We start from the raw sequence: 288,358 nt of genomic DNA, 5'->3' as shown, positions 1-288,358 counted from the left end.
TTTCCAGGATCGGTGCAACCACATACCGATCGAGGGTATACATTTTTCGGATGCGATCAAGGAGTGTTACGTCATGTGTTTAACGTAACGTCTACGTCTTAATTGTGAGTTGCCGTTCATTTTCTTTTATATTCGGCAACAAATTTTAGTTTTGAGACGTTCGTTGATACGTCGATCCAGGTTGCGCTAATGCATGAAACCATTTCGTAACGCAGTTCGCCATTGACTACTGTCATATATTTAAATCTCTCAGTTCTGTGCGGGTCACTGCCACTTGTAGTGATAGTGCCTGTTTCATAGGGTTCTGTTGACAAAAATTCTCAATTCTGCATAAGGCGATCATTCCATTGAAGTAAGCGTATTGGTGAATTTGAATTTGCAAAATTTTATACCATACCATTATCAACTTCATTTCAGTATTTATCGGAATTGCATATATTTTGAGTCGTAGATTTTGTATAGACACATTTTTTGGGGTTTTTTCCAATTTACTCCCTTATTCTGCCTTCAAAACCAAATCCAAGGCCTTCTAGATACGAATTGCATTTATCGGAAGCCTCATTCCATTCAAGGTCACGCCACTTGCCTTCCTACCAATAAAGGTACTACATACTACTGAATTTTTGAAATAAGGCGAAAATTGGACTACCTGAAGCCGCGAGGATTGCATGCCCGAAATCATATTTAAATACTAATGGCGTAAAATCATCTTTCTAATAAAGCCAATTTTCAGTTTGAAATTATTTAGTCTGAGTACTTTATTTCAATTTAAAATTTTACACCTCTAAAAACACCAGCTAAATAAAGTTTGCAGCTTGAGATATTAATATTTTATCTCAAAGTTTGCAGATTCCACAGCAATCTGCTAGCGTCCAACATAGATTTGCAATTAAAATATTAAGCCCCCTTCCCACCACATATAAAAGTTCGACGGATTTATAAGAGAAACTCCCTTCAAGTAACTTCTAAAATTCAATGACGGTATTGTCAATTTCTATGTTAATCTGGTCTTTCTGGGGAAATCATTGTTCTGTATGCAAATAATGTTTGTGCGGCGAATTTGGAGACAAACTTCCAATTTGAATAAATGCTTTTTGATTACACATACCTGTTGGTGAATTAACGTTCGTCAAATCTACTTCCAAAAATAATTGCAAAGTAATTATGCAATATTTGAAAAGTTTTATTATTCTAACCGAATCGTAGGTTTTGTCACAATTGCTAGGATTTGACCATAATTAGGGGGTGTGTGCACTCCTCTATTCCAATGTTTATTAGCATGATTTGCTTCAGGCTATTTCGCAGTAATCGTGCATAATATTTTCTGCCAACACAAAGTTATGATTCTCTAATTTGTAGAAGCAGAGAGTAACGAACAACCCTTAGTACAAAGTATTACCGTCTAAATGACATTAACTTTTCGTTAAATATCGCGATTGGCTGGGGTTGGTAAAATCTTCAATCTTCAAATCTTCTTGACTTATTTATACTAATTGCAGTAAATATAGACCGGTGAGGCTGACCAAACCCAGGTTGTTACCAGTGAGTCAAATCGTTTCAATGCAGAGTTTTATAAGTTGAAAGGTGCACTATTCACTAAGTAATAATAATAATAATCGTTGGCGCAACAATTCATATTGGATCAAGGCCTTGAAGTGTGTTAGAGCACTTCATTCAAGACCGTAACGGTACACCACAGTACACTGTGGGAGGCAATGTGGTCAGCATTGCGCTCGCCCGAGATTATTACCCTGATTTGACTCAGGTACTTGTGGCGCGGCAGGATTCGCAGCATTCGAAATTTATTTCGAATGTTGCGAATGCGAACAAATAGATGGCGCGGAACTATCCACTTTGCAGAGCTCGCCACGGGAGTGGAAGACTGGCGAGGAAAGTGTGCCATGAGTTAGGGGCAGAAAAAGAAACACATGAAGCGAGATTATTCTCTTCTGCCTCTAACGAGCAAATATTCACTTCACTTTTTCTTCATTCTTTAAATAAATTATTTAATAAAGTCTAATTGTTAAATCTATCGAGTATTGATTGTAAAAACCCAGTTTATGTTCCGGTGTACCTAAAAAGTGTGGTTTGCAAAGAATTGGACTATTAAAGTTAAATACTCATTCCCAGCAGAGTCGACTGGTGTCCGACATCCAATCACGATAACAAATTCCTCTGCCCCCAGCGAGATTTGAACCGCGACCTTCCGCTAAGATAGCCCAGCACTAAGTGTTCGACCTTTAATGCCTATCGGTGCATTCAAATGACTTATTAGGTTGAATTTCATATAATTTTGAGGAAAAGCAGGAGAGGGACTAGATGGATACCGCAGGAATGCATTTTATAACGGTTGAGAATTTAACTACTACATAAAGTCAAACATTTAGAAGCGTATCTTAAATTTAGATGGACGCATATGACACAATTCTCAAATTCGTCTTTGCAATCACTTTTTCTTTTTCTTCAGCCTTTGTCCCGTTCACAAGTAGGGTCGGCTCGTCGTGATCGGTTCCGCCATTTGGCTCTATCGAATGATGTGATCTGGGTCCAATCTCGAGGCTTTTAAATCCCCATCCAGCTCATCAAGCCATCGACTTCGGTGTTCAGCCAATTTTAGCAATTTTGGCAATCACTAAAGGAGGAAAACGGTTGCAATACAGCCACCAATTTTTAGACAGGATTGACTGACTACGCGGTCTTGGAAAAGTGATTGCGCTCAGGGCGGCTTTTAGAAAACTAGCTACGAATATACGTAATAATACTTCAAGTAAATGTAACAGCTTAGGTAACCCTGAAACTCACTACAGAACATATCGAAAGCTTGATCAACAGAGAACAGATTGGTTTCCGCTCCGGGTCCTTCTGCGTAGACCACATCAATATCCTAAAGATCATCTGCAATCAACACACGCAGAATCTCAGAGAAATTTTACCTCCAAAGTCGAGTCTACCAGGGTTGCTCCTTGCTACCGATAATATTTCTTATTATTGGTGACGTGTACCGATAAAGGAAGCACTTGTTCGAAGAAAGGATCACGACGCACGAAATCTGATCTGAATGGAGGAAGAGCGGAGTGCATGAGTGAATCCTATTTCACATTCAGGAATAAATTTTATAAAACAACCTCTGGGGCAGCAATGGGAAACCCACTCTCACCGCTGGTATACGAGGTATTTATTGACAACCTGGAGAATGAACTCGAGGAGGTTGTGGCACTGCCTAGATTCTGGATCGGATATGTGGGTAATGTATTAGCAATCACTAAAAGGGAAGAAACGGGAACAATCCTCAAGAAACTCAACCGGGCACATAAGAACATCGAGTTCACCATAGAGTTCGAAAAGGAAGGGGGGATACTGTTCCTGGACTTAAAAATAATCCGCTAAAAAGGGGATTTTGAATTGACATCTACAAGAAACTGACCCAGACACAATGAACCATCACATACACCTCAAACCACGATTTCCACCATAAGATGACGGCATACACCATTATGAATCACAGGATGGTCACAACACCGCTCAAAGAGGGGAAAAGAAATAAAGAAATGAACTACGTCCTGGAAACAGCTGGTCACACCAGGGTGTTAGAACACATAGAGGAGGCCAAATCCGCTAGAAGTAAGAATAACTCACACATAAAGTCGGCAGTTCCCAGACATGTAATAGAGCAGGGACACCATTTGTCGTTTGACATCGCGAATATTTTGCAGGAAGTGAACCACGTTAGAAAACTAGACTCCTAGGGGAGCCTCCACATCTTGAAAATTCCTCCCGAAAAAGGGCGAAACACTGACATTGGCAACAATTTTTCCGCCTTGGTGGAACTTTTAGGAAGGATTAGGAAAAGAAAAGAAGCATAATTAACATATCATAATTATAGGAATAGCTCCAAAAAAACCCAAATTCTAAACAAAATTGTGGGAAGATCAAACAAAGAAGAAGGTTGGTCCACCAAATAGGCATTTGTATACATTATAAAATACTTTTAGCAATAAGATAATAGCTTCATAGGCAAATCCTTCACGGTCGCTTGGAAGAGATAAAGGAATGGTCGCCACATGTGTTAAAAGCATGCATATGCATGCATGCGGGAGATATGCGTCCCTAATCGTAACCAGCCACCTGTATATACAAATTCGTCACACGAAGGATACCCGCAAATAAAACCAATCATGGGCGAGCCGAGGAAAACTAAAGTCGGCTTTATGGAGTAGGCAATTGACATTCAAAATTTATTTCGAATGTCGCGAATACCAGCGGACAGATGACGTCACCGGCGCTCCACTCAGTTCAGACCTCGCTACAAGAGTGAGGAACAGAGTAGGTGGCGAGAAACGTCACATAAAAAATAATAATAAGAAAAAAGAGTGACGAAGATAGTTGGCAGTCATTGTGAAAGGAACGAGTTTTGTGCAGAAAGAAAATAGTTACGGGCGGAAATCAGTATAATTTCTAATATCCCTGAATTATAATAGGAGTACTTTTTTGAAATTGTGTATTGAACGTTGTAAATACAAGCTCCTAAAAATACCCAACAACCGCCTCAGTAATATGGACCTTGACTACTGCACGGGACGAACTAGGATTGGCTCCATAGACGAACTCGTTGAAAAGGAGCCTGATCCTTCACAGATACCCGCCCATGCGGGCACAAGTCTCCGATCGAAATAGCTATCCCCAGAAGGTAATGTGGTGGGAAACGATACAGAAAGGAAGAAATCTTGACGCCAAACCACCCCCGCGATATAAGATGCAGCCATCTATCGGGAACGTCACCATATTCACCATAATAAAATAGTAATCTCTGGCGTCACGAACCAATTGGATCAAGGCCTTCAAGTGTGTTAGACCACTTCATTTAAGACGATAACGGCACACTATACTATTACAGGTGATGTGGCCAGCATTGCGCTCGCCTGAGATTGGAACCCCGGGTTGACTCAGCTACACATTCACAGTTGAGTCGACTGATATCCAGCGTCAAATCACGATACAAATTCCACTGGCATCAGTGCGTTTGAACCGCGACCAACGTGCTCTAACCACTCAGCCAACTTATGATTCTTAACCCAATAAATTGCACGGACTGTTTCTTCCATTCTTGACGATAACAGCATTTGCCTCTCGTCTTCAGTTGGCGGGACCTCCAACGCGCTGATATTTTGGTTGTTGAGTAGATTGGTATCCACGATGGCGCATAAAAGCTGGGAAACACATGTTGAACCAAGATCAACAGTTCTACTACCAAACCCTATCTCCACTTCTATGTGGTGATGTGTGATCTAATTAAAAACCACGGACAAAGAAGCATGAAGGCGAGTGCCACCACTGAAGTTACGAATCCACGAAAGGAGAATTAGACTGGATTTTAGAACGAGAAACCGGACAATAAAAGCGAGCTAATGGTTTATGCATTTTCTTATGGAATGTGCGTTTCTTGTACAGACTGAATACTGTCCGGAAGCTAGCAGATACCTTCTCTGAATGATGTAATAGCATTGCAAGAGATGCGCTGGACAGGGACCGGTTCCCTGGAAGAAAGCCACTACACCATAACCATACAGCCAAAAAAGAAACCCACAACTTGGAGAAGGATAGCTTCTACGGAGTAGTAGAGTCCTAAGTATGATATCAAATCGACGCAGTTCGTATTCCGGTGGTACCTCCACTTCTGAAGCTTACACAAAAACACCAACGTAAGCGGACCGCAGATTATTCAGCTAGCAGTATCGCAAGAAATGTTTGTTGAAAGTACCTTGTGTGCGCGAAAAGCGATTCACAAAAACACGTAAGCCTCGTCAGTCGTGACAACTTCCAACCAAATTAACCGTGTGTTATTTGAACGCCGCCACATCTCAGGCTCGTTAAATATCAGCACACAAGGAAAGCTGGAAGAACCAACAAGTCTGTGACTTGAGCGGTACAAGGAGCAGCCGCATCTTGCGCGGAAATTTTATTAACAAGTCAGCATTATGAAGCCTTATACACCTCGATGCTCATCCTAGCGATACGAATGGATAAATCTGATTTCCAACCGTATGGGCGTATTGGAGTGATGAGTCGGGAACTTTGAAAAAACTACTCAATAATCAAAATGTCAGTGCGTTGGAGGTCCCGCCAACTGAAGACGACGGACACATGCTATTATCATCAAGAATGGAAGAAACAGTAGGTGTAATTTATTGGGTCAAGAATAATTGGCCAACTACACCAAGCTATGCGGAATGGGACAGCAAATTAGTACCTGACGACTGGCAACGAGGCATTATCTGTCCTATACATAAAGAGAGGGGATATCACGCAGCGCAGCAATTATAGGGGTATCCCGTTGCTGAGTACCTATAACATTTTCTCCGCTATTTCGCTAGGGTGGATAGTTGCATACCTTAAGAAAATCAGTTGCATCATCTTCGACTTCCAGGCCACCTATGAGCGTAGGCAGCGTTTGCTCAATAGGTTGTGGTGGGCACTTAATCCGTATAGGTGAGGATGGTCCTGCTCGGAAAGTCTATAAGGGCAATATCGATGGTAGAAAAAGAAGACGTGGCAAACACTGCCTCAGATGAAAGGATGGCATAGGTCAGGACACCAGACTTTTAGGAACATCGAATTGGTGGACCTCGGCGCAAAACCGGGCTGTCTGGAGCGCCTTACTAAGACAGGCCCAGACCGGATACCGATTGTTACGCCACGAATGATGATGATGATTCAATATCAACAATGGTCTAAAAGGGGGAGATGCCCTCCTATGCATCCTGTTTAACGTGGCCCTGGAAGAAGTGATCGGCATACTTCATGTTAATGCGGGAGGCACCATTACCTTATAAACATACATGGTGCAAACGTCAGTGCCAAAAACCAAAGAAGCAACAAATTAAATGGCATTGGTCAAACGAGAATAATAAATCTTAGTGACTACAACCTCGAGACCATTGATAATTTCTCCTATCTGGAATCGAAAATCACCACCGATAAAAGCTATGGCGATAAAATATGCGCACGGTTGTTGATAGTCAACAGAGACTATTTCACCTTGCAAAATCTGTTTCCCTCGAAACGTATCACGGTAGGGTCAAAACTCTAACTGTACAAGACACTGACTTTGCCAGTCTTCATCTATTCTTCAGAGCGAGGAAAATTGCAAACTCTTAACCGCGTTGGAGAGAAGAATTCTCCAAAGAATTTTTGGCCCCTACAAGTGGATGGACGATCTAAGAGAGAGGAGTCTACATTCCTTGAATAACAAGTTAAAAATTTCTTTTTTTATTCAATTTCCAAAATCGTCAACCGAGTCGGCAAGTCCTTTTTCCAAACGACCTCCTGGCAGGTTGCGCTCGGTACTACTCCGCCACAGAGTGATGCTTCCACATTACAAGCGTGGTTTATTGGTGGTGGAGATGAGCTACCTTTTAGAGAGCATAAAGAAAGCCCGTATATAGTCGTCTATTTCAACGTGATGATGATCTCATTAACTAAGCCAGTTTTCTACGTTAACTGAATAGAGCAGACTCTATGGTGTAACAGTCATAATTACGGTAGGAGGATCACATCACGGAAGCATATTCGAAATAGATAGATAGAGTTAAAAGGATGTCCAGGGAAGGAATATCGATGAATTGGTGGGAAGAACGAAGGAAGAAGCCACACATTCTGGAAGTTCGACATAAGGATGGTTGAGGTAGAGCTTGCTCACTTAAGCACATCAGTGACAGGTAAGCACTGCAATTGAAGCCCATACTGTTACTTGCCAAAACGATACGAGAGGCAGTCTTTTGCGTACTTCTCGAGAATCTTGAAGATCGAGGAAAGGAGCGGGCGAGCGATAACTTTCGGTCAGTCTAACATTATCTGTTTTTGAAAAGAGATGGTACGAGTCTTCTTCCAAAATGATCTCAGAGAAGTTCTCGTGCAGATTCAGGAGACTTCGCAGTAACAGGAGTGGCAACGAGAGGAGCAGGCGATGAATTGGTAAATCAAATAGGATATTTTCGCACCGAGGAACAAGGACCAGAATGAAAGAAGGAAGACGATTGTTGATAAATTTTGCAACTTACTTCTCCGACCAATAGCAGAAAAGAAATTATTTAAAATTGCGATATGCGCAGTATGGAAATTAAATTTGAGTAGCAGAACATCTGACAGTATATCAAAAACTCTTCGACAAGGGAAAAACATGGAAAGTGCACACAGGCTGTTACAAAAGGGAGGTAGTCCGGAATAAAGAAATGAATAGGAAGGAATTGATACAGATGAGTGTACAATGCTACTATCGAGTAGTTTTTCACTGATTATATTAGATTTGAGGCCCGTCTCAATTACGCAGGTAACATCAGGAATTGTCAGAGCCAAACGAAACTTTAGCAGCTTAATGCCAAGACCCCTTACATTTTGATAATGTAATGAAAATGGCACTAAGTTCGGTGGTGAGGGGGCGATCTCTTCAGAAATTTACAATGCGCACTGACGGCTAAAATTCTTAATAAAGGCCCCAGGAGGCTAAAATGACGCTGCAATGCGCCCAGGAATGGTGCCCTTTGTCAATTTAGAACAGGCGTGAGGAGATCGCAGATACCGCAATCTACGTTAGGTACACCTCAAAATGTCATGGACTCATTTGTTAAATACAAATCTCGCAAGAAAGAGTAATCTTGGCGGACACGGGGGGGGCATGACCTTGCGTAAATGAGGATCCTTTGTAGTCTGTAACTCTTCGGAAATGGCTTGCTGAATCCGTGATGCGGGGTCAGATGAAACATCCCTGATGTAGAAAGGCACTTCAGGTGATAGCTCAGTTCGAGGATTAACATTTTGTGAAGTAACCAGAAAGGTCATCAATCTTTGACGTTTCCTTACACCGTTTGGAATCGGAAATTTTTGCTGAAGAAGAGTAAATAACGGCAATCTCTATGCTGAAAGCCTAGTTGAAAACATCATCATTCACAGATGAAACATACATCAACAATTCTCGCAAAAACTAGAGTGTCAACATCCCATCTATTAAGAAGATGCTTATTTCCAAACCGCCTTTATTTTGCTTGAAATAAATACCTGTAAGCCTGTTAAATTATATTCTTGAAGTATCCATGCCTTCGAAGCATCCATATCAGTTCGTTCTCTTTGTCCGATGACGAGCGGAAGCGCGATTCATTTCTTTATATGCAGTATATTTACTTTTCTCACATTCAACTCCCTCCAACACGTCCATTACCTTCTTTCCAATTTCCTATAAATAATAATAATAATAATCGTTGGCGCAACAATCCATATTGGATCAGGGCCTTGAAGTGTGTTAGAGCACTTCATTCAAAACCGTAACCGCACACCACAGTACACTGTAGGATGAAATGTGGTCAGCATTACGCTCGCCGGAGATTATTACCCTGATTTGAATCGGGCACTCATTCACAGCTGAGTCGACTGGCATCCGACGTCAAATCACGATACAAATCCCACTGCCACCAGTGAAATTTGAACCACGACTTTCCGTACGTCAGCCTTGCGCTCTAACCACTCAGCTATCCGGACACAACTACTTATGTTTAAATGTGTTTTATTTTAAGATAGTAATTTTTACTTCCAATTTTATGTATATACAAAACTCTCCCATCATTTAGCTTCCCACGAAACCTTAAAATTCCTTCACACATTTTCGTGGTTAAAATATAAACTTTCTGATATTATAAAATTAATCGTTCACCTTTCGTTTTGTCGATTGCATATAGACATGATCACGTTGTATGTTACGAAATGCATTTCTAACGCTTGCGTCTGGCTAGGTTGATACCGGCACAGTGAATGAAGGCTGAGTCGGTGCTTGAGAGTTCGAAGTTTGAAGATATCGGAAAGTGTTGGTTGGCATGGTTAGAGGCCAATTTTCCATGAAATTTCATAAGAGAAATCTAGTGCTAGTGATATTGTTATTTGAGAAAATTTATACGGATAGTTTTAGTTTAGTTTGGACGTGAAATTTTCGCGAATCACCTTAGTTTGAGATTGTTGCTAGTCAGAGAAAAGATTGGAGTGCTTGAGTTTTTCACCTTACGTAGGAAGTTTAGCATATTGCAAGTGTCGCAAACAGTTCGGGAAACCGTAAGCTAAGCACTTCAGGTATGAAAGGTTTTGTGTATTTCTTATATAAGCATAGTTAAGTGGGCATTTGTCCCACTTAGACCTAGCTCGTAATGTTTGTGCATTTAGTTTGTCAAACCATTCATTTTAGGGTGATAGTCTTAGAATAGAAGAAATTTGCTCAAAAGTGATATTTTTGACGTATCATAACTGGGTTAGTAATTATACGATTTCCACCAAACTTGGTGGTATCATGCTGAATAATATACCCTATATTAATGCAAAGTTTGATGATTTCATGGTAAAGTTAAAGGGGCTTCCAGTCAATTTCTTGAAATTATACTTATAATAAGTATGGTTATACACCCTTAAATAGGTATCGGAATGGTGAGTATTTTAAAGCCTTCTTTTCAGATATTCATTTTGGCCAGTCTCTGGAAACAGATCCTTGCAATAATTGACCCTTTTTGGTCCCCTTCACTCCCCCCGCCTCCCTTGGCAACCAATGTTAAAATTTATACCGGTTACGGAAAGTACTATACCTTTTGTTTGATACTCCACACGAGTATATTCGGCGGAAAAAAATGTACACCCCCTTTTGCGTGTATGGGGACCCTCCTTAAACTCAACATGGAATTGTATTACTCACTGCACTCAGCGGAATTCCCAGGTGCCACCTTTCTATTTCGTATCAACAGTACTAACCGTTTCTGAAACAAAAAGGTGAGACAAACAGACGGACAGACAGCCAGACAGTAAACTGATTTTAATAAGGTTTTGTTTTACACAAAGCCTTAAAAAGGTAGGTCAGTATTTAGTTTATTGGAGTTTCGTACCGATTTAACTGAGAGTTCATTCTGAAGGGCCACCGTTGAAGTAGCATTCTTTATCTGAGTGAAATTATGCGGTGTTTCCAACGATTAATTATTTGAAATAATAAAAACTTGTTGTTTCTTTTTCATTGGTGTGAATATTTATTTTTGCAAATACCGATATTTCGGGAACGACTTGTTCCCTTCATCAGTGCTAACAACTTTAAACACTTGAACAAGTGGTTCCCGAAATATCGTATTTGCAAGACACACCAACGAAAAAGAAACAACAAGTTTTTATTATTTCAAAGTAGCAATGTTGATTTATCTTTTTCCTGAAGTTTGAGGAAAGCTAATAATGCATTATTTTTGAGGGATTTCGCCTGGATGCTCACTAGGATTCAGCGAAGATCGGAAGAATTTGGGCAGGTTCTTAACACCTCTAAACGGCGTGAACAATGGTTAAAAGGAATTAACGGATTTTCAGTTGTACCAATAATGCTGCGCAGATGGATGGTGGAGGTTAGCGCATTTATCTGCGACAGTATTCTTTTTTATATCGTCCACATGTTTAACGGGAAATAATATGGCTATATGGCTGAAATGAGAATGTGAGATTTATTAACATATCTTCCTAATTTAGAATTCAGTGTTTCCTGAATGTTTGTCGGAAAGCCAGTTCTAAAGTGTCTTAAACTACTTATTTTAAAATAGGAAACTTTCTAGAATCAATGCAGCATTAACTGTAGATGACCGCTGTGAAAGTTTAGATTATCGGCGTTTATGCCACCTGCGGGAGATTGCATGATTTCTTGAGAGTCTAATAAATAGTTGGCCGAGTTGGAATATATTCCAAATGTCAGAATAGCGAAAGAGGCGTTGTCTAGCAGAGTTAAGAGTAGGAGGTATCTGTCCAACAAGAAGACTTGAAGACTTATTTGAAGAGAGACATACGTTCCCACTCTTCTTGCAATAACTAGGGTACCCAAGGTCCACCTACGGTATTTTAAATCCTTTTGGATTCTGCTCAAATGCAACTTATGTTTACTCGACTATTGCGATGGAAAATGGAATATTATCTATATGGTGCTTCCAACAGTTCACACACATAAGCAGAGACAAAACTTTCATGGTTTCCAGCTAGCTGATGCTCTTATAGATTATTACCATACTCATCTATTTTTTTTGAGTTTTTTAGGGAAAATCTTCAACGTACATTGGTAGCCCATGTAGGAGCTGTTTTTGTGCCTTGTTAATTCATGACATTTTGCTTTTATCGATTCCTTCAAGGAGCATTGTTCCAGATAAAAAAAAACACTTTTTCTCCATTTCTCTGTTTCAGTGGCGTCAGTCAAAACCCAGCCTTACTACGTGTTTACTCCTCTTTGTGGCCGCCCTTTCAGGTGTTTTTGAAGGGAATAAAAGACGTCAGGGGAGCGTATACTAATTTTGCTTGTGTTTGGTTTTGAGACTTGCATGTCTGTAACGATAGATAATCGTGCCCGTGATTGGTCTACTGACTCGACTCTTTATTAGTAAAGGGAGGGAGGCAGAAAACCTTTTTAGTCAAAAATGTTTGGATTAAAAGGAAAGGTTCGGACTAAGTATTGTGTTGAGATGAGAATTGAAGTATTCGTCATTATATTAACATTACAATCGGTATGCACATCATAATTGTCTAACAAGTCGGGAAACCGGAAGCTGGGCGCTTCAGGTATGAAAGGTTTTGATAGACCAGCAGCTTACTCCAACAATTTTATTTTATTATGTATATATATACTTGGGGAGCAACTTACTCCCTTCTTCAGTACAAAGTTTGATATCGAGAGTATTTTGGGGCCTGGACACTATATAAAGGCAGTTTCATGATTTTTTTCAGATTTTTCGGTTGGGTAGTTTCTGAGAATGGGTCCGTTAAAGAAATCATCACTTTCCACCCCTCCCACTCCCCGCCTTTTTAACAAATCTCAAAACTAAGACAAGCACTAATCGAGATTTTTCATTTGATACCCCACATGACTATATTTGGTGAAAAAAAATTTTACACCCCCCCTAGAAGGATATCACTCACTGCATGTCTGGGGGTTTACAGCTCCCATCTTCTCATTAAAGTTCGTGTCAATCGTTATAGCCGTTTCTGAGAAAAGTGGTTTTGTTTTGCAAACAAAACCTTCAAAATGAAGATTGATCATTTCTTGTGCATATTTTTTTCCGATGGTACGCACTTCAAACTTTTTGCGTTCACCGAATAACCCCAATCTCCCTACCCCTATGGTAATAAATATAAATTGAGCATTGGGCCTGCAATATTGTACTAATTGGCCCTAAACATCGACGAAAGGGGTATACATTGTCCTCCAAAGGGACCACCATTTGATGGTCACTCGTTTTGTTTCCGAGATATTGTTGTGGTCCTTAATTCTACTGCTGCGTAGATGACAGTAATTCTAAATAAGCCAAAAGTACCCACAAAAATGCACCACATCATAAGACCTTCCTTGGTGTCGAAAAATGCTAATAACTTCTTTTAGGACGAATTTTCCAGCTTACGTATTTGAGACTATTATATTATGCAAGTGCGTACAATTTAACAAGTTGCCATGATACCCTCAAGAAAATTTAAAGTCACATACAGTTCGCGCAACCAAGCCATCAATAGCATTATGATCCTGATGTGCAAATAATGTGGATTTTCATTTCGAGTGAGTTATGCCATCAATTTCCTGTACCGTTACCAGCTGAAGTAATTTGTTTAACTCCCAATTTAAACGTATAATTCTCTTAGGACTCGCCCACATGCATGAACATCATTCATGTTCCTAGTATTTTTTTTTCTAGCATTTATTATAAAATCATAACAGGCAATAACAATGTTAACAATACAAATTGCTTCGTCCTTATCCATGTTGTCCTATTTGTATCGTTGCCGAATACCGAAACGTACCTGTTCGCTATTTGCGAGCAGGAATGCGATGTGCTCGTAAGGTTCATGTGTGCCTCTATTACGTACATGTTATCGCAGTCAATACGCTCCTACCGAATTCCGTTTGAACAGGATAAACAGTCTACCATGCAAATGGAACTCTTAGAATTTCAAATGACAGAATTTGTATTTTTTTGCTGATTAGAAACTGACATAATATTTTCAAAAAATTAACAATTGGCAAGGTAATTATTGAAGAAGTTGCATTTTGCTTCTATTTTTCAAAACGGGTTCACTTATAAATGAGCAATACAGTGAACTTTATCGGCAATTTCTTGTACGTATTAGGTTTTTTTGGATTTTCATTTTATGCCCAGGTTTTGATCGTTGACAAGCTTTTATTCACACAATTGATAATGGAATGATATGTGCATATCATTGCTAGCGTAAAACTAAATGAATTTTGCCTAATGGATCGATACAGGCAATGGAGAAATTTATGTATGTGTAAACCTGTGAAGCTGGATAGAAAATTTATTAGTGAAAATATTGTAAAATCCGAAAATTTAAAGTATCACAAACGCAACCAATCGTGATTTTCTAAAAGCCAGTAGTGTGTAGTAGAGAACGACAATTTTTGTTGAACTTTGAAAAAAATAACTTCAAGCTGTGGTGGGATAGTCATATTGCTAAGTTGTTAGGAATTGGTAGTGTTTTGAGCAAATAGGCAGGATTTCGAGTAGATCGCCTGGCAGCCCACATTTAACAATAATTTTTCCATATATTTAACACGACTCAAGCAGATCACATGCAGCCACTCTTCAAAGAAATTGAAGAAGAAATTGACTAGCGTTAAATCAAGTACATTGAGCGCCGTCGTAAGCCAGGGAGACGACCGATTCCATTTTGTGGGACTTCCGAAAGGCATATAGCGTGCTTTTTTTGCTTTGGACCCAATATCATAAGACAAAATATGCAAAAGAAGATGTCATCAGTGGACTGCAGAAACCAGGTACTACTCCACGTTCTGTAAGCTAAATTTTTAACCATATGAAATTCGAAATTTGCTCAGCATGTGGGAACTTGAACTGATAGGATAGACTGGGGTTAAAAATTAAGATCATTTTCAAAATATAAAAAAAATGTCTGCAATTAGTCATCAACTCTCGTTTCCAATGGCGTCGTAAGAACCATTCTTACAAAAAAAAGAATTTCTACGGAAACAGTTTGCCAGCATATGAGCGTAATTGCAGCTCGTTTACCGGTAGCCATGTTCAACGAAAGAAGGTGTAAAAAGCATTTCGTATGTAAGTGAAAAAGAGCCAGGAATGGATGAAGGCTATCTTTCATTATTTATATTTATTTACATTATAATTTCATAAATCCCTATGGGCATGGTACGTCAACCCTTCCACGCGCCATAAATTCCCGTTCCAGGCAATGTGCTTCAATGCAGCTCAGCGTAGCACATGACACTTTGCGCCGTCATATGCAACTTTGATACAAGCTTTTTCTTTGTTTGTTTAACTCCTCAAAGAAGTAGACCCTTTGAGGAGTATAAGGCGTCCACACAGTGAAATTGTCCTTCAGTTTGATTATCATCACACTTAATGCTGTCCAAGTGACGAGTTCGCAACAGCAAGACAAACATGAGAAGAACACAAACATCAACAATAACTAAGATTCGAAACCACGGTAATAAGATCGAGGGGCCGGCACTCTAACCACCCAACTATCGCTCAGTCTTTCTGCGTAAAGAATTTCACATACACTGCTTGTTCACGTCATAAACAAGATGAACGGCACATGGAGTGCCGGTCTAGATTTCGCAAAATGTTGAAAAATGACCTGAAGTGTGTTAATGTAATCGGTACTGGAGGATAGGGCGGCGAAAATGACCTGCTTTTCTTCCATCAAGCTTTCGAGACAATCCTGTAAGCGTTCAAGGACGACATAGTTATGGCACCCAAGATGGGCACCCTTCTTCGGAGTCTTAACAATCACGCCCTTCCATCATTCTCTGTGCAAGCTTTATAATTCCTAGGATTTTCATATAAGCGGTAAATCAGCTCTATAAGAATTGTAGGAGCTGCGATGAATTAATTCGCGGGGAAACTGGCGAGCTCAGTGGCTTTTCTTCTTTTCAATGCGTTAATAGCCGAAATGACTTCACCTAGTATCGCACCATTCAATGAAGCGTTCAATTACCAACGTCCATTGATTCGCTTCCATAGATCCGCAGTCAGTCAGATCGTGTAACAACCCTCTGGAATTTGGGATCACCCATCACGATCACAATGTCACATTCAGGGAGCCTCCCCTCCCAACGGCTTTCACCATCTTACCTCACTAAACCCAGAATGTCCTGCTTATAACCCTGAAAATCGCGCTCAAGTTGGAGAAAGCAAACACTCCGGCGTCCGCGACACCGTTATCGAGGAGGGTACGCAAATTTCAAAAACCAACACGTGCGCTGTACGACTGGCAACGATCCTTATCCGAGGCATTGATAACGTTTTCACAGATTTTTATACCTTTCAGTCGCCGCTTCTGGCAAACAGGGAATACTGAGTGAGTTCTTATTCCCCACCTGATAGGGGAGCCGATAGGTTAATATTCAATACTATTAAAGGTCCTCATTTACTCCCCATTCCTTTCTTCCCCATTTTGTCGTCTTTATCATTGCCAAAATTCGAATCAACAAAGAGGTCTAGGATTGTCTTGTTTATGCTTCTGGCCTTACGAAGCAGAGTGATGTAGACTTGACTTGTAATCGAAATCTCATTTCCAACTCAGGTTGACCGTAATCTCCAGCATTACAGGATGGACCTCCTGGGGTTAAGGGAGGTTAGATGGTAGAGCACTGAGAATACTCCTCTCTAACTATGCTATACCCCGGTAAGCCTGAACTTGGTAATGGATTAACGCTTACTGCCAATACAAGGAGTGCCCATATTACTTGGGATCCGTTTTCGGAAGGGACACTGACAGCGGGCTTCTTTGAAAATTTGAGTACAACCCATGAAAGGCTTTCTAAAAATGGCATTGTGATCATAGTGGGCGGCCTGAATGCCTAGTTGGGCTTTGACAACAAATTGCTCGGAAATATTGTGTGGAAAAACGATCTTAGCGACCGTAATGATTCTGGTGGATCATCATGCGTCTGGCGCAGTTGTGGGGTAACCCCCCTTCCCCCGCTCAAAGTTTCACATCGACCGCCTATATGACGCAGCTGTCCCTCGACCATGGCAGAGCTGTCTTCTTGATCGGATGGCAGATACTTCGAATAACCTACCTGAGGATATTGCTGAAATTCTCACTTGTTGGCTACATCCCGAAGGCTTGTCGCAATCCGTAAAGGCTCCCTACATGAAGTTCATCCTTTGCCAACAAAGCCAAAGTTGTGAGTCTGCGGTGCCATTACACTCTCTATCTGCATTAATTGGCAGAACATCGAAGGCTTTGATCAATTTGTATACTTCGGAAGAGTCGTTTACGATAGCCGTGGCACTTTCTCTCCGATTTGGGAGTAACTAATGGAAAGGGATCACTCCCTTTACTTGAAAGCTCGAACCTACTTCACTGCTGTTCTGCGATCTGTCATCGAGAAACTATTGGCTGATTCTATAGAAACTGTATATTTAAAAATTATTCTACAACTCCGCCATCCCCTTCAAAGTAGTCCCCTTCGGTAGCTTAACAACATTCCAGCGCGTTTTTCCCTCTTTGTAACATATCTGGAACGCTTCGACTGGTATGTCCGCGAATACCCTCATCACGGCCGCTTGGATGTCCGTAATTGACTCAAAATAGGTTCCTTTGGCCACTGATTTTGTTCTAGGCATCAAAAAAAAAGTCACAGGGTGACATATCGGGCGAATAAGGTGGCTGTTTCAACACGGCGATCCCTTTAGAGTCTAAATATGCATGATTCGTTTTCACCTTCGACTTGCTCATGCGAGCATTTTTCGGACCGGGGGCATGCGGAGACAGCCATTGTGAGCTTTGGCGTTCGGTTTCCGGGTCGTATTGGGAAAACTAGCTCTCATCGCTTGTAATAACTCGATCAAGCAGCATGGGATCGTTTTCCACTTGTTCCATACAGTCTTCCGCGACGGTCATTCGATGCTGCTTTTGCTCCTCAGAAAGGTTCTTTGGAACCATCTTCGCAAACAACTTTTTCACCCGAAATCGCCTGTTAAAAGTTTTCTGACTGTTTGACAGTTCATACCCAGTTCGGAGGCGAACATTTGAACTGCTAACCGTCTATATTCACGGATTATGGCGCGCACACGATGCGCATTCGTGTCAGTCCACACCTCGACTGGTCTCCCACTCTGTGCCTCGTCTTCCACACTTCTCGCCCCTCGTTAAACTCTGTATGCCATCGAAACTCCTGGGCACGACTAAGAGCACTATCACCATGCACTTTTACAATTTTAGCGTACGTTTTCGAAGCTATTCCTTCCAAGCTGCCGCAAAATTTTATCGCGAGGCGTTGCTCTAGATTTCGTTTTTTCCATTTTCGTGACGAGCATGACCAACATGACACAGCAGGCAAACTAAACAAGCTAGAGCGATGGTGAATATATCAATGGAGAGGGGAAGGATGCCGGGGAAGGGGAAGGAAATTTGATGGTTGCAAGTTTACCACACGCACGGCAATAAAATCAGTCTCATTACTTAATTGTCCAACCTCGTAGGACACACCTTCAAGAAAAGTGACAACTACTGGTAGCGCCTTGTAAATCAAAAATGAGTTCAACAAACCCCTGGTGAAATTTAACGAAAAAATTTCTGTGGCTGCTCAGGTCTCTATCCCAACACAGGGTAGAATTTGACATTAGATCCATTCATAAAATAATTGCTGTTTCACAGATCTCCGTTCCTAAAAATCACTTAATCAGAGCTGGTCGATCGCTTCATCAAATCCTCAAAGATCAAGAGGAACAGTAGCTACATAGCTGGTTTCGAATCCTAATATCCTAATAGAAGGATAAACAGACCTGTTTAGGGCAAATTGTCAATAAGATCAGCAAACGGCATCTGAGCGAGTAGTGACACCAAAGAAACCTGTAAAGGGTATTCCAAGCTCATTTATCGCAGACGGAGATAATACTTTTAAAGAGTAAGCGGACTCCACAACATAACTTTATTACGGAGATTAGCGTCGTGACGCACATATTCAATGTAATTCTAAGGCTCACCTAACATATTAGCCTAATGCTTCAAAAATTTCGGAAATTAGAATAATTCGTAAATCTACGGAGGATCGGGCCATACTACATCCTACAGACCTGTAAGTCTGCCACCCTTCCTCTCAAAGGTATTTGAAAAGCACCAAGTCTAGTGGAAAACAAACCACCAGTTTTTCTTTCGAAAAAGCCATGGTACAATCGGTCAATCACAGGATTGTCTTTGAGATAAGGAGTACGATAGAAGACAGCAAGTATTGTTAAGGGGCCAACTTGGATGTGACGCAAACGTTCGACATAGTATGACACAAAGGAGTGATGCATAATCGCATGGGTTTCGGAATCCTTTCTCCTAAAGGGCTCATCTACACTTTGGATCCATCAACTGAACTTAGATTGAAAAGCTCAAAGTTTGCAGACAATACTGCTACTTACCCACTTCGATCCTCAGGTTGCATCACAAAATCCACAAATCCACTGATCAGGTCTCAGATAATGGCAAGTATCGCGGCATGCACTTAGATAGACAACTACCACATCGAGACCAAAGCACTGGAAGTAAAGCTGGAAATAAAAAAAAAAACCATGTATTGGCTTCCAAATGAAAATTCTAAACTGCAACTCGAGTACAAACGCCTGTTCTACAAAGCCCTTTCGTTCCCGAGTATCCCGAGTTCGAAAAAGCGGTAATTGAGGTGAAAAAATGGGGTTGACCCAAATCAACCTGAATCACTCTAGTCGTTCAAGACGGAGTTATGTATTGGAGGTGCAGGTGACCATAACAGCGAACCTTACAGAAGCCCTCCTAATAATATGTAGGTAGCCGATCACAGGTGGGACGGGTTTGTGGGTATGGATGACCAAATTATAGAAGAATGTATAAGGCAGCCTATAACTGACTTCGTATTTGCAGAATTAGACGCCATACACGCCCATAGTTATTATGCTCCTCCACGCCGACCGTTGGGTGAATTCGAGGTCATGTTGGAGAGATTGATTTTGGCCACAAAAGGAGAACAAAAACTATTGCCAATGATTTTAATGCATGAGCCGCAAACATGTCCTGGAGCATCAGTAACGCCACAGCGATAATGATCACCAGGTAATCATTTTTAGCCTGAAGAACAAGTCGAGTGGACTTGCATGCCTGCACTGTATGGGATTGACGAGGAGGTGAAGTAGAGTGTTTACCAGGTCGAGGAAACACCAAACCAACTAGGCAGTGAAGCAAGGGGGGTTGCCTCACGAAACGTGGAAATAAACCCGTGGGGGAGCGCCTACAAGTTTGTAATGGGGATCGTTAGGAGGGCAGGAGTGGTAGCAGTCTCCAAAGATTCTTTGATGTGGCTGTTATACCCACAGTGGCGACCAAATAAGTGTTAAAGATTTACAATACGTTGGGAGACAACAAGGCACCGGGCTCCGATGGTATACCAATCAAAGCTTTTAAGCTGGCTCTCAAGTCGAGGCGGACCATAGTGATAGAGTTTTTTGAAGCATGCTTGGTGGGGTCCTTCCTGAGATACGGAAACGCCAAAGACTTACAGACATATGTGTCTATTGGACACTGAGGGTATGAGGACATTACATGAGGAAAATGCTGGAGCGACTAATATAGAACAGATTACTCACAGCTGTGGAACGTCGCGGACAATTATCAGTCTGACAATTCGATTTCCGTGGGATCAGATCAACCGTTGACGCCATCACACCGGTTACTGGTGTAACTGAGAATACGATATATGAAAAGGATAGCACTAGCAAATATTGCGCAGTGTTTACCTTTGATGTACAAAATGCATTAAATTCGGCCAATTCGAACTTTATAAGGACGTCTTTGGTGACGATTGGGGTATCTAGCTACTACTACGACATCTATCTAACATATAGAACGCTTCGGTACGATACACATACATTACATTGTCTCCGCAGGTGTTCTATAGCGCGGTGTTGGGACCACCATTTTGGAACATCATGTATAACGATGTCCTCAACGTTCCAATTACTTGTGGGGCATAATATTGGGTTAGGCTTAATACAAGACTTCTCACTGGTGGAAAATTGTACTCTTTCGAAGCAATCACGGCTATAAAGAAGTGGCTGAAAGGTGTTGAGGTGGCGCCTATTACGAAACGCTGTAAGGAAACGACTGTTTGCAACATCATGCTCCGGCTACGATCGGATTCCGGACGACTCGGAGTATGCTGTCTTCCATTGTCCTATATTCGCAAAGGTATGGAAGAGTCTGGAAAGGAGGGGGGAGGAAGCGTAAAATCAGAAGTCTAACATCGGAAATGCTCGAGTGTCAAAAGAACTGGAATGCAGTTAACCACATCAGAGGGCGGATTTAGTACAGGCTGAGAGAAGCAGAGAATTTAAAAATGGCGTGGTTCCGAATGCGATCGTTGCGTTTGAGACAAAACCCTAAAAAGCACAATATTCACAACTATACTGGAGTGGAACGAGAACATTCCTAATTCAGATAGTCAGAAAGAGCAATAAATGCTTTGGCGTTTTTTTATCTTACGACGAACCACATGGGCAGCCCGTCACGTGGCATGAAAACTGGAAAAATCTGGTACTCGCACCGCACGGATGAATACATACTTGTCTGGCATATAATAAAGTTCGGAGTTCCCGGAAAACAGCCTAGTGGAGTACCAGGGAAACTTTAGGGAACTTAATTCAAAAATACAACAGATCGCATTAAAGAGTGTCAAACTGGAGAGGCCATTGAAGAAGAAGAAGAGAATTCAAAAATAAGGCAGAAATGTATATAGACATTATCGAGGAATCCTTTCTTTCCTGGAATTGCCTGATATAGATACTTGATAACTATCCGCTGGAATAAATAGATTCAGCAGAAAATTCATGGAAATGATTATGAATATCCGAAATATACAATTCCATCAAAAGAGCACTATGGAGTCAACAAGATTACCTGGAAATGTTGAGGACCGTATTCGACTCATACTTCGTTTAGATGATACACTGTATTAATCCTTACTGTACGAGTAAGAACCCAAGCAGCCAGGTGATGCGGGCTCACATGTACAACAACTCCATCCAAAATGGCTCCTACCCACCCTTGGCGTGATGAAATATTGGCCAATAAAGCTATAGTGTTTCCTTGCAGTATGGTTCTGCCATGAATACCAAAGAAATCAATGCTGGCTTGTATGGAGGATTCCAACAGCGAAGACGACGAAAGCAGACTCTGAGAAATAAATAAGGAGCGAATGCCGACGCTGGCACATTCGATTCTTGCTTGAATTCTCAGTGAAAGCATTTCACGTCCAAGTATCTGTACGTGTACGGACGCATTGCAAAACTTCACTGAACAATATGATGAGAGTGTATTTGCCGCCGATAAACACTTCACAATAACTTCGGGTCATCTCAGTACATTTTTTTTCCATTCAATTTTTTTTTTGTTTATTGACAAGAAAAGCCCCACTGTAAGGGTGAACTGACACAGCTGCCGACTCTCCTCTTCATTTATACGGATGACCCTTTATTTTCTTTTCCTTTCCTGCAACGGTCCAAATTGGACGTGCAAAAGTGCGTGGGTCAATGGTATTTGATGTATCACAATATAAGAGTCCTTCTTATCATTTTACAAGTTAAACCCATGTCAATAAAATATTATTAATGATAGATTAGAGAGGGTGGAAGAAAAGGATAGCTTTGGGAAAACGGGTTCTATTAAAAGCTTTTTGAGGCATCAGAACCAATATGGAAATATTCCCGGGCATATCCGCAGCGTCTACTTTGCAAACGGAATGGTTACTTAATCATTTTTTTTTTATATTGTTCTCTTCAAAAGGTTGTTTTTCGTTCAGTATCCATCGTGTCCTTTCGATCATAACAATTCATATTTTATAAATGTCAATGATTGTTTACATTCAAGGGCTGTTTGTATGTCTGGTTTGAGGTTTCCAGGAGATCTGAATACTGCTCCAAAAAGGTGCGAATGCGATGTAGGCTTTGTGTTCTATTAAAGGATTAGTTTTCCCTCACCGCGGAAAACTCGTAAACAGAAGTGAAAAAATTCGGAAACAAGCTGTTCAGGCAAAAGAATATGAATTTTTGGGAGGGATTAGACTTCTACTTTAATATGATACCGATCTTTTAAGTTTTATTTATTCAGTCGTTTAATTAATAACAATACACAGGAAGCAAACTCCTAGTTACATATTATTCTCAGAACGAGGAGCAAGTTGGTGGTTTAACTTGCAAAGGAAGGCGGCAGAGTCAAAGGACCCAAGGTGTACAGCATTGTAGGACCGGCATAGCTTTGGTAGCGGGGGATGAAAGTAGGTGTCGAGCTCCGTGACGGGGACTTCAAAAATGACCGCACTACGTATACTACAAGAGGCGATGCCGAAAATACCATCGGAGTTGGCAGAGATATCAAGGAAGTTACTGCAGGGAAGGGAGGGTGAGAGTGACGGGCAGTCCACCCGGGGAAGGTTCTTTTTGAAAAAGAGGGTCCGGGTGAATTTACATTCTGCAGTTTCAAAAAACGCGACAGTTACAGTTGCGGAGGGAAGCCAGACTACACAGCAATATTCATGGATGTTTCTGACAAGGGAGTTGAAAAGGGTTAAGGGAGGCTAGATTGAGGTAAAATCAGAAAGGAAACGTAGGGTAAAACCATACATTTTAGAAGCTCCATTGATGAAGTCAATGAAGTATGGACTGAAATAAAGTTCGTCATCAAAGATACCACCCAAGTTTTGGGAGGAGATCGGTAGTGAAAGGGATTGGCCGCCAAGAGAGTAGGGAGAGGATGTTGACGAAGATTGAAGTGAATAACACAGTAGAATTGCTGACATTTAGTGTCAGCTTGTTAACCGAGCACCAACGGCCTAAAGTATCGCAATTGGACCGGAAGAGAGCATAGTCCTACAGAGACGAAACAGGCGCAAATAATTCAAAACCGTCGGGGTAAAGCAAACATGGAGAGGTGACGATGGAGTGAAGACCATTGATGAAAAACAGGAGCAGTAGAGGGCCAAGTATAGAGCCCTGGGAAACACCAGAGAAGGAAGAGAAGGATTCGGATGAGAATCCATGGAAGGAATCTCTACAAGAACGGTATGAGAGGTAGAAGGAAATCCAAGAGATAATTGATGGGAGGGGGGGGATCAACGTCCAGAGGAATCGGTATGGTGTATTAACTCTCCTGAATTACGGCATTTAGCCATGAAGTTGGTAAAGAAGGTGTTTCACGGGACCATGGTGTTCTTTTAGAATGAGGTGACCCAAGTACACGGTAAACCAGTTGATGTATCTCTTGGGGATTTTGAGATGATAGGAGAGAAGAGAGATGGGATGGTAGTTTACAGTTAGAGAAGGATCTCCGCTGTTGGGGATAGCAATGATAAAGACCTCTTTCCAAAAATGAGAAAAGTAGTACTCATCTTATTTGTCGTTGACGGTTATACACAGGGCGAGGGAAATGTGTTGATTACAGTTTACAAGGAAGAGGCTAGGAAGTCCTTCGGAACCAGCTCCGAAATTGATGTTGAACTCAACTAGAGAAGGGGTTTGGAGAGGAAGGGCGAGAGGGGCGCAACATAAAGGACGCAGGGGTTAAAGAAGTAAACACGAAAAAGATAGGGGAACAGATAAGGTCGCTGAATTATTGTGGGGAGTCGACAGTGGAGCTAGCAAAATTGATGGAAGAAAGGGAAAATTTGGTGGGGTTACGGGAAAAGAGCTATGGGATCAACACGGTTTCAAGTTACCGCGAGCAAGGGCGGCCTCGATACTGAACAAGTATCTCTTACGCACTTTTTTGATCATCGACTTCACAGTGGAGCATATAGCCTTAAATTGAGCAAGTTCGGCGTCATTCGTAGAAGCCTTAAAATATTTACGAGCAGTTTTGGAGTTTGATCGAGAAGTTCCGCTTCAAATTCAAGTGGGGGATGGTGAGCGTTAATTTTGAAATACCGGGATGGGCAAGGAAATAGAGAAAAGCGACGCTCAGGCAGGTTGGAAAGGAAGAGATGAAGAGCGCGGTCAAAGAAGTTTTCGGAGGTGTTGAAGTTCAACGCAAAATAATAGAATAGACTGGAAGAATGGAAGAGGTTGTTGGAAGATGATTAATAGGGGAGATTAAAACCTGTGCAGAGGTACCACAAACTGGGAGTTGGGCGGGGAGACACATAGAACAACATAATCATACGTTCAGCCAGAAGAGGAAAAGACGTGACGCAGCCCAGCCCCTGTAGCAGCGTAAAATTAACTACCCTTAAAGGAGCTCTAAGTTTAGTATCATCATCATCATCATCAACGGCGCAACAACCGGTATCCGGTCTAGGCCTGCCTTAATAAGGAACTCCATACATCCCGGTTTTGCGCCGAGGTCCACCAATTCAATATCCCTAAAAGCTGTCTGGCGTCCTGGCCCACGCCATCGCTCCATCTTAGGCAGGGTCTGCCTCGTCTTCTTTTCCTACCATAGATATTGCCCTTATAGACTTTCCGGGTGGGATCATCTTCATCCATACGGGTTAAGTGACCCGCCCACCGTAACCTATTGAGCCGGATTTTATCCACAACCGGACGGTCATGGTATCGCTCATAGATTTCGTCATTGTGTAGGCTACGAAATCGTCCATCCTCAAGTAGGGGGCCAAAAATTCTTCGGAGGATTCTTCTCTCGAACGCGGCCAAGAGTTCGCAATTTTTCTTGCTAAGAACCCAAGTTTCTGAGGAATACATGAGGACTGGCAAGATCATAGTCTTGTACAGTAAGAGCTTTGACCCTATGGTGAGACCTTTCGAGTGGAACAGTCTTTGTAAGCTGAAATAGGCTCTGTTGGCTGACAACAACCGTGCGCGGATTTCACCATCGTAGTTGTTATCGGTTATGATTTTCGACCCTAGATAGGAGAAATTGTCAACGGTCTCAAAGTTGTATTCTCCTATCCTTATTCTTCTTCGTGTTTGTGTTTGACCAGTGCGGTTTAATGTTGTTGGTTGATTCGTCTTCGGTGCTGACGTTGCCACCATATATTTTGTCTTGCCTTCATTGATGTGCAGCCCAAGATTTCGCGCCGCCTGCTCGATCTGGATGAAGGCAGTTTGTACGTCTCGGGTGGTTCTTCCCATGATGTCGATATCGTCAGCATAGGCCAGTAGTTGGGTGGACTTGAAGAGGATCGTACCTCTTGCATTCACCTCAGCATCACGGATCACTTTCTCGAGGGCCAGGTTAAAGAGGACGCATGATAGCGCATCCCCTTGTCGTAGACCGTTATTGATGTCGAATGGTCTTGAGAGTAATCCTGCTGCTTTTATCTGGCCTCGCACATTGGTCAGGGTCAGCCTAGTCAGTCTTATTAATTTCGTCGGGATCCCGAATTCTCTCATGGCCGTGTACAGTTTTACCCTGGCTATGCTATCATAGGCGGCTTTAAAGTCGATGAACAGATGGTGCAACTGTTGTCCATATTCCAACAGTTTTTCCATCGCCTGCCGCAGAGAGAAAATCTGATCTATTGCTGAATTGCCTGGAGTGAAGCCTCTTTGGTATGGGCCAATGATGTTCTGGGCGTATGGAGCTATCCGGCCTAGCAAGATAGTGGAGAATATCTTATAGATGGTACTCAGCAACGTGATACCTCTATAATTGCTGCACTGTGTGATATCTCCCTTTTTATGTATGAGACAGATTATGCCTCGTTGCCAATCGTCAGGCATTGATTCGCTGTCCCATATCTTGAGCACAAGTTGATGAACCACTTGGTGTAACTGATCGCCTCCATATTTAACCAATTCGGCTGTAATTCCATCGGCTCCTGGCGACTTATGATTTTTTAGCCGATGAATTGCACGGACTGTTTCACCTGAACTTGGTGGAGGCAGTATTTGTCCGTCGTCTTCAGTTGGCGGGACCTCCAACTCGCCGATGTTCTGGTTGTTCAGTAGCCCATCAAAGTACTCAACTCATCGCTCTAATATGTCCATTCTGTCGGAAATCAGATTTCCCTCTTTGTCTCGGCAGGATGAGCATCGACGTGTATAAGGCTTGCTGCTTCCTGCTGACTTGTTGGTAAAACTTCCGCGCCTTGTGCGGCTGCTCCCTGTACTTTTCTAGTTCACAGACTTGTTGGTTCCCCCAGGCTTCCTTTCTCTCTCTGTGAAATCGCTTCTCCGCTCGACGGAGTTCGTGATAAGTCTCTGCGCGTGCCCGCGTTCTTTGAGAATGCAACATTACTCGGTACGCGGCATTCTTCCTTTCCGTTTCTAGCTTACATTCATCGTCAAACCAGCCGTTCCGACTTTTTTTGTGGCTGGGGTCAAGTATTTTTGTGACCGGTTCAATGATAACGTTCTTCAGGTGGTTGTGAAGATCATTTGTTGGTGCTTCATCTCCAGGATCTTTGTTGACTGCGGTTATTGGGGTATCCATTTCCCTCTTATAGGTGTCGCGGAGGGTTGTGTTGTGGATGGCTTCAGTGTTCACTCTCACCTGATTGTTAGAGGGGATTCTAGGTGGTATTGTTATTCGAGCTCGGAGCACCATGCCAACGATATAGTGATCCGAGTCTATATTGGCCCCCCTATATGTTCTGACATTCATCAGGGCTGACAGGTGGCGGCGTTCGATCAACACGTGGTCAATTTGTTTGAAAGTGGTCCCGTCTGGAGAGGCCCACGTATGTTTGTGGACCGCTTTCCGCGCAAACCAGGTACTTCCAACAACCATTTCGTGTGACCCTGCTAATTGAATAATCCGCAGTCCGTTATCATTTGTTTTTTCGTGTAATCTATGGGAGCCAACGTATCGCCTGAATACGGGCTCCTTCCCTACTTGGCTGTTAAAATCCCCAGGTATGATTTTAATATCATATCTGGGACAGGCTTCGAGGGTTCTTTCTACTGCCTCGTGGAAGGTATCCTTCTCCGACTCTGCAGTCTGCTCTGTAGGGGCGTGAACGTTTATGAGGCTTATATTTCTAAACTTGCCTCGCAAGCGCAGAGTGCATAGCCGTTCGCTTATGCTTTCAAAGCCGATAACAGCAGGTTTCATTTTTTGGCTGACTAAGAAACCTACTCCGAGCACATGGTTTACTGGATGACCGCTATAATATATGGTGTAGTGGCTCTTCTCCAGGAAACCGGTCCCTGTCCATCGCATCTCTTGCAACGCTGTTACATCAGCCCTATATTGGGACAGGGTATCGGCTAGCTGCTTATCAGCTTCATCTCTGTACAGGGAGCGCACGTTCCATGAGAAAATGCGCAAATCGTTGTTCCTTTGTCGTTGCCTGGTCCGTCCTTTTAAAATCCGTCCTATCCGAGGCTCCTGTTGTGGCTTCGGAACATGTTGTTTTCCGTGTAGGGTTGTCAGCCCTACCCAAACCCCAACCTGGAGGACCAGTTGGTACAATTTGTCCCGTTTTTAGGCGCGGGAGACTCGCCTTCATCCTTCTCCGTCTGCAGCTTTTCGTCAAGAAAGAGCTCCCAGCGGTCACCACGTGGAGGTGGAGATAGGGTTTGGTAGTAGAGCTGTTGGTGTTGGTTCAGGAGGCATTTCCCAGGTTTTATGCTCCATCGTGGGTACCAATCCACGTTTCGCCCCGGGACCTATACTACCCTTTGACCACCGGTTTACCACCAAGTTTAGTATATTATACAAAAAACAAATTACATGATGTTACTAAGCCAACGCGAATAAATTGACAGTCCTCAAATTGATTCTTAAACCCCCAACATTTTGATAAAACAGGTTGACTGTGAACACAGAACCATTGATCTGTGAGACAGGTGGGCTGCCCTGAAATCTGCTTGCGAGTTGGTACGCTGACTGAATATTGCTAACACCGGGGAACAGCTAACGCAGATTTAAAGGCTAAGCCTAAGCACTTCGTTGCCGACTGTACTCGACGCTAAACATTTTGAGGGAAAATAGAAATAAAGCAATCACCGACGCATATAGATTCGATATCATCGGGTGAAAAGACGGCCAATCGTACGGTTAGGCGTCCATCTGGAAATTCTTTAACAAACAGGCGGTGGCTCGTCGTTATTTTCAAAATAAAAGAATAGTCGATAAATGCCACGAGACTATCGGGATTGTAGATCTAATAACTTTCACTGACTAGTAAGTCATGAAAGACGGATGTGACACAGGAATGCTTTCGGGAAATCCGATCGTGGAACTTGTCCGCCCCTCGGAGATGGTGACCATAATCCAGCCGGAGATATATGCCATTCCCTTGGCAGCAAAAGGAAACTTGCGGCCAAATAGGCACGATCGTTTCATTCGCATCGGTTCCGACATTCGGGCAGCATTACCAACACTAAACAACAACAACATATTTAGCCAGTTGGTGTGGCGTTGTCATCAGCTGCTGCTGAAACTTGATCGGCTAAACGAAACATTTCAGATATAGGTACTCAAACATCACTGGTAATCAAGAAGCTAACAAAATGCCTCAGATGTCGATGTGGCTATCCAGCCATGCACTGTCAAGTTTATTCTGAAGGGTGAAATTGCAAGGCCTCGCGCAGCTGATTGGAGAAATTTAAACTCTTGTTTGTGAAAAAAACCCAATATGTGGAGAGGGAGGACACGACCCTATACTTCACAGGCATCTTCCCGGCCTCCTCAAATCTTAGACGGAAACATCTCGCTAATAATTTCTTCAAGGAAGGATCAACGAATGGTGGAGAACCGAAGGAAAAAGCGAGGAAACGAAGGAGGACTAGATCGCCAGTTCTGCTTAATAAGCCGACCGAAGGCGGGATCTTTATGCAACTCCTTATAAGATCAAACCTAAAAACAATGAAGCTTCTTGGAAATCTAAAATCCTAACTGCCTCATAGAAAATACCAAAGTAAAAGGGATCAACAAGCGCGAATATTCAGAGGTAACTAATGCCCGCATTAGTATCACTTCTGCGAATTTTTGAGGCCAAAACTCATGATGAGGGAATATTCGAAGAAGCTTCTTAACAGCAGGGGAAGTCGGTACGGCTTAATGAGCACACCATCAGGCCAGAAGGAAGGAATACCGATTGAGTCACATTCGTGTGGATAAGTTCCTTTAAAAGAAGCTATCCCACGGTCTGAGTTGCTGTCTTTTGTCAGTTCGAAACAAGACAATCGTAAAAATGTTTACTGTAGGCGGATTTGAATCAATCCTTGCATTATTGTCTCAACACCTTGGTTTAAAACTAAAACGAATTTTTGGTCCTAAGTTGATTCTTTTAGGTCTTCGTTGGAAACGAGCATAGTGCGCTCATCGCCATTTTAGCTCTACCATTCTCAATAAGAACGTTAATCTAAAAGTCTTTTGGGTGGAGGGTCTTAAGTTTAGTTAGCACTCGAGCATAAGCTGCTTCATATTTCCCAAATAAAATCATCAATGGCGTCAGTTCAAATTCAATTTAGGACTATTGATGTAGGTCACCTCAGCTAACATCGCGTTTCATAATACAACTGAAACGATGACTGGCATCCTCATCCCTTCTTTGGGCCAAAACTAGACAAAATTCGGACTGATTTGGTACGTTCATTGACGGCTTCTCGTCTTTTGACGTTGAGAGCTTAGGCCATATCAGTCTAGAGATGCACGCTATCGACGCCAGAGATCACAAAGCTATTTAGCAGAATCGCTCTTGTCACTGAGAGTTACAGAGGTGTCGGAAAATTAGTCCAGTCACCCTTGTGGTGAAGCCTAGTAAAGCGTGTCTTTTCAAGGTGGATAGCGACACTGTGAATGACCCTTTTCCGTTGCTCTCGAACGAGGGAGAGAGGGAGAGTCCCCCTAAAGGCTAGATTTATGAGGAGTCTAGATCTAAACGATAGATTCCTTGTGACATTAAAGTGCAAGACTGCTGCATTTGAGCTCTGCAATGCAGAGCATGACATGAATTTCGGGGATGTTACCGAAGAGGAGCTTCGACGAACCATAAACAATTCGAAGAACTAGAGGGATTCTGCTGTGGATCTAGTGAAGAATTTCTGGTTAAAAAGTTTACCAATATACAAGGTTGGCTAACACCTTACATAAACTAGGTGATTGATCGGCCAGATGAATTTCCAGTCTTCCTCACTGCCGGATTACTCAATTACTTAGGGCACAGTATAGAACCAATTACTTGCGCAGTGGAAGGGTCAATGCAAACCTTGAGGCAAACAACATTCTGTTTGAAGAACAGAAGGACTGGCAACAAACCATCTGAAAAGGCCGTCATAGAATTGATAACCTCCACATCCGAAAAATTAACTCGCTATACGCTTTTTTTTCAAATGGTAGGCGAGTACCTCACATCCTAGTAATAATAGAGCATATCGCAAGCTGGCAACTTGACTTGGAATTAATCATGAATCAAAAGTCAATGAATGAAAGTGGAGGGCAATGTGCAGAAAATTCATTTGTCGAACAGACGGCTGTGTGCTGTTGAGCTCTTTGCTGATACGGAGAGGTTCATGTGTGCCATTCGGGACGGCGTGGTCGCCACCCGAGCTTATAAAAAGCTCATAACGAAAGAGCGGGTAGAAACCGACAAGCGCAGAATGTGGTTTGGGGTTAGAGACGTTGAATTATCTCATTTCTGCCACGGACAGACATAACGCAGTTCGTCAGAGCCTTGCAAAGAAGCATGGACTGATCATGGGAACATGAAGGGGGTTAATGTGACTACCAGTTGTATAGACATAATCCCGCAATCCTCTTCGGATACAGATTGATTTGGAGACCACAATCAGAACCACACTTCAGCTCACAAGCAGATCTGCCCGCGATAATAGCGTAACCACCCGTACAAGGAGGAAGCCCAAAATAATCTGACCGAGAAAAAATCATTCAGAGATTTTCCTGGAACATATGCGCTCGGAGAGAAATCCTTATGACTTCCGGTGAGCTTTCGTTGCAAGAGCCACCTCAGATGAATCCCTTGCAGACTCGGGTGTGATCGTTCTCCTCGAATATTTAGGTGTTGCACACCTCAATAAGTTAACTAGAATCAACTCGGTGTGGAGAACTGCATATTTACGTTAACGCAAACTATTATAACAGTACTGGGGTACCGAATGGTCAGCAGTGTGCTCCGCAAAAAATGCATCGATCAGAACATTGTTCTCTCAGGTTATCTTTAGATAAATCATGTTGACTAACGGAAATCTCCTTACGGTTTTGTATCGAATACAATCCATGTCGGGTGCTCGGACATATACGGATCGATCTCGGTCTCACGAAATTTCGTATTGTCATTTGTTCCAGCAAAGCAATGCAGCCAAGTTGAACTATGAATTACAGAAGCAAAGTTCGTTCCGATCGATCCGTTTTAGTAGCTCAGGACTTATGTACTCAGCAGTGAGCTCTTCTTATTCTTCGGGTAATCGGCTCGCCTTGACCGTTTGTGCTTCTTTTCGGTTTGATCTGAATGCAATCGTGAAGGTTTCAAATCAGTATCCAACGCATCAGTATCTGTTGTTTCGATCTGACTTTGATTGCTTCCCATCAACTTCGGTGCTCAGTAGTAAACTCTAATTAACGTGAATTATAGGATAACAACTTCGAAGACGTCTCTCGTAAAATTTTCCCATAATCAGTGCAACCCCATATCAATCGTGGAGCTCCCCACTTCGCATGTGAGTGTTTTGTCACTCGTCCAACACAACATATTTTTGTCCTTTGCCGTGTGCCTTTTATAGTCGGTCAACACACGTAACCATAGAGAGCGACAGGGCGGATGATACTACCGTAAATTTTGGTTTTTGGAACGTATCGCTCACATTGAATGCCATTTGCGGAACGCCACTTCATCCAAGCTGCGTTGTTGCGTGAAACAACCGTCAAACACACTGCGTGAAATCTTTCGTGGTAGCCTGAAACACAGCCCACCTGCCCCACGACTTCGAGGTGCCCGCACTCCTCCTTTACTGTTCTGCCCAAAGAGGGCTCCTTATCTACAATGGATTTCAATGCATTTGTGACCCTTGCCAATTCCACTTTTTGATCACAGTATGTACGAGTGCCAGGTCTGTGCTTCGGCAGATTTTTTCGTTTGAGATTGTGTCAGGGCAGCGCACTCCGATGAAATGACGCAAAAAGGTGTTGACGAAAGCTTGGAGCTCTTGGGTAATAGAGAGGTTAACTTTCCGCGTCTACTCCTGTATAGCAACTCCTAAATCTACTGCTGATCGCAAAGTGCTCGCTCGGTAAATCTAGTTACTCTGGCTGCTCGTACGGTGCCGGTCAGTTGAGACCTAATTGACCTTACGGTAGGTTCTGTACTCGAACTATGTTCCACCAGTTACAAGGCGGTGGAAGTTTCGGAAATCAAAAACCTTCCATCATTATCGTTATGGTCACTAAGACCGTGTTACCCCATCCCATGACTGAGAAAGGTATTGTCAGAGTCCTCCTTGACATTCATATCAGAGCAGAGGATTCGCGTCTGCTGCCCCTTGGCTTTCCAGAATGCAAAAATATGTTGTCGCAAGAAGGAAATGAGTACTGTCCAGAATTTTACCATCTTATTTCTCTTAGGCCCAAAATATCCAGCTTATATCAATGGAAATCTAGCTCGCACTTGAACAAAACAGACATTCTGAAGACCTTCGATACCTTTGTCGAGCAGCGTGCGCACATTCTAGAAACCATTCATAGTCCTTCTTTGATAGCCAAAGGTCGTAACCGTAAAGTTCGATGGTATTGAAGTTTCAAAACTTACAGTTTGCTAGTCCACAAATTTTACTCAATTCAATTTAGGACAAGCAGCGAAGACTTTGAGTGTATACTTAAGCCCCAGCTCACAACGTACCCAAATACTGATACCATTGATCGGAGATGTTTAAATCAATCAGCTCTGCTTTATTTAGATCCTCTGGGAGACCTTCTGTGGTGAGCATTTCATTTTTGAACAAGTTGGTCAAGGTCAACTTTGTTATGAGAGGCTCGAACGTGGGTTGTCCTGGGTGACAGTGTCCATAACAAACACAAAGAGTAGTAGTGAGAGGACGCTCCCTTGATAGAGGTACGAGGGGTTTTTTTTATGCCCGCCACACTTCACACTTTACTTGTTGGAGCAAGCTCTTCTGGCACTAGGTGCTGCCAAAAAGCACAATGCTGCAATAAGAAAAATCGATGCTTCTCACGATGTTTCAACGTGTATTGTGTCCTAGCTCTTCGATTTTCAAAGTTTAGAGGCAATGCCGCAAGGTCCTGTTGCTTTCCTTGACTTTAGTGACGCTGATAGGTGGAATTGCTCCAAATGCCGGGCGTACTTGTGGAAAAGAAGGATGAACAAATTCTTTAGTTGAAATATTATTAGCATCTGTCCATTTCGCCTCGTCTTCGATAGCAAAGCACGTTCATGTCATTAACGCAATAAAAATGTTCGATATCCTGTATGCGTTAGTGCCCCGGGAGTGAGTTGGATAGCTTTAAACTTAATTCCTAAAGTGGTCAGTGCCTTGTTCTTCTTCTTTCAAAATTCATGAATGTTAGCTGTGGTCCTGCTTAAGTGGACCAGAAGTTTGCAAGTAGAAGGTGAAAGTATTTAGGAGGTGGCCGATAACCGTGAGATCTGCCCGAAGCCAATGTTGGCGGAAGGTGGGATTCAGGTTAAATTTGGCAAACCTTTAAGCATAGAATGGCGAAAACAGGGGTATACATAGAAATCAGAGCAGAGGAACAAAACCCTTATAAAGGCGGATAATATTCCACCCGCCTTTGAAGGAAAATATTAATTATTAAACTTAAAAAGGATAAGCGCAGCATGTACTGGGCGATTGTAGCCATATTTCAAAGGTGGGAGGGATGACACGCTAAAACTTTATTTACCAGGCGAAGTAGCGAGAACCACGAAAAAACAGAGTACCAAATGACAGCATATCAGGAACGACGGCAGATGCCTAGCATTTCCTGTGTGCAGTTGACAAATCTCGCATCAGGCGCATCTCTTCGTGCGAAGAAGCGAACGCTTGGTGGATGCGTTATGGGCACGTACATGTACTCATCAGGAGATTAGCGTGCACGGGCATGCTTACGCACAGATCAGGTAGATGGGGAACAAACGCCCACCCTTGAATAAAAATTGGCAAGGATACCCAGAAAGCAAACCAAATATGGAGTGAGAGAAAAGAAAGTTGATTTACGGTGCAGGGCTTCGGAAGCCCAGTACTGGCGGTTTTCGAGAGTCGGCAAGCGGGCTCCGGGCCGACAGCATCCAGCGACCACAGCGCCTCAATAATGTCAAACTTGGCGACTATGGCAGCTAATGCTACAAGAGATCTTAGTGGTGTGGAAATAACATCGACACCGGATACTTTCGCAAGAGCTCAAAACTTGGGAGGTCACAACTGAGGGCAATATTACTCCTAGGCAGTCGAGATTCGTCGCGTAACTCTAACAGGAACTTGGATAGTCCTCAGATTGAATTAATTACTGATACTGTACTGCAACAGCATTTGTCTCACAAGCGGAACATATAAATGAACTCTGTGAGTTCGTCAACACAAATTAGTCTCAACCACTACGAGGCAGTTCAAGATTTGCTCTCGCAAACCATTCAAGAATCAAATGTGACCGTGGTGGTAATCTGTGAACCTTTCCGAAACTACGGTAGTGCTATCTGCAAACGCGGGGATATGGGAATGCGAACGGCCATTCATGAAACAACGTCATTCTCGGGGGCCGGTTTTGTAAAGATAGAAGCCAAGGGCTATATCTACAGCTGTTATGCTCCTCTTAGTGCAAAATTAGCACAGTATGAGGAGATGCTAGAGGGCGTGCTGTTGGACGCTCAAGACCACAGCCCCAAAATTATTGCCTGTCTCTTTAATGCGTAGGTCCTAAACTGAGAAAGTCGATTGGCGAACACCAGGGGCGAAATCCTGCTTGGAACCTTCACGTAGCTGGAAATCGTACTTGGCAACGTTGGATATGACGATCTAATTAATTCAGTGCCTCGTTGACGAGAGGGATTATCTGGCGAGTGGCATCACTAAAGCCATGGTAAACCCCAGGTAATCTTTTCCGACATCAGAAACGGAGGAGGCGGGATTCATTAGAGCTTTCGTCGAAGAGAGATTTCTGCGGTCTTTGAAGGGGGTCATGACCCGAAGGGAATGGCGGGTAACTTAGGCATACCGTGATGAAAGCTCCACCACAGTAGTAAACCAAACTACTGGTGGCATCAAGAATTCGCACTGTTGAGAGCATCACGTCTGCGGACTAGGAGGTTTTGTCAAAAGGACAAAAGGAAGCCAAAACAGCGGCAGTCGGGGAAAGAATACCGCAATCGTCGAAGTATCCTTAAGAAGCCTATACGGAGAAGGAAGTCGAATTGCTACAAGCGGTTGTGCCTTGAGTCAAATACGAACCCGTGGAGCACTGCTTACAAAACTGTAATGAACAAGATTTGTGGACGAAATTCACCCTGAGGAACGTTTCTGCGACTCTTTTTCAAAATGATCACAATCTTTTTCCCTTGACAGGAAAAGAGGGGACCTTAGCCAACGATTCAAGAGGAGTCTTCAAAATTTCCGGGGTGACCAAGGAGAAACTGCGTCAAATCTGTCGACGAATTGGGGATAATAAGGCTCGAGGATTGAACCGAATTCCGAATAAAGTCCTGAAGTTGGATGCTAAAATCAGACCCGCATGGTTCATAAACGTAATTGGATCGTGCATGGTGGAAGGGGTTTTGGCTACCCATTGGAAAAGGCAGAGGTTGGCTCTGCTACCGAAGCTTCAAAAATCATGTTGCGCATCCTCTTCATATCATCATCGTCCTATCTGTTTTTTAGATTCAACCGGCTTTTTTCCTTTGTCGAGCTAGCGGGGTATGGATTTCGCACAACATGGCCCACTGCCGACGCAATAGTGATGGTCGTAGACCTGGCTTGGGCGGCGTTGACCGCTGATAAGTGCTGCGCGGTGGTGAAGATGTCAAGAATGCCTTTAACTGTGCCAATTGGGGTTGAATTAAGACTACACTGTATGCCCCTGGTTACTTACCTCGGATAATAGAGAGTTACCTCCCGGAGAGATGGATAATGGACCGAAGAAAGCAGGTGTTTCCCGGTGTTCCGTATTGGGGCTCCTGCTGTTCAACATAATGTACGAAGGACTACTCATCTCTAGCAAGGATGATACCTAATATTGGAGAGCTAGGTGATGATCCTGCTTCCTTACCTTTCCTACAACCAAGATAGGGAAAATGCTACAAAGGGCATTGACAACAGACTTTTCCGTATCATATAATATACATACAAATGACCTATCGGAGCACCAGTTTGATTTTCCCGAAGTCCACTCAAAGAGGGCAAGGAAGCGAAAATTCGATTCTTAGTAACTTCTAAGTAAGATTTTCACTTACACCTAGAGAAGACAGATTTAAAATAAGTTTCTCTTTTTTCCTTGACAAATTAATTCAAGTTCACTTATTTGCTAGCAAGATTTTAAATAGCTTTTAGCTTTATTAGAGCAGCATCCTCAGACAATCGCCTTTATCGTTTCGCTTCTTTTGCATTGAAATCCAGTAGAAGATCTTACAGCTGCACTGCTGGTACCGAGGGATGCAGCTATTCACTACTTTTAGGACTTACTTATGGAAAAACTAAGTTTAGTCACCTTTTCTCTGTGCCGCGTCTACTTATCATTTTATTACTTTTCCGTAACTTTGTACGTGAACACTACAGGCAACTTAAAGTAATATAAATTGAGTTCTTTTCATATCAGTTGAGCCCTTGAGGAGTAAGGACGAAAATGTATATCAGGAAAAAATTTCAGATTAGGTCCGGGGGGATGCTATAACAAGAAGAAAACAGCAGAAAACCTGCTAACATTTTTATTGAGAAGGTGTTTAATAAAGGCGCGGTGCTGGTACGAAGTTCAAGGCAAACTAAGTAGACAGAAGTATCTATATGAAATTAGAATAGGGGCGCTGTGTGGAATCAGTTGATTCAGGCAAGCTTATGAGGATATTTTAGGCAAACTACAATGCAAAAATATGAGAAAGGATTATACAATTTGGTTTAACGTAATAATTGGGAGTGTAGTAACTGAAGAATCTAGCAGCAGAATTTGCTTTTGAAATTTATATGGTAAATGAAAGAATCCTTTTAAAGCTGGATGCAGATCCATTGTGAGTTGAAGAAAATGGCATGCATTACGATTGGTCGAAAAAAGCTAGAAGAATGGTATAGTATAATATATGAACATACAATCATAATTGCGGGCTATCTTTTCCACGATTTCTAACAATTGAACGCGGATTATTCGAATGTAAAAGCATTGATAGTCTAAGTAGTGATTACGACGATGTTGTGGTACTATATATTACTGACGACTATCGCTAGGTGGACTCTTATAACACCACATAGCTGATTTCTAAAACGAACTTGATTTCAAAATACTGTCCCGGTGGCACCAAACCTGATGCTCTGTATGGGTAAAGGTAATTATTGACAATTAAAACGGCGACCGGTGTAGAGCACTACCCTACCTTCCTTGTCAGAGTATAGAGTAACGTGAATTGGTACCCACTATAAAATATAAAACATGGTAAACGCCTTCTGAGCCAACAACAACAGCTCTGCTACAACTTCACTTGGTAAGCGCTGGGAATTTTTTCCTTAAAAGATGCAGACCCAGAAGAATTTAAGGCGAGTCTTCGGCGCACGGGACAAACTGGTCTTCCAGGTTTGCGTTTAAGTAGGGCTGACAACCCTACATGGAAAACAACTTGTTACGAAGCCACAGGAGAGGCTTTGGACTGATATTTCGAGATTTTAATAGTCAAGTTGGGACATAGACTGCATTCAGGCAATACGTTGGCTTCCATAGCTTACATAATACCACCAATGATATCAGATTGCGGATTATTCAATTGGCAGTGTCGCAGGAAATGATTGTTGAAAGTACCTGGTTTTTGCGAAAAAACGGTTGGCAATTAAACGTACACCTCTCCAGATGGTCCCACTTTCAACCAAATTGATAACGTGTTTATTGAACGTCCCCAGATCCCAGCCTAGAACATATAGGGTGGATGAAGTACACTCGCTAACTCGTTAACATGGTGCTCTGGGCTCAAATAACAACATAGCCTAGTATCATAACACATATAAAGGGAAATGGATGCTACAATAACCGCAGTCAAGAAAGGTTCCGGAGATGAAGCATCAATCATTTTCATAACTATCTGCAACGACGATGAATGCAAGCTGGCAATGAAATGAAAGAATGCTGCACACTGGGCAACGTTACTCTCTCAAAAACCGCGGACACGCGCAGAGACCTACCGCGAATTTTATCGAGTGGAGAGGCAACTTCTTAGACAGAGAACGGAAACCTAGCAGAACGAACAGGTCTATCAACTCGAAAAATGCAGGGAGCAACTGCTCTCGCTTACCAACAAGTCAAGAGGATGAGGCTTAATATACCTCGATTTTTATTCTTCTGAGACAAAGAGAATGGGCATATTGGAGCGATGGATTGGGTATTTTCATGAACTGCTCAACAAACAAAATATCGGCCAGTTGGGAATCCTGCCAACTGAAGACAACTAACAAATGCAGCCACCACCAATCATGGAAGAAATGATCCATGCACTCCATTAACTTAAGAATCATAAGCCGCCTGGAGCCGAAAGAATTATAACCAAACTGGTTAGATATGGTGGCGATCAAACCGGTTCATCAACTTATGCTAAACGGGTGAGGCAGCGACTCAATGTTAACAACATATCAGGTATTCTCTGTGCGGCAAGCAATGGATATATGGTATATGGACATCAGTGACACCATTTTCTTTTCGACTTTAAGCCTGCCTATGATAGCACAGCCAGGGTAAAGCTATAAACGGCTATGAGAGAATTCGGTGCTCCGACTAAATTCATAAGACTGACTAAGCTGACCTTAACTAATGTGCGAGCTAGATAAAAGCAGCAGGATCACCGTCGAGACCATTCAACATCAACAATGGTTTAAGCCGAGGGGATGCCTTATCATGCACTCTATTTAACCTGGCCCTTGAAAAAATGATCGCCGACGCTGATGTGAATGCGAGAGACTTGCACCCTCTTCATGTTCACTCAATTACTGGCCTACGCGGTGGGGGGAGGATGTACAAACTGACTTCATCCAGATGGAGCAAACGGCGGAAGATCTTGGGCTGCACGATAATGGGTTCAAGACTAAGTATATAGTGGAAACATAGACACTACAAAACAACCTGTGCACGATTGTTGGAAGCAAACGGAGTCTATTTCAGCTTACACAAACTGTTCTGCTCGAAACGTCTCACCATAGATTCAAAACTCTTACTCTGCAAGGCAATGATCTTGCCAGTCTTCATGTATTCCTCAGAGACATGCGTTCCTAGCAAAAAAAAGTTGCGAATTCTTAGTCGCGTTTGAGAGTAGAATCCTCCGAAAAGAGAGACTGGCCTAATTTCCTAGTCTATATAATGATAAAATATGTAAATCCCGACCGTCGGGTTGTGAATAAAATTGGGCTTAATAGGTTGCATTGCCCGGTCATCTCATCTGTACAGGTGAGGATAATTCCACCCGAAGTCTATAAAGGAAATATCTATGGTAAAAAAAGATCATTACGGGAGACAGCTTTTAGGCACATCAAATTGGTGAACTTTGCCCCAAAACCTGGATGCCTAGAGTTCCTTGTTAAGACAGACCTAGGCTGGATAGCCGTTTGTTGCGCTGTTGATGATGACATTAATCTGCAAATACTGGATAACGATAAGTTTGGGGAGTCTCACCTTCGATCTGTACAATGTGCGAGGTTTGGAGAGAAGTGGCTGAGGATTTGTTTTCCCTGTGGCATAGCTTCTCAATAGTTTAAGAGGACATGAGCAGGCCATTGCTTATAAGGTCTTAATCGCTAGATCATCATAGAGATGTGTGCAATTTTCGAAATCCTACCACACATCCAGGAATTGGAATGATCTTTCGACTGCAAACTTTTGGTATATGATTGGATTTTGGAATGTGCGAATGCTCTTCGACGACGGTCGCCAAGCTCCTCAGATCCTCAATTACTCCAGCTTCAGAGAGAATTTCAGCGATACAGATTGAACATTCTACAGTTAAGCGAGGTAAGGTGGCGGGACCCTAGGGAGCAAGAATGCCTTCTTGCCTTCTCTTCTTGTGGCACTGTGCTGTTGAATTCTGGCAATACTGTCAGAAGTGAACATAAATCCGGTGTTGAATTATTGCTTACTATATCCGCTAGGAACGACCCCAAGTCCTTGAAACCAGACAGACGTACCAGCCAAATATATGTACGGGTGTACGAGATGGAGGAGAGGTAAAACTTCTGAGCACCCAGACGGTAGGGGTCTCTTTTATTGCTACCCCATTTAACGGAATATCCCAAATTCGACCATGTGTCGCAGCATTTCCGTTAGTGGCTGCGCACCACAAGTTTGGAGTTTAATACGTTCATAGGGGTATTCACATAGAAAACGCTCCACGGACTCCGCTTCCTCTGGATGGATACATGTCACCATGTAGAATCCCTATTCTGAACATATGTCTAGCTAGTGAATTCTGGCTAGCCAGAATGCCAACATAACTTGTACACGCTTTCCACTTTTTTGACAGTATAAATTTTACAGTGTTTGTTCGGCGGTGATTGGTTTGGTATTTATAATGACATGCCATTATCGGAGCTTGCTCCTAGTCGTCCAAGGTCCACAACGATGAGCAGACGGATCCTCACGATTCTCAACTAACGTACAGTGTAGTTTCAGCTCTTATACGAACCTGCGGATAGGAACAGCTTCCCCAAATTAAAATGAAGATATATAGGTCATCAATGCACTAAAGAAGGACAAAGCTGTTGGAATTGACGGTGATGTCCTTCATATTGCTTCGAATGGAGGAAGTACACCTTCCCCCAAAAATATACCCAATTAAAGTAGCAACAACCACGCTGAATCTTAGGAATTAAACAATTGATATGGAAAGGGAAGGGAAAACTGCAAGCAGTAACTTCAAGAAATAAAACTGAACACTTCAAGAGGATATGGGAGGAAGCAGGCTCCAACTGAATCGAACTTACCAGCCGTTTAGGTAAATCTCGACGAAATTCTCGAGGATATTCCAAATGAAACTCTGTCAATGGCCGTTAATTTAGTTCCAAATGATCTGGCTTAAACATTATCTTTCCCCGCAAAAAACCTAGGCGATCGTGGACGTAATAACCGGCGTCGGAAAACTATTCAAGCGCAACCTCGGCAGAAGATTCATTTCGATTACAGAAAGAAAGGGTGATCAGTAAGATTAATTAATAATTAATATTAATGCGGTTAGAACGGTAATGAAAACTGGAAACGTAGTAATAGAATCCAATGAGTCTTGCGCGCTAATTACTCTCGATATGAGAAATGAGATTTTTTGCAAGGTGGAGGAAAATAATTAAAGCTTTTGCCAAATTAGGCGCACCCAAATACACATCTTGAGAATTTAGCAACAAGTCTTTAGAAAGCAGCAAACATTTTTGGCGAAAGTTTTATCGCATAGGCAAAGCAATCAGTTTTTCCTCTCAAGAGTTGTTATCTCGCCGAAGCTCAGGCATAAAAGCTTCGGCGTTGAAACTAGAAGTAAACAGGGATTGAGTGCCGAAATTTTATTTGTCAGTGGAGGATTAACTCCTCAACTACTTAAAATTAGACACCGTATATATAATGCAGGGTATCATTGGTTTTTTTCAGATTTTTCGGTTGGGTAGCTTGGGTAGGAATGGGTCTGTGAAACAAGAGATCGTTTTCCAACTCCCGAACTCCCCCTTTTGAATCAAATGTCCGAATTTATGCCAACTTTTGAAAGTACCAATCAATACCTTTCATTTGATCTCCCACATAGCTATATCCGCTGAAGAAAAATATAGATACCCCCTTGCATGTATGGCCACTTGAACTTAACGCAGAGCGCTGTTACGCACTGCATGTGTGGGAGTTCAAAGCTCTTAACTTCCCGCCAAATTTTATATCCATATAATTCACCGTTTCTGAAGAAAGTATGAGTGACAGACAAGTAGTCAGGCAGACTGCGAGACAAATAGACAGACAGCTAAGAACAGCCTATGGCGACCAGCAAACTACGTCAATAATTACACATTTTGAAGGGACGAAAAGAACTATGATAATAATAATCATTGGCGCGACAATCTAATTGGATCAGAGCCTCAAATTGGGTTAGAGCACTTCATTCAAGACTATACCAGTATTCTTTAAGGTTAAAGTACCCTGTAGGAAGCAATGCGGTCAGCGTTGCGCTCCCCTGCGATTATTACCCTAATTTGACTCATTCACAGTGAGTCGACTGATATCCGACGTCAAACCATGATAAAAATTCCACTGCCACCAGTGAGATTTGGACCGCGGCCTTCCATACGACAGCCTTGTGCTCCAACTACTGAGCTATCCGGACATTAGTAAGAGCTTTCGCTGCCAGAAAGGTGCGGATCGGTTGGGTCAACTGCCGACTACGAGAGCAGGCTTCCCTGCAAAAATGCTTTAAGGGTTTAGAGTTTACTTATAATGGTACCAAATTTTGTACCTCTGGGATGAACTTAAGGCAAGGTATGAGGAAGATTTATAGAATGTGGTATACTAACAGCATAAGTAACTTTATTTAAGCAGATATTAGAAAGTAATGTATTTTGGGACGTAGATTTCGTACGACTGCACCATCATGATTTTTTTCAGAATTTTCGGTTGCATAGATTTTGAGAACGAGCCCATTAGCTCTTTCCGAGGCACACATTTTGAGCACTCACTACCCTGGCTTAAACCCAGTATCAGAAATAAGAACAGCTTCAAAAAGTACTAGTCCAGTCCTTTCATTTGATACTCCACATGACCATATTTTGAAAACAAAAAATTACACCCTCCTTTTGCACATATTTTGCGTCTGAATCTTGTTCTTCCAAATAATAAATGCGCCAAAACACATAGTCATACTTTAGCAAATTACCTCTATTGACACGTTATAAAGCTGATGAAGTCTCCTGGATCAGCGAAAAGTTACGGCGACCATACGATGCGTCCATACCAAGAAAAATCAGTTCCCAGAAACGAATACCGGAAGCTAACCTAATTTCCATTCCTTAACCAACGTTGACTTCGGATCGTTGAGCTTCTTCTAAATGGATCAAGTTCTAGTTCCTTCGATAATTCCCGACCAGGTGTAGTCACTCCACTATGTGCCAAGGAACCATCTTTCCGTGTTTTTAGAACAGATGTTCTCGGCAGTGATATACTTCTTTCAAACATCTCTTTCTCCGGGCTACTTGCATTATTTGATGCAACGGTGGTAAAATAATCCACCACCGAGGCACTCAAGTCGAATATGAACGATCGGGAGCCTGCTTGCCCGCTCCCAAAAGCCGCTGGCACTGTGGTTCCAAGCCCCAGCACAGTAAATTTTTCTCACCTTTCTTTCTCCATATCTTTTTCTTCTTCTGGGTGTCCCTCCTATAGCTTCTGTCCGTCTGTCTGTCACACGAATTTTTCTCAGAAACGGTTATACCGACTGACAAATTTGGTGGCAGGGTAAGAACTGTGACGACCCACGCATACAGTATATTGCATCGCTATGAGGGGCTCCCTGTACATGCGAAAGGAGGATGATGAATTTTTCTCACCAAATATAATCATCTGGTGTATCAAATAAGAAGTCTCGATTAATACTTTTCAAAGCTGATTAGATCTGACATTCGGGGGACGGGGGTGGACGCGGGCTGAAAAGTAGTCATTTCTTCCATGAACCCATTTTCAGAACAAGCCCAATCGAAAAATTTGGAAAAACCCACTTAGCTGTCACTACATGGTACTTAGGCTCCGAAGTACGAGTCTCAGCAATATCTGTTTAAATAAGATTAATAATTACTATAATTTTCAGTAGTTGACTACAAAATTCCCCTTAGGTTCCTAGGGTCGCGAAATTTTGCAGTAGTATAGACGGTAGGATCATGCTTTATGGTCCTACCAAAAAATCACACTATTGGTAACAAAGTTAAGTTAAGTGGGAGGCGACATTCCGACATAATATATGCAACATTATGTGTTAGGTAGTAATAGGAGAACCTTTCATGTTAGAAACATCCAGCTTCTGGTTTCCCCACTTTTAAAATGATGTTCATAATAAATCCATTAACATGTCTTCTTAACTTAAATCCATCTGTGAATTTTATTGAGTCATTTACGGATACACGGACACTACAGGTTAGGTGGGTTTCCAAGACCCGCCGAGAAAAGACAGATGAAAGCTAGAATCAATGATAACTACGAATACGTAAAGACCTTCTCTCGCCTCTTGTTGCAGTTAGGTTCTCTTAATAAATTTTAATCAAATCAAGCAAGAAAGCCCCCAAAAAACGCAGTAACCGATAAATAAAATGGGTAGCAGGTCAAAGTATTCAAGTGCGGTCAGTCTTTAGTAAAAATACCCAATTTGAAATATATCTATAATACTTCAAAAAAAAATCAGGCAAACAACAGATTCTATGAAATTTTCGTGAACCTCTTCAAGGCGTTTGCTGTCCTCTTTTGCAAATAGTTTATTGATTAACAGACAATTTGCAGGAAAATTAACTTCAAAATATACACATCCTAATAAAAGGAGGCAGAATAATGTGCGTACTGAAATTTTTCATGACTCAGCAATAACTTCAACTCATGTTCTTGGCAAACACAAAAAATTGAGGACTTGTCCTCCATTCGAGGCTATTGATCAGACATCATACTTGGAATGAAGATAACAAAAGGACAGAACATCATGATAAGGAATTCCCCATTTCCGATTCCTTCGGTCACAGCAACTCACCACAATTTTGCTTGAATCCGCTGAAGCTGTTCTTGGAGTTAAATCAACAGAAAAGCACACAACAACAATAACCGCATCCGCAGCCCTCTAATCCGCTGAGTCATATGATTCAATCTGTTGTCTGGCTATGCTGAAAGAAAATGCCGTCTCATCTTGATAACTCCATCTGCTTGAGAAGTTTTCCGTTTTCCTCCATATCCAGTCATACGCCATCGTTACGGCTGCCCGCATATCATGGAGTCCCGGGAGGTCTAGGGTGCGGTTCCGTATTATGGACTGACTGGCGTATACTGGGGATAGATTATATCATAAGGGTATTGTACCTTTGTCGAGATGAATAAATCGTTTCCTTTTATATTACACCTGTCATATGTGAACCTTTTACGCTCCTCTTCGATGGAAAGCTGACATGATTTGAAGCTCGTCCCTGAAACGCATCAGAGGTGGGTCGGACGGACGAGCAAACAATGAGCAAGGGTAATTTGATTAGATTGGCAAAATAGTTTTGAAAATTGCTCCAGCGAGATTCCGGTTGGATGGCGATTTCGAAAATTTTCGAGGGATCCAAGGGTGGCTTTTAAACTAATGATGGTCTTTGGAAAATGAGAAACTTAATTATAGCCGGTGTAATTGGATTTGAAACTAAATAAAACGAAATGTGTGCTCTCCAATTCCCGTGGCTGCAATCTAATCCACAAACACGTGGAAATACTTCTTATGGAATTTCACCACATGTCTGAAATAGGATCACAGGCGTCCAATGCATGAGTGCTAAATTGATGCACATATGAGTTCCAATGATATCCTGAAATACAATATCTTCATTAAAGCTTAATGAAGTCGTTGACATTGTTGTATGCCAGTAATGTGCCCACATGTATCTTTACATACACTGGGCGAGATATGATAGGTATAAGGATAGATTGTCTGGACAGATTTGTTACTTTTTATAAGAATAATTGTCGGGTGCGTATGATCGGGATGGAAAAATGGCAAAATCCTGCAAATTTGAAAACTGGTGCAGAACTGCTAATTGGAAGCTCCAGGAAAGTAGATTTCTAAGTCGTCCTTATATTGATTTTTGGATTCAAGGTAGTCTAAACCAACAACCAAAATTAAAAAAATGGGCAAGTGGGAGTTCGGTGCTCCAAGCTTGAAAGGTTGTATGGCATTTTTCTATGTGGGAATATTTGAAGGTGCAACGGTTCTATTTGTACATACCTCCTACTGTATATGTACGCATACAGTGAATTTATGCGATTGAAATATTTTTTGATCTACTATAATTTTACTAATAATAATAGGACTTATACCAAATTTCACAGTATTATGCTCTATATAAGTTACATGGTTCTATAATGAAACTAAGGGGGCCTGCCAGTAAATTTACAAAGTATAATAATAAGTTATTGTCGAGTTTCCTTGAGCATATATCAAAGTGGGGCCTCAATTTCATACAGAGCGCTTACAAAAATATTTTTGTTTTGGCACTTGGCATGGCATGCCTTCTGAGAGTGGGCTTATATGTGTAATTTTTAACCCCTCTACTCTACTTCGGAGGATTGCTCAGCGCGCAAGAGGCCAAGATCAGCTCACGCTTAGAACTGCAGAGTATGAGTGGGAAAAAGAAACTCCGCAACGAAATCAAGAGGCTCCTGCTGGCAGGAGCAACGAAGTAAATAGACAGCCATGGGGACTCGGGTATCGGCTGGTTTCCAAAAAACTCAGTACACATCGGTCAACGTGTTCTATGGAAGCAGCTTAGATAGACAAATCATGTAGGCCCTTTTTCTTATTATAATAATAATATCTCTAGTGGTCTCCCGCAGCAAATACTGCATGAGACTACTCATCAAATTTAATTTTAGAGCGGGGCGACCTACAACTGATGCTATTAAGCAGCAAAATTGGCTCAGGGACACAGTCGTCACTGTCGGCAAGCGGTGCTCCTTGTGACCCTAGACGTAAGAACCCCTTTAGTTTTACTTGAATCTGGTACTGAAAAATCGTTTCCAAAATTCATATTACGGATGTTGAGGGATTATTTAAAGGGCCATGCCCCACTCTACGACACAGGGGAAGGGCAGCGCAGAGTGAAAGTTACATTGGGACCGGCTCAGGGATCTATTCTTGGTTTGGACTTATACCCCTTATAGCCCTCTACGACACGAGCTACCTGATGAATCGCATCTGGTCGGATAGGTGGACGTTCTTGCAGCACGATTACCGTATGGCGGAGCGAGCAACTTGCGTGTCGGACGCACGCAAGTGCGATTCGCGGTGGCCATGACATTGAGAAACAATTTTTGACAGCGAAAGTTGTTTTCGGTGTCAAGTTCTGTTCGAGACTGGAAGAAACGAGGAGAACGACTCCTCGCTTAAAATTTACTCCCATTAAGCATTTCTGAAAATAGTAAGTTTAAAATATAATAAAATGTTTTAATGCAATCAGTATAATTTTCATTATAGCCGCACGCACTGTTGAGCAAGCTCAGTGCACATTGGGAATGGTGATGTGGCGAGTGAGCACATGGATGGTAGAGCAAGAATTCTCTCTAGCCTTGTCGAGAACTGAAGTTGTTGTGCTGACCTCCTTTACGTTTCCGAAATACGAGCTGACTCCGTCAGTAAGGAAATATACCGTAAGCGCCTAGCGTAAGTACCGTCTCAAAACTAGCTGTAATGGTGATGGCGGAAGTTATTCTGATCGCTCCCCATGCTGCCGAGCGGAGGTTTATATACCTTAGGAAAGGCGAGGAAATTAAGGAAGCTGTCACTCGTGAAGAGAGGGTCCGTATTTTCTAGGTATACCAGCAATCTTGCGGAACAGAATCGATAGGTAGGTGTACCACGCATCTCATGAAAGACATGTAGCCGCGGTTCAGTAGAAAGCATGATGAGGTTGACTATTACCTAACGCAGCTACTCAGCAGACAAGAGGGTTTTCAATCTTACCTGCACACAATCAGAAAATCATGCTCGCCTGACTGCATTTATTGCAAGGACGTGGTTGGTGATGCCTACCATACCTTTTTCTTCTCGGAATGTGGGATTCAAAATTGCTGCTTCTCGAAAAGAACCTCACAAATGTACACGATAAGTGCGGAGGATAATATCAGAAGAGGCGGAGCTATTCATTCGTCAATTACAGAGTTTAAAAAGGGTACGTATATGTATCAACGAGGACTCGAAGTTGTAATACGTAAGGGAGGGAGTGCAGAGCCGAAAAAGTCGTTTTTAAAATGGGTGGATTTGGGCTCGTCAATTACAATGTAGTCGCAGTTGCGGAAGGGAGACGAAATTACAGAGCAATATTCAAGGGTTGAGATCGTTTGCAAAGATAGGGGCAGTAGTGGAACCTGGAGGGACTCTAGAGGAAGGATGCTTGAATGCTAAAATCGTGACATCAATAATCAACACATGCCACTATAATAGCACCTACCTCAATTTTTAAAGCGAATTTATGTAAATTAAATACATTCAAAAAGAAACTCCGAAAAGCGTGGCCAAATAGCGAATAACAAATCTGCTATCAGTACGATCCTTGCCAACCTAGAACAAAATTCATTGCCCTTGGAGTAGCATATGAGTAGTAGTTGCGTCGTGCGCACGCACGCATGCAGTCATTGTGCTGCGACTATAACACATGAGGGCCAACTTTGTTCCTAGTGTATACCAATACCTCGTCCGGAGAAGAAGCATATGCCATCGTCGAAAAAATGGGCTCAGAGGTCACTGGTACGAGTAGCTAAAGTATTTAAATTGAGCGCAGAAGTGGCAACTAGAGCGTCATTCACAACGAAATTGATATCAGATGATTGGGCCACTTTTCCGAGATTCGTGATTTGTTGAGGAATCTGCGAATTTCGCCCCATTGAAGGCCCACCGGAGGAGACTGTTTCAGAATAACTCGAGTGGCCAGGTAACCGTTTTGAAGCAAAGTGTCTGTGTCAGATTGACAGATAACAAACCGGTCTTAGGGGTCGTCAGCGATTTTTAACAGTTCGCTCAAGACACTGAAATTGCGTTCTCAAGTTGTCTTCCAGCTGTTAGTATACTTGCATAGGTAGTAGCCTTGAGAAAGTCTCCCGATGAAAAGCACACCGCATATGATCGTCACGGGGAGAATTCACACACTGGGAATTCTCGGGTAATCCGTGAGCTAGAGGCAGGGAACCGGGATAAGGGCTTCGTCATGAAGGGTACACCCGTTCTTGATTTTCGGGGTAGACTCATTCCCATACGGTGCACTGGTAAAAATCCCTGCGGGTAACGAGCAATATAAAAAACAAAAAATCGATATAATAGCGGAGTTAAAAGAAACGAAGAAGGACAAGGCTTGGCTCATTAAGCCGGTGTGAGGCAAAACATTTGCGGAAGTCCTCAATGAAATCGGTTACAAGATTAAATCCGATTACAGTGGAGCAGAAGTGCCTTTCATACGGAAAATTTAGGGTGCGGAGCCTTCGTTTAATCAACCTCTGAGACAACGAAACGGGTGATTCGTTATTAGGGCAGAAACTCTCTTTTCTAGTCTAAAGCATGTGTGCTCTCTAGAAATCCGAGATCTTGACTAGCTCACAAAAAAGGTGAAAGTCATAAAGCGTGAATATCCAAAAGTAAGGATGCCCGAATAGGTATCACCACCGTCAATGCTGGAGGCGAAAAACTCGCTGTTGTGGAAGTTGCCGAGCGACACCCGTGGAAAATCTTTAACAAGAGGAAAATCAAAATTTGATAAATAGTATGCAAAGTATGAATGCGGGAAATTCTGACCAATGTTATAGGTGTCGGGACTATGGACACACCTCCGCAACTTGCCCAGGACTCGACAGGAGGACCGCATACCGTAGGTGGGGTCAGTTAGGTTACCAAAAAACTAGATTTCAGGGTCGAATTAGAAAATTATCCACATCTTACAAATTAACATTTGCCGGAGTGCAATTATTCACAAGCGATGTCTGCTTTGGAAGTAAAGGCTGATCTAATGTTTTTCAACGGTTTCAAGGCATCTTTACTTAACGGATACCGTTGCCATATGGGTTCGGGAAGGTACTCAACTTCAGGTTCTTGCCCAAAGGCAGGGGGATGGCTTTTCTGGATTCAGTGTTTAAGGATAAGGTGTTTTGGCATTTACTTAACACCGAATGAGACGATGCCGGACTTCCGATGTAGGCTCGATGCTTTTGAGGATGCGGTTTCAGGCACAGAGGGGCAAATCCTTATAATGGGTGACTTTAATTTTAGAGCTAATGAATGGGTTTTGCCTCACCCAGACTCGAAAGGGAAACGGATTCTAAAAATGGCGGCGAGAATCGGGCTCGTAGTTTCAAACACTGAATCTACGCCGAAATACCGGCATTCAGTCTGTGGAAGGCGTAACTTTTGCGTCAGAATTTCTGACCCTGTTGGTAGACAGGTGGTCAGTTCTACAAGACGTCTTGGCAAGTGACCACCAGTACATCAAGTTCGAAATGGGTGAGAATATTTGTCGATGTATACCAATCCAGCGTTCCCCATGCACGTAGAGCGTCACGAAGGTGAATATCAGAGATTCGTCAAACCCTTTAGGGCAGGTAAAATCGTGCTTCCACTTCAGGACATGGTAGCGTTGCAGTTGACACTGTCGTAAATTCAGTAATGAACCTGATAATGAAGCGTTGTATGTACTGGCGATAGCAAGGCGTCAGGTACCCTCGCGGAAGTTTACAAACTAGCCGTCTTCCAACGGCCGCACTTGCTGCTGAGACCGTTCTCCGCTTGCCTGACGGAAGGCACTTTTCCTATCCGCTGGAAGATGGTCAGGGTCGCACTAATCAGGAAAACAAAAGGAGACCATGAGCTGCCGTCTGCAAATCGACCGCTGTGTTCGAGCAGGGCAACCCGGAGTAGACTCGCCGAAGTGATACAATCTCTCTGAGAGTTATCCATACGACAGTTCGATTTTTGTGCAGGGTAATTCGTAGTAGATGTTTGCAAGCAAGTCGTTCATGCAGTTCATCGAGAGGAAGGACACAGTAGTCAAATTCAACGGAGGATGTTCCTCGTGATGCTTGGCTTCAGAAATACCTATAATTTTGTAAGATGGAAAGACATTCCCTGAACACTAGACAATAATTCCCACGTGTCAAACTACATATCTCTCACGGATATTAAAGGATCATCAGGGAGACCGTTCACGGTCAGGGGAGGATGCCGATCACGACCAGAATAGCACAAGTATTAATCCCAGGGCCGCACCTACGATAGTCTGCTAACACTCGACATGCCAGAAGAGTAACGACTGGCCAGTTATGATGTTGCGGCATATGTCGCTGGGCGCATTGTTGTAGAGGCAAAAAGTAGACTTGGCATTTTGACGCGCCTTCTCGCTAAGCGCTACTCCGGATGTCTCGAGTGACTTAAGCAAATAGTCTCTCTTGATTGCATAATTACTGCGGGGTTCACTTTACATGTGCTACCCTCATATGGGAACACTGAAAGAACACTAGTGCAGAACAATCTCAACTTGATCTTGGTGTTGAGATAATTGCATTTCCAGGTTTTAGACAAGGCAGCAAAAGCGTATGTAGCGCCTTCGGAAGTGGCCGACAACCTGCGTAGCTCAATGCTCACCAAGATTCTCAGGTGGATCAGTCAGTATATCTGCCGTCCGATCATCAATATAGCTCTCCCACTGTCGAGCAACACCTCGATTACAAAAGTGGTCGATGTTTAACTTGCAAGAAGTGGTGGACGCAACACGCAAGCGAACATAAACGTAACTGGTGTCATCGACATCTACTGCTCATCTCAAAGTGGTCGATCTTATTGCTCACAGGGCGTCGATCAATTGGAACCCAACTGGCGGTCTCTATGCTCAAACAATGTGTCACCAATGACAAGGCGATGATAGTTAAAAAAATTCGCAAACCTGCAAACATTATCAATAGGGTCGCCAAGACCGTGTTTCCCCATCACATGTCCAAGCAAAGTGTAATCAGAGCCTACCCTGGTATTCAGATCGCCCATAAGGATCACAATGTCACCTTCGGGAAACTTCTCCTGAACTGCGTGTAACTGCTCGTAGAAAATATTCCTATTCACTATATCGGAAGTCTTCGTTGGTGCATAGCATTGTACTATTGTAATGCCTCTTAACCTGCACCGGAATCCAGTAGTTAGAAGTCTGTCAGAAACCGGCTCCGGTGAGGAAAGTGCCTTGTGATACCCATCAGAAACAACATGATACCAGACTCGCTTCTGCTACGTCTCGGGTGTCCAGGGTACAAAAACATATTGTCATAAATCTAGCAAGAGGAAGAGGAGTATTCTTCAGACTGCCACCATCTTTCTTTGCTTAGGCCGGCAATTACCAAACTAATATGGCTGTAATTCCCGCTCAAGTTCGTAAAGCCCTCGCTACCGTTGTCTGGAAGCGTGCGCACAGTCCAGAATACAGAAATATTCCGTTTTCGAAAAGCAAAGTTCATGGCCGTGAGGAAGTTAGCTAGCAATAAAGTTTTGCAAGTTGCTAGCCCACACATATCTACCGCTTTTAGTCGTCTTTTATCATAAAGAGGGAACGGGGTATACTGGTACAGCTTTTCAAAATTTGCAGCGATTTTGGACTTTGTTGCTGTTGCTATCATTGAACTCAAAGCACTACGAAAGTTTGTGTTCAAGGTCCATCTCAACTGAACCGGCACTACCAATCTATGCGTGTTCATAGTTTGCAACGTGCTTGCGGTTTGCCTTGGGGCGGAGTCAGACGTAACGTTAATTTAATCAATTTTATACCACAATTTCACTGAAAACAATTTACCGGCACATTGACGTTGACTTCCCTTGCATCTATGGGTTGTAGTTTGGCACTGGTGATGACAGCATGCTCCCCAAACCGCGAAGACGGATTTAACGCTACTAATGCATCGAGTGACATTAAGTTCAGATCCGTCGTTCCCGAAAACGACGGATCTAAGATATACAGATATACTGGAACCAGACATAAGATGTCGAGCTTCTGAAAATGTTTTAAAATTTGCAACCGTGGTGAGGTCCTCTTTCCTACTCTTCGCCTGCTCATCGTAGAGAATGAAAAGCATAATGTTAACGTTTTTCACAGCACCAGCTGCAACCCCTTTCATGATGCCGTATATAGCGGCGAACACGTTGTCATTTGGAACAGCTTCTGTTTCGCTCACCAGTTCAAGGATGGAATTCCTTCTGTCATAAGAAGACAACTTCTGAGTACGCAAGATCGGAGAGATCGTGAGAGTACGTGAGATCGGATTATTTGTTCATAATCGGTCAGTCAAAACCCTACTAACCTTGTGGCAGGTCTAGTATTTCGACGAAATCGATAAGACTGACTAGGCTGACCCTGACCAAAGTGCAAGGCCAGATAAAAGCAGCAGGATCACTCTACACACCATTCAACATGAAGAATAGGCTAAGACATATTATATTAATATTGTATATTTCGTCTTCTTTAACCTGGCCTAGGAAAAGGTGATCCGTGATACGAAGTAAATGTGACGACATTTCGGGTAAATGCTGAAATCAACTAATTCAAGGTATAAGCACCTATGTGATGGGATAATGTAACATAAGTGGAAAATTACAGCTGACAGAATGAGAGAACGGACCTTTCCTTCGACTGACAAATGTTGATGGAGGAATCAGAGACTAAGCCAGTGCAACTAGCATCCTTTCTCTAATTTAAGAAAAGTGACTGGCTCTAATGAGTTCAATATTTTGCTTTTGCACTTACAATACGCCGATATCTGTAGGCTCAATTTACTTTTCTAGATCTTCATTAAATTTTTGTTACCTCTTCCAGTCTTCTACATCATTTTCCAGGACGCGACAGGCCGAAGACAAGAGGTCTTTAAGGTATAATACTGTGATCCTAAAACATGAGTCACGAGTTCCCTCATCACCCACTCCACCTTTTTCGACCTAGTGTGATCTCCAATGGTTTAAGCGGAGCCTAATTATCCCATTGACATAGAGCAAGTTTCAAAGTAATCCGTCCTTGTCAATTTTCAATTCATAGGCGTACGATAACCAATTGCTAATTAATCCTTCAACTAACACCTTGTTCGACAATAGAATCAAAGTGCCTTTCTAAATAATTTCCTTAAATGTACATACACACGTTGTTGTCAGGGAAATTTCTGTTGGCCATTCTCTCGTCCCTTACATTTGGTTCACAAACATTGGAATTGAAAGCGTAGTCGCCTTCATTGTTGCTGAGATTCCTTTGATGTCATTCAGTGACATATCAAACTATTCGTTGCAACTCCGACAGCATGAGACCGAGCAGACAAGTAATGTCTATTCTGTGCAGCCCTCTTCGGGGTAACTTTACGACGTTACTTTGTACAATATTTACTCGAAATATGTCAACTTTTCACAAACCCTTGAAGTGAAAATAATGAGAAAAGTTATAGTTCGCGATTATGGCAATAACTGTGGAAGATTGTTAAATCCGAGAATGATAAAGTTAAACAACAACTCAATTAGGACGTGGTTGGTGAATGTTTTATATGGAAACAACGCTGGAAACAATTTCGTACGCTGAACACAGAATTTGATAAGTTCAGTGTAATCACTAATGAAAACTATACGAATTGAGCCTGGAAAGATAGCAATAGGCTAAAAGCGCGTTCAATGTATGACCGCAAGAAATAAACAAGTCGGGAAACCGGGACATATGCATATATTATGTGAAAGTATCCACTTTCAAGTGATATTGACATTGAAAATCTTGAATTTGCACAGAAGTAATAGCTTATAACTTTGTTAGTAATAGCGCGATTTTTACCAAATTTGGCAGGATCATACTTTATGCGGTAGCCTACATTACTGCATTTCGTGATTCTAGGATGCACTTAAGGGGCTTTTCCTGCCAATTACAAAAAATTCTAGTAATGCACCATTATTAACTTTATTTGAACAGGTATCGGTATGGAGGGTATTTCGGAGCCTAGGCACCATACAGTGTAAGCCTCTTGATTGTTTTTCAGATTTTTCGGTTAAGTAGTTTCTGAGAATGGGTCCGTTAAAGAAATGATCACTTTCAACTCCCCGCACTCCCCACCTTCCCAACAAATGTCAAAACTAAGACCGGCTTCGAAAAGTGCTAACTGAAACCTTTAATTTGATACCCCACATGACTATATTTGATGAAAAAGAAATTCACACCCCCCCTGTTGCATGTATGGGGACCCCCCTTTAGATTCGACGTAAAAAGATGTAATTCACTCTATGCGTGAGCGTTCATAGTTCCCACCTTTCTACCAAATTTGGTGTCAATCGCTAAAACCGCCTTCGAGAAAAATGCATGTGATGGACAGACAGACAGACGGACGGATAGACAGACAGTAAACGGATAACGAATAACGTTTTGTGCTTACACAAGGAATAAGGTTTTGCGTTAACATAAGTAAAGTAATTCTACTAAGCTGACCCCTTTATCAGTCGAATGTTATCTTCTTCATGAAAAGAGGAACGCGAACGTAATATTCCATCTGCCTGCGCCCCCACCACCACTCTTGCCTGAAGAAAATTCCCCCGTGCATAAAATTGCTGACGAATTCCACTCCACCTTCCACAAGATTGGTGTCGTCCCATTGCACAATACACAGTGAGGACATCATTTGCTTCCAATCTTGTGAGGGCATACTTTCGATTCACTGGCGAAGCTATGTTGACAATAGGCCATGCAATCCATGTAACCTCTTAGTTCATTTCGTTAACATAGTTTCTACGCTTTTAGCGTGTGCAGCCGTTCCTCCCAAGCAACCGACCCCCATGGATATTCTTGCTTATGCTTGTACGTGACTTTACGTCATTTAGTCAGAGGGGCAGCGGAACCACCACGACCAGTTTAGAGACAACTCTATAGCGGATTGTCGTATGAAGTATTCCAGAGGTCCTTCCCTAGGATATATCCATGCGTTACCCTCGACGTCACCTCCATCCTCATCTGACAGAGGGGAGTGGTTTCTCAGAAAATCCTTCAATATTCCTAAGCAGTAGCCCGGCACGTGGAATTAATTTGTTGCTCAGCATGTTTATTCGTTTTACGTGCGTCTCTCTGTACTAAGACCGGTAGTTGGTAGTTTAAATGACGTCACTTTCGTAGCTCGGCAATTTTTGTTGCCCTCCCCCAATACAGAGCCGGTTTGCAACGCCTGGGTGCCCTCCTTGGAATAAAAGTCCCGCAGACTACCGTTATCAAGTTAACACCTGAATTTATGAGCATGGTTCCACCTCTTCCAAGAATTTCAATCGCCGGATGTTTACCTTCACAACATTCCACGTATAGGGAAAGCACCGAGCTGGTGAATACCAAGAGAAAGCGTTAACCACTTCGAACGCAATGTATTGAAGGTTATTTGCCAAGAAGTATTCTAAAACTTTCCACTCGTTCACCAGCGACATCATTGATCCGAATGCGAAGGTTACTTCGGAAATACATCCTTTGCAGCCAGGGCACCGGAACTTTGCCAGTGCAGTCACCCCCACCAAGATTCATCTCTCCTTTGAAAATTTTGGCAGAGGAGATGACAAGCATATACCAGTGCTGCAGGCAGAAAAATTAAGAAGGGAAGTGATCTATAGATAGATGGCAACAACGATTTGATCACTCAAAAAGGATCGCCAAAGTTCTGATCAAGATCTTAATATGCAAATGTTCGAAGAAATACTATTGCAGGAGACGATGCCGCTGGGAAACCCAGAATGAAAGGTAACACAAGTTGTTGAAAGGATTCAAAAAGCGAGTGACGCTTGCCGCGCTGTACCACGAAATGAATGATCAACTTCTGGTGGAACGCAGAAATTGAAGAACTCTGCAAAGTTTGCTTTAAAGCCAGGAAATACCGCCAATGTAGCAAGAACCGACCTGAATCTGAAGAGTTGCACAACCCACATAAAAAGGTGACATAAAAATAGAGATAGGCACAATGGGGACAACAGAATCTTGTCTTAATCCTGAAGTCAAGTAAGTCATTAGGTCGATATGCCTATTAAACGGTGTTGACAAGCTCTTCGAACGGATCATCTTCAATAGATTTGTGCCCATCATTCTGGGTGGTCTCTTGGATAGGCAGATAGGTAAGATCTGCTGCTATCAGTGTGGTGACGAAAATTGCGGAGGAGGCAACGGAAGTCAATAAATCTTGCGCGGGAGTTACTCTCGATGTGAAGAATTCCTTCAATTTTGCAAAATGGAGCAGAATAGTTGAGACTTTAGCCAAATTAGGCGTTCCCAAATACCTGGGGCGCATAATCATAGAGTCCTTCCAGGAAAGGCTTCTATTATGATCGGACGGTAAACCTAAGATGTATAGAATAACCAGCAGGGTTCCACAAGGATCGGTGCCGGGTCCTGTAGATAATAATGCATGGCGGAATTTTTAAGTTACAGCCGCCAAAACGACCTACCGTCATTGGTCCCGCAGACAACATCGGAGTAGCAATCTTTGGATAAGATATTAAGGTCCGTATAACCGAGGCAACTTTTGAAATCAGATTTTGGCTATAAGACATTGGTCATGCAATCATAGAGAAGAAGAAAACGTCGATAAAGATCAAGATTGGCGAACACAGTACACATTCGCAACCAGCGCTTGAATACCTAGGAGTCATGATTGACCAAAAACTAACATTCAAGCGACAACTTCGAACTATAGCAAGAAAGATTTCCGGAATTTCTACATCAAAGGCAAAGCTGTCCGCTTCTTATCTCAAGAGTCATCAGCTCGATCTTGCTCTATGCACCTCCTGTCTGGGCATCGATATTGAAGCTTAAAGGATACAGCCAGATACCAGTAGATTGCATTGTGCGGTTACCGTACAACAACAGACGAAGTAACATGTTGATAGCTGAAATATCTTGGCGGTGGGCTGAAGATCTTGGTGAACATGTATATGTATTCAGCGACCCCGTCCTACCTATCGTCAGAAATTATCACGGCAATTGCCTAACATGCGAGATGATTTCGGAGGATACGGAATACGTTATTTTTAGCTGCCACAAGTTGCAGGGCGGAGACGGAAATTGAGGCAACAACAAAAGGACAGTCAGATATTAAACAGATTTTAATAAAGTTATGTTTTACATAGAACTTTAAAAATAGGATCAGTTTCCAAAAGTAGTAACCGAGCCCTATCTTGCGATAATTTGAGAAGAAAAATGTACACTCTACACTCCTCTATCGCTGAGCATGGGGAGTCCTCCGGAAACAGAAAATGGCACTTACAATTATGTAAAATAATTCACGGACACAAGTTCTCAACAAATTTCGTGGTAGTAGGTTCAGTCATTTTAGAGTAAATCGGATGTGACATACAGACTTCTGCAGAGTTGCCAGGTCTCTCATCAAGTGTGTCCCTTCGTTCCCAAGGGCACGCTCGGATGTTGCCTATGAGTATCCACTGGGATGGGTGCGTGCATGGCCATATTAATGCGAGGGTCGGGTAGTTGGGCGGAAACGCCCAGTCATCCTGGAGAAAAAGACTATGGAACAGAAGTCCGAATTTGAAGAGTCGTCCTTAATTTTGCTTGAAGTGAAAATTAATGTCGTAATTTATCACCGACTAATACAACGTGCACCAAGCAGTTAACCATATGGTGAGAGCCATAGCGCTCTGTACAACAAATTACGAGAAGATGGAAAACAACAGGGGGGGGGGGTCCAACGAGAATATACTAAGAAGGGTAAAAACTCACTCTCAAACTGGAGCTGAAAAGGTCCAAACAGAGCAGAGCCAAAGTTTTTCGCATGCTGCATGAGAAAGCTAGACAGTGCAAGAACCCAGACGAGGTAACCTTCAAGGCAGAAATCTGTACTGCCTTAACAGAGCAGTTTAAGCTGGTCAATTTGGGGAAGGAATCAATTGTGAGCCTCAAAAAGACGCATGGTCGCACACCGATGGCGACCATTCGGCTACGAGCGGAGGCTGTGCAGAATCTGCCTAATGTGAGGAAGGTTCGCATCAAATGGGTAGTATGTCGCCATACAGAGCAAATCTTTTTGAAGAGGTAATTCAAGTGTCTCTTGTATGGACATATAGCGAGAACATGCACAAGTGCGGTCGACCAGTCTAACCCATGCAGACAACGTAGGGAGACGCGTCACATTGTGTAAATGTAACAACGATCCCAAACACATGTTGCGCAATGAAAAGGAGATCAACCAAATCAGAGTTACTCTCGCAGATTACCCACGAATCAGAGGTACAATCCTAATGAAACCGTTACAGTATTATATAGGTATTCAATCCTATACGTGAGGCGGCTTTATGGGTATCCGTGGACCGAGTCAAACAGCAATGTATCAGGCAGCCCACAAACGGATACGTATGGACAAAGATAGAATGAATATACTTCTATAATTGCTATGCTCGAATAGATCAGCCCTGGAGACAAAAGGACATAAAGAAAAGGTTGTCGCCAAGGACTTAAATGCATGTGTCACCGAATGGGGAAGTTCAGCGATGAATTACTGCCCTCATTGCCTGCTTCTTGGAGGCTTCCGTGCAGGTACACATTCTTTTGGCTAATGGTGGTAAATATCTACCGGAAAGTGTGTCCCGTCCGGATGCCAATTTTATCTTGAAGGTCAGTGAATACTACATGCTTAACGGTTACCAGGCAATCATCTTTGATCTAAAGAATAAGGCAAGCAATTAGAGGTTTGCTCGACATAGAATGATAAGAACGTCGCGAAAGCAATTGACAAACATATATTTATAGATGCTCAGTTCGAGCAGAACACTATACAAGACGCACCCTCGGAGAGAGTGCTCCATACCACGGAGTGCATCGCGACGGCATACCACTTATCGATGCCAGAACGTAGCAGTAGGCCCGATTTCTGGTCGAATAGTGAACTCTCTGATCTTCGGCCGGCCTGCTTTCGAGCCGAATGGGCAGTCCAGAGGGTAATGGGTTGGATTGCAGTGTGCCTGCAAGAAGGTTCGAAGCAGCCTGAAGATAGTTATACAACGAAGCAAAAGGAACTGCATCAAATAACTCTGCACAGAACTCTGCTGATATAGAGCCGTGAGAAAGCGCTTAGAAGATTGTAATGTGGAGATTCAAAAGTCAGCTAGCTCCACAAATTACATATCTTGTATTCTTACTGAAAATTGTTCATTGTTTGGTTCTTCAGGGGAGCACGAGCATTACGTACTCAAAACACCCTTATGGGTGGCTGTAATAATAGGCTGCAGTAATAGGCTGTAAGACAACAAACACCGAGTCTCAACGGTATATCCAACAAAGCCTTTAAGCTGGCAGTTAAGTCAAGATCAGACATATTTGTAGAGTTGTTTGGAGAATGCTTGGTGGATGGCATCTTTCCTGAAACATGGGAACAACACAGGTTAGTGTAGTTCCCTGGTAAGCGTCCTGGTGAACTATCTTCCTACAAACCAATATGCCTATTGAATACTACTAGAGGGGAAACATGAAACAGGAGGTGGGAGACTTATCAGGCCGAATTGTGTCAAAGTCGCTGGTTTAACTGAAAATGCGAAGCGCGGAAAGGGTGGCTCAAGCAAATATTGTGTAGTGATTACCCTTGATGTGAAAAATGCCTTCAACTTGGCCAGTGGAACCTTATAAGGGAGTACTTGGCGGCGATTGGGGAACGCAGTTACTTAACTGGTAACAGGTAGGAAGTTCTTGTATGATACAGACAATGGTTCCAGAGAACACATTGTGTCCGTGGGTCTTCCACATGACTCTGTGTTGGGGCCGTTATACAATATTTATAATAATGTCCTTAAAATCAAATTTTCCAGCGAGGCCACAATAGTATGTTATGCCGAGATCAGAGTGATGATTATTGTTGCAAAACAGTGGAATGGTATTCATCCGAAACAATCACTGCTATAAGGAGGTAGCTGAAAGAAGTAGGTCTTGCACTCACGGAGGTCGAAACAGAGGCGGTGCTTATCATGAAGCGACGCAAGGAAACCACTTCTCATATCGGAAAGAGAAAGCACATCATCAATTCAAAACCAGCAATCAGTGATGGAAAATGGGAAGTTGTGTGATGTTTGCACTAAGGCGTCCGATGTTAGCGCGACCCTCGCAATGCTAGGGATCCGCGATGTATCCGCAGGCTGCTTATAGCTATAGTCGTGAGCTATCCTCTAGTTAAGGAACTGCATTGCATACCACATGTAATGCTCAAAAGATGAGCGCAGTTTAAAGACCGCCTGACGACTGTACAATGGTTTTGGAACTAGCTTCGCTCAGCCGAAATAATGCCAATCGACATTTTGGGTAACGAGATGACGCGCATCTGTGATGGACTTGATTCTTCCTCCGATCGCCACGTGAAAAGCGCCGACAGAGAGAAATCGTCAAGCAAGTGACAACAACAGTTGGAATGGGCGGAAAAGAATCGATGAACCCATAAATTGATTGCCAGCATCAAGATGTGTACGTAGCTGCGACGATATTCCGGGGAAGCATGTTTTCTTCCATTGTCCTAGATTCGCAGAGGAACAGCCTAGAAAAGACATTGGGAGGAACAGTAACACCGGAAAGTCTAATTGAGGAAGTGCTTGTATGCCAGGAGGCAGTTAACCACATTGTAAGGCGGACTCAGCGCAGATTGAAAGAGGCAGAGGAGGCGAGAGAGTCGCAGTTACAACTGCAATCGTCTCGTGGGGCAGGGACAAGAGTTAGAGTGTGGCGCGGCAGGATCTGCAGCATTCGAAATTTATTTCGAAATTTATTTCGAATGTTGCGGATGCGGACGGGTAGATGGTGCGGAACTCTCCACTCACTCATTTTAGAACGCACCAAGGGAGTGGAGAATTAGCGGTAGAAAAATGCCGTTGGTTGGGACAGTAAGGACCGCATTGAAATAAGCCGGTCTCTTCTGTTTCCAACCGCGGCGGTGAACACAACTAAAAAAAGTTTTAACTGTTAAAATAACATAAAAAAAAGCGACTGCCTAACTGATTGAAATCGATAATACGTTGAATGAAATTCTGATTTACTCGGACGACTATTAATGAAAACAAATTAACACTGACCTTCCTTGCTAATTATCGAAATTTGTATATATTACTTGGGTTATAAAGCATTTGACACTGAAAGTCATGGCGAAGAAAAACAAAATAAACTTTATTACAATGCCTCTAAAAAATCAAACACATTTGTTTTCTCATTCATCAGTGATCAGTGTGGGTGTAACTGCGTCCCCCATTTCAATTAATTATTTATATAATAATCTGGGATGTCCGGATAGCTGAGTGGTTAGAGCGCAAGGCTGTCGTACGGAAGGTCGCGGTTCAAATCTCGCTGGTGGCAGTGGAATTTGTATCGTGATTTGACGTCGGACACCAGTCGACTCAGCTGTGAATGAGTACCTGAGTCAAATCAGGGTAATATCTCGGGCGAGCGCAATGCTGACCACATTGCCTCCTAGTGTACCGTTACGGTCTTGAATGAAGTGCTCTAACACACTTCAAGGCCCTGATCCAACATGGATTGTTGCGCCAACGATTATTATTATTATAATAATCTGGGAGTGATGGTTGACACAACGTTTTGAAACAACAGTTTAAAAGAGGATGGTGGACAAAAATCTCACACGCTAGAGCGTTTGCATCAATGTTTTTTAAAAATTTACATCTCCGTAAAATTAACAAGTCGGGAAACCGGAAGCTGGGCGCTTATTCTTCTGTCAGTATATTTGAGTGTAGAACTATCCCATTTGTACGTAGCCCGTTATGTATATGCAATCAGCATGTCTGGCTATCCACTTTAGTGTGATATTCATATTTAGTTGCAGTAAATTGACACGTTTAAAGTCAACTTTGAACCACTGTAACTTTGTTACTAACAGTATGATTTTAATCAAACTTGGGGATAATATGCTTCATATTATATTTTATATTACCACCAACTTTCATAACTCTGAGATAAACTTAAGGGGGGTTTTACTCAATTTCCCCAAAAATATGGTAATATACTATTATTAACTTAATTTGAACGGATATCGATATGGAGAGTATTTTGAGGCCTGGACACTATATAAAGGCAGCTTCATGAATTTTTTCAGATTTTTCGGTTGGGTAGTTTCTGAGAATGGGTCCGTTAAAGAAATCATCACTTTCCACCCCTCCCACTCCCCGTCTTTTTAACAACTCTCAACACTAAGACCGGCTTCGAAAAGTACTAACCGAGACCTTTCATTTGATACCCCATATGGCTATCTTCGGTGAAAAAATTTTTACACCCCGCTTTTATATGTATGGGGACCCTCCTGAATCTCAACGTACAAGCATATCACTCACTGCATGTCTGGGCACTCACAGCTCCCACCTTCTCACCCAATTTCGTGTCAATTGGTATAGCCGCCTGTGTTAGAATCGGGAATCATATCATCACTTCCAAGCCGACCATCAAATACTTGGGGGTGGTGATAGACAGGAAGCTCAGCTATAAGCGACACGTATAGTACGTTTGTGATAAATCATCCACTGGTAGTATGGCCCTGGCGAGGATGATGCCGAACGTGGGAGGGCCACGGCATACCTGTAGGCTGCTTATAGCCAGAGTGGTGACCTCAATAATGTTCTATGCGACCACAGTTTAGAGGGAGGCGTTGCGGATGTCAGGGGACGCTACCAAACTGCGTTCAGTCTACAGAAGAACAGCCCTAAGGGTGTGCTCTGCCTTCAGGACTGTTTCAGATGATGGAGCATTCGTCATCTCTGGAATGATGCCCATTGACATCTTGACAGATGAAATGACGAATATATACAATGCCAAGCCAAACTCTTCCTTATTACAGGCGAAGAACGCTGAGAGGGAGAGATCCATATATAAGTGCCAACGGCGGTGGAAACCGTGGGTTGGTGGACTCACAGGCTCATTCCTGCCATCAAAGAGTGGCTGGAGAGACGACACGGAGAGATTAATTATAATCTCACCCAGTTTCTCACAGGACATGGAGGATATCGCCAATACCTGCACAGGTTTAAATTGGAGACCTCACCCGATTGTCCAAATTGCGATGGAGTCCCAGAGGACCCAGAGCATATATTTTTCCACTGTCCGAGATTTATGGAAGAAAGGAGGAATCTAGAGGACTCTCTAGGAGAGGTGCTGGTACCAGAAAATCTGGTGTCGAAAATGCTAGCAAAACAAGACCATTGGGATGACATCTATCCGAAATAAATTGCGAAAGGCAGAAGAGAAGAGAGAAGCGCAGTCACGTACGCCGTGTAGATTAAGCTAGAATGAACTGATTCCGCCCCGTGAGTCGGGGGTGGTTTTAGTGAGTAAAATCCCACACACAGGTGTGCCCAGACCAGTGACTTTTAAAGATTTCCACCTCTTCACAACAAAAAAAAAAGACAGACAGACAGATATTGAACCGATTTTAATAACCAAAGACCGACATAACGGAGGATGCAGAGCATGTACTCCTCCGCTACCTAACGTTCGCATCCTACAGAACGGAAATGGAAATGGTAACCGATACCCACTTATCGACGGAAAGCTTCGTGGATAATAATATGTTGATTTCGATCGAGATATGGAAAGCGGTAAAACATGCAATGAAGAATATCCAAATGGTAGGAAAAGAAAGAAAGAAGAGAAGATCACCACCACGAATAACAGCGAAATACTGATCCAACTCCGCGAGGTAATACCATATGGCAGTCCGGCGAGGAGAGCAGATTTCAGGGTGTAAAAGTCCCTCATAACCGTCTGACAGAAATCAGCGGAAGTTTTCAAAGCTTTCGCCTACCATATGAGAAAGAGAAGCAGACAGAACCCTAAAAGAAACTGTAGGGACTCAGTATGCTCTACAAAGAGTGGGGCAGGGGAAATTAATAGTTATGAGAGAATGTATAGACAATAAAATTGGGAAACATTGTGCACATCTTTAGATAAGTAGACTAGAAGAATATTTCCAATGAGAAATTGTTTGACTTTAACCTAACATAGAATTTGAATTCTAAGAATGACACAAGTTTTCAACCGGAAAAGTTTTCACCACAAATTGGTAACTTGGAAGAAACCAACGAAGCACTCCATGTTTCCTAGATTAAAGACTTTTCTCAATTTAAGCTAAACAGATTTGCAGTTTGTTAATACCATAAAATATCTAAACATTTGCCATGTAAAAGTTTTTTACTTTACCTACTTTCCCTGAGTTGGAAGAATAAACAACATACAACTGTTCAAGGTGAAAATACTTCTTGTAAACCATGAAACTTTCGAGTCTTCTTACGGGACCTGCAGTTCCCATTTTCTACGTCAGCTCTTTAAGAGTCATTTCAATTTCACAGGAACTTGTTTGAAAATGCAAAGCCGCATTTCGTACATCTTTTTTGCATTCCATTCGTTAAAATATCTAAATTATTGTCAATGGTCTAACTTTACTTCGTTGAAAATTTATGTGAAGTTTTGTGTTGCAACGTGTAAAATTTCGAGAATTTCCTTAGAAGAAGGTGTACTTTCAGCATAATAAGTGGGAAGTGGGAAGTCTTTCGTTGTATCTATCGAGTTCTAAACTAGGAACCTACTGAGTAGAACTGCAAATGATAAAACTTAGGCAAGTGGAAGTGGCATTGTCGCTTTCCTTCTGTAGTTTGCACGGAAATTTTCAATTGATTATGCCATTAGGGCCGCAAACTTCTGTGCAGCTCTCTTGGATGTTCAGCTACAAAGCGGAACCCTTCAGAAAATGCGCAAACTAAAGCAGAAAAAGTAAAGTAAGTAGCTTTTAGAAAGATTTACATGAAACTTTTGTAATTTACTAAAAGCCCATTTCTTTCCTAAGATCCATTGAATCTAGTATTGTATTATCTTAAAAATGTATCCACAGCTGGTGGGCGTATTTACTGATAAGTCATGCTTGATTTTGCCGCAAGAATTCATGACACCGGGTTGAAACTTACGAACACAATTCAAGCCCTCAAAAAATGTCTGCTCCTCCCTCTCTTGAACAGTTCCTACCACAGCAGCAATTTAGGTTATTCAAAATCAGATACGACGTTTAGCTAGACAAATCAGAAGCTTCAGAGAATACCAAATGTACATTAGGTGAATGATTTTCCAAATTGTAACAGACAACATTTCTTCAAATATCCGCATGAATAAATATGAAGGCCAGCAAGCTGGTCTGCATGAAAAACAAACCTGAACTTTTGCGAAGTATAGTAGAAATATGCACCCAAGCCAGACAGCAGACGGTAGTGCCAGTCATTTCAGACCATCAATTTCGTGATGAAATCGTCTGGCGTATTCCAAAACCTTTTTGCTGGCAATAGTTAGGGTAGTAGGATACGCATGGAGCGTAATTCAATACAAAGTTACCGAAGAACTTTGCAGAAGAGTAGCTGCTATCAAAGTTCATATTTAAAGACATTAATTTGCTATTTTTGGTTATAAACTATGGTTAGAGGATGCAAGGCAAAAGTTTTTAAACATGAAAGGGTATCTTGAGTGCGTAGTTTGAAGCCTATTTAAGGAAGATTAATGAAAATATTCTTGCCTCAGTTTTGGGAGAATGAGCATCGATTTTGTTCAAATAAGAGTAATCAATTTACTTCAAGAATTGGGTAAATGCATTGCTATAGACTATCTGAAAAATGAAATAAAACGGATATATAATAGGTACCATTGCTAATGTTTATTAAATAAAATCATACTAGATTCGATTTTATTTTTCTACTTTAATCAAGAGGGGAGAGCTATACCAAAATCCGCCACCCAAATATTGATGGTCCATCGAAATGTGCGAGGGTCTTGACACGCGCTTGCTTGCTTCTATGCCAATCAGGCTCGGAGATGTGAAAGATTTGAACACTTCGATCCCTCATGCGCCATTATGCAAAACTTCATGTGCCTTCTAACCGCATCGGAACCTGAAAATTAATCCAAGGTTGGGCTTGATGTGCACGGAAAGCGAAAATAAAAAAGAAAATAACGGCTAGACCGCGCGCGTTGGAACCGAATGCCTTTATCGACAGGGAAGATTCTTAACGTGAAATGCGACATTTGAAGTTGCCACCCTGGAGTCTGGGTGCCCCACCCTACCTTGGCATCCTCAGGTCTATATATTGAAAGATGCCCCTGTTATTATTGTGAGGATGATCCTCTGGACTTCTGCTATGAGCATAGCAAATTTATTCTAAGAACAGACTTCTAGGTACGTATTATGCAAGGCTTCGTGAGATAGCGTAGGTACTCCAAAGGGTGACTATGTTTTGCCCAAAAAGGATGTAGTAGGGAGAAAACCCGATCGAAACGAGTTTCACTGAACGTAGAGCAAAATTGATGGATGAGAACTTGGTATTTGTTTGATCAGGACTGATATAAGCGCGTATAGCAGCCTACATTGAGAGATTTATTCTCTCCGGGGCATCTGCCAGTGGAGGATATAAACCGGTGCATATATGTTGGATGCCATACTGAAAGCCACAGATTTAAATTGTACCTCAGTGTCAGGGCCCATCGATTCGAGGAATCATGAAAGATTCTCTTCTCCAAGTAGTTTAGTCGCCTCCATGATAAAAACTTCGGGAGAGAATTGACAACATATATTGCACCAATCTGCGATATGGACCCATCAAATCAATATGCAAGCGCTTAAGCACCCAATCGGTGATGAGCGTTTTCCCCATTGTAGGCCGGAGCTTATGACGTCTTGCACGTCTCACATTTACCGACCTGTGAATAGAACCAATAGAACTATATCCGCTGTCCACCCAAGATTTTAATAACGCCCAAATGTGGACTTAAAGCATGATCATGGGCATGGATGATGATCTCGGTCGTCAACTGCTTCGGAATCCATAACTTGCAAGCATGTTGCTCTTGCAGCCCCTCTCTCGAAGCATGATTGGTTCGCTTCATCATCCTGAAGGCTGACACAAGGGATTGTAACTCTCCAAGTGGTAAGAAGTCACAAACTTCGAATCCACCCGCGACTTTGAGAAATCAAGTCGTGGCTGAGGCATGGATTTTGGAGGCCTCACCTAATTCATGTTTCTCCGCGAAGAAATCTGCGGAAAACAGGATCTCCACTTCAGTAGAAAACCTACACCCGGTGTCAACGACGCGGCCCGGTCAGCCAAAAAGGATAGTACAGCAATTCCCTTAATGAGATGAACTGGAAACCTGACTACGGTCGACCTGTCAGTGACACTGTTGCCTAACTCTTATAAAATATGAGAGAGGAAGGCTCGCAGAAGGAAAGCCGCAAAGGAGAAAGGACTGCAGGACTGAACATTCTCCTCTGCCTGTACCAGGAAAAACGAAAGAAAGAGAAGCTAGTAATGTTGACGCAACAGGTTTAACGCCGGTATGTGAAAACAGATCCATGTAGCCTGGACACCGTGAATCCAGGAGAGCTCCTAGCCGACGACAATGGAAGGTACTGCAAAAGAAGGCCAAGTTTCTTGAGAATGAGGAGACGAGCGTCGCCACACCACCAAGTGTGGCGATATCCAGAGAAATAGGATGCAAGAAAGCGGAACTTTCGATGGAAGGTGACGACAAGCTGGTAACCCGGTGAGATCCACACTGAACGCAGCAGACTTTTCAGTTAGCGGCGCTTCTCATATTAGACTGCACTTATGGCTACAAACATAAGAGTTAGTCAAATTAACCTGCAACATGCCAAAGCTTTTTCCTATCTATTCGCGACAAGGCTGGCAAAATTGCAGGACTGTCCTTATATATTTCTGGTTCAAAAGCCATGGGTTCGTTCTAACAGTGTGGTATTAAATCAGTCAAGGAGACTAGAATCTTCTACGATGAAACATCCTCGAGACCGGAGACCTGCGTTTTGATGTCAAAATTGTCAGAGGCAACCATGTTGAGACAATCCTGTTCCCAGGACCTTGTTGGACCTTACAATTCCAGGTTAATGGTAAGAGAAGAAACGTCATAGTCGCCTCTGCTTACTTACCCTATCATTCTTTGCGCCCTCCGTACGGTGCGCCCCTACGTTCATGGGGCCAAGAAGAAGTGAAATAATTGACCTAACAATCTGTACTTCAAAGTTGTTAGAGTTGATTAGTAACTGGTGAGTGTTAGCTGAAGTCTCACTCTGAAATCACAGTTACTTACTATTTAGTCTGACTATTCCAGGCGAACAGCCTGTAATACAAAGACGGAAAAACGGATTGGACAAAGTCCAATGAACTTCTTGGCGTTGAGCTCCCTAGGCGAATAAGATCAATTGAATAAAATTGCGATAGAAGATCAATTGAAAACTCTGAATCGCACACTTTTAGACTGCTTTGAAGAGGCGTGTCCTATTTCCCAAGGCGAACGCGGTAAAGCGGTTCCACGGTGAAACCGAGAACTATAGAGGCGCAGGAAATCAACTAGACGACCTCTAAATCGTGCTTGCAAAAGCAATAAGAATGATGACTGATACTTTCACGAACTCCAGAGTTGAGTCTACACCACCCGGGAGAACAGGTCTCAGAAGAGGGAAGAAGAAAATTGGTGGTTTCTGCAAACCCTTCAACACGAAAGTGTTACAAGGGGAATTGCGACACTGCGAGAGTGATCAATGAAAAGGCGAAAGCTGCTATACTATCATCTGAACACTTTAAGGCACCTGGTAGGGTTGGCATCTACCCAGCGATGCTAAAGGAGGGTATAGAGCACTTAAAGCGACTTCTAAGAAATATTCTTCGAGGATGTCTTGCTCTGGGTTACTTGCTTTCCTCTTGGCGAAAGAAAGATGACTATTCAAATCCAAAGAAATTCAGGCAAATCAGCTTAACTTCATTTTCGCTGAAATTTTAGGAGAGACTGGTTGAGCGTGAAGGCGCTAAGGTCCCACCCACTAAATGAAAACCAACATGCTTACCAACGTGAAAAGTCATGTGAGTCTGCTCTTCATACTTTGGTTTCAAAGATAGGGGATGAAACTGTGGGGGGAGTACGCAATGGGGTGTTCATCGACATTGAAGGCGCTTTTGATTATGCACCTTTCTAAAAGCTCTGTGATGCCGCCAGAGAGCATAGTGTTGGCGAAACTCTAATAAATTCGATCTAAGCTATGCTAACGCAGAAGGGGTGTTGGTCGCTACCTAACAACGAAAGCAATGATTTACAAAAGGAGGAAACTGAATGTTCTTTGCCTTCCAGGGATGAGGGATATAACCCTTCAACTCTCCAATGAAGTGAAATATATGGGAGTTATTCTAGACAAGAAGCTTCTTTGGAACAAACATGTAGAGATAAAGATGATACGAGCTTTCACAACTTATGGGCTGTGCAGGTAGATCTTTGCCTCGACAGGTATGTTGCTATCATTCGGCCGATATTCGCTTGTGTACCCATAGTGTAGTGGGTTAATGTGGAACAAAAGAGTTTTCACTGTAAACTAGTCACACTGCAAAGGACTGTGTGTCTGGGTATCACCAGTGCCATGAGGACCATATCTGGCAAAGCTCTGAAAGTATTACTCAATTTGCAGTCCTTGGATTGGTTTATTCCAAGCACTGCAATGAAAGCAGCTCATATAATAATTCAGTTAGACATATGCGAAAACAATGTACATGGGGGGGGGGGGGGCAGAGAGCATTGGAAGAGTCATTGGGAAAACTGAATCTAGTTTTCGCAACGCCTCCTGACTTTCAGATTCCCAAGATCCCCATACATATCTTTGGTAGAAGATATGGTGTTATCTTGATGCGTGTCGGAATATACTGACGTCTTCTACATCGATGACTCAAAAACAGACAATGGTTCTGGAGCAGGAGTCTACCTCGCGAATAGAAACTAGAAGCGGGCTTTTCTTTTGGGACAATACACAACGGGTTTTCAGGCTGAAGTGTATGCGATCCTAAGGGCGGCAACCTGGACGATTGACGAGGGGTTGAAGGGCAGGCGCATCGCAATCTTTAGCGATAGTAAAGCAGCATTGAGGGCGTTGAGTAGTACATTCATCACTTCAAAAATCGTTCAAGAATGTAGAAACTTGAATTTTGTTTCTAGATTCAATACGGTGAAATTGCTGTGGGTACCTGGTCATTGTGATGTAGAAGGAAATGAAATCCCGGATGCCTTATCGAAAGAAGTTTGAACTTCGCCCCATGCCCGCACCCGAACCAGGAATTGGGGTGTCAGGGGCATTGGCTTTTGCTGCTTTCAAAAGCTGGGGATAAGCTTACCATAATGACAGGTGGCGAAGCTTTAATGCTGCTAGACAGACCAAACTTGTCCTGTCAGAACCAAACAAACATACTACAAAGTTTATTCTGCCGAAGAACAGGAAAAATTGTAGAAGTGTTGTGGCATTCTGACTGGACACTAGCTGGGCATATGTTCAGAACAGGAATTATCCAAGATGATACGTGTCCATCCCGTAATGAGGAAGCTGAATCCATGGAACATTTTTTATGTGAGTGCCTCGCCTGTGGACGCATCAAATATAAGACTTTTGGTGCTGATGTGCTCCAACTGCATCACATGCATCACATCCACCAATGGAAATCTAGCGATACATAAACGAATCCGGGATATTGCATTAGACGGGGGAATTGAGTACAATGGACCACTGACGTCCTACGAGCAGCAATTGCTGGTCGAAGTTATCTGTGATGAGCAGAAAATTAGCCAAGGATACCAAAACTTGATGGCACAAGTGGCCAGGGATGAAATTGTCCATCAATAGTTGTATAACATGGTCACGAATTGATAGAGCAGTCGCTTTGCAACTGTAAAGGCAGTTTCATACTTGAATGAATTCGACATTTTAGATATAGGGACTTAAGCGTGTCAATTTCAGCAGACCACTGAGAACCAAAATCTTTATCATCAAACATAGGATTTCTTGTGACGCATTTTTAAATCTTCGTTTTGCGTTCTGGCCGGAAAGTAGAGAAGTTGCCTTTGAAATTCAGGTATCAGCCCACAACGTAGCAACTTTGCCAATTTGTCCTCCCATAGAGACTTTTCTAGTCAATTAGCTAGCGAACGCAATAATTTAGAGTAGCTACAATTCTCGCGTAGACCCTGCCAGCGGTCTCGCATAAATTTAAGGATATCCCAGTCATCTAAGCCACACGAAAAAAGGTTCTCTCGGTTCGTCTTTCAGACTGGTGGTAGTCCCAATACGAACCTGCTGCCCTATCTCTGACCATGGTATATGCATAAGTATACAGCAGACCGAAGTTACCCAGAAGGATTGAGTGAATTAAAGCCTCCACCCGCAATAAGAACTGAATGTTGAAGTCCCATCAAATCCCAGATTCCAGATTGTGATAATCGTATAGACACGATCCGCTGAGAAGGTATCAAGTGGTCGTGCCTGACATTCAAAAGCGAGTCGTCATAGTCCGATTCGTCATAATCGTACAGCCAACCTTACGTCTGTCAGTTAAATGCGTTGGATGAGTTGATGCAGGCAAATAATGTGGGGCCTAATGCACAGAGTGCATTTTCGGGTTCGACGCACGAAAAGCCAACCAATCCTTTAACCCATGGATCGGCATAAAGACCCTTTGCCTTTGCCTTTTGCGTCAAAGGATGAAATATTGAAACTCCATCGAAGCGTTTCGTTAAAATGCGCTTACTTGCCTCTCTGTGGTTAAGTGGGGGATACTCTGAACACTTCGATTCCTTGCGTGTCACTATGCAAAACTTTGCGAGTCCTTTAACCGCTGTATGGGTCCGCACTGTAACCCGTGTGTACCTGGTGAACCCCCTATTCCAAAAGGTGTTCACATTAACTTCCTTGGCCAGAACTATGTATATCGAACTGTACAAAGGACCCTAATACACTTTGACCCTTTGCGCTGCTCTCTCTGCTTCTCCATGCGAAGACCCACATGCACTAAAATCACCGGTAGTTATCTTTACTTTGCCCCGTCTGAAACTCAAAGTGCATCCACTTTCATTGCTCGGAATTTATGGTATAAAGGAAAGGGTTGCGCTCAGTCCAAAATGGGACATTGGCGGTTGAAATGCTGATCCGAGAAATGCTAGGGTCGGAAGAAATGTGGAATGCAGTGGTAAGGTTAGGTAACCAGCTGCATTCATAACTGTGCGAGGCAGAACAAAGAAAAAGGGTGAGCACTGAGAAACGTGTAATGTCGTAGGTCGTGAGGAGTTTATAGCGCTTTCACCTGCCCTTAAAAGCGATGTTCGCTGACTGCTACTATATTGGAGAGGAGTTAAGTCTTTAGTTTAACCAGTTTGTTTGAAACTTACAATTTCCATCCTTTTTACCTCTACAAAAAAGACCAACAGGCGGACATGAAGCGATTTTAATAAGGTTTTGTTTTATACATACAGTTTAATGCGTTCATGGCAGAGTCCGGCCAACTTTGCACGTATTATATTGCCGCACCCAGTAATTACCGTAAAATACTATTTCCTGCGTTCAGATGTGATTACCATGCAAATGAGGCGTCCGATTCAACTATTGCGCACCTATAAGCAACGGAGATTTTAGGATATTTTTTACTCACACGGGAATTATCCAACTGTGCCTAAGTGCTGGACATTATTCCAAAATACGAGTGGTGTCTTCATGGTTCTCCTCACAGACTTTTCAAATATCCCTAGATTCACCAAGTGGTACTTTATTCTGAAGTGATGCCTGGGTATCCCCTATGACCCTAAAGCTCTTGTTTCGGAGGTTCAAACAATATACTGAGCACTTTAGTTTTTTCCTCCCTTTCGGCACCCAGGATTTTTTCAGCGCCGGTAAGTTTCCGAAATATTTCAACTTCATTCTTTATTGTTATGTCAATGAACCCCTTTTCGGTTCCAGAGAAGGGTTCTGCTATATTTAACAGCGTTCTTCTCCCTCCAGAGTCGGTTCATCATTGCTGCATCATTGCTTTCTAGTTCAGTATCTCTCGGAACCCTAAATATCTCTATTATCATGCTATCTTCGGTATCAGTAAATAAAATGGCATTCTCGTTTCGATTGAAGCAGTTCTCCGTCTTGTTAATACTCCCGGATATTCTAAAGAATGCCCCCTTTTCCTGCTTCTGTATGTGAAGATGAAGAGGTCCAAATTTTAGATGGGGGATTCTCTTCGGTCTATTTTCGCCGTCTCAGTGAAACACTTCCACGGGGTGGCCGCTGGGTGCAGTCTGTCTCTAACAAATGAGGAAGGGTAGCTTAGGGAATGATGGGCTTATAATTTATGCCAGTGGAAACCTCCTGGCGACAATAATACTATTTGGATTATGGCCTACTCATCATCTTCTTCTGATGTACCTTAAAATTTACATTGATTACTTACTTTAACAAAAATTTAAAATATGCCCATTTGTCTTGCTCTATCGTAACTTAACCGTTTAATCCATTCATATGTATACATCTCCTAGAGGCCATTGTTCTGATGAAGTCACCAATAAAATGAAGACACATTCGCTTCTGACTTTATATTCTGAAATATACGTTAAACAAGCGACGGTTTTCGTTTTGCTATACAGAACGATGGAAATCCGGTACAACCAAAGATACGACTCCTAAATCCCTTCGCACATTACAACCCCAATATAAATTTCATTACCACTTCTCCATGCAAACCATAACTTCAAACAATCATAATAGATGATAATCTGCTGGCAAATAAAACTCATTTAATTGCACAGAGTACGCAATAAATCTTAAACTTTCTTCATCGGATGGAATACACGAGAATAGGTAGTCCCTAACTGAAAACAAAATGTTTGCCGACAAGTCGAAAACTAAAAAGGGTTCATTCCCAGCAGACATGATGAGCCTTTCGACTATTTCCATTCCTTAATATGTCCCAGATGGAAAATTTTTGGGAAATGCTCCTAAGAAACACGGTGACATATATCCTTTTTGTCCGTTCGTTATCTTTGGTCATTTGTTGAGCAAAACTTTTGACAAATCTTATTCCCCCGGTGTTGTTGCCATTGCTTGCCGCCCCATACCGGGCCACTTCCCGCAATCTAAAGTACCTAGTAACGTGCCCACATGTCCTCTAGAAAAATATGTGAATGGATTGCAAGATTCGATAAAATGTGACACAAAATAAAAGATGCCCCCCAGAAACAACATATTTGTCGTGTAACTTTCACTTGGCAAAGTTTGCTGGTTGCCTTTCTATGTAGGACCACCTCCGCCTCCTAAACTGTTCCGACCAGATGCCGCTTCCCCGAGCAATCCTTCAAAAGAGTTTTCGGTGGGGTTAATGTTTAAATTTGATGGTGGTCTTTTTGTTTTATTGGGTGAAAAAGAATTTCGTGACTTATTCATGTTGTCCAAGTTTTTGGCCTCCGCTTCCAACCCCTTTGCTCTACTTTGTACGTACGTCAGTTTGTTGATGACATTGAGTTTTCATCCTGGGGGGTGGCCCCTGCTTTGCTCGCATGATAAATGAAAAACAATATAATGTAAGAGCACTTTGTGAAATCGGCTTTGTACGGCACGTAAAGGGAAATATTAGATGAATGATCGGTTTGATGATTGTTTGTTTTCATTTGTAACAGGAGAATGTCGCTCGAGGTGATTTGCGTTTCTCATGGCGACTAAAAAGTAAGAAATGCCCACTTGTGGCTGAAATGACACAACGTCTTTTGCTGCTTCCCTTGGAAACCAGCAGGGGAAAGGGATGTCTGGGACTTGGCTGTAGGTCTAGCATCTTAGCGAGAAATGTAGTTGTCCTTTTGCTGATATGCCGACGAACTTTTCTAGACGTTGCCGCAAGCGAGTATATCTTAACATGACAACGAGACAGAAGGGCATAAGAAGCTTGGTATGTGACTTGTTGTACTATATGTTAACAGAAAGTTGAGGAGTTTTCCGCGAAAATATCAGGATAAATTCAGAAATCAGAGAATCTTATAAACATTTCAGAGTAAATCGACTGTGAAAAAGATCTCAACCTATTATGCAATTAAGCTTTTGTATTATAGGTATCTTCATAAATCTTATTTGTATATTTCACATATTTCACCTATTTTCGAGATGAGCAATTATCACAGATAGTAATAACATGGATCCCCTTGTGATGATCTCGAACGGTTCACTCTGATCAATATTCAGCTAAGATGCCGAAGCCTATTGCTTCCTACTGTCTGGCAGCAAAGCTAACAAATTTGCAGAACTGCCCTTATACCTTTCTGTGACAGTGGCAAAATACGGCCAGTAAAGAGCTATTGTTCAAATATTAAATTTCATGGAACTAATCATACTGGGATAATTCTATATCCAAAATCAAGATTCGGTTACAAAAGAATAAATAGGACCCGTCATAGTTGCATCAACGCACTTACTCTATAATTCTCTGAGCGTTTGGGGTCATTGAAAGAGGCGAGTGCAGTTCGAAATCAGGTAAGCTAGGGTCAAAGTATAGCGCTCCTTGGCTAGCTTACTGATCTTTCCCTCGGCGGAAGATGTCCGCATGGTACTAAGATAGGAATCCTATGCAGCAGAAAGAGCTCCAAAGTTAGTATTAGCATTTATTCCAAAGTATAAACGAGAGTCCATTGTCGCAAAGGAAGAAAACGTGGTCCCGAATTTAGAAGAGAATTATCCGAGCTGTATCTCGTCCAGGCATGTAAAATCCTCCTGGAGAACCGCGGGTGACTTACGCTTCGGAAGTAAAAGTGCCCAAGATGCCCGCGCTGCTCTTGTTCTATTCTGCGCCAAGTGCTCTCTTTGGTACAACAATCCAATTGAAGTGTGTTCGAGCACTTCATTCAAGATCGCAACGGTAAGTAAAACATTGTAGAAGACAATGTGGTTACCATTGCGCTCGCCCGAAGCCATTACCCTAATTTGACTCAGGTTCACATTCGCAGCTGAGTCGCCTGGTATTCGAATCCAGTCATTGTAAGAAATCTCGCTGCCAACAGTGAGATTTGAACCGCAATCTTTAGCTGCAACAGTCCAGCGCTCTAACCACTTGAGTCATCCGAACACAGTATATGTGCTCTTGAGATAGGGAATTTCTCCGCATGCGTAGCCCCTCCTTAATGTGTGACCTATCCACTGCTAGTTTCGCCTTCAGACGACATCACATACGTGTCACAGGCCTGTGCGACGACCAACTTCTTCGCTCTGAATAGTATCACACCAGCGTATTAAGATGACACGGTGCAGAAAAGTATTCAAGAAGGCTTGGAGCTTTCGAGTGGCAGTGAGGGTCACTTTCAATGTACTACTCCCAAATAGCAACATAGAATACCAGCACGAGGCAGTCTTGATATTGATAAATGTAATTGCAGGTTATAGACAATGCAGCAAATGCGGATCTAGCTCATTACTAATGGGTTGAGTGACAATGTGTTCGATACCTCTATCAGCAGAAACTTGGCTTCCTAGATATACAAATTGATTGATGTTCTTGATGCTCTGTTAACTAATGAAGATAGGGAGGGTGCAATGATTAGTCAGGCTGAGAATCTTGGTTTTGTTGGTGTTTATCTTCAGTTACGTTGCGTCACTTGCCTCTCTTTCTAAATCCAGAGCCATTTCGGCAAATTCCATGACCCGGTGAAAAAACTTGAAAAAAGAAAAAGAAAAAATTTCAATAACTTAATGAAGTGTTTGAAGAAAGATGTGACTGTCTGCTGAACTCTTCCTCGTCCTTCTGATAGGGCAGCATGAAGAACGTACCCGCTAACAAAAAGAAATAGTATCGGTAACAAGATGCAGCCCTAATGCACTCCGCGTTTAACCTCTAATTCCTCTGAAATTTTATCTCGTTGCAAGGATTATTTTAGCGGCGGCAAGAAGCACGCAAATACCACTATAATTGTCACACTCAAAACGGGTGCCCTTCTAAACCATCATCTCCTTCTTCTACTATCTAGGAAAGGTCTCAAATTCCCAGCATTTCCGTACAAGTGAAATTAGCAGATCTCCTGAAACTACAGGACCACCGGTAAATAACTCTGCAGGGTTTTATTCCGCTTGAGTGCATTAACGGTCGAGATGATTTGTCTTCTGCTTGGATGAACAGTCCCAACCCGCATGTTATGGTTATTTGAAATATGAAATTCTATAGAAACTGGACAGAAGCAGGGTTAAGGTAATTGCGTACGCCATTAATTCGGTGATGTTGGTGTCTAAGGTTTTTCCTCCTTATCAGCAAGAATATTGTGGGTGCATTATTAAAAGTGTGCAAGATGTAAACTCGCCAGAAAGCCAGCGAAGGTGGAGTTGATGCTATTTATCACTAACGTAACTTTACCCAAGATACAATTCTCCCGGTTGGATGCGGAATGATTGCCACTTTTCTGAAATGTAAAGTAACTCGGTGCGATCCTGAATTCTAAGTAAAATTAGAAACTAAACATAGAATTGACCATTAAGGAGGCTTTCTACGTCTGAGAAAATACTTTCGTGAGAAAAATAGCTCTCCAACCGCTGATAGTTCTTTGAATGTAAAAAGCCGGTGATCCGCCTCATTCTACCGATCGGTTCCGCTGTATAGTGCCCAGGCATAACAAGATCGAGCTGCATGAGCAGCAGGTGCTGCTAGGAGAGTCCTAGGCTTCTTCTCCGTTGACCTCTATATTAAATACGCTGTACCCTGCAATGCTATCAGATTCCATCCTAGGTGAAGTACCATCGAAACTCTGGCGATTTCCAACAGAGTACGCCACATGCAAGCCAAGAAAGTGGAAATTTTGCTTCAGGCTTTTCAGCCAACCCAATTTATTCCAAGCGAATTCGTTTATGACACCGGAGACCTGTCGATGGCAATTGCATTATTCAAGCCGCAATTGCGGCAAAATCATGTTGACCCTTGTACTCCGTAGTGAAATTTTCCAGGCTGTTACAAGAGTGTAGTAATATTTTTGGGCAACACACTTAAACTTCATCTCATCTGACGCCTCCCTTTTTCTAGGCTCCTAGTCATACGAATATAGAGGGGAGCGAGCAGATTAACAGAATGGTGAGGCGGGGCTCCACTTTTGATTGTGGTTGTACAATTATGCAGATGCATTACTTGACAGGTGAAGAGTCCTGATAGTGAAGACTATCCACCGGTGCACCACCTACGTTAAGTCAAGGAGGACCTGGCGTATTTGCAAAAAAAAACGGACAGAAGAGTTTTTGGGCTGGAGACATGCAAACGCATGCGGGATCACGACTGTTTGCACGGTGTACTGGCCTATAGAGGACCATGCCGCAGCACTCGGTGTACCCTAGAGCCAGACTGCGGCAATCAAGGCCTTAGAAGTTTGCGTCATATAAACGCTGCAGCACAGGACCAATTTGTCTCTCGGAACGGCTACTTATTCTTACCAATCTACACTGTGACTACTGCGGATGGAAGAACTGAAAAATCTGAAAATGTACGCGAAGTTAAGTGGTTTCGAACTTGTAATAAGCTATGGTGTATTTGTTTTTGAATCGTAGAGGGGGGAATCGGTTTAATTTGATCATTATGTTGGTATAAGGGTTGCGAAAGGGGAGAGTAACATGCGATTATCGCCCAGAGAGAAGCGAAGTAATTTATCATATCTTACAATCTGTACTTCAAAATGTTAGATTTGACTAGAGAATGGCGTGTGAGTCTTACTGTCTGATCACCGTTACATAAAATTCAATTTGATTATCATGGGGAACAGGTTATGATACGAAAGGAAGAAGACGGGCAAAACTGTGTATCTGAGTGGTGCAATGAGCACGGCATCCGGCACAGCTCTAAACGCATTAATCGATTTGCAACCCTTGAATTTATTTATTTAGAGCACTGCAATGAGAACATCTCATAGACTAATTCGATTGGATCTATATTGAAGCAATGGACGGGGAACACAGAGCATTGGAAGAGTTATTGGGAAAACTGAATTCAGTTTTCGCAATGCCTTCTGATTCTCGGGTCCTCACAGATCGGTTTGGTAAAAGATATTCAGTTATCTTGAAAGGAAGAACTTGGACGAACCAGATAAATGCATGTCAGAATACAATGACATAGATCAATTAGATTCAATACGATCAAACTATGCTTGGTACTGATGATGTGGTCCTGTGCCTCTCCTCCACTTCATACACACGCACGCCCGTAGAGCTATTATTAAGGAATATCTTTCTGCGAGTTTTGTACTCGACTATGCGTACCTATACCTCATTGCAGAATGTTAACGGCAATGTCAGACAAAGTAGTTTAACACAATTCTTATTGAACTATCTGGAGAGAGTGTTTGGGAACCTTGCTGTTACTAAAAGTTAGGGATGAATCTTTGCATAAGGATAAGAAGCAGAGCAGAGATGCTGCAAGGGATATACTGAATCTTTTCTATTTGAACCATACTACAAAGTTTGTTCTGTTGAAAAGCAGGAAGATATGTAAAACTACTGTGGGCTGACCGGCCATGACTCACTCACTAGACTTATGGATATTCGGAAAAGAATTATTACAAAATGAGACGTGTCCATCCTGTAACGAAGAAGGAGAATGCATATTACATTTCTTGTGTGAGTGACAGAGAGATAGAGAAGTAGACAAATGAACGGACAGGCAGACCGGCAAATTTAATTTCAGGGCCAGAAATCGCAATCAGAGAAACAGAAACCGGTCTAGATAGGAGTAAGGGTCAACGCTCTTTACCGATTAGTCATCCCAGTGTGTTACACAAAATAGTCTTTCCCATGTGTGGGTACCGCTACTGTCCAAGGAGACCCTGTCGCGATTCCAATGGTAAGCGAGAATGATATCTTGGAAGCTGCAAAGAAAATAACGGAAACAAAGCTCTTAAGGAAGCAGTCATAGGGCCAAATATGGTTACCCAAGCATTGTAAGTGTAAGGAGCATATAGTAATGCCCATTCACAAGCCAAACAAAATCTTCGAGTAAACGTTCGTGATATAGGCCGATATGATTTCTAAATAATACTGGCAAACTATTGAAGCAGATGATTTCCAATTGCAGAAGGTTGTCTCTCTTAAAATTCGACAAGATTTCGATGAAGTGAAGCTGGGGGTTAACATACCTAAACCCGCACTCGAGGAGGATGTATATGGTGCTGCGCACTCGATTTGAAAAAGCAGAATGCCTACAATTCCGCGAGATGGTACAAAATACTAAAGTCTCTTATCAAATTAGGCGGGTCGAAGTACCTGCTACGTATCGCTGCCTACTTCGTAATCGTCAGGTGTCCTTACAGTGAAACAGATGAAGAGCGCAAATCATATCGGACAGCATATGGCGTGCTACAAGGGTCCGTTTAAGGCCCAAGTTAATGGATAATTATGTATAACAGAATACTGACATAAATCTCACTATTATTCCCATTGGTTTTGCCGACGACTTTGAAATGATGTTTTTTGCACGCCTTCTCGAAGAGGTCGATATTTACACGGATATAGTCTGCAACAAGTAAGGCATATAAAACCGGAGTTCTGCTGCCGAGAATGCTACCAAATATTACTGAAGTCCCACCAGTTGGCTCCCTATTTCAAGTGTGGTCAGCTCAACCCTACCATATGCAGCCACAGCACTCGAAAGAATGGGACTTACAATAAATATTTAAGTGCATGATTTTTCCAATTGTACGTAGTGTATATTCATGGAGCGCGTCCCACTATTCATTCTAACGTTTTGTGTTATGCTGTAAACATTTCACACGAAAAAGACAACTACCATACCAAAGTTTTGCTAATAACAATACAGCCTCCACCAAACTTTTCAGTATAGTTTTCCATATTATGCTCTGTATTATTACAGAATAGTATGGATATCAGATAATTATCAAATAGGTAATATGCTACTATGGCGATCGTTTTGAGACCTAGATGTAATATGCAGGTACCACCATGATTTTTTCCATATATTCTCGGTAGCTAGTTTATGAAAATGGGTATTTGGAACTAGTGACTACCTTCTAACCTCCGCATTCCCTTTGCTTCGGACAATACAATTCAAGAACTTCCATTTGGTGTGCTATATCGCTATATCTGGTGGAGAAAACAAACTAAGATCTTCTCTTGGATATATAGGGAACCTCCATAAACTAAATATTCATTGCATACGCGGGAGGGTTCAGGTTGAACTTGCAATCCCATCTCTCGAGGAGGTAGAAAATTCACGAAGGGAATAGGGATCTGACCTCTGCTCAAACTCTGACGAAAACTCGTAATAATCATCCCATTTAACAGGTCATGTCTCTTCAAATAGCGTTCTTTTAAACCATCATAGTAAGATTTGCCCCTCTTCACCTTGTGGCAATGAATAAGCTACCAATAAGCTTGTTAATAAAATGAACATAACTTCTCATTCTCACACTGTAACTTTTTAACCAAGGATGACCGCCACATTTCTTCTTCCCACCCCGGGGTAGGGCCGGCAACTTAAGCTTGACAATGATGTCAAAATGTTCTCCATTTGAAGGGTAGGTTATCGCTACGATTTTTCAATGGATGTTGAGAGAGCCGTCAGGATGGCTTAGAGACTGTTGCACGGGAGGTCGCGTTTTAAATTTTACTGATGGCATTCGGATATATATCGTGACTACATGAAAAACACTTGTTCACGCAGATATTATTGAGTACCTGAGGCAAGTCATTAACCACGGATGCATTATTGATCCCATTACCTCCTACAAGATTTTTTGACAGTAGGCTTACGTTTTCGTATAGAGTGTTAGACTCCCGCAAATATACGCTGTCGAACTACCAACTAAACATCTCCCCGTCATAAGGGAGCTAACCTCCAATCGTTCGCGTATTACCTAGGTCCAGCCCGCTTGCTTTTTGGGCTTAGAGAGTCTTCAAATTAGGAGATTCCTTCTACCAACGGGAGGGGAGACTAGAAAATGAGTTGTTAGTTCAAAGATGCCCTTGTCATCCAGTCCCTCTATCAGTCGGTCTCAATCTGTGCCTGCATAACATTACTGACGAAGTCTACCCCACCTTCCACAAGAGAAAAAGGTGTGTTCAGTGTCATCGGCCACATCCAAAGTATATCTAACAGGCACTCTCAATGGATCAGACTTGCGAATGTTTTGGGAAAGCTTATCCGTCTTCATCGTAGGCTCTCAACATTTGGCAGTACCTACATGTGGTTTTTAGTGCCTATGATGTCTACAGATAGGTTTCTCTAATACATTCGCAAGTTTGGCTCGTAGAGTCAGAGTACTGTTTATTAAATGTACTGTGATCACACCATTGCAGAACACACAATCAGAAGATGGAGCCTCCACAATTTACGGCAGGTAAGACAAATCTCCAAGCATTTAGAAGTTGGGTCAGGAAATAGTCAATTCCACTATGTTTTTGGTTCACCAATGGATGTAAATTGATTAGCTGCATAGTCCATCTGCCTCTCGGCTCACTTTTCTAATAGACTTAACGCTTAGCAAATGTGCGCAAAGCTCCTCGTCTCTGCACTTGAGCAAAGCGCTTACTATACACACCTCCTTGTCATGGCCATCAGACCATTACTCCGCACTGTAGAACCGAAAGGACTGCGTGCTCTCACAAGAAGATGTATCCTCCTGTTCAAGACCAAGACTCCAATTACAACCCTGTCCGCTGCTACTTTAATTTGCTGGTAAAAGCTTATCTTTGGGTCGAGCACTAAACTAACCCGGTTTCGACTCAATAGTCAACTCGCCGATTGATATTGGACGCAGGGTCGGGATTTTCTTTCTGGTCAAGATGAATACATTTTCTTTCCAGCGTTAGGAAGAAACCGTCAGCAGTCATTCCTAAGTTTATCCGTCGCACCAATATACCAAGTCTTCATTGCGCCTGTTCAGCAGTGCGTCCAGCGCAACATTATCTGAATAACCGACCAGGAGCGACCCTTATGTAAATCTCGCTATTCTAAAGCCGAATTGCCGTGAGATTAAGTCCCTGGCAGCATGGATTGCTGACGATTTTTTAGAGTACTTTCCCGGCCACCAACAAGTAAGGCCGTTGGCAAAAGATCAGTTTGTATACTTCCGCCAGCATAACATCCGAACCTAGCGCCTTCTTATTTTTCATGGCGAGATCTGCTCCTTCGAGCTCTTTTATGGTGAAAATGCGGCAGTCTTCGACGCTTTCCACGCTGTTGGTATCAACCCGTATGGGAAAAATATTACCCGCCAACTGCGATCTATCTGGTTGGTACTAAATATACAGGGCTCATGCAATGCCCCGATTTTCCCAGTGACAAGCTTACTGCCAAGTCCCCAAAGGTCCCTATTTACTTCGTTGACTAGGTCTTGGCAGCCCCGAGCTTTGTTTTCTTTATTGCGCTGCGGAACTCCACTTGGCTAGTCTGTACTCTGCCTTCGAACCACATGCCCTCGCGGGGGTGTAAACCTTGTGTCAAACGGTGATGCTTATGCAATGGATTTAGTGATCACTTGCTGAGAAGTCCTCTAGAACTCGCCATTCGGCCACCGACGTTGCCAGAGATTCCGATGGAAAAGTGATGTCAGGGATACTTCTTTCGCGGTCTGTGTGCCGGAATGTTGGCGCGGATCCGATGTTTAAAATTATGAGCCCGGATTTCGCCGCCATTCCCAGGATCCGTTTTTCTCCGGAGCCTGGGTGCCCCATTCAAGGGCCCTAGTATTACACTCATCTTCTGCAATGATTCGCCCCTCCATGCCCAAAACTGCACTGAAAGACATCAAGTCTGTGTCGAAACTTCGGCATCGTCTCACTCGGAACTGGGTAAACGCTCTAAAAAGGTTATTTCCTTATACTGTACCTAGGCAAAGCCATTCCATCGACCTTGGACAAGAACCCGGAGCCGAATGCCGTTCCAAACCCAGATGGCAGCGGTACCCGATAAGTCTAGATGCCTTGAAGCTGGGGCCTCATTCCAGTATTGCTTGCCGATGAGCACTAGATCACCTTTTACCTCGGGAGCGAACTGTGCCAATAGCTCGTGCACTCTGATGCATGTTAATCTTAAAATGAATGTACTTCCTAATCGACACCGATAGAAAAGCGAAGGCCATTCGTAGAAACTGTTAGTTTCAGTAGGAAGAATCCCACACGCTACTTACATGTGGGCCGATATTTGTTGGAAAGTTTCTAAGCCACGCAAACGGAATCCATCTTTCAAAAGTTTTGGTATTTTGTCACCAAATTCTTAGAGGAAATTGCAAAGCTCCTTATTATATTCTGTTGTTTGACATTACAGGTTTCTGAAAGTAATTTCAGTCCATCCAACACTACATTTGTCCTGAAAATTTCATCTTTGATCAACGGGATATCTCGTATCTCCTTTGAAATACAACTAATCCCAGATAAACCCGTGGAATTTCGTATAATTTTTACGCCACTGAAAGTAAATTTTCACGAACCTTCTTATTCAAGTTTTGTTAACATCATGATATCGAAAATTAACGTCCTAACTTCAATAATAAAGGATAAATGCTGAATATTTTCTTGTACATGAAATTCATTATATTTTAAAATCAAAAACGAGAGCCAGGGCTTGATGGTGAAAATTCCGCTGATACCTCCGTACATGATACTATAATCCCAGGATATGTTTCCCATTTGGAAACCAAGGAAGGAGTGTATTGGCGCTTCAATTTGGGAATCTGCATATTTCGCAGAAATATAATATCATTCAAAGGTAATAATTGGAATTTACTTGTGGACGCAAGGGTCAACTGCAAATTATTTTTCAAATAATTACTCAGTATTTTTGCAAACCAGTCCATGCTCAAAATTTTCAGTTCAATTAGTTTGGAAACTGGCTGAAAATAATTCATTTAATACCTGCGTTCTCTCATATTATCATACCTAATTTAAATAGGCTCAGCGATCCAATAACTATTATTGGAAAGATTATTATTGCTTAAATTTAATTAGCTTTATTGATTCATGCAAATCGACCAAGTATTGGAGCTCAACAACTGAATAATGGTTTTTTATTTTAATTAACAATGATAGCGATCTTTTATTTGAAAATTTCATAGAATGCAAATAATACTCCGAACGTATTAGCCAATTAAAAAATTAATCTGTACCTGGTATCTATATTCAAAAGTATTTGATATGCAATTAAAACGTTTGAAAGTTTCCTCTGAAAAGTTCTATCCAGATCATAGAGTTTTTAAATTTGGCCACTTTAGTATTGACTTCTGCTGCTTTCATGGTATAGTGAGGATTAAAATTTTGCAACCCAATTCAGATAAATTATTAAATAAAGTCATAGCACCTGAAGGGTTCCTTGCTGGTACCAAAAGAATGTGCACGGCATCCGCTAATTTTCAAGGGGTCAGACAATTAGTCTCAATCCATCTAATAAACAGATATTTAAAATGTTTTCACCAGTTACATATATCAGGTATGGCGGCTCAACCACACATACAGGCCATCTCTGTCGGTTCGTACTAATCTGGCTTAGCTCCCTCTCCGATTTTTTGAGAAGTTTACACTCATCTTTTACCGGTCTGCACTGCGACCTACTCGTCCGCAAACCTGGGATAGTAAGTTTCATGGTGCAGGGTATAGCTTGCAATGGATTCGTCAACCTTCATTAATATCTAACCCATCGGCTGCTACTTCCGGCTTCTCATCAACACATACATAAGTATCTGGTCCGTATCCCGACCCAGATCTTCGTTATCTTCATATTCACGAACGCAGCAAACGCTGTCTTGAAATCGCTGACGAAGATTTTCAACGATAACTTCATCCCCCGCACTGCTCTACAATGATTCGAAGTATGTGATTGTGGTCGGTACTGGGGTATGTGTCCGGATAGCTGAGTGGTTAGAGCGCAAGGCTGTCGTACGGAAGGTCGCGGTTCAAATCTCACTGGTGCCAGTGGAATTTGTATCGTGATTTGCCGTCGGATACCAGTCGCCTCAGCTGTGAATGAGTACCTGAGTCAAATCAGGGTAATAATCTCGTGCGAGCGCAATGCTGACCACATTGCCTCCTAGTGTACCGTTACGGTCTTGAATGAAGTGCTCTAACACACTTGAAGGCCCTGATCCAACATGGATTGTTGTGCCAACGATTATTATTATTATTATTATTATTACTGGAGTATGGGGAATGTTCTCTATCGATCAAGCGGGACAGGTGTTGTCAGAGTTCAGATTCTACCTTCGTATACAAATCACACCTTCGTATCAAAATGCCACCTTTAGAAAGCCTCCAATGAATGCTGTATAAACTATCCTGCTCCTCTATTTCGGAAATCCCCATTCTTAACTAACACTGCACAATTGTTATGGACCTGGATCTCAGGTCAAAAGAATGCACATGTGGCAGTCTTCAGCAGCAGTCCGACATTGGATTTCCTTTCCCACTTCAATGGAGCACTTTTCTGAGCCCATCTCACTTCGCTTATATCGCTGGAATTCTAGGTCACGATCATGTTAATTGCATTCGATTTACTACCCAAATTCCATCAATCTTCAAATCTTCCGAAAACCAAAATCGTATTCATAAATCCGCAATTTTTTTTTTCATTTATAATATTTATATCGTTGCATATGTATATTTTGCACCAGAAACAGTTTTCATCACAATTCTGTATACATACCCTTGCTGGTGTGCAATTAAATGCACTTCCTCTAACGAATCGATGTTGACACTGGAGAAGCATTTAGGTGCCCAAAGCTGTGATGCTGTGCGAGGCTGAATTTTCAATTTGTCTTGTTTGACTTCGGGAATTATAAGCTGGGTTTATTTTGAATGCTTTAATTTAATTCGGGGCATATAAAGGTTGTTTCGATCGTAATTAATGAATCGATAGATCAACAGCAGGGTCAAACAGGAATATTAATAATGAATTCTGTCCCCGATATAATTCTTATTATTTCTTATGTTTCTTTTCTAAAAACTGTTTATATACGTATAATAACAAACTGTCAATCAACCTAAGAGGTGGACACTCTCTATTCAAAATGCAATAATCACCTCATTCAACACAGTCTCAGATTGAATCTGAGACCGATTCCCATGAAACAAGTACTACCATTGTCAATGACAGTAACCTGTTCAGAACTAAGCAATTTCAATACGGTGTCAAGTGTCGTCTGCCTTGTTGTCCTCTATAGTTCTGATTGCTTTCCGACAATAAAAGGCAATAAATGACGTCTTCCGGTAATGGAGACGAAGATGACGCCTTGGACTAGTGGCGTAACGACTAGATCACACCCAAAATGGGGATGTCCGCAATCGATTGTGGAAAAACTGCGAGAGAAGCGTTTTCGATGGCACGACCATGTAATTTGCGTTAAGGAGAATTCACTTTCCAAGATTGGTCTCAACATCGAAAGCGATGGTAAGCCGGCGGCTTGATATCCTGGATAGGGGCTTGGAAGTCCCGCGACCGCATCCATATCAGGCTTTTGGCTTATCAATATGGCCCAACCGATCACGACGACCCGACTCGGTTTTTGAAGGCGACAAAGTCTAAGGAAAAATAAGTTGGAAAACCGGAAGCTGGACGCTTCGGATATGAAAGGTTTTGTGTATTTCTTTCATAAAAACATTTGAGGGGTCAATTGCCTCATTAGTACCTAGCACGTAATATATGCATTTATTATGTGAGAATATCGACTGGCGCGTGGTATTGGTATTCAGTCTTGAATTTGCATAGAGGAGACAACTTTGACCTATTATAACTTCCTTAGTAACAGTGTGATTGCCAGGAGGTAGGTAGCATCATGCTCCATGTAATAGCTAACACCGCTGCAAAGTTTTATGATTCCAGGATAAAGTTGGGGGGGGGGGGGGGGGTTTGTAGTCAATTACTAAAAGTATTATATACTGTTATTCAATCTATTTGAACAGATATCGGTATGGAAAGCATTTCGAAGCCTAGGCGCCATAAAGTGGAAGCCTTTTGATTTTTTTTCAGATTTACTGGTTGGGTAGATTCTTTGCAGAAGAAATTATCACTTTCGACCCACCTTTCCAACAAATGTCGAAACTAACACCTGCTTTGGAAAGTATAATACTAGTCGAGATCTTTCATTTAATATCCCCATTTGATGAAAAAACATTTATACCCACCTTTTGCATGTATAGGGACCCCCCTTAAATTCGACGTAGAAAGATATAACTCACTGTATGCGTGAGCGTTTACAGTTCCCACTTCGCCACCAAATTTGATGTCAATCACTATAGCCACTCCCGAGAAAATGCGTGTGGCAGACGGACAGATAGACAGCAGACCTATTTTAATAGGGGTTTGATTTAAACAAAACCTTAAAAAAAGGTTGTATAAAGGTAATCAATTATTCAACTTGCCAGTTGCCATTTGGATATCCTCCCTATGTTCTACTATTTCTGACTCTGATACAGTTGGAACTACCACAAGGTGCACTCTCTAGACCTGGGAGCCGGTTTCTGACAGACTTTTCACTGGAAGATTCCGGTGCAGATTAAGGAACTGCACAATTGTACAAATTGTATATTAGCAATTACACGCAGTTCAAGAGAGGCTTGTAAAAGGTAACATTCTGATCGTGATGGATGATATGAATTCTGAGTTGGGCTCGTACAACAACTTGCTAGAAAACACAGTCCTGGCGACCGTTAAGAAAATGGCAGAAAGTTTGTGGATTTCCCCAGCTTTCACTTCACACTCGCCATTGGTAGCATATTGTTTGAACACAGAGCGTGCCGTAAGCTCATTTGGGTTCCAGTGTGCCCACACCATACGAGCAATCAGATTGACCGCTTTGCTGTTACAAGTAGATTTAGGATTGACCGCTTTGCTGTTACAAGTAGATTTAGGAGTTGTCTCCTAGATGCAACTTACGTTCGCTTTCGTATTGCGTCCGTCACTTCTCACAGGGTTGGAGAGTTGCGACCTTCAAATTCAAGATCGACCGCTTGTATTATCCAGCTGTCACTTGACAGTGGGAGAGGTAGCTTGCTGATCGGGCCACAAATACACTGAGTAATCAATCTGGAGGTATCAATGAATATTGAACAGCCATAAGCAATGTTTTTTTCTCAGGTACTATCGGGACTGTCGACCACGTCTCCAAGGGCCGTCATAAAATCGGGATCATGTACGCGGATCGACGATTGCTCTATTGACCGCTATGAGTGATGGCGGGAGTAACGCATGACTTCGATGCTGCGCAAAATCCCAAAAAGTTCAGCGTTGTGGGCCCCGTGACGTAAACAAATTTGTTTTTATGCTGGTCTGTAGAAGATGCTAGAAACAGCAGATGCCGCAGATCGTTATGATTTCAGAAGGGAATACTGTACTAATCCTGGAAATCTGAGACCTTTCCCAGAGAATACAACAAAAGATTCTAGTAGAAAATATCAAAGAAAGGGCCAATTTTGAGTGTGACAGTTAGGGGAGGGGATGTCTGCGTGCTCTCTACCGTCACAAAGATAGTAGCTAAAAATAATCCTGAAAAGCATTAAAAAAACCTCTGAGAAGATCGGTCGACAGAGAGCAGGCTCGTTTCGGGCTCTGGATCTTTCTGCCTTCTGCCTCATCAACACCCTACCGATAGTTTAAATTCAAGCTTTATCTGCTCTTCTTCGATTTCGAGAAAGCTTTAGACTGCGTGAATAAGAAATGTATCTGGCGTGATCTAAGCAGAAAGGACATTGAATGGAGGATGAGATCTTTTTTCAAACACCTCGGCTACGTTGATGACATCTGTTTCCTCTCTTATGAGGTCATGGACATTAGCCCAATGGCTCTGGATTACAAATAAGTGGCAAGTAGATTTGGACTAAAGATAAACCCCAACAACATCAAAATTCTTAGTCTGACAGGTTATCGCACTCTCGGATATTGTGGATACATGTTGTAATCACTAAGCCGGTACTCACTTATGTATCCGTAGCGTGATGGGTTAAGGTGAGAAAAGCATTTATCACTGTAAACTAGCCTCAATCGACTGTATATCTGCATGAGGAGTTACCTCTTGAATAGAATCGAGGGGTGGGTTGGGGCACTATTTAACAATCTCTCAAGCTGAAGTGTATGCGATCATAAGGGCAGTAATATCTACATACGGAAATTCTACGATACATGAACGAATTCAGGATATTCGTGACGCTCCTGTGGCACGGCAGGATTAGCGGCATTCGAAATTTATTTCGAATGTTGCGTATGCGAGGGGATAGATGACGCCACTGGCGCCCTCCACTCAGTTTAGACCTCGCCAGAGGAGTGGAGAGCCGAGTGCCATGTCTTGACGGCATGACAAAAAGAAATAAACAAGTCGGTAAACTGGAAGCTTGACGCTTCAGGTATAAAAGGTTTTGTGTTTCCCTATGTGAGGAGCATAACGTAGTTCTCCAATGGCTTATAGCATTGACCTGAGATATTGAAATCGCTCAGTTCTGGGCAGGTTACCGCCATTGCCAGAACTGAGCGATTTAAATATCTCGAAGGGCACGTTACTGCCATTGCCAGAACTCAGCGATTTAAATATATCGAGTTAATGCTATCGGCCAATGGAGAACTGCGTAATGAAATTGTTTCACGCATTAATGCAACCTGGATGAAGTGGCATTCCCCAACTGGTATTCTTTGCGATCGACGTATCAGCGCCTGTCCCAAATCTAAAATTTACTGCAATGTCGTCCATCTGCCGCTCTTTATAGTTCTGAGTGTTGGCCGACTATAAAGGACAATGAACGGCGTCTTGCGGCAATGGGGACGAAGATGTTGCATTGCACTGGTGGCGTGACACGTTTTGATCACGTCTGAAATGAGAATATCCGCGATCGATATGGGTTTGCACCGATCGTGGAAAAACTACAAGAGAGGCGTTTTCGATGGTGTGGTCACGTAATTCACGCTAAGGAGAATTCAACAACCAGTATTGGTCAGAACATCGAAGTCAATGGTAAGTAAGTAAGCCGCCCAAAACAATGGTGGCTTGATACACTGGATGGGGATTTGAAGGTCTCCCGATTACATCCTGATCAGGCATTTGATAAAATAAAATGACGGAACCGATCACGACGAGCAGACCCCGCTTGTGAACTGAAGGCTGAAGAAAAAGAAGAAGATGTGAGGAGCGATGAGCCTGACAGGTCCGTGTCACATAGTTAAAAATTCTATTGGCCTCTATTTTTTAGAAAGTAATTTAAATCAATCATTTGATGGAAAGCACTGTATTGATAATATTCAACCTCATACGCTTTGCACTCTAAGTTTAATACAGGGTGCGGCAGCATAACTTCCTTTTTTCAAAACTCAATAAAAACTATTGTATGCATCGGAAAATATTTATTTATTTTTTATAATGTAGGTACATGTCTAAAGCTTTTATTTACATTGTTTTGAAGATCAAATCTGTTAGATGACGTCCCCCATTCTCCATACATTGCGTAAACTGATTTCTGGCGTTTGTCATGACTCTTGTTAGCATAGCAGGTGTTATGTTGGCAATTTCTTCTTGGATGTTGGTCTTCAAATCTTGTAGGGTTCTTGGACGGTTCACATAAACACGGGATTTCAAAAAACCCCATAGAAAAAAATCACAAGGGCCCGATCGCGAGAGCGTGCCGGCCATTCCAAATCGCCTCTAATTGAGATAAGGCGCTCTGGAAAGTGTTCCCTGAAAACAGCCATCGATGCTCTTGAAGTGTGTGCTGTTGCACCGTCTTGTTGGAACCAAGTGTCCCCCAAATCCAAATTTTCTAGCCGTGCGAAAAAAAAATTCTGTGGCATGTTTACATACCGGTCCGAATTCACTGTCACTGTAACCTCATTTTCCTCAAAAAACCAGGGACCAATAATTCCAGCTGAGGAAACTGCACACCAGACTGTGACTTTGGGAGAATGCAAAGGGTTTTGATGCAATTCTCGAGGGTTGGTGTCAGCCCAGTAGCGCATGTTTTGTTTGTTAACCGACCCACACAAATGAAAATGGGCTTCATCGCTAAAAAAAACAATAGCACCCTCGGGAACGACATCAAGAAGAAGCTCACACGCGTTCATCCGAGAATTGAAGTCACGTTCTGAAAGTTCCTGGACTATTGCCATCTTATAGGGATGAAAATGAAGATCATCACAAAGAATTCTTCTCACAGAACGATCGGATAGTCCAAGGGCAGATGCGTGTTTGCGCGCAGAACGCCGTGGCGATCGCAACATTGACGCTCTCACTGCTTCAATGTTCTCAGGTGATCTAACGGGCCGAGGGACTCCAGTTCTCCCTTTTGTCGCACTTGCAGTTTGTCTGAATGTAGTGACCCATGTAACAATTGATTTGCGGTCTGGGACGGGAACCAACGGGGCTAAATTAAAGCGATTCCGAAATGCACGCTGTGTTGCAATAACCGAACATCCGCTTGAAAAGTAAACTTCAACGGCAAAGGCACGCTTCTCACTATTCCAAAGCATGATGGCGACTGAACCATGTCGGGACAAAACTTTACAGTATCCCCTCTTGAACGAGACCACTAGCGCTCCGCTATGACATCAACTAACTGAGTGGCGCGCATTTTAAAAAAGGAAGTTATGCTGCCGCACCCTGTATTACTAGCAAATGCGAAGAATTTAAACAACATCAAATATAAATAACCAACATCAAATATAAAATGGGCTATGGAGAATTAGATTCTTCTTGAATGGAATTTTAATATTTCACTCGAATTTCAATTATTCTCGTTAATTATGACGTCAGCATCTTATTTGTATGGCTTAGGATGCTGTTAATTAGCACGAAATTGATAAGTTTGAACTTCTATAACTTTGACACTAATAGTTGGATTTTCATGGAACTGGCATGTGTATGCACGAGACGGTCCTCTATGCCGGTGCATAATTTGGTATACATAGGATGAGCTTAAGGGGAGTTTTTTTCACATAAGTGTTTTACACAAAACCTTAAAAAGGGCTGCAGATAAATAGATTCTTCATAAATGCGACTTTAATATTTCACGCGAATGTCAATTATTCCGGGTAATTATGACGTCAGCATCTGATTTGCATGGCTTTGGAAGCAGTAAACTCCCGCGAAATTGCTAAGTTTGAGCTGCTATAACTTTGGCGTTAATTGCCTGATTTCCATGAAATTTAGCACATGTACATATACGAAATATTGCCCCCTATGCTGGTATTATTATGGAGTATTATTTTCGATTCAATCAAATGAGTTTATGCGCACTAGAGACTGCAAGGATATGTGTGGAAGCCAAAAAACCTTCGTGGATATTACTACCTACTTTCTTAAGAATTCAATGAATTTCCCCACAATTCGTGGAATAAACAAAGAAAAACTGAAACAATTGGCAAAGTATTAACAAAACTCCTTCTATCTACTTTTGTCATCCTTCCACATGATTTTCACTCGGAAATGTACTTTTCTCGTTATGTCCTTGCAACCCGGCAGTCAGTCACAACAATAATTTCAAAGGATGCAGAAACAGAGAAGTGGCGGAAGGAAAAGCCTTAATGGTACCGACAAAGTTTCTTACTAATATGATCTTCGATTCCTGTGATAGTTTCATAGAGAATATAAAAAGGCTCCTCTATTATATTCTTTCTGGCAGAGCTTCCGCATGTCATCCATAAAAGTGCGTTTTTATAGTGTTATGAAATGAATTATTATGTTTTCTCTCATCCACAAAGTTCAAAAATAATAATGGGGAGCCAGACAAAGAGACGGAGAATTATTTCTGTAAGTCCGGCTTCGTTGCAAAGGGAGAGGAGAGAAGAATGGAAGACCTAGCAATTTGGAATTGTTGAAACGGCTATCAAACATCTGAGATTGTTGATTGCAGAAGAAGGACTTGCGTTAGATACGGACGGTGCAAAATTTCTCCAGGTTTATGCCAACTTGAAATGTTTGATTTCGAAGCATATTTCAGATTTTGAGAATTCCGATTCATTTGTCGCACCCGAAAATAATATAGGCGGTCAGGGCTACGATATCTAGACTAAAATCACGATAGGAAAAGCTGCTATCCTCCTCCGCTACGCAAGGTGAAGGGTAACTAATGACAACTAGAGTAGGAATGCAAGTTCCTCCTCTTCTCTCCAAACGAATTTGCATGTTGACTAACAAGAACATCTGCAGTTTGGTTTACAATCTGCTTGCATCCGATTGCAGGCAGGAATCTCTAAAAGTGGTTTTCTAAAAGAATTGTTTTTACCTGTTTTCCACATCGCAAAATAAAAAGCAATGGAAATGAAAAGCAAATGGGTTCTTGCAGGATGGCTTCAGTAATTAGAAGGCAAGAGCACAAAAATATCTTTGTGGAGCGGCAAGAGAATAAGGCCCCAGAAACCATCTTCGAAAAAATTCTGAAATTGATCGTAAGGACTCAAATCAATCTATACACCAGTAAGTTTAGAAAATGCCTATAGAGTTGTTATTTTATGTAATGAAACCGAAATTACTACTCAGATTTGATAAACTACCAGGAAGAATAATTTGATCGTTAGATGCAATGGAGAATATTATTATGAAAAGTGTCCATTATAGACTGTTATGTTCTGCAAGGAGTGAAAAGTGCGTGTCAAAACAACATCAAGAATTTATGTGCGTTCTCAACGTCGAGGCGATTAACACTAGCTAATAGCGTAGGGAATTGATTCTGAATATTAAAATGCATTGAAACTGTTGCTCTTCGTTACTTAGTGAAGCTAATGGAGAAGAACTCTCCAAATAGACCTCATAAAAAGAGTGTAAGCCGTTGTCCTCTGGAAGTAACCACTTTCACTCTCGGGTGGAATGAGACTAGGCAGAGATTATGTTCGGCGGGCCCGGCACGTCGTTAAAAAACCGGGACTAATTCACAGCGTAAGGACAAGTTTGTTTTAAATGAAAATATTTTTCTAATTAATGAAAATCATTCACATATTGTGGTAAAAGTAGGCACCGCTCTTCACCAGAGAGTGAATCGAAGCTGCCAACTGTTGAATTTCTTCTTGAAACAGTTGGAACCCCTGAACGAAACTACAGCGCCTACGATCGTGAATCCCGCATATGTGAGCGTCATGTACTTCCGATGTTCCTTTGAAGGCAGGCGGTTCGCGGTGTTCAGGGAAAACAAAGCTTCCCCTAGCCAATTTCGGCACTTAACCTACATTAACCATTTCACATCGGACATTCAACATGTGTCCGGTAAAAACAACTTGGTCGCTGATGGTTTCTTCCGGATCTGTAAGATCAATATCCCAACCGCAGTCGATTTAGCGGCAATCGCTGTGGCCCAAGAGGATGACGCGGTTCTTCAGAGCCTGAAGTCGGACTCTAAATACAAGTTGAAGGAGTTCCCTATCTTCGGCTCACATTCATCTATCTACAACAATATTTCTGAAAAGGGACCTAGACCATATATTCCGGCCGCTTTTCGGAAGGAAATGATTCGCTCGGTGCATGATTTTGCGCACTCTGGCATGCAAACAACCAACCGCTAGTCTCCAGCAAATATTTCTGGTCGTCCATGAATTACGATGTGAATTCTTGGGTCAGAGCGTGCATCGCATGCCAAAAGTGTTAAATCAGTAGGCATGCTAGGAAGGAAATAGTTGTATTTCGTAAGTCAACAAAGCGCTTCCACATTATAGACCTGCTGATCTGGTGTACGAGGAGAACCTCCGCCACGCAGTTGGCGGTCCACATCCGTAGGGAACTCGAAGTTTGTACCCATATTCTGGTGGGGACTGATGCCCTTCGGAAACCATTGCAGCCACCATTGAAAAGTCACTATAAGGTCCTCGAGCACAGGAGCACGTGTTCAATCTGGACAGTACTGGCAGGCCCAAGAGGATCTCCTTGCCAAGCCTTTTGAAAGAAAGCGCGCTGGTTCCTTTTGACGCCGCCGGTCAGCCGCAGTCGAGTAACCCTCCCACGGGTTCTCTTGCCGAAACCACTAGGGCTCAGTTGGGGGTGGAGTCCAGTGGCGGAGTGATACCAAGCCAGAGGCCGGAAAATGCTCTTACAGTTAGTTCAATGAGATCGACATTTTGAGGAAAAGTGATGCAGTCGGGAAAATCTTACGATAATCCTCAAAAAAATCAGTTAGTCATACTGTGCTAGAAGAAAAAAGCCGCGTGAATTCGAGCTTCCATATCTTTTTGGGGAACGACTTCAGATATCAAATAAAACCATGAATCTGAGAGTGGTACTGTGAAACAAAGGCAAGTGAACACGATTTGCCGCAAGAAGGATCATAAGTATTCGTATATTGGACATATTCATGTTCTGTGTGGAGCTGCCAAATCTCCTATTAAACGCGTCCCTTCACGCGGTGGACGAATGCGTTATGGGCATGTACATATATGTATCGGGAGACGTGTGCGCGTGAGCAGGCTTATCCGCAGGCCGGATGAGAGGAAGCAAATGCCCACTCGTGCCAATGGGAGGAAAATTCAGAAATCAAACCAAATATGGAAAACGAGGAAGGAAGTCTTTTTACGGGGCAAAGTGAATCCTCCGGGCGCTGCTTTCAAGGTTGTAATGAACAGGATTCGTCGGCGAAGATCACCGCAAGTAACATGCTTGCGACTTTTGTCTCGATCCTCAGGGTGACCTAAGAGGAATTAGAAAAGGTATATGGAGGAATTGGGGATAAATAGGGTCCGGGATTGGACAGGATTCCGACCAAAGTTCTGAAGTTGGCTGCAAAAATTAGGCCCGCGTGGTTCATAAGCACATTTAAATCGTCCCTGATGGAAGAATTGTTTCTCGTCCAGTGGAAGAGGGAGAGGAGTAGTTTCAAAAACTACTACTACTTACAAAAAAAGGATACCCAGCACCATTTGTAGAATCAGAATCTGAATTTAGAATTAGCAGATCCCCAGCTGTAAAAATCATAGACGACCATGACTGCAATCAGCTACTAAAGCCTGGAACTGAATAAAATCATACCAGTCGTCCTCTACAGAAGCATCTGCATAGGATGAGTATCCGTACTGGAGACCAATCACGTAGACTTTCCACTAACCATTCTGTGGACATTTCTAAAGATATTCCTGACAACTGTGTTCTCCGTGTTGGTCAAACTGTGAACCAACCCGGATGTATCAAGAATTGCGGAAGAAATACAAAAAAAGCATCGCTTTCTATTCATTACGTTTCTGAAATCTAAACAAGTCGGGAAACCGGAAGCTGGACGCTTCAGGTACGAAAGGTTTTGTGTATTTCTTAGTACGTAGAACGTAATATATCCATACATTATGTGAGAGTATCCACTTTCGGGTGATATTGACATTCATAGTCTTCAATTTTCAAAGAAGCAACAAATTTGAGGTATTATAACTTAGTTAGTAATAGTGCGATTTCCACCAAACTAAGATCATGCTCTATATTATAGCCTATATCACTGCAAAATTTCATGGTACTAGGATGAACTTAAGGGGGTTTCTAACCAATTACAAAAAATTGTAGTAATATACTATTATTAACTTTATTTAAACAGATATCGGCATGGAAGGTATTTCGGAGCCCAGGCACCATATAGTGGCAGCCTCCAGATTTTTTTTCAGATTTTTCGGTTTGGTAGTTTCTGAGAATAGCCCCCTTAAAGAAGTGATCACTTTCAACCCCCCGCGCTCTCCACCCTTCTAACGAATGTCAAAACTAAGACCGGTTTAGAAAAGTACTAACCGAGACCTTTAATTTGATACCCCACATGAGTACATTTGATGGAAAAAAAATTTACACCCCCGTTTTGCATGTATGGGGACCCCCCCTTAAATTTAACTTAAAAGGATATAATTCACTGTATGCTTGAGCGTTCACAGTTCTTACCTTTCTACCAAATTTGGTGTCAATGGCTTCAACCGTCTCCGAGAAAAATGCGTGTGACGGACAGACAAACAGACAAACAGACAGACAGACAGACGGACAGACTCCAGTCACCAGAGACGAACTGCTGGAGATCTGCGGCAGAAGAGAAATTACGCCTGTGTTAGAATCGGGAATCATATCATCACTTCCAAGTCGACCATCAAATACTTGGGGCTGGTGATAGACAGGAAGCTCAGCTATAAGCAACACGTACAGTATGTTTGTGATAAATCATCCACTGCTAGTATGGCGAGGATGATGCCGAACCTGGGAGGGCCACGGCATACCTGTAGGCTGCTTATAGCCAGGGTGGTGACCTCAATCATGCTCTATGCGACCCCAGTTTGGAGCGAGGCATTGCGGATGTCAGTTAACACTAGCAAACTGAATGCAGTCTACAGGAGGACAGCTCTGAGGGTATGCTCTGCCTTCAGGACTGTCTCAGATGATGCAGCATTCGTCATCTCTGGAATGATGCCGATTGACATCTTGGCAGATGAAATGGCGAATATATACCATGCGAAGCCAATCTCTCCCTTATCGCAGACGAAGAACGCTGGGAGGCAGAGATCCATAAATAGATGACAAGAGCGGTGGGAACGCTCGGGAAAGGGTCGGTGGACTCACAGGCTCATTCCTGCCATCAAGGAGTGCTTGGAGAGACGACACGGTGAGATTAATTATAATCTCACCCAGTTTCTCACGGGACATGGAGGATATCTCCAATACCTGCACAGGTTTAAATTGGAGACCTCACCCGACTGTCCAAATTGTGATGCAGTCTCAGAGGACCCAGAGCATGTATTCTTCCACTGTCTGAGATTTGTGGAAGAAAGGAGGAATCTAGAGGAGACTCTAGGAGAGGTGCTGGTACCAGAAAATCTGGTGCCGAAAATGCTAGCACATCAAGAGAATTGGGATGCGGTCAACTCCACGGTCGCATCTATTCAAGATAAATTGCGGAAGGCAAAGGAAAGGAGAAAAGCGCGGTCATGTGCGCCGCGTATAGAAGAAAGAAGGATTAAGCTAGAGTGAGCTTACTCCGCCCCGTGATGTAATAGCTTATGGTGATTCCGCGGGGCACGGAGGGAGTCGGGGGGGGGGGGGGGGTTTTAGTGGGTAAAAATCCCACACGCTGGTGTGTCCAGACCAGTGTCTTTTGAAGATTTCCACCTCCTCAAAAAAAAAACAAGTCGGAATACCGGAAGCTCGCGCTTCGGGTATAAAGGTTTTGTGTTCATGTTATGTGAGAAACTTCAACGCACATTTTTCTGTCCGTATATAGCTACAAATCCAACATAATCCTTCATATGTTTCCAAACTACGAGACATACGTACATATTACAGCCATAGATATCACACTCATCCTAAACAAACAAACTGCCTATTACCGAATACTGTACACATATATGCACGTATATAAATTGATCGTACCCATGTTTCCGATTTACTTCTTATATCTATCTGAATTAGGCTCTACCCGCAAAGTTCATTAGCACGCATATATTATATACCAACATACCCACATGTCTGGCTGACAAATAACTAAAAAACTAAAACAAAATAATTCTCTGCGACCCAATTCATAAGAACTCCTTTCGCTGTGGTATTGACGAATTGATATGTGATGATGACGTCATGCAGGTTGTAGAGTGCACGAAATTCACAAAAAATTGTAAAGTTTCACCCCCTATAACTTTGTTAATAATAGTTGGATTTTCTTCAAATTTGACCAAACTGTGCATTATGTTCGTTACACGCATGCCAAATTTTGTACCTCTGGGATGAACATAAGGGGGGTGCCGGCTAAAATGTGGAAATATACTATTATTAACTTTATTTGTGCAGACATCGGAACCAGATATATTTTGAGGCCTAGATTTCGTAGAGATGCACCACTGTGATTTTTTTCAGATTTTTCGGTTGGATAGGTTCTGAGAACGAGACCTGTTACACTTTTTGTGGGCCATATTTTGAACCCTCACTCCCCTATGTTTCATCTAATATCAAATATTGAACCAGATTCGAAAAGTACTAATTGAGACCTTTCATTTGATACCCCACACGGCTACATTCTGTGAAAAAAAATTTGCACCCTCCATTTACATGTATGGGGAGCCCCCCTTAAACTTAACACAAGATGGCGCCACTTACTGCATGTAAAGGGATCACCAGATTACATACTCTCACCAATTTTCGTGACAATCGGTCTAGTCGTTTCGGAATAAATCAGGTGTGACAGACAGACAGACGGACGGACGGACAGACAGATACCGTCTCGATTCTAATAAGGTTTTGTTTCACACAAAACCTTAAAAAGACGGACAGACAGACAGTAAACCGATTTTAATAAAGTTTTGTGTTTACACAGAACCTTAAAAAGGGGTTTGACTGTGTACCATACAAACTCATCTGACACGCTCTGGGACAACACCTAGTGCAAAGGAAATGGTGCCCTGGATTAAATTTCTGTACTACGATCCGAAAAGAAAAGTTCCAAGTTTGGCTGGTACTTCAAAACTGCTTAATTTCTTCCTCGGGAAAGCCCTCTCACGACGTCACTTTTTCTGGTTGTGAAATGATCGGCCCCGCAGCAAAATATGAAACTAAATGTGAATAAAACAAAATTTTTGAATACCGACCCCAATAAAACAGACACCATTATTGCCATAGAAGTGACCCATAGAAGGCTGAGTGATACTCGTAATGGATCAATGGTATCAATGGTGACCTGCGTTATGAAATTGCTTCACGCATTAGCGCCATTTTGATGAAGTAGCGTTCATGGTGACAGACGTAACGGCGAACGCCGAAAATCCAAAAATTACCGTTCTGTCGCCATCTATGGCTTTTTGTGCTGGCCGACTATAAAAGACAATGAGTGGTGCCTAGCGGTAAGAGAGACAAGGGCGTTCTGTTCGAGGCGACATACGCTATGATTTTATCCTAAGAGAGACCATCCACAATGGATATGAAGCTGCTCACATCCAAGAAACATTGCGAGTAAGGCACCTTCGATGGTATGGGCATGTAATTCGCGCCAACGAGAACTGACTTGCAAGTTGATACGCTGGATGGCGATCTGCGAAATCCGAGATTCAACCCAGATCAGACGTACTAAAGAACAGAACTTCTGACAAGGCCAAGTGGTGACGAAGAAGAACTTAAACTGTCTTCATTCTAATCAAGCAGGTGGTTCTGTTTTACGGCACTATAAGATACGACGAAGCACATGGTGTCAACGTCACCACCAAAAGCCAAGATAGCAGCAACATCAAATTAACATTGGTAAATTGAAAAGAATAAAGGTAGATGAGATGAGTACAATTTTCGAACCGTTGATAATTTCTTACATTTGGGCTCGAAAATCACAGCCGTGTTATCGGTGATGGTGAAATCCAAATAAAAAAGCCCTACCCACATTTTAAGTTGACCTACTCGTCCTTGATATGCGTTGCTACTGTTTCATCACTTCTGTGAATCAGCTGCTTTACATTCATTTCGAAGCAGCTCAGTTTCACTCCCATACTCCCATGAAGCTCCTTCAAGGACGTCGCAATAATGTAACAGAAGGAATGTTGATGCGTGTTGTTGTGAAATTAAAGTAAGAAAATTTGACGCTAATAATCACAAAGGTGCTGAGTAGAGACACATAAATGATTTGCTTTTCATTTGCGTCATTTATTTATGAATGTATTGCCTAATTGGTTTTGACTTCAGTAGAAGACCATTATGATTCATCACAGCCAAAATGCAAGGATATAAAGAGATACGATTTCAAATTACAGGCTTAATTTGAGTTTCAGACGAAAATCATTTTTTTCTTTACATTTGACTTTGTTTCCCGATCCAACGAGTTCTAAGAAAGCATGCAAACTAGTTGTCGCAGGTTTCTAAATGGGCTATAAGGCGTCATATCTAGACGCTACTGTTCCTTGAGTTGTGGTTTTATACCCTCACAACTTTTCGAGAAGATTGCATTCATCTCCAGTGCAAGGTAAAGGGGGACTAAGCGCTATTTATACTTCGAGCGCCCCCTCACGTTCACAGAACGTTATTTTATCGATATTTGTCTTTATTCCGGCGCTACCTACATACTTCCCCAATTTCAGATTCATTTTGCTTGTTAATAGAGTAAGCAAATGTAATAAGTGTGGTTGAGTTATTTGAAAAAAAGTGACATCGTCCGATGAACTTTTCCCTGTGCTCCATCCAAAGTGACATAAAGAATTCCCCTGACAACAAGAGAAGAATCTATCGGTGACAAAATGCAACCACTTTGGACTTTAAACCTCTCCAAGACTATATTTCGATGCAGCATGGTGACTTTCTTCCTCCAGTGTTGGTTTTAAGTGCACTGACCAGCGTTGTTTTAAGATTTCGAAATTATCGTGATTACTTTGATTACTTTATTCCTGTATACTTTCCACGAACCTTACTGCTTGATTAGACAATAGTGTGGAAATTTGCCTTTGGCCTGCCTGCCTTGATGACCTTAGTACGGTTCTCTATTGCAAATCTCATACTACGTTTTCGGTTCCAGCTTTTTGCTTGTTCAAAAAGCTTGCCTATGCCATACTAAGACAGTCTGCACATTGGAAGTGCTCACTTTGTTCGTTCGTTTCCCTCTTCGGTTATTTGATTGCAGTCTTCTATGAGCAGACTTAAATCTGTGCTTCTGACACCATGTTGCGGATACTCAAATTCAAAGATTAGTCACCTCTAACTAAGTTAAATTCTTAGCTCTGTTTTACGTAATTTAAACTTACGATCTGCCAATAAGCAACCACATCAACTCTAACATCTACGAATCCTTTCAGAATGCAACAAATTAGAACTCGGCAAGAACTGCGGCTTCATTCATCTTCTTCTTTTTCTTCAGCCTTTGTCCTCCATGTGACGGCCAAAATAATTTTGTTCTGTTTTTAAGGACTTTCATATCTTCATGTTACGTTAATTACTCCAACCGCACTAACTCAGGTCAACTTCAACTTGATGTTGGTGTTGCGGTTGTTACATTCAAAGATTTTGGGCATAGCAGCGAAAATGGATCTAGCGCTGTTAAAATGTCGAGTGATATCCAGTTCATATCACTGTCGGCAGAAGCCACGCTTCCCAGATATACAAATTCATCAACGCCTTCGATGCTTTCTTCATCAATGCAGATAGGGAAGCTAGGATGACCCGTTTGACTGAGACCTTTGATTTTGTTGGTATTCATCTTCAGTCCAACACTACTTGCTTCTCTACAGCTACTTGACCAAGATCCATGACCCGATGAGTGGGCAAACAGATGTCATCCGGATGTTCAAGCTTTTTGAACTCCTCCACGTTCCGTCACCGATAACAAGAAGAAAAATATCAGTGACAAGATGCAACCCTGGCGGACTATCTCACTCTGATAATAGCTGGTTATTTTGGCGGAATGCCCCACCTGAGTAGAACAAACCAGACACACTTCATGCTCACGCTGTTCAAAGCTTTCTTGAAGTCGATAAAGAGTAGGTGAAGCTAAGATCTAAACTCCGCGCACTGATCCACAATAATCTGTGTTGGGGTGTTGATGTGGTGAAAGGAAGAGGATCCGGGCGGAAATCAATCTGCTCTGTATCGACCAAGCTTCAGATATATTCTTTGATGTGTTGCAGGATTATTTTAGTTATTAGCATTGTCATGGCAAGGAACACGCAGATACCCTTCCAATTGTCACACCTCAATTAGGTGCCGTTTTGGAATTTTAACGATCATCCCCTTCTTCCTCCCTCTGGGGGAGGTCTTGTACTCCCAAGATTTCTGCACAGTAGAGGTAGATGATCTATAGTATCTGCAAGTGCAGCAATGAATAATTCTGCGTAGAGAGTAAACCCAGCTGTTTAACTCCGAAATGGTTTCTCTTTTGTTTGGAGGAACAGTCCGTATCCGAGTGGTGAGGCGACTGCCCATTTCATTCACAAAAGGAAGAATTTTATATACGGTTGAGAACCGTGATTAAGTGCTTTTCCCCTCTTCAGCTGCTTATGATCTTGGATGAGAAGTCGACCCGTAGTGCCCGGAGAAAAAGAAAAAAAGATTTGCAGCATTGTAAGGCGGCGACTGCACTTCAGTGGTCGAATCAATAGCTGCAAGACATGTACATACCTCTTACAAGAACCGTGGGTTGGTGTCGGGGAAATTATGGGGAAAACTAACAATGAAAAGTCAACAGGAAGATAAGGAGATTCTATGATGTTTAGCTATTTCTCTTATGACATGAACGAATTTCCCAGGGGAATATTCATCAGAGCTAACCAATACGCCATGCGAATAATTGCAGAACGAGATGTTAACGCCAAACATATATGCTGGGGAAGTTCCAACATGAACGCGAGACGATCGAGATTACTGCAATTTATGGTAGGAACCGAGTTGCAGATCTCCCATCAGGCGCGTCTCTTCGTTCGGATAAGGGAATGCTCGGCGAATGCGTAGGAATATGCACATGTACGCATTTGGAGGTGTACGTGCATGGGCATGTCTATGCGCAGATCGGATAAGCGGGAGAAGAACACCCACCCGTGGACAAAAATGACTATGGGAAAGACGCCCGGAACAAAATACCAATATGGAGGAAGAAAAGAGAGAGAAATATACTATGCGGGGTCTCGGAACCACAGTACCGGCGGCTTTTGGGAGTGGACAAGCAGGTTTCCGGCCGTCGACTTCCTCCAACTGCAGCACCTCAGTGGTGGATTACTTGGTCACCTTTGCATCGAATACTACAAGTAGCCTGGCGAAAGAGGCATTTAAACGGAGTACATCACTTCCGAGAACACCTGTTCAAAAAAACATGGAAAGATGCCCCACAAACTTGTCATTTATTAGCCCATAGTGGGATGGCATTAACATATCGCAGGACTTAGTGTTTGATCCATTTAGGAGAAACTCGATGATCCTGCAATCTCGTCCGAAATCAACGTTGACGAAGGAAGGAAATCAGGGAAGCTCCCGGAAGGCTAATACGGAATTGCTCCGTTGGAAAACCAAGCAAAGGAGCAGTGTCAGAATACGGACCAATCGTCGTTTGCCCTACTCGGAGGAAAAATAGTAGGACAAACACAATGTGTACCAGGTTATCAAAAACACGGTGCAAGCCATTTGTGTACTGTATAATGTCATGGAGTTTCCAGAAGTTTGATTCGTCATAGCTCGTATCTACATATATAGTTGCTATGGCCCACCAAGCGCGAGGATAGAAGAAATGCTAGGTATGCAAGTCTCCGATACAAGAAACCAAAACCCCAAGATCATAGCAGCTGATTTCAACGCATGGCCGTGGATTTGAGCAGTCACATTACGAACACCAGGGGCCGCATTCTGCTCGAGGCGTTCGCGGAGCTAGACTCGCAAATACGAGGAATGTTTCCACTTTTCGTGGCACAGGGTCGGGCTCAATAGTCGATCCGAAATATGTGAGTATCACATTGGCGAGGAGAGTGACATGGTTTGTCAGTGAGCTTTATACTCATAACGGCCACCAGGCAATTTTCCTCCAGATCGAATATGGGCCATGCGGTGATGTACATTCCCGCGGAGCTGGAAACCAGGGCTGGCCCGTGAAAAATTTTGATGAGGATGCATTCATAGAGGTGCTATTTTGGAGGTCACGATCCCGGTAGTGCGGCTACAGAAAAGGTAGAGTAAATGATCAGACGCATAACGAAAGCATGCGACGCTTCTATGCCGAGGCGGCGGATCCTCACAAAAAAGCGCTTAAACTATTGGTGGAATGAAGAGATCGTGGAGTTGCGGGATGTATGTTTTCGAGCTAGAAGAATCTGCCAACGATCAAGTGTATGTGAACCTTCGAGGTAGGATTAAGCAGGCTTTACGGACCAGCAAGCGAGAATGCTTCAGAGAACTTTCCGCAAAGGAAGACCAAAGCCCCTGGGGAGCAGCGTACACCACAACTGACCTGCTCGCATCTTCTGCTCTAGATCATGACCCCCGGACAAAGAGGAGTGCAAAAAACAGAAGCAAGCATTGGACATCTACGCCATACCTACGGTAATGGAGGAGGAACTTGAGAAAATATGCCGGAGAATTGGTGATAACAAAACACCTGATCTGGATGTTGTTTCAATGGAGCTTTTAAACTCGCTATTAAGACCAGACCCGATGGTTTTTCAGCGTATTTGAAATATGCATGGTAGAAGGAGTTCTCCCCGACCGGTAGAAGAGGCAAAAACTAGCTTTGCTCCCAAAGCCGAATAAGAACCCAGGACATTCATCATCATACCGCCCGATTTGCCTCATCGACACAGTAGGAAAGATGCTTGAAAGAGTCAACGACGATAGACTTCTCCGTATCATTGAATACAAGGATGGCCTGTTGGAGCTACAATTTGCATTTGGACAAACCCACTCAACGATCGACGCTGTAGACTTTGCTTTGAAGCTGGTTCGAGACGTGATGTCGTCTAATAAATGCGGTGCCATGATGACGCTGGACGTCGGAAATACGGAGTGGATTAAAAGCTTACTGGCTAAAACGGATGTCAAAAATTACCTCTCGGAGAGGACACCTTGGTACCATACGGATGAGGGATCCAAGTAGTACCACAGGGCTTAGTGTTGGGTCCTCACCTGTGGAACGTTATGTACAATGGGGTCCTTGTCTTTCCCGTGCCAAAGGAGGCCAGTTTCGCAGATGATCTAGCTGTTGTTGTCGTCGCGAAACAACCTATGAAAGCGGATGGAGATGGTTCAGCTTGATCTTTCGGAACAAAAGACGGAGACGGTCTTGATTACTAACCATAGGTAGAGGAATACGGTTAATATTCGTGTTGGTGGTCATATCGTCACTTCGAAACTGGTTATCAAATACCTGGGGGTGATGATTGGCGCCAAAATCAATTTCAAGGATACCTGCACTATGCCTATGTGAAAGCGGAAAAATCAGTGTATCATTAGCACGGATGATGCCTAACATTAGAAGCCCAAGATGCAGTCGCCGATTACTTGTAGCTGGAGTGGTTCGCTCCACACTATTATACGCAGCACCAATTAGGGAAGAAGCGCTAGTGTGTGAGGGTAATCGGAGGAGAGTAAATATGACTTACCGCTGAGTGCGCATCGCCTTCAGAACAATATCAGGCTACACAGCGTGTGTTATTGTGTGAACGATTCCGATAGACATTGTAGCAAATGGGACGCGCTGCCTGTACGAGAAAAGAATCCACCTAATGCAGAATACCGAAAGGCGGCAAGACGAGAGTCGCTGGAGAAGTGGCAGCAACCGTGGGATGACTTGCAAAGGGGTCGCTGGACCCACACTTTGATTTCCTGTATTAAGGAGTGAATCCAATGACGACACGGCGAGATTAACGACCCTCTGACACAATTCCTGTCAGGACATGGTGGTTACAGGAACTATCTGCACCAATTCAGGCTGGATGATTCTCCCTTTTGTCCTGAGTGTGGTTGCGCACCTGAGGACCCGGAGGAGCATGTTATCATGTTATGTTCCACTGTCCACGATTTTAATCAGAGAGGAAAAGCTTAGGAGACTCCCTGAAAATCTCCCTGCATAACAGTTGGGGAGATATCGAAGTCGGAGGAAAACTGGTGTACTGTGAACTCAAAAGTATACAGGAAAAACTTGGAAAAGCGGGGCGCGCAAGGAGGACGTGAAGAACGGAAAGTTTCGTCGGTTAAAGCGCAGTCAACCTCGCGAAGGAATGCTTTGCGGCGGTTTCGCGGGGGAGGAAGAAGGAGAAAGTGGGGGTGGTTTTAGTGGATGAGAATCTCACACGCTGCTGCAGCCTGCGTGGCAGTGTCTTTCAAATATTTCCACCTCAGGGCAACTGGTAAAAGGCATTATCTGCCTCATACATAAAAAGAAAGATATCACGCAGTGCAGCAATTATAGAGGTATCACGATGCTGGGTACCATCCATAAGACATTCTGCGCTTCCTAGGCCGGATAGCCCCATACGCCTAGAACATCATTGGCCCATACGAAAGAGGTTTCACTCCAGGCAAATCAGCAACTGATCAGATTTCCACTCTGCGGCAAGCGTTTTAAAAACTGTTGCACCACCTTTCCATCGACTTTAAAGCCGCCTATGATAGCATTTCCAGGGTAAAACTGTAGACGGTCATGAGAGAATTCGGTGTCCCGACGAAGTTGATAAGACTGACTAGGCTAACCCTGACCAATGTGCGAGGCCAGATAAAAGCAGCAGGATCACTCTCAAGACCATTCAACATCAACAACGGTCTACGACAAGGGGATGCCCTATCATGCATCCTCTTTAACATAGCCCTCGAGAAAGTGCTCCGTGATGCTGAGGTAAATGCACGAGGTATGATCCTCTTTAAGTCCACCCAACTACTGGCCTATGCTGACGATATCGACATCATGAGAGAACGACCCGATACGTACAAACTGCCTTTATTCAGATCGAGCAGGCGGCATTCGGCGCGAGTAGTCGTCAAAAACAACCGGATACCGGATTCGCGTCTGCGACCATTCGGTTTTCCAGACTACAAACGCACATTATCATAATTGGAGGCACAGAAAAAGGAATACATGCTTCGCTTGGATCCAGAATGTCCAACTTGTATCTTTGAAATTCCCGCTCTAGTTAGAGGAAGCGAGCATTCTGAGAACTCTCGGTAGCATTGCGGAGGAGCGTGCGCATATTCCACCAAGCAGGGAAGACACCGCTGACCGAGAAATACTCCACCTAATTAATTGTACAAAGGACAAAATTGAATTTTAAATTAGTGTCAACCCACTCAATGAATCTGTAACTATCGTATCGAGCGTGGTCGCAATTATTGTATGAAAGAATGGGTCAGTGGTGAATCGGTTAACTTGCTAATCTCGGATTAGATGTTGAATTGTACTCTTCTAAAAGACCTGCAGGGCTTGGTGGGATACTATTATCTTGCAGACGTGTTGTCTGATTAAATCCACCCTATACGAGGATTTCTTTTTAGGGCTTTTCAATAAGCTTCCTAATTGAACTGGCAACCATTAATTCTCAAAAGCTTTTTTATGGGGCAAAACCTCAATATTTTGTTTCCATTTTATTCATACTATTGTAAAAAATCGGTTATACCTTCGTATAATGATTTGGCTAATAGAATTATTATTTTTGCAGTGAAATTTGATAATATCCTTTATAAAAGTTTAATTTTTGAGTTACTAAACGTGATGGTCTTCAACTTTGCTAATTGAAAATGCTAATTCATAGCCTTCGAAAAAACAATTTCATTTCATTTATTTTCACAGAAAATTATTTTCATTTCGTTAATAATTCTTAATATTTTACTTTCATTCATATCCATACAATAAATGCATTTCCTACCGTTTTTCCCCTCCATTTATAATTCAAAAATTATTTGCATCTTTATTTATCGAATAAATACGAGTGGTATTCGAAGCCAACACCAGTCCAGGCGCAAAATGGTGTAAATTTCTCTGGAAATTGAATTCCTAGTTTCCATGCATGTATGTATTTATAACATGGGAGACGTAAATGCCAGGCAAGGACGGGGTTGAAACTTTATACAGTCGGAGAAAGGAGGTCTCCCTCTTCAAACCCAATAAAGAATTGTGGCAGCCATCTCGCCCCTTAAAAAGTGATGGCCCCTAAAAATGTTTTTTTTTTTCATAACATCATGTTAAAGTTTGAATTTTCAACCTTACCTCGTTAAGGAGAGGGGATAGTGAGGAGAATACAGTAGGAAGAGGAGGTTCCCCTATCTAATCCCGTTAAAGGGTTGAGATGGCCATCCGCCTTTAAAAAACTAAGGTACTGCAAACTGGGGCTATTTTTATGTCAAAACAGTAGAGTGTGCATAAACTTCGAACCGCATCGCCGCAAGTGGAAAGGGGTATATGAGGGGAGAAGTGGGGATTTTCTCTCTAAATCCCCGTCGGAAAATCGCGGCGATCACTCTCTTAAAAAGTTTTGGCACTTCAAGTGAGGGGTATTTTGGTATCATCATGGTATGATTTTGTTTGTCGGCGGCAACTCGGAGGAGAAAGGGGATAAACCGGGTTTGCAAAAAGGAAAGAAGGATCTATTTTCTAATACCGGTCTTCCCCCTTGAAAATTAACTTCGGACTGAAAAGGTGTAATTTGGGTATCATTAATAAGCTTATTGGTAGGGTAATCGTCATCGCGATGCGCGAGGGGGGTGCCCTTGTCTCTCCATCTATCCGGCACCTACAAGGGTGGTAACTGAAAAGACAGAAGTACAAAGAGACCATCAAACGTAAATGTCCACAGATATCCAATGCCGGGATATGTATCACCTCTGCGAATTCCCGAGGCAAAACTCACCCTAGGAAGTAGCCAATCAATACGGCATGAATCTTCTTAACAAGGGGGAAATCAGAATTGGTTGGGTAGCATGTAGGGTATTAATTTGGACACCTGCCCTCAAGTGTTAGAGATGCTTAGATTATGGATACACATCCGCAGCCTTCCAGAGGTCTGACAGAAGGACAGCATGCTGCAAATGCAGGTAGGTTACAAAGCAACTACCTGCAACGGAAAGGAAATTTCCGTTCTCTGTTACGATCGCTTGCGGTTGCTAAGAGCGTTACACATATTGAGGGCTCGCGCGGAGTCCGGTTTTCAAAGAATGATTGGGAACACCTGGGACGTGGGTCATCCTTATCCTAGAGATCCACATACACCGGAGCACAACTGCTCCATGAGTTGCTAAAGCTGTTCGCTCTGGATTCGATGGTTAAGGATAACTTGTTTCAGTGTTTATCTAGCACCGAACAAGGCGATGCTGAACTTTCGACCCAATCTTGAAACTTTGGAAGACGCTGTCTTCGGCCCGGAAGGGCGGACCCTGGTAAGAGGTAGTATTTGAGGAGGGAATACTTCTTCTAGGCTCCAGAGGAAAAAGGGTTCGGATCCACCCCAACGTTCAGGCACCCAGAAAACATTATTAAAGTAACCTTCGCGTCGAATCATTAGTGTACTAGGCTGGCTCCAAACCTGTGTGTAGAATGTCGCGCTCTGAAGGGCATTCTGCGGACTGGTAACGTAGCGACTTATACTATCGTAAATTCAGTTGTTAACCTGATAACAACAGCATGCGGGGCATCATTTCCCAGGGGGCGCCCAGATGTGAAAAACTTGCTCTATAATGATGGACGCGGAAATTACTGAGCTCCGGAAGAAATGTCACAATCTCCGTCATTTGACACAACTGCATACAATACAACGACAAAACGAGATCAATTAAACGGAGATCTCGCAGCGCGATAAACAGAAGCAAAACCTGCCGTGGACCTAGTCGACGAGGTGATTTGGGATGCATAGGGACTCCACTGTACACTGCTAAATAAAAATCGGGGCTCTACGAAGATTTTGTTTGAACATTTGGGCCGTAATATATGGACATTATTCTCTGAACATCTCATGGGAGTTTACGACAGCAGCGTGGATCGCGCTGAGGATATAAATATTGAAAGTAAAACAGCAAAGTGTCAGGATCCTGTCGTATCCCGCATAGGCATACTAACCGGTGTTCCACCAGCAGATTTACTGCTCGATTCAACGCTTGCCTGAAAGAGGGCATTTTTTCTTCCACCTGGATGATTAATTAGCAAAAAGAGAGGAGACACTGAGCTGCCAGCTGCATACCGACCACTAAATATGCTTGATACGGCCGTACGTGGTACATCAAGCTGAAAGACATAACCGCCAATTTCGCCCGTTAGCGTTAAGGTTTGAAATCCGAAATGCCTTTAATTCTCAAAGACATTTTAACAATACTAGACAATACGTTCCACGTACCGAACTATTTCTTCGGGACAATGAGGATTTATCCGATAAACTGTTCTCTGCTCATACACGCTGGAGGGCCAGTGTAGGTTTGAGACCATGTCGGCGGGAGCACAAAAATCTATTCTTGGGTCAAATCTCTGGAACGCTTCTTAAGAGAGGAAGGTGAAACTAGACATGCTGGAAGAGCCGCTCCTGGTTGGTTATCCACTTGTTGCCCAACGCACTATTCATTACGCGCAAAACGTTTTTAGTATAGCGATGTGATGGGTAAGCGGATGGATGTGGTTTCAGCCTTGTCTTGGAAAAAATCGAAATAGTCATCCCAACTAAAAAGGTAATCTCGATCTGTGCCTCATATCGATCGGTGAGACGAAAATCAAATCAATTACCTCGGATTGACACTCGACTCAAAGATAAACTTTTTTGGACCAAATCAAAACAGCAACGGATAAGGCTGTAGCTGGATTTGCGGTCCTAAATCGGTTAATCGCAAACAGTTTTTGGGTCCTACAGTGTGTTCTACCCCACGTCACAAAAGTAACAGCTGATACCCTTGGCAAGAAGGTGTATCGTGCACGTCTTGCGCTAGTACAGAGGCGACGAGGTTGTTGGCTGGTGCCTGCCCATTGCACTCCCTCTGAACTGGCTGTGTTGTTACTCGCGGGAGTAATTTCCGTTCCTTTTCTCGCTAAGAAGCGTAAAACCATGTCCAAGCGCAAGGGAGAAAACTCAAGGGAGGTGGTTGCTCATGAAAAACCGCAACACACACTAAGTTCATTTGCACCTTAGGTGTGTGGCTGAGTCGAAAGCATTTCCTTACTTACCTTAATTACCTGGTCTAGCGTCCACGCAGATTTTCAGTCTTGCCTATATAAGATTAGGGAGGCGCGGTCCCCTGGCTGTGTATTCTAACTTAACTTGGTCCGTTCCGGCGTTCTTTTCCCTTCCGCTGTCGAAAGGAAGTTCTTGACTTCAAGCCCAAAGTAGGAGAGACGGCTCCAAGCTGACGGCGGGGAGGTGTTTAGTTGATAGTCTGGCTTCGTACCGTTGCGGCCGTCGTACACTTTGCGCCGAAAAAAAAACATATATATGTATAAAGCCTCTCTCGAATCCATATTAAACCGAGAAAGGAAACCTATGGAATGAATATAGCTATCAATACTGTACGAACAGAAAGAAGAAACGTAAAAAGACGAACCCGGGATTTTAGTAGGGCCGGCATGGAAAACTAAAAGACAGTAAACTAGCAGGGTCTCTGAGAAAAAAGTAGGATATATCTGATATTCTATTCTGTTCGCGGCATGTTCAATATAGGCTAGGTATTGCCAGAAGAGTTACACAAGCGGTTGTTTGGTGGTCTTAAACGCCTGGACAGCTTCTGGGAACCACGCAAACAGGCGGAAGGCTTTGCTAATTGGGCGAGAAGGGCAATCGGTAAGGATTGATTGAAGGTAGGTGGCATTGGGCAAGAAACCACGATAGAAATGTAATATACCCAAGGATATTCCCAAATCCGTAACTGTTTTCAGAAGCGAAAATTTGAAATCGAAATCGCATGCGCAATGCATTTGCACTTCTCAACATCAAGTACTACTTCAGCCTCAAGGAGACGTTAAAAAATGCACTCGAAATGTTCCAAAAAACTCAAAGAAGGATGCGATCAGAATTTCATCTAAATAAACGAAACAGAAGTGAAGGTTTCGCAGCATGAAGTTGATGAATCTTTAAAGAGTTTACGGCACGTTGTTCAGCCCAGAAGCCATCTTAATGAATATGAAGCTTTCGAAAGGGGTAAATATTGTTGTTCCCGTACTCGGGATCTACAGGGATTTGGCGATATACCTGATCCAAGGTCGAACCCAGAGAGTGCGGAATGTTATAGATGAGTGGCATGGGGTATCAGCCTAGAATCGCCAGCGAATTTAGATGTCTATAATCGCCATGGACGATTCCGTAGCCTACACAATGACGAAATCTATGAGCGATACCATGACCGTCCGGTTGTGGATAAAATCCGGCTCAATAGGTTACGGTGGGCGAGTCACTTAATCCCTATGGATGAAGATGATCCCACCCGGAAAGTCTATAAGGGCAATATCTATGGTAGGAAAAGAAGACGAGGCAAACCCTGCCTAAGATGGAGCGATGGCGTGGGCCAGGACGCCAGACAGCTTTTAGGGATATCGAATTGGTGGACCTCGGCGCAAAACCGGGATGTCTGGAGTTCCTTATTAAGGCAGGCCTAGACCGGATACCGGTTGTTGCGCCGTTGATGATGATGATGATGATGATAATCGCCATAAAGTCTCCTTTCGCCATTCGCTTAACCAGCTCAGAAAAACTGCGGTCCGTAGTGATGTTGGAATATTTTTAAAGAAGTGCGCGAATACGTGGTATGAAACGTCTTAAAAATCATGAAAAGAGTGTTAGACGTGCAGGTTGAGATTCTTCTTAATGACGTAAGGTTGATGAGGGATCAGTAGTCCAATCTATAGTGGCACAGAAAGTCTGCACCTAAGATGGAAGTGCTAATAGCCAGGATAATAAAGCGGCAAGAAAACGATCGTCGAATTCTCAGACTCATAGCACTTCCCTGTAACCATAAGTGCGAATCGACAAGAAATTCGCCACCGCGAGTTTTAACGATTGTGAAGTTAGTCCATGAACCCGATATGGGAGTAAACGGAGACTTCCGATCCTATATCTATCAGGTAGTGGTGCCAGCTCAAAAGATCATAGATTGTTAAGCATCGTGCTGCTGCGTTTCGGATAGGAGCCGCAGAGCTGTCGGCAAGTCTAGTTTTTTTGGGAGGAGGTGCAGAAGCTGGCACATTTTGTCGCCTTTTCCGCAAACTTTTGACATTGGAGCATGCTCCAACACATGTCTTTTCGCGAGACGTGCTCCTACTTTCTGAATATGAGGCACCAACTGTCTCCGTCCATTTCAAATTGGTGGCTGTTAGCGCTGCAGTTATCTCTTCATCCAGGTCTACGCGTGATTAAAATTGTGCCTCGAGCTGATGGAACAGTGCTGGCAGGTTCATTCGCCAAAACAGTGGCACCCGTATGGCCAGGGCAGTTATTAGCGCGCTGCTTTAGCTCTGTCTGTGGCTATTTTACTTTGCGGGAGCGGGAGCGACGTAGCCTGCAGGGACAAACAACACTCATGTAGAACGAAAGTTGAAAAGACTCAGGAAGAGAGCTCCGTGCCGTTCCTGACGCCGTTTTCATTTTTAAACCTTCTTAAAATCGGTTTACTGTCTGGCTGTCTGTCCGTCACACGTATTTTTCTCGGAGACAGTTATATCGATTGACACTAAATTTGGTGCAATGGTGGAAACTGTGAACGTTCACGCATACAGTGAGTTACATCCTTTTAGATTGAATAAATAATTTTTTTTTTGCAACAAATATAGTCATGTGGGGTTTCAAATGAAAGGTCTCGGTTAGCACATTCCGAATAAGCTGGCAAAACAATCCGGGGACTGGCAGAGGTACAAAAATCCACTGACTGCGTATAGCAACGCGATCAAGGAAGCGAAACGGAACAGTTTCAGGGAATTCTATGAAGGGATCGAACAGATCACAGAAGCAACCAGGCTGTACAAGGCTGTAGTCAAAGACGGGGGAATATCCTCTGTCTACTTGAAAAAGGAAGATGGGACATTTACCGAGAATGAGGAGGACAGGGTGCACCTGCTTCTCAGAACTCATTTCCCGGGGTCCTACCCCACGGTGGCAGGCGATAACATTCTGCCGGACACCCCCAACAACGAATAAAAGGGGAAGGAAGGAGAGCTGGAAACTAGCAAAAGAGGTATGCTCAGAAGCTAGGCTAAGGTAGGCAGTGGGAACTTTTAAACCACTGAAATCTCCCGGAGTAGATGGCATTTTCCCAGCACTTATTAAGAGAGACCTAGGAATTATCTTTGAGTCTCTTGTGAGGGTGGTAAGGGGGAGCATAGCACTAGGATACATACCAAGGGCATGGAGTTGTCTGAAGTTGTTGTTGTTGAAGTTGTCTTTATTCCGAAAGCGGGTAAAAAGGATCCTTTTCACTCTAAATCTTTCAGACCAATTTGCCTAACATCGTTCGTGCTCAAAACGGTGGAGAAGGTCATAGACAACTATATTAGAACTAACGCTCTAAAGGGTAATCCCCTACATCACTGTCAACACGGTTATCGGGCAGGACGGTCAACTGAAACTGCTCTGTATCAGCTGACAGAGGTACTACGGGACGCCATAGAAACAAAAGAAATTGCACTGTGCGCGTTTTTGGATATCGAAGGAGCATTCGACAACACATCGCACACAGAGATACAAGATGCCCTGAGCCGCAAAGGAGTGGGAAACACCCTGGCATTCTGGATGGGCAAAATGCTAGAAAGCAGACAAATAGAGATACAAACAGGTGCAAATTCTATCATCATCAACACTACTCAAGGCTGTTCGCAGGGTGGGGTACTATCGCCGCTGATGTGGAGTATGGTAGTGGATGAACTCCTGGACGTGTTAACAAATACTGGAAAGCAAGTCTAGAGTTACGCGGACGACATTGTTTTAACCTGTGGGGGCAAATATGAAGATACCCTATGTGATAGAATCCAAACTGGACTAAAGGTTACTAGTGTCTGGTGCAGGAAGGTGGGACTGCGGATCAACCCAGCCAAAACCTCCATATACCATTCACTAAGAGGCGTAAGCTTGATCACCTGAGAGCCATAACATTACATGATATGGAGGTGAAACGAGAAACAGAGGTCAAATATTTGGGAATTACGCTAGACCAAAAATTACTGTGGAAGACACATGTCGGAAACACTTGTCGGAAAGCCACGAGGGCTCCGATCACTTGCAGATCCATAGCAGAAAAAAAAATGCGGTTGCAGCCCGAAGATGCTACTGTGGATATATACTGCAATAGTAAGGCCAACGATTACCTATGGAGCGGTAATCTGGGCAGAAAGAACCGAACTCAGCACACAAGCTAGGGAATTACATAAGCTCCAAAGGCTGGCTTGCGTGTGTATCAGTGGGGCAATGAGGACATGTCCAACGGCATCCCTGGAGGTCCTTCTGGGATTAGCCCCTCTCCATCTGCACATACAGATGCAGGCAAGGAGGCTAATATTCAGGATGGCCGGTAGTATCAATGAGGCGGGAAGCTGCCTAAATCGAAGGAAGATTGACATTCTTTCTAGGCGGTATCCCGAATTACTGATACCAAGGGATAACATGACAACGAGGTTTCACTTCGATAAGAAGTTTGAAACACGTTGGAGTAACAAGGCAAATTGGGAGAGCGTGGCTGCGACATACGGCTTAAACCAGCAACTGATTACTTGATACACTGACGGATCCCTCACAGCAGAGGGAGCGGGTGCCGGTATCATTGGTCCAAGGAAAATGCACTTTGAGCCAATGGGCAGGTACACTAGCATATTCCAGGCGGAAATCTACGCCATAGACAAATGTGCCTCCTTTAATCCGCAAAGGAACTATAGGGGGCAGAACATAGCTATTCTCACCGATAGCCAAGTAGCGATCAAGGCACTTAGGTCCAATCAGGTGAACTTTAAACTCTCTAAACGTCCAACAAGGTCTGGATACTTTGAGTTCCAGACCATGCTGGGTTGGAAGGCAACGAGGCAGCGGACGAACTAGCCAAGAAGGGAGCAGGGACGCCTTTACACGGACCAGAACCCTTCTGTGGAATCGGAAACGGTTTCATGGCTATGAATATAAGAAATGAAGAGGAACGGTTGAGGGAACTATACTGGGTGGGCCTACCAGGGATGGAGCAGCCCAAGGTGCTTATTTGGGGATACGAACCCATACGCACAAAGGATTGCTTAAACCTCACCAAAAGGAACATCCGAATCATAGTGGGAGTTCTCACTGGTCATTGTCGGCTGAACTATCACCTACGGAAGCTAGGGATATCTACGGACTCTGCCCACAGGTTTTGTGAGGAAGAGGACGAAACCTCTATACACGTCCTGGGACAGTGTCCGGCACTTGCGCAAAGTAGGTCGAGGGATCTGGGAGAACACTTAATACCAAATGCAAAGCTGAAAGATCAGGAAGTAGGGAACATACTAAAGTTCCTAACGGTTATGGGCCGGCTTGAGATACTATGATCAATAGGTTCACTAAAACCAGTAAAAGGGACAAAATAGTTCTTCAAGGACGCGGTGCGACTTTCCCTTAACAGAATAATAATAATAGTACATTCCGAAGCCGGTGTTACTTTTGACATTTGCTGGGAATGTGGGGAGTGCGCGGGGTTGAAAGTGATCACTTCTTTAACGAACTTATTCTCAGAAACTACACATCCGAAAAATCTGAAGAAAAAACAAGAAGGTGAATATTTTCACATATTATATTCATATATTACGTGCTACGTAGTAATGGGACAAATGCACATTCAAATCTCTTTATAAAAGAAATAGACAAAACCTTTTATACCTAAAGCGTTTAGCTTCCGGTTTCCCGACTTGTTATTGTTTGTTCGCAGCAATAATAACTAACCATTTATTCCAAAACCAAGTTTTGAAAAGAAGTCACTTCAGAAGATGCTTTTAACTCATTTATTTCCTCCAAATGCTTCTCAATGTCAGTTTGCGAATTCCTAAAAATTATATTTTTTTCCAATTTAGAACTTTAAATTTAATTTTACGCGAACCGATGAGCGACTTCAATCGTTTCAAATAGTCCACATCACTTAAAAATACTGCCATGATTTTCCACTATTCATCGTCTGATACCCTTTCCAGATCTAGGCTTCTCATTTCTCATTTCTTCGCCTTGGATAGGGACTGATCTCACGGCAATGACCCTTGGCTATCGAAAAAGGACTATAATTGGTTTCTGGAATGTAAGCGCGCTCCTCAACGCGAGGCTTCTTAAAGTTGACATTGCGATCGTGATAAGTGGTCTGAATGCCAAGGTGGGCTTTGATAGCATCATGCTCGGTCATGTGATGGGACGCGTGGTTTTGGGTACCATAACGATAATGATGGAAGGTTTGTGAATTGGTGGCACACTGTTCCAGCGTAGGACATGCCACAAGGTCAGTTAGGTTTAATGCAGCAGAGACCGTTCGAACAATCAGTTCAGCAATAGATTTAGGAGTTGTCTTCTGGACGTGCGTAACCAGAGAGGCGCTGAAATCAGTCTCGGAAGAAATCACCATCTGATGGTCGCTTACGTTGGCCGTGTGTTGCGTCCGCTCCACCTCGCAGAGTTGGGGACCTGCAACAATCTAAGTTCGACATCGTCTGTTTGTATAATCCAACTGTCACTCAACAGTGGGAAGGCTTTCATGCAGAGAAGTTTGCCTCAGAATATCGATGGGCATTCGGGCACCATCAAAAATGCTCTTTTCTCGGGTTCTACACCAGTTGTCGGGGTGACGCACTCCAAATGCCAGAAAGTTCAACGTAGTGTCCGTTGCGACAAAAGGGAATTTGTTATTGCGCTGGTCAAAGATTTCACAGGCAAATACCGCGCCACGAACTAAGAACTTGCATGTGTTTATAGAATTTTTGAAGGTCCTGTGAAGGATGTTAAGCGTCGACGTCAAAGACAACGAATAGCTAAAAGGTGGAAAAAAATTTCACGACGATTCTTAACAGTAGCACATCCCGTGAAGTTTCGCCTCTTCTGGATTAAATGCCTAGCCACCGCGACATGCTGATACGGATTGTTACCCTCAACAGAAAAGAAATCATTTCGGCCATCAATGAACCAAGACGAAGTATAGCCACTGGCCTTGAGGGTCCCCATAGGGTTATTTATCGCTGCAGTGTCAGCAGATCTGTTATTTCCACTCGCACCGAAATTTTGGCAATCCGTGACCTTCCTCAAAGAGTAGAAAAAGGTGATGATTGTTATGATTTGAAGAAGGACGCCTCTTTTAAATGTGACAACGCGTACTCCCAACCGTTGCAAAGATTATATCTAAAATAACACTGCAACCAAAGAACATCCCGATGGACAGAGAGCATGCTGGTTTCCGATCTGCATCCCACGCATAACTTCGGGACAGCGAGTGGAGTTTAGGTTTCAGCTTCATCGATCCATTGATTTCAAGGCTTTTGATAACGTGAAGAAGGGGGGGGGGCAGAAATTAATACCTATTATCAAAACGACATACGATGGAGCAAAATATCAAGTGCTGCACCGAGGGGAGATATCAGAGTAGTTTGAGGTCGAAAGCGGGGTCCGCCAGGGTTGCATCTTATCACTGATATTATTTACTTTTGTTATCGGTGACGTTCTTCATGCTGTTTTGTCTGGAGGATGTGTTCAATAAACTACGACAAATACCTCGACTACGCTGACGTCCTCTGTTTGCTTCCTCACCAGTAGTGGACCTTGTCCAAATGACACTGGATTTGGAAGGAGGGGGGAGTAGAGTTGGACTGAATATAAGCACCAACAAAACTAAGGTTTTTAGTCTGACGAGGCATCGTATTCTCTCTATCTGCATTAATAGTCATAGCATCGAAGGTTTCGATCAATTTTTATATCTAGAAATCCGACGGTGGTACCGAACTGGATGCCAACACATTAGCAGCGCGAGGTCCACTTTTGCTGCCCTGTCTAAGTCTAGAAATGCAGTTCTCATTTCAACATCAAGATCGAACAGAGACTGTTTTATGCTAATGTTCTTCCTGTGTTACTAGTAGCATATGAAAAGTGACCCTCACTATCACTCAAAAGCTCCAAGTCTTCGTGAGCTCCTGTCCGCGACGTATCATCGGGACACTATTTCAAATATATGATAGAACTTGATCGGGGCGCAGGCCTATCACCCATGGGTGATGTGATCGGAAGGCGGAAGTGGCAGATGACGGGTAACACATTAAAGAGAAGACAAGCCACCCTGCTCCTAATCGGATGAATTTTATTCCATCAATCTTATCGAATGCTGAATTATCTATTAAAATGAAGCTGTGTGCATCTGTAAATTGTAATCTTAGTAATCATCATCTTTTGTGTTTATTAAACACCGAAGGACGCCGAACTCGCTGACACACTGGGTCTATTTTTAGAGGATAGCAGCGTTTATTAGCACTAACTGATTTGTTTCGAAGGAAACTAATAGAGCGTCGAAGAGATACCCACGGTGGGGTCGGCGAGTTTTTACAAATTTCAGGTCAGCATTTAGTAAAATGAATCAATTAAAATAAAAATTTGCTGTCTTTTAAGGTTTCGTTTGCAAAACAAAACCTTATTAAAATCGGTTCTGTCCGTCTGTCTGTCTTTTTTTTTTTTTTTGAGGAGGTGGAAATCTTCAAAAGACACTGGTCTGGACACACCAGCGTGTGGGATTTTTACCCACTAAAACCACCCCCGAATCCCTCCCTGCCCCGCGGAACCACCATAAGGTATTACATCACGGGGCGGAGTCAGCTCACTCTAGCTTAATCCTATTTCTTCTATACACGGCGCACATAACCGCATTTTTCTCCTTTCCTCTGCCTTTCGCTATTTATCTTGAATAGATGCGATCATGGAGTTGACCGCATCCCAATTCTCTTGATGTGCTAGCATTTGCGGCACCAGATTTTCTGGTACCAGTACCTTTCCTGGAGTCTCGTCTAGATTCCTCCTTTCTTCCACAAATCCCGGACAGTGGAAGAATACATGCTCTGGGTCCTCTGGGACTCCATCACAATTTGGACAGTTGGGTGAGGTCTCCAATTTAAACCTGCGAAGGTTTTGGGGATATCCTCCATGTCCTACGAGAAACTGGGCGAGATGATAGTTAACCCCACTGTGTCGTCTCTCCAACCACTCCTTGATGGCAGGAATGAGCCTGTGAGTCCACCGACCCTTTTCCGAGCGTTCCCACCGCTCTTCCCATCTATTGGATATGGATCTCTCCCTCCCAGCGTTCTTCGTCTGCAATAAGGGAGAGATTGGCTTCGCATGGTATATATTCGCCATCTCATCTGCCAAGATGTCAATCGGCATTATTCCAGAGATGACGAATGCTGCATCATCTGAGACAGTCCTGTAGGCAGAGCATACCCTCAGAGCTGTCCTCCTGCAGACTGCATTCAGTTTGCTAGTGTTAACTGACATCCGCAACGCCTCGCTCCAAACTGGGGTCGCATAGAGCATGATTGACGTCACCACCCTCGCTATAAGCAACCTATAGGTATGCCGTGGCCCTCCCACGTTCGGCATCATCCTCGCCAGGGACATACTAGTAGTGGATGATTTATCACAAACGTACTATACGTGTGGCTTATAGTTGAGCTTCCTGTCTATTACTACCCCCAAGTATTTGATGGTCGGCTTGGAAGTGGTGATATGATTTCCGATTCTAACACAGGCGTAATTTCTCTTCCGGCTCTTCATGATGAGGACCGCTTCTGTTTTTTCCTCCGGAAGCGTCAGACCAAAGCTCTCTAACCAACATTTGCCAGCACTGATTGCCTCGCTTGAGTATAACTCAGCATCTTCGAGATGCTTTGCAACAACAACCAGCGCTATGTCGTCAGCGTAACCCACCATTGTCGATTCCTCTGGAAGGGGAAGATTAAGTACATCGTTGTACATGATGTTCCAGAGTAGTGGGCCCAGTACGGAGCCATGTGGGACACCCGCGGAAACAACGTACTCCTAGGGTCCGTCATCGGTGTCATACCAGAGCCTCCTTACAGTTAAGTAACTATCGACGATAGCAGCGAAATAGGCGGGAATACCAACCTTCGCTAGGGATTTGCGTATTAGAGTCCAATTGACCGAATTGAATGCATTTTTCACGTCCAGCGTTATCACCACGCAATATTTGCTGGTACTACCCTTTCCGTGGATTGCATCTTCGGCCAAGCCAGTAACCAATTTGATGGCATCAATGGTTGATCTTCGGAACCCATACTGCCGATTTGAAAGGCCGCCTTGGCTCTCAACAAGCCGGAGTAATCTATTATAGATTACCCGCTCTAACATTTTCCCCACCGTGTCCAAAAGACATACGGGTCGCTATGACGATGGTTCACCTGGAGGTTTACCAGGTTTAGGCAGAAGTACCAACTTGTGTCGCTTCCATGCCACTGGAAATATTTCCTCGGATATGCGCCCGTCGAACAACTCAGCGAACATGTCCGGTCTGGCAAGCTTAAGGGTCTTATTCGGTACTCCGTCCAGGCCCGGCGCTTTATTGTCTCCTATTCTACCGCAGATTTCCAGCAGCTCGTCTGTGGTGACTGACTGGATTGCCGTCACATTCAGAGGTGGCTGGAATGTGTCGGTGCTCTCCTCTTGCTGGGGGAATAACCCCTGGATGATTTTCAGCAAGAGGGTGGGAAACGTGATCTGCGGAGATGAACGGCCTCTGTATCGTCCCATCACGATTCCAGAAGCTCTCCCCCAAGGGTTGACGTCCGCTTCTGAGCAGAGCTCCTTAAAGCATTTCCTCTTGCTTCGCTGTATGGCGATGAGGGTTTTGCGGGCTGCCTTATAGGCGCACTCTTTCTGCTCCTGATCGACTCTACCTACCGCCCTCTGAGCCGCTCTTCTGGCTCGGTGGCAGGCTGATCAAAGACCGGTCAGGTCATCATTCCACCAGTAGTTTGGTCTCCTACTGGGGAATGAGCACCTCCTAGGCATGGACGCGTCACATGCTTTGACGATGCATTGAGCCAGATGGACGGCTCTTTCCGTAGGGGCGCCTGCTTTATCAGGTTGATCTAACCACACCTCTATGAAGATCTGCTCATCTAAAGATTTTGCGGACCAGCCTGAAATCTTTTTCGGTTTCGGGCATGATAGCTCTTTGTCCTGAGGCTCGACACATGTCTCAAAGAAGATTACCTGGTGATCGCTGTGGGTGTAGCGTTCGCTGACGTACCAGGACATACCACGCGCCAGCAAAGGGCTGACAAAGGTCAGGTCTATAACTGAGCCTGACCCCCCTTTCTGGAAGGTGTTTACAGCACCTTCGTTAGCCAAAACTTTGTCCATCTGCGCGAAAGCTTCTATTAAACTGCACCCCCTAGTATTTGATTCTCTGCTACCCCACTCCAGGGCCCAAGCATTGAAATCACCAGCAATCACCTTTGGACTTCCTCCCCTTGCTCGAATTCAGACAATGTCAAACTTGTTGGGGCGTAGCAGCTGTATACATATACACCACTTAGTTTTGTCCACACAAAGCCACTGCCTGACTTGCAGCACATTGTATGGCCTTTCGACCACAAGCCCGCATTGCCGCTCCAACGGTCGAATCTGCGACCCATATGCCACTGTAACGGTTTCTATATGGTTCACTTATGATGGCAATTTCCATCTCAGATTCGAACGTGGTCTGCTCAAGTAAATCCTGGCCGACCCTGCAATGATTCAGGTTTATTTGAATAAGCCTCATTTTTTCATTGCAGTGAGCGCTTTCCTAAATTCCGGACATTTACCACTTCTGGCAATATGCCGGTTACCCTGTCCCTGTTTTACTTCGCGCAGTAGGCATTTAGAGTCCCTATTGCACTCTCTGCCAATATGGCCTTTCTCCCCATACCTTCTGCATCGATCAGATCGATCAATGCTGCTGGTGCATGCCTTCGCGAAGTGCCTGAATATGAGGCATTTAAAGCACCTCTTCAGTGAAATTTGTTCTCAGAAACGGCAGAAAACCCATCCAATCCTAACCCTTCCGGCAGCCGACAACATCTGCGCTGCCTCCGCTGGTACTCGTATTGTGGCCGTTTGAGTACCACCATAGGCTTTTAGTAAGCCCACAAAAGACTCCTCAGTAAGTTTTTTCAACTTGCATTGCTCCTTCAGAGCAGTACAAATTTTTCTTTTCGATGTCACTTCATCGAGATCCTTACATTGTATATAGATCTCGTGTTTTTGGGCACGCATTGCGGCATTCTCCCCAAGTGAGTTTTTCACTTGAGTGCGAAAGTCATCAGTTTTACCACCGCTGGATCTTTTCAGCTCGAACATGAGATCCCCTTTCTGGGTTCTTCGGATTCTGTACACATTTCCGCTCAGATCTTTTAGGTCGGGATCAGCTTTGACCTTTTTGAGTATCTCCACGTAGGACAGATTGCCCTTATTGGAGATAACAATTGCATCTGGATGAGTTCGCACTTTTGCTTTTCGTTTCGCTTTTTTGTTGGTAACTTCAGTCCATCCATCGTTTTCGTTCGGCTTGGGCTTCGCAACGCTGGTCGAGTTTCCTACATTCGCTGTATGTTGTCCTCCTTCTGAGCTGTTGGTGTTGGTTTTCAGAATGTCCTGTCCGCCTTTATAAGGTTTTGTTTGTAGAACAAAACCTTATTAAAATCGGTTCAATGTCTGTCTGTCTGTCTTTTTTTTTTTTTTTTGAGGAGGTGGAAATCTTCAAAAGACACTGGCCTAGACACGCCAGCGTGTGGGATTCTTACCCACTAAAACCACCATCCTTGATGGCAAGGATGAGCCTGTTTGTCCACCGACCCTTTCCCGAGCGTTCCCAACGCTCTTGCCATCTATTTAGAGATCTCTCCCTTTCGGCGTTCTTCTTCTGCGATAAAGGAGAGATAGACTTCGCATAATATATATTCGTCATCTCATCTGCCAAGATGTCAATGGGCATCATTCCAGAAATGACGAATGCTGCATCATCTGAGACAGTTCTGAATGCCGAGCACACTCTAAGGGCTGTTCTTCTGTAGACTGAACTTAGTTTGTTACTGTTAAATGTAACCTGCAATGCCTTTCCCCAAACTGGAGCTGCATAGAGCAGGATCGAACTCACCACCCTAGCTATAAGCAACCTGGAAGCATGCCGTGGCCCTTCCACGTTCGCCATCATTCTTGCCAGTGCCACACTCGCAGTGGATGCTTTGTCATAGACATACTGCACGTGTGGCTTATAGGTAAGCTTCCCATCTATCATCGCTCCCAAGTATTTTATCGCAGGCTTAGAGTGATGATATGATTCCCAATTTGAATACGGGCAAAGTTTCTTTTTCGGCGCTTGGTGATAAGGACCGCTTCCGTTTTTTCCTCCGCAAGTGTCAGACCAGAACTCTCAAGCCAACCCTTAACAGCACTGATCGCTTCGCATGAGTATAACTCAGCATCTTGGAGATGTTTTGCGACAACAAACAGCGCTATATCATCGGCGTAGCCCACCACCGTGGCTTCCTCCGGAAGGGGAAGATTAAGATCATCGTTGTACATTATGTTCCACAGCAGTGGGCCCAGTACAGAGCCCTGTGGGACACCCGCGGAGACAACGTACTCTTGGGGTCCGTCATCGGCGTCATACCAAAGCCTCCGTTCTTGTAAATAGCTGTTGACAATAGCAGCAAGATAAGCGGGAATACCAATCTTCGCCAGAGATTCCCGTATTAGGTTCCAATTGGCCGAATTGAATGCATTTCTCACATCCAGGGTCACTACTATGCAATATTTGCTAGTACTGCCCCTTCCGTGGATTGCATCTTCGGCCAAGCCAGTAACCATTTTCATGGCATCAATGGTTGATCTGGCTTTACGGAACCCATACTACCGATCTGAGGGACCTCCCTGGCTCTCAACAACCGGGAGTAATCTATTATAGATTACTCGCTCTAGCATCTTCCCCACAGTGTCCAAAAGACAAATAGGTCTGTAGGAGGTTGGCTCACCTGGAGGTTTACCAGCCTTAGGCAGTAGCACCAGCTTCTGTCGTTTCCATGATGCAGGAAATATCCCCTCGGACATGCACGCTTCGAACAACTCAGCGAACATGCCCGGTCTGGATTTCACGGCAAGCTTAAGGTCCTTATTCGGCACGCCATCCAGACCACGAGCTTTGTTATCTCCTATCCTAGTGCAGATCTCCAGCAGCTCGTCACTGGTGACTGGCGGTATTGCCGTGTCGTTCAGAGGTCGCTGGAAGCTGTCTATGTCCTCCTCTTGCTGAGGGAATAACCCCTGGATAATTTTTAACAAAAGTGAAGGGCACGTGATCTGCGGGAATAATCGGCCTCTGAATAGCCCCATCACGATTCTATAGGCGCTCCCCCACGGGTTTACCTCCGCTTCTAAACAGAGCTCATTAAAGCATTCCCTCTTGCTCCGTTGGATGGCGAGTTTGAGGGTTTTGCGGGCTTCCTTATAGGCGCGCTCTTTTTGCCCTTGGTCGATTCTGCCTACCGCTCTTTGAGCCGCTCTTCTGGCTCGATGACAGGCTGATCGAAGGCTGGCCAGTTCAGTATTCCACCAGTAGTTTGGTCTTCTACCGGGGAATGAGTACCTCCTCCATGGACGCATCACACGCTTTGGAGATGCAGTGGATCACAGGGGCAGCTCTCTCCGTAGAGGCGCCTGCTTTATTAGGCTGGTCTAACAACACCTCCATGAAGGTCTGCTCATCCAGAGCTTTAGCGGACCAGCCTGACATCTTTCTCGGTTTCGGGCATGATGATCTTATGCCCGGTGACTTCACCCATAGCCCAAAGAAGATAGCCTGGTGATCGCTGTGCATGTAGTGGTTGCTGACGCACCAAGACATACCACGTGCGAGTGCAGAGCTAACAAAAGTTAGGTCTATGATTGAGGTAGACCCTCCTTTCTGAAAGGTGTTTTCATATCCTTCGTTGGCCAGAACGACATCTAACTGTGCGAAAGCGTCTAATAGACTGCGGCCCCTTGCATTTGTCTCTCTGCTACCCCACTCACGGGCCCAAGCATTAAAATCACCAGCAATCACCCTTGGACTACGACCTCTTGCGTCGAGAACAAGACTGTCAAGCATTTCCTCGAATTTGGGCAGTGTCAGGCTTGGTGGAGCGTAACAGCTGTACACATATACCCCGTTTATTTTCGTCCACACAAAGCCGCTGTATATCTGATTCCCAGTACATTGTATGGCCTGTCGACCACATGCCCATATCGCCGCTCTATCTATCTATAACCCATACGCCACGGTGACGGTTTCTATAGGGTTTCCTAATTATGGCAATTTCCATCTCGGATTCGTAGATGGTCTGCTCGAGTAAATCTTGAGCGACCCTGCAATGATTGAGGTTTATTTGAATAACCCTCATTTTTTCATTGAAGTCAGCGCCTTCCTAAATTGCGGGCATTTGGCACTTCCGGCAATATGCCGGTAATCCCGTCCCTAACCTTCTTCGCACAGTAAGCATTTGGGGTCCCTATTGCACTCCTAGGCAATATGGCCTTTCTCCCTACACCTTCTACATCGATCGGACCGATCAAAGCCGCTGGTGCACTCCTTCGCGAAATGGCCAAACGCGAGGCACTTGAAGCACCTCTTTAGAGAAATCTGCTCTCTCAGACGGCAAACAACCCATCCGATTCGAACCTTCCCGGCCGCCAATAACTTCTGCGCGGCGTCCACTGGCAATCACAATGTGGCCGCTTGAGTATTGCCATAGGCTTTCCGCAAACTCACAATGGACTCTTCGGCAAGTTCCTCCAACTTGAACTGTTCCATCAGGGCAGTGCAAATTTCTGTTTTGGATGTCAATTCATCGAGATCCTTGCACTGTATATAGACCTCATGTTTTTGGGTCCGTACTGTGACATTCTCCCCAAGTGAGTTCTTAATCTGAGTTCGGAAGCCATCAGTTTTCCCCAAGCTGTTTTTTTTTCAGCTCAGACATGAGGTCACCCTTTTGGATCCTTCGAATCTTGCTGACATTTCCGCCTAGATCTTTTAGGTCGGGGCCAGCTTTGACCTTTTTCAATATCTCCGCGTAAGATAAACTTCCATTGCTGGAGATTACAATCACTTCTGGGCGAATTCGCACTTTTGCCTTTTTCTTCGCCTTTTCCCTAACTACCTTGGTCCATCCATTCATTCCCCTTAGATTTTGTCGAGTCAATTGCCGGAGCTCGCACTTGGGGGACCTGCTTTCTCTTTTCGGTGCCTTTAGTTCCGTTTTTCGGAACTATTTGTATGGCTTTTTTCCTCTTAGGCGCCTACTGACTTCCCAGAGGATCCACATCTCCTTCCCGCACTCTCCTGTTTGGTGGCAAGCCGATTGCAACACGATTAGGTGTCACTTGAGTCGCTTGTGACACCGTTGGGGCAACAGATTTCGACTTGCCCTTGGAATTTTGTTCCTCCTGCTGCGATTTGTTGCAGAGTACTCTAATTGCTCTCATCATATTTTTTATGGCTTGGTGGACGTTGTGCTTGTCTTTGATGAACTCAGACAGCTCCAATATTTTTGCACCAAGCTGTGTGAAGGGAAATTCCTCTGCTTCAGGGCTCTGCGCTCCATGATGATTCCTAACCAGATTACTACTTTTAAATAGTCCTTCACATTTGGCATTCATTGACCTTCCCTCCGTTTTATCGTTTTTGATGTTTGGCATTGGCGGAGATCTGAAAGTTGACGAACTTCTTCTGAATGGGTCCTTTTCCTGGTCCTGGAGTACCTCCTGTTGCTGCTCCTCTTGAATATGTGCGGTCGATGTTGTTGCTGCTTTTGTTGTCCAACGATCTGCTTTCAATTCATCCTTCTTCGGTTTTGTTACTGGTGTCCTTGGTAGAGTGGTACTTCGCTTGAACACTTCCTTTTCCAAATCTAAAACACTTGTAGCATTAGATGCCACGGTGGCCAAGTTGTCCACCACCGAGGCACTGCGCCCGAGGGATATCGACGACCGGAAGCCTGCTTGCTCGCTCCCAAAAGCCGCCGGTACTGGAGTTCCGAGCCCCTGCACCGTAAGTTTTCTCCTTCTCACGTCTTCCATAGTGGTTTTATGCTGTGGGTATCCTTCCCATAGCTATTTTGGTCCGCGCACCAGAGATGAGCAAACACTGGCCCATGCACAGTCAGAAAAGAAAAGTGCATGAATACATATTTACACATCAATAGGTATGCCCCAATCCGCCAGCTGGGGTCGCGCCTGATGGGAGATCTGGCCACTCCTCACACTCCTGTCTGTCTGACTGTCTGTCTTTTTTTTTTTTTTATACGTTGGAAGGTGAAAAGGTTCAAAACCTACCGCTGGCTCCTGCCATATGTGAGACTTTTACTCACTAAAACCACCTCCTTCTCCTTCGCTTACCCCGCGGGACTGCCATTTCGGTATTACATCGCGGGGCAGGATCAGTTATGAACTGCGGCTTCTGTCGTTATTTGTCACTTTCCTCGAAAGCTCTTCCCTCCTCAGCAGAATGTGGATCGCCTTCATTAATTTTTCCACCGCCCTCCAAGATGTTTCAGAGGTTAGCATGTAGTCCACGATATTCTCGGGTGTCAACCGTGCCTCGGCGACAATTTCCGCCTCCGCTCTGTGTGCAGCGAACCGCGGGCAGTTAAAAACAACATGCTCCGCATCTTCCGGAATCATCACGCATGTTGGGCAATACGGGGAGTCATCACGCCCGAAGCGATAAAGGTATGCACGGTACCCTCCGTGTCCGCTTAGGAAGTGAGTTAGGTGGTAACTAACCTCACCGTGTCTTCGCTTGATCCATTTAGAGACATCTGGAATAATCCTGTGTGTCCAGCGTCCTTTAGGTGAATCATCCCACCTTTTCTGTCATTCCAAAATAGAATCACTTCGTGCCAATTGCCGACGATTGGTATAAGATTCACCGATTGCATATGGTGGGTCATATAGGCGTCGACCCTCATTCGCCAAGATGTCGATGGGGATCATGTCTGTTATCACACAAGCTGCTTCATCTGAAGTTGTACGGTAAACGCATGACGTACGTAATCTGCTCAATCGGTATGGGGCTGCGATTTTACTTCTGTTTGCTTCCATCTTCAAAGACGATGCCCAGACTGGAGCTGCATAAAGCAAGATGGAGCTAACAACTCTCGAGATCGGGAGCCGACGGCTTTGCCTACGACCACCTATATTTGGCAACATTCTTGCCAACAATGTAGCCACTCCGGAAGCCTTGGTTGCTAAATTTTCAAGATGAGTCTTGAATTTCAGTCTTTGGTCAACCGTAACTCCTAGGTATTTAAGCGTTGGCTGCGACTGTATTATGTGGTCTCCAATCCTGATCTTTATCGACGTCTGCTTCCTTCGCTTTGTAATCAAAACTACCTCGGTTTTATGCTCCGCGAGTGTCAGCCCAGCTTCCTCTAGCCAAGACCTGATTTCAAAAATTGCCTCGTTTGTGAGTACCTCGATTTCATCAATGTCTTGTGCGACGATAATTACTCCGATATCGTCTGCGAAGCCAATGATTGTCACTCCTTTGGGTAGTTGCAACTTTAGAATTCCGTCATACATTATTATCTACAGGAGAGGACCGAGGACAGATCCTTGTGGAACCCCGCAGGTTGTCGTATACGTTTTAGGTCCATCGTCCGAATCGTAACACAATATCCTGTACCGGAGAAATTCCATGACTATGTGCACCAGATATTTAGGCGCGCCCAATTTGGTTAAAGCCGCAATTATTTTGTTCCATTTTGCCGTATTAAAGGCATTCTTCACATCGAGAGTAACTACCGCGCAAGATTTATTCGCCTCCATTGCTTTTTCCGCAATTTCCGTCACCGTGCTGATGGCATTGACAGTAGATCTTGCCTTTCGGAATCCGAATTGCCTGTCGATGCCGTTTAGCAGGTATATAGGTCTATAAGACGAAGGATCACCCAAAGGTTTATTTGGTTTCGGGATTAACGCAAGCTTCTGTTGGTAAATGTTTCAGAGAACCACCTTGGAACTGTCTTGACGGCCACTGTCAGTGCTTTATTCGGAATGCCGTCTAAACCTGGGGCTTAATTTTCGGCAATCTTGGTTACCTCGGGAATTTCACCGGGATCTACCTGGACAGTGGGTAGGTTCGACTTACTTGAAACGTATGGAAAGAGAGTGCTAATGATTTCCCGCAGCCAATCAGACTTGGTGATCGGCGGTGAGCGCTTTCCCTTGATTGTTGCCATAACTGCCTTGTATGCCCCATGGGTCGAAGTCCGCTTCCTTGCATAATCTCTTGAAGTGTTCAGTTTTACTTCTAGAGATGGCTGCTTGCAATGCTTCCTCGCCTTCTTATATTGGTTGTGGAACTCTTCAGACTCAGCTGTCTGTCTGTCTGTCTGTCACAAGCACTTTTCTCAAAAACGGCTATACCGACTGACACGAAATTTGGTAAGAAGGTGGGAACTGTGGACCCCCGGACATGCAGTGAGTAATATCCTCCTACGTTGAGATTTAGGGGGGGTCCCCATACATGTAAAAGGGGGTGTAAAAATTTTGTTCACCAAATATAGTCATGTGAGATATCAAATAAAAGGTATCGATTAGTACTTTTCGAAGCCGGTCTTAGTTTTGAGATTTGTTTAAAAGGCGGGGAGTGGGAGGGGTGGGTAGTGATGATTTATTTAACGGACCCATTCTCAGAAACTACCCAACCGAAAAATCTGAAAAAATCATGAAGCTGCCTCTATACGGTACCCAGGCCTCAAAATACTCCCCATATCGATATCTGTTCAAATTAAGTTAACAACAGTATATTACCGTATTTTTCGGAAAATTGAGTAAAACCCCCCTTAAGTTTATGTCAGAGTTATAAAAGTTGGTAGTAGTATAAGATATAATATGAAGCATATTATCCCCAAGTTTGATCAAAATCATACTATTACTAACAAAGTTGCAGTAGCTCAAAGTTGACTCTCAGATATGCTAAGTGCAAATACATAACGGGCTACGTACAAATGGAATAGCTCTACACTTAAATATACTCACAGAAGAAGCAAACAAAACCTTTCATACCTGAAGCGCCCGGTTTCCCGACTTGTTTTATAGTTGTGTGTACTATTATTTTCTTAATTAAGTTTTCAAATCTGGAAATATTTCTGTCCTGCCCTGAACGCAATTTAATGTTGGTGCATAATTTTCAACTAAGTTTCTGTAGACACAATTTGGGCTAAATAATATTCACTGGGTGAGCATAATGCTCTTTCCAAGCTGTCAAAACTTCTATCTTAAGATGTTTACGTACAAAGTTGCTATCATACTTTATATTTGTACGAATTGAACCACCCACCCGACGACGAACGACGTATGTATGCACATACGAATAACTTTTTCGCAGATAACGAGCTGCAAACAGCTGAACTTAAATCAGGTCATCACCAATCATCTGGGAAAACTTAGAAAAGAGGGAAAGTGCAGGATGAAATTCGTATTGGAAAGTGATAAAAGTATCTTCTAGAAGTATACTGAAGCCTGTTAAAAAAAGATATTTGCCTAAAATGTGGGATATAGTATGCACGACAAACATCCCGTTAAACTCTGATAAAGTAATGAAACTGATAATTTTCGTCAACGAAATGCTAGCATTCCATATCCAAATAAGGAGAGATTTCGGAAACTGCAATCGAATCTTATCGCATATGCCTGCCGGGGAGAAAGTAAATCATGTCCCTTTGAGTCACTAACTATGTACATATACAAGGATGAAACTTAAACGACAACATGGTCTCCACCAAAGTTGTTTGAGAACAATTGCGACGGGGTGGCTTCTATTAGGATGAATAGCGGTTCTAGGATCTACTAATTGGAGCTGAAGGAAAGGCGACGTATACTTTGGGGAGCAATAACGAGAGAAACACAGAATTTATTTCTTTTAGTTCAATTATTGTGCGTTGAACGGGGGAACTACATTTGTATGTTGGCTTGGATGCTGGAGCAAATAGACATTTAAAATTGCTTGTATGTTTGAATATTAGCATTAATGGCCTTTGTTCTGTCAAAGTTTTTTTTTTGTTGTTTGATAACGCCATCCCCCTTCCTATCTTCATATCAAGAAGTTTCCTGACTCCTCCTGAATCCTTCCTGAATCACTCTTCACCCTCTCGTATCAAACGGCCTTCATCCTTAGCGAAAAACACTGACCCACCCAGGCTAATGTAGGACTAAGCTGACATTTGTAGAGAACGGACGTGTCTACAAATTAATATTATTAATAAAAATAATTTAAAATTGCAATTAAATTAACTTTTATCAAGAATATAAAAAGAAGAATATATTACTTAATTAATAATATATAATTTAAAACTTAATTGAAACTAATTTACTGTTGTTTTTACTGTTATCTAAGTTACATTTTTCTTAAAAAGTTTTGAGAAAAAATTCGTTTTTTTTGGCTTGGCGGGAATGAGCGGCGAGCCGCCGACCGGTGGCGGACCAGACCGGCCCCCACCATAGGGCCTAGGGGCACTCGGATCGGTCGTGGAGTCCGCAACGAGGAGGATCCAGACTTGAAAACAGCCAAAGTGAGGATAGCCAATCTTGAAAGAAGAAATGGCGAGCTGGCGAAGACATTCGAAGATTTCAAAAAGCAAGTGACAATATTGATCAAGAAAAATGGAAAGCTTACGAAGCAGCTAATGGCTGGGGAGGCGGGCCCGCCATCGCCAAAGGTAGCCAGAAAAAAGTGAAGCTTTCTTCGAATACTTTTGCAGCCATGGAGGAACCGGGCTGCCTTGAGGGCGAACAAGCTTTCAGCAGCGAATCTGTCCGTATGGAGGACATACAAAACAGTAAAGCCGACGATACGAGAGTCAGCGACAACGGTGGCGATGGAAATGTCCCAGAAGAGGGTGCTAACCAGGCAAGTTGTAGTAGTGAAGATGGAAAATTGGGTGAGTTTTTGCTCTATGTCTCTAAAAAATTAAAGAAGAAAAACCAAATTCAAGAAAAAAATGTTAAATAATGTAAAAAATAATGCAGGTACGAGTGAAAATTTAAACAAGTCGGGAAACCGGAAGCTAGACGCTTGAAGTATGAAAGGTTTTGTGTATTTCTTTTATAAAGAAGTTTGAGTGGACATTTGTCCCATTAGCATGTAGCACGTAAAATATGCATATATTATGTGAAAATTTCCACTTTCAAGTGATATTGGCATCCATAGTCTTGAATTTGCAGAGACGCGACAGTTTTAACCTAGTACAACTTTGTTAGTAATAGTGTGATTTTCACCAAATTTGGCAGGATCATGCTCTATGCTATAGCCTATACTGCGCAAAATTTAGTAATTCTAGGGTGAACTTAAGGGCGGTTTTTCCTGTCAATTACTAAAAATTATAGTAATGTACTATTATTAACTTTATTTGAACAGGTATCGGTATGGGGGTATTTCGGAGCCTAGGCACCATATAGTGACAGCCCCCTGATTTTTTTCAGATTTTTCGGTTGGGTAGTTTCTGAGAATGGGTTCGTTAAAGAAATGACCACTTTCAACCCCCCGCACTTCCCACCTTTTCAACAAATATCAAAACTAAGAGCGGTTTCGAAAAGTACTAACCGAGACCTTTAATTTGATACCCAACATGACTACATTTGATGGAAAAAAATGTACACCCCCCTTTTGCATGTATGGGGACCCCCCCTTAAATTCGTCGTAAAAAGATGTAACTCGCTATATGCGTGAGCGCTCACAGTTCCCACCTTTCTATCAAATGCCAATCACTATAACCTTCTCCGAGAAAAATGCGTGTGACGGACAGACAGACAGACAGACACAGTAAACCGATTTTAATAAGGTTTCGTGTTTACACGAAACCTTAAAAATGGTCCAATGCAACTAGCACCCGAAATAAAGAAGAGGGGGAAAGGCTGCCCCCCATTAATGTTTATGAATTAGATGGTAGAGATTTAGCCACTCTACTTAATGGGAGCGCGTGGCTCTCGAATTTTGTTATTAAAAAGACGGGGGCCGAGAGAGTCCAAGTCAAAAGTAACAAAATTGCAGATTACAAAAAAGGACGGGAGGTCATCGAGCGAGTGAAGGCTCCTCACTTCACCTACACTCCAAAGGAAGAGAAGATGCAAACCTTCCTTCTGAAAGGCTTGGATGCGGAGGAAGAGCCCGATGAGGTGCTCAAAATGCTCCGGGAGACGGGAACTGAGGTCAAGTTCCTCTCAGTGTCACGCTTTAGTACGAGGAGATCCGTTTTGTAAAAACGAATCCTGCCGCACTTTCTCGTACAGATAAGCCCGGAGAGCCGGGGAAGCGATCTGATCGGCAGGGGGGGGGGGGGAGAAGTTAAAGAGTATTTCACCAAGCGATCCAGATTCCTTGTTTACTAAGATAAATACGTTATTCCGGAAGAAGTCACGAGTAACTGTGGCGAGAATTAAAATCGGTGGCAGCGAGATACAACACCTTATTGACTCAGGTATAGACACGAATAGTGTAACTGCTGATGCGCAAGGCAATCACATCCTGATGGATGATGCTCTGAAACTCGAACTTATAGGGGAACACTTTGAATCGGTGCAGCGGCCCAGAACGGACTTAGAGCCAACGCGACTTTCGGAAATTGTAGAACGAGATGTCCACAATTTCAAATATAGCCTGAACGGCACCATAGTTCTCCAGTTTAGCTCTGCGTTGCAGGCTGATCTCATACCAAGTGCTGCTCTATTACTTTGTCTCATGTGTAGAGTTAACTTCCATATTCAAAAGAGTAAACAATAAGAAACCATCCGGTATGGATGGCATTCCCAACGTGGTCCTCAGGCATTTACCAGACATTGCCATTCGTAATTATTGCATTTGGTTCAATAGTTTGTTGAACAATTCCTTCTTTCCAGGACAATGGAAGAAAGCCCGAGTATTCCCGATTTTAAAGAGAGAGAAGGATTCATCCAGCCCTCAAAGCTATCGCCCAATCAGTTTGCTGCCTAACATCAGCAAGGTGTTTGAGGTTTTGATATTGAAAGCTTGAACGGGCATATCCAGAAGAAGGAATTATTGGCGAACGCGCAATTCGGAGTTCGATCTGGACATTCGACAATACATGCAATAACCAAGGTAACGCCTGATATTTGCTGGCGGACTAACAATGGTGAGTGCGTAGGCGCTTGCCTTATAGACATGGAGAAAGCCTTTGATACCGTCTGGTTGGATGGACTGATTTTCAGGCTCCTGAAGAATGAGTTTCCCAGCCACCTCGTAGCGATGATGTGTAGTATGCTGTATGGCAAGTACTTTGTTATTACGGACGGAAATCTCACTACTAGCAGATAATTTCATGTTCTGAATGGATTACAGCAAGGGACAGTGACTGTGCCTACACTTTTTGCGGTATTTGCCGGCGAATGACTGAACTCTTTCGATTTTAATAAATCTCCTAAAAGGTCGTTGGTTGCCTTTAATGACGATCTGATAGCCTACACAGCCCACAAGAAGGTAACTGAGGTGCAAGTTGAACTTCAGAAGATGATATTAATATCAATGATATTAAGTTCTTTACGAACAGTTGGCGGATGAAAATCAACTCAACTCTTTTATGCTCTACATCTTAGCCGGAAGGTTATTTGCTATCTTACTTTGGTTAGACCGGTGCTCACCTACGGGTGTGCTATCTGGTTTAATTTGAATGCTAGCCAAATGGAGAAAATAAGGATCTTTGAAAGGAAATGTCTGCGTGCTTGCACGGGGCTTAACAGGACTGCTTCGTCAAACTATGAGCACTATGTAACAAATGAAGTGATGTATGCAGCTGCTGCTGTGCCAAGAATCGGCACAGTTATCGTCAGATTGATTCGGAATCATATAGTGCGATCTGCTTCGCATGGTGAGAACCCTTGGGTTTCGCAGCCATTCTACCCAAATGATATTTCGAGAAAACTCTCACGACAGGCTTCATTCCTCCCGAAGTGTTCGTGTATCTTGACAGGAATGGTCTAATTCTTGATTCTGCCGGTGATCCCGTTATGTATCATATACATAGACGGGCCACGGACAAAAGGATGGAATACCCCCCGAATTTGACAGTGGGGGCTCCGTAATTCGACTGGAGATTCTCCTGAACGAGAGCAATTGATATTAAGCGGGATGAAAAAGAGAAATCCTGGTACTGGTGGCTGCGGGATGCCTGTTAGCGGTGGCCGTGCTTAGTTCTGCCATTTGTTTCTTGGTCGGGCTTTGTAAATATGTACATATTGAACGGGTGCTGATTTTGCCTCCAGTTGTAACTTATACATACATACGTTATTATTCTTTATTTCTTTGTAAATATTACAACTGTTATTATTACCTTTTCTAACTATGGATGTTATTGTAAAAAAAAAATAAAAAAAAATATATATAATATAAAATATATAATTATGATAGTTTTAAGAACAATAATTTAAGTTAAAAGTATCCTTTGAAGCGATAAAACATTTATTACTATTATTACTTTTACATTTCTTTATTTGCCACTAAGGCCAAGTGAATTCTGTCGGGTTTTTGACCATTTCCCGACAACTTATTGCAAAATTAGATTTTTATTTCTGAATGTTTCTCTTCCCTGCCTGTAAATTGTTATTCCAAAACTTTGAGAGCCCACAGTGGCCATTAGATTTAAGTTATTTTTGTTATTTTAAAAGATTGTTCTTTAATGTTCATTTTTCCAATGTATATACTATTGTTACCTATTTCTTAAAAATAAAAATGATTTTAAAAACAAAAAACGAAACCCAGGCTGATGTAATGAACGTAGAAAATTGTAATCTATATAAATTAGAAAAGCTTTTCTAATTCACTTGGAAATTTCTAGCCACATATCAGAAACAAGTTAACTAATGGGTTCACATGCAGTTGCTGACAGTAGAATTTCCAACTTTTCAATTTATCATTTCCCTTGAAAGCGAGGGACATTTATCAGAAATAGTATTAGGAAAGTAGGAGATGAAGGTTTGATGCTAGAATCAGAGAATCATAAACGAAAATTATCCCGATTCTGAGGCTGGGGGAATCAACCTCGGCTAACCGAACCCAAAAAGATATTTGTATAAATTTTTTGTTGGAACAAATTATTGAATCCACCTTCAACTTCTTTATTACTCAGAAAGAGAAGGCCAATTTCGCCGACTCCTTTTGAGATAGTTATTGCTTCCAACAAAAATCCTATTTGCGAAAAAAATATTCATTCCTGCATTTACCTCAAAAGTGAAACAAAAATTAGTGGAAGAAACCCAGGAAACCACAATTTCCTAGCTCAAGCTAACGTTCATTGCCACCATTTCAACCATCCAGTCGTCCACGCTGAAAAGATTACAGAAAATAGTCCATCGACCACAGTTTATGACACAATGCTTCCTAGCGAATTTGACGGACATTTAATAACTGAGGGACAAGCATCTGGTCCTGACGTTCCACCTTCAGCTTTTTCTAGCAATGAAACGACACAACTTGCAATTTTTCTCGAAAAAACTAAAGCCGGGAAGTGAACCAAAATGAACTGTGTGTTTCGATCTGGCGTAATATCCCTGCGGAGGATTTCATGTATCCTAGAAAAAACGTATGAAATGCGCTACTGAAGTTTGAAACTCACTTTCAACTTTAATGCAGCGAAATCTCTGTGAAGGGTGTTTGGGTAAGATTCGTCAGCTACAAAATTTTTCCAGTTGCCACTTTTGAACAGGATTTGGGGGAATATTGAGTCAATATGTCGGCCTAGCGTACACACATATGTACATTAGGATTTTATGTGTATGTCCTCCAATAATCATAGGAGATAAAGTGGGATTCGAAACTATTCAGAATGAATTTTGACTTGAAGAAGCCAATGATGTTGAGGTATCCACTTCGGGGAATTTCAAGTTCGCAGCGCAATCATTCACAATCAACTATTAGTTGCAGAGAGACCATAATCAGGAGTACTTTCTTGGTTCGTTTTGTTGCTTTTTGGAAGTCAAGAGCAGATGGGGGAAATGGACACTCTAGAAAATTTGCTTTTAGGTGCTTGTCGTTAAAGTAGTTGTTTTGGTTGATGTTCCATCCATCCTGTCCGAGTCTTCTTCCGTGGCTTTTCTTTGTAAGGTTGTCAACCCTACCCAACGCAGGAGGGTCAGTTGAGACAATTTGTCCCGTCTAAAAGCGGTAGAAACTCGTGACTCTTTCTTCATATAGAAGCAATATCTATGCCTAAGGACGGACCTACCGGTAATGATCTTCATACCAGAACGCAAGATGGTTCCTGGATGTGTCTACGCTCCATGACGACGGTAAGGAAAGCCCCGAAAATGGTCGCTTTCTCCAAGAGTTCTTGCGATATGTGCATTAACATGCTGGCGTTAAATCAGATTAGATGGTGAACTTTGTAGACCACTACTATTTTCCCCGTGTTTTTATATTCTGGTTGACTGAACCATGCGGGTATCTAGTTCTAGTCCACTTTACTTATCCAATGCCACCGATTCTATTAAATCGAACCCATTGCACTTGTATCAGAAAATTGTAAGGGCAGTCCGGCAGCTTTGCCAGCCTCGCAGCCAGCAGATAAAAGGAGTCTTTGGCATAATAATAATAATAATTGTTGACGCATCAACCCATATTGGATCAGGGCCTTGAAGTCTGTTGGAGCACTTCATTCAAGACTATAACGGGACACTACAGCACACTGTAGGAAGCAATGTGGTCAGCATTACGCTCCCCTGAGATTATTACCTTCATTTGACTCAGGTTCTCATTCACAGTTGAGTCGACTGGTATCCGATATCCAGTCACGACTGCAAATCTCTTTGCCGCCAGTGAGATTTGAACCGGGGCCTTCCTCTACGGCAACCCAGCGCTCTATTCACTTGAACCATCTGGATGGGGTTCCGTTACTGTATGCGCTATCCTCCTTGGGCAGCTCCATTTTAGGAAAGTGCACGGAAGATGTTGCATTTTGCATTTTACTCTATGTTGTGTGAGTCGAAGGCCATCCTAGTTCTTCGCTCTCGAAATGGAGACGATGCTCTTCAGTTTCCTGATATGATTGGATTCGAGTCTATCTAGAAAGAAGTGGAATACTATATGATGACTGTCTCTGAATGCCTTCAGACTCTTTTCGTCCCGTTCGAATATCAAGTTGAAACCCTCCACGTTAGTAGATTAGTCCTTCCTGGTATTCATGGACTAAGTATGAACATCATGCCCGGGTTATATTTACCCAAAATACGGATGATGCCCCCTGCCTTCCTTCGAGGGCTCAGTAACCAACATCCGACATTTTCTGTCCTGCCCAGCTCAGTGTTCACAATGATCCAATCCACACTTGAGCTGCTGGTCTGAATTCAAAGCCGGAGTTAGCTACTGGAGTCACTTTAAAGCAGCCTTTTTGGTGCAAATCTTGGCTTTGTTCCAAGCTCCAAAATTTATTTCCACAGGCATTTACGGATGATGATAAATTGTTCCTCTGACATTTTGCCATCCATACGTCCTATTCTTTCCCGCCTCCGTGTCCGTATTCCAAAACCAAAACCAAGTGGCCGAGGAGAACCTCCATAGTGGTGGCACCGGGAGACGCTGTACTCACTTTGGCTTGCCGCTTAAACACGGGTGCCGTACTCCTTAGTTCGGTAGAGATTTAGGTAAATCTACTGCTACTGTGGATATATACTGCAATAGTAAGGCCAACGATTACCTATGGAGCGGTAATCTGGGCAGAAAGAACCGAACTCAGCACACAAGCTAGGGAATTACATAAGCTCCAAAGGCTGGCTTGCGTGTGTATCAGTGGGGCAATGAGGACATGTCCAACGGCATCCCTGGAGGTCCTTCTGGGATTAGCCCCTCTCCATCTGCACATACAGATGCAGGCAAGGAGGCTAATATTCAGGATGGCCGGTAGTATCAATGAGGCGGGAAGCTGCCTAAATCGAAGGAAGATTGACATTCTTTCTAGGCGGTATCCCGAATTACTGATACCAAGGGATAACATGACAACGAGGTTTCACTTCGATAAGAAGTTTGAAACACGTTGGAGTAACAAGGCAAATTGGGAGAGCGTGGCTGCGACATACGGCTTAAACCAGCAACTGATTACTTGATACACTGACGGATCCCTCACAGCAGAGGGAGCGGGTGCCGGTATCATTGGTCCAAGGAAAATGCACTTTGAGCCAATGGGCAGGTACACTAGCATATTCCAGGCGGAAATCTACGCCATAGACAAATGTGCCTCCTTTAATCCGCAAAGGAACTATAGGGGGCAGAACATAGCTATTCTCACCGATAGCCAAGTAGCGATCAAGGCACTTAGGTCCAATCAGGTGAACTTTAAACTCTCTAAACGTCCAACAAGGTCTGGATACTTTGAGTTCCAGACCATGCTGGGTTGGAAGGCAACGAGGCAGCGGACGAACTAGCCAAGAAGGGAGCAGGGACGCCTTTACACGGACCAGAACCCTTCTGTGGAATCGGAAACGGTTTCATGGCTATGAATATAAGAAATGAAGAGGAACGGTTGAGGGAACTATACTGGGTGGGCCTACCAGGGATGGAGCAGCCCAAGGTGCTTATTTGGGGATACGAACCCATACGCACAAAGGATTGCTTAAACCTCACCAAAAGGAACATCCGAATCATAGTGGGAGTTCTCACTGGTCATTGTCGGCTGAACTATCACCTACGGAAGCTAGGGATATCTACGGACTCTGCCCACAGGTTTTGTGAGGAAGAGGACGAAACCTCTATACACGTCCTGGGACAGTGTCCGGCACTTGCGCAAAGTAGGTCGAGGGATCTGGGAGAACACTTAATACCAAATGCAAAGCTGAAAGATCAGGAAGTAGGGAACATACTAAAGTTCCTAACGGTTATGGGCCGGCTTGAGATACTATGATCAATAGGTTCACTAAAACCAGTAAAAGGGACAAAATAGTTCTTCAAGGACGCGGTGCGACTTTCCCTTAACAGAATAATAATAATAGTACATTCCGAAGCCGGTGTTACTTTTGACATTTGCTGGGAATGTGGGGAGTGCGCGGGGTTGAAAGTGATCACTTCTTTAACGAACTTATTCTCAGAAACTACACATCCGAAAAATCTGAAGAAAAAACAAGAAGGTGAATATTTTCACATATTATATTCATATATTACGTGCTACGTAGTAATGGGACAAATGCACATTCAAATCTCTTTATAAAAGAAATAGACAAAACCTTTTATACCTAAAGCGTTTAGCTTCCGGTTTCCCGACTTGTTATTGTTTGTTCGCAGCAATAATAACTAACCATTTATTCCAAAACCAAGTTTTGAAAAGAAGTCACTTCAGAAGATGCTTTTAACTCATTTATTTCCTCCAAATGCTTCTCAATGTCAGTTTGCGAATTCCTAAAAATTATATTTTTTTCCAATTTAGAACTTTAAATTTAATTTTACGCGAACCGATGAGCGACTTCAATCGTTTCAAATAGTCCACATCACTTAAAAATACTGCCATGATTTTCCACTATTCATCGTCTGATACCCTTTCCAGATCTAGGCTTCTCATTTCTCATTTCTTCGCCTTGGATAGGGACTGATCTCACGGCAATGACCCTTGGCTATCGAAAAAGGACTATAATTGGTTTCTGGAATGTAAGCGCGCTCCTCAACGCGAGGCTTCTTAAAGTTGACATTGCGATCGTGATAAGTGGTCTGAATGCCAAGGTGGGCTTTGATAGCATCATGCTCGGTCATGTGATGGGACGCGTGGTTTTGGGTACCATAACGATAATGATGGAAGGTTTGTGAATTGGTGGCACACTGTTCCAGCGTAGGACATGCCACAAGGTCAGTTAGGTTTAATGCAGCAGAGACCGTTCGAACAATCAGTTCAGCAATAGATTTAGGAGTTGTCTTCTGGACGTGCGTAACCAGAGAGGCGCTGAAATCAGTCTCGGAAGAAATCACCATCTGATGGTCGCTTACGTTGGCCGTGTGTTGCGTCCGCTCCACCTCGCAGAGTTGGGGACCTGCAACAATCTAAGTTCGACATCGTCTGTTTGTATAATCCAACTGTCACTCAACAGTGGGAAGGCTTTCATGCAGAGAAGTTTGCCTCAGAATATCGATGGGCATTCGGGCACCATCAAAAATGCTCTTTTCTCGGGTTCTACACCAGTTGTCGGGGTGACGCACTCCAAATGCCAGAAAGTTCAACGTAGTGTCCGTTGCGACAAAAGGGAATTTGTTATTGCGCTGGTCAAAGATTTCACAGGCAAATACCGCGCCACGAACTAAGAACTTGCATGTGTTTATAGAATTTTTGAAGGTCCTGTGAAGGATGTTAAGCGTCGACGTCAAAGACAACGAATAGCTAAAAGGTGGAAAAAAATTTCACGACGATTCTTAACAGTAGCACATCCCGTGAAGTTTCGCCTCTTCTGGATTAAATGCCTAGCCACCGCGACATGCTGATACGGATTGTTACCCTCAACAGAAAAGAAATCATTTCGGCCATCAATGAACCAAGACGAAGTATAGCCACTGGCCTTGAGGGTCCCCATAGGGTTATTTATCGCTGCAGTGTCAGCAGATCTGTTATTTCCACTCGCACCGAAATTTTGGCAATCCGTGACCTTCCTCAAAGAGTAGAAAAAGGTGATGATTGTTATGATTTGAAGAAGGACGCCTCTTTTAAATGTGACAACGCGTACTCCCAACCGTTGCAAAGATTATATCTAAAATAACACTGCAACCAAAGAACATCCCGATGGACAGAGAGCATGCTGGTTTCCGATCTGCATCCCACGCATAACTTCGGGACAGCGAGTGGAGTTTAGGTTTCAGCTTCATCGATCCATTGATTTCAAGGCTTTTGATAACGTGAAGAAGGGGGGGGGGCAGAAATTAATACCTATTATCAAAACGACATACGATGGAGCAAAATATCAAGTGCTGCACCGAGGGGAGATATCAGAGTAGTTTGAGGTCGAAAGCGGGGTCCGCCAGGGTTGCATCTTATCACTGATATTATTTACTTTTGTTATCGGTGACGTTCTTCATGCTGTTTTGTCTGGAGGATGTGTTCAATAAACTACGACAAATACCTCGACTACGCTGACGTCCTCTGTTTGCTTCCTCACCAGTAGTGGACCTTGTCCAAATGACACTGGATTTGGAAGGAGGGGGGAGTAGAGTTGGACTGAATATAAGCACCAACAAAACTAAGGTTTTTAGTCTGACGAGGCATCGTATTCTCTCTATCTGCATTAATAGTCATAGCATCGAAGGTTTCGATCAATTTTTATATCTAGAAATCCGACGGTGGTACCGAACTGGATGCCAACACATTAGCAGCGCGAGGTCCACTTTTGCTGCCCTGTCTAAGTCTAGAAATGCAGTTCTCATTTCAACATCAAGATCGAACAGAGACTGTTTTATGCTAATGTTCTTCCTGTGTTACTAGTAGCATATGAAAAGTGACCCTCACTATCACTCAAAAGCTCCAAGTCTTCGTGAGCTCCTGTCCGCGACGTATCATCGGGACACTATTTCAAATATATGATAGAACTTGATCGGGGCGCAGGCCTATCACCCATGGGTGATGTGATCGGAAGGCGGAAGTGGCAGATGACGGGTAACACATTAAAGAGAAGACAAGCCACCCTGCTCCTAATCGGATGAATTTTATTCCATCAATCTTATCGAATGCTGAATTATCTATTAAAATGAAGCTGTGTGCATCTGTAAATTGTAATCTTAGTAATCATCATCTTTTGTGTTTATTAAACACCGAAGGACGCCGAACTCGCTGACACACTGGGTCTATTTTTAGAGGATAGCAGCGTTTATTAGCACTAACTGATTTGTTTCGAAGGAAACTAATAGAGCGTCGAAGAGATACCCACGGTGGGGTCGGCGAGTTTTTACAAATTTCAGGTCAGCATTTAGTAAAATGAATCAATTAAAATAAAAATTTGCTGTCTTTTAAGGTTTCGTTTGCAAAACAAAACCTTATTAAAATCGGTTCTGTCCGTCTGTCTGTCTTTTTTTTTTTTTTGAGGAGGTGGAAATCTTCAAAAGACACTGGTCTGGACACACCAGCGTGTGGGATTTTTACCCACTAAAACCACCCCCGAATCCCTCCCTGCCCCGCGGAACCACCATAAGGTATTACATCACGGGGCGGAGTCAGCTCACTCTAGCTTAATCCTATTTCTTCTATACACGGCGCACATAACCGCATTTTTCTCCTTTCCTCTGCCTTTCGCTATTTATCTTGAATAGATGCGATCATGGAGTTGACCGCATCCCAATTCTCTTGATGTGCTAGCATTTGCGGCACCAGATTTTCTGGTACCAGTACCTTTCCTGGAGTCTCGTCTAGATTCCTCCTTTCTTCCACAAATCCCGGACAGTGGAAGAATACATGCTCTGGGTCCTCTGGGACTCCATCACAATTTGGACAGTTGGGTGAGGTCTCCAATTTAAACCTGCGAAGGTTTTGGGGATATCCTCCATGTCCTACGAGAAACTGGGCGAGATGATAGTTAACCCCACTGTGTCGTCTCTCCAACCACTCCTTGATGGCAGGAATGAGCCTGTGAGTCCACCGACCCTTTTCCGAGCGTTCCCACCGCTCTTCCCATCTATTGGATATGGATCTCTCCCTCCCAGCGTTCTTCGTCTGCAATAAGGGAGAGATTGGCTTCGCATGGTATATATTCGCCATCTCATCTGCCAAGATGTCAATCGGCATTATTCCAGAGATGACGAATGCTGCATCATCTGAGACAGTCCTGTAGGCAGAGCATACCCTCAGAGCTGTCCTCCTGCAGACTGCATTCAGTTTGCTAGTGTTAACTGACATCCGCAACGCCTCGCTCCAAACTGGGGTCGCATAGAGCATGATTGACGTCACCACCCTCGCTATAAGCAACCTATAGGTATGCCGTGGCCCTCCCACGTTCGGCATCATCCTCGCCAGGGACATACTAGTAGTGGATGATTTATCACAAACGTACTATACGTGTGGCTTATAGTTGAGCTTCCTGTCTATTACTACCCCCAAGTATTTGATGGTCGGCTTGGAAGTGGTGATATGATTTCCGATTCTAACACAGGCGTAATTTCTCTTCCGGCTCTTCATGATGAGGACCGCTTCTGTTTTTTCCTCCGGAAGCGTCAGACCAAAGCTCTCTAACCAACATTTGCCAGCACTGATTGCCTCGCTTGAGTATAACTCAGCATCTTCGAGATGCTTTGCAACAACAACCAGCGCTATGTCGTCAGCGTAACCCACCATTGTCGATTCCTCTGGAAGGGGAAGATTAAGTACATCGTTGTACATGATGTTCCAGAGTAGTGGGCCCAGTACGGAGCCATGTGGGACACCCGCGGAAACAACGTACTCCTAGGGTCCGTCATCGGTGTCATACCAGAGCCTCCTTACAGTTAAGTAACTATCGACGATAGCAGCGAAATAGGCGGGAATACCAACCTTCGCTAGGGATTTGCGTATTAGAGTCCAATTGACCGAATTGAATGCATTTTTCACGTCCAGCGTTATCACCACGCAATATTTGCTGGTACTACCCTTTCCGTGGATTGCATCTTCGGCCAAGCCAGTAACCAATTTGATGGCATCAATGGTTGATCTTCGGAACCCATACTGCCGATTTGAAAGGCCGCCTTGGCTCTCAACAAGCCGGAGTAATCTATTATAGATTACCCGCTCTAACATTTTCCCCACCGTGTCCAAAAGACATACGGGTCGCTATGACGATGGTTCACCTGGAGGTTTACCAGGTTTAGGCAGAAGTACCAACTTGTGTCGCTTCCATGCCACTGGAAATATTTCCTCGGATATGCGCCCGTCGAACAACTCAGCGAACATGTCCGGTCTGGCAAGCTTAAGGGTCTTATTCGGTACTCCGTCCAGGCCCGGCGCTTTATTGTCTCCTATTCTACCGCAGATTTCCAGCAGCTCGTCTGTGGTGACTGACTGGATTGCCGTCACATTCAGAGGTGGCTGGAATGTGTCGGTGCTCTCCTCTTGCTGGGGGAATAACCCCTGGATGATTTTCAGCAAGAGGGTGGGAAACGTGATCTGCGGAGATGAACGGCCTCTGTATCGTCCCATCACGATTCCAGAAGCTCTCCCCCAAGGGTTGACGTCCGCTTCTGAGCAGAGCTCCTTAAAGCATTTCCTCTTGCTTCGCTGTATGGCGATGAGGGTTTTGCGGGCTGCCTTATAGGCGCACTCTTTCTGCTCCTGATCGACTCTACCTACCGCCCTCTGAGCCGCTCTTCTGGCTCGGTGGCAGGCTGATCAAAGACCGGTCAGGTCATCATTCCACCAGTAGTTTGGTCTCCTACTGGGGAATGAGCACCTCCTAGGCATGGACGCGTCACATGCTTTGACGATGCATTGAGCCAGATGGACGGCTCTTTCCGTAGGGGCGCCTGCTTTATCAGGTTGATCTAACCACACCTCTATGAAGATCTGCTCATCTAAAGATTTTGCGGACCAGCCTGAAATCTTTTTCGGTTTCGGGCATGATAGCTCTTTGTCCTGAGGCTCGACACATGTCTCAAAGAAGATTACCTGGTGATCGCTGTGGGTGTAGCGTTCGCTGACGTACCAGGACATACCACGCGCCAGCAAAGGGCTGACAAAGGTCAGGTCTATAACTGAGCCTGACCCCCCTTTCTGGAAGGTGTTTACAGCACCTTCGTTAGCCAAAACTTTGTCCATCTGCGCGAAAGCTTCTATTAAACTGCACCCCCTAGTATTTGATTCTCTGCTACCCCACTCCAGGGCCCAAGCATTGAAATCACCAGCAATCACCTTTGGACTTCCTCCCCTTGCTCGAATTCAGACAATGTCAAACTTGTTGGGGCGTAGCAGCTGTATACATATACACCACTTAGTTTTGTCCACACAAAGCCACTGCCTGACTTGCAGCACATTGTATGGCCTTTCGACCACAAGCCCGCATTGCCGCTCCAACGGTCGAATCTGCGACCCATATGCCACTGTAACGGTTTCTATATGGTTCACTTATGATGGCAATTTCCATCTCAGATTCGAACGTGGTCTGCTCAAGTAAATCCTGGCCGACCCTGCAATGATTCAGGTTTATTTGAATAAGCCTCATTTTTTCATTGCAGTGAGCGCTTTCCTAAATTCCGGACATTTACCACTTCTGGCAATATGCCGGTTACCCTGTGCCTGTTTTACTTCGCGCAGTAGGCATTTAGAGTCCCTATTGCACTCTCTGCCAATATGGCCTTTCTCCCCATACCTTCTGCATCGATCAGATCGATCAATGCTGCTGGTGCATGCCTTCGCGAAGTGCCTGAATATGAGGCATTTAAAGCACCTCTTCAGTGAAATTTGTTCTCAGAAACGGCAGAAAACCCATCCAATCCTAACCCTTCCGGCAGCCGACAACATCTGCGCTGCCTCCGCTGGTACTCGTATTGTGGCCGTTTGAGTACCACCATAGGCTTTTAGTAAGCCCACAAAAGACTCCTCAGTAAGTTTTTTCAACTTGCATTGCTCCTTCAGAGCAGTACAAATTTTTCTTTTCGATGTCACTTCATCGAGATCCTTACATTGTATATAGATCTCGTGTTTTTGGGCACGCATTGCGGCATTCTCCCCAAGTGAGTTTTTCACTTGAGTGCGAAAGTCATCAGTTTTACCACCGCTGGATCTTTTCAGCTCGAACATGAGATCCCCTTTCTGGGTTCTTCGGATTCTGTACACATTTCCGCTCAGATCTTTTAGGTCGGGATCAGCTTTGACCTTTTTGAGTATCTCCACGTAGGACAGATTGCCCTTATTGGAGATAACAATTGCATCTGGATGAGTTCGCACTTTTGCTTTTCGTTTCGCTTTTTTGTTGGTAACTTCAGTCCATCCATCGTTTTCGTTCGGCTTGGGCTTCGCAACGCTGGTCGAGTTTCCTACATTCGCTGTATGTTGTCCTCCTTCTGAGCTGTTGGTGTTGGTTTTCAGAATGTCCTGTCCGCCTTTATAAGGTTTTGTTTGTAGAACAAAACCTTATTAAAATCGGTTCAATGTCTGTCTGTCTGTCTTTTTTTTTTTTTTTTGAGGAGGTGGAAATCTTCAAAAGACACTGGCCTAGACACGCCAGCGTGTGGGATTCTTACCCACTAAAACCACCATCCTTGATGGCAAGGATGAGCCTGTTTGTCCACCGACCCTTTCCCGAGCGTTCCCAACGCTCTTGCCATCTATTTAGAGATCTCTCCCTTTCGGCGTTCTTCTTCTGCGATAAAGGAGAGATAGACTTCGCATAATATATATTCGTCATCTCATCTGCCAAGATGTCAATGGGCATCATTCCAGAAATGACGAATGCTGCATCATCTGAGACAGTTCTGAATGCCGAGCACACTCTAAGGGCTGTTCTTCTGTAGACTGAACTTAGTTTGTTACTGTTAAATGTAACCTGCAATGCCTTTCCCCAAACTGGAGCTGCATAGAGCAGGATCGAACTCACCACCCTAGCTATAAGCAACCTGGAAGCATGCCGTGGCCCTTCCACGTTCGCCATCATTCTTGCCAGTGCCACACTCGCAGTGGATGCTTTGTCATAGACATACTGCACGTGTGGCTTATAGGTAAGCTTCCCATCTATCATCGCTCCCAAGTATTTTATCGCAGGCTTAGAGTGATGATATGATTCCCAATTTGAATACGGGCAAAGTTTCTTTTTCGGCGCTTGGTGATAAGGACCGCTTCCGTTTTTTCCTCCGCAAGTGTCAGACCAGAACTCTCAAGCCAACCCTTAACAGCACTGATCGCTTCGCATGAGTATAACTCAGCATCTTGGAGATGTTTTGCGACAACAAACAGCGCTATATCATCGGCGTAGCCCACCACCGTGGCTTCCTCCGGAAGGGGAAGATTAAGATCATCGTTGTACATTATGTTCCACAGCAGTGGGCCCAGTACAGAGCCCTGTGGGACACCCGCGGAGACAACGTACTCTTGGGGTCCGTCATCGGCGTCATACCAAAGCCTCCGTTCTTGTAAATAGCTGTTGACAATAGCAGCAAGATAAGCGGGAATACCAATCTTCGCCAGAGATTCCCGTATTAGGTTCCAATTGGCCGAATTGAATGCATTTCTCACATCCAGGGTCACTACTATGCAATATTTGCTAGTACTGCCCCTTCCGTGGATTGCATCTTCGGCCAAGCCAGTAACCATTTTCATGGCATCAATGGTTGATCTGGCTTTACGGAACCCATACTACCGATCTGAGGGACCTCCCTGGCTCTCAACAACCGGGAGTAATCTATTATAGATTACTCGCTCTAGCATCTTCCCCACAGTGTCCAAAAGACAAATAGGTCTGTAGGAGGTTGGCTCACCTGGAGGTTTACCAGCCTTAGGCAGTAGCACCAGCTTCTGTCGTTTCCATGATGCAGGAAATATCCCCTCGGACATGCACGCTTCGAACAACTCAGCGAACATGCCCGGTCTGGATTTCACGGCAAGCTTAAGGTCCTTATTCGGCACGCCATCCAGACCACGAGCTTTGTTATCTCCTATCCTAGTGCAGATCTCCAGCAGCTCGTCACTGGTGACTGGCGGTATTGCCGTGTCGTTCAGAGGTCGCTGGAAGCTGTCTATGTCCTCCTCTTGCTGAGGGAATAACCCCTGGATAATTTTTAACAAAAGTGAAGGGCACGTGATCTGCGGGAATAATCGGCCTCTGAATAGCCCCATCACGATTCTATAGGCGCTCCCCCACGGGTTTACCTCCGCTTCTAAACAGAGCTCATTAAAGCATTCCCTCTTGCTCCGTTGGATGGCGAGTTTGAGGGTTTTGCGGGCTTCCTTATAGGCGCGCTCTTTTTGCCCTTGGTCGATTCTGCCTACCGCTCTTTGAGCCGCTCTTCTGGCTCGATGACAGGCTGATCGAAGGCTGGCCAGTTCAGTATTCCACCAGTAGTTTGGTCTTCTACCGGGGAATGAGTACCTCCTCCATGGACGCATCACACGCTTTGGAGATGCAGTGGATCACAGGGGCAGCTCTCTCCGTAGAGGCGCCTGCTTTATTAGGCTGGTCTAACAACACCTCCATGAAGGTCTGCTCATCCAGAGCTTTAGCGGACCAGCCTGACATCTTTCTCGGTTTCGGGCATGATGATCTTATGCCCGGTGACTTCACCCATAGCCCAAAGAAGATAGCCTGGTGATCGCTGTGCATGTAGTGGTTGCTGACGCACCAAGACATACCACGTGCGAGTGCAGAGCTAACAAAAGTTAGGTCTATGATTGAGGTAGACCCTCCTTTCTGAAAGGTGTTTTCATATCCTTCGTTGGCCAGAACGACATCTAACTGTGCGAAAGCGTCTAATAGACTGCGGCCCCTTGCATTTGTCTCTCTGCTACCCCACTCACGGGCCCAAGCATTAAAATCACCAGCAATCACCCTTGGACTACGACCTCTTGCGTCGAGAACAAGACTGTCAAGCATTTCCTCGAATTTGGGCAGTGTCAGGCTTGGTGGAGCGTAACAGCTGTACACATATACCCCGTTTATTTTCGTCCACACAAAGCCGCTGTATATCTGATTCCCAGTACATTGTATGGCCTGTCGACCACATGCCCATATCGCCGCTCTATCTATCTATAACCCATACGCCACGGTGACGGTTTCTATAGGGTTTCCTAATTATGGCAATTTCCATCTCGGATTCGTAGATGGTCTGCTCGAGTAAATCTTGAGCGACCCTGCAATGATTGAGGTTTATTTGAATAACCCTCATTTTTTCATTGAAGTCAGCGCCTTCCTAAATTGCGGGCATTTGGCACTTCCGGCAATATGCCGGTAATCCCGTCCCTAACCTTCTTCGCACAGTAAGCATTTGGGGTCCCTATTGCACTCCTAGGCAATATGGCCTTTCTCCCTACACCTTCTACATCGATCGGACCGATCAAAGCCGCTGGTGCACTCCTTCGCGAAATGGCCAAACGCGAGGCACTTGAAGCACCTCTTTAGAGAAATCTGCTCTCTCAGACGGCAAACAACCCATCCGATTCGAACCTTCCCGGCCGCCAATAACTTCTGCGCGGCGTCCACTGGCAATCACAATGTGGCCGCTTGAGTATTGCCATAGGCTTTCCGCAAACTCACAATGGACTCTTCGGCAAGTTCCTCCAACTTGAACTGTTCCATCAGGGCAGTGCAAATTTCTGTTTTGGATGTCAATTCATCGAGATCCTTGCACTGTATATAGACCTCATGTTTTTGGGTCCGTACTGTGACATTCTCCCCAAGTGAGTTCTTAATCTGAGTTCGGAAGCCATCAGTTTTCCCCAAGCTGTTTTTTTTTCAGCTCAGACATGAGGTCACCCTTTTGGATCCTTCGAATCTTGCTGACATTTCCGCCTAGATCTTTTAGGTCGGGGCCAGCTTTGACCTTTTTCAATATCTCCGCGTAAGATAAACTTCCATTGCTGGAGATTACAATCACTTCTGGGCGAATTCGCACTTTTGCCTTTTTCTTCGCCTTTTCCCTAACTACCTTGGTCCATCCATTCATTCCCCTTAGATTTTGTCGAGTCAATTGCCGGAGCTCGCACTTGGGGGACCTGCTTTCTCTTTTCGGTGCCTTTAGTTCCGTTTTTCGGAACTATTTGTATGGCTTTTTTCCTCTTAGGCGCCTACTGACTTCCCAGAGGATCCACATCTCCTTCCCGCACTCTCCTGTTTGGTGGCAAGCCGATTGCAACACGATTAGGTGTCACTTGAGTCGCTTGTGACACCGTTGGGGCAACAGATTTCGACTTGCCCTTGGAATTTTGTTCCTCCTGCTGCGATTTGTTGCAGAGTACTCTAATTGCTCTCATCATATTTTTTATGGCTTGGTGGACGTTGTGCTTGTCTTTGATGAACTCAGACAGCTCCAATATTTTTGCACCAAGCTGTGTGAAGGGAAATTCCTCTGCTTCAGGGCTCTGCGCTCCATGATGATTCCTAACCAGATTACTACTTTTAAATAGTCCTTCACATTTGGCATTCATTGACCTTCCCTCCGTTTTATCGTTTTTGATGTTTGGCATTGGCGGAGATCTGAAAGTTGACGAACTTCTTCTGAATGGGTCCTTTTCCTGGTCCTGGAGTACCTCCTGTTGCTGCTCCTCTTGAATATGTGCGGTCGATGTTGTTGCTGCTTTTGTTGTCCAACGATCTGCTTTCAATTCATCCTTCTTCGGTTTTGTTACTGGTGTCCTTGGTAGAGTGGTACTTCGCTTGAACACTTCCTTTTCCAAATCTAAAACACTTGTAGCATTAGATGCCACGGTGGCCAAGTTGTCCACCACCGAGGCACTGCGCCCGAGGGATATCGACGACCGGAAGCCTGCTTGCTCGCTCCCAAAAGCCGCCGGTACTGGAGTTCCGAGCCCCTGCACCGTAAGTTTTCTCCTTCTCACGTCTTCCATAGTGGTTTTATGCTGTGGGTATCCTTCCCATAGCTATTTTGGTCCGCGCACCAGAGATGAGCAAACACTGGCCCATGCACAGTCAGAAAAGAAAAGTGCATGAATACATATTTACACATCAATAGGTATGCCCCAATCCGCCAGCTGGGGTCGCGCCTGATGGGAGATCTGGCCACTCCTCACACTCCTGTCTGTCTGACTGTCTGTCTTTTTTTTTTTTATACGTTGGAAGGTGAAAAGGTTCAAAACCTACCGCTGGCTCCTGCCATATGTGAGACTTTTACTCACTAAAACCACCTCCTTCTCCTTCGCTTACCCCGCGGGACTGCCATTTCGGTATTACATCGCGGGGCAGGATCAGTTATGAACTGCGGCTTCTGTCGTTATTTGTCACTTTCCTCGAAAGCTCTTCCCTCCTCAGCAGAATGTGGATCGCCTTCATTAATTTTTCCACCGCCCTCCAAGATGTTTCAGAGGTTAGCATGTAGTCCACGATATTCTCGGGTGTCAACCGTGCCTCGGCGACAATTTCCGCCTCCGCTCTGTGTGCAGCGAACCGCGGGCAGTTAAAAACAACATGCTCCGCATCTTCCGGAATCATCACGCATGTTGGGCAATACGGGGAGTCATCACGCCCGAAGCGATAAAGGTATGCACGGTACCCTCCGTGTCCGCTTAGGAAGTGAGTTAGGTGGTAACTAACCTCACCGTGTCTTCGCTTGATCCATTTAGAGACATCTGGAATAATCCTGTGTGTCCAGCGTCCTTTAGGTGAATCATCCCACCTTTTCTGTCATTCCAAAATAGAATCACTTCGTGCCAATTGCCGACGATTGGTATAAGATTCACCGATTGCATATGGTGGGTCATATAGGCGTCGACCCTCATTCGCCAAGATGTCGATGGGGATCATGTCTGTTATCACACAAGCTGCTTCATCTGAAGTTGTACGGTAAACGCATGACGTACGTAATCTGCTCAATCGGTATGGGGCTGCGATTTTACTTCTGTTTGCTTCCATCTTCAAAGACGATGCCCAGACTGGAGCTGCATAAAGCAAGATGGAGCTAACAACTCTCGAGATCGGGAGCCGACGGCTTTGCCTACGACCACCTATATTTGGCAACATTCTTGCCAACAATGTAGCCACTCCGGAAGCCTTGGTTGCTAAATTTTCAAGATGAGTCTTGAATTTCAGTCTTTGGTCAACCGTAACTCCTAGGTATTTAAGCGTTGGCTGCGACTGTATTATGTGGTCTCCAATCCTGATCTTTATCGACGTCTGCTTCCTTCGCTTTGTAATCAAAACTACCTCGGTTTTATGCTCCGCGAGTGTCAGCCCAGCTTCCTCTAGCCAAGACCTGATTTCAAAAATTGCCTCGTTTGTGAGTACCTCGATTTCATCAATGTCTTGTGCGACGATAATTACTCCGATATCGTCTGCGAAGCCAATGATTGTCACTCCTTTGGGTAGTTGCAACTTTAGAATTCCGTCATACATTATTATCTACAGGAGAGGACCGAGGACAGATCCTTGTGGAACCCCGCAGGTTGTCGTATACGTTTTAGGTCCATCGTCCGAATCGTAACACAATATCCTGTACCGGAGAAATTCCATGACTATGTGCACCAGATATTTAGGCGCGCCCAATTTGGTTAAAGCCGCAATTATTTTGTTCCATTTTGCCGTATTAAAGGCATTCTTCACATCGAGAGTAACTACCGCGCAAGATTTATTCGCCTCCATTGCTTTTTCCGCAATTTCCGTCACCGTGCTGATGGCATTGACAGTAGATCTTGCCTTTCGGAATCCGAATTGCCTGTCGATGCCGTTTAGCAGGTATATAGGTCTATAAGACGAAGGATCACCCAAAGGTTTATTTGGTTTCGGGATTAACGCAAGCTTCTGTTGGTAAATGTTTCAGAGAACCACCTTGGAACTGTCTTGACGGCCACTGTCAGTGCTTTATTCGGAATGCCGTCTAAACCTGGGGCTTAATTTTCGGCAATCTTGGTTACCTCGGGAATTTCACCGGGATCTACCTGGACAGTGGGTAGGTTCGACTTACTTGAAACGTATGGAAAGAGAGTGCTAATGATTTCCCGCAGCCAATCAGACTTGGTGATCGGCGGTGAGCGCTTTCCCTTGATTGTTGCCATAACTGCCTTGTATGCCCCATGGGTCGAAGTCCGCTTCCTTGCATAATCTCTTGAAGTGTTCAGTTTTACTTCTAGAGATGGCTGCTTGCAATGCTTCCTCGCCTTCTTATATTGGTTGTGGAACTCTTCAGACTCAGCTGTCTGTCTGTCTGTCTGTCACAAGCACTTTTCTCAAAAACGGCTATACCGACTGACACGAAATTTGGTAAGAAGGTGGGAACTGTGGACCCCCGGACATGCAGTGAGTAATATCCTCCTACGTTGAGATTTAGGGGGGGTCCCCATACATGTAAAAGGGGGTGTAAAAATTTTGTTCACCAAATATAGTCATGTGAGATATCAAATAAAAGGTATCGATTAGTACTTTTCGAAGCCGGTCTTAGTTTTGAGATTTGTTTAAAAGGCGGGGAGTGGGAGGGGTGGGTAGTGATGATTTATTTAACGGACCCATTCTCAGAAACTACCCAACCGAAAAATCTGAAAAAATCATGAAGCTGCCTCTATACGGTACCCAGGCCTCAAAATACTCCCCATATCGATATCTGTTCAAATTAAGTTAACAACAGTATATTACCGTATTTTTCGGAAAATTGAGTAAAACCCCCCTTAAGTTTATGTCAGAGTTATAAAAGTTGGTAGTAGTATAAGATATAATATGAAGCATATTATCCCCAAGTTTGATCAAAATCATACTATTACTAACAAAGTTGCAGTAGCTCAAAGTTGACTCTCAGATATGCTAAGTGCAAATACATAACGGGCTACGTACAAATGGAATAGCTCTACACTTAAATATACTCACAGAAGAAGCAAACAAAACCTTTCATACCTGAAGCGCCCGGTTTCCCGACTTGTTTTATAGTTGTGTGTACTATTATTTTCTTAATTAAGTTTTCAAATCTGGAAATATTTCTGTCCTGCCCTGAACGCAATTTAATGTTGGTGCATAATTTTCAACTAAGTTTCTGTAGACACAATTTGGGCTAAATAATATTCACTGGGTGAGCATAATGCTCTTTCCAAGCTGTCAAAACTTCTATCTTAAGATGTTTACGTACAAAGTTGCTATCATACTTTATATTTGTACGAATTGAACCACCCACCCGACGACGAACGACGTATGTATGCACATACGAATAACTTTTTCGCAGATAACGAGCTGCAAACAGCTGAACTTAAATCAGGTCATCACCAATCATCTGGGAAAACTTAGAAAAGAGGGAAAGTGCAGGATGAAATTCGTATTGGAAAGTGATAAAAGTATCTTCTAGAAGTATACTGAAGCCTGTTAAAAAAAGATATTTGCCTAAAATGTGGGATATAGTATGCACGACAAACATCCCGTTAAACTCTGATAAAGTAATGAAACTGATAATTTTCGTCAACGAAATGCTAGCATTCCATATCCAAATAAGGAGAGATTTCGGAAACTGCAATCGAATCTTATCGCATATGCCTGCCGGGGAGAAAGTAAATCATGTCCCTTTGAGTCACTAACTATGTACATATACAAGGATGAAACTTAAACGACAACATGGTCTCCACCAAAGTTGTTTGAGAACAATTGCGACGGGGTGGCTTCTATTAGGATGAATAGCGGTTCTAGGATCTACTAATTGGAGCTGAAGGAAAGGCGACGTATACTTTGGGGAGCAATAACGAGAGAAACACAGAATTTATTTCTTTTAGTTCAATTATTGTGCGTTGAACGGGGGAACTACATTTGTATGTTGGCTTGGATGCTGGAGCAAATAGACATTTAAAATTGCTTGTATGTTTGAATATTAGCATTAATGGCCTTTGTTCTGTCAAAGTTTTTTTTTGTTGTTTGATAACGCCATCCCCCTTCCTATCTTCATATCAAGAAGTTTCCTGACTCCTCCTGAATCCTTCCTGAATCACTCTTCACCCTCTCGTATCAAACGGCCTTCATCCTTAGCGAAAAACACTGACCCACCCAGGCTAATGTAGGACTAAGCTGACATTTGTAGAGAACGGACGTGTCTACAAATTAATATTATTAATAAAAATAATTTAAAATTGCAATTAAATTAACTTTTATCAAGAATATAAAAAGAAGAATATATTACTTAATTAATAATATATAATTTAAAACTTAATTGAAACTAATTTACTGTTGTTTTTACTGTTATCTAAGTTACATTTTTCTTAAAAAGTTTTGAGAAAAAATTCGTTTTTTTTGGCTTGGCGGGAATGAGCGGCGAGCCGCCGACCGGTGGCGGACCAGACCGGCCCCCACCATAGGGCCTAGGGGCACTCGGATCGGTCGTGGAGTCCGCAACGAGGAGGATCCAGACTTGAAAACAGCCAAAGTGAGGATAGCCAATCTTGAAAGAAGAAATGGCGAGCTGGCGAAGACATTCGAAGATTTCAAAAAGCAAGTGACAATATTGATCAAGAAAAATGGAAAGCTTACGAAGCAGCTAATGGCTGGGGAGGCGGGCCCGCCATCGCCAAAGGTAGCCAGAAAAAAGTGAAGCTTTCTTCGAATACTTTTGCAGCCATGGAGGAACCGGGCTGCCTTGAGGGCGAACAAGCTTTCAGCAGCGAATCTGTCCGTATGGAGGACATACAAAACAGTAAAGCCGACGATACGAGAGTCAGCGACAACGGTGGCGATGGAAATGTCCCAGAAGAGGGTGCTAACCAGGCAAGTTGTAGTAGTGAAGATGGAAAATTGGGTGAGTTTTTGCTCTATGTCTCTAAAAAATTAAAGAAGAAAAACCAAATTCAAGAAAAAAATGTTAAATAATGTAAAAAATAATGCAGGTACGAGTGAAAATTTAAACAAGTCGGGAAACCGGAAGCTAGACGCTTGAAGTATGAAAGGTTTTGTGTATTTCTTTTATAAAGAAGTTTGAGTGGACATTTGTCCCATTAGCATGTAGCACGTAAAATATGCATATATTATGTGAAAATTTCCACTTTCAAGTGATATTGGCATCCATAGTCTTGAATTTGCAGAGACGCGACAGTTTTAACCTAGTACAACTTTGTTAGTAATAGTGTGATTTTCACCAAATTTGGCAGGATCATGCTCTATGCTATAGCCTATACTGCGCAAAATTTAGTAATTCTAGGGTGAACTTAAGGGCGGTTTTCCTGTCAATTACTAAAAATTATAGTAATGTACTATTATTAACTTTATTTGAACAGGTATCGGTATGGGGGTATTTCGGAGCCTAGGCACCATATAGTGACAGCCCCCTGATTTTTTTCAGATTTTTCGGTTGGGTAGTTTCTGAGAATGGGTTCGTTAAAGAAATGACCACTTTCAACCCCCCGCACTTCCCACCTTTTCAACAAATATCAAAACTAAGAGCGGTTTCGAAAAGTACTAACCGAGACCTTTAATTTGATACCCAACATGACTACATTTGATGGAAAAAAATGTACACCCCCCTTTTGCATGTATGGGGACCCCCCCTTAAATTCGTCGTAAAAAGATGTAACTCGCTATATGCGTGAGCGCTCACAGTTCCCACCTTTCTATCAAATGCCAATCACTATAACCTTCTCCGAGAAAAATGCGTGTGACGGACAGACAGACAGACAGACACAGTAAACCGATTTTAATAAGGTTTCGTGTTTACACGAAACCTTAAAAATGGTCCAATGCAACTAGCACCCGAAATAAAGAAGAGGGGGAAAGGCTGCCCCCCATTAATGTTTATGAATTAGATGGTAGAGATTTAGCCACTCTACTTAATGGGAGCGCGTGGCTCTCGAATTTTGTTATTAAAAAGACGGGGGCCGAGAGAGTCCAAGTCAAAAGTAACAAAATTGCAGATTACAAAAAAGGACGGGAGGTCATCGAGCGAGTGAAGGCTCCTCACTTCACCTACACTCCAAAGGAAGAGAAGATGCAAACCTTCCTTCTGAAAGGCTTGGATGCGGAGGAAGAGCCCGATGAGGTGCTCAAAATGCTCCGGGAGACGGGAACTGAGGTCAAGTTCCTCTCAGTGTCACGCTTTAGTACGAGGAGATCCGTTTTGTAAAAACGAATCCTGCCGCACTTTCTCGTACAGATAAGCCCGGAGAGCCGGGGAAGCGATCTGATCGGCAGGGGGGGGGGGAGAAGTTAAAGAGTATTTCACCAAGCGATCCAGATTCCTTGTTTACTAAGATAAATACGTTATTCCGGAAGAAGTCACGAGTAACTGTGGCGAGAATTAAAATCGGTGGCAGCGAGATACAACACCTTATTGACTCAGGTATAGACACGAATAGTGTAACTGCTGATGCGCAAGGCAATCACATCCTGATGGATGATGCTCTGAAACTCGAACTTATAGGGGAACACTTTGAATCGGTGCAGCGGCCCAGAACGGACTTAGAGCCAACGCGACTTTCGGAAATTGTAGAACGAGATGTCCACAATTTCAAATATAGCCTGAACGGCACCATAGTTCTCCAGTTTAGCTCTGCGTTGCAGGCTGATCTCATACCAAGTGCTGCTCTATTACTTTGTCTCATGTGTAGAGTTAACTTCCATATTCAAAAGAGTAAACAATAAGAAACCATCCGGTATGGATGGCATTCCCAACGTGGTCCTCAGGCATTTACCAGACATTGCCATTCGTAATTATTGCATTTGGTTCAATAGTTTGTTGAACAATTCCTTCTTTCCAGGACAATGGAAGAAAGCCCGAGTATTCCCGATTTTAAAGAGAGAGAAGGATTCATCCAGCCCTCAAAGCTATCGCCCAATCAGTTTGCTGCCTAACATCAGCAAGGTGTTTGAGGTTTTGATATTGAAAGCTTGAACGGGCATATCCAGAAGAAGGAATTATTGGCGAACGCGCAATTCGGAGTTCGATCTGGACATTCGACAATACATGCAATAACCAAGGTAACGCCTGATATTTGCTGGCGGACTAACAATGGTGAGTGCGTAGGCGCTTGCCTTATAGACATGGAGAAAGCCTTTGATACCGTCTGGTTGGATGGACTGATTTTCAGGCTCCTGAAGAATGAGTTTCCCAGCCACCTCGTAGCGATGATGTGTAGTATGCTGTATGGCAAGTACTTTGTTATTACGGACGGAAATCTCACTACTAGCAGATAATTTCATGTTCTGAATGGATTACAGCAAGGGACAGTGACTGTGCCTACACTTTTTGCGGTATTTGCCGGCGAATGACTGAACTCTTTCGATTTTAATAAATCTCCTAAAAGGTCGTTGGTTGCCTTTAATGACGATCTGATAGCCTACACAGCCCACAAGAAGGTAACTGAGGTGCAAGTTGAACTTCAGAAGATGATATTAATATCAATGATATTAAGTTCTTTACGAACAGTTGGCGGATGAAAATCAACTCAACTCTTTTATGCTCTACATCTTAGCCGGAAGGTTATTTGCTATCTTACTTTGGTTAGACCGGTGCTCACCTACGGGTGTGCTATCTGGTTTAATTTGAATGCTAGCCAAATGGAGAAAATAAGGATCTTTGAAAGGAAATGTCTGCGTGCTTGCACGGGGCTTAACAGGACTGCTTCGTCAAACTATGAGCACTATGTAACAAATGAAGTGATGTATGCAGCTGCTGCTGTGCCAAGAATCGGCACAGTTATCGTCAGATTGATTCGGAATCATATAGTGCGATCTGCTTCGCATGGTGAGAACCCTTGGGTTTCGCAGCCATTCTACCCAAATGATATTTCGAGAAAACTCTCACGACAGGCTTCATTCCTCCCGAAGTGTTCGTGTATCTTGACAGGAATGGTCTAATTCTTGATTCTGCCGGTGATCCCGTTATGTATCATATACATAGACGGGCCACGGACAAAAGGATGGAATACCCCCCGAATTTGACAGTGGGGGCTCCGTAATTCGACTGGAGATTCTCCTGAACGAGAGCAATTGATATTAAGCGGGATGAAAAAGAGAAATCCTGGTACTGGTGGCTGCGGGATGCCTGTTAGCGGTGGCCGTGCTTAGTTCTGCCATTTGTTTCTTGGTCGGGCTTTGTAAATATGTACATATTGAACGGGTGCTGATTTTGCCTCCAGTTGTAACTTATACATACATACGTTATTATTCTTTATTTCTTTGTAAATATTACAACTGTTATTATTACCTTTTCTAACTATGGATGTTATTGTAAAAAAAAAATAAAAAAAAATATATATAATATAAAATATATAATTATGATAGTTTTAAGAACAATAATTTAAGTTAAAAGTATCCTTTGAAGCGATAAAACATTTATTACTATTATTACTTTTACATTTCTTTATTTGCCACTAAGGCCAAGTGAATTCTGTCGGGTTTTTGACCATTTCCCGACAACTTATTGCAAAATTAGATTTTTATTTCTGAATGTTTCTCTTCCCTGCCTGTAAATTGTTATTCCAAAACTTTGAGAGCCCACAGTGGCCATTAGATTTAAGTTATTTTTGTTATTTTAAAAGATTGTTCTTTAATGTTCATTTTTCCAATGTATATACTATTGTTACCTATTTCTTAAAAATAAAAATGATTTTAAAAACAAAAAACGAAACCCAGGCTGATGTAATGAACGTAGAAAATTGTAATCTATATAAATTAGAAAAGCTTTTCTAATTCACTTGGAAATTTCTAGCCACATATCAGAAACAAGTTAACTAATGGGTTCACATGCAGTTGCTGACAGTAGAATTTCCAACTTTTCAATTTATCATTTCCCTTGAAAGCGAGGGACATTTATCAGAAATAGTATTAGGAAAGTAGGAGATGAAGGTTTGATGCTAGAATCAGAGAATCATAAACGAAAATTATCCCGATTCTGAGGCTGGGGGAATCAACCTCGGCTAACCGAACCCAAAAAGATATTTGTATAAATTTTTTGTTGGAACAAATTATTGAATCCACCTTCAACTTCTTTATTACTCAGAAAGAGAAGGCCAATTTCGCCGACTCCTTTTGAGATAGTTATTGCTTCCAACAAAAATCCTATTTGCGAAAAAAATATTCATTCCTGCATTTACCTCAAAAGTGAAACAAAAATTAGTGGAAGAAACCCAGGAAACCACAATTTCCTAGCTCAATCTAACGTTCATTGCCACCATTTCAACCATCCAGTCGTCCACGCTGAAAAGATTACAGAAAATAGTCCATCGACCACAGTTTATGACACAATGCTTCCTAGCGAATTTGACGGACATTTAATAACTGAGGGACAAGCATCTGGTCCTGACGTTCCACCTTCAGCTTTTTCTAGCAATGAAACGACACAACTTGCAATTTTTCTCGAAAAAACTAAAGCCGGGAAGTGAACCAAAATGAACTGTGTGTTTCGATCTGGCGTAATATCCCTGCGGAGGATTTCATGTATCCTAGAAAAAACGTATGAAATGCGCTACTGAAGTTTGAAACTCACTTTCAACTTTAATGCAGCGAAATCTCTGTGAAGGGTGTTTGGGTAAGATTCGTCAGCTACAAAATTTTTCCAGTTGCCACTTTTGAACAGGATTTGGGGGAATATTGAGTCAATATGTCGGCCTAGCGTACACACATATGTACATTAGGATTTTATGTGTATGTCCTCCAATAATCATAGGAGATAAAGTGGGATTCGAAACTATTCAGAATGAATTTTGACTTGAAGAAGCCAATGATGTTGAGGTATCCACTTCGGGGAATTTCAAGTTCGCAGCGCAATCATTCACAATCAACTATTAGTTGCAGAGAGACCATAATCAGGAGTACTTTCTTGGTTCGTTTTGTTGCTTTTTGGAAGTCAAGAGCAGATGGGGGAAATGGACACTCTAGAAAATTTGCTTTTAGGTGCTTGTCGTTAAAGTAGTTGTTTTGGTTGATGTTCCATCCATCCTGTCCGAGTCTTCTTCCGTGGCTTTTCTTTGTAAGGTTGTCAACCCTACCCAACGCAGGAGGGTCAGTTGAGACAATTTGTCCCGTCTAAAAGCGGTAGAAACTCGTGACTCTTTCTTCATATAGAAGCAATATCTATGCCTAAGGACGGACCTACCGGTAATGATCTTCATACCAGAACGCAAGATGGTTCCTAGATGTGTCTACGCTCCATGACGACGGTAAGGAAAGCCCCGAAAATGGTCGCTTTCTCCAAGAGTTCTTGCGATATGTGCATTAACATGCTGGCGTTAAATCAGATTAGATGGTGAACTTTGTAGACCACTACTATTTTCCCCGTGTTTTTATATTCTGGTTGACTGAACCATGCGGGTATCTAGTTCTAGTCCACTTTACTTATCCAATGCCACCGATTCTATTAAATCGAACCCATTGCACTTGTATCAGAAAATTGTAAGGGCAGTCCGGCAGCTTTGCCAGCCTCGCAGCCAGCAGATAAAAGGAGTCTTTGGCATAATAATAATAATAATTGTTGACGCATCAACCCATATTGGATCAGGGCCTTGAAGTCTGTTGGAGCACTTCATTCAAGACTATAACGGGACACTACAGCACACTGTAGGAAGCAATGTGGTCAGCATTACGCTCCCCTGAGATTATTACCTTCATTTGACTCAGGTTCTCATTCACAGTTGAGTCGACTGGTATCCGATATCCAGTCACGACTGCAAATCTCTTTGCCGCCAGTGAGATTTGAACCGGGGCCTTCCTCTACGGCAACCCAGCGCTCTATTCACTTGAACCATCTGGATGGGGTTCCGTTACTGTATGCGCTATCCTCCTTGGGCAGCTCCATTTTAGGAAAGTGCACGGAAGATGTTGCATTTTGCATTTTACTCTATGTTGTGTGAGTCGAAGGCCATCCTAGTTCTTCGCTCTCGAAATGGAGACGATGCTCTTCAGTTTCCTGATATGATTGGATTCGAGTCTATCTAGAAAGAAGTGGAATACTATATGATGACTGTCTCTGAATGCCTTCAGACTCTTTTCGTCCCGTTCGAATATCAAGTTGAAACCCTCCACGTTAGTAGATTAGTCCTTCCTGGTATTCATGGACTAAGTATGAACATCATGCCCGGGTTATATTTACCCAAAATACGGATGATGCCCCCTGCCTTCCTTCGAGGGCTCAGTAACCAACATCCGACATTTTCTGTCCTGCCCAGCTCAGTGTTCACAATGATCCAATCCACACTTGAGCTGCTGGTCTGAATTCAAAGCCGGAGTTAGCTACTGGAGTCACTTTAAAGCAGCCTTTTTGGTGCAAATCTTGGCTTTGTTCCAAGCTCCAAAATTTATTTCCACAGGCATTTACGGATGATGATAAATTGTTCCTCTGACATTTTGCCATCCATACGTCCTATTCTTTCCCGCCTCCGTGTCCGTATTCCAAAACCAAAACCAAGTGGCCGAGGAGAACCTCCATAGTGGTGGCACCGGGAGACGCTGTACTCACTTTGGCTTGCCGCTTAAACACGGGTGCCGTACTCCTTAGTTCGGTAGAGATTTAGGTAAATCTTGCATCCACCAGTATGAATGCTAAGAAATGCACTTGGTATAGACTGGCACCGTTGTTGCTTGTCACATCAGGGCTCTCATTGTGGTCACAAAATCAATCCGTGTCTTAAGAAGACCGTGGGATTATGTCTCCATGACAGGTACCCACGTAAAGCACTCAAGGACTCATACATTATCGCTGACAGAGAAGTCTGGTGCATCCAGTGCAGCTTTCACCGGGGTTACCAGTTTCCTCTTGCGTCAGAATTCTCTGGACACTACCGTGCCTAGTGATAGAGCCACGTTCATATTCTCATTCGCAAAGGGTTACACCTTCTTTTGCAGTACCTTCTTGTGCCGCCGGCTTGGAGGCTTCCGAGGTCCACGGTGTACGGACCGTTTGGCTCTATTTTCACATTCCAGCTTTAAACCAGTACCGTCCACATTACTAGCTTCCCTTTCTTCAGCTCTTCCTGGTAAGGGTGAAGGAGAAAGTTCTAACAGGCCGCATTCTGCCTGTAATCCTCCTCATTAGTGGCTCAAGTTCCCTTCTGCCGAGCTTTCCTCTTCCTTTTAAGGGTAGATTAGAGCTGTAGTACAGCGGACTGACCGGCCATAATCGGATTTCCAGTTTCGCCTAAGTTGACTGTTGCCGTACTTTCCTTTCTGGCTGGCTTCACCGTTCACATTGAGTCAGAAACATACCTTCTACAGGGGACATGAATTTGGTGAGATCTCCAAATCCGCGCCTCGGCCGCAACCTGATTGCTCATGAAGGTAGAATTGAGGACTGTGACTTCTCACCACTTGGAGAGTTAAAATCCTTAGCTTCGATGTTCATGTTTGGACACCCTTAGTGTAGTAGTAAACTACCACCGGCTCCCCCCCCACGACAAGGTGATGTTCGAAGGGGAAGCAGTGTTCGATTACTGCTTATACCTACCGCCAGGCGAGCACTTATTACTTCTGAGTTGGATTCGGACAGAATATTGTTTGAGAAAATCAGAAACATTTAAGTAGGAGAGTGTTACGCCCCAACAGAAGCTTACGATGTAAAGAGGAAGGAAGCTTTCTATGAGTAGCTGAATGCTGTCCAGGAGAGGCTTCTTAAAGGTGACATTGTGATGGGGATTGGTGGTCTGATCGTCAATATGGAGAGTGAAAACGTCTTCCTTCAACAGGGGAGGGAGGGGGGTTATCTGATTAATCGGCTGACAAATAACTGGAATATTCCGAGTGAGAATATTGAGCAACATTGAACCGCCATCAAAAATACTTGTTTTATCCTGAAGGGCATCATGACTTACTATAGAATCATTGAAGTCGATCTGTTGAACGCTACGAATGATGATAAGCGTGATGCGCATATGCTTCGACGTGCTAAATTCCTGGAAATGGGAATGGGAACTGGGTGGCGTGCGCGATGAGAAAGCAATATGTATTGTTACGCAGGACAGGGAACAGAAGTTGCCTCAAATAGCAATGATTTCAGAACCGTATACCGCATCACGGAAGAACTTACATGGTTAGATGGGTCCGTAAGGGACGTTAACGGTTGGCTCCCATGATGACGCAAAGCTAAAGATGTGGAAGAAAAACTCCATTGAAGGTCTTAACCGTACCATATCCGGTGCAGTTCCATCTCGGGTGGAATTTCCGGTCACCGTTCCATTCGAGTATGGACCGCTCCTCCCAAGAGAAATCATCTCGACAGTCTTGCTGGAGAATTATTCATCGCTAACCTTGCATTTCCTGCATAACTACTAATAATACCTAAATAGAAATTCTAAGAATTCGAGATCTTTCCAAGAAAATAGAGGAAGGGGACGATTATCAAAGTTCCCAAAACTACTCATAAAACATATTAAAGAACATTTTGAGGGCTTGATCGACAGAAATCAGAGTGGTTTCCGCTCTGGATAATACACTGGCCATATTATCAGCATTTACATCATTATGGAGCAGTATTTGGTTTCCAGATCTCCGCTTCAAATGCTCTTATTCGACGTTGCTCTTTCGAGAAGGCTGTCGATGTGATGAATAGGGAGCGTATATAGAGGAACTAATACTAATAACTATTATCTACCATAACCGCCGCTATTACTACTATCACTTGACTGTTGCCTTGTCCGGAGGAAGTCGGCGACTTCGATACACCATAACATCTTTCACCAAACCCCCTTGCAACAATGATATTTGCTTTTCACCATGCCATCAATCTCGGTCACCTGGCTCCAGATTCGCAGAGGAAGGCAAGTGGAATACAACTGAAGATGAACACCAAACTCAATCTGGCTGATCATTGGATGCTTCTTATTTGCATCAATAAGTAAAACTTCGAAGGCATTGATCAGTTTGTATATCACGGAAGTTTCTGCGGACAATGGTACCTAATTTGTCACTCTGCATATCAACAGCACTAGATCCGCCTTTTGTTCAACATCTTCCAATTAATTTATCTCAATACTCACATCAAGGTAAGATTGCCCCGTCCTGACATACATTCTAGTTCCGTGCTAGTACTCTTTCTCTGTTGTCCTCCGAAAACTCTAAATGCCACCAACTGTCTGCGTCGTATCATCGGGGCACTTTGTATATACATATATATAATATATACAACTCTCAAGAATTCAACACTCCTCATCCACTTTTCTCCGCCAAGGGCTCCGGGGTCGATCCACTGGTCGGTTTTATTTCAGTTTACCTTTAGTTTGCCTCTACCTACCCTCACTTTTCAAATCCGGAGCTATTTGGTCAAGGGTCATCATGGACGTAGTCGAGATCTGCCATCATCCATTCAATTCCTCCACTTTTTTCAACTAAAGCAGCACGAAGAACGTCTTCGGTTAAAGGAGGAATAATATCGGTGAGAAGATGCAACCCTGGCGGACTTCGTTTTGCACCTCAAATTCTTCTAAGATTTTACCCCGATGTAGAACGTGATATTTTGGGCCATTAAATGACGCTCTGATAATGGCTATCAATTCCAAAAGGATGTTGATGTTTCGAATACAGGAGGATCGGGAGCGGAAAGCAACCGGCTCTGCCGATCATGCTTTTGAGATGCGATAAATAGCTCTCCGGGAAGACCGTCACCCAGTCAGCTATTTCTGCAAGGATGTGACACGATGAAGAATCGTTGTGAATTGTTATTTCTTCTTTTTTCTTCCAGCTGTTCATCATCGTGGTGGAGAAGTCGACCGTTAACGTCCTTCACATGACCTTCGAAAGATTTGCAACCACATGCAAGGTCTTCCTTAAAGCTGTATACACTTCAGCAATCGTTCCGCTTTGCTGACCAGGGCAATAACCACTTCCCTTTTGTCTCGGCGTGCACTAAACTGAACTTCTCGCGATTTCGGTCTATATTGAAGTTCGCGCGCGTCACGCCCGCGATCACACGCAGCGGTGAAAAGAGCTTCCAACCGCAGTCAGTTAGATTTTAAGACGCCCCTTCGGGACATCGCCGACGAGCTGTGTAGCGCACGAGAAAAGAGTAGATGATGGCGAAACAAAGAGCATAGATATTCGCAGCGGGCTGTTCAGTGCATCTGCCATCCGATCAACTGACGAGTGACATCAGTATCATATAGGCAGCCAATGTTCGAATTCGGGTGTCACGGTGCTCCAACGTTACGAGAAATGCCGGATGCAACCGGTAAGTAAAAACAAGCGTCCATTATAGATGATCCTCTTCAGGGCCAATGTCACTGCCGCTATTGCTAGGCATATTCAGAAGACAACTCCTAAATCTACTGATAATGTCAACTTGGTCAATCTAATTCTGACCTTATCGGAAGTTTGTGTTTAAACAATGTATTACCAAGGACGAAGCGATAGAAGCTGCAGTGATCTACAAACCTGCAACCATTATCTTCATGGTTGCCAAAATCGTGCTTTCTCACCACATTTTCGAGCGAGAGAGAGTCAATCCTGACATTCAGATCTTCCCTCACGGTCACAATGTTATCTTTAGGAAGCCTCTCCTAATTGACGAGTAATCGCTCATAAAAGGCATCCTTATTCACTAGATCGGAAATTTCTGCTGGTGCATAATACTCCCAAGATATCGCTTCTTGTGGTAATCGTAAATAATAATGCGACATCGGATTTGCCTCTGCTACCACTTGGCTTTCCAGCACATTGCCGCAGGGAGAAGAGTCCGTTTTCAAGAAAGCGAGTATTCTGAGGATCTTCGATCGTACACACATTTCAGAATCATAATCGGTTTTCGATAGCCAAACGTCAAAGCTATGACGTAAATCCATATCCGGGACGGTAGCAGTAAAGTAACGAAATTGGCAGGGCTAGCCAAACAATTTTGAGCACAGATTTCATAAAGGGGCATAACCGTGAAGAAATGTACCAGGCTATATACCCAGCGCTTTCCTCAGTAATCTGAAAGGTAAAGAAGGAGAAAGCGAGAGATAAATTATCTTTGGAGTTATTCCGCTTTCTCTGGTTGCCTGTAGCAAATCCCTGCTACACTGCGGTTGACGAGACATGAAGATGGAATCTTCCATGTGATCACAGACTTCAAATCCACTTGCGATTATGATTAATTGAGTTACGCCTAAGGAAGAAGGCGTGTGCGCAAACCGCCCCTTTTTTGGTCGCTACCGTAGACCGAAAGTCGGAATGGTAAATTGTTAAAGAAAGAATTTACTATCCTGCGGGAGTGCCGGGGAAAATTTGTTTGGGAGCTAAACCGGAGCTTGAATTTAACAATCAAGGTTAAAGCTTTAAGTCTGGCAACCTGCCCAAGTTCCTACTCTCACCTCGGTGAGAAGAACAGAGCGTGGCGGATGCTGGTCGGTAGCGGTGGCGGTTTGCTGGTCCTCCAAGAAAGGCACGAGAAATCATTGGGTGAGTTGAGCCTGTCCGGGTTTTGCGCATGATGGACAAAGCTCATGAATGCCATCATTTTTATTTGGGGAGTGGAAAAAAAATTGTGGGTTTCGATTCATACAAAACGCAGCAAATGGCAACATCTCCAGTGCACTTCTCTGCAATGGATCTCCACGCAGATGATAATGCATACATTGGAAGACTCCTCGTGTGGGGATTGCACTGACGACCAGTCTACAAGGACCAACAACCAGCAAAAAGGGAAGCTAGTGATTTGAACAGAACTAGTTCGATGCAAGCTTATGGAATCAGATCTTTGCTGACCGGACGACGCGGATCAGAAAAAGCGTTAAATCGATGCGTGAAGAGACGAGAATTTTTTTTGATAAGGAAATTGAAATTGCAGCGCCACAAAATGAGACATTCTCAGTGAAAATGATTGTGAGAAATCGAGTCTTTAGCAATAGACTGTGAGGAAAACCTAGTTAAACACCGATCATATGTCAAAAACTTAAGCGTTGGCTAAATCAACTCGCAATATGCCGAAGAGAAAGATTGATAAAATTGAAAAAATGGCCTTAGATCCTTAGAGGTAAGGATGCTGAGATAATCCTGCGGCTAGCACCTATTTTGAGTCATTTTACGATATCGAGAGGAGAAACATGATAAATGCCTTTCTGTACTTACAATGTGAGGATTCATTGACGCAAGACTTATGTGATCTGGGGACGTATGCAGAATCAAGTAGATCTGTTAGGCGAAGTAGCATGGTGTAACAATTACAAATCCCATAGGAAGGAAGCTAATTAAACGCATCACTTCAATTAGTCTCGTGACTGCAAATGTGGGGTGCACTTCAAACTAAAAACTTGGAATCGCACAACTATACGTACACACCAAGTATAGCAAAAATGCTGCAAATCACTCAGATGACTTCTTAATCTTGCTTGCAAAATCAATTAGACTAAAGATTGGTAATACTTCGGTCCTGACCCAATACGGATTGTTGTGCCAACGATTATTAATACTTCAGGATCTCCGAAACGCCTGCGGACTCCTTAAAAGAGAAGATTCGGCGAAATTGGACTCTCTTGGGAAACCAGATGGTATTTTCACAAATTCTAAAGCTGAGTCGGTACGCACTCACTTGGAAGTACACCAACAGGTGACAGAAATGGAAAAGGGACAATCAGCGGCTTCTGATGCAAGTGTCAGAAGAGCTAGTACTCCCTACATCGAGGCAGCATACTTACTAGAATGCATGGTCCAGTAAATCTGCTCTCCATTTCTTGGCTAAAAAATAGAGGAAGCAAGATTTTGGGCATTACGTTACGGCCAGAGAGCATGGTGGCGATGATACTTTAGTTATGCGGTTCAATGTTATGCCAACGCAGAGATTACTGTATTCTAAAGTAAGTGTGACTGCTACCTGACAAAAGGTATAACGAAAAACTGTGCTATTGCCATTTCTGTGGAGCATGCTGTTTGCTTTGCTGCTATGTAAACTAAAAAATCTGCCAATACAGGTTCAAGCTTATGGGGATGAAGTGGGTGATAGTTGTTAACGGTGTATAGAAACATTCAGCGCCCCTTTGTTTTGATAACCTTTCAAACAAGAGGGAAAGCAGCCCTTAACTTTCCGAAGCAATGGAATATCTGGAAATTACATTAGATGTGAAGCTTCTTGTAACAAACATTTAGAGTCAAGAGAGCAACGAGTTTTTGCAGTTTATTGGCCGTGGAAGGAATTTACTTTTCGGAAAAAAATGGGAAGTGCGCGTCTTTGCGTTGATATTCAATTGAAGATGATTGTTAAAATTCCAAAAAAGGCGAAAAGTGCACCCGGTTTTAGTGCTACTGCCGTTACAACAACGATAATTAAAATAATCTTGGGGCGCATAAAGGCATATTTTGAACGCTCGATCGACAGAGAGCAGGCTAGATATCGCTTTTCGTACTCCACTGACTACATCAAAAACCTCCCGACAGTTTTGGAGAAGTATTCGGAGTTCAAATCTCGACTTCACCTGCTCATTATCAAATTCGAGACTGCTTTCAATAAATGCAGGGAGAGCAAATCTGGAGTGCCTTATGCACGAGCGGAAATGTGGCGAAAACTAACATCTAATATCAGAGTCACATATCATCAACGGAGCAAGAATTGGTATCCAGTGCAGACCTGGCTTAATAAGAAACTTCTGGCTTTTTTTGCCGGGGTCTACCAATTCGATATCCCTAGTAGCTGTCTGGCGTCCTGACCTGCGCCATCGCTCGATCTCAGGCAGCGTCTATCTCATCTTCTTTTCTACCATAGATGTTGCCCTAATAGACTTTCCGGGCTGGATCATCCTCATCCATACGGAATTAGTGGCCAGGCCACCGCAAGCTATTGAGCCCGATTTTATCCACAACTAGACCGTCTTCATATCGCACATAGATTTCGTCGTAATATAGGCTACGAAATCGTCCATGCTCATGTTGCCACCACATACAATATTTCGTCTTGCCTTCATTTACGTGTAGCCCCAGATCTTGTGCCGCCCGCTCGATGTGGACGAAGGCAGTTTGCATGTCTCGGGTTGTACTCCCCACGATATTGACATCATCAGCATAGGCCAGTAGTTGGGTGGACTTAAAAGGATGGTGCCTCTCCTATGTACCTCAGTTTCACGGATTAGTTTTTCCAGAGCCAGGTTAAAGAGAACGCATGATAGGGCATCCCCTTGTCTTGGATCGTTGTTGATTCTGAATGACCTCGAAAGTGATCCTGCTGCTTTTATCTGACCTCGGACATTGATCAGGGTCAGCCTAGTCAATCTTATCAATTTCGTCGGTATACCGAATTCTCTCATGCCGTGCAGAGTTTTACTCTGGCTATGCTGTCATAGGCGGCCTTAAAGTCGATGAAAAAATAGTTCAACTGATGGCCATATTACAACAGTTTTTCCATCTTTTGTCGCAGAGAGAAGATTTGACCTCTGGAGTGAAGCTTCTTTGGTATAGGCCAATGTGGTTCTTGTAGTGTGTGATATATCCTTTTTTATGTATAGGAAAATAATGCCTGGTTGCCAGGCGTCAGGTATTGATTCGTTGTCACCTTGAGTATACGTTAATGGATGTAATTGGTCGCTCCATATTTAACCAATTCGGCTGTAATTCCATCGGCTCCTGGCCACTAATGATTTTTGAGCAGATGAATTGCACAGACTGTTTCTTCTATACTTGGTGGTGGCAGTAAATGTATATCTTCTTCGGTTGGCGGAACCTCCAAGTCGCTGATGTTCTGGTTGTTGAGCAGTTCATCCAAATACTCAACCCATTCACAGTCAAGCCAACCGTTTTGACCTCCTTTGCGACTGTTTGATGATGATGCGGTTATTCCGGCGAGCATTTTCCCCTCTCACCGGATTGGCAGGGGCGATTCAAGGTGTTGTCATTCGAGCTCGGAGCACCATGCCAACAAGATAGTGATCTGAGTGTATATCAGCCCCCCCCCCCCCAATTATCATTGGTATCCCTGTGTAAGCTATGGGAGCCAACTTATCGCCTGAGTACAGGCTCCGTCCCAACTTGACTGTTAACTTCTCAAGTATGCTTTTGATATTTTACCTGGAACAAGCTTCGAGAAGGTATCCTTCTCCGACTCCACAGTTTCCTCGGTAGGGACGTAAACATTAATGTGGCTTATATTTCTAAATTTGCCTCGCAAACGCAGAATGCATAGCCTTTCGTTTATGTTTTAAAAGCCGATAACAGAAAGTTTCATTTTTTGACTGACTAAGAAACTTACCATACTCCGAGAACATAATTTACTGGATGGCCACTATAATATATCGTGTATTGGCTCTTCTTCAGGAAATCGGACCTTCTCTAACGCAATTCCAGCAAGGCTGTTATATCAGCCTTATATTGGGTCAGGGTATCGGTTAGCTGAGTTCTGAGAAAATGCGCAAATAGTTATTCCATTGTCGTTGCCGAGTTTGCCGTTGCAAACTCCATCCATCTCCCATCCGCTCCTTTCGTGGCTTCGTAGCAAGTTGTTTTATTTGTAATTTTATTAACCCTACCCAACCCCCAACCTGGAGGACTAGTTGGTACAATTTGTCCAGTTCCTAGGCGCGGGAGACTCGCCTTCATCCTTCTCCGTAAGGATCTCTTCGCCGAGAAAGAGCTCGCAGCGGTCATCACGTGGAGGTGGAGATAGGGTTTGGTAGTATAGCTGTTGGTGTTCGTTCAGCAGGCGTTCCCCATCCACGTTTCTCCCGCTGGGACCTATACTATTCTTTGACCACCAGAGCCACATATGATGTCGTAAAATGTCACGTGCAGCGCCGAGGTAGAATCTAGGAAGAATTTAATGTCCAAAGTAGAGTCCTTCAGCGTTGCACTTGTCATCGATATTATTTATTCTCGTTATCGGGAAATGTGGAGCACTTCAATCGATCATATCATCCTTCCCCACAAAATTCGGCCAAACTGCTGACAGTCGTTTCTTTCTAACCGAGTTGTAGACGTTAGCCAAATGGCTGTGAAATAAACACCAACAAAACGAAAGTTCTTAGTCTGACTAGTCATCACACTCTTCCTGTTTGCATTAATGGGCAGAACATCGAGGGAGTTGGTCAGTCTGTATATCTCGGAAATATTGTTTCTGCAGAAGTTCGGCACTGAATTTGATGTCGCCCGACACAATAACGCGCTAGATCAAACTTCACTGCTTTATTCAAAATCTGGCATTTTTCTCGATACCAATATCAAGTTGACTCACTATTCATTTCTTTGGCGCATATTCAACATAGTCTCCTCACCCCAATTCGATGAAGACGCCTTCTTGCAATTACTTGACACGTGACTGCCGATCTGTAATGAATGAAGAGTTTATGGATCTCTAAAATGGTCATTTGGATTTCGCTGAAACTGTATTTGAGTTTCTTTATCTTCACACCGTGCAAATGTCTACAGTAGCGGAACAGTACAAATACGAACAAAAACACCCAAAACGACTGGAATTAGAACGCGGCCCCTGACGTGTAACCACCGCACTCGTCAAACCACCGGCCAACAATTGAAAAACGTTTCTATGTAAAAATGTAATTAACAGCTGGATCAGAATAGGAGTCGTCAAAGCGAGATGATAACTCAGATAACAGAAAAAAGCCCAATAAGTTGAAAAAAAAACAAAACGAATAAAAAATGTATATGCGACGTCGAAACGTGCTCGTGTTGAAACATGCGGTGTCGAAACGACATGGGCCCTTAATCCGGTTATCTTCTACTTCTGCGTTCATTACCACGGGCCCCTAACGTAAGGTCAGGGATTCGCTAGGTTGACGGCTCAACATTTATTAAGTTCCAATTACGTGAACCTGAGGAACATCATCTATTCCGATTCCCAACTTTTAGTGTAGCCGATGAAAACACATCCTTTTCTTAAATTAACTTGACTTCACTTCCGAAGAACAGGGCTCGGTGTTATCATTAACAGTTTTCCATTTTATACCACCCACGTCGAGGAAATAAACCAATTAAGTATAGAGACCTTTCAACCTCTCCGTTTGGAAAACTTGGCTTTGGGGATCATCGTGGGGTCGTAAAGCACATGGTTTTCGCTGATTAGTCTTATGGTGACACTTGGGTCAAAGTGGTAGTATAGGTGGTCAAAGGGTAGTATAAGTCCCAGGACGAAAAGTGGATTGGTACCCATGATGGAGCATAAAACCTGGGAAATGCCTGCTGAACCAACACCAACAGCTTTACTACCAAACCCTATCTCCACCTCCGCGTGGTGACCGCTGGGAGCCCTTTCTTAACGAAAAGCTGCAAACGGAGAATGATGAAGGCGAGTCTCCCGCGCCTAAAAACGGGACAAATTGTACCAACTGATCCTCCAGGCTGGGGGTTGGGTAGACCAACCCTACACGGAAACCAACTTGCTCGGAGCAGGTTTCTTAGTCAGCCAAGCAATGAAACCTGCTGTTATCGGCTTTGAAAACGGCTATGCACTCTGTGCTTGCGAGGTAAGTTTAGAAATATAAGCCTCATTAACGTTCACGCCCCTGCAGAGGAGACTGCAGAGTCGGAGAAGGATACCTTCCACGAGGCAATAGAACCGTATTCAGGCGACACGTTGGCTCCTACAGCTTACACGAAAATACAAATGATAACGGACTGCGGATTATTCAATTAGCAGGGTCACACGAAATGGTTGTTGGAAGTACCTGGTTTGCGCGGAAAGCGGTCCACAAACATATGTGGGCCTCTGCAGGCGGGACCACTTTCGACGAAATTGATGAATGGCAGAACATATAGGGGGGCCTATAGAGGCTCGGATCACTATCCCGTTGGCATGGTACACGGAGCTCGAATAACGACACCACCCAGAATCCCTCTCTGGCAATCAGGTGGGAGTTAACACTGAAGCCATCCACAACACAGCCCTCCGCGACACCTATAAGAGGGAAATGGATGCTGCAATAAACGCAGTCAACAGAGGACCTGGAGGTGAAGCATCAACAAATGATCTTCACAATCACCGGATGAACGCTATCATGGATACGGCCACAAGCATACTTGGCCCCAGCCGCAAAAGGAGTCGGAACGGCTGGTTTGACGATGACTGTAAGCTAGCAACGGAACGGAATAATGCCGCATACCGAGTAATGTTGCATTCTCAAAGAACGCGGGCACGCGCAGAGACTTACCACAAACTCCGTCAAGCATAGATGCGACTTCACAGCAGCCTGGGAGAAAAAACAGGTCTGTGAACTAGAAAAACACAGAGAGTAACCGCACCTGGCACGGAAGTTTTAATAAGAAGGGAGCAGAATGAAGTGTTACACACCTTGATGTTTATCCTGCCGAGACAAAGAGCGAAATCTAATTTCCGACAAAATGGACATATTGAAGCAATGGGTTGAGTACTTTGATGAGCTACTAAACAACCAGAACATTGGCGAGTTGGAGGTCCCGCTAACTGAAGACGACGGACCAATAATGCCACCACCAAGTTTAGGAGAAACAGTCCGTGCAATTCATCGGCTACAAAATCATAAGTCGCCAGGAGCCGATGAATTACAACCGAATTGGTTAAATATGGAGGCCACCGGTTACATCAAGTGGTTCATCAACTTGTGCTCAAGGTATGGGACAGCGAATCAATGCCTGACGATTGGCAACGAGGCATTATCTGTCTCATACATAAAAAGGGAGATATCATACAGTGCAGCAATTTTAGAGGTATCACGTTGCTGAATACCATCTATAAGATATTCTCCACTATCTTGCTAGGCCGGATAGCCCCATACGCTCAGAACATCATTGGCCCATACCAAAGAGGCTTCACTCCAGGTAAATCAACAACAGATCAGATTTTCTCTCTGCGGCGAGCGATAGAAAAACTGTTGGAATATGGGCAACAGTTGCACCATCTATTCATCGACTTTAAAGCCGCCTATGATAACATAGCGAGGGTAAAACTGAACACAGCCATGAGAGAATTCGGTATCCCGACGAAACTAATAAGACTGACTAGGCTGACCCTGACCAATCTGCGAGGTCAGATAAAAGCAGCAGGATCACTCTCAAGACCATTCGACATAAACAACGGTCTACGACAAGGGGATGCCCTATCATGTGTCCTCTTTAACCTGGCCCTCGAGAAAGTGATCCCTAATGTTGAGGTAAATGCAAGAGGTATGATCCTCTTTAAGTCCACCCAACTACTGACCTATGCTGATGATATCGACATCATGCGAAGAACCACCTCAGACGTACAAACTGCTTTCATCCAGATCGAGCAGGCGGCGAATGGCGCGAGATCTTGGGCTGCACATCAATGAAGGCAAGACAAAATATATGGTGGCAACGTCAGCACCGAAGACGAACTTACCAACAACATCAAACCGCACTGGTCAAACAGGAAGAATAAGGATAGGAGAATATAACTTTGAGACCGTTGACAATTTCTCCTATCTAGGGTCGAAAATCACAACCGATAACAGCTACGATGATGAAATCCGCGCACGGTTGTTGTCAGCCAACAGAGCCTATTTCAGCTTACAAAAACTGTTCCGCTCGAAACGTCGCACCATAGGGTCAAAGCTCTTACTGTACAAGACTATGATCTTGCCAGTCCTCATGTATTCCTCAGAAACTTGGGTTCTTAGCAAGAAAAATTGCGAACTCTTGGCCGCGTTCGAGAGAAGAATCCTCCGAAGAATTTTTGGCCCCCTACATGCGGACGGACGATTTCGTAGCCTACACAATGACGAAATCTATGAGCGATACCATGACCGTCCGGTTGTGGATAAAATCCGGCTCAATAGGTTACGGTGTGCGGGTCACTTAACCCGTATGGATGAGGACGATCCCACCCGGAAAGTCTATAAGGGCAATATCTATGGTAGAAAAAGAATACTAGGTAGACCCTACCTAAGATGGAACGATAGCGTAGGCCAGGACGCCAGACAGCTTTTAGGGGTATCGAATTGGTGGACCTCGACGCAAAACCCGGATGTCTGGAGGTCCTTATTAAGGCAGGCCTAGACCGGATACCAGTTGTTGCGCCGTTGATGATGATGATGACACTTTGTAAAAGGCTGCTTTGCGCGTAACGTAAACAGTGTCACTGTACAGAACGATTATCCTTTACGTTATATTAATAATATAGATATGGATCTGAAGAATTCTTCCTACAAATTCCTTTGGATAAGGTGCCTAGGGATAAGGTCACTTCCACAGCCCAAAGGGTGTACTTTATTACTTCATGACCATACCGATTACACTTCGCAATATATCTTAAGTCATGCAGCGGCTGATTTATAAAGTCATCCCCACTCTTTTGTTCCATATTTGCATTTTGTGTACGGATGATTCGCTAGCCATCACAGAGACCTTCGACCAGCACTAGCTCGTCTTAAGCAAAGTGGCTCTCAGTATGAGACCGTGTGAATTCCGATTCATACTGTATAATATTTGCAATTATTCCAGCACATCTAAGATACTGCAGTTGGGGTTTTAATGTCTTTAGGAGACTTCAAGTACTGCAAAAGCCTCGAGATTGCATCCTGACCAGGCATTCGATAGGGCCAAATGGCGAAACCGATCACGACGAGCCGACCCCGTTTGTGAACGGGATAAAGAAAAAGAAGAAAAAGTACTGCAAAAAGAGGACTGTAAAAAATCCCAAACAAAAGCTCCGCCTCCAATAAATAGGAAAACAGCTTATCTTTCGTTAAGATATTTCAAGGTTCTGGGGTATTCTCTGCTGTTTCGAATGGATTGAACCAGGAGAGAAGAAAGGAAAATAAATTTGTAAATGTGCTGAAATCGTAGTAGCGAATATTCAGTCGGAGTCTGCTAAGCTAGTAAGCACAAAGAGCAGTAAACGCGGTCGCTTGAAGCAAAGGGGTGTATTCCTAAAATTTTCTCCTCCGCCTGTAAAAAAGAGAAAAGACGGATAAACAAAGTCAAAGTTTACAAAACTAACACTGTGAAACTCTCTGTCGTGACATCTAACAAACACACGTGGGATACGCTACATCAAAATGTTTTATTTTTGGGGAAACTGACATTCTTGAAACACTTTTCATGCTATTACTGATACGGGAACAATAATCCTATTCTTTCATTTCCGCTGCTAATGTTATGACAGATAATAAGAAATTCAGCGAAGGAACTCACTCAAACCAAGTGGGATTTATCCTGATGTATAGGCATTACTGGATTACATAGCCTTGAAACTTGATGAGCGAAAGTTCTACGTACACACGACAATTCTGATGAATTTTTCAGTACTTTTTTGAGAAAGGAAGATACACTCCAAAGAAATGAAAGATATTCACAATTAATTCAAAAGGACATCAAGGATATCCGTCTCGTGATATGATTACCCTAAGATTGTTTCCATGTCATCACTTTGAGAAATGTATCCACCCATAGGACGCAGCAGCTCATCTATAATCCTTACGATAATTTTTCATCATTATCATAATTCTGTCTGTTGGTCTTGTAACTCAAATCTCCGGATAATTTTCGAGATGTTGTCGGCACATTACATCTTCCATATTCAGGACATGTCTTCCAGATTCCATTTTGGTATGTTGGAATGGCATTGTACCGCCATGTAGGAGTGTACTGAAGCAGCTGAATGTCAACTGAATGTGTGTTAGCTCTGACATATGTACAGCCTTAACTCAAACACATCGAAACTAGACTCCGCTTTATCCTTATTTAGGACTAAAATTGAGCGCTCCTAATAGGCCCCTTGTCAATGTCAGAATTCATAACTGAAAACTGGAACGATATGCTTGTATCAACGAATTATTCTCAAGGAATTCCTTCGATAATGTATGGTCGCTGGTGAAAGGAATGTGGAATTTTCGACGGAACTCAGAATTTCCTTCAATCGATCCAGCCGACCCAATATTGGGCATTTGAAGAGACTGCACTTAACATTCGATATTGGAGATAAAACTCATTTCAAGGGTATTTTAGAATTCAAGGAGATCTAAAACAGTCAATTTGCATGACGAAATTTAATACTGAAGGTCGCCAGTATTCTTAGGAGCGCTAGATGGTCTATTGAGACTGAAGGAGAGATGAGAAGAGATAAAATTTAGCTTTAGCTACCCTTGAAACTTGATGATATACTCATATCATGAAAATTACTCACATGAGATTGGAATCACTTTAATATTTAGGAATTGAGAGAAGCACAATTAGTAATTCATTTCCTTACTCTTTTGAATATTGCCGTATTTCCCCCAATAATTGAGAGTGTTCAGATTTTTGATAGCACCAAGTGGCTGTTTCGCAGAGTACCTACCCGTTGGAGCCTAATTTTCTGCTTTCCTTATATGGCAATAGCTGGCTTTGCAGTTGAAATATTTACGGGATTATGCAATTTACAGCATTGAGCCGCTTTTCCTAAGCCGTTTTTCCAGTTAAGGATTGTCTACACCGGGGTGCTCGAACAAGTACTTCTAACCTCCTAGCTGGCATTATACCTACATTCTAGGTAATAGCCTCGTTTCTCGGGGAAGAGCAAACAGCTAACGATGACCTATACACGCGGGACACACTGGGAGTCTCCGGAGCCGTGGACAACTCCTTCCCGACGTGATGGGTCGATGTGAACCTACCTCTGCCAAAGTAGTGATTGTGGCGTGTAAGTTCCGGGATCAGCTAAGCGTAGGTCGGGTCTCGGAAAAATGAGATAGAGGTTTTGCCTCCGAGGGTATACCCGTTCCTGATTACTGCGATCCTTCAATGGAAAATAAAAACGATATAAATGAGAAGACAGTGAGAATGGAGGAGGACTTGGCTATGTTTGCACACAGTACGAAAATGCGTCGTACTCCGCGGCGCTTCGCGAAGGACGCAGCTGAAATACCCGGCGAAACAACGTGTTGTGCAAATGTTGAGACTCGCAAAGTGATACGACAACTGGAACGAAGACGGCAACCTTGAGAGTACCAGGCAGTGCTGTCCTTGTGGAAAAAGGAAACTGCTAAAATTGGCCAGATGGCTTCGAATATAAGCCTCCTACAAATCCGAAGAGAAAAGACTTACAAAGAAATGCGCGTCAGTTCTGAACTTCATGCAGTCTGCGACGTCCCTCCAGAAAAAGGGGTAAAAAACAAGCAGATGAAAATGAAGGAGCCTCTGGCTAGAATTTCATGCTACAGGCGCATATATAGAGTAACTGCGCGAAAAGCAGAAAAAGACACGTTGAGAACACCACGAGTGCCAAACGGATCGCAGACAGGCTATTGCCGAGCAAACTGGGTAAAAATGAAAGGAGGAAGAGGCATCTGAAGGAGACTTCGCTCTAGTACTCTCCTGTGCTTACGAACAGAAGGCAAAGAGGGATAAGACCTATAATTAAGGCGGACAAAAATGGTGGAGCACCAAGTAGAAAATTGGGGAGACGAACTGGGGCTGGCCCACCAGCATTACTCATTAAACCAATGGAACGCATGACTTTTGTGGAAACCCTCAGTGAAAAATGTTGTAGATTCAAGCCCGAAGATAGCACAGCCGCAGTGTCTTCCGTTCAGAAAACGAAGGGTGGTGGAGTTCTGGTCGAGTTAGGCCTGCGGACACTAGGCAAAGATATGTTCTGTGAATCATCTCGGAGCTGCTGGGAGTGGAAATTTTGGTTCCCTGCCTGGAAACCACGTGCTCTCAGGAAACCAGAGGAGCCAACCGTCTTACAGAAAAGAACGAGGTAGGAGAGGCGATCAGTCGCGAAAGTTGGTTGGTTGGGTGGAATGATGGTATCACCTCTGCGAACTCCCGAGGCAAAAACTTGCTGTGGTGAAAGGTCCGAAGCAATACGCGAGGAAATTTCTTTACAGCGGGAAAATCAGCATTGGTTGGTTAATATGTAGGATATGAATCCGGGCCACCATACCCAAATGCCACAGATGTTTGCATTATGGCCACATGACCGCAACCTGCCGGGGACCTGAAGGCAACATGCCGTAAATGCGGTTAGGCAGACCATAAAGCAGATATCTGGAACTAAAAGGATGAACCGCATCTTAGAGGTAAACATGCACCAATCAAAGTCAAATGCTGCGGAGACCAAAGGTGGTTTAGTGCTCATCAGTAGAGGACCCAGTTTCATGGCACCAGGACATATAAGGTATCGCTGATATCTGAATTCGGAACGCCCCCACCTTAGTGTTCTTGTCCAAAACTGAGGGGTCGGCTTTGTGTGAATTTGGTGTTTAGGGGTAATGTTTTTCAATATCTATCCAGCACCAATGAATGAGACGATGCCGAATCTTCAACGCAGGCTTGATGCTCTGGAGAACGCTATCTTGGGTGCAGACTTGGTTGGAGGTGACCCCAATGCCAGGGTAGGTAGTTTTAAACACCAGATCCACCCCAACATTCTAGCGCCTAGAGTACCTAACCTTCGCTCCTTCTCGGACACCACCTTGTCGTGGTAGTTTACTACTACGCTAAGGATGCCCAACATTAAGATAGTAACAAAGGATTCTAACTCTCCAAGTGGTAAGAAGTCACAGACGTAGAATTCACCCGCGGATTATAAAGGCCTCACCTAATTCATGTTCCCTCACGGAACGCGAAGGTGTTGCAAGGGGAATTCGAACCCTGCGATGAAAAGGCGAGAGCTGCTATACTATAATTTGAACACTTCAAAGCATTTGGCATGAATGGCATCTACGCAGCGATGCTAAAGGAGGGTATAGAGCACTTAAAGCAACTTCTAAGAAATATTTTTCTACATCAATTAATCAACATGTTTACCAAAGTGGAAAGTCCTGTGAGTCTACTTTTCACCTTTGCCTCGACATGGAGACTTAGCCCTTAGGTAGTGATGTGAATATATGTTACTATTATTAGGCCGATGTTCGCTTATACATCCGTAGTGTGGTGGGTTGAGGTGAAACAAAAGAGTTTTCGCTGTAAACTAGCCACACTCCAAAAAACTGTGTGTCTGTGTATCACCGGTGCCATGAGCATTACATCCGGTTCAGCTCCAAATGCATTATTCAATTTGCAGCCCTTGGGTTTGTTTATTCAGAGCAGTGCAATGAGATTAGACCTATGGGAAAACAAGGAACGTGGGAGGCACAGGGCATTGGAAGAGCTTTTGGGAGAACTGAATCTAGTTTTCGCAAGTTTTCGCCTTCCGATATTCAGATCCCCATACATCTGTTTGGTAGAAGATATGATGTTATCTTGAAACGGAGAGAAAACTGGGACGAACCAGGAGAATGCATGTTAGGGTATACTGACGTTTTCTACACCGATAGCCAAAAACGGAAAATGGTTCTGGATCAGGAATCTACCTCTCGAATAAAAACGAGAAGTGGGATTTTCCTTTGGGACAATATAAAACGGTCTTTCAGGTTGAAGTTTATGCGATCCTAAGGGTGCCAACCTAGATGATTGACGAGCGATTGAAGGGCAGCCGCATCGTAATCTGTGGCAATAGTTAAGCTGCATTGAGGGCGTTGAGTAGTACTTTGATCATTTCAAAAATCGTTCAGAAAGGAAGTTCTGTTTCTAGATTCAATACGTTGGAATTACTGTGGGTACCTGGTCATTGTGGTGTAGAGGGAAATGAAATGCAAACGAGGCTTCAACTTTACCCATGCCCGGGCCGGAACCACCAATTGAGGTGTCGGTAGCATTAGCTGATCCTGGTATCAAAAACAGGTGGCGAAGCCTTAATGCTGCTAGAGAGACCAAACTTTTCTTGTGAGAAGCAAACAAATATACTGCAAACTTTATTCAGTCGAAGAGCAGGAAAACTTGCAGAAGTATGGTGGGCATTCTGACTGGTCATAATTCACTGGCTGCGCATATGTTCAGAACACGAATTATCCAAGATGATACGTGTCCATTATGTAATGAGGAAACGGAATCCACGGAACATTTTATATGTGAGTGCCCCGCCTATGGACTCATCAGACATCAAATTTTTGGTGCTGATGTGCTCGAACTACTACAGTGGATAGAATCACATCCACTAACGGAAATCCTGCAATACATAAACGAGTTCGGGATATTCCTTTAGAAGGGGGAAGCGACTACAATGGACCACTAAAATTTGAGTGCTCAGAGGCATTGCCTCTCCACCACCTCAAACACACACACACACAGCCTTCGCGTTGGAGTCAATAGTGTCGCTAGTGGACGGCTGACAAGATTTGGAATATTTCTCGGTAAGCGACCATCAATATATTGACTTCGAAGCGGTTGACACACACTGTCGGTATGCGCCACTCCGGCGCTCTTTCTGCACATGGAACATCGCCAAGGTGGGCACTCCGCAGGGTAGTGGCGCTGCAATTGACACTGTCCTAAATTTAGCTATGAACCTGATATCCACGGCCTGTGGAGCTTCCTCGGCCAGAAGGGCATCGAGACGTGGCAAGCCTTCTACAAATCGGTGGTCGGCAGAAATTGCAGAGCTCCGGAAGGAGTGTAAGAAACTCCGCATATACAGATCGGCCAAAAGGAGAGACTGCAACACAATAAATAGGAGCAAAGCTCGCTCCTGGCAGGACTTGGTCGACGAGGTGAATGTGGGCCGCCCAAAAATCGGGGTTTTGTGGAAACTCTGTTCACTTAAAGCCGGCCAGACAGATCGCATTGCATGGGCATTATTTCTTGCGGACCCCATACGGGATGAGTACGACAGCGTGGAGAGCACTGCCGTAACTGCTCACTTTTCTCTATACAGGCGATTCTCACTATGAAAAACAAAAAGGCGCCAGGATCCGATGGTGCCCTAACAGAGGTAAACAAACTGGTGCTCCAACATCGTTCAGACCTACTACTCGGAGCATTCAATGCTTGCCTGAAAGAGGGCATTTTCCTTTTTCGTTGGAAGGTGGCGAGGCTTGCGCTTGTCAGAAAAGGGAAAGGCGACCCTGAGTTACCGTTTTAATACGAGTTTGTATGCTTGATACTTCCGGGAAAGTACTCGAAAAGCTTATCAGAAGTAAACTCGTTAAGGCGATACGTGCTAAGGGAGACTTATCCGCACGGCAGTTCGCTTTAAGTACAGGGAAATCCACAGTTGATACTGCCATGCAAGTCGTGGATGCCTTCCATTGAGTGGAGGCACACAGCCGCCGAGTTCGACGGGTGACGCCTGACATGAGAAATGCCTTTAATTCCGTAACATGGAAAGTCATTCCAAGTATACTAGATAATACTTTCTACGTACCAGGCTATTTTTTATGCATATTCAGGAATTATCTGAGGAACCGCTTCCTGCTCTATGAGACGCTAGATATCCAGAGTAAAATAGAAGTCACGTCGGGAGTTGCGTAAAGATTTGTTCTATAGCCGCACCACTGGAACGCTTTCTATGAGAGTCCGCTTAAACTCGACATGCCAGCTGAGTCGCTTCGGTCGGTTATTCAGATGGTGTCGCCACACTTGTTACTGGACGCACTGTCAAACAAGTGCAAAGCAGCCTTCCCATATTGATGTTACGGGAAAGCGAATGAATGGTTTCAACCTTCCACTGGAAAAAACCGAAGTAATCATCCTAACTGAAAAGAGAATTCCTACCCTGCATCCCATATCTATTGGCGAATCGATAACGATAGTTAATTGCAGTCTGTTCTGCTCTATGATGCAAAGATATGGGATGACGCTCTTGGCAAGAAGGTATACCGTAAGCGCCTTGCGCAAGTACAGTGACCGTGCGTCTACATTTCGCACTGTCTCTGGCCCAACTGTAATGATGATCGCGGAGTGACCCCCGTTATCCTTTTTGCTAAGAAGCGCGAAGCCATATACGAGCCCAAGCGACAAGAGCCAAACCGCTAGATGATTGGTGACTTTCTTGGCAAATTGAAAGTGATTGGCAACTTAGATGCGTGGGTGAATCGGAACCATGGTGAGACTGATTATTACGTTACCCAGTTGGAATGAAGGTTTTCAGTCTTACCTGCACAGGATTGAATAGCAACGACTTACTAATTGTGTGTTTTATAAGGGGATTGTAGGAAGGTAGAGTAAGATTCGTCAACAACTTTGTTTAAACACACGGGATCGCTCTCCAGACAACACTGACGAGGAGACGCTGAGGACAGCTTACAGATAGAGCCATGTTGCGTATATGTTCGGGTTCTTGTCGAAGCAAAGGATATAGATTTCCACTGGTGGAGAGGCAGGTAGTTCCTTCAACTAACAGCTCCTTTCTCCCTTCCCCTTCTATTGGTGAAACAAAAAACCCTGATTTGAAGGCTCCCAAGACGGGAGAACTCAGGAGCTAGCCCGGAGTATTGTGACAAATGGTTCTATCCTAGCTTTCTGACGATGGGGAGATGTTTATTTAGTAATCCGACGGCGTCCCGTTGCGGCAATGTAACACTCTGTGCGCACATGCATTAATCTACCATGATTGTGCTTGAATTGTGAAGAACGTAGTTAGTCAAAAATAAACCACGAACCTCTTGTACGGCAATAGGGTATGGAACATAATATCATTATCTTCTGGTGAAGAAAATATTTCACGACGAACAGCTCATAAAATTCATTTCAGCCTGCGGAGACCACCATTAAGAACTGAGTCCGTAAAGCAAGGCGAGTGGTAGTTGTGGTTTCCAATCTTTTCTCTGATATGCAAGAATATTACCGCATGGACTCTAATGGATTTATCCAAAAGAATATTCTTGACTCCCAACGTAATGACTTTCGAACGCTTGATCTTTTAACACACTCATTAATGCAGGTAAATTTAATTTGTGTCAATTATAGAAGGTATTTATTAGGAATTGACGAATATATTTGCCGAAAGTGCACTTACAGCTATTGAACGAACCTGTTTGCTTTTTGGTTTACCATGTGAACCGATCCTGACCTCCCTGGCCTTCCAAGCACAAGATATCCAGCGCGTTGTTGATTTCTACTTCTTGCTTCCTCAAAAGCTTCATATTCTACTATGGTCAATGATTTCATTGATGAGGAAAATGTTCCCAAGAAGTTTTTATTGGGGAAGTTAGTACACTACATTCGACGTAATCAGAAAGCACAACCCCAACAGTGTGGAGATAAAATTGAATTTCGCGATCTTGACGTTGCTACATCCGACCCACAACCAAACGTAGAATCGATTAATAGGCACCTTACTATAGTAATAACCGAACAGGTCATCTGACTTCTAAGAGACAGGGATTCGCATCGCAAGACACCGTCCTAGCTGCAGATACAAATTTCCAACCGACCACCTAATTTAGAAAATAGTTTTGATCTCTCACCTGCCGTCCAACGAGAAAAACAAAAGAACGAGTTCTGCTTTGCTACTTTGGCTCAAGGCAAAAAGATTTTTGTACTTTATTATTAATTTAGTTATTTGTTGTTGCCGCAAATATGTACATACATATGTTACATATATATTTCACAATAAAGGCGTCGATTATGCTAATAGTCCGAAAAAATTATTGGAAGAAGAAATTAGTTTATTTGAGATCCAAACCTGCAGATTTTTATTTTTCCTCGAGAAACTGCATCTGTTTTACGAAGAAAGAAAAGCAGTTGATTATTCTTCAGCTGGCCGCTGAAATGTTTAATACAGTTCATATCTGAGGAACTTCAATCGTACAATTATCCTTTTAGCGTTTGCCTTGTGCGTACCTGAAACTTCACTTATGCTTTCATTTCGTCAGGATGACTTTATTCTGAAGTTTACTGTATTGCCGTTCAACAATAAGATAATGTTAACGGGCACACACCAGTTTACAATTGCTTATAACCCCCCATCCCTCAATTTGTTTTAAAATTAATTGCTAAAGCTAGAAAAATAATAACGGAATGTTCCCTTATCTAAATACACGCACAAATCTCAACTTTCACCAAACAGTCGCTACTGTGTCCAAAATCCGTGGCCGGGTGAAAGGGATTAAAATCGATTTGACAGGGGCCAAAATAGGGAGAAGGAATAACGATTTTCACATTTTCTCATGGAACCTGCGCTCCGTGTACAGAGATGAAGCTGCTGAGCAGCTAGCCGATGTCCCAATATAGGGCTGATGTAATAGCGTTACAGGAGATGCGTTGGACGGGGACCGATTTTCTGGAGAAGAGTCGCTACACCATATATATTATAGTGGCCATCCAGTAAACCATGTGCTCGGAGTAGGTTGCCTAGTCAACCAAAAAATTAAAACTGCTGTTGTCGACTTTGAAAACATAAACGAACGGCTATACACTCTGCGCTTGCGAGGCAAGTTTAGAAATATAATCCTCATTAACGTTCACGTCCTACAGAGAAGACTGCAGAGTCGGAGAAGAATACCTTCTACGAGGCAGTAGAACGAACACTCGAAGCCTGTCCCAGATATGATATCAAAATCCTACTTGGGGTTTTTAACAGCCAAGTAAGGAAGGAGCCCATATTCAAACGATACGTTGGCTCCCGTAGCTCGCACCAAAATACAAATGATAATGGGCTGCGTATTATTCAATTAGCAGTGTCACATGAAATGATTGTTGGAAGTACCTGATTTGCGCGGAAAACGGTGCAGAAACATGAATCGGTCTCTCCTGACGGGACCACTTTCAACCAAATTGACCACGTGTTGATCGAACGCCGCCACCTCTCAGCCTTGAGGAATGTCAGAACATATAGGGGGGACAATATAGACTCGGATCTCTATCTCGTTGGCACGGTGCACCGAGATCGAATAACAGCACCACCCAGAATCCCCTCTGACAATCAGGTGAGAGTTAACACTGAAGCCATCCACAACACAGCCCTCCACAACACCTATAAGAGGGAAATGGATGCCGCAATAACCGCAGTCAACGGAGGTCCTGGAGATGAAGCATCAACAAATGATCTTCACAACCACCTATCATACGTGGCCCCAGCCGCAAAAGGAGTCGGAACGGCTAGTTTGACGATGAATGTAAGCTAGCAATGGAACGGAAGAATGCCGCATGCCGCGTAATGTTGCATTCTCAAACAACGCGGGCACGCGCAGAGACTTATCACGAACTCCGTCGAGCGGAGAAGTGACTTCACAGACGGAAAAACGAAGCCTGGGAGAACCAACAGGTCTGTGAACTAGAAAAGTACAGGGAGCATCCGCACCAGGCGTAGAAGTTTTACCAAGAAGTCAGCAGGATGAAACCTTATACACCTCGATGTTCATCCTGCCGAGACAAAGAGGGAAATCTGATTTTCGACACAATGGGCATATTGGAGCGATCGGTTGAGTACTTTGGTGAGCTGCTAAACAACCAAAACATCAACGAGTTGGAGGTCCTGTTAACTGAAGGCAACGGACAAATACTGCCACCACCAAGTTTAGGAAAAACAGTCCGTGCAATTCATCGGCTAAAAAATCATAAGTCGCCAGGAGACGTTTCGAGCGGAACAGTTTTTGTAAGCTGAAATACGCTCTGTTGGCTGTCAACAACCGTGCGCAGATTTCGTCGTCGTAGCTGTTATCGGTTGTGATTTTCGATCCTAGATAGGAGAAATTATCAACGTTCTCAAAGTTGTAGTCTCCTGTCTTTATTCCTCCCGTTTGACCAGTGCGATTTGATGTTGTTCGTTTGTTGGTTTTTGATGCTAACGTTGCCACCATATACTTTGCCTTGCCTTCGTTGATGTGCATCCCAAGATCTCATGCTGCCAGCTTGATCTGTAGTTGAGTGGAGTTATAGAGGATCGTACTCCTTGTATTTACCTCAGCATCGCAAATCACTTTATGCAGGGCCAAGTTAAATAGAACGCATGATAGGGCATCCCCCTGTCTTCGACCGTTGTTGATATTGAGTGGTCCCTATATGTTTTGACATTCATTAAAGGTGATAAATGATGGCGTTTAATCAGCACGTGGTCCATTTTTTTTGAAAGTGACCCCACCTGGAGAGGCCCACGTGTGTTTCTAGACCGCTTTCCTCGCAAACCAGGCGCTTCCAACAACCATTTCACTAACTGCTGCTGCTAACTGAATAATCCGTAGTACCCTATCCTTGGTATTTGGCTTTGGGAAATAACAACATTTACTATTTGGAAATTGCTGACAAGGTCACTAGGTGGTAGCTTTTAACAACAGGATAATCAAAAGCTGGAAAGATTTAATCTGGAAGTATTGATGAGAGCAAATAGTCAGCAATTTGAGTTATATTTTTTTTCGTTGGGTTTAAAAGTTTGGCCATTCGCTCTACTCTGTACGGTGGGGCAGTGCAGAGACGCGATGAACCGCCTGGGCGGTACGCTCAAGGTCACTTTCTTCTGGGTTTCCGGGCATAGGAATATTGAGGGGAATGAACGGACTGACTGACTGCTCTTGGCGAATACAGTCGAGTCTACTCGTGCTACCTAGCAGCCGCGGGCCTAAGATGGCGAAGGCTTACGAGCTGTGCCAAGTCAAGGAGAATTTGGCTCGCTTATAACATAGCCCGATCACGAGAGCTCCTGTGCCAGATGCGTGCAAATGCATTCAAGATAACGGCGGTCTGCACGGGGCACTGGCTCATAGGGGACCATGCTGCCGCTAGGCTCGGCATACCCTACAATTCGCATTGCCGAAGCTGTGGAGAAGGTAGGGAAACCCTCATGCACTTTCTCTGCGATTGCCCAGCTCTGGCTAGAGTCAGGCTGCGGAAACTGGGTAAACCATTCTTTGGGGATCTCAGAGAGATTTCTAACTGCAGGGTGGGAGAGCTGCTTTCTTGCGAGAATGCTACGGCCTGACTCTGAAGATCCGAGCCGGCTGGACTCTGCCTTCTTGCTCCCATAACAAGAACAGTCCTAAGGGAATGTCCACTCTTCAGGACCGTCCAAGCGGACACGGCATTCGGCGTCTCGGGAATGGTACCGATTGACATCTTGATGAACATACTATATTTAACATCAAATTCATCTTCTCTTTATCACTGGTGAAAAAGCCGAAATGGCAAAATCAAGCCCACGGGAAACCATAAGTGAGAAGCTATCACTAGGAAATTTTCTCCGGAGAATGTTAGCATACCTGGGCGATTAGCGAGGGTACCTAATAATGTAGGTTGACTATTTCCGATAAAATAATTAAATAGACTAAAACCGTTCTGAAAATTAAACTAATGCGTAAGTAAACCTGTAATTTTATAAACAAGTCGGGAAAACCAGAAGCTGGGCGCTTCAGGTATGAAAGATTTTGTTTGCTTCTTCTGTGAGTATATTTAAGTGTAGAACTATTCCATTTGTACGTAGCCCGTTATGTACACTATTATTAACTTTATTTGACAAGATATCGATATGAAGAGGATTTTGAGGCCTGGACACCGTATAGAGGCAGCTTCCTGTTTTTTTTGGGACTTTTTAGTTTGATAGTTTCTGAGAATGTGTTCGTTGAAGAAGTCGTCACTTTCCACCCCTTCCACTCCCCGCCTTTCTAGCAAATCTGAAAACTAAGACCGGAAGTACTAATCAATATGTTCATTTGATACCCAACATGACTACATTCGGTGAAAAAAAATTTTACACCCCCTTTTGCATGTATGGGGACGCCCCCTTAACCACAAAGTAGAAAGATATCACTCACTGCATGTCTGGGCGTTCCCAGTTCCCACATTCTCACCAAATTTTGTTTCAATCGGAATAACCGTTTCTGAGAAAAATGCGTGTGACAGACAGACAGGCATTCAATGCCATCAGCACGGTGACGGAAATTCCGGAAAAAGCAATGGAGGCCAATTAATCTTGCGTGGTAGCTACTCTCGACGTGAAGAATGCCTTTAATACGGCAAAGTGGAGCAAAATAATTGCGGCTTTAGTCAAATTCGGCGTTCCTAAATATTTGGTACACATAGTCATGGAATTTCTCTGGGAGAGGACATTGTGTTACGATTCGTACGATGGACCTAAGACGTATACAACAACCTGCGGGGTTCCACAAGGATCAGTCTTCGCTCCTCTGCTGTGGATAATAATGTATGACGGAATTTTAAAGTTGCAACGGCAGAAAGGAGTGACAACCATTAGCTTCGCAGACGATATCGGAGTGACTATCGTAGCACAAAATGAGATCGAGGTACTCACAAACGAGGCAATTTTTGAAATCAGGTGTTGGCTGGAGGAAGCTGATCTGACACTCGCGGAGAATAAAACCGAGGTAGTCTTGATTACCAAGCGAAGGACGCAGACGTCGATCAAGATCAGGATTGGTGGACACATCATACAGTCGCAGCCAACGCTTAAATACCTAGGAGTCATGGTTGACCAAAGATTGAAATTCAAGTCCCATCTTGAAAATTTAGCAACCAAGGCTTCCGGAGTGGCTACATTGTTGGCAAGAATGTTACCAAATATAGGTGGTCCTAGGCAACGCGTCGGCTCCTGATCTTGAGTATTGTTAGCTCCATCTTGCTTTATGGTCCAGTCTAGACATCGTCTTTGAAGGTGGAAGCAAACAGAAGAAAAATGGCAGCCCCATTCCGATTAAGTGCATTGCGAACGTTATGCGCTTACGTACAACTTCAGATAAGGCAGCTTGTGTGATAGCAGGCATGATCCCCATCGACATCTTGGGGAACGAGGATCGACGCCTCTATGACCCATCATATGCAATCGTCGGCAATTAGCACGAAATGAATCTGTTTTGGAATGGCAAAAAAAAATGGGATGATTAATCTAAAGCACGCTGGACACTCAGGATAATTCCAGATGTCTCTAAATGGATCAAGCGAAGGTACGGTGAGGTTAGTTACCACCTAACTCAATTCCTAAGCGGGCACGGAAGGTACCGTGCATACCTTTATCGCTTCGGGCGTGACGACACCCCGCATTGCCCGGCATGCGTGACGATTCCGGAAGATGTGGAGCATGTTGTTTTTGACTGCCCGCGGCTCGCCGCACACAGAGCGGAGACGGAAATTGACGCCGGGGCACGGTTGACACCCGAGAATATCATGGACCACATGCTAGCCTCTAAAACATCTTGGAGGATGGTGGAAAAATTAATGAAGGCAATCCACAATCTGCTGAGGAGTTTCAGAGGAAAATTACAAATAACGACAGAAGCCGCAGTTCATAACTGATCCGGCCCTGCGATGTAATATCGAAATGGCAGTCCCGCGGGGTAAGCGAAGGGGAAGGAGGCGGTTTGAGTGAGTAAAAGCCTCACATAACCATATAGCAGGAGGCAGCGGTAGATTTTGAACCTTTCCACCTTCCAACAAAAAACAAGTCGGGAAACCGGAAGCTAGACGCTTCAGGTATGAAAGGTTTTGTGTATTTCTTGTGTAAAGAGATTTGAGTGTGCATTCGTCCCATTAGCATGTATGATAGCACGCAAAATATGCTTATATTATGTGAAAATTTCCACTTTCCAGTGATATTGACATTCATAGCCTTGAATTTGCAGAGAAGCGACAGTTTTAACCTAGTCTAACTTTGTCAGTACTAGTGTGACTTTCACCAAATTTGGCAGGATCATGCTATATGCTGTAGCCTACATTGTTTGTGATTTTTGTGATTCTAGGGTGCACTTAAGGGGGGTTTTCCTGTCAATTACTAAAAATTATAGTAATGTACTATTATTAACTTTATTTGAATAGGTATCGGTATGAAGAGTATTTCAGAGCCTAGGCACCATATAGTGGCAGCCTCTCGATTTTTTAAATTTTTCGGTTGGGTAGTTTCTGAGAATGGGTTCGTTGAAAAAATGATCACTTTCAACCCCCCGCACTCCCCACCTTTTCAACAAATGTCAAAACTAAGACCGACTTCGAAAAGTACTAACCGAGACCTTTAATTTGATACCCCACATGACTATATTTGATGAAAAAAAAATGTACACCCCCTTTAGAATGTATGGGGACCCCCCCCTTAAATTCGACGCAAAAGGATGTAACTCACTACATGCGTGAGCGTTCACAGTTCCCACCTTTCTACCAAATTTGGTGCCAATCGCTACAACCCTCTCCGAGAAAAATGCGTGTGACGGACAGATAGACAGACAGACAGACAGACAGACAGACAGACCTGTGAGGAGTGGCCAGATCTCCCATCAGGCGCGATCTCAGCTGGCGGATTGGGGCATACCTATTGATGTGTAAATATGTGTTCATGCACTTTTCTTTTCTGACTGTTCATGGGCTAGTGTTTGCTCATCTCTGGTGCGCGGACCAAAATGGCTATGGGAAGGATACCCAGAACATAAAACCACCATGGAAGACGAGAGAAGGAGGAAACTTACGGTGCAGGGGCTCGGAACCCCAGTACCGGCGGCTCTTGGGAGTGAGCAAACGGGCTCCCGGTCGTCGATATCTCTCGACCGCAGTGCCTCGGTGGTGAACAACTTGGCCACCTTGGCATATAATTCTACAAGTGATTTGGATCTGGAGAAGGAGGTATTCAAGCGGCGTACGACTTTACCGAGAACACCAATAACAAGACCAAACAAAGATGAACTAAAGGCAGCTTTTTGGACAACAAAAACCGTGACAACACCCACCGCACATGTTCAAGATGCTCGACAGCAGGAGTTGCTCCAGGAACAAGGAAGAGATCCATTCAAAAGAAGCTCATCAACTTTGAGATCTCCACCAATGCCAAAGACGATGAAGGACAAAGTGCAGGCCAAAAGTGAAGGACCATGTAAAAGGAGTAACCCTGCCGGGACTTATAGGGAGCAGAGTCCCGATCCGGAGGAATTACCCTTTACCCAACTTGGGGCAAAAATAGTTGAGCTGTCCGAGTTTATCAAGGACAAGCACAACGTGCACCAAGCCATAAAGAATATGATGAGGGCTATTAGAGTCTTCTATAATAGATCACAGATGGAGGAAAAGAATAATAAGAACACGCCGAACCCCGCAGTGCCAACAGTATCACAAGCGACCCAAGTGACACCTAACCGTACTACCATCGAATCCCAGCGAAATAAGCGAGCACGTGAAAAAGAGGGGGATCCTTTAAATAATCAGCAGCAGCAGCAAAAAAGGCAGACAGGACATCCTGAAAATCAACACCAACAGCTCAGAAGGAGGAAAGCATACAGCGAATCTAGGAAACTTGACCATCGTTGCGAAGCCCAAAACGAACGAAAACAATGGATGGACTAAAGTTACCAACAAAAAAGCGAAACGAAAAGCAAAAGTGCGAACTCGTCCAGATGCGTTTGTTATCTCCAGTAAAGGTAATCTGTCCTACGCGGAGATACTCAAAAAAGTCAAAGCTGATCCCGACCTAAAAGATCTGAGCGGAAATGTGAACAGAATCCGAAGAACCCAGAAAGGGGATCTCATGATCGAGCTGAAAAGATCCAGCGGTGGCAAAACAGATGACTTTCGAACTCAAGTGAAAAACTTACTTGGGGAGAATGCCTCAGTGCGTGCCCAAAAACAAGAGATCTATATACAATGTAAGGATCTCGATGAAGTGACATCGAAAAGAAAAATTTGCACTGCTCTGAAGGAGCAATTCAAGTTGAAAGAACTTACAGAGGAGTCTACGTCGGTCTACGAAAAGCCTATAATGGCACTCAAACGGCCACCATACGAGTGCCAGCGGAGGCAGCGCAGATGTTGCTAGCTGCCGGAAGGGTTCGGATTGGATGGGTTGTCTGCCGTTTAAGGGAGCAAACTTCACTAAAGAGGTGCTTTAAATGCCTTATGTTTGGGCACTTCGCGAAGGCATGCACCAGCAGCATTATAGGTCCGATCGATGCAGGTGTGGGGAGAAAGGCCATATTGCCAGAGAGTGCAATAGGGACCCCAAATGCTTATTGTGCGAAGCAAAAGAGGGACAGGATAACCGGCATATCGCCGAAAGTGGCAAATGTTTGGAATTTAGGAAGGCGCTCACTGCAATGAGAAAATGAGGTTTATTCAAATAAACCTCAATCATTGCAGGGTCGCTCAGGATTTACTTGAGCAGACCACGTTCAAATCTAAGATGGAAGTTGCCATCATAAGTGAACCGTATACAAACCTTCACGGTGGCGTATGGGTCACAGATTCGACTGGTGGAACGGCGATATGGGCTTGTAGTCGACAGGCCATACAATGTACTGCAAGTCAGGCAGCCAGTGGCTTTGTGTTCTCGACGCAAGGGGACGAAGTCCAAAGGACCCTAGAGTGGGGTAGCAGAGAATCAAATGCTAAGGGGCGCAGTCTATTAGAGGCTTTTGCGCAGATGGACATGGTTTTGGCTAACGAAGGTGCTGTAAACACCTTTCAGAAAGGGGGGTCAGGCTCGGTTGTAGACCTGACCTTTATCAGCCCTTCGCTGGCGCGTGGTATGTCTTGGTGCGCCAGCGAACGCTACACCCACAGCGATCACCAGGCAATCTTCTTTGAGACATGTGTCGAGCCACAGGGCAAAGAGCTATCATGCCCGAAACCAAAAAAGGTTTCAGGCTGGTCTGCAAAATCTTTGGATGAGCAGACCTTCATACAGGTGTGGTTAGATCAACCTGATAAAGCAGGCGTCTCTACGGAAAGAACCGTCCATCTGGCTCAATGCATCGCCAAAGCATGTGACGCGTCTATGCCTAGAAGGTGCTCATTCCCCAGTAGAAGACCAAACTACTCGTGAAATAATGAACTGGCCGGTCTTCGATCAGCCTGCCACCGAGCCAGAAGAGCGGCTCAGCGGGCGGTAGGTAGAGTCGATCAGGAGCAGAAAGAGTGCGCCTATAAGGCAGCCCGCAAAACCCTCAAGCTAGCCATCCAGCGAGGCAAGGGGAAATGCTTTAAGGAGCTCTGCTCAGAAGCGGACATAAACCCGTGGGGGAGTGCTTATAGAATAGTGATGGGACGCTTCAGAGGCCGCTCCTCTCCGCAGATCACGTGTCCCACCCTTTTGCTGAAAATCATCCAAGGATAATTCCCCCAGGAAGAGGAGAGCACCGACATATTCCAACCACCTCTGAATGTGACGGCAATTCCTCCAGTCACCAGAGACGAACTGGTGGATATCTGCGGTAGAATAGGAGACAATAAAGCGCCGGGCCTGGACGGAGTACTGAATAAGGTCCTTAAGCTTGCCGTGAAATCCAGACCGGACATGTTCGCTGAGTTGTTCGAAGCGTGCATGTCCGAGGGGATATTTCCAGTGGCATGGAAGCGGCAGAAGTTGGTACTTCTGCCTAAACCAGGTAAACCTCTAGGTGAACCATCCTCATATCGACCCATATGTCTCCTGCACACGGTGGGGAAAATGCTAGAGAGGGTAATCTATAATAGATTACTCCCGGTTGTTGAGAGCCGATCTGGAAGGCCGCGATCAGCAGTATGGGTTCCGAAAAGCCAGATCAACCATTGATGCCATCAAATAGGTTACTGGCTTGGCTGAAGATGCAATTCACGAAAAGGGTAGTACCAGCAAATATTGCGTGGTAGTAACCCTGGACGTGAAAAATGCATTCAATTCGGCCAATTGGAATCTAATACGCAAATCCCTAGTGAAGGTTGGTATTCCCGCCTATCTCGCTGCTATCGTCGATAGTTACTTAACTGAAAGGAGGCTCTGGTATGACACTGATGACGGACCCCAGGAGTATGTTGTTTCCGCGGGTGTCCCATAGGGCTCCGTATTGGGTCCACTACTGTGGAACATCATGTACAACGATGTTATTAATCTTCCCCTTCCGGAGGAAGCCGCAGTGGTGGGTTACGCTGACGACATAGCACTGGTTGTTGTCGCAAAGCATCTTGAAGATGCTGAGTTATACTGAAGTGAGGTAATCAGTGCCTTCAAATGCTGGTTGGAGAGTTCTGGTTTGACGCTTGGGGAGGAAAAAACAGAAGCAGTCCTCATCACTAAGCGCCGGAAGAGAAATTACGCCTGTGTTAGAATCGGGAATCAAATCATCACTTCCAAGCCGACCATCAAATACTTGGGGCTGGTGATAGACAGGAAGCTCAGCTATAAACAACACGTACAGTATGTTTGTGATAAATCATTCACTGCTAGTATGGCCCTGGCGAGGATAATGCCGAATGTGGGAGGGCCACGGCATACCTCTAGGTTGCTTATAGCCAGGGTGGTGACCTCAATCATGCTCTATGCGGCCCCAGTTTGGAGCGAGGCGTTGCGGATGTCAATTAACACTAGCAAACTGAATGCAGTCTACAGGAGGACAGCTCTGAGGGTATGCTCTGCCTTCAGGGCTGTCTCAGATGATGCAGCATTCGTCAACTCTGGAATGATGCCGATTGACATCTTGGCAGATGAGATGGCGAATATATACCATGCGAAGCCAATCTTTCCCTTATCGCAGACGAAGAAGGCTGAGAGGGAGAGATCCATAAATAGATGGCAAGAACGGTGGGAACGCTCGGGAGAGGGTCGGTGGACTCACAAGCTCATTCCTGCCATCAAGGAGTGGTTGGAAAGACGACACGGTGAGATTAATTATAATCTCACCCAGTTTCTCACGGGACATGGAGGATGTATCTAATACCTTCACAGGTTTAAATTGGAGACCTCACCCGACTGTCCAAATTGTGATGGAGTCCCAGAGGACCCAGAGCATGTATTCTTCCGCTGTCCGAGATTTGTGGAAGAAAGGAGGAATCTAAAGGAGACTCTAGGAGAGGTGCTGGTACCAGAAAATCTGGTGCCGAAAATGCTAGCCAATCAAGAGAATTGGGATGCGGTCAACTCCATGATCGCATCTATTCAAGATAAATTGCGAAAGGCAGAGGAAAGGAGAAAAACGCGGTCACGTGCGCCGAGTATAGAAGAAATGGGATTAAGCTAGAGTGAGCTGACTCCGCAACGTGATGTAATACCTTATGGTGGTTCCGCGGGGCAGGGAGGGAGTCGGGGGTGGTTTTAATGGGTAAAAATCCCACACGCTGGTGTGTCCAGACCAGTGTCTTTTGAAGATTTCCACCTCCTCAAAAGAAAAAGAAAAGACAGACAGACAGACAGACAGACGGGCGGACAGACAGACAGTAAACCGATTTTAATAAGGTTTTGTGTTTACACAAAACCTTAAAAAGACAGAAAGGCAGACATTGAACCGATTTTAATAAGGTTTTGTTTTGCAAACAAAACATTAAAAAGATGCAGTTTCTCAAAAAAAAGATAATGGGGCAGTAGATTAAAAACTTAAATAAACTAACAATTTTTCGCAAGTAATTTCTTGCAATTACTTTAATTATGGACTTTTGTATGGTTGATTGTTTAAACGGTAGTAATTACTACATTGCAAGGATATCAGAACTATTAAAATATGATAACTACAGTAATAATCACATGTACAAAGCTTATGTTGGGTTAATAATAACAAAACAAAACTCGTTCTTTTGTTTTTCTGAGGCCGTAGCTCGCGGGCGGATGGTGGCCAGTCCGAACTTTGCATCTACGATTAGGACGGTACCGGGGGAATTCTGGTTTCCTACAAGTTGAGACGACCTGTTCGGGTGGGTCATAGCGCGTGCACACCGTTCTGCGCGTAATGATTCAGGATCGCAAAAATCAATATCATCTTTATATGTCGGGTTGATTCAGATGTCGTGTTAGATACTTCCTTAGAATCTCGATCTGTGCCATCGCGGTGCCAATAAAAGTCTTGTGGCCGCGAGAATTCCATTTCACACTCCAGATTTCACTTTTGCACCTTCAAAGCTGCATGTTCTTCCCCGCGAAGAACTGATTATAGCGTCTGGATACCACCTCATCTCGTTATTGTCGTTGTGCGGTGTGATTTCGTCGAAAGTTGTGTGAAATCTACCTCACAAAAACTTAACCAGAAATTTCTTCATCAAAGTGCTTCGTCATAATAGAGTGCCAAAACCTTGGAAGAAGCAGCGGTGTACAGCAACGGGTCCATGGAAGTCGAGGAGGCCCAGGATCCTTTGCTACTGGAAACTTCGAAGGGAGCAGGTTAGTTCAATAGTCGTATGTGCCATTCTGGGGAGTATATTCTGCAATTCCTCCTGGAATTTGGTCAACATAAAAGGAATCCTTCGAATGTCTGTCTTGCTGAGTGGGCTGAAGAGCGAAGGTTTACAAGCTTCATTTTCAACGAATCCATTGCAATCCATGCAACTGTATTCGATTTAGTTAAATTATTAAGGGCTAAACACCACAATTAACATTCCCTTGTCCTAGAAATGCAGGTTTTATTCGTGGCCTTCACAATTAGGCTAATTCCGCAGCTCTCTTCGACGAGTTCACCGAAAAGCATATTCCTCACCAGATCACGCGGCAAACAGTCAAGAATACAGGAGAAGCGTAGTGTTCCACCTGCCAGCGACGTCGCCTCCGTGTTACTGCGGAAACTATGGCTAGTAATTTCACCCATAAAATGTGGAACTTAGTAGGTACTATGTGGTTAAATATATTGGTGGAGTCGTCCTTTAAACCTGTCTGGATAGGTTCAGCCTTCTAACAAATATGTACCAGTCGAAAGTTGTTTCTTCATGGAAGTTCATCAGAATTACCTTAAAGTAAACAGTCGGAAAGATTCGGGGATCACATGAAATAAAGTAATCTTGCTACCCCCAAATTTCGCTCGCGCGCTTTCATCCAATTATGAAAATTAAGCGTTGATTTGAATGAGCATTTTTTTAAAATTGAAAATTGGATGCATATACATTCCGTTTAGAAGAGGTCAAGAAAATCACTTTAAGTCGACCTGTAAGTCAGCTGAAACAAAAATTTGGCCTCCGTCCGATCATCGAACTTAAGCATTGTTGAAAGTATTGTTATCATTTATAGCAAATTTTCTATTATTTTACAAACAAAACCTTATTAAAATCGGTTTAATGTCTGTCCGTCTGTCTGTCTGCCTTTTTTTTTATGGATGGAGGTGGAAATTTTATAAAGACTTCTTCTTTTGATTGCGGAGTTCACCGCACACTAGTTTCCCTCCGACTTCAACATTTCCCCGACGCGTTCTGCGGGTTTAGGTTGGTTTTCAGGGAGCCTTCCAGACTCCTCGTTTCTGAGAGAAATCGTGGACAGTGGAACATAACATGCTCCGGGTCCTCAGGTGTGCAACCACATTCAGGACACAAGGGAGAATCATCCAACCTGAATTGGTGCAGGTACTTCCTGTAATCGCCATGTCCTGACAGGAATTGCGTCAGATGGTAGTTAATCTCACCGTGTCGTCCCTGGATTCACCCCTCAATACGAGGAATCAAAGTGTGGGTCCAGCGACCCCTCTGCGAGTCGTCCCACCGTTTCTGCCACTTCTCCAGCGACTCTCGCCTTGCCGCCTTTCGGTATTCTGCATCCTTTTCAAGAGGATTCATTTTCCTTGTCTCGTGCAGGCAACGTGTCTCACTTGCCAGAATGTCTATCGAGATCATTCCCGCAATAACACACGCTGCCTCGCCTGATATTGTTCTGAAGGCGCTGCACACCCTTAGCGCCACTAAGCGGTAAGTCGTATTCACCCTCCTACGATTACTCTCACAAGCTAGTGCTTCCTCCCAAACTGGTGCCGCGCGCGTAAAAGTGTGGAGCGAACCACTCCGGCCACAAGTAATCTGCGACTGTACCTTGGACCTCCAATGTTAGGCATCACCCGCGCTAATGATACGCTGGTATTTGCCGCTTTCTCACAGGCATAGTCCTGATGTCCCTTGGAATTGATTTTAGCGTCAATCATCATCCCTAGGTATTTGATAGCCGGATTCGAAGTGATGACGTGACCACCAACACGAATATTAATCGTATTCCTCTTCCTATGATTGGTAATCAAGACCGCCTCCGTCTTTTGTTCTGCAAGGTCAAGCTGAACAATCTCCAGCCACGCTTTTATGGCGCTAATGGTTTCGTTAGCGTACATTTCAATATCTTCTGGTTCTTTCGCGATGACAACCACAGCTAGATCATCTGCGAAACCGATTATCGTGGCCTTCTTTGGCACGGGACAAGGACCCCATTGTACATGACGTTTCACAGGAGAGGACCCAACACTGAGTCCTGTGGTACTGCTTGGATCCCTCATCCGCGTCGTACCAAAGTGTCCTCTTCGAAAGGTAACTGTTGAGGAGCTTAGTCAAATAACTAGGAACACCCGTTTTAGCCAGTGAGCTTTTTATCCACTCCCAGCTAGCGGAATTGAACGCATTTTTGATGTCTAACGTCACCACGGCACAAGATTTTTTAGACGACATCGCGTTTCGAGCCAGCTTCAAAATAATGTCTACGGCTTTGATCGTTGAGTGGGCTTGACGGAATCCAAATTGTCGCTCCGATAGTCCATCCTTATATTCGATGATAGGGAGCAGTCTGTTGTAGATGACCCTTTCGAGCATCTTTCCTGGTTGGTATGATGATGGGTGTCCTGGGTGCTTATTCGGCTTCGGGTGCAAAACTAGTTTTTGCCTCTTCCACCGGTCGGAGAAAACTCCTTCTATCATGCATGTTTCAAACACGCTGATGAACCAGTCTGCTTTGGTCTTAACAGCGAGTTTAAGGACTCTATTGGGAACAGCATCCAGACCGGGTGCTTTGTTATCACCAATTCTCCGGCAAATTTGCGTAAGTTCCTCCTCAGTTACCGCAGGTATGGTGTAGACGTCCAATGCTTGCTTGTGTTGTTTGCCGTCATGATATCGAGCAGAAGATGCGGACAGGTCAATTGTGGTGTTCGCCCTCTCATCTTCTTCATAACTATAACTATCCTGTAGACGTCCAATGCTTGCTTGTGTTGTTCGCCGTCACGATATCGAGCAGAAGATGCGGACAGGTCAATTGTGGTGTTCGCCCTCTCATCTTCTTCATAACTATCCTGTACGCTGTTCCCCAGGGGCTTTGGTCTGCCTCTGTGCAAAGTTCCTTCAAGCATTCTCGCTTGCTGGTCCGTATAACCTGCTTAAGCCTACCTCGAAGGTTCAGATATGCTAGCCGTTTCTCATCGAAGTCTGGTCTTACAGATCTTTTCATTCCACCAATAGTTTGAGCGCCTTTTTGCGAGAACTCATCGCCTCGGCATAGCTGCGTCGCATGCTCTCGTTATGCGTCCCATCATTTGCTCTACCTTTTCCGTAGCCGCACCACCGGGACTTTGGCCTCCCAATAGCATCTCTATGAATGCATCCTCCTCAAGCCCCTTCACGGACCAGCCTCGGTTTCCAGCCTCACGGGAACACACATCGACGCATGGCCCATATTCGATATGGAGGAAAATCGCCTGGTGGTCGCTGTGAGTATAATGCTCACTGACAAGCCATGTCATTGTCCTCGCTAATGTGGTACTCACATATGTCAGATCGACTATTGAACCCGACCCTGTCCCACGAAAAGTGGAAACGTTTCCCGTATTGACAAGCACCAAATCTAGCTCCGCGAAAGCCACGAGCAGGATACGGCCCCTGGTGTTCGTAGTGCGACTGCCCCAATCCACGGGCCACGCGTTGAATTCACCAGCTATGATCTTGGGGTTTTGACTTCTTGCATCCGAGACTAGCATACCTAGCATTCCTTCGAATTCTGTTATCGTCGCGCTTAGTGGAGCATAGCAACTATATATATAGATACCAGCTATTTTTAATAATAATAATCGTTGGCGCAACAATCCATATTGGATCAGGGCCTTGAAGTGTGTTAGAGCACTTCATTCAAGACCGTAACGGTACACTACAGAACGCTGTAGGAGGCAATGTGGTCAGCATTACGCTCGCCCGAGATAATTACCCTGATTTGACTCAGGTACTCACTCACAGCTGAGTCGACTGGTACCCGACGTCAAATCACGATACAAATCCCACTGCCGCCAGCGAGATTTGAACCGCGACCTTCCGTATGATAGCCTTGTGCTCTAACCACTCAGCTATCCGGATACCAGCTATTTTTGCCCTGACGAATCCAACTTCTGCAAACTCCATCACTTCTTGAACGGCTTGATTTCTACACGCCCATATTGCCGCCTTGCCAGTTTCAGCAGTCCAGGCACCGTTCTTTTTGTTGCGATAAGGCCCGCTGATTATGGCAGCTTCGATTCTCTTCTCATAGATGGTTTGCGAGAGAAGGTCTTGCGCTGCCTTGCAGTAGTTGAGGTTGATTTGTATCAACCTCATTTTTTTTACTGCATTCGAGACTCTCCTAAACACTGGGCATCTGCTGCTGCCTGCAACCTGCCGACAGTCGACGACCTTTTTTTTCTTGCAGAGCATGCATTCAAGCTCAGCCTTGCACTCTCTGAACATATGGCCTTCTCCCCCACAATTTATGCAACTTTTTGACCTGTCACAGTCACCGGTGCATTTCGCCGCTATTTGGTCGAATTCCAGGCATCTAAAGCAGCGCTTCAGAGACACCTGCTACCTGAGTCGGCAAACGACCCAACCTATTATTACTTTCCCAGCCGCCAGCAGCTTGAACCCTGCTTCAGCTGGTAAGCTTATGGTTGCCATTTGCGTGCCTCCGTATGTCTTCCTCAGTCCCCTGATTGTGCAATCTTGCAAACCAAGTGGTCCCAACTACTTTTCTAAGGCGTCGCGGATATCCTCCTTGGTCGTGATTTTGTCAATGTCCTTACATTGTATGACAATCTCCTGCTTTCTGGTCCGTACTTGAGCTTCTTCTCCTAAGGACTTCTCCACCTTGCCGAGGAAATTGTCCACCGTTTTGCCCGGAGACTTCTTCAGCTCCAGCAACAAATCTCCTTTTTGGGAGCGTCTGATTCGGCTGACGTTTTCTCCAAGGTCCATCAGCTCAGGATCGGATTTGACCTAAGGATATCGGTGTAAGTCGGCGGCGTTCTACACTCAAATATACTCACAGAAGAAGCAAACAAAACCTTTGATTGTAAGATTATTCTAGATATTAGATATGAATATCGCTAGCAATTGCTTTCGATTCGGAGGCTTCACATTTTAAAATAAACGTAGAAATTCAGCTTAAATAATTTTATTAATATAAAGTTAAGGAATAGTTAGCCAGACTCTCTCAGTCGTTTAATTTCACAACTTTTATAATTAGTTTAGCTTGTTTTAAATTCTTATGTCAACTGACTTTTTAACTTCAATTATTTTTCATATTTCAAAAATCACACTGCGCATGCTGCTACACATCATTCTACCCCCAGATGAAATCTTGGGGGTTTCAGCGACTGAACCCGGAAATGATGATGATTTGGGGGCACACGGGCTTCAGTCTGGATAAGGAGACAGCCTTTTTGTGTCCTTCGATCTCGAACTGGAAAAAATGCTCTCCCCGCTCGAGAATACGGTACGGGCCTTTGAATGGTGGCTGCAACGGCTTCCGGACAGCATCCATCATGACCAGAACGTGCGTGCATGTCTCCAGAGCGAAGGCAGGTGCCGATGTATGTCGGGTGGGAGGTTTGGTTTTCACGTAGTGAAGGTTGTCTTTCAGCAGGCGCAGTAATCCCAAATCTGTGAGACCCGATCTCTTGTCGAAGACTAAATCACTTGGGAGCCTTGGATTCTCCCCGTATACTAGCTCCGCGGGGCTGTCAGCAAATTCCTCTAGATGGGTTGTTCGTAGGCCAAGTATGACGAGAGGCAAGACTCGAGTCCAGGACGGATCGTCGCGGGCCATAATGGCGGCTTTCAACTCTAGCATCCCATTGAATTGCGGATGGTATGCCGTAGTCTGCTGGCGTTTGAATACCAGGAGTTTCCCTAACTTCAAGAAAAGGGTGGACTCAAATTGCATTCCCTGGTCACTGCAGGGACACCAAAGCGTTGAGAGTGAGTGAGACGGGGATGTTAACCTCGCAGACACATCACAAAGTGTTAGCAACTATGTTGTCCTTCCGGGACACGTGCTGCATGTCAGACTTGAACTGGCTTATAAAGCTCAGATGTCGAAGCTCACGAGGGGACGCTTTGTCGGGCTTCTGTTTCTCATATGTGAGAGGCTTATGGTCCGTGAACACTGTGAACGGCCTGCCTTCTAGGGAGAAGCGGAAGTACTTAATGCTCAAGTACGCGGCGAGCAGTTCTCGATCGTAGGTTTTGTAGCCCAGTTGAGCGGGATTTAACTGTCTAGAGAAGAAGCTCAACGGCTGGCAGACTTGACTCACCTTTTGGTGAAGAACAGCAGCTACTGCAACGTCAGGGACATCAACAAAAACGGCTAGGGGTGCTTCTTGTCGAGGAAATGCCAAGAGTATAGCATCAGCCAGTTGTTATCGGGATTTATCAAACGCGCGGACAGCCCCTTCAGACCATACAATCTCTCGTGTGTCCTTTGTTTTGAGGCAAGACAAGTATGCGTTCAAAACGGACTGGTATTGGGCGGCCTTGGGCAGGAAACGACAATAGAAGTTTAGCATACCCAGGAACCTATGCAAATTCCTCACAGTTTTCGGGCGCGGGAAGCTTGTGATTGCTTGCACCTTGTCTGGGTCGGGCTGTATTCTGTCAGAGGAAATGAAGTGGCCGAGGAATCTCACCCGTGTCTGGAGAAACTTGCATTTATCAACCATCATCATAAACGGCGCAACAACCGGTATCCGGTCTAGGTCTGCCTTAATAAGGAACTCCAGGCATCCCGGTTTTGCGCCGAGGTCCACCAATTCGATATCCCTAAAAGCTGTCTGGGGTCCTGACCTACGCCATCGCTCCATCTTAGGCAGGGTGTGCCTCGTCATCTTTTTCTACCATAGATATTGCCCTTATAAACTTTCCGGCCTGGATCATCCTCATTCATACGTGACCCGCCCACCGTAACCTATTGAGCCGGATTTCATCCACAACCGGACGGTCATGGTATCGCTCATAGGTTTTGTGGTTATGTAGGCTACGGAATCGTCCACCCTCATGTAGGGGGCCAAAAATTCTTCGGAGGATTCTTCTCTCGAACGCGACCAAGAGTTCGCAATTTTTCTTGCTAAGAACCCAAGTTTCCGAGGAATACATGAGGACTGGCAAGATCAGTCTTGTACAGTAAGAGCTTTGACCCTATGGTGAGACGTTCCGAGCGGAACCGTTTTTGTAAGCTGAAATAGGCTCTGTTGGCTGACAACAACCGTGCGCGGATTTCATCATCGATAGGATAGATAGGAGAAATTATCAACGGTCTCAAAGTTGTAGTCTCCTATCTCTATTCTACCCGTTTGACCAATGCGGTTTGAAGTTGTTGGTTGGTTGGTTTTCGGTGCTGACGTTGTCACCATATATTTTGTCTTGCCTTCATTGATGTGCAGCACAAGATCTCGCGCCGCCAGCTTTTTATAAGCTCGGGTAGCGACTACGGCATCCTGAATGGCACACATAAATCCCTCCTCCTAAGCAAAGAGCCCCAGCTCAGAGTCATCTGTTTGACAAACGCAAATCGACAAATGGCCCCGAAGTTCGCGTATTTACCGTGTATTGCCTTCGATTTCCATTCTTCGATCCTGGGGTGACTTCGCTCCAATCCGAGGATTGAAAGATCGATCTGACAAGTTAAGTGGAATCAGCCCACAGCCTGTCTTACAGACAGCCGCATGCAAGGCACTCACCTGCTCTTTGATGTACAAATAAGCGCTCAGGTAGTCGACTTGGCAGTGATTTTGTGCGTTCACATCAAGCAGAATTGGGGTGGTGCACTCGGAATTTGGACATAGCAGTCCGTATCCGCGGCCGGACATTTTGCAGATCATTCAGTGCGCTTATTGTATTCTTCCACGAGAGATGCGGTTTTTTTACCAGTTTTACACGTCGAAGGAATTCGAAAAGCAGTGCATCCTTCGGATCACCAACTCGATCATGGGTTCCTTGCAGAATTCTCAGGTATTTGTGGAAGTCTGTTTCGGTCAGAGCTTGAATGTGGAGATCAACTAATGCTATGTCCGGCATGCGGTTCGTGATGACCTTTGCGGATGGCTTGGATTCAATACTTGTCCAATCCAACTTCCATCTGACTATCACAGCAAAACATGTCCACTTTTCGCAACAGACTTCTAAGACGGTCGTCAGTACCAGCACACAACTTGATGTCATCTAAGCACATTAAGTGTGTCAGCTCGCACTTAGCATGTAGGCTTTGATTGCAAAATCGAGCATTATTCAGTAGCCATGAAAGGGGGTTCAGTGCCATTCAAAACAGAAAGTCCCCAGTCCCCAAGTCAATAAATCCCCCTGGAAGATGCCCACTGTATATGGATGGGTTCTGAGGTATTGGCACCATCAGATGAACGCACTGATAAAGTGGTGTTCTACCCTTTCATGACTGTTGCCAAAAACTTTATTAGTTTGGACCCAGTACGAGGCGTTGGGATAATCGATGTAGCAACTGAACAAGTTAGCCTCTAGTTGCCTGTCCTACAATGATTCGATAATGAGTTGTTCTTTGCAATCCCTTGACCCAAATTGAAAGCCTTTCTGCTCTTCGAACAAAATTTAGCTGATCTCGAGCTGCACGTTGACACTAATAATGGACGTTCTGAATTTGTAACGAGTTGGTAAGCAAGTAAGCGGTTTTGTGTCTGTGGGGTCCTGGACTCAGTCCTTTTTAGGGACAAGGTGGGTAATTCCCACAGTGAGAATGGGTGGAAATTCCTCAGCCCGACTATTGAGTTGATTTACGCTTTGTATCAACCGACTGTGCATACTGGTAAATTTCTTATACCAGAAATTCAGCATTCGATCCTGACCAGGCCCCTTCAGTTCTTCGAGCTGTTTACGGCTCGTCGAACCTTCTCTTCGGTAACAACCGAAGAATTCTTGTCAGACATTGTGGTATGGCAGGTGTCTTCGGCGGTGATGCCCTCAGCATGCTGGGCGGGTAACCCCCTAAGTCCACCCCAATATTTTTTCGCTTCCATCACCGAAAACTGTTCTGTCTGGACGCTCTGTTGGGATTCGTTTGCTGTAAGTGACAGTCTTCCCCGGAGACTTCAGACGGGCGGTGGAGGAGAGTGCATCGGCGATTATAAAAGGCGTTGCCCGCAGAGCGGTGTTGTTGTTGCTGCGGGATCGGCCCACATCAGCTTACGCTCTCTGATGATGGCCTGAAACGTTCTACAAAACTTTGGTGAAAAAAATGGCGGTAGGAAGGTCTACCTGCAACCAAGTTCCACATTGATGCCAGGATTATCAATAAGGAGTTCAATCTAGGGAAGGCTAAGAAAATGAATAGCGAAGTATTCACTGCAATCTGCACCTAGAAGAGGCATAGAGAATGCAGTGGTCGAGGATGTAAACACCGAAGGGAACTAAGAACACAGTAAAACAAAGGGCGACTTCGAGGCTCAGCAAGTATCGATTATCACCATCATAAACTTCACAGAGGAGCATATAGCCTTGAAATGAGCAAGGTCGGCATCATTTTTATTAGAAGACAGAAACTTCTTCCGCAGTACATACTTCTGACAGATGTCTTGATGTCGTACTGAACTAAGTTGGGAAAGAGCTTAGACAAATAGGAATATAAGGGACATAACAGGAGTGGAGATTGGAAAGGATATTGTAAAAATTGTCAAGAGTTTGATTATACGTTGAATCAGATATTACCCTGATTATTGGCTTTGCGAAAATTCGACTTAGCTGATTTACGGAAAATTTTAGGGTTGAAGCGAAAGAACTCCACCCCAAATTCTAGACGATGATTGTGATCGTCTATTTTGACATACGGGGATGAACAAAGAAATATAGAGAGATGGCACTCGGGAAAGAGATCGGGGCCAGCGAGTTTTTGGTGATATTGATTAGGAGGGCAGAACAAGTTTTCAAGGGGTTGTTGGAAGGGGAGGTAAAATCACAGGAAGTCAGACACCGGAAGCTGGGCGCTTCAGGTGGTTTTGTGTATTTCTTTTACAAAGACATTTCAGTGTGCATTTGTCCAATTAGTATGTAGCACGTAATATATGAATATATTATGTGAGAGTATCCACTTTTAAGGGCTTTTGACACTCAAAGTCTTGAGTGTTTTTGTTTTGTTTTATTTTACACAATACTTTAAAAAGGGGGGAAGAGAACCTGACAGCAAGGAGTTTAGACAATTCTTTATACAAGTGAGAAGGAAAACCACAGGAGAAGTATATACAAGATGCAACAATGAACCAGAGAAGGAAAGAACGTGCTCGGCGCGAAGTGGATGTTTAATTGTAATTAGTGTGTTACCTCAGTGTCAAGTCTCGTCAAGCCAGATTCCAGAAATACAGATGGCTGATGCTGATGCTGAGCTAGTGCGCTTGGTTTTGAAGTCAATAACATTTCACTAAAATAAGCAGAAAATGAACACGATATTAGTTAAATTGGTCGTCTATGAAGGGCCGTTCTGAATTTACTCGCCAATTGATGCGTTTGTACAGCTGATGAACACTCAATACTCGGAGATAAGAAATTTTGAAAGAAACTTTCACTCGGTCGTGGTTTTTACAGTTTAACACAAGATAATGGTGGAAGTGAGGTTACTTTGCTCCTGATGTACTCCAGTACCTCGTCCGCAGATGTAGTGGACGCTAGCCGGAAGATAAGCTGCTGTTTTGATGGGGATGTATAATAACTTTTAACTGGCGGTACTGTCTCAAGTACATGAAGTATTTAGATTTAGAGTAGCGACAGGAAGTGGAACTTTGTCGGGCGATGTCCGAAGGTTGGGCAGCTGGGTTTTGATTCTTGGCCTTGTCAGGTACGATAGGTAGGTCCCAATTAGCGGTGTATTCCGCCATGTTAATGCCGAAACTCCTTAGACCATGCCTGTTGTGGTAAGAGAAATCTCAGATCAGTGTGAGCAAATTTCACCGAAGAACTGCCAAGAGCAGGACCCTGACCATTTCGTTAGCCCACCCATTTCCCTCTATGTTCTTACCACTGGGAACCCAGGGCGAGGTGATCTTGAGAGTGGCGATCAGACTGTTCAGTGCATTTCTGCGTTGCCTCACCTATCTGGAGATGTCGCCGTTTAGTATAAAGCTTTAATAGCCGCTTGGCTGTTGATCAGAATAACTATACGTTACGTTTGGGGCTCAGATCATGCCTCAGCTATCGGTTTCCAGTATGGCCAGTACTTCCGCTTGGAATATACTGACAACCTGAGAGATCCTACGATCCGGATACGCTGTGTGTATGCGAGAAAACTCCCGCACCGGCTGTGCAAACCTACCGCAAAGTTTGATCCGTCGATGAACTGAGTCATAGTCATGCAAAACTTCGCCGGAGTCTAATTGAAATGCACGCTACCGCGTACTAAATGTGGAGATCTAGGGATAAGGTACTCCTGCAACTTGTTGTGAGCATTTGCGTGGCAGGAGCCCCGCTAGCATCTACACAAGCGATTCTTAGAGTCCTATTAAGCTTCGTTCTATTGTACTTTTTCCTCAGCACCCGACACCATACAATATCACTGCACGGGGGATGCACCACCCTCCACGGTGGAAACCCCATTTCCTTCCGAAGGTCCTCTTCTAAGGATTTAAAGTTATACAGGACTTCTTAACAGTCAGTTCTATGTCCAATCTCCAATTTAACTTCAAATCCAGAATTACACCTAGTTATCCGCGGGAGGTGGAATGGGTGGTGAAAAGCACTGATCTGTTTTAGTAGGATTTATGTCAAGCTCGCATTTTGCCACCTACAGTCACATAATAAGGAGGGGGACTAAGATGTCAGTATACGCCACCACAATATGCCTAAAATTTCGTCCATCATTATCAACCAGAGTACCGAAACGGTGGAACCACCCTGGGCTGTACCTCCGCTCACCGATCAACCTGTTTCCTTCGAGATCAAATTGGATTCACGTAGCTTTTATCATGGATACTATAAAATGAGTAAGCTCTCTCTCTATTCTGGTTATAGCTTCCTTGATGGTTTTGGGACTAATGTTGTTTAATGCTCGTTCTATATGGAATGGCGGCTTGTACAACATTAACTAGTCGACCGTGCTAATTACCTCGTAAAAATCGGCTTCTGTGGTTTGCTATTTGAGGTAGGCGTGCTAAGATTCAGAGAAACGTGTTCTTTCTATAATGGCCCTTAATTGGATACTCAGAACGCGTTCTAGAGTCTTCAGTGCGAAAGAGGTGAGGCTGACTGGTTGGAAGTCCTTCGCTGGCACATTTTACGCCTGCCGTTTTCGGCCTGGAAAGTACTCGTGAGCGTCTGTAAGACGATGATACGCATCCCAAGAAAAAAATGCAACTCCAGTAAATCTCGACATGCCATGGTAGGAATCTTTCTTGTTGTTTCTCTAGTATAACTGGCATTATGCTATCCTTGCCCGGAGGTTTATTTGGGGAGAAGCGGTTTATAACCCAAGCGATTTTATCCTCGGAAATTACCGATTTGATAGTTTTCCACTTCTGGGGCGGCCGCATACCCTCCAAACAAGGGTCTGATCCAGAGTGCTCTTCGCTGGATGAAAGTGCGTCTAAACCAGCAATTCTAGGGTTTCACCACAAGATTCCGTCCAGGAGCCTTCCGACTATTGGAGAAAGGTTGGGCTCCTATGTTCCTTGGACAGATTCTTAATGAGTTTCAAAGATTTGCTGATGTCTTCAATATGCTAAGAATAGCCCAACCAGGATCGCTTCTTGGCAGTCCTAATGGCGGACTTGTATTTCTTGAGGTAGTGCTTGTGCCTACAGCAGATGTTGAAGGTAGGCCGGGTCAGTTTCCAAACGATGGGCAGATTTTCATTTCATCACGGAGGCAATGCTTTTTTGGTGTATTTAGCAGGGCACGAGACTTTGAAGGCGATTTCAATTGCTTTTTACAGAGCCCCGACTATTGACTGTAGTTTTTCTGTTGTGCTAATTTTACCAATTTGTACACTGAAGAGTTTGTTCTTGATGACTTGACCGAACTTCCTCCAGTGGATCCTCCGGAAGACTTTGAAAGAGTTGGAGATCAAGGAATAACTCACCTCTTAAGTTGATTTCCGAGCTACCCCAAAGCATCGCAGCCTACCAACAATGTTGCAGTTTAAAATTAATAGAAAAGGAGTAGCTTTCTCCAAACTGCAATTTTTTGTTAAGAAGCTTTGTACTGAGGAGGAGATGTGTCGCTACCGAAATATCTATACATTATAAACAAAAAATTGTAGTTTGGAGAAAATTACTCCATGTCTAAAAATCTAATCTCTTAGTAACGTTGCAGTTCTTTTGGCGAAGCTAATCGGTCATGAGCCATGTAAACCGAGGAAAAATACGCATTTTTTGCTTACGTATGCTCCAATTTGACCACAACTGGAACTCAGATGTGGACACAGAAAAGCGTACACACTCTTCCTAGCGATGATACATGCTCCAAGATCGTTCCGATCAGCTTCTTTTGTGCTGTAGAATAAATTATAATATTTCCTTTGGAACCCTTTGATGGTTCAGCCGCCTCTGATCCAGAGCTCCTGTAATATGGCACGCTGATGTCTCCCTGGGATTATCGATCGATCGATTAGAAACAGGCCGCGTCGTCCGGCTTTGTAGAGCGGAACACTTTCATTTTTGCGTTCCTGGCTCCGAACTGCATTTTGTAATCTGCCCTTTCACAGCATCTTCACGAACCGAGAAAATCCCTGGAGAAGTCTTCGCATACTATAACGTGAAACTCGCGGACTACCTGAGAAGAATTAACCTCAACACTAGTCCACATATCCGGCGCTAGTTTGCCGCTAGCGGAAAACCATCCGCCAGCACGTAAGTGACTTTTGGTCATATTGCCGAAGTGCTTTGTTGTTGCTGCTTACTTGTTTGCAGAGACTGTTTAGTGTCTCAACCTTTGCTGCTGCTTGTGTTGTTGTGTGTCTTCTGCCCGTTTCCAGACGCGTTTGCTGTTATATTTTCCAACATGGTATTTAGCGAGGTCCTTTTCATCCCGAGCGCTGGCAGTAGCGGCCTCCTTATTCTTCGCAATCTTCCTCAGAAAATGGACCTCCACTTCTTAACCGGTTTCTGGTGAGCGGAATTTTTGTCAGGCCTTGCTTTTGAGAGGACCTCCGAGGTCGACAGTTTAGTATTAGGGGTACTATGGCTGGTACTCGCTACATGCAGTGTGACGAGAGATTCCCAGCTGGAAACCGCTAATCTGCAAGTCCCTGTGATGGGTTTCAACATAGCGGCGCTAAAAGTGACACCGTCGACGGCTCCTGTCACAAAGCTGGATGTCAGCAGCCCGTACTCTGCCTGGCATCGCCACTTCTTCTTTTATTGTCCCGTTTTACGTATTAACCCAACGTCCATGTTTTGCTCCTGCGAGTAGTTCTGAAGAAACGTCTACCCTGGCTAGCTCAGCCACCAGGCTACGCACCTTATTTGAAACTGAAGGCGCCCAAGGTATTCAGAATCCGCATTTTAAAGATCAGGCTCTCCGTTTTCCACGGTTTGGGCTCCTGTTACCTGGGAGGACGATCCCTGGGTTATTGCTTAGATTCATACATTCGCAGGTCCACTTGCCCTTAACACATCACCGACAAGCAAACAAATCCTCGTTAGTTGGATGTCCCTCCTCGCAGCCTAGCTCTACACACTCTTCGCCCGTTCAAAGACGGTTCGCCGCCCTGGTGAGGACCCCTGTTGATGGCGCGCGGGATCAAGCCAGGACTGGAGACTCGGACTTCGGAATAATCCCAGTTTTAAGCTGTCCAGTGGACGGGGCAGTAGTGTGGACAGCAGGCGGTACTGCCGTGTTTACAAAAGTCGCGGGTGCAGATGCACTTGGTAGGCGCCTGAGATCAGAAAAGAAATACTTATCCCCGGGTTAGACCCCAGCCTTGTCAGATGACCTTGACTGGAATCCGGCGTCAGTGGTGTTGACGAAATAGCTTACAGAAGACTTTGACTTGTTCCTTAGGAGCTAGCCGCCAATTGAATGGGTCCCCAATTTAATGAAAAATCTGAGCCTAGATAAGAGAGAGCACAACATAGCGTTGCCGACCACAGATATGTTGGTCTTACTGCATTCACCGTCGATGTCAATGGGCTTGTTCCCACCAGCGTTAATTGTCATCTCTTTTTCCTTATTCCCAGGGTCCGGTCTGTATGGATCCGTTTTCTCATACTATGTTATTATGAAGCCAGTTGCGTTTACTTGAGCAATTTTTCTTTCTTTCACGGTAGAAATGGAGAATATTTCTGAAGGGCTGTATTTAGCCTGTTATCGCCTCTCGTCAGTGTCTTAAGTTCCCTTCTATTGAGCCTTCCTTCTCCCTTTTTGTAAGGTTTTGGCAATAGTATTACGAACGGGTCGGTCTTCATGAAGTTTGCAATTTCTTTAATCACGAAATTTCCTATGGTGTCCTTTGTGAATGAGTAAGGTGAGATTTCTCCGTGGGGAACATGAATTTGGTTAAGCCAATAAAATGCACTTCGAACATAATTTGATTGTTCATAGTCGTTGATGGATTTGAAATCTGCAGCTTCTTAGATTCCATTTTCAGGTTCGAAAACTCTTTGTACAGTAGCAAACAACTACAGACAACCTAGCCACGTTGGTTGTGCCGAGGTGGTGATGTTCGAGGGTAAAAGAAATATACAGAACAAACATTAATTCTGGCTAATGTTAGCAATCAGCTAAGACTGGAAGCTCAAGCAAGTTTCATTTCAACGATATCGAAAACCAGGTGAAACACCCGGTTCAAGTGGCCGGTATACATCAAGTAATTGACAGTTGGATCCAATTTTGAATATATTTCTGGTCGAAAATTCAATATTTTTACCACTTCAATATCTGCCTGAAATCCGTCAAAACCTATTTGTGAATTATTGTATACTGAAGCTACGATATTCATTTAGATAAATCATCCACCTTTGTCTCGCCTTCCGTCTGTATGGGTAAGAAAGGTTCGAATTTCTTATGATATATCCTTCTCGAAACTTGACAAGGAGACGTCACACACGAAATAAAAATGTAATTTTAATATCGTCGACAATTGCAAAAATACTGTTAAAGGATGCTTCTTCTCTATTGTTGTAAATTATTTACGTAGGAGACCTTTTCTGCGTAGAAATTCATATCATAAAAAGTTCCCTGTTTCTATCTAACCTTATTAGTATGACATTTTTGAAATTGCCATAACATCTCTAAACAACGAGCAAGAAAACGCGAAGGACACTTCATGCGAACTCGCATCATATAAATTTTGAAAGATTTTGTCAAACTGACTCCGTTGTCCTTGCTCCGTCAGTTGGTGTTATTCAAAATATCCTAGAAAATTAAATCTAAAAGATTTGAAGACCGGCATTATATTTAAAGTAGCATTTCCTTTAAATTCTGCCTTGAATTATTCTAGCAAACTCTGACCTTGTGTGCCCATGTTTCTTCCTAATTATCGCTAATGAAAAGCCGTCTGCATACGCTGCTGACGCTTCTAATTTCACGCGTCTTGTGACTGTAATCAAGTGTCCACTTAGTGTGTAGGGAAACAAGTATTGTTACTATTCGCCTCATTCTGAATTACCATAGGCATGGACGCCGGCATCGTAAGCTGAAAAGCCTCATAAAATGTGCTCTGTAACTGAATAACCCACTCGAGCAAGAAACCATTTTTCCTCACTATAATCCTTGGGGTAGCAAAGTGTAATTTGCATGTCTCAAGTACAGGTTCAAGTTCTACTACACCTGAAATTATATCTTGCGGAGTACGGGTAAGTTTCTAGTGGCTGCAATTGCAGTGACGCCTAAGCAAGAGCCTTTGTCTCCTCCTTATTTATCATAAATTTGGTTCAAGTTTCATTTTTCTTTGAATATGCGGAGAGCGTAAACTTTGAAAGGATTTCTTATTGTTGGCCTTGCTAGTAAGTAACTTACAAGGCTTTGATCATTCGAGTATATTGTCCTAACAAGATTCAAAACTTTTGCGAACACATATGTCATAAAATTTAGTTCAAAGTCACAGCAGACAGCGATACCCTGAAAGTATAGTTGCAAATGGTAGACAAATTACGTAGAGAGTATAATTTCTTGATTAAAAGCGCTTCAGTTAAGTGATGTCTTGTTAGAAAAATGTATAAAGAAAATATGAATCTATTATGAGACACTTGCTATTGAAATCAAGCCGATGGGAATTTTTCTTGGCTTCACAGTTTCCAGACAGCGTTTTGTTCAGTTGAAGCTTTATCTGTTGAAGGATTTCATCTGGTTCGCCGGAAACCTTGACTTTTCCTCCATCACTAAACAACTTTAGTTTCCGAAAATATATTTTTCTGTTAATGAAATATTGAGAATGCGGTATGGGCGTATGGGCAAAGTATTGTGATTGGTTGCTTTTCTAAAAAAAAGGAAGTATCGATGTAGGCTTTCTAACATCAGACTCATGGTCAAGGTCAACCGTTCTAGGGATTTACAAAAATCACGGATAATGCTTTATATTTGTATTGTCTCCTCTGAGTATGGACTTTAATTCAAACCAAAGTTAGATTCATAAGAAAAACATATCATCACAGAAAATCCAGAAAAGCACGATCATTTTGCAGAATTAATATAAGTAGACAAGCTCATTTCCAAAAAGCACAACATCCATTTGAAATAAGTTTCTAGAAGATAAGATTCTTAGTTTCGAAACGAAATTTGTTGGACGCATGAACTATGAAATCGCACGCGTGCATTGAGTGACATAAATTTAAGCAGAGTTTTAAAGGGAAGGCCACCACACATGAAAAGAAGGGATGTTACCCCTCCCTTTTTATTTCCAGCCTAGTCTTCGCAACTTCTGGAGACGATGGACTGGAATACATAAAACGCAAAGTTGGTTTACTTTCTCCTCTGTCCTGTGTCAAATTGACAAAACACAGCAACACCGACCCAGTGATTGCGTCTTTCAAGGTCGCTTATCCTCACGAATTTGACGTCCTCGGCACCCCTTCTTTCTCGCCTGGAGGTATATTTATCAAACCATACAAGCGCACCAATTCGGGGGTAAATTTCAGAACAACACGCCTGCCTCGCTGAGCGATATAACTGAATCCGTGTTTACTGTCTATTTTAACAGAAAATTAGTAGTTTAAGAACCAAGCTCGGGACCTTCAATTTATCCGGCTGGCTCAGCAACATCGTGCCATCTGTATCCCTGAAAGCTAGCTGGACAATACCATATTAAACTCCAAGCTCCCCGAAGGGTTAGTTAGTTAGTTTAGTTTAGTGGGGGGAGCTCCATCTCCAAGCACTGAGACCTTTGATGGGCCCATTGTATTACCTCCGGAGATCATCTATTCATCGACCTCTCGCCGACGGCGTTCGCAGGCTTTCACAAATCTGGGAACATTCACCAGAGACAGAGAATGCGCATACTCTTTGTTGAAAATAACCTTACCAAGGCATTTTCGTCGAGGTCTGAGGTTTGCTACAAAGTTCAGTGCCGTCTCATCTTCCTCCTCGCGTTCGCTGCATATGCCCGAGAACACCACTCCGATTTTTTCAGTTGGTATTTTAACGGGCAGTGTTCCATTAAAAGCACAGCTAGGATTTTCATATTCCACCTCTCAAAGGACAACAAAAAAGTCACTCTAGCGGCCTCGGTTTCTTTCACAAAGATTTTCGCCTGCCGCCAGAAGTTCAAATTTCTCCATTTGGCTTTATGGGTTTTATCATTGATGTATACCTCCAATAAATCCGTTTTAGTAAAAGCCCCCAGATTTTACCTCAGTCCTACAGCACCAGAGCAATCTGCAGAATTTCTGCTATTGTTCCTGGATATGGTACTTCCACGTTACCTTGGAGTCCAGATGTAGTCCTAAATATTTGACTGTACCAACTGGATTCCCGCCACTGCTAAGGTGGGTAGCGTATAGCTGCCCCACCAGACGTTCCTTGTGAACTTAACTAGTTCAGCCATCTTAGCGTTCAAAGTGAGTCCATTATCGGCATAATTGAAGGCGCCTTCGATATCCATAAGCAGTCCTAAGGCGTATTCTTTATCGGACATTGCCTTCTCAATTTTTGCCGTTAGTTTATGGAGTGTTGTCTCAATGGATTTGCCTTTCTGGTAGGCATGCTGCCTACAGTGAAGTGACGCTTAGGGATATATGTATCCCTTATCTAATAGTCTTCTAAAATCTAATAGTCTTTCCAGTCCTCTTAACAGAAAGGAAGTTAGACTGATCGGTCGGAAGCTTTTTTCCTCTGTGTAGGTGGGTTTCCTTAGCTTGCAAATAAATATTACCTTCACATCACGCCAGCTGGTTGGAAAATAAGCGTATACTAGGCAAGCGCGGTATATATTCCGAATGTGAAGGCCCAGGGCATCCATTACTTTTACTTGAGCAGGAATATGGAATGAGTAGTGCACTTCAAGCAAATGGCCTGCCGTTTCCTCATCGCTTTCTGTGTACCTCCCGTTCTTTAAACGTACATAACCCAGCTGTTGACTACTTTCTTTGACAAGGATGAAGATAAACAGATAAAAAGAGTTGGCCTCTTCGCAAAAGTGTCTCCATGATGATCGTTTGGCCAACCTTATATTTTTCCTTAGAGCATGATATCGTTTGATACTTTCCACTCTAAAACAAAAGCCGCACCGTCAGGAGATGCCAACTTGATGTCGATGACCTCTTGTCTGATCACGTTGAAGAAAGTGGGTTCATTACCAAAATTGAGGATCTGTAATTCGGTTCCTACCAGATATTCCGGTAGTCTCGATCCTCTCGCGTTGATGTTGGAACTTCCCCATCACATATGGTGGGCATTAACATTTCGGCATATTGGTTAGCTCTGGGAACTTCGCCTACGTCATAAGGGAAATAGGCAGAACATTATAGGATCTCCTTATCTCCTTGTTGGCTTTTCATGGTCAATTTGATCATTGTGGCGTGGCCATCACAAGATAGTTTAAAGATCTTTTGAAACCACCATGCAGGAGCGGGCGGCGTACAGCAAGTGATCATGTCGAAAGTTTAAGCCCCCTTCAACTTCCTCCCGAACAACCCATGGTTCTTGTATGAGGTATATGCAGTCTTGCAACTATTTATCCGACGACTGATAAGTGTAGTCGCCGCTTTACAATGCTGCAAATTTATCTGACAGATATGGTACTCCATCTACGATTCCAATGAAGATGCCGTGGGCTGAACGTCCCCCTCGATGGTTTTTGGAGCCAACACTTGTAATGCGACTGTCCTAAATCCGTAGTAAAGCCGGTAGTCCGTTTCTTCCCGAACCTTCTTAATATCCGGTTGAGGAACGCCGATAGTGAAGAAAGTTCCCGGCCTATCGGCTCTCCCCACTGCTCTGCTACCTAGTAGCTTCCAGGTGGAGGTGTTCAGGTTATTCTAGACTCCAAGTTGCTCCAGGACCTCATCACCATTACGCTCCTCTCTTGAAAGTCATAGAAAGCATTTTCTGAACGATAGTAATCTAGAAACCCTGTTCAGCGTCAGTCGCGCACCACACATCGATAAAGGAAGTGCAGTACCACTCGTTCGAGCTTTCGACTCAAAGTTTTGTGTAATCCCTTGCAAGGATGGAGCCCCTACAGCTAGGAGGAGTTTCTTTCTAAGCTGCGCACATTGCTCTGTATCGCAATCGGAAGAATTGTTATCGTCATACAAAACTCATCCATCGACTTCGATAGCCTTGGATGCAAATGAAGACTTAGCCGTTCCCCGTCGAGCTTTCTTTCCAACCATTTGCGCCGAAGAGTTGGGATCGTCAGAAGACCGTTGCTGCTTTGGTTCGCCCTTAGCCGCAGATGCCCCAGACGATCCTTTCTCTTCAACATTGGCACAACCCGGGGTTTGTTTTTTGCCTGAAGGCGGTCTGCCCGGAGGCGGTTTGCCCGATGGTGCTTTGCCCGGAGGCAAAGCCGAAGGCTTTTTGCTTTTGTGTGCCTGGAGGCTGTTTCTTGCCACAAATGGATGTTTACCCGTAGGCAAGACTTTAGCTTCAGTAGGTGACGCTGATTGGAGCCCGGGGTCAGGAATGCAGACATAAAGGGACTGCTTCGGCACGTCTTTCAAGAACTGAGTCCCAATAGGCTTGGTTCCTACTTGTATAAGTGGCGAACCGGAGCCAAGACTCAGGTTCTCGATCGAAGAGCTCACGGTTGGCTCTTTGCTCACGGTTGGATCGTCATGATTCAAGTTGTGTTGATTTTTTTTTCCTTTTGTATTTTAAGTTCTTAGTTTATTCATAGTTGGCTGCCATGGTCTTTGTCTTACCAGGGAAAATAAGTCGATCTCGGCAGGGCCCTTTTTTGCCGAGGCAAGACTAGTTAAAATTGGAATCACCTGGTAGCAGAGTTTACTGTTCACGGCCACATCTTAACCCCTGTGACCATTTAGTCCTCGGCACGATAGCCACACTTTGATTTGGGGTTTTGGTTACTGCTTAGTTTCAGGTGTCCGGTTTCCCGGAGGATCCTCCTTACTGAACTCCCTTACCGCGACTAGTTAGGTAATCGTTGAGGGAGTCTCCGAAGGTTACTTCACTTTCCGTTGTGGCAGGGACCAGGATGCATCTCGTAAATTCGCCGGCGGTAGGGTTCTTGTAAATACGTCCCCTGTGCTGGCCTTTCTCACCTGCACGAAATATTGTTTGACAGTTTGTGTGAACTCTTTACTGTTAGATTCCCTTCTCTTCCTTTCTTCTTTCCAGAGATTTTAACCTTTCCACGCTTCACTAGCCTAATCATTCTAGCTTTCTAATTCCTTCTAACAACCTTTCCCATTCTTCCCTTCTACTTTCTTTCGAGCTCCTAAGAATAACGCCGACCTTGCTCACTTTAAGGCCATGCGCTCCACTGTGAAGTCCATGGTTAAAAAAACGCATAAAAGCAGCTTGAAAAATGCAGCAGGATGAAGCCTTACACACCTAGATGCTCATCCTGCCGAGACAAAGATGGAAATCTAATTTCCGACAGAATGGGGATGGAATTATAGGAGAGACAGTCTATGCAATTAATAATAATAATCGTTGCGGCAACAATCCATATTGGGCCAGGGCCTCGATGTGTTAGAGCACTTCATTCAAGACCATAACGGTACACTACAGGATTACAGAAACCCTGTAGGACGCAATGTGGTCAGTATTGCACTCGCGCGAGATTATTACCCTGATTTGACTCAGGTACTCATTCCAGCTGAGTTGACTGGTATCCGACGTCAAATCACGATACAAATCCCACTGCCACCAGTGAAATTTCAACCACGACCTTCCGTACGACAGCCTTGCGCTCTAAGCACTCTACTCCGGATACAAAGGGCACAGTCTAAGCAAATGCTCCGCTTAAAAATTGTAAGTCGCAAGAGCCGAATTATAATCGAACTGGTTAAATATGGAGGCGACCAATTATACAAAACGATTCGTGAACTTATGCCAAAAGTGCGAGACTTTGAATCAACACCTGATGACTGGCAAACGGGTATTATTTGTCCCATACATAAAGAGGGAGTGCAGGAAATATTGGGGGTATCACGTTGCTGAGTACCATCTATAAAATATTCTCCGCTATCTTGCAAAGTCGGATAGCCGCATACGCCTAGAGCATCATCGGCCTATAACAAAGAGGCTTTGTTCTAGGCAAATAATCAGATTTTCTTTCTGCAGCAAGCGATGAAAAAACTGTTGGAATATGGATATCAGTTGTACCCTCTTCTCTTCGACTTCAAGGCCGCCTTTGATAGCATAGCCAGGGTAAAACTATAAACTGCCGTGAGAGAATCCGATATCCCAAAGAAATTCTTAAGACTGGCTAGGCTGACCTCAACAAATTTGCGAGGCCAGATAAAACCAGCAGGATCACTCTCGACACCATTCGATATCGACAACTGTCTAAGGGATGTCCTGTCATGCGTCTTCTTTGACCTGGCCCTGAAAAAAGTGACCGATGACGCTGAGGTAAATGCGAGAGGCACCATCTTCTTTTAGTCCACTCAACTGTGGGCTATGTTGACGATGTCGATATCAAGAGAAGAACGAATCAAGACCTACGTACTGTCTTCATCCAGATCCAGCAAGTGACGCAAAATTTTCGGCTGCATAGCAGTGAAGGCAAGATGAAGAACATGGTGGCAACGTCAACAGAAAAATCAGAAAACCAACAGTTTCAAGTGGTACTGGTCAAATGGGTGCAATAAAGACAAGACAACTCTGGGACCGTTGATAACTTCTCCTATCTAGGGTCGAAAATCGCAACTGATAACACGACGATGATATCCGCGCACGGTTGTTGGTAGCCGATAGAGCTTATTTCAGGCTACAAAAACTTGGTCACGTTCGACAGAAGAATCCTCCGAAGAAGTTTTGGCCCCCTATATGAGGATGGACCATTCCGTAGCCTACACAACGACGAAATCTATGAGCGATACCATGATCATCAAGCTGTAAACAAAATCCGGCTCAATAGGTTATGGTGGGCGGGTCACTTAATTCGTATGGATGAGGATGATCCAGCCCGAAAAATCTATATTTATGGTAGAAAAAGAGGACCAGGTAGACATTGTCTGAAATGGAGCGATGGCGTAGGTCAGGACGTCAAACAGCTTTTAAAGATGTCGAATTGGTAGACCCTCGGCACAAAACCGGGTTGTTTGGATTTCCTTTTTAAGCCAGGCCTAGACCGGATAAAGGTTGTTGCTCCATTGATAATGGTGGCGATTGTGGTCACGAGCATATTTCGCAAGGCTTGAATTTCGATTACAATATCTTTGAGTTTGATTGATACCTTGCCACCTTTTGTACTGGGGTATCAGGTCGCGAACCTTTCTCAATGCTTCTATTTTGACCTTCACATTCAGGATGACTTCTAACTTGTGAGTTTTGTTTGGGACTTCACTATTGTCCAACGAAAGCATGGACAGTGGGAGTCCTTGCTTACTAATTGTTGTTTCTGCCTTTCCATTGGAGTTTTTTCTGGTTTCAATATATAATCCGTTTTGCTTTAGGCCTTCTACAATTTCGTTTCTTGGGCATGTAGGCTGGAGTCCCCTAGCCATAACCTTGAGAGGTTTGTTGATTTTATCTTCACATGTGTACTATTGGGTTTTTCCATGTTAAGATTTTTCGATGGGGCTCAGTAACCATCTGCTTCCATGCGCTTTCCAGACATTGTTGTTTAGAGCAATTATTGAGTACTCCTTTATCATGGCTGCCGATAGTAGGTTTTTAAGTTTCTGGTCCTTATCGATTCCGCTAATATTAATAGGGGGAGAAAATTTCACTGTCAAATTCGTTAGAATTTTCGCTTTTCGCGGGACCTTGTCTAACAATTTCCGGTGACGAGCCTGTGTTTCTTTTCTAAAACGCTCTTCATTTTGGAAGATCCAGTCAGCTTCTCTAGCCAATTCTTCTTCATGTATGTGGTATCCTGTTGGTTTCTTTACACTAGGGTTGCAGCACTTTGCTGGGAGTGGACTAGCCCGAGTTGTTTTCTTGAGGTTCTCTGTACTAGAGTAGGCGCTGGTATGCCCTCAAGTGGCGAGATGGTTATCCAGGGCTACTACTGGCAGGTGTGAGTCCTTATCAAAGTATGTTAGCTTCAGCTGATTAATTTCGTCGCTTAGTTGTAAGATCCCCAAGTCACGGTGGATATTGTAGTCTCTGATGTACCACGGGCCGGAAGTAATACTTCTCAATGTTTTAGACTACATTCATTGAAGGATTTCGATGTTGGATGTGCGAGCAGATCCCCAAAGTTGTGCACTATAAGCCCAGATTGGCTTTATCGCTGCTTTATATAACATATCAGCAATTTGAATTCTAAGGGTAGTTTGGAAAATTCGTTGAGTAGCCGGTGCAGGTTTTTGAATCTTGAGCTTTTTTGGCCTCATTATGGTTTTTCCAAGTAAGTCTTCTGCCTAGGTGAATTCTTAGGTATTGTATAGACTGAGGAATCGGATACGCCGTTAAACTTAACTGGGTGACAGGCTCATTTCATTCAGCCGTCATTTCATGACTAAATTTTGTTTCATTTGCTTTGATTCTCCTGCGAGCCCATTGCTCAACATCTTTGATGTGATTCTGGAAGTCTCAACACTAGGATTTGAAGGTGAGAAAATCATCGCCGTATCGTCAGTGAATGTAGAAGTAAATAGGCGCTCGTTTGTAGGTAAATCTGCAGTATATATCAAATAAAGCGGAAGGCCGAGGACACTACCTTGCGGTACTCCCGCTTTAATGTTACGTTCTCATGATGTGAATGTTTTTTTCTTTAATAATAAATCATCTGCTAGTCAGATATGACTCGAGAATTTTATATGTCTTTGTAGATAGCTTTTCCTTCATTTTGTAGATGAGACCTTCATGCCAGACGCTGTCAAATGCTTGTACAACGGAATACAGCCGAGCAGTACTATCTACCTTCCAAAGCGCAGTTTTTCTCGGAGGCTAGGCAATGAACTTGTTCAACAGTTCCATGTCTTCTTCTGAATCCGAACTGGTAAGAAGGAATAATCCATTTACGTCCAAGTTTTGTTGCAGCTTGGATAGCGGAGATTTTTCTAATAGCTTTGATAATGCTGGAAGCAGGCTTATCGGTCTATAGGACGTGACAAACGTAGGATTTTTACCTTCCTTCGGGATCATCGGCTCACCAAGGCGTAAGACACCATTTAATATGTGTGTCAGTTGAGTGAATGCAAACCTTGGCAGCTCATGGCTAATTTTGCCCGTAATAAGGTCGAAACTAGGAGCTTTCCTGGGATCAATGGACTTAAGACGGAAACTTTGAAGCGCATCGGTTGGTGTGCACCTTTTGACATCGAAAGTGATAATTCTTACTCTGTTATATGTGGGTTTGGTTGGAAAACACCTCCCAAGTATCATGCAAAGATTGAATCTTTCTTGGCATCACTCGCCCGACTGCCGTTCGACAATCGGATTGATAATTCGCGCAAGATTGGCCTATTAAGCTTCGAAAATGGTGCTAAACTTTCAAGGAAACATTTCTTTTTTTTCAATGCTTTTTGTAGATCCTTGCTAGTCGCTGGCAGATTCATTTTCGGGTTCGCGATCTAAACTATTGCCATTCACGCCTCAGCAGTCGTTTTTTCTTATAAGACAGTCTATTATTTTCGCACACTTTGGATGATCGGAAAGTGCACATTGGGACTTCGGTGTTGCATGCAAGCCAGCTGATGTTAATACTTCAGTGAAACAATGTTCAGCCTGGTCGAGTTCGATGATTGATTTCAAGGACACATATGCTTTTAAATACCATGAGGTATATTTCCGACACTGAAGCCAATTAGTTTTCTTTGTCGTCAGTTTGGTAGACTCGGTAGGGATTACTTTGAGATTTGAAAAAGTTATGAAAACCGGCTAATGATGGGAACTTAGATGACAGCAGGGTTGCGCAGATAGTTGGCTTCTTTTTATATTTCTCGTTATGCCAAAGTCAATAGGATCAGGTATTTTACGGCTGTCAGTTGGTCAGTAAGTTAGATGGCCGCTCTAAAATATATCGAGTTCACAGTTCGTCGATATAGGAGCCCGAAGAGTTTTGCCCTTAGGCGGGATCAGTTTCGAGCCCCAATAAGTGTGTTTGACATTGAAGTCCTCAGCTACAAAAAATCATCTAATAAGTGAGTTGAGGAAGCTTACAAACAGTTCTGCAGAGATGGTAAATCTCGGAGGGCAGTATACAGCAGAAATTGTAACCTCCATTTTACTACACATATAGATGTGGCTTGCATATAGTCCTTAGCAAGTGTACCATGACATAATGGTTTACTCGGTATTTAATAAGGATTTCTGAAAGTCCATGACCTTTTTCATCAGGGTGCTCAGTATCGTTAAATTTGTAGCTGGGCATCATAAAATTATATTTGTCGGTGAAATGAGTCTCTGATATAAGGAGGATGCCAATTTTACTGTTGACAAGGAATACTTGTAATTCCATTTTATGTTGGCTAATAATAATAATAGTACCCCTTCATTGCCTTATGCATTCGGAGTATTGCCGTGGACGAAGACCGATCTGGAAAACGTCCAGCGACGGATACGGATAACTATGTCCAAATTCCGTATGCATCATCCAAAGTCTGCCGTGGAGCGGATGAACCTGCCTCGTGACATCGGAGGTAGGGGCGTGGTTGACGTGGCGGCATAACATCATCGCCATCCCTTGCATGCGGCTATCTGTAAGGCAGACTGTGGGCTGACTCCACTTAACTTGAAGGATCGATCTTTCAATCCTCTGAGGGGGGTGAAGCCGGACCAAGAGCTGATCGATGAATGGAAGTCGAAGGCAATGCACGGTAAATACGTGAATTGTCTTTGGCAGCCATTTGTCGATTTGCATTTGTCGAATAGATGGCTGTCTGCTGGGGAGCTCTTTGCGGAGACGAAGGGGTTCATGTGTGCCATTCAGGACGGCGTGGTCACCACCCGAGCTTATAAAAAGCTCATCATGAAAGAACGGGTGGAGAACGACCAGTGCAGGATGTGCGGTTCGGCGTTAGAGACGTTGGACCATCTCATTTCTGGCTGTACTGTTATGGCACCGGTGCAATACGTCATCAGGCATAATGCTGTATGTAAGGTTATCCATCAAAACTTTGCATACAAGCATGGGCCGATCACGGGAACATGTCCGGTTTACCGATATGAGCCGCAAGCAGTACTTGATAGTTCTGCTTACAGCATGTATTGGGACCGGTAAGTTCTGACTGATCGCCATTCTCCACATAACAAGCCTGATGTACTGCTTGTTGACAAGATGGGTCGCTTTGCGTATATTATTGTTGTTGCTATCTCCCATAATAGCAACATTGAACGGAAATACGTGGAGAAGAAGGTGAACTATGAGCCATTGGCTTGGGAAATCAATGAAATAATATTGTCAGCTACAGGTATTGTACCTAAATCCCTCACGGCTTCCCTTGATGTCCTGGGACTTTCGCACAATCTGGTTCAAACCATGCAGAAGTACACCATTCTGCATACGTGCTCGATGTTGCGGGGAGTTCTCGACGGATTCTCCCATTTACCTACCACCGACCACCACCACCAGCAGCCCTTTAGTTTTTAAGTAGGTAAGATCGTCCGGGCCTAAATGCTTGGCACTTAGTGCTAGAATTAGGTAAAATCCGGCATCTGCATTTCAGTGGCAGATTGTTACAGAGCTCATTTTCTTGCGAGAAGGGTTTGGAGAATCAGCGTCTGGTTTCGCATCATGCTTTGCATTGATGCCGTAAATTGGTTCATGCTTTGCATGAGTTGTATTATTATAGATTCTATATTAGTTGCTGATTCGGTACGCTGTGTTGATTCGAGATGTTTGAATTTCACAGCATCAGCATAAAATAAGCTCGACTGGGTTTTAGACGTGGCTGGTAGCCTTAAACCCTATGACCATTCAGCCTTCAGCGTGGTCACAACCCTCAGCGTGTCATCTCTGGTTCCCTAGAAGACCCTCCTTACTAAACTCCCTCTCCACGAAAAGCCCAGTAATCGTCGAGTGAGTAGGTATCATAAAGTTTAACAGGTCGCTTTCTCAGAACCTATTCAACCGAAAAATCTGAAATTAATAGTAAAGTCACATCTACATAAAATCCCGGTCTCAAAATACATTCCATTCCATTACCTGTTTAAGCAAAGTTAAGGGGGTCATCCCGTGTGTAGGATCCGAGGAATCGATTTTTTTTGGTATCAATTGTATTTAGATATAGTGTACAATACATGAGCAAAGTGATTTTTTGATATTTGGAGTCATTCAGAAATCACAGTGTTAAACAGGTAAAATGTCAAATGCCAGGTTTATGTCGATCGCCGTCACAAAGCGCGTATTTATGATCCGAATGACATTCGAATAACTTCGTTAAAGTCATATGAATTTTAACCAATGCTTTACATGTGTTTCGTCAAGAAACCTAAGATTTACGGACTAGGTATAGCACATTATTAATCAATTGAGATTTTATGGATAAAAATCGGATTCCACTTTTCAAATGCGTTTTTCTTCAAACTGTATGTTGAAAATCTGCTGCCACCATAGCCCGAAATCTATCCAATGGAATTCTTTGAAATTTTCACGACGTACTCAGAATATATTTCTCCTGTGTCCGGATAACTAAGTGATTAGAGCACAAGGCTATCGTACGGAAAGTCGCAGTTCAAATCTCACTGGTGGCAGTAGGATTTGTATCGAGATTTGACGTCGAATACCAGTCGACTCAGCTGTGATTGAGTACCTGAGTCAAATCAGGGTTATAATCTCGGGCGAGCGCAATGCTGACATTGCCTCCTATAGGGTACTGTAATCCTGTAGTGTACCGTTTCGGTCTTGAATGAAGTGCTCTAACATACTTCAAGGCCCTGATCCAATATGGATTGTTGCGCCAACAATTATTATTATTATTATTTTTCTACGGCCCGCAAACTAGGATAATTGGAATTCATTCAGTAGCTTTTTTTAAAATTCAGTAAAGAATCCTTGAAAAATACCAAAATTTACAAAAAAAAAGTTGAACAAGGCACCAAAAATCTTCCTTTCAATATTTTTTAATAATCCTAGTTTGCGGACGGTGTTTAGGTCCACATGTTAAAATGCCGTTTACATTTTTCCTTTAAGACGATCACAGCGCCCTCTAACATGGCATGGCATGGAAAAACATCTTTTTTAGAGATGGGTGTAGAAGTTGCTCTCTCTGCAAAATATTAATAAATATATGGCAAAAAATTCGTACTTGTACCTTCATCCTCTTCCCTTAATAATTATATATTACTACAATATATTTTGAAAATTTAAAGAAAAGGCCCCCTTAAATTATAGATGTACAAGAACAAGCATAAAAGACGATGCATGGGAGATTTATGGAAAGTTTAACGGAATTCCTGTGATTATTACCCAAGTTATAATCGGTCAAAGTTTGCGATTTCGTTTGAAGTTACTACTTGGGAGACATTATACATATATAGGATGTTTTCTATATGTATTGCGATATACATATATTAATGCCTCGATAAAGTGGGAGCCTGAGAGAGTCTTTCATACCTGAAGCGTCCAGCTTTTGGTTTTTCAGCTTGTAAATATTGTATATTCGATAATTTTCCCTAGTCTCTATCACTTGCAATGGCAATTGAAATTGAATTCTTGGAACTATCAGGTAAGGAATTCTGGCTCCTCCTTAATATTGGAATTTTTCGTTAATTTGATGCAGACTCCAAAATAATTTCGACACTTTAATGCAAAAGTTATACTGATTTCTGCTTTATAGTACATACACCTTTCCTCAATATACAATGTTAAGGATTCATTTCTATTATTAGCAAAATTTTTTTGCGGATCTTATTTTTATTTCAAGAGACATAGGCTGATGAAATATGTCAATGACATCAAGGTGGCGATAGGCGGAAATCTCGAAAAAAATGCCAGATAACATTGCAAATAGGAGTAGAAGGAGAATTTACTTTCTTTGGTTTAAAAATAATCTGAAAAGATGAAACAGCTCCCATGAAATTCTATAAATAGCAGCGAGAACCCAACGAGTGATCCTTTATTCATGATTTTGTTTAAAAAAAAACGAGATAAGCTAAATGTGGAAATCGGGATGCATGACGTTTTGCCTGTCATAATAATGATGTTCTCAGAATCGAACACACGCCTATCCACTTTTATTCTCCTGTGACATACCAATTATTTTAAATATGAATCTTTAATGTTCGCTTAATAAAAACATATAATTTCCGCAACAAAAGTTAATAAAGACGAATTATACCAACCTTTCAGTATTCATTTATTCATTCATTTGAATTTAACCCAAAAAAAATCTTACACTGAACAAATTGCTAGAAAAATTCAGTCTCGCGCTTTTACTTATAACGGATAACAAACTGCCGCTAATATGAAAGATTTTCCACTTCGCCCGTCTATCTGATTATGAAAAAATACTAGATATAGTTTTTTTAAGGATTGTATTGTCCTATGTCCGTATCCATTTGATGTCGGACCGGACCAAATAGGCGCAACTTAGTCCCTCTTTCTTTGATCCACGACCCCTCGTTTAGGGCTTAGCATCAAATTTTAAAAATATTAGGCGAAGATGGCTTTACGGTTTCTTACCAGGGCAGAGGCAAATCGTCAGATGCTGCAGACTCCGCAAACCTTAAAAAAATATGTTCAGCTCTGGCTAAGCTTTGGTCCAAAGTATGGGCGGAATTACGCTCCATATTAAGCGTGATTCGTTGTCATACTGTGTTCTGCGAATTATATACAGAATTACTTAACATCTGCGAGCCGCTTCGGTCACGCTGCTCCCTGGGCAGAGGTGAGGCAGCGTCTGACGATTTGCCTCTGCGCTGGTAAGAAACCGTAAAGCCATCTTCGCCTAATAAATAAAAATACTGTAAAGCCGTATTCGCCTGATATTACTAAATATAAGTTTCTCAAGTCAAACTCAGAATTTTCCAAACTAATTTCCGATTCCAAAGCCAAAACTTCCTCTTTAAGGTTTTGTGTGAAACAACGCCTTATTAGAATCGATTCAATGTCTGTTTGCCCGCCCGTCTGTCTGTCTGTCACACCCGATTTGCTCGGAAACGACTGAACCAATACTCATGAAATGTGGTAAGAACGTTTGGTCTGTGAACCCCTTTACTTTACGGGTGGGCTTCGCATACATGCGAAAAGAGGGCGTACATTTTTGTTCACAGGATGTAGTCACTTGGGGTATCAAATGAAAGGTCTTGATTAGTACTTTTCGCGACAGGTCACATTTTTGATTTTTGAAATGCAAAAGAGTGAGGGGCCAATATATGTGTCCCCAAAAATGCAATAGGTCTCCTTCTCAGAACTGTTAACGTTACGTACTGCCGCCATGTACCTCTTTCCCAAACTGCAGCAGCGCTTGTATGGTTTTGGTAGCTTCTCTAGCCTGTATACTAGTACGGGTAGCCCCCAGTCTCATTTGGGTTTTTCCCTGTGTCGTCACTGTTCTAGATCAAATTAAAACAAGTCGGGAAACCGGAAGCTAGATGCTTCAGGTATGAAAGGTTTTGTGTATTTCTTTTATAAAGAGGTTTGAGTGTGCAGTTGTCCCATTAGTATGTAGCACGTAAAATATGCATATATTATGTGAAAATAGCCACTTTCAAGTGATATTGATATTCATAGTCTTGAATTTGCAGAGTAGCGACAGTTTTGACCTAGTATAAGTTTGTTAGTAATAGTGCGATTTTCACCAAATTTGGTAAGATCACGCTCTATACTGTAGCCTACATTGCTGCAAAATTCTGTGATTCTAGAGTGAACTTAAGGGGTGTTTTCCTGTTAATTACTGAAAATTATAGTAATGTACTATTATTAACTTTATTTGAACAGTTATCGGTATGAAGGGTATTTCGTAGCCTAGGGACCATATAGTGGCAGCCCCCTGAGTTTTTTAAGTTTTTTCGGTTTGGTAGTTTCTGAGAATGGGTTCGTTAAAAAAAATGACCACTTTCAACCTCCCGCACGCCTCACCTTTTCAACGAAAATCAAAACTAAGACTGGCTTCGAAAAGTACCAATCGAGACCTTTAATTTGATACCCCACATGACTATATTTGATGAAAAAAAAATTTACACCCCCCTTTTGCTGACTCTTAAATTGGTCGTAAAAGGATGTAACTCACTATATGCGTGCGCGTTCATAGTTCCCACCCTTCTACCAAATTTACCGAGAAAAATGCGTGTGACGGACAGACAGATAGACGGACAGACAGACGGACGGTAAACCGATTTTAATAAGGTTTTGTGTTTACTCAAAACCTTAAAAAGAGCGTTATCTCGAAAATAAAAATTTCTATTGTGTACAACCATAGCCTGTGGTTAGATTAAATTTGTACAATCTACAGTGGGCGGAAATCTAATTATAAAATGTCTCTCCTAAAATGTCCTAGTCCCCCGGCTAATAAGCACACGAGGTCCATTGGGCAAAAGCGCAGCAACTACCCTCGCTTCAATAGCAACTGGAGTTGCTACGCCTTTTCTAAAATAGAGTCGCCTGCATTAAGCCAGCAGAACTCTATCCTGAAGAAAGTCAGAATCGGCTTGGACCAACTAGTGACCAACCTGTCCAGTGTAGGAATTAAAACAGGCCACTTTCCCTATCCCCGTCTCGGCTTTTATTTAATTTTGTGTTTCCTAGAATCGGTAAAATTCCGATTTTCCAATTGAGTATGAAAAGTTGAGACATTAATCTTCCGTAGCAATAAAAAACGCAATTCATCAATATGCAAGAAATGCATAAAAGTGTATACACAAACAACATCTGTTACTCAAAGCAAATGGTGAGAAATGGTGGGCGAGAGAATCCTCAGAGCGAAGCATTAGGACTGATTCATTTACTCTCTAACACTGGCTCTGTAGCTTTTGGCCTGGACTTTTCATATCACAATAAATCACGGCCGGTCGCTTACGTGTTCTGCGCCACGGAGAAGAACGGATTGCGTTGCTTTCATAAGAAGATTTTTCTAGTAGATATAGGGCCAATAACATTCGCCAATAGTCGACCTAGTGCTGCAGCCCTCTCCGCTGCTGCTCTGATTTGCTCGAAGAAGCTCATCTTCAGTCGAACATTAAAGCAAGATATTTAGTCACGGATTTTGACAGCTCTGGGCTTCCTTATCCCTTGATGATTAGTGCTAGTCTGGCCCCTTCCAGCGGCAAGGAAAAATGCCTTCCTTCAAGCAATCGTTGAACGCCCCGAGCAGCAAGTCTGGCCATTAGCGAAACACCAGTTTCTAAACTTCCACCGCGATACCTTCTTGTCCTTCATGGTGAGAACCGCTTCTTCGAGCTCTCTCTCTCTCTCTCTATTTCTTGTGAATAGGGGCAATCATCGGCGCTTTTCGCGCTATTGACATCAATTTGTAGGATGCCTGGGGAATAACGACCGTACAATACGGTCCATCTGGTCCTCCTGCGGGTGGCAAACGACGGTTCATAGAAGGCTTGTCACCATTGGGACCCCTCCGGGGCATGGAAGCCTCACACCCTATCGTTATCAGGTTCATCACTGATTTTACGACAGTGTCAGCTGCAACGCTACCACCCCCCGAAGCGCTACTCTGTCTGCTCAAAAAGCTTCGATGAACTTCCCGATGTTCACTCTCGCGACATTTCACCGGCAGGGAGAACGTCGAGTTGGTGCACGCCGGCAAGTAGTGTCAACCACTTCGAACGCGATATACTAATGATTACTTGCCGAGAAGTTCCCCAGGCCTTGACGCATGTCCACCGATGATGCCAGAGATTCCTACGCAAAAGTGAGGTCCTTCACAGCCTGTGCGCCGAAACGCTGAGGTGGATCCGTTGCTTAGAATTACGAGCCCGGCTTTTGTAACCCTCTGGAGTCTGGCTGAAGCATGCCCCATTTGAGGGCGCTAGCATTAAAATCACCGTCTACTAGCATTTGCCTGTCTGTCCCCGAACGGCGTCCTCCAGGGCATCAAACCGGTTCCGAAAGTCTGGCGTCGTTTCATTCACCGTCCGGTAAATACTAGCTTACGTGCTACTGACGTGTGTCCATAGTCCAGACATCTGTAGCACTTGTTGAGGATCATCCGCATTCGTACCCATCCAGTTTTATTTTTCTCGGTGGTAAGGAGTTTCCTTGTATATTGTTCGGGAACTTCCTACGGCGAGTTTTTGGGCTCCAGCATTTACAGAGGTGATGCCTAGATAAAAATCTCAGATTTCTAGAGAGCACATCGGCCGTAGACCATATAAGAGCCTTCTTCCCCAATAAACCCTTAATCATTTCGTAAAACGTACTGTTGCTAGTCACCTTCGGGGCCAGTTCGACGAGGACTCCGCCACCTTTCGTTTCCTGTATGCAAAACACCCCCGCTACGTTGTCTTCGAGTTTCACTAAGGACTTTTGCAAATGTCAGGTGATAATAAAATAAGCGTAGAAAAACAACTCCAATAATTCACAACACTTTCATTCAAGAAGTATTGTACTTTAGTGAAGGACTTCCTTTTTGTAAGACAGTATGCCTTTCCCATTCTCTTGATATTAATTTGCTGGTTTTGAAAAATATTTTTTAGTGGCTGTCAAAAAACTATAGTCAGAGTCATGGCCCACTCTTCCAGGTCACAATTTCGTGAGTTTGTTATGTAAATTGTTCATTCCCCAGCGCTCCACCCCCAGCTGAAACCAAAAAGGGTTTCTGCGAAGAACTATTTGCAAGGCTGTCTCAATTCTGCTGTTGCAAGTACAAATGCGGCCCTCTTCTTTTGCCTGCTCTTTCCGCCGAGACGAAATATTTTAGCCGGGCCAGCGAGAACCTCATGATCCTGTCTCCTACGTCGAGGCTAACATGGTGTGGGTTTCGCTTGAGCACCTCCAAGGGGGTCCTCTTATGCTGGCTACATCTGTCTCTCGGAGGCATTCGTTCTAATTAGGACATGCGTAAAGTAGTCCAAATCTCGTGACATATCAAATACGTTTTTCACGTGGTTAGTGAGTGGTGGCGGCTTCAACTTCCAATTAGGCTCGACCTAACATCGAGTACAAGATCATTGGATTGGCGATTGCGTTGCCTCCGGGTTTAGTGACAGGACTTGCGACCAAGTAACGTTGTGTCGGACAATTATAGCGGCTTTCAGCGGTCTGTGTCACCTCTCAAGCATCTCATTAGAGTGTGGATGGTACACGGTTGTCCGGTGGCGTTTAAGGTCAAGGAGTCTCCCTAACTCCGAGAAAGAGGAGAGTTCGCACTGCATACCTCGATCGATGTTTATAATTTCCAACAAACCATAACAAGGAATCCAGTCTCGACAGAGAACCTCGCCACAAGATTGTGCAAAATGTCTTTCGGAGGTATCGCATCCGACCGCCGTATAAATTTAGTCTCGCAAAAAGCCAATTATGTCAGCATGGATTATATGGAAGCGCTTGGCGGACCGCCTACCTGTTTTGTAGTCTTGCACTTCTGGCATGCGATACACTGTCTAGCCTAAGAGTTAATAACCTTGTTTAAGGAAGGCCAGAAATATTTTAAGCTGATTAATTGATTCGTTGTTCAGATGCTTTAGCGTCCAAGATCATGAACGGCGTGAGATAGGTCCATATGAAAACCGACCGGAATATATGGCCCTTGTCTCGTAGAATACGAAGATAATAAACAGCCTAAATGTATATTCGGAGTTGGTCCTGAGGCTCTGAAAAACTGTATCATCTTTCTGCGTATCCACGATTGCGGGTAAATCAACGGTAGCCCTGTCTTAACCTCTACGACACGTGATAAAGTGTCGGTAACTGCGTTACCCTTTCCAGGCATGCGTTCAAGGTTGAAAGTGAACTAGCAGCTGAAGCTTAGTTGTTGAACTTAGCAAACAGAGCTTTGTCGGGCTTCCGTTTCAACGCAAGCGCGATTGTGAAATTCTCGTGTTTTAATAGATGCACCTTAGAAAAGAGCGACGCCAGCAGGGGTAATGGGAACATCATGCTCAACTGACTAAAATAGACTAAGCTCGGTAATGACTTTAAGGTAGCTTTGAAGAAGTACGCTAATACTTGGGTCAGCAATGTCTTTAGAATTGATGGAAAGAATGTTGGGCGTTTAGGTTGAGAATCTTCCTACTAACGTAATGGAGCTAGTGGGGTCAAGGAGAGATCTGTTGTTTATATGAATCTGCAAACTGAACCGAGACTTGATAGGTTATATACATAAGGCAGTGGCGCTGTTTTTTTCTAGAGAAAGTAAAGGTGTACATTTTATAGTACCACCGTATCCTAGTAGTTCCCAGAGATGCTGTTAACCCCGAGACCCGGAATGTGCTCATTAGAAGATGCCTTGTGCACTCTTCGGAAGTGTCTGCAGCCACAAAGACTACGGCAGTTCGGTGCTGACTTTGCAACCACCAAACTGATCCATTTCGCGTAGCAATTGGCTTAGCTCACAGTAAATTGTGTGACATCCATTGCGACGCTGACTAAAGCGCATAGAGCACAGAGCTGGGAGTGGGAGTCGTAACGCCACGACAGTTATTGAGGGACCCGCCTGTCTTCTGTCCGTGAATATCTTTAGGTAAAGTGAAGCAACCTAAGTGGAAACAGACATGCGAAAGAAACGGGGATTTTTACAATAATCCACTAATAGTCAATATGCTATCCAGTTCCTTCAACAGACGATATTTTGGCACTTGTTGCCGAACAAACTGTGTTCGATGGTGATCGGTGAGATTATTTTGGAGTCAAAGTATGAGGTAAATACTTTGGCGAATGAAGAAAGGTACGATCTCCTAACTTTGTGTTCTGAAATGGGGGTGGGTGTGTGTGGATGGTTTGGACTCTTCTTATTGCGAAAAAAGTTGAATTCGACAGGTGGGGGAATCAGATGGCAGGAGGGTTTTCCCTCCCTCCGCTTCCCTCACGCTGTTAAAAAAAATTGGAATGAAAGCCTCACTAAAGTAGAAGAGCGAAAAGCCTAACCCGAAATAATGTGTCAAACTCTTACAGGTTGTGATGATGGACAGATGTTAATTTGGTTGCCTGACGGCTTATCGATGCCGGAGTCCCAAGAGTAAAAGCATTCACGTATTCGTAATTCGGAGAAACCGAATTGCGCTGTAATGGCAGTGTCTGTCTGAGGCCAATCAGGCAGTATTTCTAGCGGTTAATTATTCGAAATAATAAAAACTTGTTTTTACTATTCGCTAGTATTGATCTATATTTTGCAAATACCGATATATCGAGAACCACTCGTTTCCTTCATCAGTGCTAACAAGTCTTAAGATCCATGTTTCGGGAACCACTCGTTCCCTTCATAAGTGCTAACAAGTCGTAAGGCTTGTTTTAGGTCTTAAGACTTGTTAGCACTGATGAAGGGAACAAGCGGTTCCCGAAATATCGTATCGTATAAATCAATACTAGCGACTATTCGACAAGTTTTTATTATTTCAGACAGTGCCTGGTTTCCTCGATCTGTGTCTCTTTATATTCAGCGCTTGTGTTTTGACCGCACAAGCGATGTCCATTGCTAGGAGGAAACGTGTCCTCGTACTTTTATCGAAGATTGGGGGTCGTTCGCCACTATTACGACATTTCATGGACCCCATTTATATGACTTCGAGGGGCAGCAATATATATTCTGGCAACAAAAGCTTTTGTACGATGGGAGCCGAGAGCACAGACATTACTATCGGAATGAATAAACTCGATTGAAACTCATGTTTAACTCCATTTATCACGATTAGAAACGCTACAAGTCGTGACAAAAGTGGTTGAGCTAGTTGCGTTAATGCCGCATTTTATTTGAACACTTCGCACTCCAAATCATTTGCGGCATTAAATGGAGAGATGACCAAGTTATCCACAATTAAATCCACGTCTAGAAGTCTACTCTCCACATGTTTCTATATTTAGATATTCTGGGTGTCTTTCCTCATCATCATCAACAGACAGCATCCGATGTCCGGTCTAAACCTGCTTTAGTAAGAAACTTCAGACATCATGGTTTTACCCCGAGGCTTACCAAGTTAGCTGTCTGACTTCTTGGCCTAAGGCATCGCTTCATCTGAGGCAAGCTCTGCTACATCTTTTCATTTCCATCGCACATATTGCCCTTAAAGACTTTCCGGGCTAGGAGGATAAAACAACAACGGTCGTGGTATCGGTCATTAGTTGTATAATTATATAGGCTACGGAATCGCCCACTCTGCTTCTTCGGAGGATTCTTTTCTCGAATGCAATTTGTCTTACTAAGAACACAAGTGTTCGAGGAGTGCGTGGGGACAGAAAAGTTCATTTCTTGTACAGTAAGAGCTTTAACCCAATGATGAGACATTTCGGGGGAGGAGCTTTAGTAAACTGAAATAGGCTAAAAACATTCGATTTCGTCGTCCTATCTTTTATTGGTTGTGATTTTCCATCGCACGAGAAATTATCAACGATTTCAGAGTACAGTAATTTGTAAAATCTATCTTGTAAATCCTGTTAAACTAAGAAGAAAACGCTGTTCTTTTTCTGCGTTTTTTCTTCCGCTCTTTCCAGCTTTCGCTACTCTCGTGTATATCGGTTGGCCTTGTGGGTTTTTTCGGGTCACCAAAGGATGTCCACGGATAAAAGGGAGACAGGTCCATCAATAATTGCTGTGGTAGTATTTGTGGCGGCTGGATAAGAAAACAATTAAGTGACGTGCTCCAAGACTTCTCCTACAAGAGGCTGAAGGAATACAGCACCACGTCACCTCACAAGTTGCCACCTCTTGAGTAAAAAAAACGTCTCGGTTCTCCTTGCATTACGGAATCGTCAAATAATACCGCAGGTCTTGAAACAACAGCGAATTCCTCATCGATCTGCACGTATGGTAACAGGCGGGGATACATGAGTTTATGACTTCAATGAAGGTTTTCTTGGCGCTTCATTATAGCAAATAACACTTCCATATTAGGTGCAGACTTTCGGGGCCACTGTGGATTCCTAGTGGGTCTGCACAACTGATGCCTCATTGACCCCATAACCTCCCTTAGGTCATCAGAAAGAATTTCAATCTGGACGCGCAATATTATTTCTATCGTTCTTTGAAGACGTTGTCGACCCCCGTATTCTGGTACTTCTTCAAAAAAACCGCAATATCACTACCGTGCGTAGTCTGTTTGAGCCAGTTAAGCATTAAGTTCAGCGTCACATCATCACTAGTGGGTCTTTTATATTTTCTAAGGTGTCTTTACCATTGCAGAAGTTGGCAGTTTCGCGGAAAGATTGCGAAGAACTTAGACAGGATATTTGTATACCTTCAGAAAGCTATTGCTGCCCGCCACTTCACAAACCCTAAACCTAAACCCCATGGTAAATGGAGACCTCGTGGTGATTATAGACGTCTTAATGCCCAGACGATTTTAGACCGATGCGCTATTCCACTCATTCATGACTTTGCGCAATCTATCACAAACTGGCAATCTTGGCCTCTAGATCAAATCTCTCTAGCTTCTGAAGACCGAAAAGGGTCATATGCCTACCTTTCGGAGTCTTTGGGTTCACTAAGATGACGTTTAGACTTTGCAAGCGGTGCCAAACTTTCAGGGATTAATCGACTCGATGGTGCAAAACCTCCAATTTTTTTCTTTTATGTGGAAAATGTTCTGGTCGAGTCTTCCTCGAAGTCTAGCACCTCGGCTCCATTTTTCAACGTCCCCTTAAGGCCAGTTTTGCAGCGGCAGGTGAGATTTCTCCGCCTTCTGATTACACATGAAGGCATCCATGCGGATCTAGACAAAATTCAAATGATTTCGAGCTTCCTCTTTCGGAAAACAGTTAAGGATCTTAGAAAGTTCTTCGGTAGATTGCTACCATCGTTTCTTACCCAAAGTCGCCCTACATCAATCGATCCTTAACCTTAACATGTCTGGTTCGTAGACCAAGACCAGTGGATGTCTAGATGTTTGAGACTGCTTTGTGCTTCGGCGAAGTGTTGAATTGAATTTCCCCTAATTTGATAAAAGACCGAAAATGCTCAACTCGGTTCCTTTAACTTGTTTGCACTCGTAACATTAACTGCATATTAAGTTTAGATTGTAGTGTTCAAATAAATTTTATATTTCTAATTACTTAATCCATTTTTAATTTCGGAGGAAACGCGACTATAACACAGAGTTTTCATAGTGTCTACGGAATATAAGCCACTCATTTTCGCTTTGAAAGAGAAAGCATTCCCTCTCCAATTTCGGCACCTGGGCCTATCAGTCAGTACACTTCCGATGGTCTGCAATACTTGCAGAGGTTAATATTCACACCACGGTCGACTTCCCGGCAATCGCCGAGATGCAGAAGGTCGGCGCAGTTCTTCAGAGCCTCAGGACTAACTACAACTACATATTTAGAGAGTTTCTTAACTTGGGTTCAAGGTCCAGTATATTCTACGAGAGCTCAGGCAAGGGACCAAGGCTGTATATTCCAGCCGATTTCCGCAAGTATTTCTCATCATTCACGATCTTGCACACCCAGGCGTCCGGACAATAAATCAACTAGTCACCACAAAGTATTTTTGGCCGTCCGTGAACAGAAACATTAATTCTTGGGCCAGACAGTCCACCGCGTGTGAGAAGTTTAAGACTACAAAGTATATTAGGAGAGAGTTCCTTCGATCCACCAAGCGCTTTTACACAATTCATCTGTGTCATCGGCGTACCGGCAATAATAATCATCAGCCATGGAATGCTGTTCGAGTCCTAACTTTTCTCCGAGTTAGGCAAACTCTTCGGCTTCAAACTCCACCGGACAACCGCGTACTATCCACAGTCCAATAGGATGTTTAAAAAATACCGGACATTAAAGGCCGCTATGATGGCCCAAGATTACCTTTCTTGGTCGGAGATTCTATACCCTTATGTTCTATTTGGCGGTTTGTAGACAACCAATTGCGAAGAATTTGCTGCAAGTCTGGCGGAGCTTATATACGGGGAGTTTCTGAGACCCCCCAAGACTCTGCACTTGACATTAGGCCATCGGATTATTGCCTTTACTCAGGGGTGCAGTACGAAAGCTGAAGCCACTAACACCCGTCATCGTCGTGAAAAATGTGGTCTATGTGCCCAGAAATCTCGACTCCTGCATGCTCGTAGTACGGACGCGCCCCGAAGGCCACTGGAGCCATCTTAAAAGTATCCCTTTGAGGTCGTTGAGCGACGGTCACACCCTTTCAACCTCAACGTCGGGTGCACACACAAGGGGTTCTTCATGACCCCTTCACTTGGTAGAAAGGGACACCAAGAAAAGCGGCGCTCGACGCGTGCAGCCGGACTGAAGGAGCTATGCATCTGGTTTCTCGTTGAACCCTGAACACTGTCACATGGAACATCCAACTCTATACATTGTTTCATGCGGATGAGTGTCTCATAGAAAAGCTGATCTCGAACAAGGTGTCCAAAAATCTTAGATTGAATCTGAATTAAACAGAACTTTTGACGACCAATCCAAATGAAACAGTGTCACTGTCAATGACCTGCCCAGAAATGAGAGATTTAAATATCACGTATCAATGCTACCAGCCAATAGTGAACTGTATTATGAAATTGCTTCAGACATCCGCGCAGCCTAGATGAGGTAACGTTCTGCAGCTGGCGGACAGGATTGTCCGCCCTGTCGTCCTCCATGGTTTTGAGTTTTGGCTGACTATAAAAGACATTGAACGGCGCCTCGCGGGAATGGAGATGAAAATGCTGCGTTGGACACATCACGGTCATATCCGAAATGGGGATATCCTCCCCGAGAGTGCAGTGTTTATTGGATGGTCGCTGTAGATTGTGCTTACAGGCCTGTTGGGGTTGGTTCAGCAGTCGCCTGGAAACTGAATTTTTTTCGGCAGGGTGTCCTTGCATAGCTATTTTCTTCCCGGTTAGAAAACACCCAAAACTAGTTCATATTTAACGTGTCTGGAGTACATGAGGCCCAAATGGTATGCCCTTTCTGTCACGGGTGGACGATAATGGCAGATCTAGCCCCGCCTCATTATCTCTCCTATACAATAAAAGCACTACTGGACTTTTATTATAGGTGAAATAAAGATAATTATGAAAGTGTTTCCAAGATTTATTCATCATTTGTTTCCTATGGTTACTCATGTTTAGTTTTTTAGTTCCTTACATAAAACTTAAAGCTTTTCCTTGCCCCCTTCCATTATAAGCAAATCAAGTTCGCAAATCTGTGACATGGAAGATATCAATGGCAAAAAGCGTGCCCACATCTAGAGCCGGCTCCCTATGGTTTCACTTCCAGTGAAAACTTTATTACCTCAATCTAAAAACCTCACATGTTATATGCCGTGATCCCCATCTATTTAAGGAAGCCTTTTCATCTTCATAGCATGTGCATCGTTTAATGTATTCTAACATTGCTGATGTAGTATGGAATTGACGTCATATAAACGTCAGCAACCAGTTTACAATTTAGCGTCTCCTTGCGACCTGGAATGTCAATTCAATTTGTGTTATTCAATTCCTGCATTATTACATTTTTCCCAACGACTCTATCTGCAGCTGTTCCCAGCATTCACATGAAGGAGCACCTATGTGCGTAATTGTATCTCTTATGTTATCCCGCAGACTCTGATGGGGGTAATTTCATGAAAATATCTAAGCTTCCGCTTATTTTTTTTAAACAGATCTAATTTCAAATGTTTTCGTCTTCCCCGAACTCACGGCTTTGTACACGGACCACCCTAAATCTTGTAATAGAATTTATTTGCTCCAAGATCTGTTGACTTCCAAGGAAGCTAAATATATGAGGCATAAATATGTCTTCCCTGTTTTTAATTAAGGTCAAAAATTAATCGCTGTAAAAGATTGCCTTTTCCTCCTCGAAGCATATTCTGGCTTTCAGCTCCCCATCCCTCCCTGAAATAACTTGAAATTATTGAAGCAATAAAAACGTAAGTAATAATTTCCTTAGCATGGTGGATAGAGAGATGTCCTTGCTCATCGTCTTTTTGGGTAATACTCTCCTTCCTTTTTTCTATGAAGCGAACAATGCGATGGGCAAAAACTTACAAGAAGGAAAAAACGCACATTTATCAAACTCATGGGCCTATTAGGAGTCAAAAACGTTTTGCTGAGCAATGTGGCCGCTCATTAAAGTGACAAATGTTTGAAACATTGCTTTTATAATTCTACTTAGAAGGAACGGAACCATTGAAAATTCACATACATACGTACATCCATTTCTCCGCATCAGGACCCCGTGTCATCTCTTTGGCCTCGTGTATGGGTCATTCGGTTCAAATTTTTCGGTCATTTGAATGGGCGCATTTCCCATTCGTTTTGTACTTTCCAGGTTTCGAGAATTCGTGTCCTGGTTGTAGTTCATGCTGGAAATGGACCCAGCTCATAGTATACAATACGGTAGAGGAGGGTGAAAGTGATTATAGTGCTAGTGTTAGTATATGTTTATTATTAATCCCGAAAGTTTTGCAGAGAAAGCGATAGAAAACTTCTAGCACCCGAGAATATTGATTACTTTGCACCAGCAAAGAACAAGTGATCGTAAACCTTTCGATTGTTCTGTAAGGGAGGGTGATGATAAGCTCCTCATCCATGGTGGTGAAGAAGCTGAAGATGTTGAATGAGTCCTTTACCACTAATCGTATAACATTCACCTCTCGTGGAAGATATGGCAGCCACCAGCTCCCCCAATCAAAATCAATACCGCCGGTCTCTCTGCGAACTTACCGGGCAGTTCCTGCAATCTCTGTACTGTTGCTACTTCCAGCAATTCGTGAATCCTAGGAATGATTCTTTACAAGGAGAAGAACGGATGATCCTTGAGATTCCGAAAAATAGCACTCGTCCTGATTGTGACAACAATAGGTTGGTTTCAACTCTGATTACTCATATATCGACCACATTAACACCCTCCGGATCGTGATTGTGGAACAGTATACAAAGTTTAGATCAATGCTCCACCTCCTCTTCATTGATTTTGAGAAATTTTTGGACAGTGTGAACAAGGAGTTTATCTGGAGTGCTCTACACTGTAAGTGTATACTGGAGAAACTAGTAGTTATAGTGGGAAATTTCACATGTTGAAACAAGGTAAAAATTTCACAACGGAACGGAGTCGATAGGGTTACATCTTATCAACGATGATTTTTTTTCACCTTGGACTGCCAATTACGCACCTTCTAGCTGTAAGAGCACCCCAGAATAATTTGCCACATTACTTTCTCCTGCTTTAACCTTGAAGTCAAGGACTTTCTTCCACCAACGGGAAGGGAGAGGAGGAAGAGAATTATTAGCTTACGGAACCTTATGCCATCCGACTTCTCCTTCTCCTTCTTCGCAACAAGAAAAACCTGAAAGTAATACGGTTTTATTTGTTAGCACTCCTCAATGTTGTTTAGAGAGGCCTCCTTGTGTCTCAATAAAGCCCACCCGACCTTCCATAAGGAGAAGGTGTGATCGGCCTGGTCCACAACCCCATCTCAAAATACACCGTCAGGAGGTCCTGCCTTCCCAATCTTGTGTAGCTAAGACTGAAACCGTCCATGCCACTTAGAAGCTGGATGAGGAAGTAGTCAATTTCACTATGCTTTCAATGCAGCCACGCAATGACCAATCAGTTATGGAGTCTATCTCCCTCTTGACTCGTGTTGCAAAGATTGGCAAGAGAGTTCCCGTTCATTTAGTGCACGTTTCCGTTTTTCTCGAGGAACTACTTCCCTTGAGTCTCCTTCCCTGCGCTTGTACCCAACCCTATGCTACTTAACAAGAAGAGTAATGGGTCTTCACTCCCGCCTAGGTCGTTCAGAGGCAGGCAGACGGCACCCGTACTTGCGCAAGGCGCTTTCAATAAGCCTGCTTTGGAAAAATATCAGCCCATAACTCCGCTAGCATGCAGGACTCCGATGTTTGCCATTATCCGATTTAAGGCCGAAACTTCAGCTGCCTGTCATGTGCCGCTTTGATTTGCTCGAAGAAGAGGTCTGCTCTTTAGCGCCTCATAGAGCAAGGAGGGGTTTCTCAGATAATCCCTCAATATCCTCAGGAAAAAACCGGCACGTGGAATGAATTATCTAGGGTGTCTTTCCACCCTACGGAATAAAAGGCATTGTCAGAAATTCACTTTATTACCAGGAGCATCATCCGTCGAGATTGCCGAATGTGCGACTTTGCTTGCTAAACCGCAGCCATGATTTGCGTGACAGCAACAACTCTAGATCTCGTTACTTTAAAACCGAATTATCTTGGAGATAAGTCTCCGACAACACATATCGCTTCACTGAGTTTTTCCTGATGAGCCTTTTGGTCCCTTTCCCGCCAGTGTCAAACATACAAAATATTGGGTATACAGATCGTAGCACATAATCCCATAATTCCATAATCCCCCCAGTCGTTCCGGGATCAAGCATATTTGCGCCTGTATTAATGTGAAGGTCATTTGCCAATGCTTCATCTCTAGCACCTCTGTTGACTTCGCTAGGTGCTACGGAGGACTTTGTTATCCATAGCTTCAGTGTTCACTCTCACTCGATTGTCAGGGGAGATTCTTGGCGGTTTTGCTATTTGAGTTTGGCGTTCAATTAACACGTGGTCAATTTGTTGGAAGTGGTCCCATCTGGAGAGGCCCACGTTTGGCTGTGGAGCGCTTACCAAACCGGGTACTTCCAACAACTATTTCGTGTGACAACGCGATTTGATCGTATCCTTACGTAAGCCAACGTATCGCCTGATGACGGGCTCTGTCCCTACTTGGCTGTTAAAAGCTATAAGTATGACTATGAAATCATACCGCCCTGCGCTTCGAGGGAAAGAATCCTCTTTTGAAGTGTGAAAGCTAATAAGACTTATAATTCTAAATTTGCCTCGCAAACGCAGAGTGCATAGCCTTCCGCCCTTCTTTTGAAGCTGATAACTGCAGATTTCATTTTTTGACTGACTAGAAAAACCTACTCGGAGCGTATGATTTATTGGATGCTTATAATATATAGCGTAATGGCTCTTTTCCTGGAAACCGGTCCCTACCCAGCGTATCTTGTAACGCAGTTATACCAGCCGTATATTGCATACAATAGCGGACGTTCCATGAGAAAATGCGTAAGTCATTAGTTTGTTTTCGTTATCGGGTTCGTTGTTGTAAAATTCATCCAGTCCGAAGCTTATTTTCTAGCTTCGTAACATGTTGTTTTGGGTGTAGGGTTGTCAGCCCTTCGCAGTCCCTAATCTGGGGGAGTAGTTGGTACAATTTATCCTGTTATAAGACGCGGAAGGCTCGCCTTCACCCTTCTCCGTCTGCGGCTTAAGGAATGCTTTGAATGGAACCGTAACTCGTCTTCTTCTCTCACGTCATTTTCGAAGTTGTCCGTGATCTGGTGCGTTAATACGGCACTAGAATCTGAAATATGTAATAAAAGGGAGTATCGCGATAATTCGAATTTGCGAGCTGAAAGAATAAAAAACGCTTCTGGTCTTGAAAAATTTGTGACCAATACACCACGATAAAAAAAAATTCAATAAGGACCACATCTTCATTTGCTACTTCTTTTGCCTCTGATGTGGTTGGGGCGCCGCCTTTAGGGTCTCGTCAATATCTTGGAATCTAGTGTAATTGTAGCGCAAAAGGGGAATGGTGGTGCTCAAAATAAATAGTCATTCGGAAACATATTACGTAATTCATACAGAAACCCTAGCACCAGTCTCTACGAAATCTAAAACAAGACTTTGTATTGCAAATCCCTGACGATCCAGTGAGCGAAACACTCCCTGAGTCGCGCATTAGTTGTACTTTCCAGGAGTACCGCATGCCCTTCATTGCACTTGACTTGCAGAACAGTGACCAGGAGGACCAGGCGAATGTAATGCATATCTGTACTTTCTTAAAAGTGCCGATATAAATACTTCTATATTGCTAAGGAAGAAATGTTTAGTAAAATACGTTTAATTACATGCTAACATTAGCAAGTAAATAGCATGGAAATGTTAATTACAGTAGCAAACGCTTCCATGACCATTTTAGTGTTGAAGTTATATGATGGTATAATTTCGAAATTGGGTTTATGGTTGGCGGACATTTCAGGTAAAATAAATATGTGGTTTGAAATATATTAATTAATATCAATGTATGTTAAAGTGGAAGCGAGATGTTAGAAATTGAAAATGGGATGACAGGAATAATAAAATATATTATATATATATCCAAGCAAATAGCAAACCTGATGGTTTTCGTGTTGAGAAACCGCGGGTAGCATACACTAGCAGCTCCAAAATCATTCCATCCTCCACGAATCATCCTTGCCACGTACGCTATATGTTATTCCGAAGATTCATACTCTTTTGCTGTCATCAATCCAGCATAATCAAAGTTACACGCATCGATGATTGTGGCAATGTTTCAATTTTAGTCATGAGCACGGGGACATTGATTCAACTGCGATTAGACGTGCGATGGTTGAAACACGTCTCGAATGCAATTCAACCCCGCGATTTCATGTTGTGTCACCGATTGTAAGACAGCAGTTTTTAGAAATTGAAGCCAATCAACGTTATCATAGTGCTTGTCAGAAGCTCTTATCTAGCCATAGTCGTTACTGAGGTAAACTTTTTACACTTACCTTGCAAGACCCTAGCAGCCGAAGTTCTAATCCGTGTCTTGGCATTTCTGATTGTCAAAAGAGAAATAGGACGATTTCTGGATAACCTGGACAAATTTCAGACTTAATCGTATGCTCATAGCTAAGTTCGTCCTCATCCAAAAGTAACTTTGGTTTTACTTCAATAAGATGCAGCTATATTCTTACTCAATTTGATTCAGTTTTCGTTTCTTGTATGCATAGAGTAAGATCGACTGAATAATGCGAAGCATTTATGATGAATGTGGTTAAGATTTAATACAAGTACTGGTGAAGAGAAGTCCAACACGCTAGGGAAATAATCTGTGCAAACCTGTCAAGAAAGTTGCCCTCTGTACCAAAACTAAGACCGAACTAAAACTTTCTGCAGTAAAAATAAAGTAGGAAGACGGTACATAAGTAAATCAAAAAGATACCTAAACTTGAAGAGACTCATAAAAAAAATGACAAAATTTGCCCTATTCTACCCTATTCCCATTTCAATTTCGCACGTAACATTCTTAGTGAGTTATAACCTTTTGCAAGAAACAAAAATTAAAAATTCTTCTCAACTACATGGGGCGGAAAATGTTTCCAACTTCACCTCTAGCTGTTCACCTACTTTCCCTTCCTCCGTTCCCTTTGGTCCGAAGAAACCCTCCTAAACCGTATCCCTAAAGACAACCTGACAAGATGCCTATTTACAAATTGTACTAGGCATCGGCCGGACATGTTCGACCATATCCAATACCTTTTGAAATTCTGTCAAAAGGAATTCTAGTATTGAATGTCATCGTTTCGTTATTTCCCTTCAGTCTGTCATATTCGGTCTCATTTACGGGGCAGCGACAATATTCGTCGTTTATTCTGTAATCGGGTATTTGATGACTTTGGACTTTGGTTTCAGCGTATCCTGAACTTTCCTTGAATTTGAGTAGAGTTTCCTGGAACATTTCCAAAATGTCCTGTCAAAGTACAGTCTCGGCCGACACTTGGATATCGTGGTCAATGCTAGTAATCCACTCCAAACGGATGCTGGTGTATATATATATGTTAAAGCTGGTGGTTCATATGTATAGGCATATATATGTGCACATATGTATGTGTTTCAGAAAATGTTTCTGGATTGGAAAAAGCGGTCAACGTATATGCATCAGGACTAAAACGAAAGCTTCAAATATCCGCTGCAAGCGTATTGTTAATTCGATTTCCAACAAGGCGCATCTGGCCTTTTCGTTTCCTTGTCATCAAGTTGGAGGGAAAAGTCGTAAATTGTATTTTGAAGTGAGGTCTCCAATTTCCGAATTCATTCCAAGCGAAAGGCTTCTATGGTACCGTTGAGGCAAGTAAAGACAATCTTTTCATTAATGAAAGCAGAGGCGAATAGAAAGCGTGGGAATTTCACTTAAAGACTTGTCATACTTCAAACAATTTTCGTTAACAATAAGCGCATCATTTATGACAAAAAAATTGGCACTCGAAGTTAATTCCGCAAATATGGTTCCGAGCCCTGTTCGAAAAAGAAGGAACGAAGAATCATCCAAATTCTGAATGACTGAGATACGGTGTCGTCTTAAAAAATAGGTGCTATTAACAGTAGTGACTACTAACTAAAGATGTTTGACTGTCATTTACAAGGGACAGTTAAGCCCATGGTGTTTAATCCTGCGGTCCTCTTCAGACACGGATTGATTTTGTGACCACAATCAGAGCCCCGCTGAGACAAGCAACAACGGTACCAGTCTATACCAAGTGCATGGCTTAGCATTCATACTGGTGGATGCAAGAATTACCTAAATCTCTACCGAAATAAGGAGTACGGCACCCGTGTTGAAACGCAACACCACGCTGAGGCCCGAAGGTCTCTTCTCGCTTGAGCACAACCACAACCACCATGAAACTCATACTAGGGGGGCCAACCGCAAACAACCGAGCTGTACTCACATACAACGGGAGTTGATCTGAAGTATAAGAGTCCACGGGCTATACCGGTTCCCATGGTACCAGTATACCCCTGGTAAGGTTTCGTGACCAATTTGCCACTTCAGATGAGTCCCCGTGCAGACTCGGGTCTGATCGCCCTAATTAGGCCTTTGGAGCATTCGAATATTTCGAAAGTGCAACCAAAATCTCTCTTCTTATGTATGTGGTACAGTTAAGTCCTTTGGTGTTTAACGTAGGTACCTGCCGTGGAGACTTAATCCTACGGTCCTCTTCAGACACGGATTGATTTTGTGACCACAATCAGAGCCCCGCTGAGACAAGCAACAACGGTACCAGTCTATACCAAGTGCATGGCTTAGAATTCATACTGGTGGATGCAAGAATTACTTAAATCTCTACCGAACTAAGGAGTACGGCACCGGTGTTGAAATGCAGTACCACGGCCCCGAAGGTCTTTTATCGCTTGAGCACAATCACAACCACCATGAAACTCCCACTAGGGGGCCAACCGCAAATAACCGAGCTGTCCTCACATACAACGGGAGTTCACCCGAGGTATGAGAGTCCAGCGGCTATCCCGGTTCCACCCCCCCCCCCCCCCCCCGGAGGGCTTATTTCCAATTTTTTCGAAAACTGTCAAGGAAGAAGGTAGGAGTAATCCTTGAGTTGCGGGAGTATATCTCTTCTTCCGAGCTTTATCAACGTACTAGAGAGGATTGTGGTTAACCGACTGGAGACGAAAATATTTGAACTGGTGGCCAACAAGTAGTTCGGCTTCTGAACTGACCGACGACTCTTCTATGCATGTGAAAAACTTTGTTATCCACTAACCTAGCAAGTACCTGGAATATTTGCAGATTTCAAATAATAATAGTCGTTGGTCCAACAATCCAATTGAATCAGTGCCTTGAAATGTGTTAGAGCACTCCTTTCGAGACTGTAATGGTACACTAAAGTACATTGTACAAGGGAATGTGGTCAGCATTGCGATCGCCCGAGTTTTTACCCTGATTTGACTCAGGTACTCATTCACAGCTGAGTCAACAGATATCCGACATCCGCCCTGAGGCCCGAACAATGCACTAAGGTGAGCAACAAGAGGAAAAAGGACAAAAAGAAGCTCCGCCCGGAAATAATAATTATTTCCAAGAAGGGAAATATGTCCTATGCCGACATCCTCCAAAAGGTGAAGTTAGACCCGGAATTGAAGGATTTGGGGGATAGTGTGAGCCGAATCAGGCGAACACAGAGAGGGGATCTGATGCTGGAGTTAAGTAGATCCGCCGACAAGTCGGCCGATAACTTCCGCGGGAAGGTGGAAAGTGTACTAGGAGAGGAAGCTGAGGTAAAAGCTCGGAAACAGGAGATAGTGGTTGAATGCAAGGACCTAGATGAGGTCACCTCACGGGAGGACATCTGTGCTGCGCTAAAGCAACAGTTCAACCTTAGCGATATAGACCAGAGTGCCATAAAAAGGATGAAGAAGGCATATGGCGGCACACAGACCACTATTATCAGTTTGGCGGCAGAATGAGCTATTAAGTTAATTACCGCGGACAAGGTAAGAGTAGGTTGGGTCGTGTGCAGGCTCAGGGAGTAAATATCTCTAAAGAGATGCTTCAAATGCCTCGATTTCGGCCATTTTGTGCCGCCATGCACTAGCCAGCATGATAGGTCGAGGAGTTGCAGGAAGTGTGGGGAAGAGGGCCACCTCATCAAAGATTGCACCGGAGCTCCACGGTGCATGTTGCGGGAAGTAGCAGATGTCCGGTATATAGGAGGGACCTGAACCGTACAGGCAAATGAGATTGATACAAATCAATCTCAATCACTGTGAAGCAGCTCAGGACCTGCTCTCGCAAACCATTCGAGAGTCGAATGTGGATGTCGCAGTTATTTGCGAGCCGTACAGAAACCACGGCGGTGCGACTTGGGCGGTGGATGCGTCTGGCAACGCCGCAATCTGGGCGTGCGGAAGACAGGCCATTCAGGAAGTCATTGGGAACCGGGGAACCAGTCAACGACGCTCTCGAGGTGGAAAGGCTAAGGCGGTTGGCTGGTCTATCGGAGCGTTCGACGAGCAGACATTCTTGGCCGCATTGGAGGGAGCCCATGATCTGGATGGAACAGCGGTGGAAAGGGTCACACAGCTGTCTCAGCGTACAACCGAAGCATGCGATGCTACGCCATGCCGTCATGACGTCGTTTGCACCACGGCAAGAGGCCAAACTACTGGTGGAACACGGAGATCACTGCCTTGAGATCCTCTTGTCTCCGAGCGAGGAGACTTTTCCACAGGACAAGGGGAAGGCTGGAGCACCAGGAGCGTGAGGAGAAATACAGGGATCTGCGAATCAACCTTAAGAAGGCCATTCGGAGAAGCAAGCATGAATGCTACCAGAAGCTCTGCATGGAGGCTAATGCGAATCCGTGGGGTACAGCCTACCAAGTTGTAATGAAGAAGATCCGCGGTCCTCTTCATATCGCCCTATTTGTCTCTTAGACACCATGGGGAAGATGTTGGAGAGGGTGATATACAGCAGGCTGCTCCTGTTCATCAAGCTTGCGGGTGTTCTTTCAGAGCGGCAATATGGGTTTCGGCGAACCCGTTCTACGGTCGATGCAGTAGCAAAGGTCGTGGAATTGGCTCGAAATGCAATGGCCATGGGCAAATGCTGTGCTCTGGTTACGCTGGACGTCAAAAATGCTTTTAACTCAGCCAACTGGGGCTGGATTAAGGGCGCTTTGGTCAAACTGGGTGTTCCTAGCTACTTGGCTCGGCTCATCGAGAGTTACTTTTCGGACAGACTTCTCTGGTACGAGACGGACGACGGGCCGAAGGAGTACATTGTGACAGCAGGTGTGCCTCAAGGTTCTGTATTGGGACCGCTGCTGTGGAACATAATGTAAGACGGAGTGCTTGGCCTTCGCGTGCCAGAGGAGACAACGCTGATTGGTTTTGCGGACGACCTGGCGGTAGTTGCAATTGCAAAGCATCCCGAGGACGTGGAGCTTTATGCAAATGAAGCCATTCATACCATCAAGTCATGGTTACAAACGGCCAAGCTGGACCTGGCGGACGAAAAGACGGAGGCGGTCCTCATTACCAACCGTAGGAAGAACAACACGGTTACCATCCAGGTTGGTAATCGTGAGGTCGTCTCAAAATCGGTTGTCAAATACCTGGGGGTGATGATCGATACCAAGCTGAGTTTCAAGGGACGCTTGGATTATGCGCGAGAAAAGACAGCAAATGCCAGCTCATCCCTTGCAAGGATGATGCCTAACGTGGGAGGGCCGAAGTATAGTCGCAGGCTACTCATCGCGGGAGTGGTGAGGTCGATCCTGCTATACGCGGCCCCTGTCTGGACGGGGGCGTTGAACCACGCTGTCAACCGGAGGAAGATAAGTTCGGCATACCGGCCAATTGTGCTAAGGGTGTGCAACGCATTTAGGACGGCGTCGACGGAGGCAGTGTGTGTCATCGCAGGAATGATCCCTATAGATCTTCTAGCGGGCGGGGCACACTGGCTCTACGAAAAACGGAAGGCAAATTCAGCCGAGGTGAATGCGGATTTCCGAAAAGCCATCAGGAGAGAGTTGTGTGGCAAGTGGCAACAATGATGGGATAACTCCGACAAGGGCCGGTGGACCCATACAATGATCCCGTGTATCGAGAAATGGGTCAACCGAAAGCACGGAGAATTGAATTACCACCTGATACAGTTCCTTACGGGACGCGGTGGCTATAGAAAGTACTTGCATCGCTTCGAGTTGGACGAGTCTCCCAACTGTCCTGAATGTGGTGCTACACCCGAGGGCCCGGAGCACGTTATGTTCCGTTTTCCCAGATTTCTGCAGCAGAAAAGGAGGTTGAACAGCATCTTAGGGGCGTATATCGAGGCCTCGAACCTGGTGGAAGAGATGCTGAAGTCGGAGGAAAACTGGATGGCGGTAAATGAGGCAGTAGCCGTGGTGCAGACAAAACTCCTGGAGTTGGATCGAGCTCGGAAGGTGGCGCGGCGGAGACGTGACATGGACGAGCTGGTATAGCGAACCAGAGCCTCCCCCGCGAAGTAATACAGGGTGCGGCAGCATAACTTCCTTTTTTCAAAACTCAATAAAAACTATTGTATGCATCGGAAAATATTTATTTATTTTTTATAATGTACGTACATGTCTAAAGTTTTTATTTACATTATTTTGAAGATCAAATCTGTTAGGTGACATCCCCCATTCTCCATATATTGCGTAAACCGATTTCTGGCGTTTGTCATGACTCTTGTTAGCATAGCAGGTGTTATGTTGGCAATTTCTTCTTGGATGTTGGTCTTCAAATCTTGTAGGGTTCTTGGACGGTTCACATAAACACGGGATTTCAAAAAACCCCATAGAAAAAAATCACAAGGGGACAGATCGGGAGAGCGTGCCGGCCATTCCAAATCGCCTCTAATTGAGATAAGGCGCTCTGGAAAGTGTTCCCTCAAAACAGCCATCGATGCTCTTGAAGTGTATGTTGTTACACCGTCTTGTTGGAACCAAGTGTCCCCCAAATCCAAATTTTCTAGCCGTGGGAAAAAAAATTCTGTAGCATGTTTACATACCGGTCCGAATTCACTGTCACTGTAACCTCATTTTCCTCAAAAAACCAGGGACCAATAATTCCAGCTGAGGAAATTGCACACCACACTGTGACTTTGGGTGAATGGAAAGGCTTTTGATGCAATTCTCGAGGGTTGGTGTCAGCCCAGTAGCGCATGTTTTGTTTGTTAACCGACCCACACAAATGAAAATGGGCTTCATCGCTAAAAACAACAATAGCACCCTCGGGAACGACATCAAGAAGAAGCTCACACGCGTTCATCCGAGAATTGAAGTCACGTTCTGAAAGTTCCTGCACTATCGCCATCTTATAGGGATGAAAATGAAGATCATCACGGGCACGGGTCCAAGGGCAGATGCGTGTTTGCGCGCAGAACGCCGTGGCGATCGCAACATTGACGCTCTCACTGCTTCAATGTTCTCAGGTGATCTAACGGGCCGAGGGACTCCAGTTCTTCGTTTTGTCGCATTTGCAGGTTATCTGAATGTAGTGATCCATGTAACAATTGATTTGCGGTCTGGGACGGGAGCCAACGGGGTTAAATTAAAGCGATTCCGAAATGCACGCTGTGTTGCAGTAACCGAACATCCGCTTGAAAAGTAAACTTCAACGGCAAAGGCACGCTCCTCACTATTCCAACGCATGATGGCGACTGAACCGTGTCGGGACAAAACTTTACAGTATCCCCTCTTGAACGAGACCACTAGCGCTCCGCTATGACATCAACTAATTGAGTGGCGCGCATTTTAAAAAAGGAAGTTATGCTACCGCACCCTGTAGATGCAGTAGAGGGGCTAAAATCAGCCTACATTAAAATGGCAGATTAAAAGGGAAATGAAAGCAGTAAAGGTCCATTCAGATTTAAGTACGTGAAATGTGTTTCTATTGGACGGAGCTGGATCATGCATTTTTTCGCTTAAAATCAGTTTCTTCTTGGCTATGCATGGTAGCTCGATGAGTTTCTCTTCTTGCGGAACTATACTTCCAGATTTGCATTTTAGATACGGTATACTTAAATAACTGGTTACATATCTCTGTGTCTGTCCGACGGATTCTGATGTTCGCAATCAAGACAGATTGATCATAAACATACTGAAATCTATTTTTGATGTGAGCCTTTCGGCTGGGATCTACTAGTGAGTATGCATATGCTGCCTTCCCACGACGGAGGGAGTTTCTTTTAGTTAGACTTTATTTTATCAATCCTCAGTGTTTTCTGTTCATACTAAGCTGATTCCAGTTAAGTAATTGTCGTTCACCTTAGGCTACTGTCATGGCAGATAATAAATTGTCTTGTCTGGAATACGACTTAGCGTTATCATTATTATTATTATCTCCGAGTTGTCACAATCTCGGCTGATGCCGGATATTAGCTAATACTAGCACTAAGTGCCAAGCATTTAAGCTTAGACGATCCTACCTACTTAAAAGGTAAAGGAACGCTGGTAGGGGTGACCGGCGGTTGGTTAGTGGGAGAATCCGTCGAGAACTCCCCGCAACATCGAGCACGTATCCAGAATGGTGTACTTCTGCATGGTTTGAACCAGAATGTGTGAGAGTCCCAGGACATCAAGGGAAGCCGTGAGGTATTTAGGTACAAGCTAACAATATTTTGGGAACTACAACCACCCGCTCGAGACGCTAAATTTCTCTAATTTCCCGTCCAGTGGCTCGTAGAGCACCTTCTTCTCCACGTATTTCCGTTAAATGTTGCTATTATGAGGGATAGTAACATCAATAATATACGTGGAGGCTTGTGGTGTGGTATGTAGCGATCAATTAAAACTTCCCGGTCCCAATACATGCTGTAAGCAGAACTATCAAGTACTGCATGCGGTTCAAATGGGTAAACGAGACATGTTCTCGTGGTCAGCCCACGTTTGCATGCAAGGTTTCGATGAATCACGTTACATACAGCATTATGCCTCTTGGTGTATTGCACCGATGACATTACATTACAGCCAGAAATGAGATGGTCCAACGTCTCTAGCGCCGAACCACACATTCTGCACTGGTAGTTCTCCACTCGTTCTTTCATGATGAGCTTTTTACAATCTCGGGTGGCAACCTCGCCATCCTGAATAGCACACATAAATTTCGGCGAGGATCCACTCGACATACTAGGCGGGTAACCCCCAAAGTCCACCCCAATACTCTTTCGCTTCCGTTACCGAAAACTGCACTGTGTGGACGCTCTGTTGGGATACTTTGAGCCACCTGAAGAAGCTCCTCTAGCTCCGCGTGTAAGTTGCATTCTGGACACGTCTGAAGTGACGTGGCAACCGACTGCATATAAAAAAAAGTTTCTGCTTTAGTGTGTCTAGAATTTCAACTACGGGTGTCTTACTGGGGATGGCATAGTTCCTGTAAATCATCTGCACTTTATGCTTTGGATGGATCTTTTTGGTCACTGTAACCAACAACGCAAAAGCGATTCTTCTGACCATGCAATATGACAGCCGTAGCCCCAATTTACAAGTCATTGTAGTTACAGCAGCAACATATCAGCACACAGTCGAGATGCAGTCTTATCATTGATTTGAGATAGAATTCTCGGAGTTGCTAGAGATGCATAGAGCCTGGGAATACCTGGTCTATGCAAAGAATCCATTTCAAAGAACTCAACACATGCTCTTTGGAATTCGTCCCGAACATTAGCGGAGACTTCAGCTGAATGCCGCCGCCTCTACCCCAATCGACTCTCGGCCACCAGTTTCCCTGATGACCTTAAGTCGATCACGCTCCTTGATGATAGCCGGAATTGTGCCGCTGCGAGTAATGAAGCGGTACTGGTCTACGACTCGCTGCATAGTCACGTGCGCGAATTGCGGGAAGCACTCGACGAATCTCTGGTGCAACAAAAGGCGGTAAGAAGCGGATGATGAAGAGGTTCATTTCCTCAGTCCATTTCATCCGTGGTCTACGCGAACCTGCTGAAGTGGTCGCCAGAGATTATGGCGAAAAAGCTGTAGCAGGCCAAGCTATGCTCATGGTTCCTGCAAGACTAAAAGGGTCCTGTACTTTCTTCACCTGAGGCACTGCGGTGGCCTCTTCCTTTCATAACCGAGGTTGGGACCCGCAACGGCGGAGTTATTATTATTATTAGTAATAAGCAAATAACGTCTTTGGGGTCGGACCGTTTCCACTGACCAAAGAGTGTATTACATTAGGCCGATTTAGTTCTGTTTTCCAAGTAAGAAGAAGCCTGCTTCATAGTTGATGTAGCTGTACTGGTGAATGGAAACAATGTTTAAAAACAGCGATAAAAAATGCAAAACTTTGGCTCTTTGCGAACATGAAGTAGACATGGAGGTTATGGAAGGTCCAAGTAATCTACAGAATTCACAAATGACACGGCCGAACGACACGTTGAAACGCAAAAAGCATGTGTTTCGCTTGATCGGTCCTTGACAAAAACAAAGAGGAGCAGGGAACGGGTGCTTTCTTTGCTGAAACCTACAGAGGTATGGCGCACTTTTGATATACCAAATATATATCAAACTTTACTCTTTGGATAGCTCTAGGATGAGATGTTGCCGTAATACACACCAGATGAGTTGGTTTGGCATTCGATCAAACGCCTTCTTTAGTTTCAGAAATTCAATGTAGAAGGGGCAATGTTACGCAAGGTGTTTCTCCATGAGTAACCGTCCAGCATGTATTGCATCAGTATTTCACAACTCCGGACGAAATCAGCAGGTATCTTGAACGCTGTGAATGCGGCCGTCTGGAATACGTTCAAACATTTTTATGGAATGGATTGACTCCCGAGTCGGACAATAAGTTGAATATTCTGCTGGACTAACTTTGCTTTCCCATTTTCGTCGATTTTTTTTTCCTATTTTTCTTTTTCTATTTTCCACATGTGAAAGTGAAGTCCGTTCTGTGGAAGCGAAATCTGTTCGAAGTATTCCTGCTATTTGTGCGCCATGGGTCAGTCAAAAATGTTCTGTGTGTGCTTCCTTTCTTTATCAGTTGTTATGTTATGCCATTAAAAATTGGGCGAGATTATAATTAATCTCCGCACATCTTCTTTCCATCTATCTCTGATTGCAGGGATCGGTTGTTTGTCTGTTGACCCTTGTTTGGCATTCTTATCGCCTATCGCGCTATTTGTAGATGTTTACTTTTTGGTTTCTCCGTCTGCGGTAATGGAATATCTCATCATCTCGTCTGTCAAGATATCTAAGATGGTCTTGAAAATGGTTCACTCTTCTAAAGATTAAATTCTGTGTAGGTGCGTTACTTTAAACATGTAATGTCGTTCTACAAACTGGGGCTGTATACAGCAAAATCTCCTGGCCTTCAATATCCAACGATCGCAGTGCCTCAGTAGTGGGAACCTTGGTTGCTATGGCATTTGCACATAATTCTACAGCAGAGATTAAACTGGGCTCCAATAGGAAACCCATTCGCAAATTCTCGCCCATATGTCCTCAAGCTTGCGCGATCAACAGCACTACCCTAGTAGGAGTATACGATGAGGGACGCCAAACCACCTGAGCGATGTTGAAGGCAATGACCAATCGGGGCTGCCTTTATCACGGATGCAAAGATCATGGCTGAATTCAGCAAGGAGCGCTGGAATATTCAACAGAATATAAGGGCCACGATAAGAGGCGTTCGGCTCGCGTACGACAAGCTTTAAGATTGAAGAAGGTTGTAGGCGCTGAGCGACAACCTGCTCAAAAGACGGTGCTTATGCTGCCTGCCTCAGGTTTTCGCTCAGCGGCTTCAACCGGAGGCAGGCAGCATAAGTATCGTCTGTTCAAAACACGAAAGAGGAGCAACACGGAAGGATGTGGAAGGCTGCAGAAAAGAAAGAAAATATCGGAGGTAGATATGATCGAAGGCGATCATCATATCCAAACGAAGTTAACGGTCATGGGCTAATATTCTCAGGAAAATGAAGACAGACCGCGAGCTCACCAATTTGGGAGACAAATTAAACGTTCTTAGAAAAGAGACGATACATTGGAATTCAAGAAATCCAAGAATGAAATCGCTCACAAATTTTTGAGCCGAATCGAAGTCATCGTGATATCACTGCAAAGGGGAAGATTTGGGCTGCAAGAACCAGCGGTGAAAACGCAAAGGAAAGCATACGGTGGACTACAAACCGTCGTAATCAACCTACCAGTTTAGGCAGCACTCAAAATGCTCACACACAAAAATATCTCAAATTTTCGTCTCAAGTGCCTTCGACGTTCAGAGTTCAACTAATAATGCCACTTGGCTTGCTAGTACGGGGATGGTGCTTTCAACTGGGCTGGGTGCACTGCAGGCTCTTCCAGAGTTACTGATAGGCCGAACAATATTTAGATGAAGACATTTAGGGAGCAGGTGGCATTGACGTTGGCTTTGGTCGCATTACAAAGGCAAAGATCAGTCAAAATGGCAGGTCGAAGCAATGCTGAAGATGCCGAATGGAAAGTCATATCAGCAAAGATGCTGGAACTGATCTAAATTGATTATTGGGCAAAAGAAAGGAGGGTCGGGACATCGGCATATTGCAGGCAGCAGCCGGTGCCCGGAATTCAAAAGAACCTTCAACATAAATCGCAGATGAAATTGATACAATTGAGGCCCTGCTCTCGCTAACCATCTGCGGGAAAGATCAAAGAGGGCAAATAGGGTTATGGACTTGCGGGGAAGAAACCTGCCAGAAAATAGTGGAGCACCCGGAGGAAACCTTCATCAGAACGAAGGTGAAAGGAGCTTTGCATCTACAGTTCTATCCTCCACCGAACGCCCCACTTGCCGGATGCGTGCAGGTGCTGAGCGTTCTAGTTTTGAGCGATAATTATTGCAAGTGTTGTTGACGTCTGAGCTTCTGAAGGGGGCAGTCGGAATGCTAATGTCGGAGCACGTGTCCGGCTCAAAGCATTCGCCCAGCTGGACCTAGTACTCGCGAATGTCGGGACACTCATTCACTTTCAGCGGAAGGGGTCTGCGGTCGATAATGGTTCTAACACACGTAAGTACCGCTGTAACCAATAGAATCGCTTGACAAGTCAATCAGGAATATACTCACAATGACCACCAGCCAAACTGGGCGGTGATGATTGCAACGATCGAGATAACTTTATGTGGAGTGTCTCGTGAATCATGTCCACATTTCAAACATTAGTCCCCAGTTGAAATTCGCTAGTAAAACTCCTAGATCCGAGATTAAATAACCGATTCTAAAAAACTATAAAAAAGTCGCCATTGAGGCCTGTACACGCATATGGCATGCATAGATTCGTGATAGAGCTATTGTCTGGCTCTAGTCAAAATGAAGCTGTAACTGAATGAAGGGGATGGAAGTAGGATAAATTTGTTTAATGTAACATCAACACATCCATTAATAATAAATAATAAACTATCTCAAATTTCGCTCTGGAGCTATTCAGCGTTCTCAAAGAGTGTTGCATTGAATAAACAAATATTTTTGCTTGCATTGCTTTGGGATAAAATATTCGCTATTCTATTTGAAACCTGTGTGTAATCTCTGTGAAAAAAATTCAAATATTCAGTGGGAGTTCGTTACTGGCGCAATTCATTCACTTCGTCCGTTCTGCGGACTGATATTTATTGTGAAATCCAGTCGTTGCTTTTATTATTCCAATAAATTTTTCAACTCCTTTTTTTCAAAAGCGGAATCATTCCAAATGTAATTGGAAACGTGAAAGACATTTCAATCAAAATCGTCAGGCCGTTGACTAGTACTCTATCAGGAAATTGATGAATATTTGGCAATGGATTCTTTGGAGATAAAAAATATTCGTATATATTTCCCAAATCTAAAAATATCATCAATAAATATGATTGGGAAACAAAGAGGTATTTCGAAGGGAACAAAATGTCAAATTAGATTGAACACTGGTTGTATCCATGCTACTGCTGAGTGAATCACGGCCACATGTCAGAAAAGAGCTGATCGGCCTATATTTGATTCTATTATATCTGATTCGATATTTTACTTTTTTTAAACAAATTAAAACGTTTGCAAACAAATTGATAAAACTCCCGAAATTTCACAACAGAGCCTTTGGCAAAGTCCTGCCGAAACATCTATTTCGACATATCAGCCAAAAGTTTAATCTTTAAGAATTTTGTGTCACTTTCTTAATATCGTTCTTCTCCTAATTGTTTCGCAGGATTTTTTTCAGAACTATTCACACCTGTTTGCTTGATGACGTTTCGCTCAATATTTGATTATTTTTCAATAGACTTAAAATGAACATTTTCTGGTTTTTCTGCTAAAAACGACCTGCCCGGTCAATGGTTCGCAACCTAATATCTACATTCAATTATTTTTTACAATCTAAATTAGTTGGCAAGGCTTACTACCCTACGGAGAACAAATTTCGAATGTTGAAATCTCCAACATCTCCAAAATCTCTAAAGTCTGAAATCTCTGACTGAGTGCAACCTAAGAGATAAATATGCGACTCACTTTAGGAAGCCCTTAGCAGTGAAGTCCGATTACTAGAACTTTCGGCAGATTCAACGTTTTTACGAAGATTGTTTGGGTGAATGTATCCGCATGAGAGTATCCATAATGTTCGAAATACGGACTAAATCCCATTATTAATTCAATGCGATAATCTAAATGCTCGATAGTTCACTGACGGTGATATCTATCGAAGACACATAGAGTCTGGAAATGATTGGCCTTTTCAATGGATCCATTTCCGAAAATTGCTTGTACGTTTTCTGGAGTTTGTTCGAAGGCTTAGCAAAGTCTCCAGGCTAACGATGAAGAAAAGTGCTTTGATGAGTATGTAACCAGTTGCAGTGCGACGCAGTGCTGTTGATGGCTCCTTTCCTACCTTCGCCGACTTTTGACTGCTAGCTAAGGGATAGATGTGTGTGCTAGAAATCTGCAAATTTCGAAACTTTATTGCAACGAAGCGTCAACAGATAGGGACTGACCTGGTGCCGACCATCTTTGCCTATCGAAAACGACCTATGATTGGAATGTGCACACTCTCTCCTAGAATGGTATTTATGTTCCCCAGAATGTTCACTTTTTCCAACTCGAGTGAGAATTCCAGCGATATAAATTGGTCGTTCCAAGGCAGTCCAAGGGTAGTATAGGTATCAGGGCGAAACGTGGATTGGTACCCACGATGGAGCATAAAACCTGGGAAATGCCTGCTGAACAAACACCAATAGCTCTACTACCAAACCCTATCTCCACCTCCACGTGGTGACCGCTGGGAGCTCTTTCTTAACGAAAAGCTGCAGACGGAGAAGATGAAGGCGAGTCTTCCGCGCCTAAAAACGGGACAAACTGTACCAACTGGTCCTCCAGTTGAGGGTTGGATAGGGCTGACAACCCTACATGCAAAACCGATGTTACGTCACCACGAAAGAAGCCTCGGACAGGATGGACTTTACAACGACGAACCCGGCAACGACAACGGATTAACGATTTGCGCATTTTCTCATGGAACGTGCGCTCCCTGTACAGAGATAAAGCTGATGAGCAGCTAGCCGATACCCTGTCCCAATATAGGGCTGATATAACAGCGTTACAAGAAATACGATGGACTGGGACCGGTTTCCTGGAGAAGAGCCACTACACCATATATTATAGTGGTCATCCAGTAAACCATGTGCTCGGAGTAGGTTTCTTAGTCAGCCAAAAAATGAAACCTGTTGTTATCGGCTTTGAAAACATAAGCGGACGGCTATGCACTCTGCGTTTGCGAGGCAAGTTTAGAAATATAAGCCTCATAAACTTTCACGGCCCTACAGAGGAGACTGCAGAGTCGGAGAAGGATACCTTCTACGAGGCAGTAGAACGAACCCTCGAAGCCTGTCGAAGATATGATATTAAAATCATACTTGGGGATTTTAACAGCCAAATAGGGAAGGAGCCCGTATTCAGGCGATACGTTGGCTCCCATAGCTTACACGAAAAAGCAAATGATAACGGACTGCGGATTATTCAGTTAGCAGGGTCACACGAAATGGTTGTTGGAAGTACCTGGTTTGCGCGGAAAGCGGTCCACAAACATACGTGGGCTTCTCCAGACGGGACCACTTTCGACCAAATTGACCACGTGTTGATCGAACGCCGCCACCTCTCAGCCTTGATGAATGTCAGAAAATATCGGGGGGGCCAATATAGACTCGGATCACTATCTCGTTGGCATGGTGCTCCCGACTTCACAGACGGGAAAAGGAAGCCTGGGAGAACCAACAAGTCTGTGAACTAGAAAAGTAAAGGGAGCAACCGCACCAGGTGCGCAAGTTTTACCAACAAGTCAGCAGGATGAAGCCTTATACACCTCGACGCTCAAAAAGGACGCGACAAAAAGGGAAATTTGATTTCCGACAGAATCGGCATATTAGAGCGATGGGTTGAGTACTTTGATGAGCTACTGAACAACCAGAACATTGGCGAATTGGAGGTCCCGACAACTGAAGACGACGGACAAATACTGCCACCATCAAGTTTAGGAGAAACAGTCCGTGCAATTCATCGGCTAAAAAATCATATGTCGCCAGGAGCCGATGGAATTACAGCCGAATTGGTTAAATATGGAGGTGACCAGTTACACCAAGTGGTTCATCAACTTGTGCTCAAGGTTTGGGATAGCGAATCAATGCCTGACGATTGGCAACGAGGCATTATCTGTCTCATACATAAAAGGGAAATACCACACAGTCCAGCAATTATAGAGGTATCACGTTCCTGAGTACCATCTATAAGATATTCTCCACTATCTTGCTAGGCCGGATAGCCCCATGCGCCCAGAACATCATTGGCCCATACCAAAGAGGCTTCACTCCAGCCAAATCAGCAACAGATCAGATTTTCTCTCTGCGGCAATCGATGGAAAAACTGTTGGAATATGAACAACAGTTGAACTATCTGTTCATCGACTTTAAAGCCGCTTATGATAGTATAGCCAGGGTAAAACTGTACACGGCCCTGAGAGAATTCGGTATCCCAATGAAATTAATAAGACTGCCTAGGCTGGCCCTGACCAATGTGCAAGGCCAGATAAAAGCTGCAGGATCACCCTCAAGACCATTCGACATCAACAACGGTCTACGACAAGGGGATGCGCTATCATGCGTCCTCTTTAACCTGGCCCTGGAGAAAGTGACCCGTGATGCTGAGGTAAATGCAAGAGGTACGATCCTCTTCAAGTCCACCCAACTACTGGCCTATTCTGACGATATCGGCATCATGGGAGAACCAACCGAGACGTACAAACTGCCTTCATCCAGATCGAGCAGGCGGTAATCGGCGCGAGATCTTGCGCTGCACATCAATGATGGCAAGGCAAAATATATGGTGGCAACGTCAGCACCGAAGACGAATCAACCAACAACATCAAACCGCACTGGTCAAACACGAAGAAGAATAAGGATAGGAGAATACAACTTTGAGACCGTTGACAATTTCTCCTATCTAGCATCAAAAATCACAACCGATAACAGCTACGATGATGAAATCCGCGCACGGTTGTTGTCAGCCAACAGAGCCTATTTTACCTTACACATACTGTTCCCCTCGAAACGTCTTACCATAAGGTGAAAGCTCTTACTTTACAAGACTATGATCTTGCCAGTCCTCATGTATTCTTCCGAAACTTGGGTTCTTAGCAAGAAAAATTGCGAACTCTTGGCCGCGTTCGAGAGAAGAATCGTCTGAAGAATTTTTGGCCCCCTACATGAGGATGGACGATTCCGTAGACTACACAATGACGAAATCTATGAGCGATACCATGACCGTCCGGTTGTGGATAAAATCCGGCCCAATAGGTTACGGCGGGCGGGTCACTTAATCCGTATGGATGAGGATGATCCCACCCAGAAAGTCTATAAGGACAATACGTATGGTAGAAAAAGAAGACGAGGCAGACCCTGCCTAAGATGGAGCGATGGCATAGGCCAGGACGCCAAACAGCTTTTAGGGATATCGAATTGGTGGACCTCGGCTCAAAACCGGGATGGCTGGAGTTCCTTATTAAGGCAGGCCTAGACCGGATACCGGTTGTTGCGCCGTTGATGATGATGATGATTCCAAGGCAAAGCGTGGTGAAATGGCGTGACTCTGGGAACTAAAATACTTATCTCCTTCTTGCTATCCCAGGTGAAGTAGCATCACAAGTGTAAAGATTTCCGATATAGTGGAAAAGCATGGTTTCTACGAGCAATTACTCGCAGTTCTGGAGAGTGTTCTCAAAGTTGACATCGTGATGGGCGATCTGAATGTGATAGGAAAGCACGGTGTTGGCAACCTAAAGGATAATGGTGTGAGGTTTGTGGATTTCTGCGGTTTCTACCGCCTCATCATTGCTGGCATATTGTTCGAGCACAGAGTCTGGCATAAGGTCAGTTTGGTTTCAATTGACCGGTACCGTAGGAGCATCCAGATTTGCGTTCAGCAGTAGATTTAGGAGTTGTCTCCTCCTTCAGGTTAAGGCTGCATCATTCCGCTAGTCCTCACATGACCTTGCAAGTACGCGATGGCCGCTAGAAATCGTCTTCGGACGACGAGAGTGTGTAGGGCCAAATTGGGATTAGGTTCATCCAACTGACGAAGATCTCTAAGTGTAATCTTGAAGTGTTTCTAGGGATTAAGTTATTTGAAATAATTAGACGGTTTTTGCCTTTTTGCTAGTTTATTGTTATTCACTTGTTCCCTTCATTAGTGCGACAAATCATTCCGTTCATCAGTACAGACGTCGTACGTGTAGCACTGTCGATTTCTGAACAACGGAAGTGGAGTAGAGCGTACAAGAGCCTGGACGCCACGTAACCTCTGAAAATAGTTAAGCAGCAATAGCCGGCGAGTCATAAACTGCAAAATCTCTCTGTGATGTGGCCAGTAGTTACTTATGCTGGCGGATGATAAACTAGCAGCATAGGTGTGGCCTAGTGTTGAGTCCAGGCTGCCGGAGATAGTCATCCAAAAATCTACTCAGTCAAAGGCGAACAAGGGGATTCATTCCTTTCTCCGATTTCTCTGAAGTTATCCACGGGTTCCGTTATAGCACGGTAGGACCAATCATTCTCGTCGCTGAAATCAGTAAGGAGTGGGACGGTGAAAAGTTGCAACCCATCCCATCCAACAAGATCCATAGAGGACCCGTCGCTCCCATCTGATTGTCGAAGACCCTCATAGATAAGCACAAGCTTGTCCAATGGCTGCGCCTTTAAAGCCACAGGATTCCCATGGACGATTGAGTGGTTATCAAGGAGAACCACACTTTCCAACTCCATGTAAACGATGAGTTCCTAGAGGCACTGGAAAAGGCCGATCACAAAGCGTGGTTCGTAGTATAGAACACAAAAGTGTTCCGCTCCGCGAAACCGGACGGCAACTTGGCTCCAGGCGATGTCGCCGACGAGTTGGTGGAGGAGATGGTCCGAAGGGGACTGACGAGCCCCCTACGATAGCAAATCATGCTGAAGGTAGCACAGATAAATCTGCAGCACTCGAAGTGCGTCTTCACTAATGTGCTAGTCTACCTCCTAAGCAGGCGAGAACGGGGAACGTGTATATTTCTTAGATCTATATGGCCCATGACCGATTAGCGATCAGCCAGAAGAACTACAACCTGTTTATAGGCTGCGCTGCGAAAGCAAAACAAACACCTTGGGTCAGCTCCGAAATCAACAAAAGAAGTAAGTCACTTTATCGACGTGTACATCAACCTTCCATTTTCTCAGCTCGAAGAACTGTGACAGTTTGGAGGAGGTCCGTGATATTACCGTCAAATCTGACAATAAGAATCGTTGGGTGGAGAACTAGAGATTGTCTCACCAGAGATCCCGCCTCCAGGAGAATGGACAGGAGGAAGTTTATTTAAATTATCAAAAGCAAGCTCTCTAGTGCGCAAATTAATTAGATTACCGCGACACATGAACTGGAGTCAAAGGCCCTGTTAAATACACCATGAAGACATTGCTAAGGTGGTGCAATGGAGATCTGTTCAGCCTCAAGAAACTGACCAGGGAGTTCCTCAAGGTCTACTATTACAGGCACAAATATTAGCAGCTATACAAAGACTGCCTGAAAAAGTACAGGTCAGCCATCAAGGCTGCCAATAGGCGGTCATGGTTGAACTATTCTCAGAACATTGTACGCATCGGCAAATCTTCGAGGCTAAGTAAGATTCTGTCAAGAAACATAGGAGGCCAACCTTTCTTAAAAAGTCGGAAAGTTCCTGAATAGCAAACCCTAGAGGTTTTGGTTGAGACGCGCCTCCCTGCCAGCGTGGAATACTGCAAGTGAGAGCCTTGCTTGGGCGGTATGCAGCCCTAGTCGTGTGAGGCCACTAAATCTGTAATTTTCGGGAATAAAATCGGATGGGCTATAAACAGCTACTTTACCTATATATCTCCGGATGCAGATGGAATAATGCCAATCATGATTGAAAAGCAGCAAGAAAGGGTTATGGTGTCGTTTGTCGGGATTTTCCAGAGCTGTATCTCATTGGCAAAGTAAACAGTCGCGGCCATGGGCCCGTTGATGGACTTTCGACCAATCAGCCTCAAATTTTTCGTGTTGAAGACGCTAGAATGCGTCCTGGGCACCCACTTATGGACGTTGATGGAGAGAACGCTTTTTTCCCAGCACGCCTCCCTTAAAGCCAATCCTCAGAAACCGCTCCTTAAGAAGTAATTGGCACGGCTGATTTAGTCACTACAATACCGCCAAGGATGGTTCTCTAAGTGGTGGTATGCGCTCATCAAAAAGTAGAATAGAACGAAGCTTAATAAAATTCTAAAACCGCGTTTCTGGTACTACCGGAGCTCTGCAGTCCTGCCCGGCAGATGCTCTTTATGTATTTCTACACTTTCTCCCACTAGACCTCCACATTAAATACGTTGTAGCGCGTAATACAGTCTGGCTAGGTGTGTATAGATACTGTATCCTAGAGGAAGTACCACGAGAACTCTATGCATTCCCACAGTAGTACGTAGTACGCCACATGTACTCTGAATTTCACAGGAAACTGTGAACACCCCAACCGGAGCAGAGTAGAAAATTGGCGAAAATTGGTGACTGCCAAGGGTGGAACTTACTCACAAAGACTTACGCATTACGAAGCAACTTTCAAGTGTTCTCCAAGAGACATTAACGGTCATCAACAATGACGAACTTATAATGAAGAGGTGGAAAGGGTACTTCACCACGGTTCTTCAGTGTACCACATCCGTTGAAGTTCCTCTTGTGTGTGAAATAAATACCAAGCGGATACTGACTGCTTCTCCAAACCAAAGATAAATCGTCATCAATTGCTCCTTCTGCTGCTGCAAAAGTAACGTCCAAAGCAAACTTGGAATGTATCAAGAAACATCTCGAAAGCTTAATTGATGGAGAGCAGGCCTTTTTTCCGTTCTTACATACCTTACAGATTGTTTTGGAAGGTGTGTTTTCTTTAGATTAGTTGAGATCTTTGCGTTACCTGCTGTTCCATCGAGTTCGAGAGGACTTTGAACAGCGTGATAAAGACGTTGATATGAGGTGTTCTACGCAGAAAGAAAATTCCGAATAAACTAGTAGCTACTATGTATCAAAGTGATATAAGATGACGCAAAAGGTCGAGGCAAAATCTCAGAGGAATTTGAGTCTCAAAGCGGAGTCCGCCAGGGTTGGATCTTTTTAAGGTTTTGTGTAAACGCAAAACCTTATTAAAATCGGTTTACTGTCTGTCCGTCTGTCCGTCCGTCTGTCTGTCTGTCTGTCCGTCACACGCATTTTTCTCGGAGACGGTTATACCGATTGACACTAAATTTGGTAGAAAGGTGGGAACTTTGAACGCTCACGCATATAGTGAGTTACATCCTTTTACGACGAATTTAAGGGGGGTCCCCATACATGCAAAAGGGGGGTGTAAATTTTTTTTTCATCAAATATAGTCATCTGGGGTATCAAATTAAAGGCCTCGGTTAGTACTTTTCGAAGCCGGTCTTAGTTTTGACTTTTGTTGAAAAGGTGGGGAGCGCGGGTTGAAAGTGGTCATTTTTTAACGAACCCACTCTCAGAAACTACCCAACCGAAAAATCTGAACAAAAATCAGGGGGCTGCCACTGTATGGTGCCTAGGCTCCGAAATACCCTCCATACCGATACCTATTCAAATAAAGTTAATAATAGTACATTACTATAATTTTTAGTAATTGACATTGATTAAATAGACATTGAACCGCCCTTAAGTTTACCCTAGAATCACAAAATTTGGCAACAATATAGACTACAGTATAGAGCATGATCCTGCCAAAGTTATATATATATATAGGTCAAAACTATCGCTCCTCTGCAAATTCAAGGCTATGAATGTCAATATCACTTGAAAGTGGCTATTTTCACGTAATACAGGGTGCGGCAGCATAACTTCCTTTTTTAAAATGCGCGCCACTCAGTTAGTTGATGTCATAGCGGAGCGCTAGTGGTCTCGTTCAAGAGGGGATACTGTAAAATTTTGTCCCGACATGGTTCAGTCGCCATCATGCGTTGGAATAGTGAGGAGCGTGCCTTTGCCGTTGAGGTTTACTTTTCAAGCGGATGTTCGGTTATTGCAACACAGCGTGGTGCATTTCGGAATCGCTTTAATTTAGCCCCGTTGGCTCCCGTCCTAGACCGCAAATCAATTGTTACATGGGTCACTACATTCAGACAAACTGCAAGTGCGACAAAACGAAGAACTGGAGTCCCTCGGCCCGTTAGATCACCTGAGAACATTGAAGCAGTGAGAGCGTCAATGTTGCGATCGCCACGGCGTTCTTCGCGCAAACACGCATCTGCCCTTGGCGATAGTGCAGGAACTTTCAGAACGTGACTTCAATTCTCGGATGAACGCGTGTGAGCTTCTTCTTGATGTCGTTCCCGAGGTGCTATTTTTTTTTTAGCGATGAAGCCCATTTTCAGTTGTGTGGGTCGGTTAACAAACAAAACAGGCACTACTGGGCTGACACCAACCCTCGAGAATTGCATCAAAAGCCTTTGCAAGAACCCTACAAGATTTGAAGACCAACATCCAAGAAAAAATTGCCAACATAACACCTGCTATGCTAACAAGAGTCATGACAAACGCCAGAAATCGGTTTACGCAATATATGGAGAATGGGGGACGTCACCTAACAGATTTGATCTTCAAAATAATGTAAATAAAAACTTTAGACATGTACGTACATTATAAAAAATAAATAAATATTTTCCAATGGATACAATAGTTTTTATTGAGTTTTGAAAAAAAAAAGTTATGCTGCCGCACCCTGTATATGCATATTTTACGTGCTACATGCTAATGGGACAAATACCTTCATAAAAGAAATACACAAAATCTTTCATACCTGAAGCGTCTAGCTTCCGGTTTCCCGACTTGTTTCTTGTTTCCGGCGACGTTTTCCATACTGCCTTGTCACTTTTCTCAAACACCTCGGCTACGCTGATAACATCTGTTTGCTCATGCAGTCATGCACTTTAGCCAAATGACTCTAGAGAGGAGTTGGACTGAAGATAAAAATCAACAAAACCAAGAACACGATGTCGCTCGACTCATTCGTTGCCTTTCCTGAAATCTGAAAATGCAGTTATCTCAACTCCAAAATTAAGACTGTTCTGTACTAGTGTTCTTTCTGGGTTTCTATGTTAAAGTGACCCCCACGGTTACTCAAAAAATGAAAGTCTTTATGAACCCCTGTCTGCGACATACCATCGGAGTACAATGGCCTGATTCTATTTCAAACAAAGAATTTGGTCCAGGCACAAGCCAGTTTACCGTAGGCGATGTGATCAGAAGGTGGAATTGGAAATTTTGTCCTCTCTATTCTCACTCTCCCAAGATGATTTCAAACGCGCTTGGCCCAGAACAGCGGAGGAAAACAACGAGCCCCTCAGCAAGTCCATTGAGAAGTTGAAGCACATTTCAGTGAATCATGAAAGATGACGACTTGGCTTTTGAGATTTAATTCGATCATTATTATATTTTTTTATTGTTTACTTTGTAGCGTCTTTCCATTATAAACACAGAGACGATAATGTAATATCAAGTAATAATTTCTCAATGTTATGTGGATACGTTTAAGCTATGGACACGAAATTCTTTCAGACTATATTGCTTGGTTGGAGCACAGTGCTGCCGTATGGACGGCCGCGGTTCAAACCTCAGTGATGACAGTGGGATTTTTATCGTGATTTGACGTCGGATACCAGTCAAACTGAGCTGTGAATGAGTATCTGAGTCAAATCACGATACAAATTCCACTGCCACCGGTGAGATTTGAACCGCGACCTTCCGTACGATAGGAAGTATCAAAGTGAAGTATAAATACTCTTACATTTAATCAAGGAGTCATTTCGGTTTTGACCATCGTTGTGATAACAGTGAATGAAAATGAAAAAAGCATGGAAAAGAGCCAAGAACGTATACTTTTTCTGTATAAATTCAAACTCGGTCATTAAACATCGGAGGGGACCAGGAACATTAATAGCGCATTTGGAGCTGATACGGTAAGCGAACACACCACACGGCGGTGGTTCGAAAAATTCCAGTCAGGCGGCGTAAATCTTCAAAGTGAGCCACATGGACATCCATGACCATCGATTGATAACGACGAGCTGCGTGTGCTAGGCGAACCCGTCAGTTTCCCGGCACTTGCAACAAGGTGAAAAGTGAAAAAGCTCGACAAATGGGTACCGCAAGCCCTTACGGAGCAAAACATGGCGCTCCGAATGGACATTTGCAGTTCTTTACTCTCCCGCAACAGAAGCAACCCTTTTTGCAGAGAATAGTGGCATGTGATGAAAAGTGGATATTATACGACAGTCGTCGCCGATCAGCGCAATGGCTAGATGCTGATGAACCACCGAAGCATATGCCGAAACCGAGCCTCCATCCGAAGAAGGTAACTGTTGGTGACTGTTTGGTGGTCTAGAGCTGGAGTTACCCACTATTCTTTTTTGGCACCTGGAGAAACGATAAATGCACAGAAATACTGTGCCCAACTCGAGGAAGTGCACCAAAAATTTAGTATTCAACGGCCGAGATTGGTCAACAGAGATGATGTGTTACTCCTTCACGACAATGCGCAACCTCATGTATCCAGAACAATGGTTCAAAAGTTGAATTGCAGTATGAAATTCTGCCTCATCCACCATATTCACCGGACCTTTCGCCAACCGATTACCACTTTTTTAAGCATTTGGATCATTTTTTGGCGGAATAACAATTTAGGAACGAAGAGGCTGTCAAAATTGCCTTCGACGAATTTATCAACACCTGACAGTTGGACTTCTACGAAACTGGCATATATGCTCTTGAATCTCATTGGGAGAAGTATTTTGAATCGACTGGCAACTATTTTGATCAAATAAATAAATTTTTGTAAGCTTTACAGTCGTTTTAAATTTTAATACCAAAACGGCCATTTCATTTGTAACAGCCTAATAATAATAACATCAAAGGGAAACTCAAATCTTTCGTCGATTTTCGAGCTCCCCTAAAGCGTATACCTTTCATTGGAGTTGCAGCTTATTAACAGTTTGGCTTTTTTTCGCTGCGTTAATAGATGCCAAATGTTGCAGTTCTTCCAGTAAAGCTTATGAGTTATGAGGCATGTAAAGGAAGAAGAGATTAGCGTTCTTCGCCCTTGCCTATTCAGTTTCACCACGGTTGCAGCTCGGAGACGGACATAGAAAATCGAAAATTTTTGAGGAAAATTCATCCTTCCATCCTTATGCTGTGGAATAAATTGTAATCCTTACTTTGAAGTCCTTGAGTAGATCAGCCTCCTCCGATTCGGGGCTCCTGAACTTTTGCGAATTCGGTCCTCTAGGAGAATTACCGGCATATTAACGGAGGCGCAATTTAAATCCTGTAGATTATTCTGTGCAACCCTGAGTTTGGGAAATCGTCAGTCTCCGTCGGATTCAGGTCGTAGGTCAGCTTGGCGAAATGGCACTTTTTCACTTTTACGTTCGTCCTCTGATATTGCGCCTAGCGTCCCCTTTTTTTGCTCTATCGCCCATTTCTAAGGTTTTGAGTAAAGCAAAACCTTATTAAAATCGATTCAGTCTCTGTTTTTTACACCTAAATTACCCCAAAACGACTGTTATGAAATTTGGTGAAAATGTGTGGTCTTCATGTTTCACTACATGGGGGATGATTTTATGCTGAATTTAAGGCGACTCCCCATACATGTGAAAAGAGAGGTGTAACATTATCAGAGCATTGTCATGTGTGGTCTCTAATGAAAGGGTTTAATTAGTACTTTTCTGAACCAACCTAATTTTTCCTATTAGCTGGCGGATGAGGGAACCACGTCCCCCAATTATAGGTATATAAAGTGTAACGACTTTCGTTATCAAAATGAATCCAACCGAAAATCTAAAAATTATTACAAAGTCCCAGCTATATAAAATGTTGGCCTCAAAATATATAATAATAATCGTTGGCACAACAAGCCAATTGGATCAGGGTGTTAAAGTGTGTTAGCAATTCATTCAAGAAAATAATGGTACACTGTAGGAGGCAATGTGGTCAGCATTGCGCTCGCCTGCGATTATAACTCTGATTCGATTCGGGTACTCATTCACAGCTGAGTCGATTGGCATCCGGCATTCAGTCACGATATCAAATCCCTCTGCCATCGGTGAGATTTGAACTCCAACCTTCCGCTACGAGAGCCCAGAGTACTGGGCCATCCGGATACACGAACTCTTGGCCGCGTTCGAGAGAAGAATTCTCCGAAGAATTTTTGGCCCCCTACATGAGGATGGACGATTCGGTAGCCTACATAACGACGAAATCTATGAGCGATACCATGACCGTCCGGTTGTGGATAAAATCCGGCTCAATAGGTTACGGTGGGCGGGTCACTTAATCCGTATGGATGAGGATGATCCATCCCGGAAAGTCTATAAGGGCAATATCTATGGTAGAAAAAAAGACGTGGCAGTCCCTGCCTAAGATGGAGCGATGGCGTAAGTCAAGACGCCAGACAGCTTTTAGGAATATCGAATTGGTGGACCTCGGCGCAAAACCGGGATGTCTGGAGTTCCTTATTAAGGCAGGCCTAGACCGGATACCGGTTGTTGCGCCGTTGATGATGATGCGGATACACTCAAAATATATACCATTCTGATATCTGCTTAAATGCTGGGGTCACTCCCAGGCTGTAGGGGCCATAATCCCTTTCCTTTGCTCTCTCACAGGGACCTCTAAAAGCCTTTCCAGCGTCCGAGTGTACGAACGGTGCACAATCATTCCCTTCCTGGTTACTACGAGACGAGTCAAAGGTGGTCTCCGAAGTCAGTGGGTGTGTCCCAGCAGACACCAGACTGGGAGCAATCACTCTTGATAAGTGCAGGTCCCATTTTCAAACATGGCATGTAAAGGCCTGACAACCAGAAGGAGGACGGACAGTAACGAGGCGACTGGAAAATCGGACACTCTTTCTGGTTCAAGAGTACGCCAGTAGCAAGAACGTTCGTGGGCAGGCGAAAATTGACCTGGAGGCATTGAGCGAGCAACAGAGGTGCAGTAACTGCAACATTAACGTCAAAAGAAGGATAGAACAGGCATCGATATTTGAATTCACCTAGGTGTAGAATTAGATAAAGGATTAAGAACAGAGACGGACCAACATAGCAAATAAATGAAACGTAACAATCCATAACAGTATTTCCAGAAAGTTACTTTTATTCTTGCTAGAACTGCTGGTTCTTATTAAATGCACTGCTCGTTTGCTCACGTTATTTGAATCCGTCAATAATAGTCATCATGCACCCGCAATGTGTGGCTACAAAGTAACAAACGTTTGTAGATTAGAATGAAAATTTGGAAATTTTCTGGCTAGAACCAATGGAGTGCAACACGTCTATTGTCCTCGTGATTGAACCAAATATAAAAGCAGAGGCTTCCCATTTAATTTCTGTAGGGCGCTTCGTCTCTGAAAAGGATGGATTAATTTGAGAAAACATAGTAAGGATTGGCAGCGTACCAATATAAAATCCGCGGGATAAGCGGATGACTTCGTATGATAGCGACGTCGAGTGAAAATGGGAAACTGCGGGGTTCACAGGGAAGGAGTTATATTAATTGAAAAGTTCACTATGGACGCCAGCTTGTCTGCTTGGAAAGGAGATGGGATTAAATTCATTTTGCCCAGATATTAACCTTGTTTTCGATACCGACAAAGCCCTATATTGTTGTTTTTCAGCTAAATTTTGTCTACCAAAAATTGCATTGACAATTCTTATATTCTCTGTCATAGATACTTTTTTAATTCTAAGAATTTCGAAACGGAATTTTTCCAGACTTTTATAAAACCAACTTCAAAAGTAGCTACGACGTCCCTCCTGGAAGAATTTTTATTTGGTGTCATATACTGGAGTTATTTCATGCTCGTTTGCCACTTCATCAAGGATTTCCCTGAACTGGTCTTCAATAATACTCACGAAACTTTTCTCGTCTATCACTTTCTTCATTGCTACGAATTTAGTTCATTATTCAACTTCAATCTGTTAAAGTGTGACAGAAAAAAATGCTTTCCCCAGTATATATTCTTTCGAGTTCCTTTTTGGTTTTGTTTTGTTTTTCATAGATACCGATTAAAATTAGAAAGTCCGTTCAAACGGGTTGTCGAAACCTTGATTCTAAGTTGGCACTAGTCCCTGCTATCCTGCCGCGCAGTTTCAGTCCAATCTACCAGCGAGCTTAATTACAGTGCTTGGATTTGTCGAATTGGAGCATATTCGAGGGAATATTTTGAATTTTTAGGTAAATACAAATGAGAGAAAATGCACGGAAAGTTCCTTACATAAAAAAGAACGAAACCGTTTATACCAGAAGCATTCAGCTGCTGGTTTGACGCTAAGATTTTGTACAAATCAAAAACTCAGGAAAATCATTTTACTGCCTGCCTGCCTGTCTTTTTTTTGTTGTAGAAATCTACAGAAAACACAGCCCAGGCAAGCCAGTTTGTGGCAATTTTAATCCCAAAGCCAGCCGCGAATCATCCACATCATCCAGATCCTGGAACTGCCATAAAATATTACATTACGCGGCGGAGTTAGCTCCGACGCTAGGTTTCCTTATTTCTATTCGGTGCATTCGTAACCGCGCTTTCCAGTCTCCTCTCCTTTTACGTTGGGTAAATGCGATTATAGAGTGGATCACACCCCAATCGTCTTGGCATGTTTTTTTTACCAAATTCTCCGATTCCAGCGTTTTATCGGGAGTTTTCTCCCTGTTTCTTCCGTCATCAGTTTACAAGAGTCTCAAGTTAATCGTGGTGTTGAGTTAACTGCATTTCCAGATTTTACACAAGACAGCGAAGCCGGATTCAGCGCTGCTACTGAGGACAGATGTCATCGTGCACTTCATTACTGCACGTCCTTCGGACAAGGTAGCATGAAGAACATCACCGACAACAAGAAGAAATAATATCGGTGACAGGATGTAACCCTGGCGGACTCCCCTTTAGACCTCAAAACCCTCGGAGATCTTACCTCGGCGCAGCACCTGACATTTCGTGCCATCGTATGTCACTCCGATAATATCTATTATTTTCTCCGGAACGCCTCTAAGGAGTTCCAAAGGTCCGGGGAAGGAAGGATCCCTGAGCTCACTCGACGTGACCTTCATTTTACGTTGTCCTTGCAGGTCTTCTTTCCTCTAAATAGCCCATAAATATCAGCAATAGGTAGCCTGGAGTGAGGAAAGGACTTTCCAGTGACTCAAGCATGTGGGGCAACTTCGAAGAATTGAAGGCATTTTTTACGTCCGGGGTCACAAGAAGCACCACACGCCGACAGTTGCGACTGTGTATCCGAGTCAGTTACACGTGGATTATCTCTTCAATCGTATTTATTTTGGATTACCTCGCTCTATAGCTATTTTGCTACTGCTTATTACCACAAGTCCCGCTTCCTTCCAGCGGGAAGGAAAAGTGCCCCTGCCAAACATGCGTTGAATGCGCTGAGTAGCCAGTCCGGCTTATACATACATACAAGTTTCATCGCTTAGAATAACATCTGGTGTTGATTGTTTTTTGTCATTCATAGGCAGGACTGTCTCTTCTACTTCGTTTAGAGGAAAAAGGGGATATTTTTCAGTGCACATCCTCTCATCGAGAGCGTCAGCCCGGATGGGGTACACCGGAGAAAGGGCCTGCACGATTTCGTCTCCCTTCGCGGCCTCCATGGAACTAAGTGATGGGCATCGCGCTTTTTAGTAACCAGCTTGTGCCCTGATAGGCTCCTCCGAGCAGTATGCATTCTGCCTGTTGATTTCGCCCTGGAGATGCTTTTCATTTTCTTATATTCTACGATTCTATTAGTTATTTTATCTTGGCCTTTTGTACGCTGAGCAATTCGTCGAAATTTGAGGTAAACTTACCATTTCAGTCGTCCACTAGTACGCAGCTTGGAAACGTTTCGGCAAATTTTCCAACGTCGATTTTCCCGATGTTCTACCCGGTAAACGTTTCCGTACAACGAACCCAAATGGAGCCCTCTCCTCGACCATGAGCCGCACTTGCAAGTTAACCGCATCTGCCAAGTCAGCTCTTCTTTCTTGCGCCATTTGCCCCTTCAAGTCGAGAGCAGGTGCACTCCTGTGCATGTTTGCTTGCGGGAATTGGATCATAATGATTGGCTTTCAGTTTTCTGTAACTCTACTTTGAAGACCTGGTAACGTCCGAAATCTCGACATAAACCACATCTTCTTTCTGTAGACCGCGGTCCTTGCAAAGGATGCATGTTTGCTGGCTGGATGTAGATCATGGCGCTTGGCCTTTCGCTTTCTGTAACTCTACTTTGAAAATCTCGTAACGTCCTTCTGTTTAGCCCCCTGCAAGCCCCTGGTATATGTCCCTATACCGAGCACTTAATACAGCTGGTTGAACCTGCCTTATCCTGTGAATGATCCACGCGATCTTTATTTTCCCGCAATGAAGAAGTTGTCTCGCTGTCTTCTCAGGGAGAGTGACAATGACCAATTTTTGCCCTCGCGAGTTGACGAACGTAACTCCCACCTTAAGGTTGCCCATATCTGGATAATCGCTTTTTATTGCTTGCTGCACCTTTCTGTGCTAATGAAACAATCCAGATAACTTATTTCAACGGTGTACATGGGTTCTAGGCGGGAAATCACTGCCTTTGAGCTCTGGACTATCTCACAGAACGTACTCTTCTTATCGATTTTTGACCCAAGTTCGACAAGTATATCACTAGTTCGAATAGCCTCCTGCTGCTGTTGAATTTTCTCTTTTTTCGACGCTGGTTAGTCCGTTTGGTTATCACCTGCGGAATTCTCCTTCCTGCGTCCCTTCTCCTTTTTTTCGATTGTTTGTTCCCCCTCTGATGGGCTGAGAGCACTTAATTTTGTACAATCAGCGATGTGTTATTTCCTCAGCTCCTCTTGGGCTTGGGGCCCTTGGGAAAGTTTAGAAATTTAAGGGAAGACGCGACGCGGTTATTAAACACAGATTCCGGTATTTGCCCCTCAAAATTAATAAGACTGGCCGCGGTAATTAACAGGTAATTAGGTTAATAATTTAATGGTTTTTTTGATAAAAAGTAATTTAGGTAATTAGTCTTTTTAGTATAAATAGAACCATATAATCGCAATTGTTTTCAGTAGCTCTGTACTGATGAAGGGAGTAAGCTGCTTCGAAAATATGTATATACACAATAAAATAGATTTGTGGTTTGGAGTAAGCTACTGGTCTACCAATTTTAGTCTTAACTACAAATAGAAGACAATATCTAACCTCCTCTTGGGCTGCCTTTGAGGGGTTTCGTTAGCATACAAAACGTCGACTTCTTCAATAGGTGGTCATAACTTCGTGCTTTTTGCAAGGATTCATAATGGAATCTTCCATTTTAGCAGCCAGAAGCGAGAGAGAGTGGCGTTTTGTTGTTCCTTCTAGAAGGTTCGGCTATTGCCCTTTGTGTCGTGGTGTTTGTTGTTGTCATTGCAGTTTGGGATCCAACTACAAGCCGCTTTTTTCCGCTAAAAAGTGCAGTCGCCTTAAATAATTCCCGTGATTGTCTGTGCGCGCAAGCAGGTCACGCATAGGCTGTCACAAATTCTTATGCAAGTTTGTGTGTAGGGGGGGGCGGGGGCGCTAACCAGAGGTGCATCTCAACTGAGCCTGTACTATAACTTAATGGTGTCATAGCTTTGAATGCATCTGTAGTCCTGCGAAGATTATTATTGAGATGGAGGTATCTGGAACAATATCCTGAAAGTCCTTCCCACGAGGTATCACTCTCGTGTACTAAGGCAATACAGCATTTTTGGCACTGTGTACACAGCAAAAGCTTCCGGAATGTGTTTTAATATGTTCCGGAATAATTTTGGTTATTATCTTTGCGATGATAAGCAGCACAGAAATACCCTTGTAAACTGTCATACTCAAGACGGGTGTCTCCCTTTGGTTTTTGGGCTATCGTCCCTTTCTTTCATACACTGACAAGGAAAAACATGGTACTGCAGACGTCAGTCAGATCTTACGGCGGCGCTTCGGAACATTGCCAAAAACATGTATCAAAGGATGCTCTTGATGGAAGCCCAATGCACATCTATATTCCCTGACGAGTTATTCAAGGCGTCTGCAAGTCGAAGAGATAGTTTCCTCACGCACGAACTATATGTGGGTCCCGAAAACGGGCCGATGATCGAGGCATCCAACCCTTCGAAAAAATGTGAAGACATTACCCAAGCGAAGGCTAATGACCATCAAGTGATGATCTCGATCGAGATAGATGCCAGGGCACATTATATATTTATTCTGACTGCGATATGGTCGATGTGATTAAATGTACTTTGCCGGTAAACTCAGGTGACCTTATGGCTGGATACGTAGTCGACCAGCGAAAGTTGCGAAATGCCACAAACCTTTCATTGTTTTCATTATGGTCCAAATTTCCCCATAACATACTCCATCGAGATGTTCCCAGAGCTCACTGTTTGAGCGATTTCCCACAAGCCATCGATCGCCTAAGTCCGCATCAACAGCGTCAGCAATCACCGGCAGTGATTGCTGCAAGGTCAGCGTGCGTTGCTGACTAATCAAGTTTCACAGCAAACAACCGCAACCTTGCCCATGTGCTAATGTGCAACATGCAAGCGATTCCGTGTTCCGGATTGCTACTGAGCGATGTCGTCACCAGCACCATAGTATATGGGTATATTCTGACGACATCGCCCATCGGTTGACTGTTGTGTATACTGTTTTTTGTTTGGTCGGACCTTACAAACAAAGATAAGTTCCGGACTTGGCGTATTTAAACTGCAGCGAGGCGGAAATGGATGGAGTCTTTTTATCGGATTGGAGTATTATTAACGGAGGAGTCTTCTTAGTGGAGTAGTCTTCGTTCGGAGTACTGTTGCGGAGTTGTTCATTGGAGTTCTTTTGCGCAGCGCTTCTTTTTCGGAGTTCCCTTCGACAGTATTCGCCGGAGCAATAAATATCTACAAGGGCCAGGACTCCATCGCTCCCAAGAGGTAAGCGCGCCAAGTTGAATACTGGGCTGGACTTGGGTGCGATCTGCGCTCTATTAGGAGACTCTCAAACACCCACCTTGGCGTTCAAATCACCTTTAGGATGTCTCCCTCAGACTCGAATGTTCCTTATTCTGGACCGAAATCTCGCAGTTATTATTCTGTCTGATACCGGTTCCCAAGGGATAAGGTTGTGACTAGCAGATGTGTTTAGCATTATTACGACATCGAATTTACGTTTACTTTCAGAAGACTTGCCAGAATACAAGAACACATTGCCACAGGAAGGAGATTAGTGCTTCCATTCCTCCACCATTATACTTAGTTTAAGTCTAAAATATCCAACCTTTACAACGGAAATTCTTAAAGGCCAGTCTTATAACTTTGCTAGCCTTTCTGCCAGTAGATAAGAACAGGCTATGGATTAATTTGACTAACCTTTATCTTTGTTGATATAAGTGTAGTCTAATGTGAAAAATGCCACTAGCTGCATCCATTGTAGTTCTCACCGAGATTATTACCATGGCTTGTCCCCTCTTTCCGTCGAAAGTTTCGTTTGCTTACGTCCTACTTCTTGCGATATTGCCGCACTTAATGTTTCAGGAATGCTCATCCAGCACCGTGAGCTGTCGTCGGCCGAAAGTCTTCCCAGGTTCACGGTGTCCGGGCTACATAGATCCGTTTCCACAGACCAGAATAATACCAGTTACATTCGCATCACTAGCTCCCGTTCTTCCATTTTTCTTCGTAGAGGCGGAAGGGAAGTCATATAGGCAAGTTTTAGCCTGCAGTCCCTTTCCATCCCAGCTGAAGTTTCCTTCTGCCGAACCTTCCACTCTCGTTTTCTGGTAAATTTAGACAACAATACCATCGGCATATTGGTCGTAGTCAAGTTTCCATGACCATGTCATTATGGAAGTAACTGTACTCTTCTTTCTGGCTGACTTAGGCACTGAGTGCAGGCTATCCAGTGAAGTAGAGAAAATGGCTTTCACATAGTTCTCTGTGAGGGAGCATGTATTTGGTGGGGGCCCGAAATGCGTGCCTCAGACTCCTCAAAGTCGCGAGTGGGTTCAACGTCTGTAACTCGTTCCCACTCGGAGAACTATTATAAAATCCGTAGCTTTCACCTTAATGTGGTTTGGATATCGTGGAAAGTGTAGTAGGGAACTACCGCAGGGTACCCCAACTCTATTCTGGTTAGCTTCGCTTTGCTACTGCTGCGATTGATTCCCGGGATAAGCAATCGTGGCGTCCGCATAGTTTTATTTGGTCAGACCGCAATTATGCTCCCTATCAAAAAATTATATTGACCATATAAAAAAGCTTCGTTTGCCTTTGGCTACCAAATACTCCTGGTCTAAAGTGATTCTTCTAATGGTTGAAGAATTTAATCCAATTGGCTTTGAACTGCAGTGAGTCGTCCGAATACGAGTTGGTCCAGGTTTAATTTTGCAATTGTCAACGTGGCGTGACTTCACGTCCGGTTGCCAGTGATTAAAGGTTGCCTCTTTTACCAAACGTGTGGTAATACGTATGCACGGCAATTGGAACTGAGAAGATGTTAATACTTTAGGCTCCTTTGCCACACTTTTTGCTAATGAGTACCCCGGTTCCATGGATACGCAATACTGCAACTTTTACCAAAGAACCTAACTTTACTAGCGTAATAAAGAACGAAAGTGACTACTATTGTTCATCTAGACACCAAGCCATTTGCAGCGATCGTATAAATACGGACCTATCTATCTAAGAGGTAGCTAGAACATATCCCAGATTGCTGACATATATAAGGGGGAGATGTCACCATCTGATTACGGAGCAAAGATTTCTGAACATGCCTGGGTTCTGGGTTGCATATTCATTGTCTCTCTAAGGCAGTATAGAATGTTATTATTTACGACAACATCTTCCCGTCCGATTCCCATCTCCCTAGCAGCAAACCTCTGCCCTGTCATTATTCTTTTGAATTTCGCATTTCCATTAATGAAAATTCATTTCACTATGATAACTTCTTTATAGGATTTCATTCAGGCTATCGGACAATGGCGGACACTTCGAGTTTATTTTTTACAATTCAAATTTATGAGGAGAGCCGGCAGTCATCGCGAGGGCCAGGACTCGACAAAGTAACTCTATTAACATATTAAAGAAGCAACGAAGCCCAGCAGAGCAAGTTGAGAATGTTTTATTGGATTTGTTTTTTACAGTTTCAGTGTACGTTAGTTACACAGAATATCTGAGGCCGACAGGACCCAAAAGTGTTCTTGCAGTCAAATGTACACATAAGGCTACAAGTTGTACGACGGAAATATCCTGACCGTGTTTTGAATTCAGAGATATTTTTAGAGAATGAATTGGGAGAAAGTTTTGGTCTTGATGTCGCTTTTGGAACGTTTGATGACATAATCTGATTTATATCTTTCTCTTCCTTTTACGCTTAGCGAGAAAAAAACATGGAGTGGAGTCAGTGACTACAAAGCCAAGCGATTTTCAAATGTATAAGTGAATTTCGTGAAAACACGTTACGTCGTACTAGAGGATAACGCCCTGATACAGGACTAAGCTAACATTGTTTGGCAGTAATGCTGCACTGACGGCATACGTCTGTGTGGTTCCATAAGCTTCTAATAAAATAGAATCAAACGAAGCAAAGTACTATGGAAGAAGGAAAATGTTTTATTTGTGCCCTTTTAATATTTAGAAGCTTACGTTTCCGATTAGCGAACTTCACTAATGCAATGTGTAGATATAATCAGAAGAATAGTTTCTTGAGGAAAAGCCTAGAAATACTCTCAGTTCTCCAACAACAGAAATTCTAGACCGTACTCTCTTTTTGCCGTTTTTTATTTTCTTAAGTTTATTTCATCTTTTGCCGCCATTTAATTTTTATTTTTTGGGAGTAGGGTAGTAATGCGTTTATGCCCAGAGTGTTAGACTCCCACAAAAGTACGTTCTCGGGCTACCAACTAAACACCTCCCTGTCATCAGAGAACTTGCCTGGAATCGTTTGACACATTAATTCGAGCTAGCCATCCGCTCTCTCTGCTTTGAGAGCCTTTAAGTCAGGGAATCCCTTGCCATCCGGTCCCTCCGCCAGTCGAGTTCAATACTTTCCGCAATGGGAAAATTCCGAACATAATGCGCAACATGACTCCAGCTGCCAGCGCTCTTCAGAATCTCTCTGAAAATATTGTCTGGAGAGAGCTCCCCGGTATCTGCATAAAGCGGCTGACGAAAGCCGTCTCACCTTCCGCAAGAGAAAATGGTGTGTCCAAGGTTGTCCGCCACTCCATTACACAACACACAACCAGGAGGTCCCGCCTTCCCAGTCATGCCCAGGTAAGACTGAAAACCTCCATCCCCACTTAGAATTTGGGTAAGGAAGTAATCAATCTTACCCTGCGTTCGGGTTAGCCACTCGCCAAGCTCCCCATTTCTGCACTTGAGCAAGTAGCTTACGATGCACCTCCTTGTCAGGGGCATCCGTCTATATCTCGGCGCCATAGAACAGAATGGATTGCGGTGCTCCCTTAAGAAGACGCCTCTTAATAGATATAGGGCCCCAACATACGCCATTAGCCGACTCCAGCCGCTGCTGCTTTGATTTGCTCGAGTCGGACAATAAACCAAGGTATTTAAACGCTGGTTCGCCGAACGACATGGGACGCAGAGTTGCGATTCCCTTTCTGATCAAGATTACTACTTCATTTTTATTTTCAGCGGAAGGCTGAAACCATGAAATGCCGTCTATCCGTTTACCCGTTGCATCAATATGCTAAGTTTGCTTTGCACCACAAACTGTACGCCCGGCAACAAATGCTGCTAGGTCGTCTGTATAACCGATCATGCGCGACTCTTCGGGCATATCTAGTCCCAGCAGAGTATCTTTCGAGGCCCTAGGATGGATCCTTGTGATATTCCCCCCCCCCCCCTCCTGATCCTCTACTGTTCCACAGAGCAGGGAGCGGTCTTTCAGATAATCCCTCAATATCCGCAAGAGATAGCTTGGCACGTGGAATGGTTTTCTAATGTGCCTAGCTTCTGTCCATCTTACGGAATTGAAGGCATTTCTGACAATAAGCGTTATGAGGAGCACTATTCGTCGAGATCGGCAGCAATGTGTGTCGGCTCGATGAACTGCATCCACGACATCCATAACTGCATCCACGACATCCATAACTGCATCTTCTGGACCCGAACTGCCTTGAGGATAAGTCCCTGGCAGTGCGGATCGCTTCAGCGAGTCTACTCCTCAAGCACTTTCCCGGGCGTGTCAAGCATGTATGCAGACGGGGGCTCCGGGTCTCTTTTTTCCTTGCTGATCAGCTCGAGCCTGGCCATCTTTCAGCGACAAGAAAAAATGCCCTCCTTAAAGCAAGCGTTGAACGCCCCAAGCAACAAGTCTTGTCGTTGGCAGAACACCAGTTTGAAAAGCTCTGACGGGATGCCATAAGGACCTGGCTCCTTTTTTTCATAATGAGAACCGCTTTTTCGAGTTCCCCTATAGTGAAAAAGGGGCTACTTTTGAAAACCGAGTTGTAGCAGACGCGAATCTGGTGTCGGACTGATTCGGACGACTACCACAAACCGGGCTCTCTTGACATAGGAGCCGATTTCTGACAGCCTTGGAACTGCAAGATTTCGGTCTAAATTAAGGAGCATTACAACTGTATAATGCTGTGCACCAAAGGAGACTTTCGGTATAGTGGAGATGGATGCTTTCTGCTAAAAATTACACGCAATTCTGGAGAGGCTTCCTAAAGGTGGCATTGTGGTTGTGATGGGTGATTTGAATGCTAAGGTGCGCTGTGGCAATAACTCGGACGAACATGACGATCTTGACGACCGTAACGATAATGGTGGAATGTTTGGGAATTTCTATAACTTTCACCGGCTTGTCATATGCCATGGTCCACAGTGACAGTTTACCAAAGCTTATATCCATGACAATTTGCTGCACTGGTGGACTGACTGCACCATACATTGTAAATCACCACTCTCCTGTAAAGTTAGCTTTATTTATATGGTTCAAACTCGTTACCTATAGGCGCATAGAAGGGAAACAAATACCGAATAATGTCTCAATTAATTCAACTCCAGAAGACTAGGTTCTTCCATGAACAATGGAGAACATTAAATTATTAAGTAATATTAAGTTACAATTGCATGTTGATAAATTGGAATTTGGAATTCTATTAATCAACAAAAATTAAGAAACAGCGATTATCATTAATCTCATTATCCACTCAAGGTTTCTGAATTATCCAATTATT

General features: G+C 43.7%; 1 long non-coding RNA gene and 1 pseudogene across 1 annotated transcript; one reads left to right on the top strand and one right to left on the bottom strand.

Moving 5' to 3' along the window:
• The window catches only part of LOC119658152, a 9,106-nt pseudogene extending 9,063 nt beyond the window's left edge, over window positions 1–43 (bottom strand).
• A 48,121-nt stretch (window positions 44–48,164) lies between these two features.
• LOC119657976 lies at window positions 48,165–285,302 on the top strand. Its single transcript, XR_005250190.1, has 3 exons — window positions 48,165–48,242; window positions 48,299–48,484; window positions 285,105–285,302. It is a non-coding gene; the product is annotated as an uncharacterized LOC119657976 (long non-coding RNA).
• The last annotated feature ends 3,056 nt before the right edge of the window (window positions 285,303–288,358 follow it).

The sequence above is a fragment of the Hermetia illucens genome, chromosome 5 (genome assembly GCF_905115235.1).
Source record: "Hermetia illucens chromosome 5, iHerIll2.2.curated.20191125, whole genome shotgun sequence".
Classification (NCBI taxonomy): Eukaryota; Metazoa; Arthropoda; class Insecta; order Diptera; family Stratiomyidae; genus Hermetia; species Hermetia illucens.
This window is presented reverse-complemented; position numbering and strand designations above follow the sequence as displayed.